This window comes from Erythrolamprus reginae, chromosome 1 (assembly GCF_031021105.1).
Source record: "Erythrolamprus reginae isolate rEryReg1 chromosome 1, rEryReg1.hap1, whole genome shotgun sequence".
Taxonomy (NCBI): domain Eukaryota; kingdom Metazoa; phylum Chordata; class Lepidosauria; order Squamata; family Dipsadidae; genus Erythrolamprus; species Erythrolamprus reginae.
This window is the reverse complement of record NC_091950.1, coordinates 421,285,515-421,495,141: the sequence shown is the minus strand read 5'-3', so window position 1 is coordinate 421,495,141 and position 209,627 is coordinate 421,285,515. Positions and strand designations below refer to the sequence as shown.

Sequence of the window (209,627 nt, the reverse complement as noted above, 5' to 3'; positions counted from 1 at the left end):
CCAGCTTTGTTGTTATTATTATTATTTGTTCTGTCGAGCTCTCTAGTAGAATCCTCCCAAAAATGCACAGATACAATTTCAGACACACACACATTTGAAAATTCAAAACAATGTTCTTTATAATGAAAATTCACTTAAACCAAGCCCTCTTTTGGTATAGCAAAGAGCACTTGTCTCCAAACAAACTGGTAATTTGTACAAGTCCCTTATCAGTCCTGTGATACTTAGCTTGCAGCTGTGAGACAATTCACAGTCCTTCTTTTTTCACAAAGTGAAACACACTTTGCTCTGGTTTAGTTTCAAAGCGGGGGAAAATCAGCACACAAAAGGTCAAAGTCAGCAAAGCAGTCACAAAACACAATGATCAGATAATCCTCCACAATGGCCAAACCCACAGGCTGCTATTTATAGCAGCCTCACTATTGACCACAGCCCCACCCAACCACAGGTGGCCTCATTTTCTTTGATAATAATCTCTCAGTTGTTGTTGCCTATGCATCACTCTCCGCATGCGTGGCTGTATCATTAATTCTTGTTCTGAATCCAAGGAGGAGCTAGATAATTGATCTCCTTCTGAGCTGTCTGTCACACTCTCCTCCTCCCTGTCACTCATGTCTTCTTGGTCAGAGGAGCCTTCATCATCAGATTCAAAACAGGCCTGCAGCATGTGGATGTCTCCCCCACATCCACAGTCCTTGGTGCAGGAGCTGGGCCACAGCTAACCACAACATTATTAAGACGCAGCGTGGTAATATACCACACACAGAGAAAGTGTGAATACCGGCCATATAAGGCGTGGCTAAGGCCACACTTGGAATACTTCATTCAGTTTTGGTCTCCACGATGCCAAAAGGATGTTGAGACTCTAGAAAGAGTGCAGAGAAGAGCAACAAAGAGGATTAGGGGACTGGAGGCTAAAACATATGAAGAATGGAATTGGGTATGTCTAGTCTAGTGAAGAGAAGCACTAGGGGAGACAGTCCACTCATTAAAAACTGCCAGGGATAAAGCACCCACAACATCTAGTGGCAAGTAGTTCCACTGATTAACTGTCCTCAATGTTGAGAAATTTCTCCTTAATTCTAAGTTGCTTCTCTCCTTGTTTAGTCTCCACCCATTGCTTCCTGTTCTACCTTCAGGCACTTTATTTATTTATTTTATTTATTTATTTTATTTATTTATTTTGTCCAATACACAATACATATTGAAGAGGATAGACATGAAGTATTATATATAAAGAAAAGATATAAAAGTAGAGGAGAGGATATATGAAAGAAAGAAAATATATATGATATAGGAGAGACAATTGGACAGGGGATGAAAGGCACACTAGTGCACTTATGTACGCCCCTTACTGACCTCTTAGGAACCTGGAGAGGTCCATCGTGGAGAGTCTAAGGGAGAAATGTTGGGGGTTAGGGGTTGACACCACTGAGTCCGGTAATGAATTCCACGCTTCGACAACTCGATTGCTAAAGTCATATTTATTACAGTCAAGCTTGGAGCGATTAATATTAAGTTTGAATTTGTTGCGTGCTCTTCTGTTGTTGCGGTTGAAGCTGAAGTAGTCATTGACAGGCAGGACGTTGCAGCATATGATTTTGTGGGCAATACTTAGATCGTGTTTTAGGCGTTGTAGTTCTAAGCTTTCTAGAAACTTTGGAGAATAGCTTGACTCCCTCTTCTTTGTGGCAACCCTTGAGATACTGGAAGACTGCTATCCTGTCTCCCCTGGTCATTCTTTTCATCAAACTAGCCCGGCCCAGTTCCTGCAACCGTTCTTCATATGTTTTAGCCCCCAGTCCCTTAATCCTCTTTGCTGCTCTTCTCTGGCCTCTTTCTAGAATCTCAACATCTTTTTTACATCGTGGCAACCAAAATTGAATGTAATATTCCATGTATGGCCTTACCAAGGCATTATACCTCAGAGGTCATCTAGCCCAACCCTCCGCCTAAGTAGGGATAGTATTCTGTTCTCAACTTACAACCACAATTCTCAACTTGAAACCTTTCGATTCATGACCAAAGTTGCAACGGCATTGAAATAAGTGACTGTCGTGATCATTTTTCACACTTAACAACCGTTGCAGCATTCCCCCCATGGTCACGGGATCGAAATCCGGGCATTTGTCAAATGGCATGTAGTTCCCAGGGTTGCAGCCCGCCAGGGTTACAATACTATTTGTAACCCTTCCCCGTCCTCTTCCGACGAGCAAAGTCAATGGGTATTGCCCACAAGATCATATGCCGCAATGCCCTGCCTGTCAAAGACTACTTCAGCTTCAACCACAACAACACAAGAGCCCACAACAGATACAAGCTTAATATTAACCGCTCCAAACTTGACTGTAAAAAATACAACTTTAATAATCGAGTTGTCGAAGCGTGGAATTCACTACCGGACTCTGTAGTATCATCCCCTAACCCCCAACACTTTACCCTTAGACTATCCACGATTGACCTCTCCAGATTCCTAAGAGGTCAGTAAGGGGCGTGCATAAGTGCACCAGAGTGCCTAACGTCCCCTGTCCTATTGTCTCTCCTATATCTCCTATATATTCTCTTTTATCCCTATATCTTTTTCTGCTATTCTCTCATAGTTATATTTCCCAAGGTATGCCCATGTTATACCAACACCCCACAGTCTGCATTGGTTGCCGATCAATTTCCGGTCACAATTCAAAGTGTTGGTTATGACCTATAAAGCCCTTCATGGCACCGGACCAGAATATCTCCGGGACCGCCTTCTGCCGCACGAATCCCAGCGACCGGTTAGGTCCCACAGAGTTGGCCTTCTCCGGGTCCCGTCGACTAAGCAATGTCATTTGGCGGGACCCAGGAGAAGAGCCTTCTCTGTGGCGGCCCCGACCCTCTGGAACCAGCTCCCCCCAGATATCAGAGTTGCCCCCACTCTCCTTGCCTTTCGCAAGCTCCTTAAAACCCACCTCTGTCGTCAGGCATGGGGGGATTGAAATTTCCCTTCCCTCTAGGCTTATAGAATTTATACATGGTATGCTTGTATGTATGAGTGGTTCTTTAAATTGGGGTTTTTAGAATGTTTTAATATTAGATTTGTTTACATTGTCTTTTTTATTGTTGTTAGCCGCCCCGAATCTTTGGAGAGGGGCGGCATACAAATCTAATAAATACAAATACAAATACAAATTTCACTCCTTTATTTTCTCCTCTATTCTCCCTTTAATACATTCTACCTGATTATATCCTCTATAACCCTCATTGTGTATTATTGTGTATTGGACAAAACAAACAAATAAATAAATAAAATAAACCAGATTTGCTTAAGTAGCAGCAGTGATTCATTTAACAACGAAAGATTGCGAAATGGGGCACAATTCACTTAGCAACTGCCTCGCCTGGCATTGGAAATCTTGGGTGACAACCGCCGTCGCAAATTTCTCTGCTTAAAGAAGGAAGAAAACTTAACAAAATAGGTAGTATAGAGATGTTAAACTTTGAGACCTCGCAGAGATGGTAGAGTATATATAGATAATAATGAGTGAGAAAAGAGTGACTTAGTATAGAAGAACATTCCAATAGACAAGGGTGTAATGAACTAATTATAGTAGAAAGTATTTAGTAACAATAAATTGAAGAGGAATTATAAAAGAACTATATAAGACCAATGATGAAATGTAAATGATATGAATAACTGCATAAAATTAGATAAGAAACAATTAAGATTGGGTCAGTTAAGACAGAAATAAGATATTTCTCTCTTTTTAAATGTTTGTTTGTTTATTTATTTATTCATTCATTCATTCATTCATTTAGTCCAATACACAATGAGGGTTTTAGTGGGTATATATCTATATACACATAGTAAAATACATGATGAAGGTTATAGAGGAGATACTCATAGTAAAATATATCTAAGAAATAATAGAAAAGAAGGTAAAGTAATAGAACATATCAATGAAAGAATAGAAGAGATATAGGAATAGAAGAAAAGTATAGGAGATATAGGAGAGCAATAGGACAGGGGACGGAAGGCACTCTAGTGCACTTGTACTCGCCCCTTACTGACCTCTTAGGAATCTGGATAGGTCAACCGTACATAATCCAAGGGTAAAGTGTTGGGGGTTTGGGGATGACACTATGGAGTCCGGTAATGAGTTCCACGCTTCGACAACTCGGTTACTGAAGTCGTATTTTTTACAGTCAAGTTTGGAGCGGTTAATATTAAGTTTAAATCTGTTGTGTGCTCTTGTGTTGTTGTGGTTGAACCTGAAGTAGTCGCCGACAGGCAGGACGTTGCAGCATATGATCTTGTGGGCAATACTTAGATCTTGTTTAAGGCGTCTTAGTTCTAAACTTTCTAGGCCCAGGATTGAAAGTCTAGTCTCTATTTTGAGTGGAGGAGTGAAGGGCTCTTCTGGTGAAGTATCTCTGGACATTTTCAAGGGTGTTAATGTCTGAGATGTGATATGGGTTCCAAGCAGATGAGCTGTATTCGAGGATGGGTCTGGTGAAAGTTTTGTAAGCTCTGGTATGGTGTTGTTTCTGTTTTTTGTTTTTGTTTGTTTGTTCTTTGTCTCTTTTTGTTTGCCTGTTATTACTACCATTATTAGGGTAACTTATTTTTATATGGTAACTTATTTTTGTAAATACATTACATATGTAGCTTTTTAAAATAATAAAATGTATTTTTTTTAAAAGGTGGCGAAATGGGGCAAAACTCACTTAGCAACTGAGTTGCCTTGCAGTGGAAACCTTGACCGACAACCACCGTCACAAATTTCTCTACTTGGAGAAGTACATTCAACAAAAGAGGGATTCATCACTTGTCCGACACGAAGGAAAAGCAAAACCTGTTATTTTTATATTTTTAAAATCAGCAAAGAAAAGGCCGGGCGGTTGAGTCCAGCGTTGTATAAACACGGCTCCCCGTAAGAGCCGAGTGGTTTTCCTTGGCTGAGGAATAAGAAATAAAATTGGCCACAACCCTGGCCCATTTTAAACCTTTGGATTTAAAGGTCTGAAAAATTTGGGGAGCTTTGGAAGATAAACAGAAACATAGAAGACTGACGGCAGAAAAAGACCTCATGGTCCATCTAGTCTGCCCTTATACTATTTCCTGTATTTTATCTTAGGGTGGATATATGTTTATCCCAGGCATGTTTAAATTCAGTTCCTGTGGATTTACCAACTACATCCGCTGAAAGTTTATTCCAAACATCTACTATTCTTTCAGTCAAATATTTTTTCACGTTGCTTCTGATCTTTACCCCAACTAACCTCAGATTGTATCCCCTTGTTCTTGTGTTCACTTTCCTATTAAAAACACTTCTCTCCTGAACCTTATTTAACCCTTTGACATATTTAAATGTTTCGATCATGTCCCCCCTTTTCCTTCTGTCTTCCAGACTATACAGATTGAGTTCATTCAGTCTTTCCTGATACGTTTTATGCTTAAGACCTTCCACCATTCTTGTAGCCCGTCTTTGGACCCATTCAATTTTGTCAATATCTTTTCAGAAGCAACGTGAGAAAATATTATTTTACTGAAAGAGTAGTAGATCCTTGGAACAAACTTCCAGCAGACGAGGTAGATAAATCCACAGTAACTGAATTTAAACATGCCTGGGATAAACATAGATCCATTGTAAGATAAAGTACAGGAAATAGTATAAGGGCAGACTAGATGGATCATCAGGTCTTTTTCTGCCGTCAATAATAATAATAATAATAATAATAATAATAATAATAATAATAATAATAATAATTATTATTATTATTATTATTATTATTATTATTTATTAGATTTGTATGCCGCCCCTCTCCCAGGACTTGGAGTCAATCCTCTATGGACTCGATGTTTCTGGGAAGAGAGAGCGAGGCTCACTATGCACGCCTCTCCCTCACTTTAACCCAATTCACGCGCAACTCTTGACATCTCCAGATGTCCAGGTCCTCTTTGGACACGATGGACGAACATCCTCATCATACTGTCCATTGCATTCCTCTCCCCGAAGGTCGCTTTTCACCCAGATACGTTAATGAATGGCCCATGTTTCATGGTGCAAAGCTTTGGCATCCGTAAAATTACACCCAGTGTCGTTTCTGGTCTTGCAACATAACCATCTGCTTCTAATTAGCATAGGTAATGTGTCATGGTTTAGTCATCCATGGGCTTCCCATCTCGGTTTGTTAATTATTCTTAACTCGCCTTTGCCAACTAGTTAGCTCTGCCGATAGTCCTCCAGGTCAGTGATGGGCTGTCAAAATTTTGACTGCCATACTGTGGGTGTGGCTTATTTTGAGGGTGTGGCTTGATGGTCATGTGACCGGGTAGGATTGACTTGACAATCATTTGCAATACAAGTCCAATTAATAATAATAATAATAGTAATAGTAATAATAATAATAATAATAATAATAATAATAATAAGTTTACGGAGAGGGGCGGCATACAAATTTAATAAATAAAATTTAATAAATAAATAATATTTATTTATTTATTTATTTATTGGATTTGTATACCGCCCCTCTCCGCAGACTCGGGGCGGCTAACAACAGCAATAAAACAGCATATAATAATAATCCAATACTAAAACAGTTAAAAACCCTTATTATAAAACCAAACATACGTACAGACATACCATGCATAAAATAGTAAAGGACTAGGGGGAAAGAGTATCTCAATTCCCCCATGCCTGGCGGCAGAGGTGGGTTTTAAGCAGCTTACGAAAGGCAAGGAGGGTGGGGGCAATTCTAATCTCTGGGGGGAGTTGGTTCCAGAGGGCCGGGGCCGCCACAGAGAAGGCTCTTCCCCTGGGTCCCGCCAAGCGACATTGTTTAGTTGACGGGACCCGGAGAAGGCCAACTCTATGGGACCTAACTGGTCGCTGGGATTCGTGCAGCAGAAGGCGGTCCCTGAGATAATCTGGTCCGGTGCCATCAAGGGCTTTATAGGTCATAACCAACACTTTGAATTGTGACCGGAAACTGATCGGCAACCAATGCAGACTGCGGAGTGTTGGTGTAACATGGGCATATTTGGGGAAGCCCATGATAGCTCTCGCAGCTGCATTGTGCATGACCTGAAGTTTCCGAACACTTTTCAAAGGTAGCCCCATGTAGAGAGCGTTGCAGTAGTCGAGCCTTGAGGTGATGAGGGCATGAGTGACTGTGAGCAGTGATCATCATCATCATCATCATCATCATAATACATAATAATATATAATAATAAAATAATAATAATAAAATAATAATAATAATAATAATAATAGTATGACCGAGGGTGGCTTAAAGGTCATGTGACTTGGCTTACCAACCAAGATAAGTTTTCAAATAGGTGCTTGGACTCCCTTTCAGTTGATTAAGTCCCATTATTTGAATAGCCACAAAAAGGACAAATGATAGACAGCATTATTTGTTGAGGAGCCCAGTCACATTTTAAGGTTTCGAACTGAGCCCACAAGCTTCAGTAGGATAACATATTAAGCAAGTAGTTCAATTTTCATTCATTGCTATAAAAGTTCAGTTCTAGATGATGTAAGATTAAAGTGTCTATGGGTAAAAACATACTATTTAATTATTTCCTATTTTAAAAGCAATGAAGGATCATACTAAGGTACTAGAGAAGGAAGGAGATAGAAACATAGAAGATTGATGGCAGAAAAAGACCTCATGGTCCATCTCGTCTGCCCTTATACTATTTTCTGTATTTTATCTTAGGATGGATATATGTTTATCCCAGGCATGTTTAAATTCGGTTACTGTGGATTTATCTACCACGTCTGCTGGAAGTTTGTTCCAAGGATCTACTACTCTTTCAGTAAAATAATATTTTCACATGTTGCTTTTGATCTTTCCCCCAACTAACTTCAGATTGTGTCCCCTTGTTCTTGTGTTCACTTTCCTATTAAAAACACTTCCCTCCTGGACCTTATTTAACCCTTTAACATATTTAAATGTTTCGATCATGTCCCCCCTTTCCCTTCTGTCCTCCAGACTATACAGATTGAGTTCATGAAGTCTTTCCTGATAAGGACAATTTAAAAAAACTATTAAGTATTCAATAAATAGTGCATAAACTTACTACCCAGCCTCTGTGGGGGCAGCAACACATTACTGCTCGATGTACAATCAAAACAGAACATTAAAATTATGTTGCTCGGTGAGAAATTGCTTACGTGAGTTATTTTTTCCCCACGACTTTTCTTGCCACTTAAGCAAATCGCTCGCAGTGGTGGCTCCATGAATACCATGGTTCTTAAGTTGAACGTGGTTTTCCCTGCGCTTGTCAGAACGTCGCAAAGGGAGATCGCACAATCCTGGGTTCAGAACAACCGTCATAAATATGAGTCGGTTGTGGCAAGCATCCAAATTTTGATCCCGTGGCCGTGGGAATACTGAAAAATGGTCACAAGTCACTTTTTTCCGCTGCAAATTCGAATGGCCACTAAATGAAACTGTCTTAAAACGAGGACCACCTATGGCAGTGAGGGTTGACCTTTTTGGTGCCGAGTGCCCAAAGGGCAAGCGCACTGTGCAAATGCACACGCAATCCCCACAATGCAATGCAAGCACCTCCTCCAAATGCGCCCACCCCACGCATGCGTGCGCATCCCCATGCATTCGCGTGCCCCATGGATACACCCCCTCCATGCCTTGTTTTGGCTTCCAGGTTGGTGCAGGCAGCAGAAAAGGAGTAGAAAGGTAGAGTGCGCTGGGGGGGATCTGTGGAGATCATGCATGGCAGAAACTTGAAGACCAGCTGGTTGGCGGGAGGCACAGGCCGCCTTCTGCCACACGAATCCCAGCGACCGGTTAGGTCCCACAGAGTTGGCCTTCTCCGGGTCCCATCGACAAAACAATGTCATCTGGCGGGACACAGGAGAAGAGTCTTCTCTGTGGCGGCCCCGGCCCTCTGGAATCAACTCCCCCCTGAGATCAGGACTGCCTCCACCTTCCTTGCCTTTCGCAAAGTTCTGAAAACTCACCTTTGTCACCAGGCTTAGGGAAACTGACATACCCCTAGCTGTTCTATTTCATGTATGGTTTGTCTGAACTGTATGATTGTTTTTTATAAGGGTTTTTAAATTGTTTTTAATATCGGATTTGTATCTCATGTATTACTTGTTGTGAGCTGCTCCGAGTCCTTGGAGAGGGGCAGCATGCAAATCTAATAAATTATTATTATTAATTATTATGTGCTGTAGAGCTGGGTTGAGCTGATGGTTGGTGTGCCCGTAGACAGAGCTCTGTGTGCCACCTGTGGCACATGTACCATAGCTTTGCCATCGTGGACCTGTGGTTTCCATCCATTGCTTCTTTTTCTGCTTTTCAGATGCTTTGGAAAATAAGTTGACCCCAATGGGGAATTTATTTACTTACTTACTTATTTATTATATTTACCGTATTTTTCAGAGTATAAGATGCACCTTACTTTTTGTTCAGCCAGGCTCTATGGTATGAGCCTCCCGAAAATTCAAGGGTAAAAAATTCAGACACACACACACACTTGAAAATTCAAAAACAATGTTTTTTTATCACAAAATTCAAAAGAAACAAAGCACCCTTTTTGTATTGCAAAGAGCACTCTTCCCAAAAACAACCTTGTAGGCTGTAAAAAACCCTTAAACAGTCCTTAAGTACTTAGCTAGCGGCTGTGAAGAAATGTCACAGCCCTCCTTCTTCCACGAGGTGAAACACACATGCTTTGCTCTGCCTTGGTTTCAAAGTTGTGAAAAATCAACAAACAAAGTCTGGAAATAGCAAGTCACGTCCCAAACCAGTACGATCAGATAATCTTCCACAACGGCTAAGCCAGCATGCTGCTCTTTTATCAGCAGCTCTAATTACTGGAGCCCCACCCAACCACAGGTGGCCTCTCTTATCTCCTGTAATATGTCTTAAGTTGTTCTTTCCTATGCACAGCTCTACGCATGCGTGGGTCTGTCATATGTTCATCATCAGAATCCAACGAAGATAAGGAAGATTGATCTCCTCCTGGGCTGTTAGCCAAGCCCCCCTCTTCCATCTCACCCACACTTCCTTCGTCATCGGATAATTCACTAGTTGACTCTATTGGGAGCAAAACAGGCCTGTGACATGTGGATGTTTCCCCCACATCCACCTCCACATTCCTTGGGGCAGGAGCTGGGCCAGAGCTAACCAGAACACTTTTGGGGGAGGAAAATAGGGAAAAGAATCTGCTTACCAGGTATTCATCTGGCTAGCGTCCTTAGCCAGAACATTATTTTATCCCCTGGTTAGGGCTTTAAAAAAACCTTTATTTTGAGAGAGTAACAATGAAAGAGCTTGCAAGCCAGTAAGAGCTGGGAACATCGTTAGCACCTGGAAAGAAACAGTCGGAGCAATGGAAATAACCCTGCAAAGACTTAGGGCTTGGAAAACATTCTTTGCAGAGAGTAACAATGAAAGAGCTTGCAGGCCAGTAAGAGCTGGGAACATCGTTAGCACCTGGTTAAGGCTGGAAAGAAACTTACTCGGAGTAAATTAGAGCAATGAAAAAAACCCTGCAAAGACTTAGGGCTTGGAAAACATTCTTCCCAGATAGAAACAATGAAAGAACCTGCAAGGTCAGAGCTGGGAAGATAGTTAGGGTTGGGAGAAGGAAAAAAAAAAAAGAGAGGCTACATTCAGAGTATAAGAGGCACGCAATTTATTATCAGCCTCTTTTAGGGAGGCTGATGAGGTGCATCTTATACTCCGGAAAATACAGTGACCGGTGGAACTACTTGCCTCCAGAAGTTATAGATGCTCCAACACTGGAAGCTTTTTTTCCCTAATATATTTATTGGTGTTTTGTATTTTTTTCCATACAACATATATGTATGCTTACAGGTGAATCAACATCTTGTATATTTATTTATTTATTTGTTTGTTTATTTATTCCAATACACAATGAGGGTTTTAGTGGGTATATATCTATATACACATAGTAAAATACATGATGAAGGTTATAGAGGAGGTACTCATAGTAAAATATATCTAAGAAATACTAGAAAAGAAGGTATAGTAATAGAATATATCAATGAAAGAATAGAAGAAGAGATATAGGCATAGAAGAAAGGTATAGGAGATATAGGAGAGCAATAGGACAGGGGACGGAAGGCACTCTAGTGCACTTGTACTCGCCCTTTACTGACCTCTTAGGAATCTGGAGAGGTCAACCGTAGATAATCTAAGGGTAAAATATTGGGGGTTTGGGGATGACACTGTATACATTTCCATCAATTGTATCTTTGATTATATTGACATCCATCACTGGAAGTTTTAAAGAAGAGATTGGACAATCATTTTGTTCTGCCCCAGCTATGGACCACAAAGAACACAGCACACACAAAGTCCGTACAAATCTTATTTTACTAATAATTTGTTGGCTATGGCTACACAAGTTCTATGTGGAATTCTGACTGAAGAAGGAAAAGTACAAGAAAAACTGGGAGTTCCAGGAACAGAAGATATAAAAGATACAAGCAAGGATTCTTAACAATTGTCAAGAAATAGAAAAACTTACCAAGGAGGATGAGGATGAGAGGAGTCCTCTGTGGCTGGTATTGACGGTTAACATCAGAAAACTACAGAGATCCGTACCAACGCTTAACTGCTTACCTGCCCACGCATTGTCATCTTGCCAGGGCTTGCTTGCCTCTGCTTGGATGCCGGTGACTGGACCGGGGTTGTGAAACTCGTGCCCTGGAGGTCTGAAGCCTGAGATGTGGATGGTAGGGCAGAAGATGGCGGCCGACTGAGGTGGCGACTGAAGCGACGGATGGGGCCTGCAACGTCATTGAAACATAGAAGATTGACGGCAGAAAAAGACCTCATGGTCCATCTAGTCTGCTCTTATACTATGTATTTTATCCAAGGATGGATCTATGGTTATCCCAGGCATGTTTAAACATGTTTAAATTCAGTTACTGTGGATTTACCAACTATTATTATTATTATTATTATTATTATTATTATTATTATTATTATTATTAATTGGATTTGTATGCCGCCCCTCTCTGCAGACTCGGGGCGGCTAACAACAATGATAAAAAACAACATGTAACATTCCAATTTAATAAAACAACTAAAAACCCTTATTATAAAAACCAAACACACACACAAACATACCATACATAACTTGTAATGGCCTAGGGGAAAGAATATCCTAACTCCCCCATGCCTGGCGACAAAGGTGGGTCTTGAGTAATTTGCGAAAGACAAGGAGGGTGGGGGCCGTTCTAATCTCTGGAAGGAGTTGATTCCAGAGAGCCGGGGCCACCACAGAGAAGGCTCTTCCCCTGGGGCCCGCCAAACGACATTGTTTGGTCGACGGGACCCGGAGAAAGCCAACTCTGTGGGACCTTATCGGCCGCTGGGATTTGTGCGATAGAAGGCGGTTCCGGATGTATTCTGGCCCAATGCCATGTAGGGCTTTAAAGGTCATTACCAACACTTTGAATTGTGACCGGAAACCGATCGGCAGCCAGTGCAGGTCGCGGAGTGTTGCAGAAACATGGGCGAATCTAGGAAGCCCCACGATGGCTCTCGCGGCCGCATTCTGCACGATCTGAAGTTTCCGAACACTTTTCAAAGGTAGCCCCATGTAGAGAGCGTTGCAGTAATCGAACCTCGAGGTGATGAGGGCATGAGTGACTGTGAGGAATGACTATGTCTGATGGAAGTTTGTTCCAAGCATCTACTACTCTTTCAGTTAAATAATATTTTCTCACGTTGTTTCTGATCTTTTCCCCAACTAACCTCAGATTGTGCCCCCTTGTTCTTGTGTTCACTTTCCTATTAAAAACACTTCCCTCCTGGACCTTATTTAACCCTTTCACATATTTAAATGTTTCGATCATGTCCCCCCTTTTCCTTTTGTCCTCCAGACTATACAGATTGAGTTCATTAAGTCTTTCCTGATAAGTTTTATACTTAAGATCTTCCACTATTTTTGTAGCCCATCGAGAATAATAATAATAATAATAATAATAATAATAATAATAATAATAATAATATGATAATAATAATAATAATAATAATAATAATAATAATAATAATAATAATATTTGTATGCTGCTTTTCTCCGAAAACTCGGGGCGGCTCACAGAATAAATATAGAAACAAAACATACAAAAGAAATCTAATACAGCGTTCCTTGACTTTCGCGGGTCCGACATTCGCGAAAAGTCTATACTACCGGTACGTTTTTTCAAAAAATATTATTAAAAAAATACTCCGTGGGTTTTTTGCATACCAAGGGTTTTCTGGAGCTGCCCGATGTACAATAATGTGCATTTTAACTCTCCTCCTCCCCCCACAATCCCAGCCGTCCGCTTCCATCCCAGCCTCCCGATCCCCCCTCTTTAATTCTCGGAGTATTGGTACGCTCCACTTGAAGCCGCCAGCTAGCTGCCCTGTTGCCCTTGTGGGTTCTGGGGGTAAGTAAAACCAGGGAGGAGAGAGGGGAATGAAGGAAGGAAGGAAGTGTTCTGTCGGGCTCTCTGGTAGACTCCTCCCAAAAATTCACAGGTACAAATTTCAGACACACACACGTTTGACAATTCAAAACAATGTTCTTTATAATGAAAATTCACTTAATCTAAGCCCTCTTTTGGTATAGCAAAGAGCCCTCGTCTCCAAACAAACTGGTAATTTATACAAGTCCCTTATCAGTTCTGTGATACTTAGCTTGCAGCTGTGAGGCAATTCACAGTCCTTCTTCTTTCACAAAGTGAAACACACTTTGCTCTGGTTTAGTTTCAAAGCAGGGGGAAATCAGCACACAAAAGGTCAAAGTCAGCAAAGCAGTCACGAAACACAACGATCAGATAATCCTCCACAATGGCCAAACCCACAGGCTGCTATTTATAGCAGCCTCACTAATGACCACAGCCCCACCCAACCACAGGTGGCCTCATTTTCTTTGATAATAATCTCTCAGTTGTTGTTGCCTATGCATCGCTCTCCACATTCGTGGCTGTATCATTAACTCTTGTTCCGAATCCAAGGAGGAGCTAGATAATTGATCTCCTTCTGAGCTGTCTGCCACACTCTCCTCCTCCCTGTCACTTATGTCTTCTTGGTCAGAGGAGCCTTCATCAGCAGATTCCACCAGGGGCAAAACAGGCCTTCAGGATGTGGATGTCTCCCCCACATCCACAGTCCTTGGGGCAGGATCTGGGCCAGAGCTAACCACAACAGGAAGCATCTCTACTTCACAGAAATTTGACTTTTGTGGGCGATCTAGGAACGTATCCCCCGCGAAAGTCAAGGGAACAATGTACATTTAAAAACTACAGCTAAAAACCCTATATATTACTCAATCAGACAATCCAATCACGAATGGGGCCTACAACATCGAGCACAATGGCCAGGCGTTGGGAGCGATGATTGAGGCCGGGGACGCCGGAGATGGGGGCCAGGCGTTTGGAACGACACGGTTCGCTTGGGTGCCGACCGAATGCTGAGACGACATTGAAGATGGCGGCCAAACATGGAGGACTAGGAGCGGCACTGAAGATGTCGCCCAAGAACCAAAGACAGCGGTCAGACCAGTGACGGGCTCCACCTGGTACGAATGGGATCGGCAATCCGTTAGGACTTTTTATGGGCTCCGGAGTTTGGTGCAGGCGGGTGTGTGCCCGATACATTTGCGCATGCCTTCGTGTGGGATTTTGACTCTGCACATGTGCCCAAGTTGAAATCTCATGCAAAGACGTGTGCGCAGGCGAGATTCCAGTAATTTTTGTCTTTTTTGGATCTAAGAAAATGGTTAACAGAAGTTGAAAAAAAAATATGTATTTTGAATTTAATCTTTTATTCTGGTTTTTTTTTCTTTCTTTTCTTTATTTTACTCTAGGCTGATTTACTCTTTCTTTTGTTTTTAAACACAACTCAGTTCTTGAACTATGAATTTATTATGTAAGACATCTTTAGATATATATAGATACACTTATGTATTCTTAGATATGATTGATTATGATGATATATGTGTTTTCATTTATGTATGTTTTAAGGTGGAGAAAAATAAAAAAAACTTATACCCCCAAAAGAAAACAAAATTTAAAAAAATAAAAAATAAATTAAAAAGAAGCATAAATTGCTAGGATAGATCAAGAAAAAAGATAGATCAAAAGGGAAAAAAAGATGTTTTTACTATTTCTTCAGGCTTTTCCTGCCTTAATCCTTCACACTAGATCAAACAAAAATGTAATAGTTTGTTCCAAACCAAAAAAATGTGTCCAGGCAAAACAACATTTTCCCACAAGATAATTATCCTCTTATCAGCTACAGGAAAAACCCACAGCTGTGCTTTCAAGTCTCTAGCATATACCAACTTTAATCACTAGATGGCACTGTGCTTCAGACAATGTTCAAAAGCCTCGGAGAGGGGCAACATACAAGTCCAATAAATTGAATTGAATTGAAGGGGTGGAGGAAAAAAATAAGAAAATAATAACCCCACCCTCTCCAAAAAAGTACACAGATGCTATTTTCTGCCATTGTGGGCAAGGGTCTGCCAGGCCAGCCAACTAGCCTGGAAATGAGACTCTCCAGTCAACAGCCATGCCGAGGCAGGACGGACACCATAATTTATTTTATTTATTTTATTTATTTATTTTGTCCAATACACAATGAGGGTTTTAGTGGGTATATATCTATATACACATAGTAAAATACATGATGAAGATTATAGAGGAGATACTCATAGTAAAATATATCTAAGAAATAATAGAAAAGAAGACATAGTAATAGAACATATCAATGAAAGAATAGAAGAAGAGATATAGGCATAGAAGAAAGGTATAGGAGATATAGGAGAGCAATAGGACAGGGGACGGAAGGCACTCTAGTGCACTTGTACTCGCCCCTTACTGACCTCTTAGGAATCTGGATAGGTCAACAGTAGATAATCTAAGGGTAAAGTGTTGGGGGTTTGGGGATGACACTATGGAGTCCGGTAATGAGTTCCACGCTTCGACAACTCGGTTACTGAAGTTATATTTTTTACAGTCAAGTTTGGAGCGGTTAATATTAAGTTTAAATCTGTTGTGTGCTCTTGTGTTGTTGTGGTTGAAGTTGAAGTAGTCGCCGACAAGCAGGACGTTGCAGCATATGATCTTGTGGACAATACTTAGATCTTGTTTAAGGCATCTTAGTTCTAAGCTTTCTAGGCCCAGGATTGAAAGTCTATTCTCGTAGGAAAGTCTATTCTCGTAGGCTATTCTCCACTCCTCCACTCTGTTTCGAGTGGAGGAGTGAAGGGCTCTTCTGGTGAAGTATCTTTGGACATTTTCAAGGGTGTTAATGTCTGAGATGCAATATGGGTTCCAAACAGATGAGCTGTTGGGGGTTAGGGGATGATACTACAGAGTCCGGCAGTGAATTCCACGCTTCGACAACTTGATTACTAAAGTCATATTTTTTACAGTCAAGTTTGGAGCGGTTAATATGAAGCTTGTATCTGTTGTGTGCTCTTGTGTTGTTGTGGCTGAAGCTGAAGTAGTCGCCGACAGGCAGGACGTTGCAGCATATGATCTTGTGGGCAATACTTAGATCTTGTTTAAGCCACGACAGTGATCTGACCCAGCTGCCGGATCAATTAAGACAACACAAACAGCATCCGAACGAACTTCGTTTAATGTTCACAAATTGTCTTATGTAAAGTCAATGAAATAATAAAGCATTTGGAGCAACAGCTGATAATTGACCTTTGTAACAGCTGGAGATAGTCCAAGCAACCAGTCAAAAGTCCAACAAATAGGTTGTCTGGTGAAAGACACACAATCTTACTATTGTTTACAAGCCTGTGCAAAGAAGGCATTAAAGAACTCTAACTGATGAGATTATGGAGGCCGAAGCCAAATTCCCTGATTTGCTAGCCATTATTTTGGGAGATTGAAAGAAGGCAAATTTAAGGAAAGAGCTACCAAAATACAGTGGTACTTCTACCTACAAACGCCTCTACTTATGAACTTTTCTAGATAAGAACCGGGTGTTCAAGATTTTTTGGGCCCTTCTCAAGAACCATTTTCCACATACGAACCCGAACCTCCAAAACTATAACCGGAAAAGGCGGGGAGAAGCCTCCGTGGGGCCTCTCTAGGAATCACCTGAGAAGAAACAGGGCTGGAAAAGATGGGGAGAAGCCTCTGGGGGGCATCTCTAGGAATCACCTGAGAAGAAACAGGGCTGGAAAAGACGGGGAGAAGCCTCTATGGGGTCTCTCTAGGAATCTCTTGGGAGGAAACAGGGCCGGAAAAGACGGGGAGACGCCTCTGTGGGGGCTTCTCTAGGAATCTCCTGGGAGGAAACAGGGCCTCTACCCTCCCTGTAGTTTCCCCAGTCGCACACATACGAACTCGAACCTCCAAAACTATAACCGGAAAAAGCGGGGAGAAGCCTACATGGGGCCTCTCTAGGAATCTCCTGGGAGGAAACAGGGCTGGAAAAGGCGGGGATAAGCCTCCATGGGGCTTCTCTAGGAATCTCCTGAGAGGAAACAGGGCCGGAAAAGGCGGGGAGAAGCTTCCATGGGGCCTCTCTAGGAATCTCCTGGGAGGAAACAGGGCCGGAAAAGGCGGGGAGAAGCTTCCATGGGGCCTCTCTAGGAATCTCCTGGGAGGAAACAGGGCCTCTACCCTCCCTGTGGTTTCCCCAGTTGCACACATTATTTGCTTTTACATTGATTCCTGTGGGAAAAATTGCTTCTTCTTACAAACTGTTCTACTTAAGAACTTGGTCACGGAACGAATGAAGTTCATAAGTAGCGGTACCACTTTACTTTTAGCATGTCAATTGTCCGACTAGGTCAGTGCTTCTCAAATAGGGGGGCGCGCCCCCTGGGGGAACACGGATGAATGTCGGGGGAATATGCGTGGTCACTCTCGATGGAATCCTCTGCAGCTGGGCGAAAGTTTCAATCAGCACATGTGAAGGGCTGCAAACATTTTTACTACCACAACCTGAGTGTGACTTATTTTATGGGTGTGGCTTGCTGGCCATGTGACCAGGTGGGAGTGGCTTGATGATCATGTGACCGAGGGGTGGCTTAAAGGTCATGTGACTGGCTTAAAGGTGGCCAGCTTTACGTTACTTACGCTAAAGGGTTTGGGTTAGGGTGCCTGGTCTCTCCTCGCTTCAAAGACAGACAATTTTCCTATTTCCTATTGCAGAACATCCAAAATACTGTATACTATTTAATTCTATATATATATGCCATATGTGTACATACATATTATACACAGGCACATAGAAATATAGAAGATTGACAGCAGAAAAAGACCTCCTGGTACATCTAGTCTGCCATAATAATAATAATAATAATAATAATAATAATAATAATAATAACAACAACAACAACAACAACAACAACAACAAAAAAAAAAAATAATTTATTAGATTTGTGTGCCGCCCCTCTCCGAAGACTATTTCCTGTATTTTATCTTAGGATGGTTCTATGTTTATCCCAAACATGTTTAAATTCATTCACTGTGGATTTACCAACCACGTCTGCTCAAAGTTTGTTCCAAGCATCTACTACACAAAAATATACATTATCTACTATATAAACTGTTTGTGTATGTACACACACAAGCACGCACGCATGCACAGCTCTCCCCCCCCCCCAAAGAAATATTTCCTTTTAATGGCACATAGACAGAATTCAACAAAAGAAGAGGGAGAGAGAGAAGTCCTTGGGCTTCTGGCTATAGCAAAAATGCAAAAGTTTTTCAGGTGACATATTCAGTTTCTTGCTAGAACAAAGAATGCAAGAGACATTATACTCTTCTATTGTTGCATTCATTACATGCTAACGAGAGCACTTTAAAAAAAAATTGGATTTTCAAAAAATTTACAAATACTGTAGACACAAAAACAAAAAAAATTAGAATAAACACATACATACAACAAAAGAAAAACAATACAGCTCTTCTAAAATTATACACATTCAACCTCATGTACTGCGATAGGAAAAACATACCCAGAGCCCAGAAGGGGGAAAAAGAAAAAAATTCAAAATTTTTCTACCGGTTCGCCATACCTGACAGTACCTGTAGAAACCCATCACTGAACAGCACCCTAAAGCCTCCTTCCACACCATTCGCTGTGAGTGCCCGGAAAAACCGGCCATTATGGGCCAGGCCGGCGACCCCAAAACATCGGCTTGATTAAACTGGCCTGGCCCCGTGTCAAAAGAGGGCCCTAACCACGATAGCCTAGGCCTACCACCTACAACTGAAAACAGACTCCACTGCGTTTACTGTCACTTACTCCCAGGTAAGTGGGTAGAGAAGCCTTCCCCAGCCAATAGTTTTGTTGCAGTTCATAATAAGTAAAATAATAAATATTCACACTAAAATTCCATTGGTGCCCAGATCGGAGAGTTGGAGGGGGGCACAAAATGTTTACTTCTTCCTGGGGGGCATAACAGAAAATACGAGGGTCGCCCAGAAAGTAATGCACCATTTCCCCCCCCTCAAATATACATTATTTGAATTGTCAGGAGTGCATGTGTAAATTGTGCATTTCTTCAGACAGATTGGGTAGCTGCAGCAGTGTTTCGAAACGGCGTCTGTAAGTGATGTACGTTACAAGCAGGGTGTCGTCATTGAATTTCTCACTGCAGAGAAAGAAACTGTTGGGAACATTCACAAACATTTGTGTACAGTTGATGGAGAATCTGCAGTCGACAGAAGTACGGTTAGTCGCTGGGCACAGAGGGTGAGGCCGTTAGAAGACGGTTCAGTGCAGAAATGGCTTTGTGACCAGAACAAGGAGTGGTACCGACAGGGCATATACGCCCTTATGTCTCGCTGGAGGAAGGCGATAGAACAGGATGGAGATTACGTGGAAAAATAGGGGGTGTAGAAGAAACACTATTCTTTCTTGTGCGTAAGTTTCATTGTGTTCAATAAATAATTGTTGAAGAAAAAAAATGTGATGCACTACTTTCTGGGTGACCCTCGTAATTGAGAAGCACTGTACTAGAGGCAAGAGTAATTTAGTCCATTGCTACACAACACTAAAAGATGCTTATCAGTCTTTACCACGAGCAGCCGTGGGCCACTCTGATCATTGCATGATTCATCTGGTACCTGCTTACAGGCAAAGACTTAAAACCACAAAAGCAACAATTAAATCAGTGAGGACTCAGTGATGAGGCAAAGTTAAAGCTACAGGCTTGCTTTGACTACACTGAACGGAATATTTTTGGAATATTCCATTCCACTGAATGGAATACTTCTGCAGACCTGGGTGAACTCATAGATACTGTAACATCAAGTACAGTAATACCTCGTCTTACGAACTTAATTGGTTCCCGGAGGAGGTTCATAAGGCGAAAACTTCGTAAGACGAAACAATGTTTCCCATAGGAAACAATGTAAAATCAATTAATGCGTGCAAGGAAACCCCACCCACCCCGCAAAAACGATGCTCTGCTGGGCGCCGGCCCCGGCTTATCAGCGTTCTCCCGAATCCCGAACCCGGAAGTTCGGCAAAAGTTCGGGTTCGGGTTTGGGTGGCTGCCGAGAAACCCCGCCGCCCGGCTGTCGCCTTTTGAAACAGCCGGGGGGCTTCTCGGCGTTCTCCCGAATGCCAAACTTGGAAGTTCGGCAAAAGTTCAGGTTCGGCGTTCGGGTTCAGGAGAACGCTGAGAAGCCCCGCCACCCAGCTGTCAGCTTTGCAAAAGAGCCACGGAGCTGTCGGCCGGTCAGGAGGCTCAAACTGAGGTGGGGAATCCCAATAGGGAATTCCACGGGCAGAGCTTTGACATCACGAAGACATCCTTCCTGGAGTCCACGTTTCGGCCGGCCAGGAAGGACGTCTCCGTGATGTCAAAGCTCCACCCATGGAATTCCCTATTGGGATTCCCCGCCTCTGTTTGAGCCTCCCAATAGGCTGACAGCTCCGCAGCTCTTTTGCAAAGCTGACAGCCGGGCGGCGGGACTTCTCGGCGTTCTCCTGAACCCGAACGCCGAACCTGAACTTTTGCCGAACTTTCGGGTTTGGCGTTCGGGAGAATGCCAAGAAGCCCCCCCCGGCTGTTTCAAAAGGCGACAGCCGGGCGGAGGGGCTTCTTGGCGGCCTCCCGAATGCCGAACCCGGAAGTTCGGCAAAAGTTCGGGTTTGGCGTTCGGGTTCAGGAGGATGCCAAGAAGCCCCCCGGCTGTTTCAAAAGGCGACAGCCGGGTGGTGGGGCTTCTTGGCGGCCACCCGAACCCGAACATTTGCCGAACTTCCGGGTTCGGCGTTCTGGCGGCGGGTTCGTAAGGCGGAAAAAGTTCGTAAGGAGAGGCAAAAAATTCCGAACCCCGAGTTCGTGTCTTGGAAAGTTCATATGACGAGGGGTTCGTATCATGAGGTACTACTGTATATGTCTTCTGTGAAGACCTATGGGTACCCACCAGGGATTTGCAAATATGCAGTAACAATAAACCTTGCTTCGCAGCTAAATTTCCAAAGAGGAAGCCTACAGAAAAAGTGATAGAATAGAATAGAATAGAATTTTTATTGGCCAAGTGTGATTGGACACACAAGGAATTTGTCTTGGTGCACATGCTCTCAGCGTACATAAAATAAAATATACATTTGTCAAGAATCATGTGGTACGACACTTAATGATTGTCACAGGGGTCAAATAAGCAATGAAGAAGCAATATTAATAAAAATCTTAGGATATAAGCAACAAGTTACAGTCATACAGTCAACATGGGAGGAAATGGGTGATAGGAATGATGAGAAACACTAGTAGAATAGAAGTGCAGATTTAGTAGAAAGTCTGACAGTGTTGAGGGAATTATTTGTTTAGCAGAGTGATGGCGTTCGGAAAAAAACTGTTCTTGTGTCTAGTTGTCTTGGTGTGCAGTGCTCTGTAGTGACGATTTGAGGGTAGGAGTTGAAACAATTTGTGTCCAGGATGTGAGGGGTACAATGTACAATCAGGCCAGAAATGTATTAACAAGGGAGATCAGAGCATCAAAGAGAAGCTACTCTGAAAAGCTAAAGAACCAGTCCTGAACAAATGAACCAGCAAACATATGGCAAATTTTTAAAAATACCACTGGTTATGGCAAACCACATTTCAAGACTGAAGGAAATCAGCAATTGGCAGATGACCTGAACGTGTTCTACTCCAGGTTTGAAAAGAAATTACAGCCACCCATCTCCACAACCCTCATCTCAAACGCACCAACAATAGCCAAGCCTCCTACAACTGACCCCAGACCATTGGGTTCATAACAGAAAAGGAAGTTCAAGACCTATTTCACAGACAGAAGCCAGGAAAAGCTCCTTCTTGCTTAAAAATATGTGCTGACCAATTGGCCCCCATCTTCACCAGAATCTTCTGCTATAGTATGTCACAGAAGTGAGTACACCCCATCACATTTTGTAAATATTTAAGTATACCCCCTAGGCCAGGGGTAAACAAAGTTGGCTCTTTTATGACTTACGGACTTCAACTCCCAGAATTCCTGAGCTAGTATGATTGGCTCCGGAATTCTGGGAGTTGAAGTCCACAAGTCAGAGAAGAGCCAACTTTTGCCTACTCCTGGCCTAGGCCATCTTTATGTAGAGCAAACAGTAGGCCCGAGCACCATCTTTGGGAGTTGGAGAATACATGCCAGGTGCCTAGCAACCCCAATTTTGATCACGTGACCATGGAGAATGCTGTGATGGTCGTAAGGCCGAGATTACATCATAAATATTTATCTATCTATCTATCTATCTATCTATCTATCTATCTATCTATCTATCTATTTTGTCCAATACACAATGACGGTTTTAGTGGGTATATATCTATATACACATAGTAAAATACATGATGAAGGTAATAGAGGAGATACTCATAGTAAAATATATCTAAGAAATAATAGAAAAGAAGATATAGTAATAGAACATATAAATGAAAGAATAGAAGAAGAGATATAGGAATAGAAGAAAGGAATAGGAGATATAGGAGAGCAATAGGACAGGGGACAGAAGGCACTCTAGTGCACTTGTACTCGCCCCTTACTGACCTCTTAGGAATCTGGATAGGTCAACGATAGATAATCCAAAGGTAAAGTGTTGGGGGTTTGGGGATGACACTATGGAGTCCGGTAATGAGTTCCACGCTTCGACAACTCAGTTACTGAAGTCATATTTTTTACAGTAAAGTTTGGAGCGGTTAATATTAAGTTTAAATCTGTTGTGTGCTCTTGTGTTGTTGTGGTTGAAGCTGAAGTAGTCGCCGACAGGCAGGGCGTTGCAGCATATGATCTTGTGGGCAATAGCTTTTTTTTTTCCCAGTGCCAGGAAACATTTTTGTCCTTGACGCATTCTGCAAACGCAAAAAACCCCCCATACATTGGGGTTGTGGACGTGAAAGAATTTAATCCTATCGTTGAAGCAATCTGTCCCTCACAAGTCTAGATACGAAAGAGATAAAAATTCAAATATACTTATCATACAGGGGTCAAAAATAGACATTAGGATTAAGTTCAGGGACATGCCCAAAGACAAAAAAATGCTGGACTAAAATACATACTTGGTCAGAAAAAATGATAAAGTGTAGATTTGAACCCAGAGATATTCTTGTTGGGCATATTACCAGAACAGTAATAATAAAAGGAATACATACCTAATTTTACATGGGTTAACAGCAGCAAGAATTGTGGTTTTTTTTTTAATTTATTAGATTTGTATGCCGCCCTTCTTTGAAGACTTGGGGCGGCTCACAGGATACAAAAACAACACAACAACAAATCTAATTAATTAAAAATTACTACTAAAATCCCATATATAATAAAATCAGTCTAATTGCCCCATGCCTGGAGACATAAATGAGTTTTGAGGCTCTTGCAAAAGGCAAGGAGGGTGGGGGCAGTGCGAATTTCTGGAGGGAGCTGATTCCAGTTGGCTGGGGCCGCCACAGGGAAGGCTCTTCCCCTAGGTCCCGCCAAATGACATTGTGTGGCCGATAGGGACCCGGAGAAAGTAAACTTTGTGGGACCTAACCGGTTGCTGGGATACATATGGCAGAAGGCGGTCCCGTAAGTAATCTGGTTCTATTGTTTGCACGACAATAGAGAAATGAAGAGACCCATACAGATTAAATAGTTCTATAGCGACATATTGAAGGTAGGAGTTGAAACAGTTTTTGTCCAGGATGCGAGGGGTCAGGAAATATTTTCACCGCCCTCTTTTTGACTCGTGCAGTCTACAGGTCCTCAATGGAAGGCAGGTTGGCAGCAATTGTTTTTTCTGCAGTTCTGATTCTCCTCTGAAGTTTGTGTCAGTTTTGTTGGGTTGCAGAATCTAAGAGGGGCTGAAGAACGGACTGTGCACCAGAATCAAACAAACCCAAGAAGCCGGCTTGTGGATGTGGGGACATCCCCTGAGTTAAGCACAGATGACGGGGCAAATATTTGCAACTCCAAGGTGTAGTAACTCTGGTTTGGCAGCCCTGACTTTTACTGACGGACAAAGAAGCCTTATCGAAGAAAGCCAGATGGAATGTCTTGTCCAGCCTTGTCCGGGACTGGGGTTGGTTTGTTTGTCCCCCTAAGTGTGTGCAATTTTTATAAGAAATCAGCAGTAAAAGATAAAGTGAAAAGGTCTATGAGAAAGCTAAGAAAAAGAAGATTCAAGGGAAAAGTCTACCACATGCAATCCCCGACTTACAAACATTTAGTTAGCAAAGTTGTGAAAACACTGAAATAAGGGACTGAGGATCAGTCCTTGTACTTACGGTATAACCTAATGGTCATTGTGATCCTCATAGTCTCGTGAGCAAAATTCACTGTCTGTCTGTCTGTCTCTCCTCTTCTCTCCATTCTTATCTGTCTATCATCTCTCTATTTATATCATCTATCAAACATCTGTATCTGTCTGTGTCGGTAATTTATTATCCCTCTCTCTCCATTCATCTATTTATATTGTCTATCAGTCATCTATCGTCTATATCTGTCTTTCTGTCTTTATTATCTCTCTCCATCCATCCTTATCTGTCTATCATCTATTTATATCATCTATCAACCATTTATTTATCATCTGCATTTGTCTGTCTGTCCATCTGTCTTTATTATCTCTCCCTCCCTCCATCCTTAGCTATCTATCAATCATCTATCATCTGCATCTGTATCTCTATTTATTACCTCTCTCCATCCATCCTTATCTGTCTATCATTTCTCTATTTATATCATCTATTAAACATCTTTCTATCATCTGTATCTGTCTGTCTCTCAGTTAGTATTTATTATCTCTCTCCATCCATCTATTTATATTGTCTATCAGTCTTCTATCATCTATATCTGTCTATCTTTATTATCTCTCTCTCCATCCATCCTTATATGTCTATCATCTATTTATATCATCTATCAAACTATTTATCATCTGTATATGTCTATCTGTCTATTATCTCTCTCCAGATATCCTTAACTATAAATCATCTGTCTGTCTCTCTCTCTTTCTCTATCTTCCATCTGTCTATCATCCATCTCTCTCTACCTCTCTCTGCCTCATTATCGATCCGTCCATTCCAACGTGCATTCAGAGGAGGGGACCAATGCGTGTGCGTCCCAGCCGCCCGACCGGTGCCCCCCAGCCCACAAAGGGGAACCCCAGCCTTTGGGGAAGTGGGCGGGGCAAGGTCCCCCCGCGTCCCCCCACCCGCTCGTCGCGCGTCACAGCGCCTCCCAACCAATAGTGGCGGGGATTCCCGCCAGGCCACGCCCCCTTCTCGCCTAGCTTCACGTGGCCGCGGGTGCCGCCGCCTCTGCCGCTTCTCTCGCCGCTGTCGCTGCCGCCTCGGGTGGGTCGGGCAGCTCGGCCGTTGGGCTTCCGGCGGTGGGAGCTGCGGAGTTCTGCCGCGCCTCATGGCCGAAGGGAGCCCGCCGGGATCGTGATGGAGGAGCCGGCTCTAAGTCTGCCGCCTTCGGCGCTCTCGGTTCCTGCCCGCCGCCTCCGGAGCCTGCTGCCCGTCGGCGCTTGGCAGGAAGCCCGGGAGCTGATCAAGATCGGCGGGCCCGTGGTAAGCGGGGATCGAGGAAGGGGAAAAAAGACCGTCCGCCGGGCTCGAGTTCCTTTGTTCACACGACCTGGTGGACTATACACGTGTTAATTGGGGCTGGGATGGGAATAAGCTCGCCCCGTTTTTTTCTTGGTTCCTTCGCACGACCTATAAAATGTGTGTATATAATGTATATATATAATGTATATATAATATAATATATATAATGTATATATATATAATGAGTGTGTGTGTGTGTGTGTGTATACACATATGATGAGTGTATATATATATATAAAATGAGTATGTATGTATGTATGTGTATATATGTGTATATACACATATAATGTGTAATATATATACACAGTATTATATATTATATTATATTATATTATATTATATACTATATATATATATTGGTAAATCCACAGTAACTGAATTAAAACATGCCTGGGATAAACATAGATCCATCCTAAGATAAAATACAGGAAATAGTCTAAGGGCAGACTAGATGGACCATGAGGTCTTTTTCTGCTGTTAATCTTCTATGTTTCTATAGATTATAGATTATATATTGGTTATCCAGAGCATGATACCATGGTCTTTCAAGACTGAAGGATGCCAATATAATATATATATTAACATTATACGTGTTAATTTGGGCTCTGATGGGAATAAACTCGCCCCTTTTTTTCCCCTGGGTTCATTCACACGACCCGGATTAAGCCGCCGCCTCAATACGGCCACGAATGACTGAGAGTATGTATGGTTTGTAGAAATATTAATGTATTTTATATGGGTTTTTTACTCTTTTTTTTAAACTTATGTTTTATATTATTTCTATTATTGTTAGCTGCCCAGAGTCCACCTGGAACTGGGCAGCGTATAAATGCTACTAATAAATAAATGATAAATATACACGTTTCTTTCAGATGGTAGGAAAATAAAGTCGCCCCGTTTTAATTTAGTTCATTCATTCACATGATCAAGTACATGTTGATTCCAGCTGGAAGGAAATTAAATTTCCTCCTTGTTAGCTTACTTTGTTCCTTCATTCACGCGACCCATGTTTAATTTAGCTGGGACAGGAATAAACTCGTCTTATTTTACCTTAGTTGCTTCATTCACACAACCAGGTAGATGAAGCTTGGAGAGAGCACAAAAACGGGTCTTCCCTACCCCGTTGACTTTGCTTGGTCACAAAAGGCAATGACATCATGAGCTTGAACCGCCAGAAGTGCGAAAAAGTCCATTATTATTATTATTATTATTATTATTATTATTATTATTATTATTATTTATTAGATTTGTATGCCGCCCCTCTCCGAAGACTCGGGGCGGCTAACAACAATAAAGAAAACAATGTAACAAATCCAATATTAAAAAGCAATCTAAAAACCCCCAATTTAAGAGACCAATCATACAAACAAGCATACCATGAATAAATTCTATAAGCCTAGGGAGAAGGGAAAATTTCAATTCCCCCATGCCTGACGGGAGCTGGTTCCAGAGGGTCAGGGCCACCACAGAGAAGGCTCTTCTCCTGGGTCCTGCCAAATGACATTGCTTAGTCGATGGGACCCGGAGAAGGCCAACTCTGTGGAACCTAACCGGTCACTGGGATTCGTGCGGCAGAAGGCGGTCCCGGTCAGATGCCATGAAGGGCTTTATAGGTCATAACCAACACTTTGAATTGTGACCGGAAATTGATCGGCAACCAATGCAGACTGCGGAGTGTTGGTGTGCCGTTGTAACTTCAAACAGTCATAAATGAATGATTGTAAATCCAGGGTTATCTGTAGGGAGTGGGGAAAGGAGCTTCTGATTCTGGGCTATCTTGGTGTTCTTTTTTCCGCACGTAATAGTTGTTTTATAGGTCATTTCTTGGATTTTGACCTTTTTACTCACATGGCCTCACTTTGACCTAATAAGAGAAACCTTGATTGAGTGAAAAAAAAAAAGACTAAAGTCCATCCTCCCATTCATTCTCCATTCTTCTTCTTCAGCTCGGAGGCCTCTTTTGGGGAAAAATCCAGACAAATATTGACAAGTTGTAAATCATAAGATAGCATTGTTTTTCCTTTTTTTTCCTTTTTTTTTCTTCACTTGGGTATCAAAAATAAAATTACAGAAATGCTTTGATTTATGTATTTATGTATCCTTGCCTTTTGATTATTTTTTTACAAATAACTCAAGACGGCAAACTTACAGATTAACAGAGTTCTAAGGGACCTTGTAGGTCATCTTATCTATCTATCTATCTATCTATCTATCTATCTATCTATCTATCTATCTATCTATCGATCTATCGATTTGATTTGATTTGATTTGTATGCCGCCTCTCTCTGCAGACTCGGGGCGGCTAACAACAGTAAAAAGACAATATGAACAAATCTAATATTAAAAATAATGTAAAAAACCCCAATTTAAGAAACCAATCATACATACAGACATACCATGCATAAATTTTATTTTTTGCAAATAACTCAAGGCGGCAAACTTACAGATTAACAGAGTTCTAAGGGACCTTGTAGGTCATCGGGAAGAGAATATCTCAATTCCTCCATGTCTGACGACAGAGGTGGGTTTTAAGGAGATTACGAAAGGCAAGGAGGGTGGGGGCAACCCTGATATCTGGGGGGAGTTGGTTCCAGAGGGTCGGGGCTGCCACAGAGAAGGCTCTTCCCCTGGGTCCCGCCAAACGACATTGTTTAGTCGACGGGACCCGGAGAAGGCCAACTCTGTGGGACCTAACCGGTCGCTGGGATTCGTGCGGCAGAAGGCGGTCCCGGAGATATTCTGGTCCGATGCCATGAAGGGCTTTATAGGTCATAACCAACACTTTGAATTGTGACCGGAAACCGATCGGCAACCAATGCAGACTGCGGAGTGTTGGTGTGACATGGGCATATTTGGAAAAGCCCATGATTGCTCTCGCAGCTGCATTCTGCACGATCTGAAGTTTCCGAACACTTTTCAAAGGTAGCCCCATGTAGAGAGTGTTACAGTAGTTGAGCCTCGAGGTGATGAGGGCATGAGTGACTGTGAGCAGTGACTCCTAGTCCAAATAGGGTCGCAACTGGTACACCATGCGAACCTGGGCAAACGCCCCCCTCGCCACAGCTGAAAGATGTTTCTCTAATGTGAGCTGTGGATCGAGGAGGACGCCCAAGTTGCGGACCCTCTCTGAGGGGGTTAATGATTCCCCCCACAGGGTAATGGATGGACAGATGGAATTGTCCTTGGGAGGCAAAACCCACAGCCACTCCATCTTATCAGGGTTGAGTTTGAGTCTGTTGACACCCATCCAGACCCCAACAGCCTCCAGACACCGGCACATCACCTCCACTGTATGTTTAACCTCTAGTGCCCTAAATACATACTTGGTAAAACTGAACTCCCAGGGGACCCTCACTCAGTCAAAGAACTTGGAGTACTCATTTCCAATGACCTAAATGCTAGAGCCCACTGTAACAGCATTGCCAAAAAAGCATTAAGAATTGTAAACCTAATCTTGTGTAGCTTCTTCTCGAGAAACACTGATTTATTAACCAGAGCATACAAAACATTCGTCAGACCTATTCTAGAATATAGCTCACCTGTGTGGAATCCACACTGCATATCAGATATTAATACAATCGAAGGAGTCCAGAAATACTTCGCAGGAAGAGTCCTTCACTCCTCCTCACGTAACAAATTACCCTACTCCTCCAGACTTCAAATACTACATCTAGAAAATTTACAACTACGTCGTCTCCGAACTGATTTCACTGTTGTTCATAAAATCATGCATCATAATGTACTCCCTGTCAGTGACTACTTCACCTTTAACAACAACAACACAAGAGCATGTAATAGATACAAACTGAATGTAAATCGCTCCAAACTTGACTGCAGAAAATATGATTTCACCAATCGAGTGGTCACCGCCTGGAAGGACTTCCACTCCCAGAATCCCCCAGCCAGCATTCTTTAAGAGGGGAGGACTTCCACTCCCAGAATTCCCGAGCCAGAATGCTTTAAGAGGGGAGGACTTCCACTCCCAGAATCCCCCAGCCAGGATGCTTTAAGAGGGGAGGACTTCCATTCCCAGAATCCCCCAGCCAGCAATGCTTTAAGAGGGGAGGACTTCCACTCCCAGAATTCCCGAGCCAGAATGCTTTAAGAGGGGAGGACTTCCACTCCCAGAATTCCCCAGCCAGCAATGCTTTAAGAGGGGAGGACTTCCACTCCCAGAATTCCCCAGCCAGCAATGCTTTAAGAGGGGAGGACTTCCACTCCCAGAATTCCCCAGCCAGCATGATTTAAGAGGGGAGGACTTCCATTCCCAGAATTCCCCAGCCAGCATGATTTAAGAGGGGAGGACTTCCACTCCCAGAATTCCCCAGCCAGCAATGCTTTAAGAGGGGAGGACTTCCACTCCCAGAATTCCCGAGCCAGAATGCTTTAAGAGGGGAGGACTTCCACTCCCAGAATCCCCCAGCCAGGATGCTTTAAGAGGGGAGGACTTCAACTCCCAGAATCCCCCAGCCCGCTGGGTTTAAGATGGGTGGACTTCAGTTCTCAGAATGGGAGATCTGGGAGTTGAAATCCATCCATTTTAAAGTTGCCAAGACTGAAATACTATCGTTTGTCATTCTTAGACTTCTTTCTTAAGAGAATTTATGGCAAGCTTTTCCTCTGAAACGGAAGCTGGGAATGGCCAACTGTTCATCCTTGGGCATTGTGTAAACAGGTTGAAATCCGTCCCTGAACTTAATTCTTGGATTATACATGAGCAACTGGTGTTCCCGTTTCCCCCCCCCCCCCCACTGCCGGCGGCTTGAGGATTGGTTTTATTTCTCGGCATTATGGCGAAGGGGAGATCCCCCTTTTCCTAACTGTGCTGGCCTTTGTTCCTTGGCAAATGAGAAACAGCTGGTTTCCCGTCAGGAGATTTAACATCTGATAATGGCCAGCCTTGATATTTTATAGATATTGCTCAAGACGGGGGGGGGGGGGGGGGAATCTTTCTGGTTTGACTGTTTGACTTCAGAAAGTTGAAGCATCTGACTTTGGGGAAGGCTGCCCTGGATTTACCTTAGTTAGATTAGACACTTCCCAGTGGCCGATTAAAGCCCACAGAATTGGCCTTCTCCGGGTCCCGTTGACCAAACAGTATCGATTGGTGGGACCGCTGGGGAGGGCCTTCTCTGTGGTGGCGCTGGCTCTCTGGAACCAAGAATCCTTGGAGATATAGATATATCTATATCTCTATATAGATATAGAGTGCTGGTGAGACCCCATTTGGAATAATACTGTGTTCAGTTCTGGAGACCTCACCTACAAAAAGATATTGACAAAATTGAACGGGTCCAAAGACGGGCTACAAGAATGGTGGAAGGTCTTAAGCATAAAACGTATCAGGAAAGACTTCATGAACTCAATCTGTATAGTCTGGAGGACGGAAGGAAAAGGGGGGACATGATTGAAACATTTAAATATGTTAAAGGGTTAAATAAGGTCCAGGAGGGAAGTGTTTTTAATAGGAAAGTGAACACAAGAACAAGGGGACACAATCTGAAGTTAGTTGGGGGAAAGATCAAAAGCAACATGAGAAAATATTATTTTACTGAAAGAGTAGTAGATCCTTGGAACAAACTTCCAGCAGACGTGGTAGATAAATCCACAGTAACTGAATTTAAACATGCCTGGGATAAACATAGATCCATTGTAAGATAAAATACAGGAAATAGTATAAGGGCAGACTAGATGGACCAGGAGATCTTTTTCTGCCGTCAGTCTTCTATGTTTCTATGTTTCTATCCGCACTGACCCCACCCTCTCGGCCTTCTGGAAAGCCCGTAAAAGAGGTTTTACTTACAGTATGTATGCCCAGTAAAGGGCAGCCATTCGCAGCCCTACTGGAACACACTGGGGGTGCGCACGCACGCCTTTCAATTTCCTGCGCATGTGCATTATCGTGGCCAGAAGCAGTCCCACCTGGGAACCACCAGCGGGAACAAATCCTCCAGGAAGGAGAGCAGCTCATCGGGGAGACTCCGGCAGGCGGGCGAAGTAGGAGTGATGTCGTCTCCCCGATGAGCTGCTCTCCTTCCTGGAGGATTTCTTCCCGTTGGTGGCTCCCAGGCGGGACTGACCAGGGCGCCTCTGTCGCTGCTGTCGCTGCGACCAGAGGGCTGGGTCCTGCGAGGCGCGTCGTGGCCTGCCAGTCCCAGTTGGGAGCCGCCAGGAGGAAAAAATCCTCCAGGACGGGTCTGGCGGGCGGGCACGACTGGTGGCGGCCACCTCTCCGAGCTGCTTCTCACAGCTCTCGGCCAGTCCACTGCCCTGCCTGCTCCAGCTGCCTTGCTCTTTTTAAAAAAAATTATTTATTTATTTATTCGATTTTTATGCCTCCCTTCTCCTTAGACTCAGGGCGGCTTACAACATGTTAGCAATAGCACTTTTTAACAGAGCAAGGCTATTGCCCCCACAATCCGGGTCCTCATTTTACCCACCTCGGAAGGATGGAAGGCTGAGTCAACCTTGAGCCGGTGATGAGGTTTGAACCGCTGACCTTCAGATCTACAGTCAGCTTCAGTGGCCTGCAGTACAGCACTCTACCTGCTGCGCCACCCCGGCTCTTACTCTTACTCTGGCTGCGACGAGGCGGCTCTAGCAGGCGGGGCGGTGGGTACGTCTCCCGGCTGAGCAGCTGGGAGAGGTGTCCGATGTAGCGGATGGCCAGGCACCTGAGTGGGAGTGGGGCAGCTCGAGCAGGCGGGGCTCTCCACTACATTGGCCACCTCCCAAAGTTGCTCGCCAAGAGACACGTCTGCCACCTCACCTGCTCGAGCCGCCCCACCACAGTCAGTGGGAGCAGGGCGGCTTGAACAGACGGGGGTGGTGGTGGTTGCGTCTCCTGGCTAAGCCAGCGCGAGAAGCAGCGTGGAGAAGTGTCCACCGCCAGCCGTGCCCACTTGCCAGGCCCGACCTGGAGGATTTTGTTTCCTGCTGGTGGCTCCCATCTTCCTTTTTCAATCTTTTGTGGATTTGGGGAGTGATTGACCAAGAAGGATCTCCTTTCGTTTTTTCGTTTAGAGAATTTATTTATTTATTTATTTATTTATTTATTTATTTATTTATTTATTTATTTATTTATTTATTTATTTATTTATTTATTTATTTATTTATTTATTTATTTATTTATTTATTTATTTATTTATTTATTTATTTATTTTGTCCAATACATAATACACATTGAAGAGAAAGATATGTAATAATATAAGTAAAGAAAAGAATAGAAGAAAAGATATAAAAGTATAGGTGAACATATTTGAAAGGAAGAAAAGATAAATGAGATAAGGAGAGACAATTGGACAGGGGACGGAAGGCACACTGGTGCACTTATGCACACCCCTTACTGACCTCTAAGGAACCTGGAGAGGTCAATCGTGGAGAGTCTAAGGGAAAAATGTTTGGGGTTAGGGGTTGACACTACTGAGTCAGGTAATGAGTTCCACGCTTCGACAACTTGGTTGCTGAAGTCATATTTTTTACAGCCAAGTTTGGAGCGGTTAATATTAAGTTTGAATCTGTTGTGTGCTCTTGTGTATTTATTCTGGTATACAGTGGTACCTCTACTTAACAACTTAATTCGTTCCGTGACCAGGTTCTTAAGTAGAAACGTTCTTAAGTAGAAGCAATTTTTCCCATAGGAATCAATGTAAAAACAAATTATGCATGCAAACCCATTAGGAAAGAAATAAAAGCTCAGAATTTGGGTGGGAGGAGGAGGAGGAGGAAGAGGAGGAGGACAGTCACTGCTGGAGGAAGAAGGAGAGGTGAGGGGAATCAAAAAAATCCAAAACTTTAAGGCTTAAAAAAAGAATAGAGGGTCTCTGAGGAAGCGTCCAGAAAAAGAAAAAGCGCCCAGAGCAAAGGGAGCGTTTCTTTTCTCTGGGCGCTGGCAGAGGTTTATTCCCTCTGCAAGTGCCCAGAGAAAGGAAATGCTTCGTTCGCTCTGGGCTGCCAAAGCTTCTTTAAGTGCCACCGAAAGGCTCCTCTGGCAGCCCAGAAAAGCCCGAGATGGCCGATATTAAAGGGGGAATTGCAGGAAACTGGCCGGGCCTTCGTGCCGCTCTCAAATTTCCTGGGAATTTTTTCTGAGCTTGGGTTCTTAAGTAGAAAATGGTTCTTAAGAAGAGGCAAAAAAAATCTTGAACACCCAGTTCTTATCTAGAAAAGTTCTTAAGTAGAGGCGTTCTTAAGTAGAGGTACCACTGTATATATATTTTTTGGTTCAATCAGATATACCATCTCTCCCATGATTTATGAAATTCTGTTTCTTCCTTGTCTTATAGTTCTAGGGTCAGTCCAACATCTTCTTAAAAACATCCAGTGTTGGAGCACCCATAACCTCTGGTAGCAAGCAGTTCCCCTGGTTAACTGTTCTCACTGTTGGAAAATTTCTCCTTAATTCCAGGTTTGCTTCTCTCCTAGATTAGTTTCTGTCCGTTGTTTCTGGCCCTGCCTTCTGGTGCTCTGTCTGGAGAATAGGACTTTGCTTTCTTAACTTTCTGTCCTTTACTCCTTGAGCAATAAAACCATTTCCCAATTCCCCCTTTTCGCTCTTTAGCAGTGAGAAAGGTCAGCCCACCTAGATCAGATAGCTCTCATAAACGCCCTGGGTGGAGATTGCATAAACCAGCTTAGTCCAGGTAGGTGTCGCTTATCTTGGACTCTTTCCCTTAAGGACAAAACGTGCCAAGCCAAAGCTTTGCATTCCCAGGTTCCAAGAGCCAGATCAAACTCTTTGGGACCAAAACAAACAAGGGGTGTTTGTGTGGCTTAGAGGTTTGCAGGCAGTAAGGGGGAGAGAGAGAGCTCCCGGTGTGTTGAGTGCTTGCTTTGATTGGCAGGAGTTGACTCTTGGGTGGGGCATGTGAGTGTGGAGCATTGCAGAGCCAGATCAATAGGCAGAAACAAATATATTTTGCAATATCTTATCATTTGTCTATGATTGAACACAGGAACAAGGGGACACAATCTGAAATTAGTTGGGGGAAAGATCAAAAGCAACATGAGAAAATATTATTTGACTGAAAGAGTAGTAGATCCTTGGAACAAACTTCCAGCAGACGTGGTTGGTAAATCGACAATAACTGAATTTAAACATGCCTGGGATAAACATAGATCCATCCTAAGATAAAATACAAAAAATAGTATAAGGACAGACTAGATGGACCGTGAGGTCTTTTTCTGCTGTCAGTCTTCTATGTTTCTATGTTTCTACCCATTCATGTATCTATCTATTCATGCACCCCTTCATCCCTCCTTTCCTCTGTCTGTCCATTGGTCCACTTACCTGTCCATCTACTATGTCCAACCATTCATCTACCTACAATATATCTACGGGACCGCCTTCTGCCGCATGAATCCCAGCGACCAGTTAGATCCCACAGAGTTGGCCTTCTCCGGGTCCAGTTGACTAAACAATGTCGTTTGGTGGGACCCAGGGGAAGAGCCTTCTCTGTGGCGGCCCCGACCCTCTGGAATCAGCTCCCCCAGAGATCAGAATTGCCCCCACCCTTCTTGCCTTTTGTAAGTTCTTTAAAACCCACCTCTGTCATCAGGCATGGGGGAATTGAGATATTCCTTCCCCCCAGGCCTATACAGTACAAGTTATGCATGGTATATTTGTGTGTATGTTTCGTTTTTAATAAGGGTTTTTAGTTATTTTAAATATTAGATTTGTTATTTGTTGTTTTATTATTGTTGTTAGCCGCCCCAAGTCTACGGAGAGGGGCAGCACACAAACAAACAAACAAACAAATATTTCTCATTTCTCTTTTTTCTCCCCTTTTTGCTTTCATTTCTTTCTTTCTCTCTCCTCCTTCCTCTCCTTTTCTCTCTCTATCTCCCTCTTGTTTTCTTTCTCTCTCACTCACTCTTTCTCTCTCTCTCTTTCTTTCTCTCTCTCTCTCCCCCCTCTTGCTCTCTCTCTTTCTCACTCTTTCTCTCTCCGTCTTTCTCTGTCTCTTGCTTTCTGTCTCTTGCTTTCTCTCTCTCTCTTGTTCTCTCTTTCTCCTCCTTTCTTCTCTCTCTCTCTTCCTCTCCTTTTATCTCTCTCTTTTGCTTTCTTTCTTTCTCTCTCTCTTTCTCTCTCTCTCTCTTGCTTTCTTTCTCTCTCTTTCTCTCCCCCTCCTTTTTCTCTCTCTCTCTTTCTCGTACACCATGCCGGCAACAGAGAGAAAAAGAGAGAGAGAGAGAGCGGAGGGTGGCTTGCCGGTCCATGGCCCCCTGGATGAGCGGCCCCGCATGGCCCCAGCGCTGGACTCCGCTGTCACCTCCGTCCCCATCCAGCTCTAATAAGAGGCAGCAGCCATGTTCACCTCTTCGCCCTCCCTGGTGTCTACGGTGCCCAGCGCCCGGCCCCATGCCGCCTTCACCTCCCGGTAGTGCGCCCAACCTCTACCTGCAGGAATGGGTGGTGGGACGCCACGAAGGGCCGCGCTTGAAGGCCGCCACGGTGCTGTTGTTGTCGTTGTCACGGCGCAAAGCCACACAGTCCCGGATCGCTTGCTACTCTGGCCAGCAAAACCGGCTGTCCGCGAAAGCAGCGCGCTTTTCAAAGGCGGCACTTTCCCAGACAGCTGGCTTTGCTGGCCGGAGAAGTGAGGATCCGGGACTGCGTGGCTTTGCGCCGTGACAACGACAACAACAGCACCGTGGCGGCCTTCAAGCGCGGCCCTTCGTGGCGTCCCACCACCCATTCTGCGCGGTGGGTTGCTAATGGCTGCGCGGGTGCGTGCCCGTGCAGCTTAGAGGTAACAGTGGTCATAACCAACAGTTTGAATTGTGTCTGGAAACCAACTGGCAGCCAGTGCAGATCGCGGAGTGCTGGAGAGACATGGGCATAACTTGGAAGGCCCAGGACTGCTCGTGCGGCTGCATTTTGCACAATTTGTAGTATAATCCTCTAACTTTGCCATTTCTTCCCCAGTTCACGGCCCAACTGTTGGGCTTCTTAATCAACGTGGTGAGCTCCATCTTCTGTGGCCACCTGGGCAAGGTGGAATTGGACGCCGTCACCCTTGCAGTTTCGGTAGGTATATCCCATCCTTGGCAGAGGTGGGAAAGAAAATTTTCTAACACCATCGCCCAAAAGAATTGGAGAAGGTGACGACTGACTGCAGAGACCAGTTGGGAACTAGATAGCAATAGCATTTAAGACTCATATACCGCTTCACAGTGCTTTTCCAGCCCTCTCTAAGCGGTTTACAGAATCAGCCTCTTGCCCCCAACAATCTGGGTCCTCATTTGACCCACCTCGGAAGGAGGGAAGGCTGAGTCAACCTAAAGGGCATGGATGCCACAAGACGTTGGAGAAGCATTGATATGTTGGAGCACTGTTTGTCAAACTTGGCACCTTTAAGATAGATGGACTTCAACTCCCAGAATTCCTGAGCCAGCCTGATTTAAGATGGGTGGTCTTCCATTCCCACAATTCCCCAGCCAGCAGGTTTTAAGATGGGTGGACGTTAACTTCAAGAATCCGCTCCCAGAATTCTTCAGCCGGCATGCTTTAAGAGGGGTGGACTTCAACTCCCAGAATTCCCCAGCCAGCATGATTTAAGAGGGAAGGACTTCAACTCCCAGAATTCCCCAGCCAGCATGATTTAAGAGGGAAGGACTTCAACTCCCAGAATTCCCCAGCCAGCATGATTTAAGAGGGAAGGACTTCAACTCCCAGAATTCCCCAGCCAGCATGATTTAAGAGGGAAGGACTTCAACTCCCAGAATTCCCCAGCCAGCATGATTTAAGAGGGAAGGACTTCAACTCCCAGAATTCCCCAGCCAGCAATGCTTTAAGAGGTGTGGACTTCCACTCCCACCATGCTTCGACAGATGAACCCTCAGTGCATTGATGGCTGAGGAATTCTGGGAGTTCAAGTCCACCCATCTTCAAATTGCCATGGTTGAGAAACACGGGGTTGGAGACTGAAAGAATAGAACAGAACATATAGAATTACAATATAGAATAAAATAGAAAAGAAAAGAATTATTTATTGGCCATGTGTGATTGAACATACAGTGGTACCTCGTGATACGAACCCCTCGTGATACAAACATCTCAAGATACGAACCCGGGGTTCGGAAAATTTTTGCCTCTTCTTACAAACTTTTTTCGGCTTGCGAACCCACCGCAGATCGCAAAATGGCACTCTGCTAGGCGCCGCCGCCTGGCTGTCACCTTTTAAAACAGCCGGGGGGCTTCTCGGCGTTTTCCCGAACCCGAACCCGGGTTCGGGAGGCCCCCGAGAAGCGCCGCCACCTGGCTGTCACCTTATCCCGAACGCCAAACCCGACACTGTATGTCCAATCACGTTTCGGCCTCCAGGAAGGACGTCTTCATGACGTCAAAGCTCCGCCCATGGAATTCCCTATTGGGATTCCCCACAGCTTTTCCGGCCTCTAGATCGGCCGAAAACGCTGCCGCTGATTGCAAAACGGGAGAACGCCGAGAAGCCCCCCAGCTGTTTCAGAAGATGACAGCCGGGCGGCGGCGCTTCTCAGCGGCTCGGGTTTGGGAGAATGCTGAGAAGCCCCCCGGCTGTTTTAAAAGGTGACAGCCGGGCGGCGACGCCCAGCGGAGCGCCATTTTGCGATTTACCCCCCCCCTTTGCACGCATTAATCGCTTTTACATTGTTTCCTATGGGAAACAATGTTTCGTCTTACGAACTTTTTGCCTTACGAACCTCCTTCCGGAACCAATTAAGTTCGTAAGACGAGGTATTACTGTACAAGGAATTTGTTCTTTGGTGCAGATACTCTCAGTGTACACAAAATAAAAGATGCATTTGTCAAGAATTATGAGGTAAAAAAACATTGGGTCAAATGAGCAATCAGGAAACAATCAATATTCGCTGACCTTTCATCTTTTCCCCCTTTCCCTTCTTTAAAGATCGTCAACGTGGTTGGCATTTCGGTGGGCACCGGCTTGGCATCGGTATGCGACACTCTCATGTCCCAGGTACAACTGCGGCAATTCGCTTAATGACCGTGGCGATTAAAAGTCTCATGTGATCACCACACACTTCTGATTCTGTGTCTCTCGCTATCAACAAAGAGAATGTGTATAAATCTAAGCATGGGATCCTCCTTGAATCCCTAAGCTCTTTGCTCAGAGATCCTTTGAGGGGGGGCCAACACAGGCAGTCCTCGACCTATACGGTGACAGTTCATTTAGTGACTGCTCCAAGTTACCAGGGCACTGAAAATAGTGGCTTGGGACCGTTTTTCACACTAATGACGGTTTCGGCATCCCCACGACCACGTGGTCAGAATCCAGACGCTTCAGACCGCTACGTATGGCGGTCACAGCGTCCCAATGTCACATGATCCCCTTTTGCGTCCTTCTGACGAGCAAAGCCACATAATAACCGCGTGACTTACTTAACAAATAGCAATTGATTCACTTAACAACTGTGGCAGGGAAATTCGTAAACTGGGGCCAAACCCACTTCACAAATGTTTCATGTGACAAGATAAATTTTGAGTCTCCATCGTGGTCTGATTTCCCAGTTGCCCTGAGGGAAGTGATGGATAATGTATTTTATTTTATTTTATGTCATTTTATTTTTGAATTTTTATTTTATTTTTATTTTATTTTATTATTTTTATTTTGTTTTGTTTTATTTATTTTATATTTTCTTTTCTTTTCTTTATTTTTGAATTTTTATTTTATTTTTTATTTTATTTTAATTTTTAAATTTTATTCTATTTTACATTTTTGATTTGTTTTTATTTTATTTATATTATAGTTTCTTCTTTTCTTCATTGTATTTTTTATTTTTATTTTGTTTTGTTTTATTTGTTTTATTTATTTTATATTTTTCTTTTACTTATTTTTGAATTTTTATTTTATTTTATTTTTTATTTTATTTTCCTTTTCTTATTTTATTTTATCTTACATTTTTATTTGTATTTAATTTGTTTATTTTATATTTTCTTTTCTTTATTGTATTTTAGTTTATATTTTTGAATTTTTATTTTGTTTTGTTTTATTTATTTTATATTTTCTTTTCTTTATTTTTAAATTTTTATTTTATTTTACATTTTTATTTTATTTTATTTTTTATATTTTATTTTATTTTATCATTTTTGTTTTGTTTTGTTTGTTTGACTTCTATGCCACTCATTCCCAATGGGACTCAGGGTGGGCAATTTTATTTTATTTTATTTATTTTATATTTTCTTTTCTTTTCTTTCTTTTTGAATTTTTATTTCATTTTTTATTTTATTTTACATTTTTATTTGTTTTTAATTTATTTATTTTATATTTTCTGTTCTTTATTTTTAATTTTTTAAAAAAATTTTTTTTAAATATTTTATTTTATTTTATAATTTTTGTTTTGTTTTGTTTGTTTGACTTCTATGCCACCCACTCCCAATGGGACTCGGGGGGGTAATTTTATTTTATTTTATTTATTTTATATTTTCTCTTCTTTTCTTTATTTTTGAATTTTTATTTTACTTTTTATTTTATTTTAAATTATTTTATTTTATTTTATTTTACATTTTTATTTGTTTTTAATTTATTTATTTTATATTTTCTTTTCTTTATTGTATTTTATTTTATATCTTTGAATTTTTATTTTATTTTGTTTTGTTTTAGGTTAGGTTAGGTTAGGTTAGGTTTATTGGATTTATATGCCGCCCCTCTCCGCAAACTCGGGGCGGCTCACAACAATAATAAAAAACAGTACAGTACATAATACCAAATCCAATGCCCACCCATCTAGTTACAATTTAAATTAATAATCTCATAAAAACAGTATACTGTATATAAAAAACAGGCACACAGTCAATCAATCAACAAAACAACATGGGCAAGGGGGAGGTGTTTTAGTTCCCCCATGCCTGACGGCAAAGGTGGGTCTTAAGGAGTTTACGAAAGGCAGGGAGGGTGGGGGCAATCCTAATCTCAGGGGGGAGCTGGTTCCAGAGGGTCGGGGCCCCCACAGAGAAGGCTCTTCCCCTGGGTCCCGCCAGACGACATTGTTTAGTCGACGGGACCCGGAGAAGGCCAACTCTGTGGGACCTAACCGGTCGCTGGGATTCGTGCGGCAGGAGGCGGTCCCGAAGATATTCTGGTCCGGTGCCATGAAGGGCTTTATAGGTCATAACCAACACTTTGAATTGTGACCGGAAACTGATCGGCAGCCAATGCAGACTGCGGAGTGTTGGAGTGATATGGGCATACTTGGAGAAGCCCATAATTGCTCTCACAGCTGCATTCTGCACGATCTGAAGTTTCCGAACACTTTTCAAAGGTAGCCCCATGTAGAGAGCGTTACAGTTGTCGAGCCTCGAGGTGATGAGGGCATGAGTGACTGTGAGCAATGACTCCCGGTCCAAATAGGGCCGCAACTGGCGCACCAGGCGAACCTGGGCAAACGCCCCCCTCGCCACAGCTGAAAGGTGTTTTTCTAATGTGAGCTGTGGATCGAGGAGGACGCCCAAGTTGCGGACCCTCTCTGAGGGGGTCAATAATTCCCCCCCCAGGGTAATGGACGGACAGATAGAATTGTCCTTGGGAGGCAAAATCCACAGCCACTCCGTCTTGTCTGGGTTGAGTTTGAGTTTGTTGACACCCATCCAGGACCCAACAGCCTCCAGGCACTGGCACATCACTTCCACTGCTTCGTTGACTGGACATGGGGTGGAGATGTACAACTGGGTATCATCGGCATATTGATGATACCTCACCCCATGTCCTTGGATGATCTCACCCAGCGGTTTCATGTAGATATTAAATAGCAGGGGGGAGAGGACCGACCCCTGAGGCACCCCACAAGGGAGAAACCTCGGGGTCGACCTCTGACCCCGCACTAAAACCGACTGCGACCGACCGGAGAGGTAGGAGGAGAACCACTGAAGAACAGTGCCTCCCACTCCCAACCCCTCCGGCCGGCGCAGAAGGATACCATGGTCGATGGTATCGAAAGCCGCTGAGAGGTCAAGGAGCACCAGGACAGAGGACAAGCCCCTGTCCCGGGCCCGCCAGAGATCATCCATCAACGCGACCAAAGCAGTTTCTGTGCTGTAGCCGGGCCTGAATCCAGACTGCTGAGGACCTAGATAATCGGCTTCATCCAAGGACCGCTGGAGTTGAAGTGCCACCACCTTCTCGACAACCTTCCCTATGAAGGGAAGGTTGGAGACTGGACGGTAGTTATTAAGCACAGCTGGGTCCAGGGAAGGCTTCTTGAGGAGGGGGCGCACAACCGCCTCCTTATAAAGGGGCGGAAAGGACCCCCTCCCCAAGGAGGCGTTGACAATCTCCTGGACCCAGCCCCATGTCACCCCTCGACTGGCCGAAACCAGCCAAGAGGGACACGGATCCAGTAAACAGGTGGCGGAACTCACAGCTCCAATGGCCTTGTCCACTTCATCAGGTGTCACCAAGTCAAACTCCTCCCAGACAGATGGACAAAGACGTTTAGCCCCAGTCACCTCGACTGACTCATTGTCAGTCGACTCTGTTTCACAATTGGAGTCAAGGTCCGCTCGGATCCGGGCGATTTTATCAGCGAAAAACGTGTTAAAATCCTCGGCACTACTCTGCAAGGGCTCCCCAACTCCCCTCTGATTAAGAAGGGAGCGGGTTACCCTAAACAGAGCGGCCGGGCGGGATTCCGCTGATGCAATCAAGGCGGCATGATACGCGCATCTTGCCGCCTTGAGCGCCACTTTATAAGTCTTAATAAAAGCTCTTACAAGTGTTCGATCGGATTCGGACTTACTCTTCCTCCATCGCTTCTCCAGACGTCTCTTCTGGCGTTTCAACTCCCGGAGCTCCTCGTTGAACCATATTTTCTTTTCTTTATTTTTCAATTTTTTCTTTTTTTAAAAAAAATATTTTATTTTACTTTATAATTTTTGTTTTGTTTTGCTTTGTTTGTTTGATTTTTATGCCGCCCACTGCCAATGGGACACAGGGCGGCTAATTTTATTATTATTTTATTTATTTCATATTTTTTCTTTTCTTTTCCTTATTTTTTATTTTATTTTATTATTTTATTTTTTGTTTATTTTAATCTCTCTCTCTCTTTAACCAGACTTATGGGAGCAAGAACGTGAAGAGAGTCGGCACCATCCTGCAACGGGGTATCCTCATCCTTTTCCTCTTCTGCTTCCCCTGCTGGGCCCTTTTCCTTAACACCGAGAGGATCCTGCTACTTTTCCGACAGGATCCCGAAGTCTCCAGGTTATTATTTATTAGATTTTTATGCCGCCCTTCTCCAAAGACTCAGAGCGGCTCACGTTCGAACAGGCGATTGTGCGCGAGCACACGCCCGGCCTTATATTTATGACAGTTACACTGTCCTGGTGCGTGTGTCTCGCTTAACCGGTCACATGACCGTCAAGCCACTCCCACCTGGTCACATGGCTGTCAAACCACACCCAGAAAATAAGCCACGCCCACAGTGTGGCAGTAACATTTTTTGCAGCCCTACACTGACCCACACGCACATAAAGGACACACCCGTCGCAGATCAAATTAAGCAACTGACCCAAATAAACCGACTCTTCTTAATTTCCTTCGTTTGGGTGGAGGGCCGAAAAGAAAAACGGACAAAAAGAGTTGTTTTAACGTCATCTCGGCAGGATTCTGTTTGCTGTTTTAAAAATTAGGAAAGAGTGGGTTGTGGTCCAAAAACACACCTTGCTCTTATGAAACAATTAACACGGACGTCTTTTTTCTCCCGTCTTATTTTCCGCCTCTTCTCTCGTTCCTGTTTTTTTGGGGGGGGGATTTTGTTTCAAATTTTGAGGGGAAAAGTTTTTGCTCTCATATTATTTTCGGTCAAAAGTTCATCTTCAGATCGGAGAAACCTACGTTTTTAATGGGAAGGAAGGTGTTAACAGCAGATCCTTAACTTCCTTTTCCATAAATAGTCATTGATTAATTTTAAGTATTGGGGATTTAGAATTGTATCTTGCTGTAGATTTTATTGTTTATTTATGTATTGTAGATTTCTAATGTGTTTTGCATAAATTTGCTCTAAGCCACCCTGACCCTCAGGAGAAGAGTGGAATGAAATCAAATTCTATTTCTTTTTTTCAGATTAACTCATATTTACGTGATGATCTTCATCCCAGCCCTGCCGGTAAGCATTACGTTTCATTAACCCGAGTTCTGAGTTCAGGGTGCAGTGTGAACCCCAAATAAAGGGTGATTTGGAAAAAACATTTTTTTAACAGGGAGTTCTCAACTTACAATGATCCATTTAGCGACCGTTCAGAGTTACAATAGCACTGGAAAAAGTGGCTTACGAAACTTCAGTGTTCGGAAACTTCAGATCGTGCAGAATGCAGCTGCGAGAGCAATCATGGGCTTCCCCAGATATGCCCATGTTACACCAACACTCCGCAGTCTGCATTGGTTGCCGATCAGTTTCCGGTCACAATTCAAAGTGTTGGTTATGACCTATAAAGCCCTTCATGGCACCGGGACAGATTATCTCTGAGACCGCCTTCTGCCGCACAAATCCCAGTGACCGGTTAGGTCCCACAGAGTTGGCCTTCTCTGGGTCCCGTCAACGAAACAATGTTTTCTGGCGGGCCCCAGGGGAAGAGCCTTCTCTATGGTGGCCCCAGCCCTCTGGAATCAACTCCCCCCAGAGATCAGAATTGCCCCCACCCTCCTTGCCTTTCGTAAACTCCTTAAAACCCACCTCTGCTGTCAGGAATGGGGGAATTGAGACATCTCCCTCAGGCCTATATAGTTTAAGCATGGTAGGTTTGTATGTATGTCTTGCTTTTTAAATAAGGGTTTTTTAGATATTTTTAAATATTAGATTTGTTGTACATTGTTTTTATTATTGCTGTGAGCCGCCCCGAGTCTACGGAGAGGGGCGGCATACAAATCTAATAAATAATAATAATAATAATAATAATAATAATAATAATAATAATAGTAATAGTAATAATAGTAATAATAATAATAAGTCTATGGAGAGGGGCAGCATACAATTCCAATAAATTATTATTAATAATAATAATAATAATAATAATAATTTCCCAAGGTCACATGGAATCAAAATTCAAGGGGTTCAGCTTTAGGTCGGCCACAGCGTCCTGGGGTGGGTGGGGTGTCACGTGATTCCCTATTTGTGACCTTCTGGCGAGCGAAGACCAAGGGGAAGCAGAGATTCACTTAACAACCGTGACTCTCACTTAACAACTGCAGGGATTCACTTAACCACGGTGGTAAGAAAGGTTGTAAAATGGGGAGAAACTCACTTTAACACGTTTCTCACTTAGCAACATCAGTTTTGAGCTCGATGGTGGTTATAAGTCGAGGACTACCTGTCGTATTTCCTGCAGTCGAGTTTGGAGCGGTTTGCTTTATGTTTATATCTGTTATGTGCTCGTGTGTTGTTGTGGTTGAAGCTGAAGTAGCCGTTGACAGGAAGGATGTTGCAGCAGATGATTTTATCGACTATGCTTAGGTTGTATTTAAGGTGACGTAGTTCTAAGGTTTCTAAACCTGGGATTGTAAGTCTAGTTGCATAGGATATTCTGCTGCAAATGGAGGAGTGGAGGGCTCTTCTGGTAAAGTTTTTTCTAGAGTGTTTATGTTTATAATTTAATCAAATTAAATCAAAATAAAATAATGTTTATGTTTATCATTTATTCTGTTTGGGGTGTGTTTTCAGGCGGCGTTTATCTACCAGCTGGAAACACGCTATTTGCAAAGTCAGGTACGTCTGTTGTGGAAAGGCGAATTTTTCTAGGAGAGGCAACCGTACCTCAAAAGCAGCCCATTAGGATCACACTTAAATAGTAGACTTTAGGAGAAACCCTTCCACCTCTCACAATACTAGACAACACAGTATCAACAGTAGAGACCTTCAAATTTCTAGGTTCTATCATATCTCAAGACCTAAAATGGTCACCTGACATCAAAAACATCATCAAAAAGCACAACAAAGAATGTTCTTTCTGCGCCAACTCAGGAAGCTCAAACTGCCCAAGGAGCTGCTGATCCAGTTCTACAAAGGAATCATTAAGTCTGTCATCTGCACCTCTATAACTGTCTGGTTTGGTTCTGCAACCCAACAAGACCGACACAGACTTTAGGGGAGAATCAGAACTGCAGAAAAAACAATGGCTGCCAACCTGCCTTCCATTGAGGACCTGTAGACTGCACGAGTCAAAAAGAGGGCCGTGAAAATAGTTACTGACCCCTCACATCCTGGACATAAACTGTTTCAACTCCTACCCTCAAAACGTCGCTACAAAGCACTGCACACCAAGACAAATAGATACAAGAGCAGTTTTTTCCCCAAACGCCATCACTCTGCTAAACAAATAATTCCCTCAACACTGTCAGACTTTTTACTAAGTCTGCACTTCTATTCTACTAGTTTTTCTCATCATTACTATCATCCTTTTCCTCTCGCTTAGGACTGTATGACTGTTGCTTATATCCTAAGATTTTTATTAATATTGATTGTTTCTTCATTGCTTATTTGACTCCTGTGACAATCATTAAGTGTTGTACCACATGATTCTTGACAAATCTATATTTTATTTTATGTACGCTGAGAGCATATGCATCAAAGACAAATTCCTTGTGTGTCCAATCACACTTGGCCAATAAAGAATTCTATTCTATTCTATTCTATTCTAAATGGCATAAAATGGAATTCTTCATTGGCCAAGCTTGAGTGGTGGACACACAAGGGATACGTCTCTGGTTCATAAGCTCGTACTATACGTACAAAAAAACACAAAGCAATAGGGGCTTCTAATCATATAGATCAGGGGTTCCCAAAATTTTTTCAGTCCACCGTCCCCTTGGGGCTACCCATTCATCCTCAGTGCCCCCCACCACTCCGTCACCTCCAGGTGGGTATGGCTTGGTGGTCAGGGGATCAGGTGGGCATGGGCAACTTGGCAAATGCGGTGAAATTCACTTAACAGCGATATTGCTTAGCAACTAAAATTTTGGGCTCAATTGTAGTCATGAGGCTTCCTTCCTTGCTTCCTCTCTCCCTTCCTCCCTTCCTTCCTTTCTTTCCTTCCCCCTTTTATTTTATTTTATTTTGTTTCTTTATTTTTCTTTTTGTCTTCCTTCTTCCCTTCCATCTTTAATTTTCTTTCTTTCTTTCTTTTTGTCTGTCCTTCCTTCTTTCTTTCTTTCTTTCTTTCTTTCTTTCTTTCTTTCTTTCTTTCTTTCTTTCGGGTTGCTCTTGCCTGCCTACCAAAGTGCTGCCAACGTACAACAGGTAAACTACTCCCCTCTGTTTCTGTCCTCAAAGTCAGCCATCTGGGGCCTGGAGATAGCTACACGTTGTCCCTTGCTTCGCAGTTCAACCAGTTGAGCTTCTGCCTGCATTTATATGTGCGGTTAGGTTTAACAAATCCTTTTGGTGGTCACCACACCTCAAGAAAGATGGAATGGAACTAGGAAAGGGGCAAAAAAGGGGCAATAAAAATGATCAAGGAAATGGAGCCCCTCCCTTATGAAACCAGGTTGCAACGCCTTGGTCTCTTCAGCCTTGAGAGACGGCGTTGAAGGGGGGACTTGATCGAAGGGTATAAAATTATGCATGGGATAGAAAAGGTGGATAGAGAAAAATCCTTCCTTCCTTCCTTCCTTCCTTCCTTCCTTCCTTCCTTCCTTCCTTCCTTCCTTCCTTCCTTCCTTCCTTCCTTACTTACTTACTTACTTACTTACTTACTTACGAAATTCTTTTCTCTATCACACAATACTAGGACAAGGGGGCCCTCCCTAAAGCTCAGAGGTAAGAAAGTGAGGACAAATCAAGGGAAATATTTCTTCACCCAGAGGGTCCTTGGTTGATGGAATTCCCTTCCAGAAGAGGTCGTGACAGCTGTCAGCCGGGAGAGCTTCAAGGCAGGATGAGACAGATTCATGGATGCCAAGTGTATCATAGGTGGTGATTGAAACAGATGTCCATGTGCCACCTCTATGTTGGTTGAGGCAGGCAGGGTTCCCTTGAGTACCATTTGTTGGGGGTCAGGGGAAAGGGAGGGTCTTGCCTTCTCTTTCTGCTCAAGATCCCCATGGACAATTGGGGGGCCACTGTGCGACGCAGAATGCTGGACTCGATGGGCTTTGGCCTGATTCAGCAGGGCTCTTCTTGTGTTCTTACGTTCTTATGTTCTTTTCTTGCATCCCAGGCTGTTCTCTTGCCTCAAGTTGTGACCGGCGTGGTGGTGAATGTGCTGAACGTCGTTATGAACACCATTTTCCTGCACACCTTCAAACTGGGCGTGGTGTAAGTGTGACCAGATTTCCCCATCGGCGGCCCAAAGTTTTGGGTTCGAAACGTAACTAACTTTCTTTCTTTCTTTCTTTCCTCCTTCCTTCCTTCCTTCATTTCTTTCTTTCTTTCTTTCTTCCTTCCTTCATTTCTTTCTTTCTTTCTTCCTTTCTTTATTTCTTCCTTTCTTTCTTTATTTCTTCCTTCCTTCCTTCCTTCCTTTCTTCCTTCCTTCCTTTCTTCCCTCCTTCCTTCCTTTCTTCCTTTCTTTCTTCCTTTCCTCCCTCCCTTCCTTTCTTTCTTCCCTCCTTCCTTCCTTTCTTCCTCTCTCTCTCTCTCTCTCTCTCTCTCTCTCTCTTTCTTTCTTATTCTCTCTCCTCTTTCTTATTCTCTCTCTATCTGCTCCTTCTCTATCTCTTTCTCACTCACTCTTTTCCTCTCTCTCTTTAAATCTGTCTCTTTCTTTCCCCCCTCTTTCTTTCTGTTTCTCTTTCCCTCTCTCTTTTTCTTTCTCTCTCTCTCTGTCTGTTTCTCTCTCGCTTGCTTTTCCTCACTCTCTCTCTCTTTCTCTCTCTCCGCCTTCCTTTCTCTCCCGCAGAGGTTCGGCCTGGGCCAACACCCTTTCACAGAACCTGCAGGCATTGCTGCTCTTCCTCTTCGTCTGGTGGAAAAAGATCCACAAGGAAACCTGGGGAGGTAGGAAAAAAGCGGAATATTTTTGCGACCTGGGGAGGGAGGGAGGGAACACTGAAAGAATCCCCGGAACAGCTGGGGATACTTATTTGTTTGTTATTTTATTTTATTTTATTATTTTATTATTTTATTATTTTATTTATTTATTTTATTATTTTATTAATTATTTAATTATTTAATTTTTTATTATTTTATTATTTTATTATTTTATTTATTTATTTATTTATTTATTTATTTATTTATTTTATTATTTTATTATTTATTCATTCATTCATTTATTCATTCATTCATTCAATTTGTATGCCGCCCCACTCCGTAGACTCGGGGCGGCTAACAACAGTAATAAAAACAGCATATAACAAATCTAATATTTAAATTAACTAAAAAAACCCCCTTATTAAAAACCAAACAAGCAAGTAAAGAATCTCTGGACGTTTTCTAGAGTGTTTATATCCGAAATGCGATGTGGGTTCCAGGCAGATGAACTGTATTCAAGGATTGGTCTGGCAAATGTTTTGTCAGAAACATTATTATTATTATTATTATTATTATTATTATTATTATTATTATTATTATTTATTAGATTTGTATGCCACCCCTCTCCGCAGACTCGGGGCGGCTCACAGCAATAATATAAACAATGTATAACAAATCTAATAATTAAAAATCACTAAAAACCTCTTATTAAAAAGCAAAACATACACACAAACATACCATGTATAAATTGTAAAGGCCTAGGGGGAAAGAATATCTCAGTTCCCCCATGCCTGACGACAGAGGTGGGTTTTGAGAAGTTTACAAAAGGCGAGGAGGGTGGGGGCATTTCTGATCTCTGGGGGGAACTGGTTCCCGAGGGCCGGGGCCGCCACAGAGAAGGCTTTTCCCCTGGGTCCCGCCAATCGACATTGTTTTGTCGACAGGACCCAGAGAAGGCCAACTCTGTGGGACCTAACTGGTCGCTGGGATTAATGCGGTAGAAGGCGGTCCCGGAGGTATTCTGGTCCGATGCCATGAAGGGCTTTATAAGTCATAACCAACACTTTGAATTGTGACCAGAAACTGATGGGCAACCAATGCAGACTGCGGAGTGTTGGTGTAACATGGGCATATTTGGGAATGCCCATGACTGCTCTCGCAGCTGCATTCTGCACGATCTGAAGTTTCCGAACACTTTTCAAAGGTAGCCCCATGTAGAGAGCGTTACAGTAGTCGAGCCTCGAGGTGATGAGGGCATGAGTGACTGTGAGCAGTGAGTCCCGGTCCAAATAGGGCCGCAACTGGTGCACCAGGCGAACCTGGGCAAACGCCCCCCTCGCCACAGCCGAAAGGTGTTTCTCTAATGTGAGCTGTGGATCGAGGAGGACGCCCAAGTTGCGGACCCTCTCTGAGGGGGTCAATGATCCCCCCCCCCAGGGTGATGGACGGACAGATGGAATTGTCCCTGGGAGGCAAAACCCACAGCCACTCCATCTTATCAGGGTTGAGTTTGAGTCCCATAGTTGTTCCTCTCTTTTATTTTCATGAGAAGGAAAGCCCTGTTTTCCTAAAGTTATTTGTTTATTCTTATATGGCCATTCATCTCATCAAAAGTGACAATAATAATCCTATACAACAAAGCACACCCACAGGCATCGACACACTAATCGAGACGGGAGGTAATGAGGGGATATTGATGATGAGGGGATATTGATAGGATATTGATATTGATTCATGATCGATTGGATAAAAATGTAGAATTATGTACATTATTGATATGTTTTAAGGTATATGTAGATGGACACTGTGGATAATTTTTTTTAAAAAACCTTTAAATATAGCATATATTAAAAGAAGACCCGCAGTGTTCTGGTTTCTGGTAGAAGTTTAGTAATTACAAATAACTCTCATTAAATGCATCATTTCATGAATAAAGCAATTCCGTTTATTTCTCTGCTCTCTTGTATTTCAACACCTTCCAGACATCACTCGGTCCGTTATCTCTCTTCTAGCCGCTTCTCACATTCCTTTTCCTGCTTCAATTAGACAAGATTTATTTCCTAACTACATAGCTTTAAAAAAGACAGCAGCACTGACTAAGTACAATACAAAATACTTTGGCTTACTTTAACGTGGCGAAAAAACCCCTCCATATTTGTTTTCGGCAACGTTGAAACTCCACCCTTCTTCTCCACTAGCCCCCTGACATGCCAAATACCTCACTACAGTATTTAACCCATTCCTCTCCTTAGTATCTTCTTCCAGACCTTTGCTCTCTACGTTTCTGAATCCTTCTGAATTTAGGATTAACCCAGCGAGCGTCTGATTCTCCCTCGCTAGATCCTGAACTCATAGCCCCATCCTGTGGCTGGCCTCCCACCTGTTCTACTACCTGGTGTTGTGTTTGGGCCTGGGCCAGCCGTTGCCCTCACAGATGGGGGAGACGCGGCACACAGTGACTGTGAAAGCCTGGCTGACAGCCAGGAAGATGTAGCAGACAGTCAGGAAGATGTGGCAGAGAGCCAGGAAGAATTAGCAGACAGCTCAGGGAAGGGGGCTGGCAGTTCGTCAGACAGTTTATCCTCTCTCAGTTTGTCTGCAGGGCAATACATTAATTTACGCAACCGAAGGGCCTTACAAAGAAGGGATCGCTTTAAGAAGCATGATAAGGCATGATAAGCACACCTGGGCTGGGTGTGGTTCCCTTAATGAGGGATAACAGCATAAAAAGGGAACGGGGCCAAGGCAAACTGTGGCTGTTTATCTGGGTGGTTTGTGTGGCGTCGTTGTTCCTGCTTTGAAATTTCTGCTCTTGGATTTCAACTCAGCGTTGTGGGAGTTGAAAACTCTGGGACAAGCTGCTGCTTTTGTGCCGTTAAAATTCAGAGACCTTTTGGAACATTTATGCTACGTGATTTTTGTATTTGTTTGCTTTTCCCTGAACTTTGTAGCTGGCTGAATTTTCAACTCAACCTGTGTGTTACTCCTGAAAGTAAGGATCGTTTGCTTTAGACTTTTTCTTTACTGTTTAATACAAGTTTGCTGACTAACTATGCACGTGTGTGTCTGACCTTCTTTCCTGGACCGTTAATCATTGCTTGAGGCCGGTCAGGCAGAACACCTGTAACCCCGGGCCCCCCACTACTTCATAAACGCTATCTGAATCCAAGTCCTCAATATCTTCATCATCCTACAACTGATCAGGAGTATGTACAACACGCAGAGAGAGGAACACAGAGACTGCAGCCTCATCGCTATGACAGGGCGGCCATTTTGTTTTCCAGGCTGGACGATGGAGTGTTTGCAGGAGTGGGGCCCCTTCATCCGTCTGGCCCTGCCCAGCATGTTTATGATCTGCATCGAATGGTGGACCTTTGAGATCGGGAGCTTCCTGGCAGGTGAGACCCCTGACCCTTTTTTTTTCTCTCTCTCTCTCTCACCCACCAGGACCTCCTGGTTGTCTCTCTGGGTGGGGACTTGCTGCTACACTTACCGTGTTTCCCCGAAAACAAGACACTGTTTTATATTAACTTTTGCTCCAAAAGTTGTGCTACGTCTTATTTTCAGGGGGGTGCCTTATATTTCTCAAATAAGACAAATTCACAGGCAGAAAAGCTGACACTCCCACAGGAAGTGTACCGTACAGTACACTGATTACGGTACGGTACCTGTCAGTATGGCACCCACCCACACAAACGACGGCACTTATATGGTACAACAGTATACTCCCGCTATTGCAGTTTCCGGCCACCAGAGGCACTACAGTCTACGCACTGTAGTGGAGACTGTAATGGCGGTGAGACAGCAGCAGACTGTGTCTGCTGTACTGGACGGTACAAAGCGATGGAAGGGGCCAGCAGGGGAAGCCACATTATTACGGTACCGCTATGAACAGCTTTGAATGGTACCGTATGTTTTTCCACCGTACCGTATGTAAACTTGACTACGCCTTATTTTCAGGGGATGCCTTATATTAGCAAATTCTGCAAAACCTCTGACATGCCTTACTTTCGGGGTATGGCTTATTTTAGGGGAAACAGGGTAGGTGGAGTTATAGTTTATACTTTATAGTTTATTAGATTTGTATGCCGCCCCTCTCCGAAGTCACACAGGTAGTCCTTGACGTACGACCATGAATGACCCCAAAATTTATGTTACTAAATGAGTTTTGCCCAGTTTTGCGACCATCCTTCCTGCCGTCTTTAAGTGAATTGCTGCAGCGGTTAAGTTAGGAACATGGTTGTTAAGTGAATCGGGCTTCCCCGTTGATTTTTGCCTGTCACAAACAGGGATCACATGACCCTGGGGATACGTCCACCATCAAAAGTATGAGTCAGGTGCCACGAATTTTGATCACGGGACCACGGGGGATGCTGCAACTGTCGTAAGTGTGAAACAAAGTCACAAGTCACCTTTTTTCAGTGCCGTTGTAACTTTGAACAGTCCCTAAGTGAACTCTTCCAAGGTGAGGACTACCTGTTTAGATGAGTCCCACGAGATTGGGTGGCAATTAAATAATAAAAAATAAATTAAATAAATTAAATAAATTAAATAAATTAAATTAAATTAAATTAAATTAAATTAAATTAAATTAAATTAAATTAAATTAAATTAAATTAAATTAAATTAAATTAAATTAAATATTAAATTAATGCTGTAAGCCACCCCAAGCCCTGGGAGAGGGGCAGCATGTAAATTCAATAAATAAATAAACAAATTAACAGCCTAGAACAGGTGCAAAAATAGGATATTGATTCATGGTTGTTTGGATAAAAATGTATAATTATGTATGTTATTGACATGTTTTAAGGCATATGTATTAATGTGGAGAAAAAGGGGTCGCTTTGCCCTTATTCCTAATATCAAAATATTTTGGAATTAATTTAATTTAATTTAATATTTAATTTAATATTTAATTTAAATTTTAATTTTAATTTTAATTTAAAATTTAATTTAATTTAATTTAATTTAATTTAATTTAATTTAATTTAATTTAATTTAATTTAATTTAATTTAATTTAATTTAATTTAATTTAATTTAATTTAATTTAATTTAATTTAATTTAATTTAATTTAATTTAATTTAATTTAATTTAATTTAATTTAATTTAATTTAATTTAATTTAACTTAATTTAATTTAATTTAATTTGCACAATACCTTTGCTTTCTTTTGCCACAGTTTGTTTTGTTTTTTTATTGGCGGGTCTTTGTAATTTTGCGATCTCCATTTTTTTCTCTCTTCTATTTCTGCCCTCGTGTCATATTATCCAGACGTTTATCGAGAAGGTTTTGTGGTAGGTACCTGTCCGTATTTCAATTCTGAAATACCGGAGCAAGTTTGCGTCTTCATTTTTGATGACTTTCACAAATGAATATATGTGTCCCAGGGTAATATTGCAGGATCGATCTAGATTGGTCACTGGGTCCAGAGATCCATTCTTTCAAGCTTTTGGATTTGTGCTGGCGCCCATCCTCAGGGAAATTTTGTCTAATAGACTGAATCCTTTGGCTTATTTTGTGTGTAGTGTTTATATGGTGCCTGTTTTGTGTGTAGCTTTTTAAGATGTAGATTGGGGTGTTGATGGCTGGCTATTAAGTCACTGGCTGTTGTGTCTTTGTGCTGTTGTTTTCTTGTGCTCCCAGGCTTCTGTTATCTATTCCCGGCTGTTTGTGTGCCTGCTCATCCAACAATCATAGTAGCTACAACACTGAACGTCAATGACTTTTTGACAACAAATGCTGGTGACAAAATTCACGACTGCATCTAATTTTTTGGTCTCACCAGCTCTTGCTTTGCAGGCAAGATTGTATTTCTTGCATATTTATTTTTGCTCCAAAATAAGACCTATTCAAAGAATAAGCCCTATCCAAAGAATCTGGTCACCGCACCTCAAGAAGGATATAATGGAACTGGAAAAGGTGCAAAAAAGGGGCAACAAGAATGATGAAGGAAATGTAGCCCTTCCCTTATGAAACCAGGTTGCAACGCCTCGGTCTCTCCAGCCTTGAAAGACGGCGTTGAAGGGGTGACTTGATCGAAGTGTATAAAATCATGCATGGGATAGAAAAAGTGGATAGAGAAAAAAAGGCAATTTTTTGCTTTTGCCCATGCGTGGAAGCAAAAATATTATTATTATTATTATTATTATTATTATTATTATTATTATTATTATTATTGGATGCACTCAAATTTTCAGCCACTTTTAAGAGGGTGGGGAAGGTGCACTTTATAGTCCAAAAAATATGGCATATGCCGCTTGTCTCACTGTTTTGTGTAACACTTGTGAACCCCCGTTTCTCTCTTCTCAGGGTTATTGAGTACGGTGGAATTAGGCGCTCAGTCAATCATCTACGAACTGTCGACCATCGCTTACTTGGTAAGAACTGGCTAAATTCGGAGGGTGGGGAAGGCGGACCGTGAGAGGCAGGAAGCATTATATAAAATGGAGAATTTCTTGTTGCATCTCAAGGCTTAATGGGGCAAACTGGAGCAACGTGTTTCCTGTGACAGCAAAGCTCAGCTAGTCATAGAAATATAGAAACATAGAAACATAGAAGTCTGACGGCAGAAAAAGACCCCATGGTCCATCTAGTCTGCCCTTATACTATTTCCTGTATTTTATCTTAGGATGGATCTATGTTTATCCCAGGCATGTTTCAATTCAGTCACTGTGGATGTATCTACCACGTCTGCTGGAAGTTTGTTCCAAGCATCTACGACTCTTTCAGTAGAATAATATTTTCTCATGTTGCTTCCGATCTTTCCCCCAACTAACTTCAGATTGTGCCCCCTTGTTCTTGGGTTCACTTTCCTAGAAACATAGAAACATAGAAGACTGACGGCAGAAAAAGACCTCATGACCCATCTAGTCTGCCCTTATACTATTTCCTGTATTTTATCTTAGGATGGATATATGTTTATCCCAGGCATGTTTCAATTCAGTGACTGTGGATTTATCTACCACGTCTGCTGGAAGTTTGTTCCAAGCATCTACTACTCTTTCAGTAAAATAATATTTTCTCATGTTGCTTTTGATCTTTCCCCCAACTAACTTCAGATTGTGTCCCCTTGTTCTTGGGTTCACTTTCCTATTAAAAACACTTCCCTCCTGGACCTTATTTAACCCTTTAACATATTAAATGTTTCGATCATGTCCCCCCTTTTCCTTCTGTCCTCCAGACTATACAGATTGAGTTCATGAAGTCTTTCCTGATACGTTTTATGCTTAAGACCTTCCACCATTCTTGTAGCCCGTCTTTGGACCCGTTCAATTTTGTCAATTGCAGTCATTGCTGAGGTTAAAAAAAAATTAGATTACTAGAGTTGGAAGGGACCTTGTAGGTCATTTAGTCCAACCCCACTGCTCAAGCAAGAGTCCCTACACCATTTCCGACAAATGGCAGTCCAATCTCCTCTTGAAAGTGTTGGAGGTCCCACAACCTCCAACACAGGCTCAAATTACAGAAAGACCTGGACAGACTAACACAGTGGGCCCACACCAACAAAATGATGTTTAACATGGACAAGAGCAAAGTCCTTCACCTAGGCAGAAAAAACCCTGGACACACATACAACCTGGGAGAAACCCCTCTTAGCAGTAGCGATGGCGAAAGAGATCTCGGAGTCTTGGTGGACAATCAACTAAACATGAGCCAATAATGTGCAGCAGCAGCTAAAAAAGCCAACACGATCCTAAGCTGCATCAACAGGGGAATACACTCCAAGACCAGGGAAGTCTTAATACCACTCTACTACGCCCTGGTCCGACCACACCTGGAGTACTATATTCAGTTCTGGTCACCACACTTCAAAAGAGACATTGAAACTCTGGAGAAGGTGCAAAAAAGAGCAACCAAGATGATTAAGGGATTGGAAACCAAGACTTACGAAGAGAGACTGAGGGAACTGGGCATGGATAGCCTAGAGAAAAGGAGGGCCAGAGCGGACATGATAGCAGTCTACAAGTATACGAGGGGATGTCACAGAGAGGAGGGGATCACTTTATTCTCCAGGGCACCAGAGGGCCGGATGAGGAACAACGGCTGGAAGCTGACCAAGGAGAGATTCAACATGGAGATAAGGAGGAACTTCCTGATGGTCAGAGCAATCAACCAATGGAACAACCTACCAGTGGATGTTGTGAACTCCAACACTCTGGACATTTTTAAGAGAAGATTGAACTGCCACTTGACTGGTGTGCTATAGGGTTCCTGCTTGGGCAGGGGGTTGAACTCAATGGCCTTCATGGTCCCTTTCAACTCTAACAATAAATAAACCTCCGCAGGCAAGGTGTTACAACTGGTTAATCGCTCTCACTGTCAGAAAGTTTCTCCTTATTTCCAGGTTGAATCTCTCTTTGGCCAGGGGTCCCCAATCCTGGCAACTTTAAGTGGACTTCAACTCCCAGAATTCTCCAACCAGCATGGCATAGCTGGCTGGAGAATTCTGGGAGTTGAAATCCACAAGTCTTTAAGTTGCCAAGTTTGAAGACCCCTGGTGTATATATTTGGGGTGGGGTCTGTGTGTTTGTGTGTCTATGTCTGTCTGTCTCTCTATGAGTGTGCCTGTTGGGTGTCTATATCGGTCTGTATCTATGTCTGTTGTCTATCTGTGTGTGTGTCTATGTGTTTGTGTATACTGTGTCTGTTTATTTGTGCATCTACGTACCTGTGGCGTGTTTGTGTGTTTGTATGTCCATGTCGGTTTGTGTTCCTGTGTGTTTGTGTGTCTGTCTGTTTGTGTCTAGGTGTCTATGTCTGTTTGTATGCCTCTCTCTGTTTGTGTGTCTAGGTCTCTCTCTCTCTCTTTTTAATTAATATTTTATACACACATGAACATTATTTCATTTCATTTTCATTTATTTAGATTTGTATGCCGCCCCTCTCCGCAGACATTATAATGACAAACAAAAAAAAAGAAAGCATAAAACAAATTTGGGAAATTGCTTTCCCTGCTCATTTAGAATTTTCAATCAGAGATTTTTCCATTTCTTTTTATTATTATTATTACTACGGTATTATATAATGTACTGCTTTGCATTTTTACATGTTTAGATATTTATCCTTGAATTTTATTTATTTTATTTCTTTCCTCTAGCCAGTTATAAAAATTTCCCCATATCTTATAATATTCTGAATCTTCTTTCCCTTTTAACTTTTTTGACAGCATGTCCATCTCAGCACCTTTTTAAATATCATCCCTTCTTCTGGTATTTTTATCGGATTTCCATTGTTGAGCATATACTCTCTCTTTTTGTGTGTGTGTGTGTGTATCTGTGGTGTGGTCTGTGTGTTTGTGTGCCTAGGTCTGTCTGAATGTCTATATATGTGGTGTGTTTGTGTATCTATGTTTGTGAGGACCTCTGGGTTAGGGGTTAATGCTCACTGGGTTTGCACACACATTCGTGCAGAATGCAACTGCGAGAGCAATCATGGGCTTTCCCAAAAATGCCCATGTGTCACCAACACTCCGCAGTCTGCATTGGTTGCCGATCAGTTTCAGGGCACAATTCAAAGTGTTCAAAGCCTTTACTCACCCACTCTTTTTCTCAGCTGCCACAGGGGATGAGCGTGGCCTCCAGTGTCCGCGTGGGGAATGCCTTGGGCGCTGGGGATGCTGACCAGGCCAAGAGGTCGTGCATCATGGCCGTCCTTTGCACAGGTGTGTATGTCTCTTTAAGCCCTGGAAGGGGGTGGGGCTGGAATTCATGGTGGCCGGGGAATTCTGGGAGTTGAAGTCCATCAACATTGCTAAGGTTAAGGAAAGTGGCTTTAGTGTAATGGAGGCTTATCCTGTGAGCAGAGAAGTTAGACTAGAAGACCTCAAGGACCTGCTAGTTTAGAAGAGCCTCAGAGCCCATCCTAGGTCCCCCTGGGAGAGATGGATTGATGGAAGGATAATTGGGTGGATGGATTGATGGATGGACAGGGGGAGAGGGAGAGAGATGTGGTGATGGATAGATTAATGATAGATAGATAGGTTTAGGTTTAGGTTTATTGGATTTATATGCCGCCCCTCTCCGCGAACTCGGGGCGGCTCACAACAATAATAAAAAACAGTACAGTACATAATACCAAATCCAATGCCCACCCATCTAGTTACAATTTAAAATTAATAATCTCATAAAAACAGTATATATATATATAAAAACAAAAACAAAAAAAACCAGGCACACAGTCAATCAATCAACAAAACAACATGGGCAAGGGGGAGGTGTTTTAGTTCCCCCATGCCTGACGGCAAAGGTGGGTCTTAAGGAGTTTACGAAAGGCAGGGAGGGTGGGGGCAATCCTAATCTCAGGGGGGAGCTGGTTCCAGAGGGTCCGGGCCCCCACAGAGAAGGCTCTTCCCCTGGGTCCCGCCAGACGACATTGTTTAGTCGACGGGACCCGGAGAAGGCCAACTCTGTGGGACCTAACCGGTCGCTGGGATTCGTGCGGCAGGAGGCGGTCCCGAAGATATTCTGGTCCGGTGCCATGAAGGGCTTTATAGGTCATAACCAACACTTTGAATTGTGACCGGAAACTGATCGGCAGCCAATGCAGACTGCGGAGTGTTGGAGTGATATGAGCATACTTGGAGAAGCCCATAATTGCTCTCGCAGCTGCATTCTGCACGATCTGAAGTTTCCGAACACTTTTCAGAGGTAGCCCCATGTAGAGAGCGTTACAGTAGTCGAGCCTCGAGGTGATGAGGGCATGAGTGACTGTGAGCAGTGAGTCCCGGCCCAAATAGGGCCGCAACTGGCGCACCAGGCGAACCTGGGCAAACGTCCCCCTCGCCACAGCTGAAAGGTGTTTTTCTAATGTGATGTGTGGATCGAGGAGGACGCCCAAGTTGCGGACCCTCTCTGAGGGGGTCAATAATCCCCCCCCCGGGGTAATGGACGGACAGATAGAATTGTCCTTGGGAGGCAAAACCCACAGCCACTCCGTCTTGTCTGGGTTGAGTTTGAGTTTGTTGACACCCATCCAGGCCCCAACAGCCTCCAGGCACCGGCACATCACTTCCACTGCTTCGCTGACTGGATAGACAGACAGACAGACAGACAGATGGGTATGGATGGATGGACGGATGGATGGACATGAATGAAGGATAGATGGATAGATGCCGGTGCCTGGAGGCTGTTGGGGTCTGGATGGGTGTCAACAGACTCAAACTCAACCCTGATAAGACGGAGTGGCTATGGGTTCTGCCTCCCAAGGACAATTCTGTTCTGTCCGTCCATAACCCTGGGGGGGGAGTTATTGACCCCCTCAGAGAGGGTTCGCAACTTGGGCGTCCTCCTCAATCCACAGCTCACATTAGAGAACCATCTTTCAGCTGTGGCGAGGGGGGCGTTTGCCTGGTGCACCAGTTGCGGCCCTATTTGGACTGGGAGTCATTTCTCACAGTCACTCATGCCTTCATCACCTTGAGGGTTGACTACTGTAACGCTCTCTACATGGGGCTACCTTTGAAAAGTGTTCGGAAACTTCAGATCGTTCAGAATTTATTATTTAGATTTGTATGCCGCCCCTCTCCGCAGATTCGAATGCAGCTGTGAGAGCAATCATGGGCTTCCCCAAATACGCCCATGTTACACCAACACTCCACAGTCTGCATTGGTTGCTGATCAGTTTCCGGTCACAATTCAAAGTGTTGGTTATGACCCATAAAGCCCTTCATGGCACTGGACCAGATTATCTCAGGGACTGCCTTCTGCTGCACGAATCCCAGCGACCAGTTAGGTCTCACAGAGTTGGCCTTCTCCGGGTCCCGTCAACTAAACAATGTCGTTTGGCGGGACCCAGGGTAAGAGCCTTCTTTGTGGCGGCCCCGGCCCTTTGGAACCAACTCCCCCCAGAGATTAGAAGTGCCCCCACCCTTCTTGCCTTTCGTAAGCTTCTTAAAACCCACCTCTGCCATCAGGCATGGGGGAACTGAGATATTCTTTCCCCCTAGGCCTTACAATTTACGCGTGGTATGTTTGCATGTATGTTTGGTTTTATAATAAGGGGTTTCTTAGTTGTTTAGTATTGGATTGTTACATGCTGTTTTTTATCACTGTTGTTAACCGCCCCGAATCTGCAGAGAGGGGCGGCATACAAATCAAATCAAATCAAATCAAATCAAATCAAATCAGTAAGTAAGTAAGTAAGTAAGTAAGTAAGTAAGTAAGTAAGTAAGTAAGTAAGTAAGTAAGTAAGTAAGTAAATAAATAAATAAATAGATTTGTAAATAGCTGGATTGTTGGATGGATGGATAACTAGATATAGATGAATGGATGAATGGATGGATGCATAGCGATAGATAGATATGGATGGATGGAGAAAGAGAGACAGACAGACAGATAGAGATACCGTATTTTTCGGTGTATAAGTCGCATCATTTTCCTCCCTAAAATAGGCTGATAATTAGGGGTGTGTTTTATACACTGAATGTAGCTTTTTTTTCCAGCCCTAACTATCTGCTAACAAACTTCCCAGCTCTCACCTTGCAGGAACTTTCATTGTTTCTCTCTGTGAAGAATGTTTTCCAAGCCCTAAGTTTTTGCAGGTTTTTTTTTAATTACTCTAACTTGCTCTGAGTAAGTTTCTTTCCAGCCCTAACCAGGTGCTAATGATGTTCCCAGTTCTTACCAGCTTGCAAGCTCTTTCATTGTTAATCTGATGGATAGATTGGTAAATTGATAGGTTTATAAATAAATATGGATAGAGAGCTGGTGGGAGAGGTCTTACTTTGACCCCCGTGGTTTCTCTTGCTCCCAATTTATCCCTCCCCTACTTGAAAAATGCCTCCGACTTCCCCTCCCGCCCCCTCCCCAGGCATCATTTGTGGTTTTTAGACCAGCGAAGAGGGATGGTTGAAGCCCTTGGCACATGCTCCCACCCACCCACTGGGACCCCCATTTTAAAGACCCTAACACCCTCATCTCTCTCTTCCCAGGGGTCCTCGCGGTGGTTTTTGCTGCGCTGCTGGCGGCTGTGAAGGACGTGGTGGCTTACGTCTTCACCAACGACAAGTGAGAACCTCTCCTCGTTTTTTTCCCCATAAATTTTTTCTATTAATTTGTATAATTTATTTATTTATTTATTTATTGGATTTGCATGCCGCCCCTCTCCGGAGACTCGGGGCGGCTAACAGCAACAATAAGACAGTGTACAATAGTAATTCACTACTAAAAACGATTAAAAACCCATTAATATAAAAACCAAACATATGTACAGACATACCATGCATAGAATTGTAAAGGCCTAGAGGGAAAGAGGATCTCAATTCCCCCATGCCTGGTGGCAGAGGTGGGTTTTAAGTAGCTTACGAAAGGCAAGGAGGGTGGGGGCAATTCTAATCTCTGGGGGGAGTTGGTTCCAGAGGGCCGGGGCCACTACAGAGAAGGCTCTTCCCCTGGGTCCCACCAAGCGACATTGTTTAGTTGACGGGACCCGGAGAAGACCCACTCTGTGGGACCTAACCGGTTGCTGGGATTCGTGCAGCAGAAGGCAGTCCCTGAGATATTCTGGTCCGGTGCCATGAAGGGCTTTATAGGTCATAACCAACACTTTGAATTGTGACCGGAAACTGATCGGCAACCAATGCAGACTGCGGAGTGTTGGTGTAATAATAATAGTAATTAATAGTAATTAATAGTAATTCTATAATAATAGTAACATTCACACAACATATAACATTGGGCTCAGGGCTCAAAGTGCCCACCACCAATCAACGGAACAACAAGGGAACACTCAAAGAACACATCCTAGATCTGAATGAATGAAATATCCCCATGGAATACTTTGTTCTGTACAAAGTTGAATGTGCACAACAGCAGGTGAAATTGTTTGTCAATCAGTGTTGCTTCCTAGGTGGACAGTTTGATTTCACAGAAGTTTGATTTACTTGGAGTTATTTTTATTTATTTATTTCTTATTTTTATTTTTATTATTTGGATTTGTATGCCTCCCCTCTCCGCAGACTCGGGGCGGCTATATTGTGTTGTTTAACTGTTCCCTTTATTTTTTTGAGCAGTATATATCTAGAACTTATCCTAATATAAATATATATTTTTATTTTTTCCCTTCAATAGAGAAATTGTGGCTTTGGTGTCCAAAGTTATGCTGATTTTTTCACCGTTTCACCTGTTCGACGCCACAGCGGTGAGTTTATGGCGTAGAGCAAAGCCGTCGGGTTGGGGTGTGTGATGCTCTCGGCGCCCGAACGGGCTTTGTGGCCATGAGGACTAGAAACCTGCTCCTTTTAAAAAATTCAAAAAACCCCCATCCTTTCATTGAAGTTCTTTTTTTAAAAAACTTTTAAAAGGAGCAGGTTTCTAGTCCTCACAGCTACAAATGGATCCCATTCCGGTGGAAATTGGATATTTTTATTTTATTTTTTTTTATTTTTTTTATATTTTATATTTATTTATTTATTTATTAGATTTGTATGCTGCCCCTCCGTAGACTCGGGGCAGCTAACAACAATGAAGAAACAATATGTAACAAATCTAATATTTAAATTAATTTATTAATTAAATGTTTTTTTAATGACTGCTTTTATTTGGATTTTCGCCCTAAGGGGAGTCCTAGCGTTGCACAGAATCTGAAGTGGGAGCAGATGGTGTGGGTCAGAAAAAAAATAATATTTTGAGGTGTGGGGCCCCAGTTTAGCTCAGATTGAGGCGTACAATCTACTTGCCTGCAAGGCAGGATCAACGCATATTGATTAGGAAGTCCGAACATGGTATCATCCAGAGACACACCAGGAGGGTCCCTCCTGCAGGTTGATGGCTATGAACTCATATGGCTACTCCTTGACATAACCGTAATTGAGCCCCAAATCTTTTTTGCTAAGCGAGACAGTTGTTACTCAGCTGCTGTAGCCTAGAGGTGGATTTATTTATTTTATTTTTAACTTAATTTATTATTGTTGTTGTTGTTGTTATTATTATTATTATTATTATTAATTGGATTGTATGCCGCCCCAGCAGTAAAACAGTACAACAAAATCCAATACTAAAAAACAGTTAAAAACCCATTATATAAAAAACCAGTCATACATACAAACATACCATGCATAAAATTGTGAAGGCCTAGGGGGAAAGTGTATCTCAGTTCCCCCATGCCTGGCAGCAGAGGTGGGTTTTAAGCAGCTTACAAAAGGCAAGGAGGGTGGGGGCAATTCTAATCTCCAGGGGGAGTTGGTTCCAGAGGGCCGGGGCCGCCACAGAGAAGGCTTTTCCCCTGGACCGCACCAAACGACATAGCCTCATCTCAAGACTGAGACACGCTTTTCAGTTACGCTTTCAAGGCACGGCCCTAACCTCCCCGCTCTGCCTCCATTCGCCAGGCCACTTGCGGAGGGGTGCTGAGAGGTGCCGGCAAGCAGAAAATCGGTGCCATCGCCAACGCCGTGGGCTACTACGTTTTCGGGCTGCCCATCGGGATTACGCTGATGTTCGTGTACAAGATGGGCGTGATGGGTAAGCCATCTGGTGGCAGTGAGTTCCACAGGCAAACTCACTAAAATAGTGTTTCTCAACCACAGTAGTTTTTAAGAAGGGTGGACTTCGAGTCCCAGGATTCCCTAGCTAGCTTGCTTTAAGGTGGGTGGACCTCCACTCCCAGAATTCCCCGGTTAGCATGCTTTAAGAGGGGTGGACTTCAACTCCCAGAATTCCCAGCCAGCTTGCTTTAAGGTGGGTGGACTTCAACTCCCAGAATTCCTTAGCCAGCAGCGCCCTCCTCAGCCCATAGAGTAGTTTTGATCCAACCCATCTCTTAGGGTTGTTATGGGGGAAAACAGGAGGAGGATTTGATACACACAACTTTAAACTCCAGTCTAGGCAACCTTTCTCAACCTTAGCCACTTTAGTACGGGTGGACTTCAACTCCCAGAATTCCATGGTGGCTGAGGAATTCTGGGAGTTAAAAGTCCGCCTGTCTTAAAGCTGCAGAAGTTGAGAAACAGGAGCTCTGTTGGAGTCAACCTCTTGCTCTCATTGCAGGCCTGTGGACCGGTTTAATCGTATGCATCTCTCTGCAAGCCGCATCCTTCTTGGTTCTCGTCTTACGCATGAACTGGAAAAAAGCTACCGAAGAGGTAAATCGCCGCCTGCAGATTTCGTTGCTCCTTGTCTTCGGTAGTAGCCGCTGAGCAATGGGTTCGTGGGCTCGGCTCAGAACAAGAGCAAACCATGAATGGGGGCCTTTCCCCTGGCTCTTTGTACAGTCTTCAAAAATGAAACTGAGTTTGTTTCTGCTTGTTTGTTTTTCTTAGGCTCAAATTCGAGCTGGATTAACCACCAGAGAAGGAAGTGGTGCGGATTCTGTTGCCGCAGGTAAAAATGCCACATCCCTTTACTCTTTGTTATGATGTTGTAGGAATCATAGACAGAGACATGGCTTGCTCGGGACTTGCTGTTTATTTTTTGTAACAAATTTCTTGTGTATACAAGTATAAAATATTTAACTTTTACTAATTTAGTTACAACGCTAAATGGTTAATGTGCGAGACCACATTTGGAATACTGTGTCCAGTTCTGGAGACCTCACCTACAAAAAGATATGGATGAAACTGAATGGGTCCAAAGACAGGGTACAAGAATGGTGGAAGGTCTTAAGCATGACACTTATCAGGAAAGACTTCATGAACTCAATCTGTATACAGTGTTCCCTCGATTTTCGCGGGGGATGCGTTCCGAGACCGCCCGCGAAAGTCGAATTTCTGTGAAGTAGAGATGCGGAAATAAATACACTATTTTTGGCTATGAACAGTATCACAAACCTTCCCTTAACACTTTAAACCCCTAAATTGCAATTTCCCATTCCCTTAGCAACCATTTGGATTGTTACTCACCATGTTTATTTATTAAAGTTTATTTTAAAAATATTTATTAAAGGCAGACGAAAGTTTGGCGATGACATATGACATCATCGGGAGGGAAAAACCGTGGTATAGGGAAAAAACCGTGAAGTATTTTTTAATTAATATTTTTGAAAAAACGTGGTATAGATTTTTCGCGAAGTTCAAACCCGCGCAAATCGAGGGAACACTGTAGTCCGGAGGACAGAAGGGAAAGGGGGGACAGAATCATTGAGTCACAAGACTCAGGGATTCACTCAGGATGGATATACGAGTCTAAAATGTTGTTTCCTGCAGCCTATAAATATGTTAAAGGCAGGGAAGGATTTTTAATAGGAAAGTGAACACAAAAACAAGGGGGCACAATCTGCGGTTAGTTGGGGGAAAGATCAGAAGCAACGTGAGAAAATATTTTTTGACTGAAAGAGTAGTAGATGCTTGGAACAAACTTCCAGCAGATGTGGTTGGTAAATGCACAATAACTGAACTTAAACATGCCTGGGATAAACATAGATCCATCCTAAGATAAACTACAGGAAATAGTATAAGGGCAGACTAGATGGACCATGAGGTCTTTTTCTGCTGTCAATCTTCTGTTTCTATGAGAAAGGTTGTAAAATGGGACGAAACCCACAACAGCGATCTTGCAGTTTTGTACTCAATGGTGGTTCTAAGGCCAGGTCTACTGTATGGCCCCCAGTATCAGGCGGTCAGGTCATGTGTATCAATCCATAACATCTAATCCTTCGCATGCGGTCTGCACAGATTATCTTGCGATGAATTTGGAGGTGCCCAACGGAGATACCCTCAACTGTCTTGTCCACCCGGGTGAAAACTTAGAGGACTATCAGCCCTTTCCTGGCGAAGAGATGCCCCAGTTTATCACTTCTCCGATGCCAGGGGCCTTATCCTGCAAACAGCTTCTTCTCCGCCGCGGACTCGCATTGCTCTTAGCGGTTGCCATCTTGATTTTGGGGCTTCTCGTCCATCTCCTGATCTGAGGACTGTGCAGCATGGGAGGACCGTTGGAAGGAGAGACCTTCTCACGTCATCGGCGTTCACCCCAGAGGATCCAAAAGTGATTCAGCCATGGATGCAATCTCCGGGGACAGTCGCTCCTCTGCCATCGGCCTGGACCAACGATGGGTGTCAGCCGCTGGATGTGATTTCTGCAAGTGGTATAAAGACTTAACTTGCCCTTTAAAGGCCTTTGGAAAATCGCATTGGAATAAATCCAGGTGTTTTTAAATAAATGGTTTTTTTCTTTAAAAAAAATAGTGTTTTGTATTTTAACTTTTTTGGAATAAAAATAAAAATATATATTAAAAAAGGGGGGGGGGAAACCACATTGGAATAATGGTAAAAATGGTCACGTTCACTGATAAAACTACTGTTTTAAGAAAGCTGTTGAAAGTTTGGTTGACCACTTGTGGTTTCCTTGAGCTGTCACCTGAGGATAGGACAAGAAGCAATGGGTGGAAACTAAACGAAGAGAGAAGCAACTTAGAACTATGGAGAAATTGTGATCCCCTTATATAGAGCGCTGGTGAGACCCCATTTGGAATACTACAAAAGATATTGACAAAATTGAATGGGTCCAAAGACGGGCTACAAGAATGGTGGAAGGTCTTAAGCATAAAACGTATCAGGAAAGACTTCATGAACTCCATCTGTATAGTCTGGAGGACAGAAGGAAAAGGGGGGACATGATCGAAACATTTAAATATGTTAAAGGATTAAATAAGGTCCAGGAGGGAAGTGTTTTTAATAGGAAAGTGAACACAAGAACAAGGGAAAACAATCTGAAGTTAGTTGGGGGAAAGATCAAAAGCAACGTGAGAAAATATTATTTCACTGAAAGAGTAGTAGATGCTTGGAACAAACTTCCAGCAGATGTGGTTGGTAAATCCACAGTAACTGAATTTAAACATGCCTGGGATAAACATATATCCATCCTAAGATAAATTACAGGAAATAGTATAAGGGCAGGCTAGATGGACCATGAGGTCTTTTTCTTCTATGTTTCTATTTCCTGACAGAACAATTAACCAATGGAATAGCTAGTCTCCAGTGTTGTGACTGCTCAAATACTGGATGTTTTTAAGAAGATACAGTATTGGATAACCATTTGTCTGAAGTAGTGTAGGGTTTCCTGCCTACGCAGGGGGTTGGACTAGAAGACCTCCAAGGTCCCTTCCAACTCTGTTGTTGTTGTTATTATTATTACATAACTGGAGTCCAGGAGGAGTGGCAGCTTATAAGTTATATATCCGAATATGCCAAGACCTTCATACCTGTACCCATGAAAATCTAGAATCGTTTTATTGGACATATCATATTGGCACAGGTTGGTTCAAAACCAACTTTGAAGGCTCCCGCAGGTTTCACTTAATTCAAAGTTTGTCATTTTCTCAAAACAATGTCACGTGGTCCAATCAAGGCCCTGTCTGGTTGCCTGGCAACATCACTCCTCCTCCGAGTGAGAACTTTGTTGATTCCCAAGAGGAAGTACAGTATTTAATTTGGACTACACAACCCCAGATATCTTTAATCCTCCCCCCCCCCTGCCATCCCTCAGCTCCAGGGTGGCAACATTGAAACTCCAAAGTGGCTTCGGACGGGCGAGCTTCAGATTTATTCTTGGTGTGTCAAAAGGGTGTGTGCGCAGGTGCCCATTCCCTCCCGCCACGCGTGCGCCACCCCTCCTGCTGCCCCTGCATACAATTCCTCCCGTCCCCATGCATGCGCACAGGCTTCACTGAATCCTGGGATGGTGAAAAAACATACAAACAGGCAAAATGGAAGTTCAGAAAAAAGTTTGCCCATTGTACTGGGGTTTTTTGCATTCCGAGGCTTCCGGAAGCTTCCCTGAAGCCTCTGGAATGCAAGTAACAGCATAACGGGTGTTCTCCCGAGCTCTCTGATAGGATCCTCCTGAAAATTCAAGGATACAAATTTCAGACAAACACAGGTTTGAAAATTCAAAACAATGTTCTTTATCACAAAAGTCAAAATAAACTAAGCACTCTTTTTGTATTGCAAAGAGCACTCTTCCCAAAACAATCAGATAGTCTGTACAATTTAGAAACATAGAAACATAGAAGTCTGACGGCAGAAAAAGACCCCATGGTCCATCTAGTCTGCCCTTATACTATTTTCTGTATTTTATCTTAGGATGGATCTATGTTTATCCCAGGCATGTTTAAATTCAGTTACTGTGGATTTATCTACCACGTCTGCTGGAAGTTTGTTCCAAGGATCTACTACTCTTTCAGTAAAATAATATTTTCTCATGTTGCTTTTGATCTTTCCCCCAACTAACCTCAGATTGTGTCCCCTTGTTCTTGTGTTCACTTTCCTATTAAAAACACTTCCCTCCTGGACCTTATTTAACCCTTTAATATATTTAAATGTTTCAATCATGTCTCCCCTTTTCCTTCTGTCCTCCAGACTATACAGATTGAGTTCATTAAGTCTTTCCTGATACGTTTTATGCTTAAGACCTTCCACCATTCTTGTAGCCTGTCTTTGGACCCGTTCAATTTTGTCAATATCTTTTTGTAGGTGAGGTCTCCAGAACTGAACACAGTATTCCAAATGTGGTCTCACCAGCATTCTATATAGCGGGATCATAATCTCCCTCTTCCTGCTTGTTATACCTCTAGCTATGCAGCCAAGCATCCTACTTGCTTTCCCTACTGCCTGACTGCACTGTTCACCCATTTTGAGACTGTCAGAAATCACTACGCCTAAATCCTTTTCTTTTGAAGTATTTGCTAACACAGAACTGCCAATACAATAGTCAGATTGAGGATTCCTTTTCCCCAAGTGCATTATTTTACATTTGGAAACATTAAACTGCAGTTTCCATTGCTTTGACCATTTATCTAGTAAAACTAAATCATTTACCATATTGCCGACGCCTCCAGGAATATCAACCCTATTGCACACTTGCAAATAGGCAAACCTTCCCTACCAGACCTTCCCCTATGTTTCCCTTAAACAGTCATTAAGTACTTAGCCAGCAGCTGTGGAGTAACTTCACACCCCTTCTTCTTCCAAAGAAGTGACACACACACATGTTGCTCTGCTTTGGTTTTAAAGCCGTGAAAAAGCAACAAAGTCCAGCAACGCAAGATATTCTTCCACAACGGCCAAACCCACATGCTGCTATTTATAGCAGCAGCCCTAATTGCTGGAGCCCCACCCAGACACAGGTGGCCTCCCTTATTTCCTGTAATATGTTCTTACTTGGTCTCTTCTATGCATAATTCTGTGCTTGCGTGGGTCCAAAATGTCATCATTTGAAGCTATAGAAGATAAGGAAGATTGACTGCCTTGTCTGTGTGCCAAGCCCTCCTCTGCCGAGTCACTCCCACCTTCTTCTTCCTCCGAGGAAACTAAACTCTGATCTGATTCTGTCGGCAATAACACAGGCCTGTGACATGTTGAAGTTTCCCCTGCATCCACCTCCACATTCCCTGGGACAGGAGCTGGGCCAGAGCAAACCACAACGGGGAAATCAGAAGTCTGTTTTTCCGAACTTCCGGTTTACCCATTGGGTGCTTTTTTGCACTTCGGAACCTTCAGGGAACCTTCCCTAAAGTCTCCTGAGGGCGAAATGGCCTTCGCCAAGACAGGGCAAAAAAGTTACCTAGTGGTCCCCTTTCCTAAAGTACTAACATACCCCGAATAACAGAAGGAGCAAACCAAACATGGACCATAAGCAAAACAAAAAAATAACTATAATAAATAAAACCAATATCAAACTGGAGTCACATGGAAAATCCACCCTGAGTTCCACCACCGGAAGATTTATTTTAATTCAATAAAATAAATTTGAATAAGATTTTAAAAAGTTTTCAAATGCAGGGCTCCTTAGAAACCACAAGGGGGCGCTGGAACATCACAGCTACCACAGTGGCTCTTCCCATGAAAGTGGGAAAATCGTTTTTTCCCCCCAAGATTTGGGGGTTTCAGCAGTTTGTCCTTCTGAATACTCCACTCAAGCCATCTTGGCTTCTTTGGGGAGGGGGTTCTGTCCCCCCCCCCCGAGAGTGGCCAGTGTGGTTGCATGCCAATTTTTAAGGAAGCACAGCTAAATTGGCTTGTCTTGCAAGAAAGTAAACTTTATCAAGTTAAACCAATGTTTCTCAAATTCAGCAGCTTTAAGATGAGTGGACCTCAACTCCCAGAATTCCCCTGCCAGCATTTAGTGCCCGTTTGAAATAGCAGCGCTAAAAAAGTGACTTGACTGTTCGTCACGGGGGAGGGGGGGCTTTACCAACCTAGCGCCCCCTCCCAGGAAAAAACATGCTGATCCCAGCGGAGAAGCCCCCTCCCATTTTGAAGAACCCCCCCAAATTCTCCTCAGCCCCTCCCCTTTTAAAGTTCCCCCCCAAACAACCTCCCAATTTCTCCTCAGCTTCCTTCCCCTCAATCCCTCCCCTTTCAAAGAACCCCACCCCCAATTTATCCCTAGCCCCTCCCCTTTCCAAAAGACCCTTCCCCTCAGCCCCTCCCCTTTCAAAGAAACCCCACCCTCCAATTTCTCCTCAGCCCCTCCCCACCCCCCACAAATTCTCCTCACCCCTCCCCTTTCGAAGAACCCCCCAACCCCCTCCCACACAAATTCTCCTTAGCCCCTTTCTCCTCAGCTCCTCCACTTTCGAAGAATCCCCAACCACCACCCCCAAATTCTCCTCAGCCCCAGAAATTCTCCTCAGCCCTCTTTCCCTCCCCTTTCGAAGAACCCCCAACCCCCCCCAAATTCTCCTCAGCCCCTCCCCTTTCGAAGAATCCCCCCCCAAATTCTTCTCAGCGCCACAAATTCTCCTCACCCCTCTTTCCCTCACCGCTCTTCCCCTCACCTTTCGAAGAACCCCCACACACACACAAATTCTCCTCAGCCCCTCCACTTTCGAAGAACCCCACAACCCACCCAGCCCCACTTCCCCCGACCCCCACCCCTTTCCAACAAACCTGCAACCCACCCAGCCCCCACCTTCCCCCTCGGCCCCTCCCCTTTCGAAGAAACCCCTCCCCCTCGTCCAACTCGGCCCGCCTTCCCCCGCCCAAGCGGGGCGGAGTGCGTGGGGAAGAGGAGGCGGCGGGGGGCGTGTCCGGCGCGCTGGAAGGGGGCGAGGTCTCCGGGGGAGAGGGAGGCGGGGCGCGCCACGCGGGGGCCCTGCGGCCCATCAGCGCCTCCTGGCGGCGGCCTGGCGGTCGGGGGGCGGCGGGCATGGCTGCGCTGGCCGAACTGCTGGGCGAGGCGCTGGCGGCGCCCGACGGCTCGGCGGTGGCCACGGGGTCCCTGCCGGCGCGGGGCGTCTCGCTGGTGGGGCTCTACTTCGGCTATTGCGGCGGGGGGCCCTGCGCCCAAGTGGCCGCCAACCTGGCCGCCTTCTACGCCCGCTTCCAGCCCGGCCCGGAGGGAGCCACAGCCGCCGCCGCCACCGGGGGAGCCGCCGCCGCCCCGTCCCGCCCGCCGCACCCGCAGCAGCAGCAGCGCCTGGAGATCGTCTTCGTCTCGGCCGAGCAGGAGCAGCCGCGCTGGCAGGAGGCGACGCGGGCCATGCCCTGGCTGGCGCTGCCCTTCGCAGACAAGCGCCGGAAGGTGAGCGGGGAGGGGGCGGCCCGGGGCGGGGGGGGGTTTCGAGAGGAGAACCGGCCCCGGAGACCCCTCCCCTTTCGGAGCGCTGGGAACTAGGGGAGGGGGCGTCTTTGCAAAGCTAGGGGTCCGTAGGGAAATTAGGGGAGGGGGCGTCCGTGCAAAGCTAAGGGTTTTTTTACCAACCTGGCGCCCCCTCCCAGGAAAAGCTGAGTTCATCTCTGTAGGGAAGCCCCCTCCCCTTTTGAAGCGCTGGAAACTAGAGGAGGGGGCGTCTTTGCAAAGCTAGGGGTCAGTAGGCAAATTAGGGGAGGGGGCGTCCGTGCAAAGCTAAGGGGTCGTCACCAGGGGGGGCTTTACCAACCTGGCGCCCCCTCCCAGGAAAAGCGGAGTTCATCTCTGTAGGGAAGCCCCCTCCCCTTTTGAAGCGCTAGGAACTAGAGGAGGGGGCGTCTTTGCAAAGCTAAGGGGTCGTCAGAAGGGGGCCTTTACCAACCTGGCGCCCCCTCCCAGAGAAAAGGGTGCTGATCCCAGCGGAGAAGCCCCCTCCCTTTTGAAGCGCTGGACACTAGGGGAGGGGGCGTCTTTGCAAAGCTAGGGGTCAGTAGGCAAATTAGGGGAGGGGGCGTCCGTGCAAAGCCACGGGATCGTCACCGGGGGGGGGGGGGTTACCAACCTGGCGCCCCCTACCGGGGAAAAGGGTGCTGATCCCAGCGGAGAAGCCTCCTCCTCTTTTGAAGCGCTGGACACTAGAGGAGGGGGCATATTTGCAGAGCTAGGGGTCGGTGGGGAAACTAGGGGCGGGGGTGTTTCTGCAAAGCTAAGGGGTCATCAGCGGGGGGGGGTAGGGGCTTTACCAAATTGGCGTCCCCTCTCAGGGAAAAACGGAGTTGATCCCCACGGGGAAGCCCCCTTCCCTTTTTGAGCATTGGAAACTAGGGGAGGGGGCGTCTTTGCAAAGGTAAGGGGTCATCACAAGGGGGTTAGCTTTACCAACCTGGCGCCCCCTGGCAGGAAAAAGGGTGCACTGGAAATTGGAGGAGGGGTATCTTTGCAAAACTAGGGGGCGGCATGGGGAGGGGGCGGTGGTAAGAAGATGAGAACCAGCCCTTGACCCTTCTTCAAATGGAGTTGGTGGCATCTGGGGGGTGGGGGTGGAGAAGCCCACTCCCCTTAAGAGTGCTGGAAACTCAGGGAGGGGGCGTCTTTGCAAAGCTAAGCGCCCCCTCCCGGGAAAAAGCAGAGTTGATCCCCCTCCCCTTTTGAAGCACTGGAAACTAGGAGAGGGGGATCAGGCCCCTCTTTGCAAAGTGTATGTGGAGGGGGGGCATAGCATAGGAAGCAGCCTGGTGCCCCCTCCCCAGAAAAATGGAGTTTTTAGAGAGTAGGGGGAACTCTTGCAGGGTGGTGGTGCCCCGACTGTGCCTTCTTTGCAAATCTGGGGTCGAGGGTCAGCAGCGGGAGATGGAGGAAACCAGCCCGGGAACCCTCTCCCCAGAAAAAACAGGAGTCCCTCTTGTAGGGGAAGCCCCCTCCCCTTTAGAGCACAGGGAATTGTTAGGGGGATCCTCTTTGCAAAGGGGTAATCAGGATGATGGGGAGGGAGCTGTTATACCCCACCGTGGGAAAATTGGACGCAATTACTGGTGGGGAAGCCCCCCCACCCATAGGAAGAGCCTAGGGAACCCCAGTCCCCGCCGTGCCCCCTCTACTCTTTGCAAAAAATAAAAAAAGTGAAGGTGGGGGATTAGGGTGGAATTGCAAAATGAGTGGTGGGATTATATGGAGGTGGGGGTGTTGCCTGGGTCTATTTTTCAACCAAACAGTTCCAGGTTGCAATCACCCCCCTCCTCATTCCCCCTCCCCCTCGCCCTGGAATTTGGGACCCCTGAATGAACCCTATTAAAATAAAGAGTCCCTTTTCCTTAGATGGCAATCAAATGGAATTTTTGTGAGGGCGGTTGTTGTTTTTTTTTGCAAAAATAATAACGATCATAATTCTGCATCCTATTTGATGGGTGGGTGGGAGGTGTCTTTCCTTTGCAAACTGGACCTGCATTGAATTCAGGCAAAGGCGCCTTGAAAAAAAGAGTGTTCGAATTGTGGGGGGTTTTTTCGTGAAAAGATTTTTTGGGGGTTTGTGTGAAATCTGCAAAAGTCCGCATCGCTCTTTTATCCAATCGCAAAGGATGAAATGGCATTTTTTAAAAATAAAATTGTTTGGAACAATTGAGGTTAAGGCGAGCTTTGCAAGAACATAGAAATATTGTGATTTTTCTCCCTTAAAAAAAAAAAAAAATCTAGGTTCTATTATTTTCCATTTTAAAGGTCTCTGATTTAAAGGTGGAACCAATATTTGATTGTTTTGGCATTGGCTTCGGAAACCCATGGTTCACAGCCGCAAAGGGCGGGGTGGTAGTTGCCATTGTCCAGCGTCATAACTGGCGTGTGTGTGTGTGTGTGTGAAAATCTGCATTTACATCCATTCAGAATTCCTAATCTTGCTCAATTCCAACGGTGGGTGGATGCAAGACACACAAAAAATCCCTTCCCTCCAAAAATCCTTTACATTTTTGGTTATTTTCTATAAGAAAATGCAGATAAATATATATATGTATACATATAAAGTGCTAAAAAGATTGCTATGTGTCACACATTGGGCGAGGTGTGTAAACATAAGATAATGCACGGTTAATTTTTAAAATGGCACGCGCCTCTTTGTTTAGGCTGCCATAAATTAACACAAGCACAACGGGCGCAACCTTCCAGATAAAGTTTAATGCGGAGGTGCATGGATGTGGGGTGTTTTCTCCCATAAATGTGGGGGTGTGTACATATATCATTTCAACAGATGTAGAAAGAAGCCGTGTTTGTCTATTGGAGACCCTCCCCAATGATAGCTGGTTTGCAGTGAGGCCAAGTGGAACATTGAATTTTCAGAATTTTGGCAGAACAGTGAATGCCAAGTGATTTTAATTTTTTTTTTGGGGGGGGGGGGCACATAAAATTTTGATAAGTCTGACCTTAAAAATGAGTGCACCCTGTTTCAATTGAATTCAGGAGGGAAGTGTTTTTAGTAGGAAAATGAACACAAGAACAAGGGCACAATCTGAGGTTAGTTGGGGGAAAGATCAGAAGCAACGTGAGAAAATATTCTTTTATTGAAAGATTAGTAGATGCTTGGAACAAACTTCTAGCAGATATGGTGGGTAAATCCACAGTCGCTGAATTTAAACATGCCTGGGATAAACATAGATCCTTCCTAAAATAAAATACAGGAAATAGTATAAGGGCAGACTAGATGGACCAGGAGGTCTTTTTCTGCTGTCAATCTACTATGAGTAGTAGATGCTTGGAACAAACCTTTAGCAGACATGGTGGGTAAATCCACAGTAACTGAATTTAAACATGCCTGGGATAAACATAGATCCTTCCTAAGATAAAATACATGAAATAGTATAAGGGCAGACTAGATGGACCAGGAGGTCTTTTTCTGCTGTCAATATTCTATGTTTCTAAATTTGCTACACTAAGAGGTGTGGGTGTGTGAATGGGTTTGCAAAAAAGACTCCAAAACTATCAGCCTAAACACACACACACATAACGACACAAAAAGAATATTTTTATCTTAGTTTTAGTAACGCTTTACGCCGTTGTTTCATTAAAATTGGTCCCAAGGGAAAAAAACAACGCCAAATAAAAATTTTAAACATAGAAACCTAGAAACATAGAAGACTGACGGCAGAAAAAGACCTCATGGTCCATCTAGTCTGCCCTTATACTATTTTCTGTATTTTATCTTAGGATGGATATGTGTTTATCCCAGGCATGTTTAAATTCAGTTACTGTGGATTTATCTACCACGTCTGCTGGAAGTTTGTTCCAAGGATCTACTACTCTTTCAGTAAAATAATATTTTCTCATGTTGCTTTTGATCTTTCCCCCAACTAACTTCAGATTGTGTCCCCTTGTTCTTGTGTTCACTTTCCTATTAAGAACACTTCCCTCCTGGACCTTATTTAACCCTTTAACATATTTAAATGTTACGATCATGTCCCCCCTTTCCCTTCTGTCCTCCAGACTATACAGATTGAGTTCATGAAGTCTTTCCTGATACGTTTTATGCTTAAGGAAAGACTTAATGAACTCAAACCAGGGAAACGGGTGATCACAGCAGCCAATTTTCAAGGTGTTGAAAATTTGGGGTAATACAGATTTGGAGAAAGAGATTTTGGTTCGTACTGAAGACCACTGTTTTGTACCAAAAGTATTTCATGTGTGGGGATTGTGCAAAAAAAATTATGATTATTTAGATTGCATTATTCCTTGTTTCCTAATTATAAAGTCAGCAAAACCCTACAGGAAATTAAACGGTGTGCAATTTGGGTAGGATTCTGGATTGTTTTGACAATACTTGGGTACAATCGAAACAAGCCAGCGAGTTCGAGAATGGATTTGTCTCACTCTTGTCTCTTTAACTTGTGCACAATCTTTGTGATTTCTGCTTATGGTGGAACAGAGCGTGCACAGTGAGGACTGGAAGCTTGGATATTATCGTCGACTCTCCTTTAATTTAAGAAGGACTGTTCTGCATCCAACTTGCCTTGGCTTGTGGGATAGATTTCTCTGCGCTTGGTGGTTTAAAATAGCCCGGGCAGCAGTCACTCACGTATCAAAAATATGTCAGAAATTTGCAAGGAGCTGAAGAGACACGTCTTAAAGAGTCATTGCATAACTGGATCTGGAATTTGGTTAAGCGCCGGGCCAGAGGGGGGGAACTGTCCTTTGCTACCTGTTGATTTAATTTAATTCCTAATGCAAAGGTGGTTTTGCAAGGTGCATGTTACTACCTGTGGTTGCAGTTCAGACATGAATGAAGGAGATTCGAGACTGTGGTGAAACAAGCCATTTAAAAAAATATATTTCCAAATGCAGAATTCCCCCCCCCCTCTTTGTTTTTCATCTTCCCTGCTGCTTCTTTTAATGTTAGGGAGAGGAAGGAAATTATATAAAACATCTTCAGGGTGTGTTTTGCAAGAAGAAAACCGAGCTTTCCAACGCTTGGGTTATTTGGATCAAGTTTTCCCTTGCCAAATAGATAAGAAGTTGGGCAGCAAAAATAAATTAAAGTTCTATATTTATTGGTGGATGTCAATTGGAGAAGTGTCTAGTCCTCATTGGGGGGGGGGGAATAATTGCAATATCAAACGCAGAAGGAGTTGGGCAGGGAAAATAAAGTTCTATATTCATTGGTGGATGTCAGTTGGAGAAGTGTCTAGCCCTCATTGAGGGGGAGTAATTGCAATATCAAACACGGAAGGAGTTGGGCAGCGAAAATAAAGTTCTATATTCATTGGTGGATGTCAGCTGGAGAAGTGTCTAGTCCTCATTGAGGGGGGGAATAATTTCAATATCAAACGCAGAAGGAGTTGGGCAGGGAAAATAAAGTTCCATATTCATTGGTGGATGTCAGTTGGAGAAGTGTCTAGTCCTCATTGAGGGGGAGTAATTGCAATATCAAACACAGGAGTTGGGCAGCGAAAAGAAAGTTCTATGTTCATTGATGGATGTCAGTTGGAGAAGTGTCTAGTCCTCATTGAGGGGGGGAATAATTTCAATATCAAACGCAGAAGGAGTTGGGCAGGGAAAATAAAGTTCTATATTCATTGGTGGATGTCAGCTGGAGAAGTGTCTAGTCCTCATTGAGGGGGAGTAATTGCAATATCAAACGCGGAAGGAGTTGGGCAGCGAAAATAAAGTTCTATATTCATTGGTGGATGTCAGTTGGAGAAGTGTCTAGTCCTCATTGAGGGGGAGTAATTGCAATATCAAACGCGGAAGGAGTTGGGCAGCGAAAATAAAGTTCTATATTCATTGGTGGATGTCAGTTGGAGAAGTGTCTAGTCCTCATTGAGGGGGAGTAATTGCAATATCAAACACGGAAGGAGTTGGGCAGCGAAAATAAAGTTCTATATTCATTGGTGGATGTCAGTTGGAGAAGTGTCTAGTCCTCATTGAGGGGGAGTAATTGCAATATCAAACGCGGAAGGAGTTGGGCAGCGAAAAGAAAGTTCTATATTCATTGGTGGATGTCAGCTGGAGAAGTGTCTAGTCCTCATTGAGGGGGAGTAATCGCAATATCAAACGCGGAAGGAGTTGGGCAGCGAAAAGAAAGTTCTATATTCATTGGTGGATGTCAGTTGGAGAAGTGTCTAGTCCTCGTTGAGGGGGCCAGTCGCAATATTAAACACGGGTTGATTGATCTGTGTGAAGAGGAGGTAAAGGGGTTTTTTTGAGTGGGAGGGATTTTCCTTGCTAAAACAGGATTTGGATTTGAGGGAAAGGGGCCTGACGGAGGCTAGCTTCATCTTTTGCAGCCCCAGAAAAGAAGACCCCAAAAAAAGTGGTTGTTTAATATGTTGAAATCAAATCTGGTTTGATTTCTTAATGGGCTACAGATGTTAGCCCAAAGGATTTGCAGAAAGAGCCTGGAACGGTTTAAACCTAAATCCCAGGACTTCGTTGATTTATTTATCCGTTCAATTGCTAAACGAATAAATTGAAATGTTGCTTGTGTTCATCTCCCCGCTTAGGTTTTGAGGCCCCCAAACGATCCGTTTCCCCCTTCCCAAAACAAAACACAGCAAGCTCCCCAATTTTCCAGGAAAGTGCTTCCATTTAACTGACCGATCCACGTGGACAATTGACTAGTGCAAAAACTTAAATAAACTCTTCTTCTTTTTCCTTTCCGTGCTTGGAAAAGTGGTTTTTCTATCTCCCCCCCCCCCTTATTTGCTTCTAAAACGTGATGGGGTTTGGGGGAAGTGTTCAAATTCACTGGAGGAAACGGGGAATTTTAGCCATAAAATCTTATCGAGGGCAGGTCCCCCCTAGAGGTCACCCAATCCACCCCACCATAACCTGTCTCTCTCAGGAGAGGAATCCAGATTAAGGCATTATGCTGCCAAGATTCAGATTGCCACTGTAAGTTGGTACACTGTTCATTATCTTCCTTTTAGGAGAGGGGGTTTTTTGGGGGGGGGGGGTGAGTTTCACCATTGCCAGGAATAAATTGGCAGCGGGGGGGAAACAGCTGGTGGCTTTTTGTTGATTGAAAGAGGATAATTAGGATAAATGTGTTTATTTATTTAATCTATATGTTGTCTGTTTTCAGCTTTTGTAATGCCATTTTATCAGGTTGTAAGCTGCCTACAGTTTGATGATGATTGATAGGTAGGTAGGTAGGTAGATAGATGTAGATGATATAGATCAGTGATTTTCAACCTTTTTTGAGCCGCGGCACATTTTTTACATTTACGAAACCCTGGGGCACATTGAGCGGGGCGGGAGGGGGGGGCTAAAAAAAGTTTGGACAAAAAAATTCTCTTTCTCTCCCTTCCTTCCTCTTTCTCTCTCTCCATCCCTCTTTCTTTCTCTTCCTTCCTTCCTGTCTTTTTTGCTCTCTTTCTCTCCCTCCTTACCTCCCTCTCTTTCTCTCTCTCTCCTTCCCTCCCTCTCTTTCTCTCCCTCCTTACCTCCCTATGTCTTTCTCTCTCTCTCCTTCCCTCCCTCTCTTTCTCTCTCTCTCTTGCTTTCTTTCTCTCTCTTGCTCTCTCTCTTGCTTGCTTTCTCTTGTTCTCTTTCTCTCTCTCTCTCTTTCTTTCTCTCTCTCTCTTTCTTTCTTTCTTTCTCTTTCTTTCTCTCGCTTTCTTTCTCTCTCTTTCTTTCTCTCTCTCTTTCTTTCTTTCTCTCTCTGTTTCTTTTTCTTTCTTTCTGTCTCTCTTTCTTTCTTTCTTTCTCTCATTCTTTCTTTCTTTCTCTCTCTCTCTTTCTTTCTTTCTCTTTCTTTCTCTTTCTCTCTCTCTTGCTTTCTTTCTCTCTCTGAGCTTCGCGGCACACCTGACTATGTCTCGCGGCACACTAGTGTGCCATGGCACACTGGTTGAAAAACACTGATATAGATAGATAGATGATAGATATAGATGATAGCTAGATAGATACCGTAAATAGATAGGTAGATAGGTAGGTAGATAGGTAGATAGATGTAGATGATATAGATAGATAGATAGATAGATAGATAGATAGATAGATAGATAGATAGATAGGTAGATAGATAGATAGAGATAGAGGTAGATGAGATAGATAGATAGATAGATAGATAGATAGATAGATAGATAGATAGATAGATAGATAGATAGATAGAGATGTAGATGATATAGATAGATAGATGATAGATATAGATGATAGATAGATAAATAGATACCGTAAATAGATAGGTAGGTAGATAGGTAGATAGATGTAGATGATATAGATAGATAGAGAGAGAGAGAGAGAGAGAGAGAGAGATAGATAGATAGATAGATAAAGATAGATAGATAGATAGTTAGATAAGATAGATAGATAGAGAGAGAGAGAGATGATAGATATAGATGATAGATAGATAGATACCCTAGATAGATAGATAGATAGATAGATAGATAGATAGATGATAGATATAGATGATAGACAGACAGACAGACAGATAGATATAGATAGATAGATGATAGATGATAGATAGGCAGGCAGGCAGGCAGACAGTAGATAGAGTTACATAGAAACATAGAAGACTGACGGCAGAAAAAGACCTCATGGTCCATCTAGTCTGCCCTTATACTATTTCCTGTATTTTATCTTACAATGGATATATGAAGCATAGAAACATAGAAGACTGACGGCAGAAAAAGACCCCATGGTCCATCTAGTCTGCCCTTTTACTATTTCCTGTATTTTATTTTACAATGGATATATGTTTATCCCAGGCATGTTTAAATTCGGTTACTGTGGATTTACCTACCACGTCTGCTGGAAGTTTGTTCCAAGGATCTACTACTCTTTCAGTAAAATAATATTTTCTCATGTTGCCTTTGATCTTTCCCCCAACTAACTTCAGATTGTGTCCCCTTGTTCTTGTGTTCATTTTCCTGTTAAAAACACTTCCCTCCTGTACCCTATTTAACCCTTTAACATATTTAAATGTTTCGATCATGTCCCCCCTTTTCCTTCTGTCTTCCAGACTATACAGATTGAGTTCATTAAGTCTTTCCTGATACGTTTTATACTTCAGACCTTCCACCATTCTTGTAGCCCGTCTTTGGACCCATTCAATTTTGTCAATATCTTTTTGTAGGTGAGGTCTCCAGAACTGAACACAGTACTCCAAATGTGGTCTCACCAGCGCTCTATATAAGGGGATCACAATCTCCCTCTTCCTGCTTGTTATACCTCTAGCTATGCAGCCAAGTATCCTACTTGCCTTTCCTACCGCCCGACCACACTGCTCACCCATTTTGAGACTGTCAGAAATCACTACCCCTAAATCCTTCTCTTCTGAAGTTTTTGCTATCACAGAACTGCCAATGCAATACTCAGATTTAGGGTTCCTTTTCCCCAAGTGCATTATTTTACATTTGGAAACATTAAACTGCAGTTTCCATTGCTTTGACCATTTATCTAGTAACGCTAAATCATTTACCATATTACAGACCCCTCCAGGAATATCAACCCTATTGCACACTTTAGAGTCATCGGCAAATAGGCAAACCTTCCCTACCAAACCTTCCCCTATGTCACTCACAAACATATTAAAAAGAATAGGACCCAGAACAGACCCTTGTGGCACACCGCTTGTAACCTGTCTCTGCTCAGAATACTCGCCATTAACAATAACTCTCTGATGTCTATGCTTCAGCCAGCTTGAAATCCACTGAACTATCCAGGGATTAATTCCAATCTTCACTAATTTATCTATCAGCTCTTTATGTGGAACCGTATCAAAGGCTTTGCTGAAGTCCAGATAGGCAATATCCACGGCACCACCTTGATCCAACACCTTTGTGACATAGTCAAAGAACTCAATGAGATTAGTCTGACACGATTTGCCTTCAGTAAAGCCATGCTGATTTGGGTTTATGTTTATAGTTAGTTAGTAAACGCCCTCCCAGAGCCTTCACACAAGCTGAAAATCAGATGACCAGCGCGTTGGAGCTGAGCTAGGGCATCGTTGGTTCACATGCCATTGCTTTGCCATCATAGATCTATGCTGTCTAATCCTCAAAAGTTTAAATTATAAGCTCATTTTCCCCCTATTCTTTGCACACACAAAAAATCCATGAGGGTTTTCCAGGCAGCAGTAAACATAGATAATGTCTTTATTAAAGAAGTCAATTTTGTCATCTTTGCAAATTTCTTATCTTCTCTAACCATTCCTCCATTTGTAGGTATCATGTTATGCATGCAATAATTTTGCTTCAGTTATGTATAAATTAAAATACAATTCCATGATTTTCCCCCGCCAACTGTTCGTCCATCGAGCCTGGAAGAAAAACGTCTGGTCTCAATTGTATATTTAATCTTTTAAAGTCCCCTGAATTGGTGGATGTAAAAGTCTTCAGTTTTTCTAGCTGTTTTACATCTTCTTCAAACAGGCTAAAATCTCTCTTCTTCCTGTTCACATTTAGCATATAAATTTGAAATCGTCTTTATACCTTCTAGATAGCTTTTCTGGTGGTGACCTATACTAAACAGTAAAGATGGTCCTCGACTTACGACCACAGTGAGCCCAAATGTGTGTTAAGCGAGACATTTGTTAAGTAAGGTTTGCCCCATTTTACAACCTTTCTTGCCTACAGTTGTTAAGTGAATCCACTGCGGTCATTAAGTTACTAACATGGCCGTTAAGTGAATCTGGCTTCCCTGTTGACTTTGCTCATTAGAAGGGTCACGTGACCCAGGGATACGTCATAATTATAAGTCATATTTGCGTCCGTCATAAATATAAGTCTTTTTGCCAAGTGTCTGAATTTTGAACATATGACCATGGGGATGATGGCCCATTGGTCGTAAGTATGAAACGCAATCATAAATCACTTTGTTTAGCACCGTTGTAACTTTCAACGGCCACTAAATGAACCGTTTTAAGTTTGATTAACGAAAGTTAATTTTTCTTTATTTCTCACCGTTTATATATCTAAATTTCAAATTTTTCAACCATTGTTTGATTTGCGTTTATAACCAGAATTCTTAGCCCATTTTGTCGTACTCCTTTCGCTGCTTTCTTCTTCTGCTTCAAATTTCAGCCCAAATTCATTTTAAACCAATTTCTTTTTCACCATTTGTCCCCAATTCTATTTCAAATTCTGCACTACTGTTAAGAATAATGTGCTTTTAATATTTTTATATTTGTAAAATATCTGTAAGCCACCCAAACTCGCTTTGCACCGTGATACAGTCAGCATATAAACTTAGTAAATAATAATAGTAAATAAGATTGAAAACTGTATCCCTCAGCCTCCAGTTCTTCTTTTGATTTTATTTCCCATTGCCTTTAATAAAAATCTAGTACTTCTAATACGTTAGCCTATTGCTTCTTGCCTATATTTTTTTAATAAAATATTTTTATTATACATTTTTATATAAAGAAAAATGTATAACAAAAATATTTTATTAAAAATATATATTGTAACAAAAATTAAATGTAAATAAATCCAATAAAAATATATATTGTTGTGGTTAGCTCTGGCCCTGCTCCTGCGCCAAGGACTGTGGATGTGGGGGAGACATCCACATGCTGCAGGCCTGTTTTGCCGCCGGTGGAATCTGCTGATGAAGGCTCCTCTGACCAAGAAGACATGAGTGACAGGGAGGAGGGGAGTGTGGCAGACAGCTCAGAAGGAGATCAATTGTCCAGCTCCTCCTTGGATTCAGAACAAGAGTTAATGATACAGCCACGCATGCGGAGAGCGATGCATAGGCAGCAACAACTGAGAGATTATTATCAAAGAAAATGAGGCCACCTGTGGTTGGGTGGGGCTGTGGTCATTAGTGAGGCTGCTATAAAGAGCAGCCTGTGGGTTTGGCCATTGTGGAGGATTATCTGATCTTTGTGTTTCATGACTGCTTTACTGACTTTGACCTTTTGTGTGCTGATTTTTCCCCGCTTTGAAACTAAACCAGAGCAAAGTGTGTGTCACTTTGTGAAAGAAGAAGGACTGTGAATTGCCTCACAGCTGCAAGCTAAGTACTGTATCTCAGAACTGATAAGGGACTTGTACAAATTACCAGTTTGTTTGGAGACGAGTGCTCTTGGCTATACCAAAAGAGGGCTTAGGTTAAGTGAATTTTCATTATAAAGAACATTGTTTTGAATTTTCAAACGTGTGTGTGTCTGAAATTTGTACCTGTGAATTTTTGGGAGGAGTCCACCACAGAGCCCGACAGAACATATATAATACTTTTATTGGATTTATATACATTTAATTTTCGTTACAATACATTTTCAGTTTTGCAATGAGAGTGTACTGACTGTATCCAGTCCTTTTTAAGTATACTGTGCCTAGTATTACACATCCTGATTATAACCAGTATTCTCTTAATCATACATTGCTGTCTCCTTTAAAGTACATAACGTTGTCATAGTTATAACCATTATTTTCATAGTTGTACCATAGCATTCTACATGCCACCAGCAAGAACGGCAAAAATGTTCCCAAATATGTCTCCAGAATTTTGGAAATGTAAACAGGTACCAGGATCTTACTGTCACACGTGGTGGACCTATCCCATGGCAAAAAAAATATTGGTTAAAGATGGTTAGAAGAGACTACAGCACAATAAATAGGTCTAAAACCAGAAGTATTCTTAACTAGGCATACTACTGGGGAAATTTTTATTTATTTATTTATTTATTATTTAGATTTGTATGCCGCCCCTCTCCGCAGACTCGGGGCGGCATACAAATATAATAAAAGAATATAACATAATAAAAGAATCACATACTTAATGTTACATGTAATAGCAGCAGCTAGAATCACATATGCACAAAATTGCACAAATGAAAGCATACCTATAGACAAAAAGTTAATAAAGAAAATACTAAAAAGGGCCAAATCGGGCAGGTTAACAGTGGAATTTGATAAAGAAGATTCAGTGTCCTTGGAAAGGGGCAGCATACAAATCTAATATTATAGTATTATTATTATTATTATTATTATTATTATTATTATTATTATTATTTAATGTGGGACCTGTTGTACAAATGGTTAGATAACAGGTGCAAATAACGAAAAAAGATTAACAAAATAGAAATAAATACAGTTATATATATATATATATATATATATATATATATATATATACACATACATATACCCGTGAAAATCTACGAAAACATATATATACAGTATACAGTATACATACATACATACATACATACATACATACATACATACATATGGGCCGCTTACAACAACAACATATTATTATTATTATTATTATTATTATTATTATTATTATTATTATTTAGATTTGTATGCCGCCCCTCTCCGAAGATAATAGAAACAATATAACAGTGAAACATCTAATATTAAAAATAAAACATATATAAAACCCCAGCAATTAAAACCATACAACACATACATACCAAACATAAAATATAAAAGCCTGGGGGAGGATGTCTCAGTTCCCCCATGCCTGGCAATAAAGGTGGGTCTTGAGTAATTTGTGAAAGACAAGGAGGTTGGGGGCCGTTCTAATCTCTGGGGGGAGTTGATACCCGAGGGCCAGGGCCGCCACAGAGAAGGCTCTTCCCCTGGGGCCCGCCAAATGACATATAAAAGGGAACAATAAAATACAATGACTAAATCCAGTTAATTAAAACTGGATAAACTAATCTAAAATCCCCAATTGTATTAAAAATCAGTCGTACCATTCAGACATCGATTATACATAACATTCGGCGGCCAGGGGTCCAAGATCTAATCGTCCCAAGCCTGGCGACATAAATGAGTCTTAAGACTCTTGCGGAAGGCGAGGAGGGTGGGGGCAGCAAGAATCTCCAGGGGGAGCTGATTCCAGAGGGCAGGGGGCCTCCACAGAGAAGGCCCTTCCCTTAGGCCCCGCCAAGTGATATTATCTGGTTGATGGGACATGGAGAAGGCCGACTCTGTGGGACCTGATTGGTAGGGCACATCTCACGATTTTTAAAATCCACATTAACCTTAACTTTACCATAACCCAAATACCCATGCCACCCTAATCTGCGGTCATGTGCTTCTCACTCCCCAAGTCTTCTATTTCTCAACCAAACCCTCTCTTTCCTCCGAAACAACAGCAAACACCTGCAAAAATATAATTTCCAACCATTTTATTTTTTAAAAAAGCACTATTCCTCTTTGCATCTTGTCATGTCATATATTTAACTCATTGTAGGGTTTTTTTGCTTTTGTTTTCCAACTGCCACACCGTATAAATGGCCTGTCAAGTTGTCACAACAGGTGGTGTACTGTCTGAAAGGAAAGCATCCTTCTAGGCGAGACACCCGTTTTTATCACAGAAATTCTTGCCAACATTGACAAGCTGGGTTTTCTCCCAACTTAACAAGTCATTTTGTTTTTTTTCTGCTTGCTTATTTTGAAATGACACGCGGCTCTTGTTCGTCATATTTTGCCGCCTCCTCTGTCTTAAAAAACCCGCTTTATTCATCAATTCTCTTTGATCTCCCATTTTCCTAATTTTTTGTTAACATCCGCGTCTTCCGTTTATTCGTCTTTTTAAACCTGCTAACGTGCCGGATTCTTTCCCGTTGACTCATTAATATTTCATTTTTCTCTTTAAAAACATCCTCAGAGCTAGCTTCTCTCCCTCTCTCTTTTTTTAAATCCAACTTGGGGGGGTGAGCGATTTCTGATTTTTTAAAATCCCTCCCGAATAGAAAAACATAGAAACATAGAAGACTGACGGCAGAAAAAGACCTCATGGTCCATCTAGTCTGCCCTTATACTATTTCCTGTACTTTATCTTACAATGGATCTATGTTTATCCCAGGCATGTTTAAATTCAGTTACTGTGGATTTACCAACCATGTCTGCTGGAAGTTTGTTCCAAGGATCTACTGCTCTTTCAGTCAAATAATATTTTCTCACGTTGCTTTTGATCTTTCCCCCAACTGACCTCAGTTTGTGCCCTCTTGTTCTTGTGTTCACTTTCCTATTAAAAACACTTCTCTCCTGAACCTTATTTAACCCTTTGACATATTTAAATGTTTCGATCATGTCCCCCCTTTTCCTTCTGTCCTCCAGACTATACAGATTGAGTTCATCAAGTCTTTCCTGATACGTTTTATGCTTAAGACCTTCCACCATTCTTGTAGCCCGTCTTTGGACCCGTTCAATTTTGTCAATATCTTTTTGTAGGTGAGGTCTCCAGAACCGGACACAGTATTATTCCAAATGGGGTCTCACCAGCGCTCTATATAGCGGGATCACAATCTCCCTCTTCCTGCTTGTTATACCTCTAGCTATGCAGCCAAGCATCCTACTTGCTTTTCCTACCGCCCTTTTCCTTCTGTCCCCCAGACTATACAGATTGAGTTCATTAAGTCTTTCCTGATACGTTTTATGCTTAACATCATTGGTTGCAAATCGGTTTGATTTCAGACAGCTTTCGTGCAAAAAAAAAAATAGACGGAAAATTCACGCCGGGATTCGGTTTGACTATTTTGCAGGGTGGCTAAAGGCCTTTTTTGAAGGTGGATTAAAACGAGAAGATAATTTGCTGTGAAAACCATCCAGTGTATTTGTGTGGGGCCCTGCTGGTTTCCTTTTTTCTAGTTTTGGGGCTGTGCGTGTTTACCCTCGAACCGTTGGGGCAAAAGGCAGGGCTTTCCACGTGGAAGGACAAGATGGGCTTTGCACACTTGTCTCGCAACGCCGCAGGCGAGAAACACTCGCGCGGCCACCTGAGGGGAGCGGACTGGCAGGGCCACCCCCGTCGGCGTCCGACAAGGGTTCTCCACCTCGTACTTTTTTTTTTTCCCCTCAGAAGTTTAGTGTGGGAAACAAACAGTCCCCTTTTGAAATCATCCGGCGGGGTTTCTTTGCGAACTGCCTTGTCCCGTTCCCTCACACACACCCCTCCGCGCAAGGCTGAGAAAGGGGAATAAAAGCAGGCGCCACACAACGTCTCACAACAAAAGTTGGATTATCTGAGGTGGCGGCGAAGGGCGAGTGATGGACGCGTCTCTGAGACGGGGCCTTGCTTTTTTAAATTAAAAAAATCAGTTCTGCTTCTTTTAGAGAAATTGTGTGACTGGCAGACGGTACAGTTGGGGGGTTTAATTCGCTGACCCTGACAGACTTTGGGGGACATGTAGAAATTCTGAGATTGTGGGTGAGCTAAGGTGTGGCAAATAAAATCGAAATATTTTGAAACATTTAAATATGTTAAAGGGTTAAATAAGGTTCAGGAGAAACGTGTTTTTAATAGGAAAGTGAACACAAGGACAAGGGGACACAATCTGAGGTCAGTTGGGGGGAAAATTAGATGTGAGAAACTATTTTTTGACTGAAAGAGTAGTAGATGCTTGGAACAAACTTCCAGCAGACGTGATCGGTAAATCCACAGTAACTGAACTTAAACATGCCTGGGATAAACATAGATTCATCGTAAGAGAAAATACAGGAAATAGTATAAGGGCAGATTAGATGGACCGTGAGGTCTTTTTCTGCCGTCAGTCTTCTATGTTTCTATTTTTCTCTGTGTGTATGTGTGTGTGTGTGTGTGTGTGTGTGTGTGTGTGTGTGTGTGTAAAGATTGGCCAGCAGCTACTTGGTTATCCTTATGGCTGGCTTTCCTCATGAAAATTTAAATTTATTAAATTAAATTAAAATATACAGTATATCGCTTTTTGTTCTTTGGTGTACTGAGGTAAACTTTGCCTGGGCTGGCTTGGAGAGCTGGTAATGTGGGTTTGTTTAGGGGTTGCCATATTTGTTAACCTGGTTTTATTTAAAGGAAGAAAGCCAGTTTGTTCTAGTGGATAGAACTAGAACAAGATGGAAATCAGGGACATGGTGAGTTCTAGTCCCGCCTTAGGCATGAAAGCCAACTACACATAAACATAGAAGTCTGACAGCAGAAAAAGACCTCCTGGTCCATCTAGTCTGCCCTTATACTATTTCCTATATTTTATCTTAGGATGGATCTATGCTTATCCCAGACATGTTTAAATTCAGTTCCTGTGGATTTACCAACCACGTCTGCTGGAAGTTTGTTCCAGGGATCTACTATTCTTTCAGTATATGTGTGTATTTATGTAGGTAGGTAGGTTCGTCTTGGTATATTCGGGTTTTTTCTTGTGTTAGATTTTTACACGGGAAAAGAACCGAATAGGCCAAGAACTACATACCTATACCCATGAAAATCTACTGTTTGTACGTGTCCTTTGGTGGAAGCTTCAAATCCCGGTAAGGGTATGGCTAGCTGATGAGAGCAAAACAGCTGGAAACAGATCTATACTAGTCTCCCTTCGTTTTCATCATCGTCAAATATATGTTACCTACATCCATCCATACACACAAACACACATACGAGTATGTATAAAATTTCTCCTACTGAATTGGAAAGAAAGGCTTTGTGGTTTTAATAATTTCCTTTATGGACCGTATCAAAAATTGGATCTGGCAGGGGCTTCCTCGTCAGGGTCTTTGGCTTGGGATTTCGCCGGGATCTTCATATTTTCAGCCCTGTTTTGCTTTCTTGGTCTACAAGAAAATTCTATATTAAAATGAAAATGTGAAGTCTTTAAGAAATGAACCCCTAAAAAATGTGCTGTGCCTTAGGTTGGATCCCTTGCTTCTTCCTTCTCTTTCTTTCCTTTCCTCCTTCCCCTCTCCCTCTTCCTTCCATCCTTCCTTTCTCCCTCCTTCCCATCCTCCCTACCTCCATCCTCTCCCCTTTTTCCTCCCCCCTTCCCCCTCCCCCCTCCGTCCTTTTCTTCTTCCTTCCTTCCTTTCTCCCTCCCTCCTCTCCCCTTTTTCCATCCATTCTTCTTTTCCTCCCTCCCTTCCCCTTCTCCTCCTACCCTCCCCCCTCCCTCCCCCCCTTTCTCTCCCTTTTTCTTCATCCCTTTCTTCTTCCCTCCCTTCCCTCCTCTCTCCTTTTTCCTTCCTTCCTTCTCCCTCTCTCTGATTCTCCCTCTCTTTGCCTCTTCACCTTTCTTTTTCCTTCCTTCCTTCTCCCTCTCTCTGATTCTCCCTCTCTTTGCCTCTTCACCTTTCTTTTTCCTTCCTTCCTTCCTTCCTTCCTTCCTTCCTTCCTTCTCCCTCTCTCTGATTCTCCCTCTCTTTGCCTCTTCACCTTTCTTTTTCCTTCCTTCCTTCTCCCTCTCTCTGATTCTCCCTCTCTTTGCCTCTTCACCTTTCTTTTTCCTTCCTTCCTTCCTTCCTTCTCCCTCTCTCTGATTCTCCCTCTCTTTGCCTCTTCACCTTTCTTTTTCCTTCCTTCCTTCCTTCCTTCTCCCTCTTTCCTTCTCTTTGCCTCTTCACCTTTCTTTTTCCTTCCTTCCTTCCTTTCCTTCCCTCCCTCCTTCCCTCCCTCCAGCTTAATGAAATCATTAGAAATGAGGGAGATTCTTTCCAGTTGCTGAGATTTCGCTGTTTACAGAACACTTTGCAATTAGCACGTTGCAATTGCTAATTAGTGAGGGCCTTATTCCCTGCCTCCGGGTGTCCTCTGCCTCTGAATAACCACCCGGCCTTCGCTTCCAGTTCCCTGCCTCATTCCAGATTAAATCCTGCATCGCTCTTAAGGCTAAGCTCATTATTATTATTATTATTATTATTATTATTATTATTATTATTATTTATTGGATTTGTATGCCGCCCCTCTCCGCAGACTCGGGGCGGCTAACAACAATGATAAAACAACATGAACAATCCAATAATAAAAAACAACTAAAAACCCTTATAATAAAACCAAACATACACGCAAACATACCATGCATAACTTGTAATGGCCTAGGGGAAAGGAATATCTCAACTCCCCCATGCCTGGCAGTATAGGTGGGTCTTGAGTAGTTTACGAAAGACAGGCAGGGTGGGGGCAGTTCTGATCTCCAGGGGGAGTTGGTTCCAGAGGGCCGGGGCTGCCACAGAGAAGGCTCTTCCCCTGGGGCCCGCCAAATGACATTGTTTTGCGATGGGACCCAGAGAAGGCCAACTCTGTGGGACCTTATCGGTTGCGGGGATTCGTGCGATAGCAGGCGGTTCCGGAGGTAATCTGGTCCCAGTGCCATGTAGGGCTTTAAAGGTTATGACCAACACTTTGAATTGTGACCCGGAAACTGATCGGCAGCCAATGCAGGCCACGGAGTGTTGAAGAAAGATGGGCGAATCTAGGAAGCCCCCACAATGGCTCTCGCGGCTGCGGTTCTGCACGATCTGAAGTTTCCCGAACACTCTTCAAAGGTAGCCCCAGGTAGAGAGCGTTGCAGTAATCGAACCTCGAGGTGATGAGGGCATGAGTGACCGTGAGCAATGACTCCCTGTCCAAATAGGAATTCTGGAAGTGGGCGTCCACCCCTCTTAAAACATGCCGGCTGAGGAATTCTGGGGAGTTGAAGTCCACCTGTCTTAAAACATCCTGGCTGGGACTTCTGGGAGTTGAAGTCCATCCCCTCTTAAAACATCCTGGCTGGGGGAAGTCTGGGGAACGGATGTCCACCCCCTATTAAAACATTCTGGCTGGATCTCCTGACCCTGGGGAATGCTGCAACGGTCATAACTATGAAAAATGTCATTTTTTCCCCAGTTGTAACTCAAGGATGACCTATAAACCATTCCCCAGTTCTCTATTTTGCAAGGTCTGCGAGACCCATACAACCCCGGACAGGTAAATCCTCGACTTATGACGGTCTCTTTTTTAAGCCACCATTTTTGTCTTGCTGTGACTACAACGGGCAATGTTGTCAACTCAATGTAGTAAGCCACAATCATAAGAGGGGACGGGGGGTGGGGAGGGAGGATAAATCTGCCATCGTATCCTAGAGAGAAGGATGTAGGGTGACCTGATCCTCTGTTCCCACCACTGACAGTTTGCTAGGTGACTGCTGGGTGCCTAGCAACAGCAGCATCCTCCTTCTCTCCCATCAAAAGGGGCTGACCCAGGTTGGGGGGCCTGAACAGTTGGGGGGGCAGCGGTGGAGAAAATCCTCCCCCCCTTTAAATTAAGACCCGTTGGGGGGAACCGGGAACGGGTGGGTGATCCAAGGCAGCCCGGATCCAGATGTTTCCCAGATGTCCTCCCGCTTGGCGGAGAGAATGAGAAAAAGGAAGATGGGAGCCTTAATTATGTTGGCCTGTGCGGGCGAAGTTCTGGTGCCCTAAATTCTAAAAAAGTCCTTTGCGGAAGCTCTCGTCCAAGGGCTACTTTGTGCGGTTCTTGTTACCTGCCCTGTCATTTGTGGCCTATGTTTGAGACGTATATAGATTTATATAGCTACCTCTACGCATCTGTTGGAAGGAAAGAAGGGAAGGGGGTGAGAGAGAGGGAGGGAAGGAAGGGAGGAAGGGGAGGAAGAGATGGGGGAAGGAGGGAAGGGAGGGTAGACAGGGAAGGAAGGAGGGAAAGGAAGGAAGGGGATGGAGGAAGGAAGAAGGGAAGGAAGGAAGGGAAAGGAAGGAAGGGAAGGAGGGAAATGAAGGGATGGAAGAAGGAAGGAAGGATGGAGGAAGGAGGGAACGGAAAGGAAGGAAGGGATGGAGGAAGGAAGAATGGAGGGAAGGAAGGGATGGAGGAAGGAAGGAAGGAGGAAAAGGAATGGATGGAAGAAGGAAGGAAGGAGGGATGGAGGAAGGAGGGAAGGGAAAGGAAGGAAGGGATGGAGGAGGGAAGGAGGGAAATGAAGGGATGGAAGAAGGAAGGAAGGATGGAGGGAAGGAGGGAAGGGAAAGGAAGGGATGGAGGAAGGAAGAAGGGAGGGGAAGGAAGGGATGGATGGAGGAAGGAAGGGAAGGAAGGATGGAAGAAGGAAGGAAGAAGGGAGGGAAATGAAGGTATGGATGGAGGAAGGAGGGAAGGGAAGGAAGGAAGAAGGGAGGGAAGGAAGGAGGGAAATGAAGGGATGGAAAGGAAGGAAGAAAGGATGGAGAAAGGAGGGAAGGGAAAGGAAGGAAGGAGGGAAAGGAAGGGATGGAAGAAGGAAGGAAGGGATGGAGGAAGGAAGGAGGAAAAGGAATGGATGGAATAAGGAAGGAAGGATGGATGGAGGAAGGAGGGAAGGGAAAGGAGGGAAGGAAGGAGGGAAAGGAAGGGATGGAAGAAGGAAGGAAGGATGGAGGAAGGAAGAATGGAAGGGATGAAGTTGGGAGGGAGGGAGGGAAGGAAGGAACGGAGGCAGGGAAGGAGGGTTTTTAAGATCCCATCCCATCAATGTTCTCAAAACATTGAATTTTAAAGGAACTTGAAATGGAGTAGATTTAAGTGATCTCTCTCTCTCTCTCTTTCCCCTTCCTTCCTTTTTCCTTCCTTCTTTTCTCATCCCACCTTGTATTATTTAGTCTTTCTCTTCTTCCTTCCCTTCTTTTTCCTTCTTCTACGCTTTTCCTTTTTTTCTTTCTACCTGCTGCCCTTCTCTCCCCTCTTTCCTTTTCCCATTTCCTTCCTTTCCTCCTTTTATTTTTTCCCTCTTTTCCTCCCTCCTTCGCATCCTCCTATTTCCTCTCCTCCCTCCCTCCCTCCCATTTCTTTCCTCCTTCCTTCCTTCCTTCCATCCCTCCATCCATCACAAACCACCTTGCACAAAATGACTCCTGCCACAAGACAGTAAAACCTGCTATTAAAACCTACTGCAAAACCAGTTGCAAGCAATAAAACAATAAAACTAGATTAAAAACAAGACCACGAACCCGGAGAATATTTCCCATAACTGCAGCCAACTGGATGCCAGCTGTTTATTACCGGAAGACTCCCAAGCTTGTTGGGGGGGGAAAACCACATTTTAAGGGCTTTCTGGAAGGCAATAAAAGGTCGGGGGTTATTCTCAGCTCCTAACGGCTTTATAAATCTTCCCACGACTCCAACTTTCGATTAAAAATACTGCCCGGGTCTGGATTGACAATGTCGTGGCTTTAATTGTCCTCTACACCGCTCCTGAGGTTGTTTAAATTGAATTTTTTATTTCCCACCAGCCAAACATCCTACAGCCTCTTTTGTTAGTTTTAAGTTGTCAAAAGGGGTTTCCCCCCCCTGCTTTTATTTATTTTATTTTATTTTTATTTATTTTATTTTTATTTATTTTATTTTTATTTATTTTATTTTATTTTATTTTTATTTATTTTATTTTATTTTTATTTATTTTATTTTATCTATCTATCTATCTATTTATTTATTTATTTTTTGTTTTGATTTGATTTGATTTGATTTGTATGCCGCCCCTCTCCGTAGACTCGGGGCGGCTAACAACAATAATAAAAACAGCATATAACAAATCTAATATTTAAAATAACTAAAAAAAAACCTCATTAAAAAACAAAGAAGCACACACACAAACATACCATGTATAAATTGTAAAGGCCTAGGGGGAAAGGATATCTCAGTTCCCCCATGCCTGACGACAGAGGTGGGTTTTAAGGAGCTTACGAAAGGCAAGGAGGGTGGGGGCAATTCTGATCTCTGGGGGGAGCTGGTTCCAGAGGGCCGGGGCCGCCACAGAGAAGGCTCTTCCCCTGAGTCCCGCCAAACGACATTGTTTAGTTGATGGGACCCGGAGAAGGCCCACTCTGTGGGACCTAATCGGTCGCTGGGATTCGTGCGGCAGAAGGCGGTCCCGGAGGTATTCTGGTCTGATGCCATGAAGGGTTTCATAGGTCATAACCAACACTTTGAATTTTGTTTTTAACACCGTCTGAACAGGGTGGAGAAAAGCAGGCACATTTCTTTTCTTTAAAAAAAAATAATTTTATTGATTAAATACATTAAAAAAAACAAAGAAAAAAATAGTAACATGTAAGAGAAAAAGAAACAGCGTAATAGCAAGAGGAGCAAAGACTGACAAAACATTTCACATAGACGTAAACAACAATGTGTGGATGTGATTGAGTTAATTGACTGCTTTTTAATGTAATGGGATCTTAGCTTATAGTTTTTAACTATAAGCTATATTTAACTATATTGTACACATGAGTCTTTGGAGAAGGGCGACATACAAGTCTAAATAATAATAATAATAATAATAATAATAATAACAACAACAACAACAACAACAAATTTGTCAACTATTTATTTTATTTATTATTTGATTTTTATGTTCAAGGGTTAAATAAGGTTCAGGAGGGAAGTGTTTTTAATAGGAAAGTGAACACAAGAACAATGGGACACAATCTGAAGTTAGTTGGGGAAAAGATCAAAAGCAACATGAGAAAATATTATTTGACTGAAAGAGTAGTAAATGCTTGGAACAAACCTCCAGCAGACGTTGGTAAATCCACAGTAACTGAATTTAAACATGCCTGGGATAAACATATATCCATTGTAAGATAAAATACAGGAAATAGTATAAAGGGCAGACTAGATGGACCATGAGGTCTTTTTCTGCCGTCAGTCTTCTATGTTTCTATGTTTCCAGGTAGGTAGGTAGGTAGGTAGATAGATTAGATAGATAGAAAGATAGATAAATGATAAATAGATGATAGATAGATAGATATAGATAGATAGATGATAGATAGATAGAAGATAGATAGATGGATTAGATAGAAAGATAGATAAATGATAGATAGATAGATAGATAGATAGATAGATAGATAGATAGATAGATAGATAGATAGATAGATAGATAGATAGCAGTGAGCTCCCTCCCATATTTGGGCATGCTAGGTGACTCGACAGAAAAAAAAATAGAAAGATAGAGAGAGAGGGAGACAGACAGACAGACAGACGGACAGACCTAGGTAGATAGCTAGACAAAGATAGGTAGGTAGATAGAGGTAGACACAGATGGACAGATAGACAGACCTAGGTAGATAGATAGAGATAGACAAATAGATGTAGATAGGTAGGTAGGTAGGTAGGTAGGTAGACAGAAAGATAAACAGAGATAGGTAGACAGATAGAAATAAACGGATGGATGGATGGTTGGATGGGAGAAATTATAGATGTGATAGACAGACAGACAGACAGACAGACTGTAGATAGATCAGAAAGGGACGAGGAGATGATAGGGAGAGGGATGATGGATTAGATAGATAGACAGACAGACACACACACACATACACAGAGAGAGAGAGAGATTTAAATTTAGGAAATGAAAACTTAGAAAAAAAGGGAGTCTTTTTCCTTGGATAAATTCTGCTTTTCTTTTAACTGAGCATTGGGGTCTCATTTGAGCCAAGCATTCTTCGGCTGCGCGCCTGTTATTTTTTTTTCTTCCTCTTCTGTCATGTCTCCACTTTTCAGGAAGATATTTGAAGGAGGTTTTTTTTTTAAAAAAAACCCTATTCTATATACTGTACTTTCACATCTGGCTGAAACCTGGCCCGGCCAGATGTGGTTGCTTCCTTCAAGCAGAAAAGATTTTTTTTTACCCCCTTCCAGAAAAGTAAAGAATTTGTGTGTGAGAGAGAGACAAAGGGAGGATTTGAAAGGATAAAACAAGAGGAGTCTGATAATTTCTCCTTTTGTAAATCCACAAACGTGGGAGTTTCCCTTTCTGGGTAGAAAAATTCTAATGTTGGAAGGGACCATAGAGGTCATTTAACCCAGTGTATCCCAACCTTGGCAACTTGAAGATATCTGGACTTCAACTCCCAGAATTCCCCAGCCAGCATCCGCTGGCTGGGGAATTCTGGGAGTTGAAGTCCAAATATCTTCAAGTTGCCAAGGTTGGGAAACACTGATCTAATTTAACCCATTGCTTGCTGTTGTAAGAGCTGCTATCCCTGAGATAGGTTGAGGTCCCTTGTAACTTCTAACAGTTAGAAACATAGAAGACTGACGGCAGAAAAAGACCTCATGGTCCATCTAGTCTGCCCTTATACTATTTCCTGTATTTTATCTTACAATGGATCTATGTTTATCCCAGGCATGTTTAAATTCAGTTACTGTGGATTTACCAACCACGTCTGCTGGAAGTTTGTTCCAAGGATCTACTGCTCTTTCAGTCAAATAATATTTTCTCATGTTGCTTTTGATCTTTCCCCCAACTAACTTCAGATTGTGTCCCCTTGTTCTTGTGTTCACTTTCCTATTAAAAACACTTCCCTCCTGGACTTTATTTAACCCTTTAACATATTTAAATGTTTCGATCATGTCCCCCCTTTTCCTTCTGTCCTCCAGACTATACAGATTGAGTTCATCAAGTCTTTCCTGATACGTTTTATGCTTAAGACCTTCCACCCATTCTTGTAGCCCGTCTTTGGACCCGTTCAATTTTGTCAATATCTTTTTGTAGGTGAGGTCTCCAGAACTGGACACAGTATTATTCCAAATGGGGTCTCACCAGCGCTCTATATAGCGGGATCACAATCTCCCTCTTCCTGCTTGTTATACCTCTAGCTATGCAGCCAAGCATCCTACTTGCTTTTCCTAATGCCCGACCACACTGCTCACCCCATTTTGAGACTGTCAGAAATCACAACCCCTAAATCCTTCTCTTAAGATGAGGACTACAGCTTGCTCTCGAGTTACGACCAAAAATTGAACCCAAAAATCTCTGTTTCTAGGCGAGACGCTAGTTGAGTTTTGCCCCGTTTTACGTCCTCACTTGCCGTGGTGGTTAAGTGAGAATCACTGCAGTTTTAAAATTAATCACATGGTGGTTAAGCGAATCAGGCTGGATTTTGTGGAAGGCCAAAGTCTCTAACTCAAATGATGGCTTCGGCCTGACACTCTGCTTGTCAGAAGGTCGCAAAAGGGGATCACGTGACCCCGGGACACTGCGACCGTCATAACTGCGAGTCAGCTGCCAAGCGTCTGAACAAAACAATGCTGTCTGGCGGGACCCAGGGGAAGAGCCTTCTCTGTGGCGGCCCCAACCCTCTGGAATCAACTCCCCCCCCCCGGAGATCAGGACTGCCCCCACCCTCCTTGCCTTTCGCAAACTCCTAAAGACCCACCCCTGGCTGTTCCGTTTTATGTATGGTATATATGGTTTATTTGGGATGTATGACTGTTTTATATTAAGGGTTTTAACCGCTTTAATCATTGTATTTTATTATTATTATTTATTAGATTTGTATGCCACCCCTCTCTGAAGACTCGGGGCAGCTCACAACAGTAATAAAAAGGCAATAGAACAATAGAACAAATCTAATAATAAAAAGATATATAAAACCCCAACAATTAAAAAATAAAAGCCTGGGGGAGATGTCTTAGTACTTTGTACTGTGCTTTGCTGTTGTGAGCCGCTCCGAGTCTTCGGAGAGGGGCGGCATACAACTCTAATAATAAATAATAACTGACCACAGGGATGCTGCAACCGGAATTGGGTATGTCTAGTGTAATGAAAAGAAGGATTTGGGGTGACATGAGAGCAGTATTCCAGTATTCGAGGGGCTGCCACAAGGGGTTTTGGTCCACCTATTCTCCAAAATAATCTGAGTATTGTATTGGCAGTTCTGTGTTAGCAAAAACTTCAGAAGAGAAGGATTTAGGGACAGTGATTTCTGACAGTCTCCAAATGGGTGAACAGTGCAGTCAGGCGGTAGGGAAAGCAAGTAGAATGCTTGGCTGCATAGCTAGAGGTATCACAAGCAGGAAGAGGGAGATTGTGATCCCGCTGTATAGAGCGCTGGTGAGACCCCATTTGGAATAATACTGTGTTCAGTTCTGGAGACCTCACCTACAAAAAGAGATAGATCAAATTGAACGGTTCCAAAGACGGGCTACAAAAATGGTGGAAGGTCTTAAGCATAAAACGTATCAGGAAAGACTTAATGAACTCAATCTGTATAGTCTGGAGGACAGAAGGGAAAGGGGGGACATGATCGAAACATTTAAATATGTTAAAGGGTTAAATAAGGTTCAGGAGGGAAGTGTTTTTAATAGGAAAGTGAACCCAAGAACAAGGGGGCACAATCTGAGGTTAGTTGGAGGAAAGATCAGAAGCAACATGAGAAAATATTATTTTACTGAAAGAGTAGTAGATGCTTGGAACAAACTGGTTAACAACGTTCTGGCAGTGTTCTGGCAGTGGGAGCACCTAAGGCGGATGGGCGGGCAACGATGGCACCTTTACGACCCCTGGACTTCAACTCCCAGAATTCCCCAGCCAGCTAGCCTCGCTTAAAGGCCACCCAAGCCCCATGTTAACCAGGCAACGATTCTTGATGTAAACCAGGTTCAACGCTGGATCAAAACTGTAAACTATGCTTGGTGAATTCTAATTAGGAGCAGACAAAAGGGGGTGGGGGAGGGGGGTCTGTGATATATCTTCCATGCATTTTTTGGCACGGCGTATTTTTTTCCATTGTGCTGCTTCTCACTTCAACCAACACCCCCCCCCCCCCGAAAATATACCCATCACCTCCGTTTCTCAATTTAACCCCTGCCAATTCCTTTCGCCTCACTTTACGTCTCTTTTTAAACAACTGGAATGTTGTTTAAGAGGCCCCAAAAGCTTACAGGCAATCCTCAGACTTACAATGATTCGTTTAATGACCGTTTGACGTTACGACGGCGGTGAAAAAAGTGACTTAGGACTGTTTTTAGCACTTACATGGAAACATAGAAGTTTAATGGCAGAAAAAGACCTCATGGTCCATCTAGTCTGCCCTTATACTATTTCCTGTATTTTTATCTTAGGATGGATATATGTTTATCCCATGCATGTTTAAATTCAGTGACTGTGGATTTACCAACCACTTCTGCTGGAAGTTTGTTCCAAGCATCTACTACTCTTTCAGTCTTTCTCCCCAAAATAACCTCAGATTGTGCTCCATTGTTCCTGTGTTCACTTTCCTATTAAAAACACTTCCCTCCTGAACCTTATTTAACCCTTTAACATGTTTAAATGTTTTGATCATGTCCCCCCTTTTCCTTCTGTCCTCCAGACTCTACAGATTGAGTTCATGAAGTCTTTCCTGATACGTTTTATGCTTAAGACCTTCCACCATTCTTGTAGCCCGTCTTTGGACCCGTTCAATTTTGTCAATATCTTTTTGTAGGTGAGGTCTCCAGAACTGAACACAGTCTTCCAAATGGGGTCTCACCAGTGCTCTATACAGCGGGATCACAATCTCCCTCTTCCTGCTTGTTATACCTCTAGCTATGCAGCCAAGCATTCTACTTGCTTTCCCTACCGCCTGGCATTTTCATGAACAAACTAGGTTAACGTAATTAGTATTAGGTAGGAGAGGGTGGAGGGGGTGGAAGAAGAAGAGGAGGAGGAGAACTATTGTGGCATCTTTTGTGCTCTCTGAGCTTGGTGTACATTTCATGACCAAACTAGTTAACATCATCAGTGCTACGACATTACAGGTAGCAAGGTTGGCTGGGCAATTCTGGGAATTGAAGCCCACACATCTTAAAAGTTACCCAGGTGGACACAGACTGTACTAGAAGATGGGTTCTAAATGAATTTTAGGGGAAAATGCCCCGGTTTCCACCCTGGCTTTTAAAATTCCCTGTCCCAATGCCCCTGGCACCTGCAGTTTTTAATTCAAATATTTCATTTATTCAGTTATTCCTTCATTATTCACTCATGGCTCATTCCTCATTTAATCTTTTACCGGGATGTATAATTTCAAGTTCTGTTCAGTGAAAGATATTTCTGGGTGGGGTATCAAGGGTTAAAAAGGATTAGAAGCCAGGACAAAAATAGGATAACTCATGTTTGTTTGTTTGTTTCTTGACTTCACTGTTTTGCAGATACTCACAGGGCAAACATATCGAAAATACCTTCTTCCTCCTACTTTTGCTACAACAACAACCCTGTGAGGTGGGTTAAGATGAGAGAGAGGGACTGGCCCAAAGTCACCCAAATGGCTTTGCTTTATGACAGAGGGCAGGACTAGAACTCACCGTCTCTTGGTGATTGGTCCAAAGTCACCCAGTGGGCTTTCATGCCTAAGGCGGGACTAGAACTCACCGTCTCCTGGTGATTGGCCCAAAGTCACACAGTGGCCTTTCATGCCTAAGGCGGGACTAGAACTCATCGTCTCCTGGTGATTGGCCCAAAGTCACCCAGTGGGCTTTCATGCCTAAGGCGGGGCTAGAACTCACTGTCTCCTGGTGATTTGGCCCAAAGTCAGCCAATGGGCTTTCATTCCTAAGGCGGGACTAGAACTCACTGTCTCCTGGTGATTTGGCCCAAAGTCACCCAATGGGCTTTCATTCCTAAGGCGGGACTAGAACTCACTGTCTCCTGGTGATTTGGCCCAAAGTCACCCAGTGGGCTTTCATGCCCAGGGCGGGACTAGAACTCACCGTCTCCTGGTGATTGGCCCAAAGTCTCACCCAGTTGCCCTTCATGCCTAAGGCGGGACTAGAACTCACCGTCTCCTGGTGATTGGCCCAAAGTCACCCAGTCGCCTTTCATGCCAAAGGCGGGAGTAGAACTCACTGTCTCCTGGGGATTTGGCCCAAAGTTATCCAGCCAGCTTCCCTGCGCAAACTGAACTAGAACTCGCCATCTCCCGCTTTTTGGCCAGGTGCATAACCACTAGACCAAACTGCCTCTCGAATATTGGGGCAATTAAAAAAAAGAAAATGCACTCTTTGGAGGGTGTCATTTAAATTTATTTCTCCTTCCCTTAAAGTCTGCAGCACGACTCACTTAGGGCGTGTAACCTTCGCTTTCTGCAAAATTTTGCGTTGCTCATTTGTGCAGTTAGGGGACCAGTTCTGGCTCAAAACGGACTTGCAAGACTCCGCGAAGACGGAAGAAACTCGGGTTTCAAGCAAGTTGGCAAAATGCGGAGGAGGTTTCATTAGCTCAACCCCCGTAAAGGGTTTGTTTGAGTGTCAGCCTGATTAACAGCCTCCCGCTGCGATTTTTTTCCCCCCTTTTGACATTCGGTCGTTGTTTGAAGCCTCCAGAAGAGTCAAAAACCTTCCAAAGTAGATTTCCTCTTTGTGAGATTTTTGTTTTAATCCAGCTGTTCTAATGAAAACAAGATTTCATTTTGCTCTCCTTTTAATTCTTTGTGCTGGCAAGAGAGAGAGAGAGAATAGAGAAAAGAACCGAATAGGAAACTGGCAGGGGAGGGGAGGGGAGGATAAAAATATTGGAATGAGGAATTGAGTAGAATAGAATAACAATATAGAATTACAAAATAGAATAAAATAATAATTAATAGAATAGAACAGAATAGAATAGAGTCCCTGTGCATGTGTGCGCATTTCCCACATGTCTCCGGAGAGGTGCGGCATACAAAATTGAAATAATAATAATAATAATAATAATAATAATAATTATTATTATTATTATTATTATTATTATTATTATTATTATTATTATTTGGTAATAATATAGTAATATGATAAATGATTTAGCCTTACTAGATAAATGGTCAAAGCAATGGAAACTGCAGTTTAATGTTTCCAAATGTAAAATAATGCACTTGGGGAAAAGGAATCCTCAATCTGAGTATTGTATTGGCAGCTCTGTGTTAGCAAAAACTTCAGAAGAGAAGGATTTAGGGGTCGTGATTTCTGACAGTCTCAAAATGGGTGAGCAGTGTGGTCGGGTGGTAGGAAAAGCAAGTAGGATGCTTGGCTGCATAGCTATAGAGGTATAACAAGCAGGAAGAGGGAGATTGTGATCCCCTTATATAGAGGGCTGGTGAGACCCCATTTGGAATAATACTGTGTCCAGTTCTGGAGACCTCACCTACAAAAAGATATTGACAAAATTGAACGGGTCCAAAGACGGGCTACAAGAATGGTGGAAGGTCTTAAGCATAAAACATATCAGGAAGACTTCATGAACTCAATCTGTATAGTCTGGAGGAACTGAATTTAAACAGGCCTGGGATAAACATAGATCCATCCTAAGATAAAATACAGAAAATAGCATAAGAGCAGACTAGATAGATCATCAGGTCTTTTTCTGCCGTCAATCTTCTATGTTTCTATGTTGTTGTTATTATTATTATTATTATTATTATTACTACAACAACAACAACAACATGTGCCTCACCCCTCCCAAGCATGTGTGGCAGAGACCCGAAAATCAGCTGGCTGTTGGAAGCGACCACCCCATGCACCGTGAAGCTGCGCTGGAGCGACTGCTCATGTGCCTCCAGAGAGGATTCTGCTTGCCACCTGTGGCACGCATGCCATAGGTTCACCATCATGAGTCTATAACGTCATTTTGAGGGCAGAAGGTATATTTTCCCCAGGATTTCTGTCTGTCTGTGTCTGTTTCTCTCTCTCTCTCTCTCTCTCTCTCTCTCTCTCACTCTCTCTCTCTCTCTTTCTCTCTCTCTCTCTCTCTCACTCTCTCTCACTCTCTCTCTCTCTCTTTCTCTCACTCGCTCTCACTTGCTCTTTCTCTCTCTCTCTCACTCTCTCTCTCTCTCACTATCTCTCTTTCTCTCACTCTCTTTCTTTCTCTCTATCTCTTTCTCCGTACTGAAGGAGCGGGTCCAGCAGTCCACATGGGTTGCTCACCGTCCAATCCGATGGAACTGAGCCTAGTATTAAAAAAGCTTGCCGGATCCGCCCCTTCCCCAGAATTCGCTCAGTTTGCATATCCTGCGGTTGTATTGTGATAGCTCGTTCAACATTCTAACACCTTCCCTTCGATCTTCCTTCAAAAAATAGTAAGATTTATTGTCTTTATTTATTACTTGCACCATTGCGCCAGCCGTTTAAAGAAAAAAAGTAAAAAAAAGCGGCTCGGCTTTTCCCATAGGAGAAGTTGCGGTTTCGTTTTCCCCCGGCGGTTTTGCCGGTTACGATTCCTGCGGCCGCTAGTGGATTCTTCTAATCCCTTGGCCTGGAGGTCCTGGGTGCAAGTATTTATTGATTACATTATTGATTATTTATCGTATAAATATATTTAAGGGCTAAAATAAATACCTCCTGCGGAGTGAGACGCCTTCCAGTCTCCTGGACTTAGTCGATCGCTTTCCCCCTTAAGAATTTCTACGGAGCGATCTTTTCGGCGCGAAGGCCTTCGCGCCCTTTTTTAAATCTAGGCCTCTCGTGTTGGCCTCCTGCCAGCCGCGTAGGCCTCAGTCCACCGCGTGGATCCCGGAGCGGGCCTTGGGGGTCCCAGGCTAAATTCTCCACCGCCTAGCCTCCAACCAGAGTGCCTTGGTTTTACTTAATTATAAAGTTTAGGAGGCTGGCCCCGCTGGATTGGGGGCACGAACTCTGGGTTTGCCCAGATTGTCCTCACTCTTCAGCAGCTTCGAGGCCTCGAAGCAGGATCCATTCCTCTTGGGAAGTCCCTGAAATTCTTCTCCTTATTATTTAATTATTGGCTCAGCCTTGTCTTCTGTTAATTGTCAGACTATGGCTTCTTTTCCCAAGAGAGGCACAACTAAAGGTCCCAGAGAGGCCAGGCCTACTGGCGATGAGATTACTAGCATCCCCCAGGCCTCTTCCTCCTCTTCTCCAGGGGCCCGCCCCCCGACCAAGGTCACCAGGGCCGAGAAGAGAAGGGACCTAGCCCTACAAAAAATTCATGACAAATCAGCAAAACGTTTGAAAGTGCAGGCCCAAGTAATCAGTAGCCAAGACCCCCCAGAGGCCTCTAGCCTGCCTCCTTCTGGGGTCCCTGTGTTATCTCTGGATGAGCCAAACCTAGACAGACCCCAACCTAACCTATGGGGCATAGGTCCAGAGGAACCAGATATTATTGAAGATTCCCCCCAGCCAGGATCTTCCCAGGCCTTTAGGGATTCTTCTGCCATTTCTGCTGATATTTCCAATTTACCTCCTGAGTTCCAGTCTATTTTTGCTGTGTTGTCCAAAGCCATTGATGCCAAAACTCTCCACCATCAATGCGCTTCCTCTACCTGTTCCTCCTTCTCGTCCCTCCCGCCCCCTTGGGTTCTTCCCCAGCGGTCAGAGCTCCTATTCAGGATGATTCAGATTCCTCCCAGGATGAATACGAGGAGATGGAGGATGATGAGGACCCTTTCCAGGGATTATCTGATGATGAGGAATCCCAAATAAAGGTTCCCCCTCCAATTACTATTTTCCCATCTCAATTATTCAAATCTCTTCTCCTCAAAGCTAGAATTTCTACGGGATTAGCGGCCCAGGAGAAACAAGCCTCCACTTCCACTGATCCCCCGGAGGGAGAATTTACCTTACTTCACAGAGGAACAGGAGGATAACGAGGTAATTCCTATGCCTAAATTGTTTAAAGATGCCTTACTCAAACAGTGGGAATTTCCAGCCTCTGGCCTTAATCCCTCCACCAAGGACAGGAAGTTGTACAAGCTTTCCTCTTCCTATGAGGAACTTCTATCCTTTCCTAAACCGGATGAACCTGTCAAGATTTCTTCACTCGGCAGCGGCTGTGCCAGGAGAGGCGGAAGAAGTCCTCCGCCCAGAGGACAAGCGCATTGAGCAAATGCTCAAAAGGGGATTCTCCTCTGATTCCTGGGCCATTAAAAGTTCTGCAGCGGCTTCCTTTTTTTCCAGAGCCATGCTGCTGTGGCTTCGCCAGCTGCAACAGCATATTCCTCCCGATGACTTGAGAGGTCAACAAGACTTCAACAAGGTCTTTGCAGCTGCCCAGTACGTGGCTGATGCCACCTTGCAATCTACTAGATTTTCTGCTAAGTCTATTGCAGCTTCTACAACGGCAAGAAGACTCCTATGGATTCGCCCTTGGCAAGCGGGAGTTCGCCAAAAGTGGCAGTTATCCCAGGGCCCCTTGAAGCGCGACCTGCTCTTCGGCGATCTTCTGGATCCACTCCTCACGGAAACCACGGACAAGAAGAAAGTTTTGGGTCCAACCACAAAAAAGGCTACCAAAACGCAGTCCTTTCGTCGCCCAGGGCGCCAGCAAGACCAAGCGGCGTCCTATCAGAGGTCTCCAGGTCAGTATTCCCCCCGCTTTCGTTCCCAAGGTAGGAACTCCAGGGGTAGAGGGTTTCGCTTCCAAAGGGGAGCTTCATCTAACAGGGCTTCAAAGAAACCTAGATGGTAACCCTTCCTCTATTCCCATAGGAGGTCGCCTAGCTCATTTCGCCTCTAATTGGCGTTTCACCTCCAAAGACCCTTGGGTCATTGACACTGTTCAAACAGGTCTTCTTTTAGAATTTATTTCTCCTCCCCCAAGACGTTTTATTTCCTGCCCTTCTCCCAGGTCATCCTCTGATTGTAACCGTATGGAGGAGGCCATTTCTCATCTATTGTCCATCAGAGCCATTCAAACCGGTCCCTTCCGATCAGAGGGGCCTAGGTTTTTACTCCATTTTATTTATGGTTCCAAAGTCCTCCGGAGGTTGGAGAGCTATTTTGGATTTAAAGAAACTAAACCTATTCATCAAATATAGGAAGTTTAAGATGCACTCCTTGCCTTCTATTTTGGCCGCCATCCACTCGGAGATTTCATGACTTCCTTGGACCTCACTGAGGCCTACCTTCACATTCCAATAGCCAAATGCCACAGAAAATTTTTACGTTTTTCCTTTCAAGGCAGGCACTTCCAATATAGGGCGATGCCTTTTGGCCTTTCCTCAGCCCCTCGGGTTTTTACCAAACTCTTGGGGTCCCTGGCAGCCTATATCCGGGCGTTTCCTATTCACATTTTATGTTATCTTGATGATATTTTGATTCATGGGAACTCCTAGAGAAAGTGAAAACAGACCTTTCTGTTACCATGTCAGTCCTTCAGGACCATGGATTTTCCATCAATTTTGATAAAAGTCATCTCCAACCTTCCACATCCATTGCTCACCTGGGATCCATTATTGATTCAGAATCCTCCCAGGTGTTTCTCTCTCCCGAGAGAAAACTCAGTATAGTGGAGTTAATTTCTAACATTTTATCTAATCCTTCAGTATCCATAGTCACTCTATCTTCCCTTTTGGGGAAGATGGTGTCATGCATAGGCATCATTCCCTGGGCTCGCCTTCATGCTAGGGAACTCCAGTGGCTCCTGTTACCTTTTCAGAGATCGGGGCACAGCAACTCAAATCGACGCATTGTCATCCACTGAGTGTTCGCAGATCCTTCAAGTGGTGGAAGTCTCCGGCCATGGACAAAGGATCCCCGTTCAGGTGCCCGGATCAATTTGTCATCACCACGGATGCCAGTCTATCGGGATGGGGCGCCCACGCCCAGGGGATGATAGCCCAGGGCACGTGGTCCCCGGAGGAAGCTTCCAGGCCAATCAATTGGCTAGAGTTAAGGAGCCGTTTCCCTGGCTCTGAAGCATTTCTCTCCTCGCATTCCCAACCGGCACGTTCTCATTCTCACCGACAACATCGCCACAAAAAGCCATATCTGCAGACAGGGGGGGCACGAGATCCAAGGCTCTCATGAGGGAGGCCCTCAAGTTGGGCCTTTGGGCGGAAAAACATCTCCAGTCGCTCCTAGCCGATCACATCTCCGGGAGTCTCAACGTCCAGGCGGATTGGCTATCCCGAGCAACGATAGACCCAGGAGAGTGGAACCTCCATCAAGACCTGTTCCATCAAATCACCCTCAGATTCGGCCTACCAGTCCTGGATCTCTTCGCGACCAATGCGAACGCCCAACTCCCTCGCTTCTATGCCAGATTTCCATCCCCGGGAGCGGAAGCAATCAATGCCCTCCGGAGTCCATGGCCTCCAGGCCTACTCTACGCATTTCCTCCAATTCCAATCCTCCCGGACGTGATTCACAAGGTCCTCACCGAGAGGGCCCGAGTAATCTTAATCGCCCCTCATTGGCCCCGCCGGCCCTGGTTCGCGGATCTCCAACAGCTGTCCGTCCCAGGACCCTTGGCGACTCCCCGTTTCGGGGGATATGCTGCGGCAGGGGGCCTCTTTCCATCCAGACCCGGAGTGGTTCCACCTCACCGCCTGGCTGTTATCAGGAGAGATTTAGAACTGCGTGGCCATGACCCCGATTCAGTGGAGGTCATCTTAAAGGCCAGAAGGGGCTCGACCAATCGAATCTATGACCACACGTGGTCCAAGTTTCACCAGTGGTGTCTACAGGAAGGTTTCTCCCCTCTGTGCATCCCCATACACAGAATTATTTCCTTCCTTATGCAAGGCTTCCATAAAGGGCTTTCCACCAGCACCCTCCGGCGTCATCTGGCAGCCATCTCATCTGTCCTGGGGGGCCCCCGCAGACAGCCTCTCCGAGCCTTCCCTGAAGTTCAGGAATTCCTCAAGGGCATAGCCAACCTCAGACCTTCCAAGGTCCACAGGTATCCATCCTGGGATTTGCCACGGGTTCTCCATTCCCTCACGCAGGCTCCATACGAACCCCTAAAATCGGCATCCCTCAGATACCTATCCTTTAAGGTAGCCTTTCTGGTGGCTATTACCTCTGCCCGACGCATTTCGGAGCTGGCTGCCCTCTCAATCAGGCAGGACCTTTGTCAATTCCATCAGGACAAGGTAGTTTTGCGACTGGACCCCACCTTCTTACCCAAGGTCAGTTCCATGTTCCACAGATCTCAGGATATTGTCCTACCTTCCTTCTGCCTCCAACGAGACCATCCCTTGGCAATTAGATGGCACACCCTGGATCTCATCAGAGCGCTGAGAATATATATCCAACGCACAGGACCCTTTCGGAGGTCAGAAGCACTTTTTGTAGCCTATCATCCCAGAGTCATGGGGGCCAAAGTGTCTTCAACAGTACTGGGCCGTTGGATCAGAGGGACTATATCTAAGGCCTATGAGTCGGCCTCCCTCTCCGTTCTAAGGAACATCACAGCGCATTCCACCAGGAGCGCAGCCACCTCGGCCGCTTGGGCGACTCAGGCCCCGTTGGAGGAGGTCTGCAAAGCAGCTACTTGGGCCTCGCCAAATTCCTTCATCAGGCACTACAAGATTGATTCTTACGCTTCAGCGGACGCTGCCTTCGGCAGAAGGGTACTCCAATCCGTTATCTCACACGATAGCAATCTAATCCCACCCTAGGGACCATCTATTGGGTATGTCCCATGTGACTGCTGGACCCGCTCCTTCAGTACGGAGAATAGGCGTTGATTGCTTACCTGAACGCCTCTTCTCGTACGGTGAGCGGGTACAGCAGTCACTTCCCGCCCTTGTATGTGTCTTCTTTACCTTTCTATACTTTTCTTCCTCTAACAATGAGAGTTGAACACTACAGAGCTTCACAACTGAGCCTAGTCTATGGATTCGCGAATTCTGGGGAAGGGGCGGATCCGGCAAGCTTTTTTAATACTAGGCTCAGTTCCATCGGATTGGACGTGAGCAACCCATGTGACTGCTGTACCCGCTCACCGTACGAGAAGAGGCGTTCAGGTAAGCAATCAACGCCTATTCTCTCACTCTCTCTCACTCTCTCTCTCTCTCTTTCTCTCACTCTCTCTCACTTGCTCTTTCTCTCTCTCTCTCTCTCTTTCTCTCACTCTCTTTCTCTCACTCTCTCACTCTTTCTCTCTCTCTCTCTCTCTCTCACTCTCTCTCTTTCTCTCACTCTCTCTCACTCTCTCTCTCTCACACTCTCTCTCTCTCTCAATGAGGCATTGTGGCTCCTCTTTGGGTGGGAAATGAAGTTGGTTTGCCGTCCCTGAGCTTTGCAAAAACACCTTTTGTAAAAAAAAGAAGCCAGAGCATCGGGCGTGAAATTATACCTAGCCACAGAAGGCCGTAAAATCCCTAAGAGTTACGTCTGCCATGTTTTCAGCCTCTGGGGAAAAAACACAACACAATAAAAAATAATAATTTTAATCTCCAGGCATCCTGCGGAAATGGCAGCATTTTTCTTAAGGCTTCCTTTTTGTTTGTTTTGCAAAAATGGAAAAGCAGCCAGGTTTCACAGTTTTCACTGTTGTCTGTTGTGACAATATTGTGAGAAGGAGACTATAAAACATACAGAAAACCGTTGCAGGAATTGGGTATGTCTAGTTTAAGGAAAAGAAGGATTTGGGGTGACATGAGAGCAGTATTCCAGTATTTGAGGGGCTGCCACAAAGAGTAGGGGATCCACTTATTCTGCAAGGCTCCAAAGAAGGCAGGACAACAAACAATGGATGGAAACTAATCAAGGAGACAAGCAACCTGAATTAAGGAGAAACTTCCTAACAGTGAGGATAATTAACCGGTGGAACAGCTTTCCACCAGAAGTTGTGGGCGCTATTAAGAAATTGGACTGCCATTTGTTTAGAATGGCATAGGATTTTTTGCTTGAGCAGGGGGTCAGACTAGAAGGCCTCCAAGGTCCCTTCCAACTCCATTTTCTCGTTATTTCACTCTTTGTCCTCTGGTTCCTCCAAGATGCCTAGCTACTTGATGTAAATAGAACATACTGCATAGCTAGAGGTATAACAAGCAAGAAGAGGGAGATTGTGATCCCCTTATATAGAGTGCTGGTGAGACCACATTTGGAATACTGTGTTCAGTTCTGGAGACCTCACCTACAAAAAGGTATTGACAAAATTGAACGGGTCCAAAGATGGGCTACAAGAATGGTGGAAGGTCTTAAGCATAGAACGTATCAGGAAAGACTTCATGAACTCAATCTGTATAGTCTGGAGGACAGAAGGGAAAGGGGGGACACGATCGAAACATTTAAATATGTTAAAGGGTTAAATAAGGTCCAGGAGGGAAGTGTTTTTAATAGGAAAGTGAACCAAAGAACAAGGGGACACAATCTGAAGTTAGTTGGGGGAAAGATCAAAGGCAACATGAGAAAATATTATTTTACTGAAAGAGTAGTAGATCCTTGGAACAAACTTCCAGCAGACGTGGTTGGTAAATCCATAGTAACTGAATTTAAACATGCCTGGGATAAACATAGATCCATCCTAAGATAAAATACAGGAAATAGTATAAGGGCAGACTAGATGGACCATGAGGTCTTTTTCTGCCGTCAGTCTTCTATGTTTCTATGTTTCTATTTATTTGTCAAACAATTATAGGGTGATAATTTGTACATATAAAACATTAGATAAGTAATGATAAAAAGTAGACAATAGGACAGGGACGGTAGGCACAGTGGTGCGCTTATGCACGCCCCTTACAGACCTCTTAGAAAGGAGGAGAGATCAATTGTAGATAGTCTAAGGTTAAAGATTTTGGGGTTAGGAGCAGTGTTCCCTCTAATTTTTTTTGGGGGGTGGGCGGAAAAGTATAGTGTCTGAGCGGCAGTCCCTTTGGGACTGGGCGGCACAGAAATAATAAATAAATAAACAAACAAACAAACAAACAAATAAAAAACCCACCCTGTTTTGCCTCAGAGAATTTCAAAATAAAATACTATACTGTGTGTCTATAACAGTGAGCTCATAATAGGGCAACTCTATCAATATCAAAATGCCACTTAAATAGTTGAGCTAGTTTCAAACTAGATTTTGATTTTCTTTCTCTCTTCCTTACTCCCATTCTTTTTCTTTCTCTTTTCCTTCCTCTCTTTTTTCTATCTGTTTCTCTCTCTTCCTCTCTCTCTCCTTCCCTCTCACTCTTTCCCTCTCGGCTTCTGGGCAGGTTTGGAAAACTCTGAGTTGATGATGATTTTGAAGTGAGCGATTGCTCACTGCTCAGCTTAGAGGGAACTATGGTTAGGTGTAGAAACCACAGAATCAGGTAGTGCGTTCCAGGCGTTGATGACTCTGTTGCTGAAGTCGTATTTTTTTGCAGTCAAGTTTGGAGCGGTTGACATTTAGTTTAAATCGATTTCGTGCACGTGTGTTGTTGCGGTTGAAGGTGAAGTAGTCGTTAACAGGGAAGACATTTTGGTATATGATTTTATAGAAACATAGAAACATAGAAGTCTGACGGCAGAAAAAGACCTCCTGGTCCATCTAGTCTGCCCTTATACTATTTTCTGTATTTTATCTTAGGATGGATATACTGTATGTTTATCCCAGGCATGTTTAAATTCAGTTCCTGTGGATTTATCTACCACGTCTGCTGGAAGTTTGTTCCAAGGATCTATAGTTTTATGAACTATAATTAAGTCGGAACGGAGACGATGGAGTTGTAAGTTGTTCTAAACCAAGAATTTCAAGTCTGGTGGAGTAAGGTATTTTGTTGTGAGAAGAGGAGTGAAGGACTCTTCTTGTGAAATATTTCCGGACTCTCTCAATTCATTTATTTATTTATTTATTTATTCATTCATTTATTCATTCATTCATTAGATTTGTATGCCGCCCCTCTCCGAAGACTCGGGCCGGCTAACAACAATAAAAAAGACAATGTAAACAAATCTAATATTAAAGATAATCTAAAGAAACCCCAATTTAAAGAACCAATCATACAATTGTGTTGATGTCAGATATGCAATGTGGGTTCCATACAGGCGAGCTGTATTCTAGGATTGGTCTGACAAGTTGTGGGCGCTCTTAAGAGATTGGACTGCCATTTGTCTAGAATGGCATAGGATTTTTTGCTTGAGCAGGGGGTCAGACTAGAAGGCCTCCGAGGTCCCTTCCAACTCCATTTTCTCGTTATTTCACTCTTTGTCCTCTGGTTCCTCCAAGATGCCTAGCTACTTGATGTAAATAAAACATACTTTGTGGGGACATCCGGTGCTAAGGAAGACAAACTCTTGGGCAGCCCACAGCCGATTGCTCGGCGGAAAGTGTTATATTTGTGGGCATTGCGGTGACGTTTCGGTGGCTGGATTCGAAGGTTAATCTAAGATTTCGCACTCGGCACTCGGTTTGATCTCCTAAGTCAGAAACTTGATTTTAAACTGTTTGCCTTGGCAGCGTTGGGAACTGTGCTTGAAGCTCCTAGCGGCTTGGGTTTCCTTTTATTTATTTTTTTCGTAAACAGAAATCCTCGCCTGTGGTTTTCATCAGTCCGGATTCATCAGGGATTTGCATTTTGTGGTTGGCGGGATTGATTTGTTCCACTTCAATAGACAAAAGCTCACCCCACCCCACCCCCAATGCAAAGGGGGGGGAAGGGTGAAGTTGTTGACCACTCCCAAATATTCCCCTCCCTTCTTCATGAATTTTTTAAAAAAATAGCACAAAGGCAGAATTTTTAAAAAATGGTTGTAAATTTCTAGGTACAGTGTTCCCTCGATTTTCGCAGGTTCGAACTTCGCGAATAGCCTATACCACGGTTTTTTTAAAAAATATTAATTAAAAAATAATTCGCGTTTTTTTCCCCTATACCACGGTTTTTCCCGCCCGATGATGTCATACGTCATCGCCAAACTAATAATTTTTGCAAATAAATAACAAAAAAAATATTATTTTTTGCACGAATCCCAGCGACCAGTTAGGTCCCACAGAGTGGGTCTTCTCCGGGTCCCGTCAACCAATCAATGTCGCTTGGCGGGACCCAGAGGAAGAGCCTTCTCTGTGGTGGCCCCGACCCTCTGGAACCAACTCTCCCCAGAGATTAGAATTGCCCCCACCCTCCTTGCCTTTTGTAAAGTGCTTAAAACCCACCTCTGCCGCCAGGCATGGGGGAACTGAGATACACTTTCCCCCTAGGCCTTCACAATTTATGTATGGTATGTTTGTATGTATGATTGGTTTTTATATAATGGGTTTTTAACTGTTTTTTAGTATTGGATTTTGTTGTACTGTTTTACTGCTGTTGTTAGCCGCCCCGAGTCTGTGGAGAGGGGTGGCATACAAATCCAATAAAAATAATAATAATAATAATAATAATAATAATAATAATAATAATAACAACAACAACAACATTGTTAATAATTATGTTTATAAATATCAGGATCACTAAGTGTCTTATTCAATGGTGAGTACCAGTAATAATGGTGAGTAAATGGTTGTTAAGGGAATGGGAAATGGTAATTTAGGGGTTTAAAGTGTTAAGGGATGGTTTGTGATACTGTCCATAGCCAAAAATAGTGTATTTACTTCCGCATCTCTACTTCGCGGAAATTCGACTTTTGCGGGCAGTCTCGGAACGCATCCCCCGTGGAAATCGAGGGAACACTGATTGATGGTTCTAGTCCTCAGGGGCAGAGTCCAAGAAAGGGTAATCCTCAAAACGTCGCTACAGAGCACTGCACACCAAGACAACTAGACACAAGAAGAGTTTTCCCCCCGAATGCCATTGCTCTGCTAAACAAATAATTCCCTCAACACTGTCAAACAATTTACTAAGTCTGCACTACTATTACTAGTAGTTTTTTTCTCATCTTTCCTATCACCCATTTCCTCCCACTTAGGACTGTATGATTTACCTAGAATCTTGACAGCAGGTGCTTCTGAACTGCTAGGGAAGGGAAGTTGCCACCTCGAGGTTCGACTACTGTAACGCTCTCTGCATGGGGCGACCTTTGAAGAGTGTTCGGAAACTTCAGATCGTGCAGAATGCAGCTGCGAGAGCAATCATGGGCTTCCCCAGGTATGTCCATGTCACACCAACACTCTGCAGTCTGCATTGGTTGCCGATCGGTTTCCGGTCACAATTCAAAGTGTTGGTTATGACCTATAAAGCCCTTCATGGCACCGGACCAGAATATCTCCTGGACCGCCTTCTGCCGCACGAATCCCAGCGACTGGTTAGGTCCCACAGAGTTGGCCTTCTCCGGGTCCTGTCGACTAAACAATGTCATCTGGCGGGACCCAGGGGAAGAGCCTTCTCTGTGGCGGCCCCGACCCACTGGAACCAACTCCCCCGGAGATTAGGATTGCCCCCACCCTCCTTGCCTTTCGTAAACTTCTCAAAACCCACCTTTGTCGTCAGGCATGGGGAACTGATTCCCCTGGGCCATTTCTGTTTTATCTATGGTTTGTATGAGGCATATGATTTTTTTTTTTACATTAAGAGGTTTTAAACTGTTTTAATTATTGGATTTGTACAGTTTTTATTGTTGTGAGCCGCCCTGAGTCTTCGGAGAGGGGCAGCATGCAAATCTAATAAATAATCAATAGTAATAGTAATGATAATAATAATAATAATAGTAACAATAATAATAATAGTAATACTAATAGTAATAATAATAACTGCAACAACAACAATAATAGTAGTAGTAGTAATAATAATAATAATAATAATAATAATAATAATAATAATCAGGCAAACCTTGTTAAAAGAAACACAATATTCTTGCAGGGCTTGAGATATTTCATATTTGGTTTATTTTTAATTTCCCCCCCCCCTGAATTCCCTGGATTTTTGTCAGATTAGCCAAAGCTGCTGTGGTCACGCTGGCGTGGAAGGATTCAGGGATCACGTCCAGGATGATCTCAGATCACAGCCACCTCGGAGTTTGGGCCTGAGTCACCCGACTCGGCCCGATGAATCCCAGACGGATTCATTTTTTGGAGCTGCAAAGTCGATGCTGTATTTCTTCACGTGTTACTCAGGAGGGGGCAGCCGGGGGCAGAATGTCAAATGTGAATGGACGCTAGACCGTTGCTGACCTCCCGCAATTGGAAACCCAGGGTAGACTGCTCCTGCTTATGGAGGGTCACGGGGGTCTCTGTCTTCCGTGTATATAGTCATTCTTGAATCTGGGACTCGTCATCTTCGGGGATCCGGTTTGGATGGCGACGTAGAACAGTTTCATATGAAAAGGGTCTCTGTCCCTTTTCTTGCTTCCCCTCCCTCTCTTTTCCTCTTGTATTATTTCTTTTTTCTTTCTCTTTGCTTTCATCCATGCTTTTTCTTTTTCCTTCCTCCTGCTGCCTTTCTTCCTTTCCTCTCCTCTCCTTCCTTCCTTCTTTCTTTTTCTTCTTTTCTTTTTCTTTCTTTCCTCTCTCCCTCCCTTCTCTTTCTCCCCTCCCCTCTTTCTCATCTCTCCCCCATTTGTTCCTTCCCTCCCTCCCTCTCCCTCCCTCCCTATCTCTACTGCCTCCCTCCCTCCTTCTCCTTCCTTCCTTCTTTCCTTCCTTCTTCCCTCCTTCCTCCCTACCTTCCTCTCCTTCCTCTCCTCCCTCCCTTCCTCTCTTTCCTCCCTCCCTCTCCTCCCTCTCCTTCCTTCCTCCCTTCCCCCTCCCTCCCTCTTCTCCCTTCCTTCCTTCCCTCCTCCCTTCCTTCCCCTCCTCCCTCCCTCTCCTCCCTCCTTCCTTCCCCCTCCCTCCCTCTTCTCCCTTCCTTCCCTCCTCCCTTCCTTCCCCCCTCCCTCTCCTCCCTCCCTTCCTTCCTTCCCTCCTTCCTCCCTTCCTTCCTTCCTCCCTCCCTCCCTCTCCTCCCTTCCTTCCTCCCTCCCTACCTCTCCTGCCTCCTTCCTTCCTTCTTTCCTTCCTTCTTCCCTTCCTCCCTTCTTCCCTCCTTCCATCCCTCCCTTCCTTCTTTCCCTCCCTCCAGAATCAACTCCCCTTGTGTTAGATTCCTGTGTTTCCCTGAGGCCCCCAGAGGATGAACAAACCCCCCCCCCCCTTTGCCCTCTGTCATGTGGGATCTTAACCCCGAAGATCCGGGGAAGAGGGATTATCCGGAACCAATGCCTTTAGGGAGGCTATTCAGGGAATCCGCGCCTGGTCCCAGCACCCTTGGCATCCTCAGCGGCCTGGCCCAGAGCCAGAACAAACAGCTGGGCTCAAATCAGCCTCGGAAAATCCCCAGTCTCTCTCCTTTTTTCTCTTTCTCTCTCTCTCTCTCTCCTTTCTTTCTCTTTTTCTCCTCTCTTTTTCTCTTTGTTTCTCCTTCCTCTCTCTCCTCTTTCTCTTTCTCTTTTCTACTGTCTCTTTCTCTCGTTCCTCTTTTGCTCTCTTCTTCTCTCTCTCCCCCTTTTTCTCTTTCTCTCCTCTCTCCCACTCTTTCTCTCTGTCCTCTTTCTTTCTCTTTCCTCTATCCCTTTTTCTTCTCTTTCTCTCTCTCCTCTCTTTTGCTCTTTTGCTCTCTCTCTTCTTTCTCTCCTCTCTTTCTCTTTCCTCTCCCTTTCTCTCCTCTTTCTCTTTCTTTTCTACTGTCTCTTTCTCTCCTCTCTTTCTCTTTCTCTTTCCTCCCTTTCCCTCCTCTCTTTCTCTCTTCTCTGTCTCTCCTCTTTATCTCTCTCTCCCTCCCTCCTCTCTTTCTTTTCCTCTCCTCCTCTCTCTCCTCTCTCTTTCTTTCCTCTCTCTCTCTCCTCCCTCTCCCCCCCTCTCTTTCTCCTTTCAAGCCAATTATAAAATAAATTCCAAACTTCATAATAGGTCATGGGATTTTCATGCGTGGAAACAAGCTGTCCCTGATGCACGACCATTCGTTTAGTGACGTTGTGACGGCACTGAAATAAGTGACCTTTTTCACATTTAACAACTGTTGCAGCATCCAGTCATGTAATCCAAATTTGGACACTTGGCAAACAACCTGTATTTACAACGGTCGCAGCATCCCGGGGTCACGCGATCCCCTTTTGCGACCTGCCGAGCAAAGTCAGGGGGGAAAGCCGGGTTCACTTAACAACAGCATGATCTGGTTAACGACCACAGCAATTCGCTTAACCGCCGTGGCAGGAAAGGGGCACGGCTCATTTAAAACAACCGTCTCGCTTAGCCACGGAAATTGGGGGGGGGGGTGTATTTATTTATTTACTTAATTTATTTTAATTTATTTTAATTTATTTATTTTATTTATTTATTATTATTATTATTATTGTTTATTTATTTTATTTATTTTTGTTTATTTATTTTATTTATTTATTTTATTTATTTATTATATTTATTATATTTATTTATTTATTTATGTATTTGTTTGTTTGTTTGTTTATTAGATTTGTGTGCCGCCCCTCTCTGAAGACTCGGGGTGGCTAACAACAGTATAAAAAGACAATGTAAACAAATCTAATATTAAAAACAATCTTAAAAACCCAAATTTAAAGAACCACTCATACATACAAGCCTACCATGTATAAATTCTATATAAGCCTAGGGGAAGGGAAATTTCAATTCCCCCATGCCCGACGACAGAGGTGGGTTTTAAGGAGCTTGCGAAAGGCAAGGAGGGTGGGGGCAACTCTGATCTCTGGGGGGAGCTGGTTCCAGAGGGCCGGGGCCGCCACAGAGAAGGCTCTTCTCCTGGGTCCCGCCAAACGACATTGCTTAGTTCCATTGGAAGTGGTCGTAAGCCGAGGACTACCTCCAGAGCTGACACGAGGCACATCCGAACACTTCCGTGGTGGGTGGGGTTGATCTCCATGGAACATTAGGTGTTTTTCCCCACCTCCAACCCCTCCCCCTCAACCCCCCTCTCATTAGTTTTCTGCTAACGACTCTTTGGAAGCCTCTGCCAAGAATGTGAGCAATTAGAGGAAATTAAAAGCAACTTTTCTGCCTGAACCGCTTCACATGACATGCTGGAAATCTCGTGGATGGGGCTGGGGGCGGGGGAGGGAGGGAGGGGGATATATATAACATTGATAATATTATATAAGTTCTATAGAATGTTTTTTAATGGAAGAAAGATAAGCCTCCATTGAGTGATTAATAGAAAAAGAATTTTTTTTATATATGTTTTATTTTAAGCATGGTTTTAGTGTTTGTACTTATGTACTGTTTTTTATCCTATGTTGGAGAAAAATAAAATTTGTACAGTGATACCTCGTAGAACATAGAAACATAGAAGACTGACGGCAGAAAAAGACCTCATGGTCCATCTTGTCTGCTCTTATACTATTTTCTGTATTTTATCTTAGGATGGATATATGTTTATCCCAGGCATGTTTAAATTCGGTTACTGTGGATTTACCAACCACGTCTGCTGGACGTTTGTTCCAAGCATCTACTACTCTTTCAGTGAAATATTTTCTCACGTTCCTTTTGATCTTTCCCCCAACTAACTTCAGATTGTGTCCCCTTGTTCTTGTGCTCACTTTCCTATTAAAAACACTTCCCTCCTGGACCTTATTTAACCCTTTAACATATTTAAATGCTTCGATCATGTCCCCCCTTTTCCTTCTGTCCTCCAGTCCAGACTATACAGATGGAGTTCATGAAGTCTTTCCTGATACGTTTTATGCTTAAGACCTTCCACCATTCTTGTAGCCCGTCTTTGGACCCGTTCAATTTTGTTTTTGTAGGTGAGGTCTCCAGAACTGGACACAGTATTCCAAATAACGTATCTTCCGTCTCCATTGTTTGAAAAGCAAGGCAAAACGACGTCTGTTTTGGAAATCAGCCAAAAAATCCCATCTCTGAACAAAACCTCCGTTTCCTGTTTCTCCCGCCAATCCATGGATCCCCTTGCCAGCTCCCCGCTGGGACCCAGTAGGATCCTTTTCCCTTCTCAGCAAACGTGGGAGGCTCAAACAGCAAAACAATATATCTTTATTAGTTATTTAAATATAAAAAAAGAAACAAGCAAAATAGCCAAATACAAACACTGGTAAAACAGGTAAAAGGAGAAAAAGGAGGGGGAGAAATATATATATTTGTCTTACAGAAAGAGATGAGAGAAAAGAGAAGAAAAGAGGAAGAAAAGAAAGAAGAGAGAAGGAAAAAAGAGGGGGGAAAGGAAGGAGTTGGCTATCATTGTTACACAGCCTTTAAGTAGTATTACAGTGATCCCCCGATTATCGCGAGGGTTCCGTTCCAAGACCCCTCGCGATAATCGATTTCTCGCGATGTAGCGGTGCGGAAGTAAAAACACCATCTGCGCATGCGCGCCCCTTTTTCCATAGCCGCGCATGCGCAGATGGTGTTTTTACTTCCGCACCTGGGAAGACCCAGCAGCTGAGGAGCCGCCTGCCTGCCCGCTTGTCCGCCGCTTTTCCGCTTGTCCGCCGCTCTGGGAGTTGAAGACCCAGGGAAGGTTCCTTCGGCCGCCCACCAGCTGATCTGCTCGGCAGCGCAGTAGCAGCGAGGAGCCGAAGATGGGGTTTCCCCGTTGCCCACGCAAAGGGGAAACCCCATCTTCGGCTCCTCGCTGCTACTGCGCTGCCGAGCTCTGTTTAAAAAAGTGCTATTGCTAACAGGAGAAGGGCGGCATAAAAATCAAATAAATAAATAAATAAACAAATCTCTTCCACCACCTTTTTTTCCTGACTGTAATATAAGAGAATGGTGTGATTGTGCAGTATGATTGCTTTTAATATCTATGGGTTTTAAATCTCAATTTTTAACTCTATTGGATTTGTATTTTATGTATTGTATTGTTGTGAGCCACCCCGAGTCTTCGGAGAAGGGCAGCATACAAATCTAATAAATCTTACTCTTAAACATGTGGCACGCATGCCACAGGCAGCATGCGGAGCCATATCGGAGGGCACATGGAGCCATTGCCATTACCGCCGCTGTGAGTGCACTGTGGGCGCAGCTTTGGTTCTCTCGAGTGCGCATGTGCTATGCGCACATGTCCCAGCATGTTTTTGTTCATCCACATGAAAAAAAAATACTGAAATCTTTTGAGGGGGCATGCACATGCATGAGGTTTCAGCCATTTTTCTGCTTATGCGCAGAAGCAAAAAATCACCAAAATCTCACACAAATTTTACTTCGGCGCATGCGCACGAAGCAAAAATTACGGGGAAAAGATAGCGGCCCCATAGGACTGGCACCGTAGCAGCTGCGCGCAAAAGGTCGCGCAAGGTACCATCCAGCAAGTCTTCTGGCTACTGCCGTGTATGCACACACAATGATCCGCTGTCCAGCACACATGCGCGCGCCAGAAAATGGAAAACCAGCTCTTCCGGTTTCTAGCACTGCCGCACAATCCAAGGCCAGCTGATTGTGGCATGCGCTACAGAGATCCGGAAGAGAAATGGGGGATGTCGTGTGTCCCAGGCGACATGGCTCCATGTGCCACTTTGGGCATGCATGCCATAGGTTCACCATCATGGGTATATAGCAGTGATGGCGAACCTACCCTGTTTCCCCGAAAATAAGACCTACCCCGAAAGTAAGGCATATCAGAGGTTTTGCAGAATTTGCTAATATAAGGCACCCCCCGAAAATAAGGCGTAGTCAAGTTTACATACGGTACGGTGGAAAAACATACGGTACCATTCAAAGCTGTTCATAGCAGTACCGTAATAATGTGGCTTCCCCTGCGGGCCCCTTCCATTGCTTTGTACTGTCCAGTACAGCAGTCAGAGTCTGCTGCTGTCTCACCGCCATTACAGTCTCCACTACAGTGCGTAGGCTGTAGCTCCTCTGGTGGCCGGAAGCTGCAATAGCGGGAGTACAGTATACTGTTGTACCATATAAGTGCCGTTGTTTGTGTGTGTGGGCGCCATACTGACAGGTACTGTACCGTAATCAGTGTACCATACGGTACACTTTCTTTGGGGGTGTCAGCTTTTCTGCCTGTGAATTTGTCTTATTTGAGAAATATAAGGCACCCCCCGAAAATAAGACGTAGCACAACTTTTGGAGCGAAAATTAATATAAGACAGTGTCTTATTTTCGGGGAAACACAGTATGGCACGGGTGCCACAGGTGGCATGCGGAGCCATATCTGTTGGCATGTGAGATGTTGCTCTAGCTCAGGTCCAACATGCATGTTTGTGCTGGCCAGCTGATTTTTGGCTTCCAGAGAGCCTCTGGGGGGATGTTGGAGGGCATTTTAACCCTCCTCCAGCTTCCCCCAGAGAGCCTCTGGGGGAAGCCTCTGGAGGACCCTGGGGAGGGCAAAACACAACCCTACAGGGCCCAGGAGAAGTTGGGAAACAGGCCATTTCCGGCCTCCAGAGGACCTCTGGGGGTGGGAGAAGCTGTTTTCGCCCTCCCCAAGCAGTGAATTATGGGTGTGGGCACTCACACATGCGCAACAGCGCACGCCCACGCTCTTTCGAAACCCGAAGAAAAAAAGGTTCTCCACCACTGGTATATAGGGTCTCCTGTTTGAGCAGGGGGTTGGACTAGATGACCTCCAAGGGTATCTTCTCTTCCCTTCCTGTTCCTTCCTACATTCTATTCTATTCTATTCTTTCTTTCTCTTTCTCCTTCTCCTTCTCTTTCTCTTTCTCTTTTCCTTCCCTTCCCTATTCTTTCCATCCTCTCTTTTCTTCCTTCCCTTTCCTTCCCCAGTCCTTTCTTTCCTCTTTCCTTTCTTTCCTCTCTTCCATTCCTCCCTCCCTTTTTCCTTTTCCTTTCCTTTTTTTTAGTGCCATTGTAAGTTTAAACCGTCATTAAATGAATGGTTCTAAATTGAGTACTTTGTGTCATGGCTAAATAACGCTCAGAGTACAGGTAGTCAACAATTCGTTTAATAACCATTCAAAGTTACAACGACACGGAAAAAAAGCAACTCATGTTAATCCCCTTTTGCAACCTGCTAACAGGAAAAGTCAAAGGGAAAGGCCAGATTCACTTAATGACCGTATGACCTACTTAAATACTGCAGTGATTCACTTAACAACGGTGGCAAGAAAGGTGCGTCAAAATGGAGTAAGACTCACTTCATAACTCTCTCGCTTAGTATCGGAAATCCTCAGCTCAATTGTGGCTGTAAATCGAGGACTACCTGTATTCGTTGTTCAATTTTCGTAAGTTGGTGCGCAATCGTCAATCCTCCAGAGTTTAATCCACTCGTCTTTATTTATTTTATTTATTAATCAGATTTGTATGCCACCCCTCTCCGCAGACTCGGGGCGGCTCACAGCAATAATAATACAATGTAAACAAATCTAATATTTAAGTTAATTTAAAACCCCAATTTAGAAACCAATCATACACACTAGCATACCATACATAAAATTTTATAAGCCTAGGGGGAGGGAAAGTGTCAATTCCCCCATGCCTGACGACAGAGGTGGGTTTTAAGGAGCTTACGAAAGGCAAGGAGGGTGGGGGCAATTCTGATCTCTTAGATTTAAAAAGAATCCCATTTACTAACAAACACACACACAAACATACCATGCATAAATTGTACATGCCCGGGGCAGGTGTTTCAGTTCCCCCATGCCTGACGGCAAAGGTGGGTTTTAAGGAGTTTACGGAAGGCAGGGAGAGTAGGGGCAGTTCTAATCTCTGGGGGGAGTTGGTTCCAGAGAGTCGGGGCCACCACAGAGAAGGCTCTTCCCCTGGGGCCCGCCAACCGACATTGTTTAGTTGATGGGACCCGGAGAAGGTCCACTCTGTGGGACCTAATCGGTCGCTGGGATTCGTGCGGCAGAAGGCGGTCTCGGAGATATTCTGGTCCAGTGCCATGAAGGGCTTTAAAGGTCATAACCAACACTTTGAATTGTGACCGGAAACTGATCGGCAACCAATGCAGACTGCTGAGTGTTGGTGTGACATGGGCATATTTGGGAAAGCCCATGATTGCTCTCGCAGCTGCATTCTGCACGATCTGAAGTTTCCAAATACTCTTCAAAGGTAGCCCCATGTAGAGAGCATTACAGTAGTCGAGCCTCGAGGTGATGAGGGCATGAGTGACTGTGAGCAGTGACTCCTGGTCCAAATAGGGCCGCAACTGGTGCACTAGGCGAACCTGGGCAAACGCCCCCCAGGTTAACGCTTAAGCAAAGAAGCTTCCATGTTTGATATTTTGCAGCTTGCAAAACAACTTGTGGATTAATTTGCCAAAACTGGCACACATCATGGTGTTGGTTTCCAACTCTGATCCAATCATCAAAGCGGATGGAATTCGACACACACAGCAAAACAAGTTGTAACCCATCGAAGGCAGCGGGTGTTCCTCGGAGTGAACGTGTTCAGACTATAAATCTAAAGGGTTTTTTCCCTTCTTCTTCTCTTCTGTCGCCTTCTGTTTTTGCTTTTTCAAATGCTGCAGAAGTTCTCACCCCTTGAAATGCCTTTATGCCCTCATGAGGACTAGAAACATCCCCTCCGTTTTAAAATTTGGTTCCGGATAGTATCTCTGGTGACATATGTCAATGGTACATTTTTAAATTTTATTTATTTGATTGTTTTGTCAAGTAGTATGTATTTTTTAAATCCTTTCAATGTACATATTTTCCCAGGGTTGCCACTGTATGTTATAACCAAAATTTGTATCCTACTTTATTATAGATGTATTTATTCACTCATTCAATGTATTCAATTTTTATAGCTGTCCGTTAGTTGGCGGCTTACAGTTCTAAAATGAAAAATGATTAAGACAATAAAAACATTTCAAACGATAAAAAATATTCTTCTATTTTCAATTTTAATAAAAGCTCATGAGTTTTAGCAATCACATGCTACAGCATTGGTACACAAATCTAATTCAAACAAAGTTCAGAACCCATCAATTCGTTTGGCTGGTTTAAAATTTTATAATAATTATAAAACGGAGACAAATTGGCAACTAGATCAGTCTGCCATTAGTGGTTCTTTTGTTTCAATTTCATATTCCTGTTAACAAAATCCTGGCATCACCAAATAAATGCAAAATTTTAGCATCAAGGTAAGCTTCTGATAAACACAAAATTCTAGCATCTCCAAATAAATACAGAATTGTAACATCTGCTGATAAATTCAAAATTCTGGCATCTCTTAAGTGCAAAACTCTAGCATCTCCCAATAAGTACAGAATTCTAGCATCTTCAAATAAATTTAAACTCCTGAATTTTAAACACAAAATTCTAGCATCTCCAAATACAGTGGTACCTCGAGATACGAGTTTAATTCGTTCCGGACCTGGGCTCTTAAGTCGAGCAGCTCTTATCTCGAACGACTTTTCCCCATAGGAATTAATATAAATAATTTTAATTGGTTCCAGCCCTCAAAAAACTCACAAAGTTAGTCTAAATTATGCAGAAAGACATGTTTTTAATGAAGAAATGTACATGTACATATAAATGAATAATGAAGTTTCTTTCACTTAACTTGTAAACTTTCTTAAACTTTTAAATTTACATATGTTCAACTTCTCTGCCACCCAATCCTGTAGGACAGAGGTCCCCAACCCTTTTTGCACCAGGGACCGGCTTTAAGCAATCAAGAGAGGAATGGGTGAATGAATGGACGGAGGGTGGGAAGGAAGGAAGGAAAGAGGGAAGGGACAGGAACAGAGGAAGGAAGCAAGGAAACTTATGAAAGGGGAGAGTAAGAGAGGAATGAGTGAAGGGAGGGAGGGAGGGAAGAAGGTGGGAAGGAGAAAGAAAAGAAGAAATAGAGGAAGGGAAGGTAAAAGAGAGAAAGAAAAAGAGCAAGAAAGAAAGAAAGAAAGAAAGGGGGAAGGGACAGGAACAGAGGAAGGAAGCAAGGAAACTTATGAAAGGGGAGAGTAAGAGAGGAATGAGTGAAAGGAGGGAGGGAGGGAAGAAGGTGGGAAGGAGAAAGAAAAGAAGAAATAGAGGAAGGGAAGGTAAAAGAGAGAAAGAAAAAGAGCAAGAAAGAAAGCTGCAAGCACCCCCCCGAGCCCCCCAGGCCGGCTGCAACCTTTTAAAACACGCGCGCCGCTTCGCAGCTGTCTCCTGAAGCCGAACGCGGAAGTTAGCGTTTGGCTTCAGGAGACAGCTCCTTGGCGCTTGTATCTCGAATTTGGGCTTGTAAGTAGAACAAAAATATCTCTCCCCTCCCAGCTCTTATCTCGAGTTGCTCTTAAGTAGAGCAGCTCTTATGTCGGGGTTCCACTGTAAATACAGAATTGTAGCATCTCACATTAAAATTTTAGCATCTCCTGTTAAATTCAAAATTCTGCCATCTTCCGTTAATTCCAAATTTTAGCATCTTCCCAATATCTACAGAATTCCAGCACCTTCAAAAAATGTAAACTCTTGGTAAACACTAAATTCTATCATCTCACACTAAATGCAGAATTGTAGCATTTAAAATTGTAGCATCTCCCAATAGAAACATAGAAGACTGACTGCAGAAAAAGACCTCATGGTCCATCTAGTCTGCCCTTATACTATTTCCTGTATTTTATCTTAGGATGGATATATGTTTATCCCAGGCCTGTTTAAATTCAATTACTGTGGATTTACCAACCACGTCTGCTGGAAGTTTGTTCCAAGGATCTACTACTCTTTCAGTGAAATAATATTTTCTCATGTTGCTTTTGATCTTTCCCCCAACTAACTTCCGATTGTGTCCCCTTGTCCTTGTGTTCACTTTCCTATTAAAAACACTTCCCTCCTGGACCTTATTTAACCCTTTGACATATTTAAATGTTTCGATCATGTCTCCCCTTTTCCTTCTGTCCTCCAGACTATACAGATGGAGTTCATGAAGTCTTTCCTGATACGTTTTATACTTAAGACCTTCCACCATTCTTGTAGCCCGTCTTTGGACCCGTTCAATTTTGTCAATATCTTTTTGTAGGTGAGGTCTCCAGAACTGAACACAGTGTTCCAAATGGGGTCTCATCAGCGCTCTATATAGCGGGATCACAATCTCCCTCTTCCTGCTTGTTATACCTCTAGCTATGCAGCCAAGCATCCTACTTGCTTTTCCTACCGCCCGACCACACTGCTCACCCATTTTGAGACTGTCAGAAATCACTACCCCTAAATCCTTCGCTTCTGAAGTTTTTGCTAACACAGAACTGCCAATGCAATACTGTACTCAGATTGAGACTATACAGATTGAGTTCTTTTTTTAAAAAAAATTCAAAACAAAATTTGGCTCGCTTAGGATTTCAAAGTATTGCAAACTCTGAGCCATTTCTGCTTTTTTTCAATTCAATTGCCCTCCCATTTCCTTGGATCCAAGCGTGATCCCACTCCGTTTTGCGCCCGCGCAGTTTTGACAACGGCAGAAATATCTGGCAAAAACTTAATAAGGGGATTAGCGACGGAATCCTTTTCCGATCAGGAGTCGCCTTTGAAAAGTCAGCTGTGTGGTTTTCCTTTTCCCTTGTACAAACTCAAATTAAATGAGGAGATTGTCTTCTCGGAGGGTGCGACAAAGGGATTTTCTGGGTATTAATTTTTTTTTCCAGGGTTTTTGGCACTTGGTCCCAGTTTATGTTTGAAGAGGCTTCTTCCGAAAGACTTGGAAAAGATTGAATTGGTTTTTATAAATATTTTACCACCCACTTGAGGAATACAGAGTGTGGTGCAGGTTGGGTTTGTGCTCCTGTGTGTCTTTGTGTGTGAAGACAAAATGATTTGGAGAGGGTGTTCTGTGAAGATACAAATAAGTCCTCGACTTACAACTATAATTTCCACATGCGATGATGGTTGAAAGTTCTACAGAGGAGTTATTATTAGAAACATAGAAGACTGACGGCAGAAAAAGACCTCCTGGTCCATCTAGTCTGCCCTTATACTATTTCCTGTATTTTATCTTAGAATGGATATATGTTTATGCCAGACATGGTTAAATTCAGTTACTGTGGATTTACCAACCACGTCTGCTGGAAGTTTGTTCCAAGGATCTACTACTCTTTCAGTAAAATAATATTTTCTCATGTTGCCTTTGATCTTTCCCCCAACTAACTTCAGATTGTGTCCCCTTGTTCTTGTGTTCACTTTTCTATTAAAAACACTTCTCTTCTGAACCTTATTTAACCCTTGAACATATTTAAATGTTTCAATCATGTCCCCCCTTTTCCTTCTGTCCTCCAGACTATACAGATTGAGTTCATTAAGTCTTTCCTGATACGTTTTATGCTTAAGACCTTCCACCATTCTTGTAGCCCGTCTTTGGACCCGTTCAATTTTGTCAATATCTTTTTGTAGGTCAGGTCTCCAGAACTGAACACAGTACTCCAGATGTGGTCTCACCAGCGCTCTATATAATAATAATAATAACAATTATTATTATTAATAATAATAATAATAATTATTATTATTAATAATAATAATAATTATTATTATTATTATTAATAATAATAATATTAATAATAATTATTATTATTATTATTATTATTTATTAGATTTGTATGCCGCCCCTCTCCGCAGACTCGGGGCGGCTCACAACAGTGATAAAACAACAAAATCTAATATTAAAAGTCTATAATAATAAATCTAACATTAAAAGTCTGAAAAACCCCATTGTTTAAAAAATCATACATACAACATACCATACATAAAACTGCATAGGCAAGGGGAGATATCTCAGTTCCCCCATGCCTGACGGCAGAGGTGGGTTTTAAGGAGTTTACGAAAGGCAAGGAGGGTGGGGGCAATCCTAATCTCCGGGGGGAGCTGGTTGCAGAGGGTTGGGGCCGCCACAGAGAAGGCTCTTCCCCTGGGTCCTGCCAGACGACATTGTTTCGTCGACGGGACCCGGAGAAGGCCAACTCTGTGGGACCTAACCAGTCGCTGGGATTCATGTAGCAGAAGGCGGTCTCGCAGATATTCTGGTCCGGTGCCATGAAGGGCTTTACCTGTCATCTGCACGTCTATAACAAAACTCACTTAACAACACTCTTGCTCGATTGGGGACTCCATTGTCATTGTAATTCGAGGACTATCTGTATATCTAGATTCTAGGATAGACTCAAGATCACGTGAAGTGTTAATACCACTTTATAAGGTCTTGGTAAGGCCACACTTGGAATACTGCATTCAGTTTTGGTCACCACATTGTAAGAAGGATGTTTGAGACTCTAGAAAAAGTGCAGAGAAGAGCAACAAAGATGATTTGGGGACTGGAGGCCAAAACATATGAAGAACAGTTGCAGGAACTGGGCATGGCTAGTTTAATGAAAAGAAGGATCAGGGGAGACATGATAGCAGCCTTCCAATATCTCAGGGGTTGCCATAAAGAAGAGGGAGTCAGGCTATTCTCCAAAGCACCTGAGTGTAGAACAAGAAGCAATGGGTGGGAACTAAACAAGGAGAGAAGCAACTTAGAACTAAGGAGGAATTTCCTGACAGGTAGAACAATTAATCAGTGGAACAGCTTGCCTCCAGAAGTTGTGAATGCCCCAAAACTGTTGGTTTTTAAGAATGTGATCGATAACTATCTGTCTGAAGTTGTGAAGGGTTTCCTGCCTAAGCAGGGGGTTGGACAAGAAGACCTCCAAGGTCCCTTCCAACTCTGTTGTTGTTGTTATTATGGTTTTAATAATGGGGTTTTAGATGTTTTTAAAATGTATTAGATTTGTTTACATTGTTGTTATTGTTGTGAGCCGGTCCGAGGGGCGGCATACAAATCTAATAAACTAAATTAAATTAATTAAAATTAAATTATTATTATTATTATTATTATTATTATTTATTATTATTATTATCATCATCAGTGTTTTTCCCTTTCTTTTTAAAGCTCCTGTCTGCTGGTTAGATAAATCTTAATAGATATTTCTGAAACTTGCAGATGAATTAAAGCCGAGATTCCTGGATCATTTGTTGCATTCTTGCAAGGTTGTCTTAGCAACCACCATAATAATCCTTTTGTGTCCTGCCCAGGCCAAAGGTTGGACATGGGTTGCAGTAGATAGAGGCCAAAATTCTGGTTGATTTAGGCTGCCACCCAAAACTCAGGTGGGGCTACGAGTCTACGGAGAGGGGCGGCATACAAATCTAATTAATAATAATAATAATAATAATAATAATAATAATAATAATAATAATAGTAGTAGTAGTAGTAGTAGTAATAATAATAATAATAATAATAATAATAATAATAATAATAATGTGCAACAGGAAACTTAATTATGTCCAGGATGGCTGGACCATATAGAAACATAGAAGATTGACGGCCGAAAAAACCCTCCTGGTCCATGTAGTCTGCCCTTATGCTATTTCCTGTATTGTATCTTAGGATGGATCCATGTTTATCCCAGGCATGTTTTTAATTCAGTTACTGTGGATTTACCAACCACGTCTGCTGGAAGTTTGTTCCAGGCATCTACTACTCTTTCAGTCAAATAATATTTTCTCATGTTGCTTCTGATCTTTCCCCCAACTAACTTCAGATTGTCCCCCTTGTCCTTGTTTTCACTTTCCTATTAAAAACACTTCCCTCCTGAACCTTATTTAACCCTTTAACATATTTAAATGTTTCGATCGTGTCCCCCCTTTTCCTTCTGTCCTCCAGACTCTACAGATTGAGTTCATTAAGTCTTTCCTGATACGTTTTATGCTTAAGACCTTCCACCATTTTTGTAGCCCGTCTTTGGACCCCTTCAATTTGATCCATATCTTTTTGTAGGTGAGGTCTCCAGAACTGAGCACACTATTCCAAATGGGGTCTTACCAGCGCTCTATACAGCGGGATCACAATCTCCCTCTTCCTGCTTGTTATACCTCTAGCTATGCAGCCAAGCATCCTACTTGCTTTCCCTTCCGCCCGACTGCACTGCTCACCCATTTTGAGACTGTCAGAAATCACTACCCCTAAATCCTTCTCTTCTGAAGTTTTTGCTAACACAGAACTGCCAATACAGTACAATACAATACAATACTTTTGCCGAGGTTTTTAGGTAAATCTTTGCAGTTGTTAAATGAATCAGTTGTTAAATGTCAATATCTTTTTGTAAGTGAGGTCTCCAGATCTGGACACAGTATTATTCCAAATGGGGTCTCACCAACGCTCTACGCAGCGGGATCACAATCTCCCTCTTTAAGAATACCATGCCACTCCGCATCCAGTCACCTAACCCTGATTCCCGTGGCTTTACCATGGTGCTAATCCCCCTTTTCTCTTTTCTTCTGATGGAATTTGGGGCAGCCCCCAGGCCCCGGTTTACCACCCCAACCGAGCATCTTTCCCTCTTTCTCGGCTGCCGCATTCCACTTTAATTGGCTAATGCTCCTCTGTTTGCTTTGGATTTGTTATGACAAATAAGATGGATTTTTCCTGGCCGCTGTCAACCGCCGGATGCTCTCCAAACAAATCAAGGGACGGGAGCCAAAAATGCATCGCCAAATGTGATTAGGCGTGCAAAAAATGGGCGAGATCGGGCGCACGCTCGGCGGAGGGTAGCTTTCCTGGTTTTGGGGGGGGGATGTTTGCAATCGGCTATTTGTTCGTCGGTCTCAAAAGCTTTGGAAGAGTTGATAGTTGCGCCTGGGATAAAGTGTTTCCCTTCTTCCGTCCTGGCCCTGTGAGATGCGCCAACAACCAAAATTGTCTTGCGCCTTCTTTGAATTTTGGCATTGCCGGAAGCTTTACAAGGAGTCCCGTCTTGGCCCAGGAAGGAGGGAGTTGGCAGGCTCCCTGCGGCAGGCTGTGTTCCTCAATTAAGCATTATTTCAAGGGAAATTAGAGTCCTCTAAGGCCATGTGGATTTTCTTTTTATCAAAGCACTGGAACACATTTGGGTAGCTTGGCAGCTTGGGGATTAGTGAACTTCAATTTCCATAACTCCCTAGCCAGCATGCTTGAAGATGAGTGGACTTCCACTCCCAGAATTCCCTACTTATTATGTTTAAGATGGGTGGACTTCCACTCCCATAATTCCCCAGCCAGCATGCTTTAAGATCGGTGGATTTCAGCTCCCATAATTCCCCAGCCAGCATTCATTATTATTATTATTATTATTATTATTATTATTATTATTATTATGTCAAATCTAATGTTTTTAACATTAGATTTGTACATGATGTATTGTTGTTGTGAGCCGCTCCGAGTCCTCGGAGAGGGGCGGCATAAAAATCTAATAAATTATTATTATTATTATTATTATTATTATTGTTGTTGTTGTTGTTGTTGTTGTTGTTGTTTTCTTGTTGTTATCATTATTATTATTATTATTATTATTATTATTATTATTATTATTATTATTATTATGTCAGTACAATACAGCAAACGAGATCACTATGCTGGATTTCGTATTTCATCACCAGTCAGGCGCTTCCCAAGCACCTAGGACTGCGTGATGTAGCGGCAAATTATGTTTGCCAATCCCATTAAAGCGGCCTTTTGCAATTGACAGATGGAGATTTTGTCAATTCCAATGGTTTTCAAATGTTCGCTGAGATCCTTCGGCCCTGCGCCCAGCGTGCCAAGTACCACTGGGACCACTTTCACGGGCTTATTCCAGAGTCATTGCAGCTCGATTTTTAGATCTTCGTATTTCATTAATTTCTCTAGCTGCTTCTCCTCAATTCTGCTGTCTCCTGGGATTGCGATGTCGATGATCCATACTTTCTTTTTCTCCACAATCAGGATGTCTGGTGTGTTATGCTTCAGAATTCGATCAGTCTGAAGTCGGAAGTCCCACAGTAGTTTTGCTTGCTCATTTTCGACCACTTTTTCGGGCTTATGATCCCACCAGTTCTTTGCCACTGGTAAATGGTAGTTCTGGCACAAGTTTTAGTGGATCATCTGTGCCACAGCATCATGTCTATGCTTGTAGTTAGTCTGTGCGATCTTTTTGCAGCAGCTGACTATGTGATCGATTGTTTCATCTGTATAATAATAATAATAATAATAATAATAATAATAATAATAATAATAGTGACCGAGGGTGGCTTAAAGGTCATGTGATGGGGTGGGAGTGGCCTACCAACCAAATAGGTGCTTGGACTCTCAGTTGATTAAGTCCCATTATTTGAATAGCCACAAAAGGGACAAATTATTATTATTATTATTATTATTATTATTATTATTATTATTAATTAGATTTGTATGCCGCCCCTCTCCTCGGGGCGGCTCACAACAATAACAAAGACAATGTAAGAACAAATCTAATAATTTAAAAAACACTAAAAACCCCATTATTAAAAGCAAGCATACACAGAAACATACCATGTATAAACTGTATAGGCCCAGGGGAGATGTCTCAGTTCCCCCATGCCTGATGGCAGAGATGGGTCTTAAGAACTTTACGAAAGGCAAGGAGGGTGAGAGCAGTTCTGATTTCCGGGGGGAGCTGGTTCCAGAGGGTTGGGGCCGCCACAGAGAAGGCTCTTCTCCTGGATCCCGCCAAACGACATTGGTTAGTCGACAGGACCCGGAGAAGGCCAACTCTGTGGGACCTAACTGGTCGCTGGGATTCGTGTGGCAGAAGGCGGTCCCGGGGTAGACGTCAATTCCCATAATTCCCCAGCCAGCATACTTTCAAATGAGTGGACTTCCACTCTCAGAATTCCCCAGCCATCATGCTTTAAGATGGGTGGACTACAACTCCGATAATTCTCCAGCCAGCATGCTTTAAGATGGGTGGATTTCAGCTCCCATAATTCCCTACTCAGCATGTTTTAAAATGAGTGGACTTCAATTCCCATAATTCCCCAGCCAGCATGCTTTAAGATGGGCAGATGTCAACACCCAGAATTCCCCAGCCAGGATGCTTTAAGATGGGTGGATTTCTACTCCCAGAATTCCCTACTCAGCATGTTTTAAAATGAGTGGACTTCAATTCCCAGAATTCCCCAGCCAGGATGCTTTAAGATGGGTGGACTTCCATTCCCAGAATTCTCCTGCCATCTTGCACTTTAAAGGGGAATTCTTGGAATGTTTTTGCTTTTTTATTTAATACGATAGTATGAATGAATATATCCTCTATAACCTTCATTGTGTATTGGATAAAATAAAGAAATAAAGAAATAAAATTCTATGTTTTGCTTTTGAGAGATGTTAAGATGCCAGACCAATAGTTTAAATTTAAGAGGGACATTCTTTAAAAAGTCCATTGCAATCAAACATAGACTGAGAATCCTAACACTACCATGTTAAGCCTGTTTTAGTCCGTTCTCCTTTAAAAAAAAAACAAAAAAAACCCTTTTATGTCTCAGTGGAGAACCATGGCCATAAACCTATTAGAGCAGAAGGTCAAGAGTCAAATAATCTTAAGGGCGTGCAACGGTTTCGCCCTCTCCCTGTTGTATTCCTGCCTGCTGGTCTGTTGAAAGGCGTTTGTATGATGGATCGTCTTTGGGCTTGTGTTCTTTTTAAAAACCTGGCTTGCAAAATCAATGGGGACGCCAGATTGAATTTAGGACCGTCTGATTCACTTAACAACCGTGGCAAGAAAGATTGCAAAAAGCCAAAAACTTAAGAAGTGTTTCACTTAGCCACAGAATTTTTTTTTTGGGGTGAGGGGTGGGGTTGATTATTGTGGTTGTTAAGTCTTGTACTAATTTTTTCTGAGTCAATCTCATTTGTCGTCCCCCCCCCCCCGGCTGGTGTCGTGTTGGGTTCCTCGTTTCCTTTGCTAGCAAAATTGTCTTTTAGAATTCTTTATTCTTTATTGGCCAGGTGTGATTGGACACACAAGGAATTTGTCCTTATTTATTTATAGATAGATTGATTGATTGATTGATTGATTGATTGATTGATTGATTGATTGGATTTGTATGCCGCCCCTCTCTGTGAACTCGGGGCGGCTAACAACAGTGGTAAAAACAGCATGTGACAATCCAATACTAAAAACAGCTAAAAACCCTTGTTATAAAACCAATCATACATGCAGACATACCATGCATAAATTGTAGAAGCCTAGGGGGAGAGAATATCTCAGTTCCCCCATGCCTGACGGCAGAGGTGGGTTTTAAGGAGCTTACGAAAGACAAGGAGGGTGGGGGCTATTCTAATCTCTGGGGGGAGTTGGTTCCAGAGGGCCAGGGCCACCATAGAGAAGGCTCTTCCCCTGGGTCCCGCCAAACGGCATTGTTTAGTTGACGGGACCCGGAGAAGGCCCACTCTGTGGGACCTAACTGGTCGCTGGAATTCGTGCGGCAGAAGGCGGTCCCTGAGATAGTTTTAATTATTGGATTTGTTGTACATTATTGTTGCTGTGAGCCACCCCCAGTCTTCGGAGAGGGTGGCATACAAATCTAATAAATAATAATAATAATAATAATAATAATTATTATTATTATTATTATTATTATTATTATTATTATCCCGCCCGGACGCTCTGTTTAGGGTGACCCGCTCCCTTCTTAACCAGGGGGGAGTTGGGGAGCCCTTGCAGAGCAATGCCGAGGATTTTAACACGTTTTTCGCTGATAAAATCGCTCAGATCCAGGCCGACCTCGACTCCAATTGGAAAACAGAGTCGACTGACAACGAGTCAGTCGAGGTGACTGGGGCACGTACTTGTCCACCTGTCTGGGAAGAGTTTGATCTGGTGACACCTGATGAAGTGGACAAGGCCATTGGAGCTGTGAGTTCCGCCACCTGTTTACTGGATCCGTGTCCCTCCTGGTTGGTCTCGGCCAGCAGGGAGGTGACACGGAGCTGGGTCCTCCTCGATCCACAGCTCACATTAGAGAACCATCTTTCAGCTGTGGCGAGGGGGGCGTTTGCCCAGGTTCGCCTGGTGCACCAGTTGCGGCCCTATCTGGACCGGGGCTCATTGCTCACAGTCACTCATGCCCTCATCACCTCGAGGTTCAACTACTGTAACGCTCTCTACATGGGGCTACCTTTGAAAAGTGTTCGGAAACTTCAGATCGTGCAGAATGCAGCTGCGAGAGCAGTCATGGGCTTACCTAGGTATGCCCATGATTCACCATCACTCCGCAGTCTGCATTGGCTGCCGATCAATTTCTGGTCACAATTCAAAGTGTTGGTTATGACCTTTAAAGCCCTTCATGGCACTGGACCAGAATATATCCGAGACCGCCTTCTGCCGCACGAATCCCAGCGACCGATTAGGTCCCACAGAGTGGACCTTCTCCGGGTCCCGTCAACTAAACAATGTCGGTTGGCGGGCCCCGGGGGAAGAGCCTTCTCTGTGGTGGCCCCGACTCTCTGGAACCAACTCCCCCCAGAGATTAGAACTGCCCCTACTCTCCCTGCCTTCCGTAAACTCCTTAAAACCCACCTTTGCCGTCAGGCATGGGGGAACTGAAACACCTGCCCCGGGCATGTACAATTTATGCATGGTATGTTTGTGTGTGTGTTTGTTAGTAAATGGGATTCTTTTTAAATATTTTAAATTTATTTGGATTTGTCATGAATTGCTGTATCTTGCTGTGAGCCGCCCCGAGTCTGCGGAGAGGGGCGGCATACAAATCTAAATAATAAATAAAATAAATATTATTTTCAACAATCAAGCCACAAACAATACACCAATCTAGGAACTCCCAAGGACCTTCCCTTTAACACTGATAGAGCAAGCCACTACCGTAGTATATAAACAGAGAGTAAATCTAAGTTCCCTGTTAGCACTGAGGAGCACATTTTGTGTTCTCACACCCAATGTGCACTCAAAGCAACCTTCCTAAATAAGAGTAGGAATGCATGTTTTCACTCATTTTGTTGCTTCCCAGTTTTGTGACCACTTCACTGTAAATTTATTTAATCCATTTATTGCAAAAAGAAACTGGTGGCTGAATAGACCCAAAGAGAGATGTTATTTCAATTTTGTTGTGTTTTGTTAAGCTTCATGAATTTAAGACTTTGGCAATTTGTGGCTTTCTGGGTTTTATTGGATCTCAGCTCCCATCGTGCACAGTCAGAGGGGCGTTAGGGGTTTCTGAAATCCCACAGATTTGGAAGGGAAACCACCAATTGTCCCACTGGCTTGCCAAGAAGTAATTCTTAGAGCGATGCAAAGCTGCTTGTGAACCGAAATCAGATTATAATCAAGCATTATGTAGACTTCGACTTACGACCAGAATTTGGGTTTTTATGACCTTTTTTTGCTGTGGTGGTTAAATTAATCACTCTATTTTTTACGTGAATCAGCCAGGCATTATGTAGATAGTCCTCGAGTTATGATTAGAATTTCTGTTGCTAATCCTGGTGGTTGTTAATTTGAGTTGTGCCTGATTTTACGACTGTTTTTTGTCATGGTGGTTATGTGAATCACTCCAGTCGTTAAGTGAATCATTGAAGCATTATTATAGAGATAGTCCTTGACTTAACAACTAGAATTTTCATTGGTAAGCAAGGCGGCTGTTAAGGGAGTTTTGTCGCCTTCTTTGCCATATAATGAAATGAATCACTGCGGTTGTTAAACGAACCCAGCAAGCATTGCATAGGTAGTCCTCAATGTATGACTAAAATTTCTCTTGTTAAGCATGGCCAGATTACCTCCGGAACCGCCTGCTACCGCAAGAATCCCAGCGACCGATAAGGTCCCACAGAGTTGGCCTTCTCCGGGTCCCGTCGACTAAACAATGTCGTTTGGCGGGCCCCAAGGGAAGAGCCTTCTCTGTGGCGGCCCCGGCCCTCTGGAACCAACTCCCCCCGGAGATTAGAACTGCCCCCACCCTCCCTGTCTTTCGTAAACTACTCAAGACTCATTTATGCCGCCAGGCATGGGGGAGTTAAGATATTCCTTCCCCCTAGGCCTTTACAAGTTATGCATGGTATGTTTGTGTGTATGTTTGGTTTTATAATAAGGGTTTTTAGTTGTTTTATTAATTGGATTTCTACATACTGTTTTTATCATTGTTGTTAGCCGCCCCGAGTCTGCGGAGAGGGGCAGCATACAAATCCAATAAAATAAAATAAAAAATGGCGGTTATTCAGTGAGCTGTGCCTGAGTTTACAACATAGAAACATAGAAGACTGACGGCAGAAAAAGACCTCATGGTCCATCTAGTCTGCCCTTATACTATTTCCTGTATTTTATCTTAGGATGGATCTATGTTTATCTCAGGCATGTTTCAATTAAGTGACTGAGGATTTACCAATCACCATGGAAAAAAAAGGATGTAAAATAGGGGGAAAGTAACAAATGTCTCACTTAGCGACAGAAATTTGGGGCTCCATTGTGGTCATAATTTGAGGACTAGCTGTAGGGAGTCAGAAGTGCAGTCACATGATCTGGGAACCACCACCACCCAAAAAACCCAGCCCCTACCAGATCTCTGATTCCAGGTCATAATTTCTCCCCACCTCTCAAGTAGGCCGCGGATCTTCAAATGGTTGCTAAATATTGAAACATAGAAGATTGATGGGAGAAAAAGACCTCCTGGTCCATCTAGTCTGCCCTTATCCTATTTCCTGTATTTTATCCTAGGATAGATCTATGTTTATCCCAGACATGTTTAAATTCAATGACTGTGGATTTACCAACCACGTCTGCTGGAAGTTTGTTCCAAGGATCTACTATTCTTTCAGTAAAATAATATTTTCTCATGTTGCTTTTGATCTTTCCCCCAACTAACTTCAGATTGTGTCCCCTTGTTCTTGTGTTCACTTTCCTATTAAAAACACTTCCCTCATGGACCTTATTTAACCCTTTGACATATTTAAATGTTTCGATCACGTCCCCCCTTTTCCTTCTGTCCTACAGACTGTACAGATGGAGTTCATGAAGTCTTTCCTGATACGTTTTATGCTTAAGACCTTCCACCATTCTTGTAGCCCGTCTTTGGACCCGTTCAATTTTATCAATATCTTTTTGTAGGTGAGGTCTCCAGAACTGAACACAGGATTCCAAATGTGGTATCACCAGCACTCTATATAGCGGGATCACAATCTCCCTCTTCCTGCTTGTTATACCTCTAGCTATGCAGCCAAGCATCCTACTTGCTTTCCCTACCGCCTGACTGCACTGTTCACCCATTTTGAGACTGTCAGAAATCACGACCCCTAAATCCTTCTGTTCTGAAGTTTTTGCTAACACAGAACTGTTTTATACATGCTGTTTTTATTATTGTTGTTAGCCGCCCCGAGTCTGCGGAGAAGGGTGGCATACAAATCCAATAAATATAAATAAATAAATAAATAAATAAAATAAAAAATAAAATAAATAAAATAAAATAAAATAAAATAAATAAATAATACTTTTGCCGAGGTTGTTAACGTAAACCTTTGCAGTTGTTAAATGAATCACTTGGTCATTAAAGCAAATCTGGCTCCCCCACCCACCCATTTGCTCGCCCAAAACCAGCTGGCAAGATCACCAATGGAGATCACGTGATCTTAGCTTGCCGCAACCGTTGTAAATATTGCCAAGTGCCCAAATTTCGATCATGTGACTGAGAGGGGGAGGTTGCTGCAGTGGTCGTATGTACGAGGACTGGTCGTAAATGACTTTTTCTAGCATTGTAACTTTCAAATGGTCTCTAAATGAATGGTCGTCGGTGGAAGGACGGCCTGCATAAAGATGATTTCTTTCCGATTTTCACTTTATTGCATTTCTGGTTCCTTCCTGTGTTTTTATGCTCTTTTCTTTCTTTCATTTTTTTTTCTTTCTGCCTTTGCAGTTGAAACTGTGGAACAAATTCCGGGTTTCCAACATCCCCTCGCTGATATTTATAGATGCCAACACTGGGAAAGTGGTTTGTCGGAACGGCCTCTTGGTGATCCGAGATGACCCAGAAGGTAAGAGCATGTTAGTCACCCAGCCAGGTTTCATGCCTCAAATGGAACTAGAACTCACCTTCTCCTGGTGATTGGCCCACAGTCACCCAGCCAACTTTCATGCCTAAGGCAGAACTGGAATTCACCTTCTCCTGGTGATTGTCCCAAAGTCACCCAGCCAGCTTTCATGCCTAAGGCAGAACTGGAATTCACCTTCTCCTGGTGATTGTCCCAAAGTCACCCAGCCAGCTTTCATGCCTAAGGCAGAACTGGAATTCACCTTCTCCTGGTGATTGTCACAAAGTTACCCAGCCAGGTTTCATGCCTCAAATGGAACTAGAACTCACCTTCTCCTGGTGATTGGCCCAAAGTCACCTAGCCAGCTTTCATGCCTAAGGCAGAACTGGAATTCACCTTCTCCTGGTGATTGTCACAAAGTTACCCAGCCAGGTTTCATGCCTCAAATGGAACTAGAACTCACCTTCTCCTGGTGATTGGCCCACAGTCACCCAGCCAGCTTTCATGCCTAAGGCAGAACTGGAATTCACCTTCTCCTGGTGATTGTCCCAAAGTCACCCAGCCAACTTTCATGCCTAAGGCAGAACTGGAACTCACCTTCTCCTGGTGATTGTCCCAAAGTCACCCAGCCAGCTTTCATGCCTAAGGCAGAACTGGAATTCACCTTCTCCTGGTGATTGTCCCAAAGTCACCCAGCCAGCTTTCATGCCTAAGGCAGAACTGGAATTCACCTTCTCCTGGTGATTGTCCCAAAGTCACCCAGCCAGCTTTCATGCCTAAGGCAGAACTGGAATTCACCTTCTCCTGGTGATTGTCACAAAGTTACCCAGCCAGGTTTCATGCCTCAAATGGAACTAGAACTCACCTTCTCCTGGTGATTGGCCCAAAGTCACCTAGCCAGCTTTCATGCCTAAGGCAGAACTGGAATTCACCTTCTCCTGGTGATTGTCCCAAAGTTACCCAGCCAGGTTTCATGCCTCAAATGGAACTAGAACTCACCTTCTCCTGGTGATTGGCCCACAGTCACCCAGCCAGCTTTCATGCCTAAGGCAGAATTGGAATTCACCTTCTCCTGGTGATTGTCCCAAAGTCACCCAACCAGCTTTCATGCCTAAGGCAGAACTGGAATTTACCTTCTCCTGGTGATTGTCACAAAGTTACCCAGCCAGGTTTCATGCCTCAAATGGAACTAGAACTCACCTTCTCCTGGTGATTGGCCCAAAGTCACCTAGCCAGCTTTCATGCGTAAGGCAGAACTGGAATTCACCTTCTCCTGGTGATTGTCCCAAAGTTACCCAGCCAGGTTTCATGCCTCAAATGGAACTAGAACTCACCTTCTCCTGGTGATTGGCCCACAGTCACCCAGCCAGCTTTCATGCCTAAGGCAGAATTGGAATTCACCTTCTCCTGGTGATTGGCCCAAAGTTACCCAGCCAGGTTTCATGCCTAAGGCAAAACTGGAATTCACCTTCTCCTGGTGATTGTCACAAAGTTACCCAGCCAGCTTTCATGCCTCAAGTGGAACTAGAACTCACCTTTTCCTAGTCCCTTGCTTGATGCCTTAACTACTGGACCAAAACTGGCTCTCGTTCATGGAAAGTTGGGTCGTCTATAAACACTGAAATAAAGAAATAAAAATATCTCTCAACAGCCTTCCATGGCTCTTGACCGTTCTCCTTCTGCTTTCTTCCCCCAGGCCTGGAGTTCCCGTGGGGTCCTCGGCCGTTCAGTGAGGTGGTGGCCGGCCCTCTTCTCCGAAACAGCGGGCCTCCCCTCGAAAGCAGCGTCCTGGAAGGATCCCACGTCGGGGTTTACTTCTCTGCTCACTGGGTGAGACCCTCTCTTCTCTGAAAGAGTAGTAGATCCTTGGAACAAACTTCCAGCAGACGTGGTAGATAAATCCACAGTAACTGAATTTAAACATGCCTGGGATAAACATAGATCCATCCTAAGATAAAATACAGAAAATAGTATAAGGGCAGACTAGATGGACCAGGAGGTCTTTTTCTGCCCTCAGACTTCTATGTTTCTATGTTTCTCCTTCGTCATTTCCGTGGGGGGGGGGGGCGAGGTGGGGGGGTGTCCCTATTTGTATCTGGGTCTTCCTGAATGTCTTCCTCATTCCTTGAAATCACACAAATTAGGCCTCAGGTTTGGATTACAGGGAGTTCTCGACTTATCAAAGTCTCCACGTCTCAAAATGGGTGAACAGTGCGGTCAGGCGGTAGGGAAAGTAAGTAGGATGCTTGGCTGCATAGCTAGAGGTATCACAAGCAGGAAGAGGGAGATGGTGAACTCGCTGTGTAGAGCGTTGGTGAGACCACATTTGGAATAATACTGTGTTCAGTTCTGGAGACCTCACCTACAAAAAGATATGGATAGAATTGAACGGGTCCAAAGACGGGCTACAAGAATGGTGGAAGGTCTTAAGCATCAAACTGATCAGGAAAGACTTCATGAATTCAACCTGTATAGTCTGGAGGACAGAAGGGAAAGGGTGGATGTGATTAAAACATTTAAATATGTTAAAGAATTAAATAAGGTTCAGGAGGGAAGTGTTTTTAATAGGAAGGTGAATGCAAGAACAAGGGGGCACAATGTGAGGTTAGTTAGGGGATAGATGAAAAGCAACATGAGAAAATATTATTTGACTGAAAGAGTAGTAGATGCTTGGAATAAACATGCAGCAGACGTGGTTGGCCAATCCACAGTAACTGAATTGAAACATGCCTGGGATAAACATATATCCAATATATATATCCAATATATATAAATATTTTATCCTAAGATAAAATACAGGAAATAGTATAAGGGCAGACTAGATGGACCATGAAGTCTTTTTCTGCCATCAATCTTCTATGTTTCTATGTTTATCACTAGTTGCTTAGCAGTCTTCGGAGAGGGGCGGCATACAAATCTAATAAATAATAATAATAATAATAATAATAATAATAATAATAATAATAATAACCGTTTGAAGATCCGCCAAGCCTATTTAAAAGGTGGGGGGGAAATTATGACCTGGAATCAGAGATCTGGTGAATGTTTTGTGGGGGGTCCAAGGTCATGTGACTACACTTCTAACTCCCTACAGCTAGTCCTCGAATTATGACCACAACGGAGTCCCAAATTTCTGTCGTTAAGTGGGACATTTGTTACTTTTACCCTATTTTACAACCTAATTTTGCCACATTTGTTAAGTGAACACCTGCAGCGAATTTAGTCACAGGCTTGTTAAGCAAATCTGTTTTCCACACGGATTTTACTTATCAGACGACCTCAGAGACTGAAATCATAGAAACATAGAAGATTGACGGACGAAAAAGACCTTATGGTCCATCTAGTCTGCCCTTATACTATTTCCTGTATTTTTATCTTAGGATGGATCTATGTTTATCCCAGGCATGTTTAAATTCAGTTACTGTGGATTTACCAACCACGTCTGCTGGAAGTTTGTTCCAAGCATCTACCACTCTTTTAGTAAAATAATATTTTCTCATGTTGCTTCTGATCTTTCCCCCAACTAACTTCAGATTGTGTCCCCTTGTTCTTGTGTTCACTTTCCTATTAAAAACACTTCCTTCCTGGACCTTATTTAACCCTTTAACATATTTAAATGTTTCGATCATGTCCCCCCTTTTCCTTCTATCCTTCAGACTATACAGATTGAGTTCATTAAGTCTTTCCTGATACGTTTTATGCTTAAGACCGTCCACTATTCTCATGTGACAATGGGGCACTGCGACCGTCATAAATATGAGTCACGTATTTCGATCACCTGGGGATGCCGTAGTGGCCACAAGTGCGAAAAATGGTCAAAAGTCCATTTTTTACAGTGCCATTATAATTTTATACAGTCACTAAATAAACTGTTGTAAGTGGAGGGTAACTGCCTCTTTTCTGGTTGGTGCTTAGCATGCAGCGGTGTTTATGTGCCTGCATTTGCTAATAATCCTACATTTTGCTAAAGGAAAATTCACTTAAGTTTCTAGTCCTCCACGTGTATCGGGGAAGGGTGTCTTTCTTTTGTAGTATGATCAAGAGCTTTCTTAGAGAAACGAATTCCTGGACTCTTTACCTTAAATTTAACTCTTTTTTTTCTATTTATCTTTCTGCAGTGCCCGCCTTGTAGAAGTCTTACCCGGGTCCTGGTGGAATCTTACCGGAAAATTAAAGAGGCTGGTCAAAAATTTGAGATTGTCTTCGTTAGTGCCGACAGGTAATCGAGTATGAATCCCAAACTGTCTACTTTTTTAGCCCTTTTTTATACCTGGGTAGAACAGAGCTCAGTGAAATATTTTGAGACCCCATTTTTGTATAAAGGAAGGAAGGAAGGAAGGAAGGAAGGAAGGAAGGAAGGAAGGAAGGAAGGAAGGAAGGAAGGAAGGAAAGAAAAAGGAAGGGAAAAGGAAGGAAGGAGAGGGAGGGAGGAAAGAAGGGAGGGAGAGAGGAAGGAAGGAAAGAAAGGAAGAAAGAAAGAAGGAGAGAGAGGAAGGAAAGAAGGGAGGGAAGGAAGGAAGGAATTTAGAATAATTTAGAATATAGAGTGCTGGTGAGACCACATTTGGAACACTGTATTCCGTTCTGGAGACCTCACCTACAAAAACATATTGACAAAATTGAACGGGTCCAAAGACGGGCTACAAGAATGGTGGAAGGTCTTAAGCATAAAACGTATCAGGAAAGACTTCATGAACTCAATCTGTATAGTCTGGAGGACAGAAGGAAAAGGGGGGACATGATCAAAACATTTAAATATGTTAAAGGGTTAAATAGGGTTCAGGAGGGAAGTGTTTTTAATAGGAAAGTGAACACAAGAACAAGGGGACACAATCTGAAGTTAGTTGGGGGGAAGATCAGAAGCAACGGGAGAAAATATTATTTGATTGAAAGAGTAGTGGATGCTTGGAACAAACTTCCAGCAGATGTGGTAGATAAATCCACAGTAACTGAATTTAAACATGCCTGGGATAAACATAGATCCATCCTAAGATAAAATACAGAAAATAGTATAAGGGCAGACTAGATGGACCATGAGGTCTTTTTCTGCCGTCAGTCTTCTATGTTTCTAATAACAAAGTTGGAAGGGACCTTGGAGACAGGAAACCCTACATTACAAAAGCCTATCCAGTCTCTTCTTAAAAACTTCCAGTATTGGAGAATTCACAACTTCTGGAGGCAAGTTCTTCCACTGATTAATTGTTCTAAAAGCACAGACAGAGGAATGAAGGAAAGAAAGAGGAAGGAAAGAGGAAGGAAGGAAAAAATGAAGGAAGGAAGGAGGAGGAAAGAGAGGGAGGAAGGAAGGAAGAATAAAAGGAAGGGAAAGGAAAGGAAAGAAGGAGAAAAGGGGAGGAAGGTAATAAAGGAAGAAAAGAGAAGAAGAGAAGATGAGATGTGGGGAACAAGGGAGAGAAGGTTTGGGGAATGAAGAAAAGAAACAGGAAGAATGGAAGGAGTGAAGGTTAAATAAATAATTTAAGTCAAGTAAAGGAGAGGGAGAGGGAAGGAAGAAAAGAAAGAGACAGGGAGGGAGGGAGGAGGAGAAGGAATATAAGAAAGAAGGGGGAAGTAAAGAGACCAGATTATCTCAGGGACCGCCTTCTGCTGCATGAATCCCAGAGACCAGAGTGGGTCTTCTCCGGGTCCCGTCAACTAAACAATGTCGCTTGGCAGGACCCAGGGGAAGAGCCTTCTCTGTGGCGGCCCCGGCCCTCTGGAACCAGCTCCCCCCAGAGATTAGAACTGCCCCCACCCTCCTTGCCTTTCGTAAACAACTTAAAACCCACCTCTGCCGCCAGGCATGGGGGAATTGAGATCCTCTTTCCCCCTAGGCCTTTACAATTCTATGCATGGTATGTTTGAATGTATGTTTGGTTTTTATAATAATGGATTTTTAACTGTTTTTAGTATTGGATTATTATTATATGCTGTTTTATTACTGTTGTTAGCCGCCCCGAGTCTGCAGAGAGGGGTGGCATACAAATCCAATAAATACAAATACAATACAAAAGAGAGAAGGAAAGAAGAAAGAAAAATGGAAGGAAGAATAAAAAGGGAGGAAGAAAAGGAAGGAAGGAATAATGAGGGAGGGAGGAAGACAAAATACACAAGCAGTACTAACTGTGAGAGGGACATTGGAGTCCTAGTGGACAACCATTTAAATAGGAGCCAGCTGCCAGCAGCTGCCAAAAAAGCCAACACAGTTTTGGCTGCATCAACAGAGGGACAGATTCAAGATCACGTGAAGGGTTAATACCACTTTATAAGGCCTTGGTAAGGCCACACTTGGAATACTGCATTCAGGTTTGGTCGCCACGATGCAAAAAGTATATTGAGACTCTAGAAAGAGGGCAGAGAAGAGCAACAAAGAAGATTAGGGGACTGGAGGCTGAAACATATGAAGAACGGTTGCAGGAACTGGGCCTGGCTAGTTTAATGAAAAGAAGGACCAGGGGAGACAGGATAGCAGTCTTCAAATATCTCAGGGGTTGCCCCAAAGAAGAAGGAGTCAAGCTATTCTCCAAAGCACCTGAGAGTAGAACAAGAAGCAATGGGTGGAAACTAATCAAGGGGAGAAGCAACTTAGAACTGTTTGACAGTTAGAACAATTAATCAGTGGAACAGCTTGCATACAGAACTTGTGAATGCTCCAACACGGGGAAGGGCGGCATACAAGTGTAATAAATAATAATAAAATAATAATAATAATAATTTATCTGAAATGATATAAGGTCTCCTGACTGAGCAGGAGGTTGGACTAGAAGACCTCCGAGGTCCCTTTTAAACTCTGCTGTTTTGATTCCTGTGTCGCCTGCAGGTCGGAGGAATCATTCAAACAATATTTCAGCGAGATGCCCTGGTTATCCGTCCCTTACCCTGACGAGGGACGTCGGTCACGTCTCAACCGGCTGTACGGCATTCAAGGTAAGCGGAAGCAACCCCTCTTGGGATTTTTATCAGATCTGGTGGGCGGTTTTGTGCATTCCCACTTACTTATTTATCTATCTATCTACCTACCTACCTATCTATCTATCTATCTATCTATCATCTATCTAACATCTATCTATCTATCAATCTATCATCTATCTATCTATCTATCATCTATCTATCTATCTATCTATCTACCTACCTACCTACCTATCTATCTATCTATCTATCATCTATCTATCTATCATCTATCTATCTATCATCTATCTAACATCTATCTATCTATCTATCATCTATCTAACATCTATCTATCTATCTATCATCAATCTATCTATCATCTATCTAACATCTATCTATCTATCTATCTATCTATCATCTATCTATCTATCATCTATCATCTATCATCTATCTATCTATCTATCTACCTATCATCTATCTATCTATCATCTATCTATCTATCTATCTATCTATCATCTATCTATCTTTCATCTATCATCTATCTATCTATCTATCTATCTATAATCTATCTATCTATTTATCTATTTATTTATTTGGTTGGTTGGTTGGTTGGTTTTTAATGCCACCCTTCTCCTTAGACTCAGGGCGGCTTACAACATGTTAGTAATAGCCCTTTTTAACAGAGAATCAGCCTATTGCCCCCACAATCCGGGTCCTCATTTGACCCACCTCGGAAGGATGGAAGGCTGAGTCAACCTTCAGCCGGTGATGAGATTTGAACTGATGACATACAGATCTACAGTCAGCTTCAGTGGCCTGCAGTACAGCACTCTACCCGCTGCGCCACCCCGGCTCTTAACCCTAATACACATACACACATACATGCCTATCTCGTCTATCTTCTTTCCTAACCAAATGGGAAAACAGCAGCACAATATAAATATAAAGGTCATAAAATGAGCCGAGGTGGCGCAGTGGGTAGAGTGCTGTACTGCAGGCCACTAAAGCTGACTGCTAGATCCACAGCTGACATTGGAACATCATCTTTCGGCTGTGGCGAGGAGGGCGTTTGCCCAGGTCCGCCTGGTGCACCAGTTGTGGCCCTATTTGGACAGGGAGTCATTGCTCACAGTCACTCATGCCCTCATCACCTCGAGGTTCGATTACTGCAACGCTCTCTACATGGGGCTACCTCTGAAAAGTGTTCAGAAACTTCTGATCGTGCAGAATGCAGCCGCGAGAGCCATTGTGGAGCTTCCTAGATTCGCCCACGTATGTACAACACTCCGTGGCCTGCATTGGCTGCCGATCAGTTTCCGGTCACAATTCAAAGTGTTGGTTATGATCTTTAAAGCCCTGCATGGCATTGGACCAGAGTACCTCTGGAACCGCCTGCTACCTCACGAATCCCAGCGACCGATAAGGTCCTACAGAGTTGGCCTTCTCTGGGTCCCGTCGACCAAACAATGTCATTTGGTGGGCCCCAGGGGAAGAGCCTTCTCTGTGGCAGCCCCGGCCCTCTGGAATCAACTCCCCCCGGAGATTAGAACTGCCCCCACACTCCTTGTCTTTCGTAAATTACTCAAGACCCATCTTTACCGCCAGGCATGGGGGAGTTGAGACACCTTTCCCCCAGGCTTTTTTATATTTATGTTTGGGTATTTATATGTTGTTTGCTTTTTAAAAAAATATGATAGGGTTTTATATGCTTTTTAGTATTAGATTTGTTTTCAGTGGAATGTTGTTTTTATTATTGTTGTGAGCCACCCCGAGTCTTCGGAGAGGAGCGGCATACAAATCTAATAAATTGAATTGAATTGAATACAGCCAATCAGGTTATTATTATTATTATTATTATTATTATTATTATTTATTAGATTTGTATGCCGCCCCTCTCCGCAGACTCGGGGCGGCTCACAACACAATAAAAACAGTTTATAACAAATCTAATAATTTACAGTTTAAAATATTAAAAAAACCCATTATTAAACAGACATATACACAAGCATACCATACATAAATTGTATAGGCCCGGGGGAGATATCTCAGTTCCCCCATGCCTGACGACAAAGGTGGGTTTTAAGGAGTTTGCGAAAGGCGAGGAGTGTAGTGGCAGTTCTAATCTCTGGGGGGAGCTGGTTCCAGAGAGTCGGGGCCGCCACAGAGAAGGCTCTTCCCCTGGGGCCCGCCAACCGACATTGTTTAGTTGACGGGACCCGGAGAAGGCCCACTCTGTGGGACCTGATCGGTCGCTGGGATTCGTGCGGCAGAAGGCGGTCTCGGAAATATTCTGGTCCGGTGCCATGAAGGGCTTTATAGATCATAACCAACACTTTGAATTGTGACCGGAAACTGATCGGCAACCAATGCAGACTGCGGAGTGATGGCGAAACATGGGCATATCTGGGAAAGCCCATGACTGCTCTCGCAGCTGCATTCTGCATTCTGCAGGTTGCAGCACAATTAGCAAACCCATCATTGCATGCTGATGATGGCTTACATCAGCCCCTCCCATGGTTACAAACCATTTGCTTGCATTGTAATATTACCTCCAGAAATCAACTTATTTCTGACACACGTCTTTCTGCCTCTTGGGGAATCTGGGTTCAAATCAGCCCATAGCCCACGGCAATCACGCAGGTGGGCTATAAGGCGACCAGTTGCGGTTGTGGGGTTTTGCAGTCCCTGCTGAAGAGGGAGGAAGGGGAGGGCCGTGGCCACATCCGGCAGGGAATCCAATTGCAGAACAGCTGAAGAGCAGGTGGTGGCTACTCCAGGCAGTCTGGCTCCTAACCTGGATCGGGTTTCTCGGGCAATCTGGTGGATTTGGCGGCAGGAGAAGAGACCGCAAAGCGTCTCCCCAGATCCGCCGAGGTTTGGGGCACCCAATGGAGTCTTTTCCTGAGCCCTCTTAAAATGTGTCACCCTACCAGACTTCTGTGGGTTTCCTTCCTTCCTTCCTTCCTTCCTTCCTTCCTTCCTCCTCTCCATTTCTTCCTTCATTTCTTCCTTCCTTCCTCTCTCTTCTCTCCTTCCTTTCTTTCTTGGTTTCTTACTCCCTTAGAAACATAGAAATATAGAAGAATGACGGCAGAAAAAGACCTCATGATCTATCTAGTCTGCCCTTATACTATTTTCTATATTTTATCTTACAATGGATATTTGTTTATCCCAGGCATGTTTAAATTCAGTTACTGTGGATTTATCTACCACGTCTGCTGGAAATTTGTTCCAAGGATCTACTACTCTTTCAGTAAAATAATATTTTCTCACGTTGCTTTTGATCTTTCCCCCAACTAACTTCAGATTGTGTCCCCTTGTTCTTGTGTTCACTTTCCTATTAAAAACACTTCCCTCCTGGACCTTATTTAACCCTTTAACATATTTAAATGTTTCGATCATGTCCCCACTTTCCCTTCTGTCCTCCAGACTATACAGATTGAGTTCATGAAGTCTTTCCTGATACGTTTTATGCTTAAGACCTTCCACCATTCTTGTAGCCCGTCTTTGGACCCGTTCAATTTTATCAATATCTTTTTGTAGGTGAGGTCTCCAGAACTGAACACAGTATTCCAAATGTGGTCTCACCAGCATTCTATATAGCGGGATCATAATCTCCCTCTTCCTGCTTGTTATACCTCTAGCTATGCAGCCAAGCATCCTACTTGCTTTTCCTACTGCCCGACCACACTGCTCACCCATTTTGAAATCACTACCCCTAAATCCTTCTCTTCTGAAGTTTTTGCCAACACAGAACTGCCAATGCAATACTCCGATTGAGTATTCCTTTTCCCCAAGTGCATTATTTTACATTTGGAAACATTAAACTGCAGTTTCCATTGCTTTGACCATTTAGAAAAGCTAAATCATTTACCATATTGCAGACCTCCAGGAATATCCCTTCCTCCCTTCTCTCCCTCCTTCCTTCCTTCTCTCCCATTCCTCCCTCCCTCCCTCCCTCCCTTCTCTCCTCCCTTCTCTTCTTTCCCTCCTTCCTTCCTTTTCTCCCATTCCTCCTTTCTGTATCCTTTCCCCTGGGAATCCGACCTGCCGTCTGATCCCGGCCAATCCCAATGATTGCAATGGACTGAGGGCCCTCCCTGATCTACGCTGCAGGAGGAAATTCCCAGCCGCTAATTGCAGGGGGTCCTGAAGTGCAGTGGGCGGAGTAGGGCAGAAGAGGCTCAAATGGCCCCCTTCACTCAAGAGGCATTGCTTAGGCCAGAGACCCTCGGGAAGGGTGAGTGTTACATGAGCACTTTGGGAGCCTGCCCAAGATCTGAACCCGGAGCCTTGGAATGCGGAGGGAGGTGCGAAAATCAGAGTGCTTGCAAGGAGTTGAGTTTGGAAATCCAGTTGCTGCTTTGTGAAACACTGCAAAGACTTCTAAGTTGTTCTGTCGAGCTCTCTGGTAGAATCCTCCCAAAAATGCACAGATACAATTTCAGACACACACACGTTTGAAAATTCAAAACAATGTTCTTTATAATGAAAATTCACTTAACCTAAGCCCTCTTTTGGTATAGCAAAGAGCACTCGTCTCCAAACAAACTGGTCATTTGTACAAGTCCCTTATCAGTTCTGTGATACTTAGCTTGCAGCTGTGAGGCAATTCACAGTCCTTCTTCTTTCACAAAGTGAAACACACTTTGCTCTGGTTTAGTTTCAAAGTGGGGAAAAATCAGCACACAAAGGTCAAAGTCAGTAAAGCAGTCACGAAACACAACGATCAGATAATCCTCCACAATGGCCAAACCCACAGGCTGCTATTTATAGCAGCCTCACTAATGACCACAGCCCCACCCAACCACAGGTGGCCTCATTTTCTTTGATAATCATCTCTCAGTTGTTGCTGCCTATGCATCGCTCTCCACATGCGTGGCTGTATCATTAACTCTTGTTCTGAGTCCAAGGAGGAGCTAGATAATTGATCTCCTTCTGAGCTGTCTGCCCCACTCTCCTCCCTGTCACTCATGTCTTCTTGGTCAGAGGAGCCTTCATCAGCAGATTCCACCGGGGGGGGGGGGGAACAGGCCTGCAGCATGTGGATGTCTCCCCCACATCCACAGTCCTTGGGGCAGGAGCTGGGCCAGAGCTAACCACAACATAAGTCAAGGTAACTCCTTGACTTACAAACAAGTTCACTTAGTGACCCTTCAAAGTTACAATGACATTTTTTTAAAAATTCACATTTTAAATTCACCGTTTTTCAAAACATACAACCATTGCATTATCCCCACAGTCATGTGGTCCAAATTCTCAGGAACTGGGCCTGGGTAGTTTAATGAAAAGAAGGACCAGGGGAGACATGACAGCAGTCTTCCAGTATCTCAGGGGTTGCCCCAAAGAAGAGGGAGTCAAGCTATTCTCCGAAGCAACTGAGGGCAAGACAAGAAGCAATGGATGGAAACTAAACAAGGAGAGAAGCAACTTAGACCTAAGGAGGAATTTCCTGACAGTTAGAACAATTGATCCGTGGAACAGCTTGCCACCAGAAGTGGTGAATGCTCCAACACTGGAAGTCTTTAAGAAGATGTTGGATAACCATTTATTTTTATTTGTTTATTTAATTTGACTTCTTTGCCGCCCAATCTCGAAGGACCCAGGGCAGCTTACAACAATAAAAAATTACAAAACGATAAAAAAAGTCACAAAATACAGTCTAAACTCTAAAAACCTAATTAAGACTCAATAATAAAATAACTCAACAACATGCATACATGCCATTCATACACATTCATATATGTGGCCAAGCTAGTTGTTGATTTAGGGCTGACATAACCAGGTCTTCGTGGCCTTATGGAAAGCCAGCAAGGTGCGAGCATTGCGGATATCGGGGGGGGGTGTGGATTCCATAGAGCTGGGGTGGCAATAGAGAAGGCCCTGCCTGCGGTCTCGCCAACCTGCATTGTTTAGTTGACGGGACCTGAAGGAGGCCAACTCTGTGTGCTCTTATTGGCCTCTGGGAGGTATGAACTTAGTTGGGGGAAAGATCAGAAGCCACGTAAGAAAATATTATTTGACTGAAAGAGGAGTAGATGCTTGGAACAAACTTCCAGCAGACGTGGTTGGTAAATGCACAGTGACTGAATTAAAACATGCCTGGGATAAACTTAGATCCATCCTAAGATAAAATACAGGAAATAGTATAAGGGCAGACTAGATGGACCAGGAGGTCTTTTTCTGCCATCAGACTTCTATGTTTTTATGGGGTGGTTTACAACTCCCAGAATTCCCCAGCCAACCTGCTTTAAAATGGGTGGACTTCCACTCCCAGAATTCCCTTGCCATCAAAGTTTTACTTTCTTTACACTTTCCCCTAAAGTCTCAACCTCTTTTCTGTAATGCAGCAACTAAAACTGGATGCAAATATTCCATGTGTGGCCTTACTGAGGCTTTATAAAGCTGTACTAATACTTCCCCTGGGATAAACACAGATCCATTGTAAGATAAAATACAGGAAATAGTATAAAGGCAGACTAGATGGACCAGGAGGTCTTTTTCTGACGTCAATCTTCTATGTTTCTATGTGTAGGGTTTCCTGCCTTATCAGGGTGGTGGATTAGAGGACCTCCAAGGTCTCTTTCAACTCGTTGTTGTTGTTAACTTGTTTATATATTGTCAAGCCCAACTGTTGTGTACATAGTACTAACAATATGGCCACACAGATGTGCACACCGGAAACCAGAGCAGCATCTGGGGATGGTGTACATGCCCACAGATAGGGCTGTGCATGCAACCTCTGGCACATGTGGCCTAGGTTAGCCATCAGAGATACAAGCACATAATATGACACATAGAAACATAGAAGAGTGACGGCAGAAAAAGACCTCATGGTCCATCTAGTCTGTCCTTATACTATTTCCTGTATTTTATCTTACAATGGATATGTGTTTATCCCAGGCATGTTTCAGTTCAGTTCCTGTGGATTTACCAACCACGTCTGCTGGAAATTTGTTCCAAGGATCTACTACTCTTTTAGTCAAATAATATTTTCTCATGTTACTTCTGATCTTTCCCCCAACTCACATCAGATTGTGCCCCCTTGTTCTTGGGTTCACTTTCCTGGTGACTTCTCTCCCTCCTTGACCCTCTCTTTATCTTCGCAGGTATCCCCACTCTGATTGTCTTGGACACTAAGGGAGAGGTCATCACCCGACAGGGCCGAGTGGAGGTTCTGAATGACACGGAATGCCAGGAGTTCCCCTGGCACCCCAAGCCTGTCTTAGAGCTGACCGACTCCAACGCTGTCCAGCTGAACGAGGGTCCTTGTCTCGTCCTTTTTGTAGGTATGCAAACCGCCCCCCCTCCCCTCTGAATGCCAACACCCCCCCCCCAAAAGAAATCGGATTTTTCTGTCATTTAGCTTTTCTTTTGCTAACAGACAAGAATGGAGCAAAAGAAAATCTCATGGAAAGTTTCTAGTCTTCATGATTGCAAAAAGATACTTGAGGAGACAATCTCCTGATGGAAGTTTACTATAAAAATACTTAAAAGTCTGATTAAGTTTCTAGCTCCCTTGATTTGCTATAAAAAGTACATAGGCCTCATGAAGTTTCTAGTCCTCGTGATTGCAAAGAGATACTTCTTGCAGACAAGTTCTTAGTGGAAGCAAAAGTAGTTCCATTTGGTGAAGTTTATAGTCCTCGTGATTATAAAGAGAAAGTTGTGGGGACAATTTTCCTGGTGGCAATATAGTTTTCTATAAAAGTACTTAAGCCTGAGGAAGTTTCTAGTCCTCATTGCCAAGAGATACTTGTGTGGACAATGTGGAAACATAGTTTTCTATAAAAATATTTTAAGTTTGGTGAAGTTTCTAGTGCTTTGTCCTCATTGCCAAGAGATACTTATAGGGACAGTTTGTCAGTTGAACTGTGGTCTTCTGTAAAAGTACTTGTCAGATGAAGTTTCTAGTCCTTATTGCCAAAAGATACTTGTGGGGACAGTTTCATGGTGGAAGTGTAGTCTTCTATAAAAGTACCTGTCTGGTGAAGTTTCTAGTCCTCACTGCCAAGAGATTCTTGGGAGAATGTGGGAACGTAATTTTACATAAAAGTATTTTACAGTCAATCTGAGGTAGTTTCTAATCGTCATGATTGCAAAAAGATACCTGTGGAGACAGTCTCCTGGTGGAAGTTTACTATAAAAATACTTAAAAGTCTGATTAAGTTTCTAGCTCTCTTGATTGCAAAGAGATAATTTATGAGACAGTTTTGTGGTGGAAGTGTAATCTTCCATAAAAGTATTCAAGCCCAAAGGATCTTCTAGTCATTGCAAAGAGACATTAGTGGGTGGTGAACGCGTAGGGGTTTTGTTTTTTTTGTAAAAGTACTCAAGTTTCTAGTCCTCATTATTGCAAAAGAGATATTTTTGAGGTTGGTTGATGTCAAAACGTAAGAAGGCTGAATTTAGATTCCTGGCTGTTAAGAAATCAACATACTGGTATATTAAGTCTGTACTCTTTAATTCCTGGGGGGTTGATTGCCCAACAAAAGAAAACATGTTTTGCGCGAAAGCCTCCTGCCACAGTTATGGAATTTAGAACATGACACCGCAAATGATGGAATCATAATTTGGTACAAATGTGCAAATCCTGCTCCGCCCCGGATCAACCTAACGTGCCGCAGCCTGTAAATTTTGTGCTTGGCCCTCTCTGGCTCCCAGTTAAAACTTTCTTCAGCAATCCTTCTTTTTAAAATCCTTGTTTTAGCCGCCCCGAGTCTGCGGAGAGGGACGGCATACAAATCCAATAAATAAATAAAATAAATAAAAGTGGTGATTTGCTTCATGTCCCAACATACAGAAGCCGCTCCAAGTCTGCGGAGAGGGGCCGCATACAAATCTAATAAATAATAATAATAATAATAATAATAATAATAATAATAATAATAAACAGAGGCATAGAATCAAAATCAGGGGAAGTATTAGTACAGCTTTATAAAGCCTCAGTAAGGCCACACCTGGAATATCGAAGTTAGTTGGGGGATCAAAAGCAACATGAGAAAATATTATTTTACTGAAAGAGTAGTAGATGCTTGGAACAAACTTCCAGCAGACGTGGTAGATAAATCCACAGTAACTGAATTTAAACATGCCTGGGATAAACATATATCCACCCTAAGATAAAATACAGAAAATAGTATAAGGCAGACTAGATGTACCAGGAGGTCTTTTTCTGCCGTCAGTCTTCTATGTTTCTATGTTTCTCTATTTGCATCCAGTTTTAGTTGCTGCATTACAGAAAAGAGGTTGAGACTTTGGGGGAAAGTGTAAAGAAAGTAAAACTTTGATGGCAAGGGAATTCTGGGAGTGGAAGTCCAACCCATCTTAAAGCAGGTTGGCTGGGGAATTCTGGGAGTTGTAAACATAGAAAACATAAAAACATAGAAGACTGACAGCAGAAAAAGACCTCATGGTCCATTTAGTCTGCCCTTATATTATGTCCTGTATTTTATCTTAGGGTGGATATATGTTTATCCCAGGCATGTTTAAATTCAGTTCCTGTGGATTTACCAACCACGTCTGCTGGAAGTTTGTTCCAAGCATCTACTACTCTTTCAGCCAAATAATATTTTCTCACGTTGCTTCTGATCTTTCCCCCAACTGACCTCAGCTTGTGCCCCCTTGTTCTTGTGTTCACTTTCTTATTAAAAACACTTCCCTCCTGAACCTTATTTAACCCTTTAACATATTTAAGTGTTTCGATCATGTCCCCCCTTTTCCTTCTGTCCTCCAGACTATACAGATGGAGTTCATGAAGTCTTTCCTGATACGTTTTATGCTTAAGATCTTCCACCATTTTTATAGCCCTTCTTTGGACCCATTAAAGCAGGCTGGCTGGGGAATACTATTTATTTATTATTGATTGATTGATTTTGTCCAATACACAATGAGGGTTTTAGTGGGTATACACATAGTAAAATACATAACGAAGGTTATAGAGGAGATACTCATAGTAAAATATATCTAAGAAAGAATAGAAGAGAAGTTATAGGAATAGAACATATCAAAGAAAGAATAGAAGAAGATATATAGGAATGGAAGAAAGGTATAGGAGATATAGGAGGGCGATAGGACAGGGGACGGAAGGCACTCTAGTGCAGTGATTTTCAACCTTTTTTGAGCCGCGGCACATTTTTTACATTTACAAAATCCTGGGGCACACCACCAACCAAAATGACACAAATAAATAAATAAATAAATAAATACATACATACATACATACATACACACATACATACATACATAACCCCCTCTTATATACAATCCCATGTAACATCCCCTTATAAATACAGTCAATCATCAATCATCCCTAGTCAAATTTATATCTCTTTTCTGGGTACTTCTCCTGTCTTTCCCCCTTTTCTCTCTCATGTTTGTCATTTCTCTCTCCTCCTCCCTTTTTCCCTCATTCCTTTTCCCTCTCACTTCTCCTCTTTTTCCATCCCTGTCTCTCTCCCCCCCCCTTATGTGTGTGTGTGTATACACACTGGAACCATTTCCAAAACCAGTTGAGGGCTGGGGTTTTTTCTCTTTTATTCTTTTCAAAAACAGGTGTGGGCTGGCCGGCGTTTCTTATTATTTGGGTGCTTTTTACCATATGCTTCAAGAATCACCCCTCTCTCTCTCTTTTGTTTCTCTCTCCTCTCATTCTCTGCCTCAATCATTTCTCCTTTTTTCTCCCCTTTTTGCTCTAATTTCTCTCTCTCCTTTCCTCTCCCTATCTGTCTCTCTTGCTTTCTCTCTCTCTTGCTATCTCTTTTTCTCTCTTATTTTCTCTCTCTCTCTTATTCTTTCTCTCTCTCTTTCTCTCCCTCCCTCTTTCTCTCTCTTTTTCTCACTTTCTCTCTATTGTTTTCTCTCTCTCTCTCTTGCTTTCTCTCTCTCTCTTGTTTTCTTTCTCACACTCTTTCTCTCGTTCTCTCTCTTGCTATCTCTTTCTCTCCCCCCTTTCTCTCTTTCTCACTTTCTCTCTATCTTGCTGTCTGTTGCTCTCAATCACTCTCGTTCTCTCTCCGTTCTTCTCAGCGGAGGCTGGCGAAGGTGATATTCAATGTCGGGGGCGCGCGGGCGGTTGCGCGCGCTCCCTACCCCCCTGCTAGCCGCTCGGAATATTCAAAATAAGAAAAGCCTTCACCGGCGAAGGTTTTTCTTATTTTGAATATTCTGAGCGGCTAGCAGGGGGGTAGGGAGCGCGCGCAACTGCCCGCGTGCCCCTGACATTGAATATCACCTTCGCTGGCCTCCGCTGAGAGAACGCCTGCCCCATCTCTCCTGCAACCCCTTGCTGAGAGCCCGGGACGAAAGTGCTCTCGGCAAAGGTGAGACGGGCAGGGCGTGCGTTCGAGGTGCGGAAGGAGCCGCGCCGAAAGGCAGGAGACAGCGGAGGAGGAGAGGGGGCGGGCGGGGGGCAGCGCCGAAAGGCCGAGGGGGCTGGAGGCACCGTGGGGAGGCAGGGGCGGCCGCGGCTCCCTTCCCTTCTGCTGCCGGCGCCTCCCCGCCCCCCCCCCCGCGGGTGGGCAGGGGGATGAGGAGCGCGCGGCCGTGAAAAAGGGTGCATGCGGGGGTATTTTGGGGTGCGCGCACGCACACACGCGCAGCTTTCGGGGAAGCAACGAGAAGCCATGGGCGTGAGGGGGCCGACTTTCAAAGCAACCTTTGCCGGCCTCCCGCAGGAGGGTACCAATAGCAGCGGCGGCGGCGGCGGGGGGCAATAGCGGGGGGGCCCGAGGCACCTCGCAGCACACCTGACCATGTCTCACGGCACACTAGTGTGCCACGGCACACCGGTTGAAAAACACTGCTCTAGTGCACTTGTACTCACCCCTTACTGACCTCTTAGGAATCTGGAGAGGTCAATCGTAGATAGAAACATAGAAACATAGAAGTCTGACGGCAGAAAAAGACCTCATGGTCCATCTAGTCTGCCCTTGTACTATTCTCCGTACTGAAGGAGCGGGTCCAGCAGTCACACGGGTTGCTCATGTCCAATCCGGTGGAACTGAGCCTAGTATTAAAAAAGCTTGCCGGATCCGCCCCTTCCCCAGAATTCGCTCAGTTCGCATATCCTGCGGTTGTATTGTGATAGCTCGTTCAACATTCTAACACCTTCCCTTCGATCTTTCCTTCAAAAAGTAGTAAGATTTATTGTATTTATTTATTTACTTGCACTAATTGCGCCAGCCGTTTAAAAGAAAAAAAGACAAAAAGCGGCTCGGTTTTTTTCCTTGGGAGAAGTTGCGGTTTCGTTTTCCCCCGGCGGTTTTGCCGGTTACGATTCCTGCGGCCGCTTGTGGATTCTTCAAATCCTTTGGCCTGGAGGTCCTGGTGCAAGTATTTATCTATTGAATTATTGATTATTTATTGTATACAAATATTTAAGGGCTTAAGAAATACCTCCTGCGGAGTGAGACGCCTTCCAGTCTCCTGGACTTAGTCGATCGCTTTTCCTTTAAGAAATTCTACGGAGCGATTTTTTCGGCGCGAAGGCCTTCGCGCCCCTTTTTTTAAATCTAGGCCTCTCGTGTTGGCCTCCTGCCAGCCGCGTAGGCCTCAGTCCACCGCGTGGATCCCGGAGCGGGCCTTGGGGGTCCCAGGCTAAATTCTCCACCGGCTAAGCCTCCAACCAGAGTGCCTTGGTTTACTTAATTATAAAGTTTAGGGAGGCTGGCCCCGCTGGATTTGGGGGCACGAACTCTGGGTTTGCCCAGATTGTCCTCAAGTTTCAGCAGCTTCGAGGCCTCGAAGCAGGATCCATTCCTCTTGGGAAGTCCTTGAAATTCTTCTCCTTATTATTCAGTTATTGGCTCAGCCTTGTCTTCTGTTAATTGTCAGACTATGGCTACTTTTCCCAAGAGAGGCACAACTAAAGGTCCCAGAGAGGCCAGGCCTACAGGCGATGAGATTACTAGTATCCCCCAGGCCTCTTCCTCCTCTTCTCCAGGGGCCCGCCCCTCGACCAAGGTCACCAGGGCCGAGAAGAGAAGGGACCTAGCCCTACAAAAAATCCATGACAAATCAGCAAAACGTTTGAAAGTGCAGGCCCAAGTAATCAGTAGTCAAGACCCACCAGAGGCCTCTAGTCTGCCTCCTTCTGGGGTCCCTGTGTTATCTCTGGATGAGCCAAACCTAGACAGACCCCAACCTAACCTATGGGGCATAGGTCCAGAGGAACCAGATATTATTGAAGATTCCCCCCAGCCAGGACCCTCCCAGGCCTTTAGGGATTCTTCTGCCATTTCTGCTGATATTTCCAGTTTACCTCCTGAGTTCCAATCTATTTTTGCTGTGTTGTCCAAAGCCATTGATGCCAAACTCTCCACCATCAATGAGCTTCCCTTACCTCTTCCTCCTTCTCGTCCCTCCCGTCCTTTGGGTTCCTCCCCAGCGGTCAGAGCTCCTATTCAGGATGATTCAGAATCCTCCCAGGATGAATATGAGGATGTAGAGGAGGATGAGGACCCTTTCCAGGGATTATCAGATGATGAGGAATCCCAAATAAAGGTCCCTCCTCCAATTACTATTTTTCCTTCTCAATTATTCAAATCTCTCCTCCTCAAAGCTAGAATTTCTACGGGATTAGCGGCCCAGGAGAAACAAGCCTCCACTTCCACTGATCCCCCGGAGGAGAATTTACCTTACTTCACAGAGGAACAGGAGGATAACGAGGTAATTCCTATGCCTAAATTGTTTAAAGATGCCTTACTCAAACAGTGGGATTTTCCAGCCTCTGGCCTTAATCCCTCCACCAAGGACAGAAAGTTGTATAAACTCTCCTCTTCCTATGAAGAGCTTCTATCCTTTCCCAAACCAGATGAACCTGTCAAGATTCTTCACTCGGCAGCGGCTGTGCCAGGCGAGGCGGAGGAAGTCCTCCGCCCAGAGGACAAGCGCATCGAGCAAATGCTCAAAAGAGGATTCACCGCTGATTCCTGGGCCATTAAAAGTTCTGCAGCGGCCTCCTTTTTCTCCAGAGCCATGCTGCTGTGGCTTCGCCAACTTCAACAGCACATTCCTCCCGATGACTTGAGAGGTCAACAAGACTTCAACAAGGTCTTTGCAGCTGCCCAGTACGTGGCTGATGCCACCTTGCAATCTACTAGATTTTCTGCTAAGTCTATTGCAGCTTCTACTACGGCAAGAAGACTCCTATGGATTCGCCCTTGGCAAGCGGGAGTTCGCCAAAAGTGGCAGTTATCCCAGGGCCCCTTAAAGCGCGACCTTCTCTTCGGTGATCTTCTGGATCCACTCCTCACGGAGACCACGGACAAGAAGAAGGTTTTGGGTCCAACCACGAAAAAGGCTACCAAAACGCAGTCCTTTCGTCGCCCAGGGCGCCAGCAAGATCAAGCGGCTTCCTATCAGAGATCTCCAGGTCAGTATTCCCCCCGCTTTCGTTCCCAAGGTAGGAACTCCAGGGGTAGAGGGTTTCGCTTCCAAAGGGGAGCTTCCTCTAACAGGGCTTCAAAAAAACCTAGATGGTAATCTTACCTCCATTCCCATAGGGGGTCGCCTAGCTCATTTCGCCTCTAATTGGCGTCTCACCTCCAAGGACCCTTGGGTCATTGACACAGTTCAAACAGGCCTTCTTTTAGAATTTATTTCTCCTCCCCCTAAACGTTTTATTTCCTGCCCTTCTCCCAGGTCATCCTCAGATTGTAACCGTATGGAGGAGGCCATTTCTCATCTATTGTCCATCAGAGCCATTCAACCGGTCCCTTCCGGTCAGAAGGGTCTAGGTTTTTACTCCATCCTATTTATGGTTCCAAAGTCCTCCGGAGGTTGGAGAGCCATTTTGGATTTAAAGAAACTAAACCTATTCATCAAATATAGGAAGTTTAAGATGCACTCCTTGTCTTCTATCTTGGCCGCCATTCACTCGGGAGATTTCATGGTCTCCTTAGACCTCACTGAGGCCTACCTTCACATTCCTATAGCCAAATGCCACAGAAAATTTTTACGTTTTTCCTTCCAAGGCAGGCATTTCCAGTATAGGGCGATGCCATTTGGCCTTTCCTCGGCCCCTCGGGTCTTTACAAAGCTCTTGGGGTCCCTGGCGGCCTATATCCGGGCGTCTCCCATCCACATTTTATGTTATCTTGATGATATTTTGATTCATGGGAACTCCCTAGAGAGAGTGAAAACAGACCTTTCTGTCACCATGTCAGTCCTCCAGGACCATGGATTTTCCATCAACTTTGATAAAAGTCACCTCCAACCTTCCACATCCATTTCTCACCTGGGATCCATTATTGATTCAAAATCCTCCCAGGTTTTTCTCTCTCCCGAGAGAAAACTCAGTATAGTGGAGTTAATTTCTAACATTTTATCTAATTCTTCAGTATCCATAGTTACTCTATCTTCCCTTTTGGGGAAGATGGTGTCATGCATAGGCATCATTCCCTGGGCTCGCCTTCATGCTAGGGAACTCCAGTGGCTCCTGTTGCCTTTTCAGAGATCGGGGCACAGCAACTCAAATCGACGCATTGTCATCCCACTGAGTGTTCGCAGATCCTTCAAGTGGTGGAAGTCTCCGGCCATGGACAGAGGATCCCCGTTCAGGTGCCCGGATCAATTTGTCATCACCACAGATGCCAGTCTATCGGGATGGGGCGCCCACGCCCAGGGGATGATAGCCCAGGGCACGTGGTCCCCGGAGGAAGCTTCCAGGCCAATCAATTGGCTAGAGTTAAGAGCCGTTTCCCTGGCTCTGAAGCATTTCTCTCCTCGCATTCCCAACCGGCACGTTCTCATTCTCACCGACAACATTGCCACAAAAAGCCATATCTGCAGACAGGGGGGCACGAGATCCAAGGCTCTCATGAGGGAGGCCCTCAAGTTGGGCTTTTGGGCGGAAAAACATCTCCAGTCGCTCCTAGCCGATCACATCTCGGGGAGTCTCAACGTCCAGGCGGATTGGCTATCCCGAGCAACGATAGACCCAGGAGAGTGGAACCTCCATCAAGACCTGTTCCATCAAATCACTCTCAGATTCGGCCTACCAATTCTGGATCTCTTCGCGACCAATGCGAACGCCCAACTCCCTCGCTTCTATTCCAGATTTCCATCCCCGGGAGCGGAAGCAATCAATGCCCTCCGGAGTCCATGGCCTCCAGGCCTACTCTATGCATTTCCTCCAATTCCAATCCTCCCGGACGTGATTCACAAGGTCCTCACCGAGAGGGCCCGAGTAATCGTAATCGCCCCCCATTGGCCCCGCCGGCCCTGGTTTGCGGATCTCCAACAGCTGTCCGTCCAGGACCCTTGGCGACTCCCCGTTTCGGGGGATATGCTGCGGCAGGGGGCCTCTTTCCATCCAGACCCGGAGTGGTTCCACCTCACCGCCTGGCTGTTATCAGGAGAGATTTAGAACTGCGTGGTCATGACCCCGATTCAGTGGAGGTCATTTTAAAGGCCAGAAGGGGTTCGACCAATCGAATCTACGACCACACGTGGTCCAAGTTTCACCAGTGGTGTCTACAGGAAGGTCTCTCCCCTCTGTGCATCCCCATACACAGAATTATTTCCTTCCTGATGCAAGGCTTCCATAAAGGACTTTCCACCAGCACCCTCCGGCGTCATCTGGCAGCCATTTCATCTGTCCTAGGGGGCCCCCGCAGACAGCCTCTCCGATCCTTCCCTGAAGTTCAGGAATTCCTCAAGGGCATAGCCAACCTCAGACCTTCCAAGGTCCACAGGTATCCTTCCTGGGATTTGCCACGGGTTCTCCATTCCCTCACGCAGGCACCATACGAACCCCTAAAATCGGCGTCCCTCAGGTACCTATCCTTTAAGGTAGCATTCCTGGTGGCTATTACCTCTGCCCGACGCATTTCGGAGCTGGCTGCCCTCTCAATCAGGCAGGACCTTTGTCAATTCCATCAGGACAAGGTAGTCTTGCGACTGGACCCCACCTTCTTACCCAAGGTCAGTTCCATGTTCCACAGATCTCAGGATATTGTCCTACCTTCCTTCTGCCTCCAACGAGACCATCCCTTGGCAATTAGATGGCACACCCTGGATCTCACCAGAGCGCTGAGAATATATATCCAACGCACAGGACCCTTTCGGAGGTCAGAAGCACTTTTTGTAGCCTATCATCCCAGAGTCATGGGGGCCAAAGTGTCTTCTACAGTAATAGGCCGTTGGATCAGAGGGACTATATCTAAGGCCTATGAGTCGGCCTCCCTCTCAGTTCCAAGGAACATCACAGCGCATTCCACCAGGAGCGCAGCCACCTCGGCCGCTTGGGCGACTCAAGCCCCGTTGGAGGAGGTCTGCAAAGCAGCCACTTGGGCCTCGCCAAATTCCTTCATCAGGCACTACAAAATTGATTCTTACGCTTCAGCGGACGCTGCCTTCGGCAGAAGGGTACTCCAATCCGTTATCTCACACGATAGCAAGCTAATCCCACCCTAGGGACCATCTATTGGGTATGTCCCATGTGACTGCTGGACCCGCTCCTTCAGTACGGAGAATAGGCGTTGATTGCTTACCTGAACGCCTCTTCTCGTACGGTGAGCGGGTACAGCAGTCACTTCCCGCCCTTGTATGTGTCTTCTTTACCTTTCTATATCTTTCTTTCCTCTAACAATGAGAGTTGAACACTACAGAGCTTCACAACTGAGCCTAGTCTATGGATTCGCGAATTCTGGGGAAGGGGCGGATCCGGCAAGCTTTTTTAATACTAGGCTCAGTTCCACCGGATTGGACATGAGCAACCCGTGTGACTGCTGTACCCGCTCACCGTACGAGAAGAGGCGTTCAGGTAAGCAATCAACGCCTATTTTCTGTATTTTATCTTAGGATGGATCTATGTTTATCCCAGGCATGTTTAAATTCAGTTCCTGTGGATTTATCTACCACGTCTGCTGGAAGTTTGTTCCAAGGATCTACTACTCGTTCAGTAAAATAATATTTTCTCATGTTTCTTTTGATCTTTCCCCCAACTAACTTCAGATAATCTAAGGGTAAAGTGTTGGGGGTTTGGGGATGACACTACAGAGTCCGGCAATGAGTTCCACGCTTCGACTGAAGTCATATTTTTTACAGTCAAGTTTGGAGCGGTTAATATTAAGTTTAAATCTGTTGTGTCCTCTTGTGTTGTTGTGGTTGAAGCTGAAGTAGTCGCCAACAGGGAGTTGTAGTCCACCCCTCTTAAACATAGAAACATAGAAGACTGACGGCAGAAAAAGACCTCATGGTCCATCTAGCCTGCCCTTATACTGTTTTCTGTATTTTATCTTAGGGTGGATATATGTTTAAATTTACTGAGTTTCAAAAACAGCCCTGCTGTGACTCTCTATGATACAAATTCCTGCTATGTGGGAATGCAGGAATTGGCTTAAATGCAGAATCCTTCTCCAGCCGACGAACGCTCAGATCGTCCCCGAAGGAAAAGCCGGACGTGTTTCTTTCTCTCTCGACACGACAATTCCATATGCTGCATTTGTTTCTAGCCCAGCCATCACAGGCCCTCTGGTTTGCGCCCCGCTGTGTCTGAATGGGGTATTTGTGAAACCCCTGGGGCGCGCAGCCGGCTTAGTTCATCCGCCTTTAAACAGCACATGCGTCTAAGCCCCTCTCGTTTCTTTTTTTTCCCGGGGTTTTATAAGGGAAAAACGCAGGGGGTGCCTGGTTAGAAGCCCAATTGTGCCGTAATTAATTCTTTCGGTTTTGCTTTTAAGCCTTAAATCCGCACGTTCCCGGGATTTCTTCCCGCAATGAAGTTTGTTCAATGGGGTCACAACCAGGAGTAGTGGGTTGCTACCGGAACGGTAAAGAACACCGCACCGGTAGCAGAAATGGAGCTGTGCGCGCAGCTTTGCTTCTTCTGCGTGTGCGCGCATGCATCCCAGCATGTTTTTGCTTCTGTGCATGAGGGAACATGCGTGCGTGAGAGATTTTGGTGGGTTTTTTTGCTGCACATGTTGCAGGGGGGGGGGAAATCACTGAAATATCATGTGCGCGCATCCCCTTGCAAGACTTTGCTTCCTGTGCATGCGTGTGAGATTTTGGTGACTTTTGCTGCACATGCGTAGAAGCAGGGAAACGTCTGATATCGCACATGCGCTCATCCCTTGCAAAATCTTGTTTACTGTGCATGCGTGCGAGATTTTGGTGATTTTTTTTTTGCTGCACATGTGCAGGGGGGGGAAATCACTGAAATCTCATGTGCGCGCATCCTCTTGCAAGACATTGCTTCCTGTGCATGTGTGAGATTTTGGTGATTTTTGCTGCACATGCGCAGAAGCAGGGGAACATCTGATATCACACATACACTTATCCCTTGCAAAATTTTGCTTCCTGTACATGTATGCGAGATTTCGGTGATTTTTTGCTGCACATGCATGGAAGCAGAAAAACCCCCACTGATATCGCAAGCATGCACATCCCCTCGCAAGATTTGCTTCCTGCGCATATGCGCTGAAGCAAAACCAGACACGCACGTGTGCACACAAAGGAAGCGAAGCTGCATGCACACCGCACTGGTAGAAACAGAAGATTGACGGCAGAAAAAGACCTCATGGTCCATCTAGTTTGCCTTTACTGTATACTATTTTCTGTATTTTATCTTAGGTTGGATCTATGTTTATCCCAGGCATGTTTACATTCAGTTACTGTGGATTTACCTACCACGTCTGCTGGAAGTTTGTTCCAAGGATCTACTACTCTTTCAGTAAAATAATATTTTCTCATGTTGCTTTTGATCTTTCCCCCAACTAACTTCAGATTGTGTCCCCTTGTTCTTGTGTTCACTTTCCTATTAAAAACACTTCCCTCCTGGACCTTATTTAACCCTTTAACATATTTCAATGTTTCGATCCTGTCTCCCCTTTCTCTTCTGTCCTCCAAATTATACAGATGGAGTTCATGAAGTCTTTCCTGATACGTTTTATGCTTAAGACCTTCCACCATTCTTGTATCCCGTCTTTGGACCCGTTCAATTTTGTCAATATCTTTTTGTAGGTGAGGTCTCCAGAACTGAACACAGTATTCCAAATGTGGTCTCACCAGCACTCTATATAGCAGGATCACAATCTCCCTCTTCCTGCTTGTGATACCTCTAGCTATGCAGCCAAGCATCCTACTTGCTTTTCCTACCACCCAACCACACTGCTCACCATTTTGAGACTCAGAATCACTACCCCTAAATCCTTCTCTTCTGAGGTTTTTGCTAGCACAGAACTGCCAATGCAATACTCAGATTGAGGATTCCTTTTCCCCAAGTGCATTATTTTACATTTGGAAACATTAAACTGCAGTTTCCATTGCTTTGACCATTTATCTAGTAAAGCTAAATCATTTACCATATTATTATTATTTATTCATTCATTCATTCATTCATTCATTCATTTATTTATTTATTAGATTTGTATGCCACCCCTCTCCATAGACTCAGGGCGGCTCACAGCAATAATAAAAACAATGTACAATAACAAATCTAATATATTTTAAAAATATCTAAAAATCCCTTATTTTAAAACAAGACATACACACAAACATACCATACATAAATTATATAGGCCTGGGGAAGTTGTCTCAATTTCCCCAAGTTTACAAAAGGCAAGGAGGATGGGGGCAACCCTAATCTCCGGAGGGAGCTACGGTAGTTCCAGAGGGTCGGGGCCGCCACAGTGTAGGCTCTTCCCCTGGGTCCCGCCAGACGACATTGTTTAGTCGACAGGACCCAGAGAAGGCCAACTCTGTGGGACCTAACTGGTTGCTGGGATTCATGCGGCAGAAGGCGGTCCCAGAGATATTCTGATCCGGTGCCATGAAGGGCTTCATAGGTCATAAACAACACTTTGAATTGTGCCCGGAAACTGATCGGCAACCAATGCAGACTGTGGAGTGTTGGTGTAACATGGGCATATTTGGGAAAGCCCATGATTGCTCTCGTAGCTGCATTCTGCACGATCTGAAGTTTCCGAACACTTTTCAAAGGTAGCCCCATGTAGAGAGCGTTACAGTTGTCGAGCCTCGAGGTGATGAGGGCATGAGTGACTGTGAGCAGTGGCTCCCGGTCCAGGTTAGGGCCACAACTGGTGCACCAGGCGAACCTGGACAAATGCCCCCACTCGCCACAGCTGAAAGATGGTGCTCTAATATATACGGATGCCTGTAATTATTTTAAATGGAAATATTTTTATATTGACCTATGTTTATCTCGTGTACCGCGAAGATGTCTCAACAGCCGTTAAGTGTGAAGAACGGTGTGCAGTCACTTATTTCAGTGCCGTTGTAACTTTGTGAAGGGTCACTAAGCGAGCAGTCGTAAGTCGAGGACTACTGCACACCACTCATTGTCTTCGGTTCAGCTTTTTAATTCTCAAGCAAATTGGGAAAACTGTGTTGGTGGGGGAGGGAGAGATTTAAGTCTGGGAGCAAAAGATTTTGGGGGGAGGTCTCAACTCCCCACCCCCACACGCCCATTTTAATCCGCGCACTTTTTAAGCACCTGCCTTTCCAGTCCTTGGACGGTTTTTGCCTTTGTCTGGATTGTCATTATTTTGTGCGCTGTTTTGTGCGCAGCCCCGTGGGACCTGGGTACAAATGCATTCCATCTCTAAAATGGAAGCTATTTGGGAAATGGAGAAATAAGCTGGTTTTGTGGAAGGGGGAAAGAAGGGAGGGAGGGAGGGAGGGAGAAAGGAAAAGGCATGGTGGGGGGGGGAAAGGAAGGGACGGAGGGAGGGAGAGGAAGGGAAGAGAAATCTAAGGAAGAAAGAAGGAGAAGGGGAAGGAAAGGAGGACAAAGCAGAAAGGGATAGAAGGAAGGAATGGATGGATGGAAAGGAAGAATGGAGAAAAAGAGGAAAGGAAGGAAGAATTTAAGGAAGAAAGGGAAGAAAAGAAGAAAGGAAAGAAGGAAAGAAAAAGGATGGATGGAAAGGAGGAATGGAGAGGAAAGGAAGGGGAGAATCTAAAAAAGAAAGGGGAGGAAAGGAGGAGGCGAAAGCAGGGAGAGATGGAAGAAAAAGGAAAGAAAAAGGATGGATGGAAGGGAGGAATGGAGAGGAAAGGAAGGGGAGAATCTAAAAAAGAAAGGGGAGGAAAGGAGGAGGCGAAAGCAGGGAGAGATGGAAGAAAAGGAAAGAAAAAGGATGGGTGGAAGGGAGGAATTGAGAGAAAGGAAAGAAGAGGAAAGAAGAAAGAATCTAAAAAGAAAGGGAAGGAAAGGAGGAGGTGAAAGCAGGAAGGGATGGAAGAAAAGAAGGAAAGAAAAAGGATGGATGGAAGGGAGGAATTGAGAGAAAGGAAAGAAGAGGAAAGAAGAGAGAATCTAAAAAAGTAAGGGAAGGAAAGGAGGTGAAAGCAGGAAGGGATGGAAGAAAAGAAGGAAAGAAAAAGGATGGATGGAAGGGAGGAATTGAGAGAAAGGAAAGAAGAGGAAAGAAGAGAGAATCTAAAAAAGTAAGGGAAGGAAAGGAGGAGAAAGCAGGAAGGGATGTAAGAAAAGAAGGAAAGAAAAAGGATGAATGGAAGGGAGGAATTGAGAGAAAGGAAAGAAGAGGAAAGAAGAGAGAATCTAAAAAAGTAAGGGAAGGAAAGGAGGAGAAAGTAGGAAGGGATGGAAGGAAGGAAGGAAAGAAAAAGGATGGAAGGGAGGAATGGAGAGAAAGGAAGGAAAGTAAATAAGAGGAAAGGAAGGAAGAATTCTAGGGAAAGAAAGGAGGAGGCAATATCAGGAAGGGGCATGGAGGGAAGGAAGGAAGGGCTTCTCATGGAAGGAAGGAAGGAGAGAGGAAGGATAGCGAGACGAAAGAGAGGAAGGAGAAAGGAAAGGAGAAAGAAGAGGGGGGAAAAGCCAGCAGGAAGAAGGAAAAAAGGAACAGCATGAAAGAAAGCAAAAGAGGAGGGAAAGAACGAGGAATACAAAATGGAAAGAGAATGAGAGAGAGAGAGAAGAAAGGAAAGGGAAAGAAAATAGGAAGGAGAGAAAGAAGGAAAAGATGAGAAAAGGGGGGGGAGAAAGAAGCCATCTTAAATTCTGGGTTTAGACTGATATTTCCCCCTCCCTCTCCTGGGGGCTCTCCTTATCTTCCACCCCCCCAAGAAAAAACAATTCATACCCTTCTTCGCCCTTCTCCTCTTTGCTCTCCGCCAATCCTTCCCTCCACCCCTCCTGGCTGCCTAGTTAAAGAAGGGAGGATTCGCACAATAAGCACATCTCTCCGGCTTGCTCGCGGGATGGGGAGGAATACATTTTCATGTCACCCACATTGGGTGGGTTTAATTCGGGGGTGTGGTGCGAATGCTGCCGTCTCACCAGTGATGGATAACTCGGGGAGAGAACGGTTAGTCCTAGTTGTGGGATTGTGTCTCTTTCTCCTTTGTGTCTGGCCAGAGGGGCATAAATTCCGTCTTATTTATTTAGCAAGACGTTTGAACGGTCCAAAGATTTGCAGCATTTCAATAGAACAGAGCAGAACGGAAAAGAGTGAATAGAATAGGAATGAAATAGAATAGAATTTATGGTTATTTATTTATTAATTGGATTTATTTGCCACCCCTCTGCAAGGACTCGGGGCAGCTTACAATATATAAAAGAAAAACAATACAGTGGAAGTGTCCTAAATGCACTTAATTAAAACTGTCTAGAATAGAATAGAATAGAATAGTGAATGGATTGGAGAATAGAATAGAAATAAGAATTATGGGAAGAAGAGAAAAATAAAAGAGAAGAGAGGAAGGGATAAGAAAGAATAGAATAGAATAGAAAAGAAAAAATAGAATAGAATAATGAATGGAATGGAGAATAGAATAGAATAGAAATGAGAATTATAGGAAGAGGAGAAAAAGAAAAGAGAAGAGAGGAGGGGATAAGAAAGAATAGAATAGAATAGAAAAAAATGGAATAGAATAGAATAGAAAAAATAGAATAGAATAATGAATGGAATGAATAATAGAATAGAATAGAAATAAGAATTATGGAAAGAGGAGAAAAATAAAAGAGAAGAGAGGAAGGGATAAGAAAGAATAGAATAGAATCGCTATAAGAATTATTGGAATGGGAGAGGAAGGGAGAGGAGAAAGAAGTGAGGAGAAGAGAAGAAGGAAAAGAATAGAATAGAACATGAAAATAGAATAGAAAAGCAACAAGAATAGAGTAGAATAGCAATAAGAATTAGAGTAGAATGAGATTTAAATAGAATAATAGAATAGAGTAACATTTAAATAGAAGAAGATAATAGGATAGCAGTTAGAACAGAATAGAATGAGATTTAAAGAGGATAGAATAATAACTTTGTTGTCACTTTGAATCACTAATCAGCATACATTAAAGTGAAATTTCGTTGCATACAGTTCTATCTCCAATATATACTATGTAAAGATGAGTGACTGACTAAATAAATAAGTAAAGATACATGGATAGACAGACAGACAGACAGACAGACAGACAGACAGACAGACAAATACAGAATTATGCATATTTCATTTGGGTGAAAATGTACAATTTTTTGTTGGCTCTGCTGGGATGATGGGATCTGATTAGACCAGATGTGAACATCCAGAAGACCCAAATGCGGCCAGATCCTTTGCTTTTTCCAAAGGAAAAATCTTTTTCCAAAAGAAATGAAAAAGAAATTGCCATTTTCCTCTCGTCCTTTAAAACATTGCTGAGCCACCTTGGATTATTATTTAGAGTGTGCATCTATTTTATTTTGATTGTTTCTCTTCTATTTTATTTCAATTTCATTTTGGGTCGTCTCAGACTTTTCAGGGGGAGATGGGAGGAAAAAATGGAGAGAATTAAAAGAACGAATAAAGATTTACATTTTTGTTTAGAAATTTTTAAAAAATAGGATTAAAAGCCTGCGTTGAGTGCCAACCTCTGCTAAGGTACCATCCTGATCTTCAAAGCAGCCTTTTCCAAAAGGAAAATTTAGCATTTTGCCAGACTGTGTTGAAAATCCTCGTCCAACAAACAAAATCAGAAAGGGTGTAAAACAGAGCAAAACCCATCCTGACAACTGTCTCGCTTAGCAAGGGAAATAATAATTTAAAAATATAGAATGAAATAAGACTAAAATGAAATGAAATAAGGCACAATTAAAGAAAAGAAAAGAAAAAGAAATAAAATTTCAAAATAAATAAAGAATAGAATAAAATAGAATAAAAGAAAAAAGACTGAGATTTATTCTTTTTTTTATTTTGTGAAAACCAATAAACTTTTTTTTAAAAGTAAAAAGATAAAGTAAAATAAAATAATGAAACAAAACAAAATAAGGAACAAAGTAAAATAAAATAATAAAGTAGTAAAGATAAAATAAATAAGGGGAATAAAATAGAATGGAACAAAATAAAAAAAAGTAAAACAAACCAAACCAAAAAATGAAACAAAATATAACAAAAAATAAGAAAAGAAAAATAAGAAACGAAACAGAATATCAATAAAACAATAAAATGAAATATAAATGAAATAATAAAACAAAATATAAAATATAAAAATAATGATATAAAAAACAAATAAATAATAATAATAATATAATGAAATAATTGAATAAGAAAACAAAACATAAAATAGATGTAAAAATTTTTAAAGTAAAAAATATAAATATAAACAAAATAATAAAACACAACATAAAATAATAAAATAAAAAACAAATAGTAAATAAATAAAATTATTAATAATAATAATAATAAATTAAATAAGTAAATAATAAAACCAAACAATATATAAGTAAAATAATAAAAAATTTAAAATAAAATAAATAATAATATAAATATAAATAAAATAATAAAACAAAACACAAAATATAAATTAAATGATAAAAATTAAATGTAAAAACCAAATAAATAAAATATAATAATAGTAATATCAAATAAGTGAAAAAAGAATATATAAATTAAATAATAATGAATAATAAAATAATAAAACAAAATGATATTGGCCTTGTTCCAGGTTCTGCGCTCTCCCTTGCCCCTCTGTTGTTCCCTTCTGAGGTAAAGAATCCTGACAGCCAAAGATTCCGCCCTCCGCGTCTCCCGTCTTTCTCACCTACGCCCTCCCTCCCTCCCCCTCAGTGCTGCTTTCTGAGGCGCATGGGTGGGGGGCCCTTTGTCAATCAGTTTCACCCTGTTGACGTTTGCCCCCTCGGTGGGAGCCACAGCAGAGGTCAGCCAAAAGAAAACCCCCCATCCAAGAAACACCCCCAGAGCTGGCTCTGAGCCAAGGGGCTTTGAGGAGGGGGACACCGTTAATCCCATTAATAATGTTTTCTCGCTGAATGCAAACACAGAAAGAAGCTGGGAGGAATTTGAATCGTTATCCTCTTCTGGGGCTTTAAATAACACTCGGGCCAGATTGCTCGTTTTGGGGAGGGGGGGTGTTCAGACGGAGTCTTCTCACCCCCGCCCCACACCCTTTCTCCCCCTGTCACACATGTCCAAAATTCACCACACACCCTTTAAACCCGCTGAGGTATTGCTAATCGGCCCAGCCTTTTTGTGGACCACAGCAGTATCGGGTTCGAAGCGGTACGGATGAGGATGCTACACCAGTAGTAAAACTGGAGCTGCGCACAGAGCTTTGGGTCTCGTGTGTGTGTGTGCGCGCGCGCGTGCACGGGCCCCAGTGAGATTTTGCTTCTCGGCGGAGAAGCAAAATCTTGCGAGGGGACATGCGCGAGAGAGATATTTCATGACATTTTGCTTCTGCGCATGCGCAAGCAAAAAGTCACCAAAATCTCACACATGCACCCGTCCCCTCATGCGCGGGAAGCAAAATCTTGCCAGGGGACGTGCACACGAGAGAGATTTCAGTGATGTTTTGCTTTTGCACAAAAAGTCACAGAAATTTCACACCCACACCCGTTCCCTCATGCGCAGAAAGCAAAATCTTGCCAGGGGACATGCACGTGCGAGAGATTTCAGTGATGTTTTGCTTCTGCGCATGCGCAAGCAAAAGAGTCACCAAAATCTCACACACGCGCCTGTTCCCTCATCCGTGGGAACCAAAATCTTGCCAGGGGACGTGCGCGCGAGAGAGATTTCAGTGATGTTTTTCTTCTGCACATGCACAAGCAAAAAAGTCACCGAAATATCACACACACGTCCATTCCCTCATGCGCAGGAAGCAAAATCTTGCCAGGGGACGTGCACGCGCGATATATCTCTCTCTCGCTCTCCTCTCTGTCTCTCTCTACCTATCTTCTTTCTGTCTTTCTTCACACTGTCTTTTTTTTCTCTTTCTGTCTCTGTCTCTCTCTCCCTCCTCTCCTTTCTCCCTCCCTCTTTCTGCTCTTGGTCTCTCTTGCTCGCTCGCTCTCTTCTTTCTCTCTCCTCTCTGTCTCTTTCAACTTCCTTTCTGTCTCTTTGTCTCTCTCTTTCTCCTCTCTGTCTCTCTCTCCCTATCTTCTCTCTGTCTTTCTTCACACTGTCTTTTTTTTCTCTTTCTGTCTCTGTCTCTCTCTCCCTCCTCTCCTTTCTCCCTCCCTCTTTCTGCTCTTGGTCTCTCTTGCTCGCTTGCTCTCTTCTTTCTGTCTCCTCTCTGTCTCTTTCAACTTCCTCTCTGTCTCTTTGTCTCTCTCTTTCTCCTCTCTGTCTCTCTCTCCCTATCTTCTCTCTGTCTTTCTTGGTACTCTTTCCGTCTCTCTTTTTTCTCTCTTCTCTTTCTGTCTCTCTTTTTCTTTCTCTCTCCCTCCTCTCCTTTCTCTCTTTCTGCTCTTGGTCTCTCTCACTCTCTTTCCCTCTCTTCTTTCTTCTCTCTCCTCTCTCTGTCTCTTTCAACTTTCTCTCTCTCTCTCTGTCTGTCTTTCTTTTTCTTCTCTGCCTTCTCTCTCTCCCTCTCTCTTTTTCCCTTCCTCCTTTTTTCTGTCTCTAATCCCCCCTGGGAACGTGATCTTCATTCTCCCTTCTTGTGTTTCAGATTCCGACGACGATGGAGAATCCGAAGCGGCCAAGCAGCTGATCCAGCCGATTGCCGAGAAGATCATCGCCCAATACAAAGCCAAAGATGAAGAGACCCCGCTGCTGTTTTTCGTAGCCGGAGAGGTAGGGGGCAGAAGGGAGTGGGAAGGGGAAAACTAGCCGACATTCGTGGTTTATGGGCAGCTGTGCCTCAGTCAGGCGACTAGATCCATCCGCCTGCCTTAGCCCCGTTTTCACAACCTGGGAAGCCTCAGCGACAGCCTCGTTGCCTTTAGTCCTCAACTTACGACCGCAATATCGAGCCCAAAATTTTTGGTTACTAAATGAAACATTTGTTCAGTTTGGCCCCATTTGATGACTTAAGAACGCCTCTACTTAAGAACTTTTCTAGATAAGAAGCAGGTGTTCAAGATTTTTTTGCCTCTTCTTAAGAAACATTTTCTACTTAAGAACCCGAGCCCGGAAAAATTTCCCAGGGAATTTGAGAGCAGCACGAAGGCCCGGCCAGTTTCCTGCCATTCCCCCTGGGTTTCTCTCTCTGGCGCAGTGGATGGGAGGAAACCTTGTGTCGGGTGTATGGGAGGTGCATGCTCCTCCCCGCCGCCTCAGAGTCCCTCTTTTTTTTTTAAGTCTTACAGTTTTGGATTTTTTAAATTTCCCCTCCCCTCCCCTTCTTCCTTCGGCAGCGACTGCCCCCCTCCTCTTCTCCCTCCTCCTCCCACCCAAATTCCGAGCTTTTATTTCTTTCCTAATGGGCTTGCACACATTATTTGCTTTTACACTGATTCCTATGGGAAAAATTGCTTCTTCTTACAAACTTTTCTACTTAAGAACCTGGTCACGGAATGAATTAAGTTCTTAAATAGAGGTACCACTGTATATATTAATATATACAGTGGTCAAAACATTTAAATATGTTAAAGGGTTAAATAAGGTCCAGGAGGGAAGTGTTTTTAATAGGAAAGTGAACACAAGAACAAGGGGACACAATCTGAAGTTAGTTGGGGGAAAGATCAAAAGCAACATGAGAAAATATTATTTTACTGACAGAGTAGTAGATGCTTGGAACAAATTTCCAGCAGACGTGGTTGGTAAATCCACAGTGACTGAATTTAAACATGCCTGGGATAAACACAGATCCGTCCTAAGATAAAATACAGGAAATAGCGGAAGGGTAGACTAGATGGACCAGGAGGTCTTTTTCTGCCATCAGTCTTCTATGTTTCTATGAATGAGGAAGGAAGGAAGGAAGGAAAATAAAGAAGGAAGAAAGGAATGAGGAAGGGAGACAGGGAGGAAGGAAGGAAAGAAAAAGAGGAAAGGAAGAAAAGGAAGGAAGGAAGAATCCACAGGAACTGAATTGAAACATGCCTGGGATAAACATAGATCCATCCTAAGATAAAATACAGGAAATAGTATAAGGGCAGACTAGATGGACCAGGAGGTCTTTTTCTGCCATCAGTCTTCTATGTTTCTATGACTAGTAGATGCTTGGAACAAACTTCCAGCAGACGTGGTTGGTAAATCCACAGTCACTGAATGTAAACATGCCTGGGATAAACATACTGTATATCCATCCTAAGATAAAATACAGGAAATAGTATAAGGGCAGACTAGATGGACCAGGAGGTCTTTTTCTGCCGTCAGACTTCTATGTTTCTATGTTTCTATTTGCTCAGTTTGGCGCCATTTGTTGACTTCACATAGTTGAGTTACACCCAGTAGTGGGTTGCTTCCGGAACGGTAAAGGACGCCACACCGGTAGTAAAAGTTGAGCTGGGCGCTCAGCTTTGCTTCTCCTGCGGGTGCGCATGTGTGTGTCCCAACTTGTTTTGCTTTTGCGCATGCAAGGGGTTGTGCGGGGATGTGAGATTTTGCCGATTGTTTGCTTCTGCGCATACATGGAAGCAAAAAAAAACACCACCAAATACTCGTGCATGAGTGCGTCCCCTCCCAAGATTTTGCTTCCTGCATATGTGCAAAAGCAAAACCATGCTGGGACACATGTGCGCACCCCCACAGTAGAGGCAAAGCTGTACATGTTACTCCAACACTCCGCAGTCTGCATTGGTGGCCGATCAGTTTCGGGTCACAATTCAAAGTGTTGGTTATGACCTATAAAGCCCTTCATGGCACCAGACCAGAATATCTCCGAGACCGCCTCCTGCCGCACGAATCCCACTGACCAGTTAGGTCCCACAGAGTTGGCCTTCTCCGGGTCCCGTCGACAAAACAATGTCGTTTGGCGGGGCCCAGGGTAAGAGCCTTCTCTGTGGCGGCCCCGGCCCTCTGGAACCAGCTCCCCCCGGAGATTAGGATTGCACCCACCCTCCTTGTCTTTCGTAAGCTCCTTAAAACCCACCTCTGCCGTCAGGCATGGGGGAATTGAAACATCTCCCCCTTGCCCATGTTGTTTTGGTGTGTGATTGATTGTGTGCTTGTTTTTTAGATATGTATTGGGGTTGCTTTTATGGATTTTTTAACCTAAAACTGTAATTTAGATTGCTAAATATTAGATTTGTTACTATGTACTGTTTTTGCCATTGTTGTGAGCCGCCCCGAGTCTGCGGAGAGGGGCGGCATATAAATCCAATAAATCTAGTTAGTTTAGTTTAGTTTAGTTTAGTTTTATTGGATTTGTATGCCGCCCCTCTCCGCAGACTCGGGGCGGCTAACAACAGTGGTAAAAATAACATACGACAATCCAATACCAAAACAGCTAAAAACCCTTATTTTAAAACCAATCATACATACAAACATACCATACATAAATTGTAGAAGCCTAGGGGGAAAGAGTATCTCAGTTCCCCCATGCCTGACGACAGAGGTGGGTTTTAAGGAGCTTACGAAAGGCAAGGAGGGTGGGGGCCATTCTAATCTCTGGGGGGAGTTGGTTCCAGAGGGCCGGAGCTGCCACAGAGAAGGCTCTTCCCCTGGGTCCCGCCAAATCTAATCTAATCTACACGCAGCACATGGGTAGGGGCGGGAATGGGAACCCGTCCCTGGTTACATGGTTGTTAAGTGAATCCGACTTCTCCGTTGACTTTGGTTTATCAGGCAGTCGCAAACAGCGATGGTGAGACTTTGCGATGCTCCAACCGTCATAAGTACATGCCAGTTGCCAAGCCTCCGAATTTCGACCACCGCGGCTGTAGGGATGCCGCAACAGCCATAGGTGTAGGAAAACGGCCATAAGTTACTTTTCTTCAGGGCCGTTGTAACTTCAAACAGCCACTAAGCGAACTGCTGTAAGATTTCAGATTCAAGAACTCAACCCTGATAAGACGGAGTGGCTGTGGGTTCTGCCTCCCAAGGACAATTCCATCTGTCCGTCCATTACCCTGGAGGGGGAATCATTAACCCCCTCAGAGAGGGTCCGCAACTTGGGCGTCCTTTTCGATCCACAGCTCACATCAGCTGTGGCGAGGGGGGCGTTTGCCCAGGTTCGCCTGGTGCACCAGTTGCAGCCCTATCTGGACCGGGAGTCACTGCTCACGGTCACTCATGCCCTCATCACCTCGAGGCTCGACTACTGTAATGCTCTCTACATGGGGCTACCTTTGAAAAGTGTTCGGAAACTTCAGATCGTGCAGAATGCAGCTGCAAGAGCAGTCATGGGCTTCCCTAAATATGCCCATGTTACTCCAACACTATGCAGTCTGCATTGGTTGCCGATCAGTTTCCGGTCACAATTCAAAGTGTTAGTTATGACCTATAAAGCCCTTCATGGCACCGGACCAGATTATCTCAGGGACCGCCTTCTGCTGCACGAATCCCAGCGACCAGTTAGGTCTCACAGAGTGGGTCTTCTCTGGGTCCCGTCAACTAAACAATGTCGTTTGGCGGGAGAAGAGTCTTCTCTGTGGCGGCCCCGACCCTTTGGAACCAACTCCCCCCATATATCAGAGTTGCCCCCACCCTCCTTGCCTTTCGTAAGCTCCTTAAAACCCACCTCTGTCGTCAGGCATGGGGGAATTGAGACTTTCCCTCCCCCTAGGCATATAAAAGTTATGCATGGTATGTTAGTATGTATGATTGGTTTCTAAATTGGGGTTTTAAATTAACTTAAATATTAGATTTGTTTACATTGTATTATTATTGCTGTTAGCCGGCCCGAGTCTGCGGAGAGGAGCGGCATACAAATCTGATTAATAAATAAAATAATAATAATAATAATTTCCTGCAGAGCGAAATATAGTGATCCCTCGTCACTTCGCGGTTCACCTTTCACGGACTCGGTGCATGACGTGTTTTTATAAAATATTAATGGAAAAAATGTATCGCGGATTTTTGCTACTTTGCGGGGTTTCTGCGGAACCCACCTGAGACGCCTACATGAGATTGTAAACAACACACGATTGGTTGATTGATGGAGAAGTGACCAATCAGAGAGTGCTGCATTGTGTCCCAGAGCCTGATTGGCTCAGTACAATAGCGTGTTGTTTACTTTTCATCTATGCGCAGCTTCCCCATCTCTGAGTCTGCTCCGACACTCGGCGATTTAACGTGGAGCATCGTTTCCTTGCATAGTTTTAGGAATTCCCACAGAGTGGATCTTCTCCGGGTCCCATCAACTAAGCAATGTCGCCTGGCGGAACCCATGGGAAGAGCCTTCTCTGTGGCGGCCCCGGCCCTCTGGAACCAACTCCCCCCAGAGATTAGAACTGCCCCCACCCTCCTTGCCTTTCGTAAACAACTTAAAACCCACCTGTGCCGCCAGGCATGGGGGAACTGAGATCCTCTTTCCCCCTAGGCCTTTACAATTCTATGCATGGTATGTTTGGTTTTTATATTAATAGATTTTTAATCATCAATACCAAATTACTATTGTACACTGTTTTATTGTCGCTGTTAGCCGCCCCGAGTCTCTGGAGAGGGGCGGCATACAAATTCAATCAATAAATAAATAAACAAATAAATAAATAAATAAATAAATAAATAATTCATTTTACAGTAAGTGTAAAGGTACAATACATGCACAGAACAATTTATTTATTTATTAGATTTGTATGCTGCCCCTCTCCGAAGACTCGGGGCGGCTAACAACAATAAAAAAGACAATGTAAACAAATCTAATATTAAAAATAATCTTTAAAAACCCCAATTTAAAGAACCAATCATACATACAAGCATACCATGTATAAATTCTATAAGCCATGGGGGGAAGGGAAAGTCTCAATTTCCCCATGCCTGACGACAAAGGTGGGTTTTAAGGAGCTTGTGAAAGGCAAGGAGGGTGGGGGCAACTCTGATATCTGGGGGGAGTTGGTTCCAGAGAGTCGGGGCCGGCACAGAGAAGGCTCTTCCCCTGGGTCCCGCCAGACGACATTGTTTAGTCGACGGGACCCAGAGAAGGCCCACTCTGTGGGACCTAACTGGTCGCTGGGATTCGTGCGGCAGAAGGCGGTCCCGGAGATATTCTGGTCCGGTGCCCTGAAGGGCTTTGAATTGTGACCAGAAACCGATCGGCAACCAATGCAGACTGCGGAGTGTTGGAGTAACATGGACATATTTAGGAAAGCCCATGATTGCTCTCGCAGCTGCATTGTGGGAATGGTTATTAAGGGAATGGGAAAGGTTTAAGTGTGGGGGAGCCTTAAAATAGTGTATAAGTACTGAAATAAATATAGCATCCCTACTTCGTGGATTTTCGTATTTCGCGGTTGGTCCTGGAACGTAACACCCGCGATAAGCGAGGGAACACTGTAATCTACATTTTGCTGTCAATATTAATGGTCCCCCCCCCCCCCCTTTTCTCCGTTCTGTTGCTTCCACCCTGTAGTTAAGCAAGGGCACCTTAGCCCATCAGGACTTCCCCCCCCTCCCTGGGACCACCAACCCCATCGCCCACCCCCACCCCACCCTCCAAAATCACAGCAGACCCTCCCACCCAATCTGCCTTCTCCGGAGAGCCCTGAATGCGCCCGTTGTCGGCCCGACGAACCCTTAAAACAAAAGACCCCTCTGCGCCCCCTTTCCGCCCCCTCCCCACAGACCCCTCCCCGCAGACCCCTGCCCACGCCCCTATCCCTCCTCCGACCCCACTCCGTGGCACCGCACAACAACTTCATTCATTCACCGTGACATCTGCTCGCCGGCTCGGCTGACAGCTCGTTGAATGACCCATTCATCGGACGCCACGCTTCGTCCTTCGCACCGGCCCCGGGGCAGGGTGGGTGGGGGTCACGGGGAAGAGGCCACCTTTGGGGATAGATGGGTGGGGGGAGAGACTGGCTTTTCTACTCTCTCTCTCACCGCCCCCCATTCTGTTTGGTTAATATTTGCAGCGACACAGCAAAACAAGGCAGGCGAAAAAATTGGTATGGAGCCGGTTTTCGGAGCAGGGAAAACCCACCTGTTTGCTTGGAAAACCATCAACACAAACACACACACATGGTCAAAGCAACACAATGACCCTACGACCATGTGGGGCATGGAAATCCCTGGGGGGGGGGCTGGATTTACACCAAATTCCAGGTTTTTATTCCTCCTCGCCGAAGGAGAGTAGAATCGCAGCGAAGACGCCACATGCTCATAGGGTCATTGTGTTGCTTTGACCATGTGTGTGTGTGTGTGTTGATTTCTGGATTTTTGTCGCCACTTCAGCCACAATTGTCTTTTTGAGTCTCCGGACCGCTGGGATCTCGGGTGCATTGTGGGGAAGGGCGGGCGGAATAGGGAGAACAACAATAACAGCAGCAATTTCAGACAGACACACACACACGTACACACCTCTTCGACAATAGCCCTGCCCTCTCGTGGTCTTCGGCATTCGGGAGTTACACAACCGCCATTTTGCAGAGGGGGGAGGAAAGAAGGTGGACGCAGGGAAGCGGGTGTGTGGGCCGCGGTGGGACCGGGAGGAACCACAGCAAAGCGGCGAGAGATAATAAATTCAGCCATAAATTCTATCTAGAGCCTTCTTCTTTTTTCCAGTCTGGAAAAAAAGCCACAGAATAAAGCCAGTGAAAAATGAAGTCAGTGTCGGAGCAAGATTTATTTTTCCGGATTTAAAAAATAATTCTGGGCTTGTCATTTTTTCCGCTTTAAAAAAAAAAGCTGATTGGGGAGAGCAGTGCCACCAGAAGGCAAATTATTGAAGGCCACAGATGCTGTTAAGAATAGAACAGAGCAGAATAGAACAGAATAGAATAGAATAGAATTTTATTGGCCAAGTGTGATTGGACACACAAGGAATTTGTCTTGGTGAATATGCTCTCAGCGTACATAAAATAAAATATACATTTGTCAAGAATCATGTGGTACGACACTTGATGATATGTTAAATATGTTAAAGGGTTAAATAAGTTTCAGGAGGGAAGTGTTTTTAATAGGAAAGTGAACACAAGAACAAGGGGACACAATCTTGAGGTGAGTTGGGGGAAAGATCAAAAGCAACATGAGAAAATATTATTTGACTGAAAGAGTAGTAGATCTTTGAAACAAACTTCCAGCAGACGTGGTTGGTAAATCCGCAGTCACTGAATTTAAACATGCCTGGGATAAACATATATCCATTGTAAGATAAAACACAGGAAATAGTATAAGGGCAGACTAGATGGACCATGAGGTCTTTTTCTGCTGTCAGTCTTCTATGTTTCTATGATTGTCATAGGGGTCAAATAAGCAATGAAGAAACAATCAATATTAATAAAAATCTTAGGATACAAGCAACAAGTGACAGTCATACAGTCCTAAGCGGGAGGAAAAAGATGATAGGAATGATGAGAATAACTGGTAGAAATAGAAGTGCAGATTTAGTTAAAAAAAGTAAAAAAGAGAAACCGTAGGTCCAAGTTCTTTTAAAATTTGCTGGCATCCCAAAGATGGAAAATGTTAAAGACAAAGAAATGCGTCTGAAGGAGCTTTTCCTAAATTTTGCCACTTATAGGGCATGGCGAAAATGCAATGCAGTGCAATAGAATAGAATAGAATAGAATTCTTTATTTGGTCAAGTGTGATTGGACAAACAAGGAATTTGTCTTTGGAATAACAAAAGGTATTACAGGGACATTAGCAGAGTCGAGGACCAATAAAAGGCTCTCTTCCTTGGTGGATAACAACCTGACAAAGAGAAAATATTGTGACCAATCTTAAAGGAAGCAGGAAAGCATGAAGGTGGAGACACGTATCTCACAAGGGTGTTGTATATTGTGGGAAGGGGATTGCATAGCATAAATGGCAGATTCTGGGACAGTGTATCTCAATCTTGGCCAGTTTATGTTTGGTTATGTTTGTGTTTATTTAGATTTGTATGCTGCCCCTCTCCACAGACTTGGGGCGGCTCACAACAAAGTGAAAAAAAAACAAAAAAAAAACAGTTTACAACAAATCTAAATTTCTACTAAAAACATTTAAAAGACCCCATTTTCTAAACACACATACATACACACATACCATTCATAAATTGTATATGCCCGGGGGAGATGTCTCAGTTCCCCCATGCCTGACGACACAGGTGGGTCTTAAGGAGCTTATGAAAGGCAAGGAGAGTAGGGGCAGTTCTAATCTCCGGGGGGAGTTGGTTCCAGAGGGCCGGGGGCCACCACAGAGAAGGCTCTTCCCCTGGGGCCCGCCAACCGACATTGTTTAGTTGACGGGATCCGGAGAAGGCCCACTCTGTGGGACCTAATCGGTCGCTGGGATTCGTGCGGCAGCAGGCGGTCTTGGAGATATTATGGTCCAGTGCCATGAAGGGCTTTAAAGGTCATAACCAACACTTTGAATTGTGACCAGAAATTGATCGGCAGCCAATGCAGACTGCGGAGTGTTGGTGAAACATGGGCATACCTAGGTAGGCCCATGACTGCTCTCGCAGCTGCATTCTGCATGATCTGAAGTTTCCGAACACTTTTCAAAGGTAGCCCCATGTAGAGAGCATTACAGTAGTCGAATCTCGAGGTGATGAGGGCATGAGTGACTGTGAGCAATGAGTCCCGGTCCAGATAGGGCCGCAACTGGTGCACCAGGCGAACCTGGGCAAACGCCCCCCTCGCCACAGCTGAAAGATGGTTCTCTAATGTGAGCTGTGGATCGAGGAGGACGCCCAAGTTGCGGACCCTCTCCGAGGGGGTCAATAGTTCCCCCCCCCCCAGGGTAATGGAAGGACAGATGGGATTGTCCTTGGGAGGCAAAACCCACAGCCACTCCGTCTTATCCGGGTTGAGTTTGAGTCTGTTGACACTCGTCCAGACCCCAACAGCCTCCAGACACCGGCACATCACTTCCACTGCTTCGTTGACTGGACATGGGGTGGAGATGTAAAGCTGGGTATCATCAGCGTACTGATGATACCTCACCCCATGTCCTTGGATGATCTCGCCCAGCGGTTTCATGTAGATGTTAAATAGCAAGGGGGAGAGGACCGACCCCTGAGGCACCCCACAAGGGAGAGACCTCGGAGTCGACCTCTGACCCCCCACTAACACCGACTGCGACCGACCGGAGAGGTAGGAGGAGAACCACTGAAGAACAGTGCCTCCCAACCCCAACCCCTCCAGCCGGCGCAGAAGGATACCATGGTCGATGGTATCGAAAGCCGCTGAGAGGTCAAGAAGCACCAGGACAGAGGACAAGCCCCTTTCCCGGGCCCGCCAGAGATCATCCATCAACGCGACCAAAGCAGTTTCCGTGCTGTAACCGGGCCTGAAACCCGACTGCTGGGGACCTAGATAAGGATTACAACAGGATTACTTCAGCTTCAACCGCAACAACACAAGAGCACGCAACAGATTCAAACTTAATACGAACCGCTCCAAACTTTAAAAATATGACTTTAGCAATCGAGTTGTCGAAGTGTGGGACTCATTACTGGACTCAATAGTGTCAACCCCTAACCCCCTACATTTCGTCCCCTGTCCAATTGTCTTTCCTTTCTCTCACATATCATATCTATGTTCTTCCTTTCATATATCTTCTCCTCTAAGTTCACTTTTACCCTTATATATATTACTATATGTCTATTTTTCTTCCTATGTATTTGTGTATTGGACGAATGAATGAATGAATGAATGAATGAATGAAATAAAACTCCCATAATACCCCAGCCAGCATGCTTTAAGAGGGGAGGACTTCCTCTCCCAGAATTCCCCAGCCAGGATGCTTTAAAATGGATGGACTTCAACTCCCAGAATTCCCCAATTAGCATGCTCTTAAATTTGCCATGCTTGTCAAACACTGCTCTAAGGAGAATTTTGCCATTTTGGCTCAGTCACTGTACAGCTAAATTTACTTCCGGAATTTATAATTTGTGGGATAAAATTGAAAGGATTGGAAGGTGCTGTTAAAGAAGCCAACATTTAGAAGTGGTGTGTGTGTGTGTTTGTAGATTTAATCGTACAATCTCCAAAAATGTACAAGAAGAGGATTAAAGCAAAGAATTTCAGCTTCAAATAAATCCGATATTGAGAAATTTTTATTTATTTTTTATTTATTTATTCATTTGTCCAATACACAAATACATAGGAAGAAAAATAGACATGTGATAATATAAAAGAGGGTGAAAGTGAACTTAGAGGAGAGGATATATGAAAGGAAGAGAATATATATGATAAGTGAGAGAAAGGACAGACAATTGGACAGGGGACGAAAGGCACACCAGTGCACTTATGTAGGCCCCTTACTGGCCTCTTAGGAACCTGGAGAGGTCAATCGTGGAGAGTCTAAGGGAGAAGTGTTGGGGGTTAGAATTAAGGAAGCCTACAATATGGTTAGGAGAGTCTGCCTCGTGGGTGGAGGTGATGGGCTTTGAGACCACAAGGAGATTTCAGCTTTAGGAAATGTCTTGGCCTGCTTCGAAGGGGAAGGGCGTCTTCAACCCATCGTCCCCTGCCTGTGTGGAAACTCTGCTTGTTTAAATCAGCATTGCAACCTTGTCTGAAGAGGGTGCCGTCCACCAAAATGTAAAGGGAACAGTGAACAAATAAAATTGTGCAATTAAATTGCAAGGGTGTAAACAAAGAGGGTTAGGGGACTGCAGGCTAAAACATAGGAAGAACGGTTGCAGGAACTGGGCATGGCTAGTTTGATGAAAAGAAGGACCAGGGGAGACATGATAGCAGTCTTCCGATATCTCAGGGGTTGCCATAAAGAAGAGGGAGTCAAGCTATTCTCCAAAGCACCTGAGGGCAGAACAAGAAGCAATGGGTGGAAACTAAACAAAGAGAGAAGCAACTTAGAACTAAGGAGGAATTTCTTGGCAGTTAGAACAATTGATAAGTGGAACTACTTGCCTTCAGAAGTTGTGAATGCTCCAACACTGGAAGTTTTTAAGAAGAGGTTGGATAGCCATCTGTCTGTAGGGTTTCCTGCCTAAGCAGGGGGTTGGACTAGAAGACCTCCGAGGTCCCTTCCAACTCTGCTATTCTATATCAATCTGGGTGTCGAATCTACATGCAAATCTAAATGCACATCCACGTCACTCCAACTCCCATGGTTCTCTGCTTCACCAACAGCACAAGAAAAATTCAGCCAGTGCATAAATTATAGGCAGTCCTCAACTTACAACATTTCATTTAGTGACCAAAGTTTCAACACTGGAAAACACTGTGACTAAAAAAAAGTCACTTCACAAAATCGAGAGGCTTGGCAACTATGTGTGTGTGTATGTGTGATATAGATATTAGAACATATAAATTGTATATTGTTTTTATTGTTGTACGTTGCCTTGAGTCAATTTGGAGAAACATAGAAACGTATAAGATTGACAGTCCATCTAGTCTGCCCTTATACTATTTCCTGTATTTTATTTTAGGATGGATTATGTTTATCCCAGGCATGTTTAAATTCAGTTACTGTGGATTCTTCCTTCCTTTCTTCCTTCTTTCCTTCCTTCCTTCCTTCCTTCCTTCCTTCCTTCCTTCCTTCCTTCCTCCTTTCCTTTCTTCCTTCCTTCCGTCTCTTTCTTTCCTTCCTTCCTTCCTCATTCATAGAAACATAGAAGATTGACGGTCCATCTAGCCTGCCCTTCTACTATTTCCTGTATTTTATCTTGTTGTTGTTGATCTATGTTTATCCCAGGCATGTTTAAATTCAATGACTCTGGATTTACCAACCACGTCTGCTGGAAGTTTGTCCCAAGCATCTACGACTCTTATAAATCTAAGAAATTAGCACACCCACATACACCCCTTTTGGCACGCAAACAAAAAAAGGTTTGCTGTCCCTTACTTAGAGCAATACAGTGGTCCCCCGATTATTGCGAGGGTTCCGTTCCAGGACCCCTCGCAATGATCGGTTTTTCGCGAAGTAGCGCTGCGGAAGTAAAAACACCATCTGCGCATGCGCAGATGGTGTTTTTACTTCCGCCGCAGCAGCGAGGAGCCGAAGATTGGGGTTTCCCCGCCGCCCACGCAAACTCCTCGCGGCTGCCGCGCCCGCCGCTTGTCTTGTCCGCCCGCCGCTTGTCCACCGCCTGCCTGCCCGCGCGCCCGCCACTCGCCCGCCCTTCGCCCGCCCACGCCGTTCGCTCGCGCCGCTTCCCAGCTGAGTCCTGAAGCCAGAAGGCAAAGGCGAACTTCCGCGTTTGGCTTCGGGACTCAGCTGGGAAGCGGCGCTGGGGTTTCCCCACCGCCCACGCAAACTCCTCGCTGCCGCTCGCCCGCCCTTCGCCCGCCCACACCGTTCGCTCGCGCCGCTTCCCAGCTGAGTCCTGAAGCGAACTTCCGCGTTTGGCTTCAGGACTCAGCTGGGAAGCGGCGCTGGGGTTTCCCTGCCGCCCACGCAAACTCCTCGCTGATGCCCGCCGCTCGCCCTCCCGCCAGCAAGAGGGGGAAGACCCAGGGAAGCCGCCCAGCAGCTGATCTGCCCGGCGCCATCTACGCATGCATGGCCATAGAAAAAAGGGCGCGCATGCGCAGATGGTGTTTTTACTTCCGGGTTGAAAAATCGCCATATAGCCGTTTCGCAATGATCGGGATCGCAATACCCGGGGGATCGCTGTATATCGGAACCGCATTTTTTGATGTTCAAGCTTGGCATTCATGGCCTGAAACCAATTTTAATTAAGTTAATTCTCTTCTCTTTTTTTCTCATTTTTTTCCCCCTTACCTGTCCCCTCATCCAGGATGACATGACCGACTCCCTTCGGGATTACACCAACCTGCCCGAAGCCGCCCCTCTCCTCACCATCCTCGACATGTCAGCCCGTGCTAAATACGTCATGGATGTCGAAGAGATCACGCCACCGATCGTGGAAACTTTCGTGAATGACTTTCTGGCTGACAAACTGAAGCCTGAGCCGATCTAAAAAAGCCGCAGCTGGGGCAGGGAGCGGGAGGGGGGGGTCTTTTCTCGCCCCCCTCCCCATCTTTTAGACGCTATTTAAAAAATGGCCAGATCGGTCCACCACACACACACAATCACACACACACCCCTTCGGTGCAGGCCGGCCGTCATTTCCTCGTGGTGCCTTGTTTTTAACCCCAGAATTATGTCTCTTGTCAAAACGCTTTCCAGGTGCTTTTTGCAAGCAACGGGGTTGGGTGGGTGGGGGTCTCCGGGGAGGGGGAAGATTTGGCTTTGGGGGGGAGGGAAGTGGGGTACCCAGAGGCCATCTAGACAGGGCAAGCAGGAGACCTCTTTTAAAAACTCCCGAGTTGCAGGTGGTTTTCATAACTGAGATGGACTTTTTAGAAGTTACACTCCGAGTCCAGAGTAAATTTGGTATATCTACCCCTCTTCCACTCCGCAGACACCTGCCCGTCAAGAGTGAGGAAATGAATCTCTTTTAATTTCCTCCACCAATTCAATTCAGTACAATTCAATTTATTAGATTTGTATGCCGCCCCTCTCCGAAGCATAGAAAGGCTGAAAAACTGGGGGAAGTGAGTTCGACCCATCAAAATGATGGCTTAAAGATGGCTAAAGCTGAGGATACTAAGACGTTAGCCCTATATCCACATTGCTGTGTTTCTCAACCGTAGAGGCTTGAAGTCCGCACATCATAAAGGATGCTGGCTGGGGAATTCTGGGAATTGAAGTTTATTCTTCCCAAAGCAAGCTGCTTGGGGAATTCTGGGAGTGGAAGTCCACCCATTTTAAAATATGCTGGCTGGGGAATTCTGGGAAGTCCTCTCCTCTTAAAGCATTTGAAAAGTGTTCGGAAACTTCAGATCGTGCAGAATGCAGCTGTGAGAGCAATCATGGGCTTCCCCAAATATGCCCATGTCACACCAACACTCCACAGTCTGCATTGGTTGCCGATCAGTTTCCGGTCACAATTCAAAGTGTTGGTTATGACTTATAAAGCCCTTCATGGCATTGGACCAGAATATTTCCGGGACCGCCTTCTGCTGCACGAATCCCAGTGACCGGTTAGGTCCCACAGAGTGGGCCGCCACAGAGAAGGCTCTTCTTCTGGGGCCCACCAAACGACATTGTTTGGTCGACGGGACCCAGAGAAGGCCAACTCTGTGGGACCTTATCGGCCGCTGGGATTCGTGCGGTAGAAGGCGGTTCCAGAGGTATTCTGGTCCAATGCCATGAAGGGCTTTAAAGGTCCTGCCCCCAGTTACGAATGCATCAAAACCACCATTTGAACAAAAACTTAGCTTAATCAATGAACCACTGCTAATAACTGGCTTAGCTGTGGCAACATACACACAAATTAAAAACAATTCTTTCTTGCGGAAAGTCATCTGCTAATTAATCTTCATTAGCAGCTGGTGTAAGTTCAGACAGTCTTAACTCAAAGCAAGCTATTAGTTCTTGGTATCTCATGTACGGTCCAAGGGTTTGGCAAAATGCTCAGGAGTCCTCCTTGATATGAAATATGGAGCAGAGAAGCAGGGATTCACAAAACAATTCATGACAGATACAGGAGTCTAAGCTGTTGTTTATTGCAGCCTTTCAGCTGCCTCTACTGTTCCTAAGTAGACTAGGGGAATGGCCAATTAGCCTCCAGTCTTACTCCCGAGGAGACCTCCTCTAGAGTAACCGCTCCTGCCTTTTAGCAGCTCTACATGCTTGTGCATTAAGAAAAGGAGAAGCCACTTCTTCCTCATTGCTGCTATTAGGTGCTGGAGGTTCCAAAGGCCCTGGCTGAACCTCTTGAGTCCTCGCCATCCTCCCCACTGTCCAACTGGAGTGCCAACTGCACTGGACGCTGGCACATCACTGTTCTGCCGGCGTGTGCCAACTGCGCTTAATTACAGGGTAATTAGCCCAAGCAGACACACACACTCACGATAGAAGGCAAATAAATGTTCTTTATCAACAGAAGAGAAGAAAAAACCTCCCTTTTAAGCTTCAACGGGATTTCTTGTAGCAACAAGGCACAGTTGGAATACAATACAAGAACGAAGTCCAATTATTAACTCAGTAACTGGGAAATTGGGTCACAGCTACTGTTGTCCAAACAGTGATAAACACTCACAATGAAGTATAATCCAAAGTACAGGAATCCAAACAGTCTTGAATACAATCAGGAAACAACAATCCACCTTGACGAACTACGATCAGATAATCTTCCACAACGGCCAAGCCAGCACGTTGCTCTTTTATCAGCAGCTCTAATTACTGGAGCCCCACCCAACCACAGGTGGCCTCTCTTATCTCCTGTAATATGTCTTAAGTTGTTCTCTCCTATGCATAGCTCTACGCATGCGTGGGTCTGTCATACGTTCCTCATCAGAATCCAACGAAGATAAGGAAGATTGATCTCCTGGGCTGTTAGCCAAACCCCCCTCTTCCATCTCACCCACACTTCCTTCGTCATCGGATAATTCACTAGTTGACTCTATTGGGAGCAAAACAGGCCTGTGACATGTGGATGTTTCCCCCACATCCACCTCCACATTCCTTGGGGCAGGAGCTGGGCCAGAGCTAACCACAACACATCACCAAGTTGGTCTCCTCTTGAACAGGATCCGCTATCAGCTGCACAGGTTGCTAGCGGGCCAGGTGACCCTGAAATTCATAAAAGGACTGGGCGTAGGGTCATCTATGCCAGAATGTCCTGAAACAACCTCAGATTGTGTCATTGTAACATTTGCACAAGGGGTGTCATCGTGCCTTGCACCAAATGCCCCCAGGGGAGATTTTCAGGTGAGCAACGGTGCGATTTTGGAAGGCGATCGAGTTGACCTTGCAGGGGCCGTGCCTATTTTCAATCATGCCATTTCTCAAACCTACGCCAAAAGGGTTTCTAACTGAAGTTCATAGATGGGGTGGATTCAAATGTGACACTCCAAGCCGGGAACAAATTCGGCGTTTCTTGCCTCTTCCTCTTCCCCAACCTCCTGGCCACGTTTTACGGAAAAAAATGAAACCCCTTCGTTTATTTCACCAAGCATAGAAAGGTTGAAACAGCGAGACAAACAATCCAGATTGTGTAATTGGATCATTTGCACAAGGAAGAAGGGGTGGTGGTCATGTCATGCACCAAATATCCCCTGTGGGCAGTGATGGGCCGCTTAACTAACCCCCTCCTGGAGCGCCCTTGGAGCCTGTGGCGGGCATGCGCACACCCACTGGTTGCACATGCGCCCATTGGCACGAGATTTGGCTTTTGTGCATGCACAGCAAGCCAAATCTCACACGATACACGTGAGCGAGATTTTGGTGATCTTCGACGATATTTTTCCTTCCGCATTTGCGCGGAAGCGAAACATCGCCGAAATCTCACTCTTGCGCAAGATTTGGCTTGCTGTGAAGGCTCAGAAGCCAAATCCTGCTTGGGGGGTCCGCAGCTGCGCACGCATCCCATAATTTTCTCCTGGAGCTGCGCACTGACCTGCTGCCCACCACTTCCTGCGAGAAATTCAAAGTCAGCTGATCAGGCAGGTGATCAACCTGATTTTGCAGGGACTGTGCTTATTTCAATCGTGCCATTTATCAACACTGCGCCAAAAGGTTTCTAACTAAGAGACTCTGCCTGCTTCAATTGTGTCATTTATCGAAACTGCACCAAAAGGTTTCTAACAATGATAAACCTCATTATTTCAGTGACTGAAATCGGGCCTGCCTGCTTCCCTCCCCAACACGTGGGGCAAACCCTAGATATTTCGTTGAATGTCGCAGTCTTAACCACCCTAAGCCATTAATTGTAATAACTATAGCAATGAATTAAAATCAGCCTCTTTTTTTTTTTAAAGCCAGAAGGTGCTAATGGAACATCTGTGAACATTCCAACCGCTAAGGATTCTGGGACCTGTAGTCCCAATGCACACAGAGGGCAAGTGGGGCAGGGGGGAAAAAACACCACTGGAAAATAACACCCAGGATGATTTTTTTTAGATTAATTCTCCCTCTTTTCTTTTAATCCAAATGTCTCTTTTTGCCTCTGTTCCCCATCTCGGTAGAACCATTGTAGATAAAATTCTACTACAGACGGGTGGTGATTTTTGATTTGGGGGAAATTGGAATTAACGCATTGTCTTCTCTTCTGGCTAAGTGGAAGTTGTAAAAACTGTACATGGTGATTGGATCTTTGTAATAAAAACGGTTCTAATCAACTCGTAACACGCTGTAGCTTGCTTCCGAGGTCCACCATCGCTGCCTTCTTCATTTTCAAAAAATCTCATTTTAAAGATTCTTTCCAAAACAGAATTTATTTATTTATTTATTTATTAGATTTGTATGCCGCCCCTCTCGGGGCGGCTAACGACAATATAAAAGACAATGTAAACAAATCTAATATTAAAAACAATCTAAAAAAAACCCAATTTAAAGAACCACTCATACATACAAGCATACCATGAATAAATTCTATAAGCCTAGGGGGAAGGGAAAATTTCAATTCCCCCATGCCTGACGACAGAGGTGGGTTTTAAGCAGCTTGCGAAAGGCAAGGAGGGTGGAGGCAACTCTGATATCTGGGGGGAGCTGGTTCCAGAGGGTCGGGGCCGCCACAGAGAAGGCTCTTCTCCTGGGTCCCGCCAAACGACATTGTTTAGTCGACGGGACCCGGAGAAGGCCAACTCTGTAGGACCTAACCGGTTGCTGGGATTTGTGCAGCAGAAGGCGGTCCCGGAGATATTCTGGTCCGATGCCATGAAGAATTACAGTGTTCGATCGTTTATCGCGGGTGTTACATGCCAGGACCACCCGCGATAAACGAAAATCCGCAAAGTAGGGATAATAAAGCGACATTCTGGGCAAGGGGTTACCCACTTCCTCCAAAAGTCTTATATTTTTTTGAACTCTGAAATAAGTGCTTGACCTTATTGCCATGCACTCAAAAGCCCGATTGGGCTTATTAGAAACATAGAAGATTGACGGCAGAAAAAGACCTCATGGTCCATCTAGTCTGCCCTTATACTATTTCCTGTATTTTATCTTAGGATGGATCTATGTTTATCCCAGGCATGTTTAAATTCAGTTACTTGTCGATTTACCAACCACGTCTGCTGGAAGTTTGTTCCAAGCATCTACTACTTTCCATAAAATAATATTTTCTCATGTTGCTTCTGATCTTTCCCCTGATCTTTTCTGGGTGGGTGGGTGGATGATAGATAGATAGATAGATAGATAGATAGATAGATAGATAGATAGATAGATAGATAGATAGATAGATAGGTATAGAGAGATATGAGATAGATGAGGAAAGAGAAAGAAAGAAAGATGGATAGAGGGATGATAGAATGATATACTGTATATGGATAGATAAGCATTATAGATGTAGGATATATAGGTGACATGATAGATTAGATGATAGAATAGATGGATGATAGGTAGATGGGGATTGATGGATGATAGATTAATAGGTATGGATAAATGAATGATTAGTTGGCATAAATGATAGATGAATAGAGACAGGCAGACAGGCAGAAACTAGGGAGCTGTGGGGTGCGTTGTCTCATTAGGGTTACAATGAAGACATCGCCACCTGCTGGCCAGACTCATTTCCAAAAACCCCATAAGAAAGTACTGTGGTACCTCTACTTAAGAACTTAATTCATTCCATGACCAGGTTCTTAAGTAGAAAAGTTTGTAAGTAGAAGCAATTTTCCCCATAGGAATCAATGTGCAAACCCATTAGGAAAGAAAGAAAAGCTCGGAATTTGGGTGGGAGGAGGAGGAGGAAGAAGAGGAAGAGGACAGTCGCTGCCGAGGGGAGAAGGGGAGGTAAGTGCCCCCTTTTGCCTTTCTGCACCCAGACGCTCCGGGAGGCAACCTCACGCCGGGTGTATGGGAGGCAGCGTGAGGGAGTCGCCACAGCGAAGTGGTTTATTCCCTCTCCAAGCGCCCAGAGAAAGGAAAATGCTGTGTTCGCTCTGGGCTGCCAAAGCCTCCTTAAGCGCCATTGAAAGGCTCCTCTGGCAGCCCAGAAAAGCCCAAGGTGGCTGGGATTAAAGGGGGAATGGCAGGAAACTGGCTGGGCCTTCGTGCCGCTCTCAAATTTCCTGGGAAATTTTTTCCAGGCTCAGGTTCTTAATTAGAAAATGGTTCTTAAGAAGTGTTCTGCCGGGCTCTCTGATAGGAGCCTCCCAAAAATTAAAGGATACAAATTTCAGACACACACACACACATTTGAAAATTCAAAACAATGTTCTTTATCACAAAAGTCAGAATAAACTAAGCACTCTTTTTGTATTGCAAAGAGCACTCTTCCCAAAACAACCAGGTAGTCTGTACAATTTCCCTTAAGCTGTCATTAAGTACTTAGCCAGCAGCTGTGGAGAAACTTCACACCCCTTCTTCTTCCAACAAAGTGAGACACACACACACACACACATTGTTCTGCTTTGGTTTCAAAGGCGTGAAAAAGCAACGAAGTCCAGCAACACAAGATTCCTGACAAACTCCGATCAGATATTCTTCCACAATGGCCAAACCCACATGCTGCTATTTATAGCAGCAGCCCTAATTACTGGAGCCCCACCCAAACACAGGTGGCCTCCCTTATTTCCTGTAATATGTTCTTACTTGGTCTCTTCTACGCATAATTCTGCGCTTGCGTGGGTCCAAATGTCATCAGCTGAAGCTATAGAAGATAAGGGAGATTGACTGCCTGGGCTGTGTGCCACGCCCTCCTCTGCCGAGTCATTCCCACCACCTTCTTCGTCCGAGGAAAATAAACTCTGATCTGATTCTGTTGGCAATAACCCAGGCCTGTGACCTGTTGAATTTTCCCCTGCATCCACCTCCCCATTCCCTGGGGCAGGAGCTGGGCCAGAGCCAACCACAACAAGAAGAGGCAAAAATATCTTGAGCACCCGGTTCTTATCTAGAAAAGTTCTTAAGTACCACTGTATTTGAGAAAAATGATTTGGAGTCCAGGAAGGAAACCAGATAGGACACCGGAGATTCAAGCTATTCCTCTTGCAAATGGCTGCTCAGCCCAGGTGTGGAGAGAAGAGTTTCGGAAGATTCAAGAGACGCTCCACTTCCATTAATTGGGGAGAAACCAGGCTGGACCATGTCTCTTGTAGTTTCCCAGCCTCTTACTTTAAGCCCAAGATGAGTGTGAAAGATGGCTTGGTTGAAATGTTGTTTGTTCTTGAGTCTTTGATCTTGGCCAGCTGGGTTGGCTTTGGAGTTTGTTTTTTCTTAAAACTTTTGATCGTTAACATCTGCGTGCCAGGCTTGGAAATTAAAAAAAACAAAAAATTCCACTTAAACAACTTCACAATATCTATCTATCTATCTATCTATCTATCTATCTATCTATCTATCTATCTATCTATCTATCTATCTATCATCCATCCCTCTGTCCATCCATCATCTCCCTCTCCCCATTTTTCTCTCTGAATCAATCAATCTATCAATCAATCAATCAATATCTATCTATCTACCTACCTACCTACCTAATATCCATCCCCCTGTCCATCCATCATCTGTCCATCTATCATCTCCCTCTCCCCATTTCTCTCTCCCTCTCTGAATCAATCTATCTATCTAGCTATCATCCATCCCTCTGTCCATCTATCATCTCCCACTCCCCATTTCTCTCTGAATCAATCTACAGTATATCTATCTATCTATCTATCTATCTATCTATCTATCTATCTACCTATCTACCTATCTACCTATCTACCTATCTATCTACCTACCTACCTAATATCCATCCCTCTGTCCATCCATCATCTGTCCATCTATCATCTCCCTCTCCCCATTTCTCTCTCCCTTTCTGAATCAATCTATCAATCTATCTATCTATCATCCATCCCTCTGTCCATCCATCATCTGTCCATCTATCATCTCCCTCTCCCCATTTCTCTCTCCCTTTCTGAATCAATCTATCAATCTATCAATCTATCATCCATCCCTCTGTCAATCTATCATCTCCCTCTCCCCATTTCTCTCTCCCTCTCTGAATCAATCAATCAAGGTCCAACTCTTGTTAATCTGTTAAGCTCCAATGTAGGCGAATGACACATTCAGGACAAAAAGAAAATAAGTGTGAGTTGGAACACAGAAAGTTTTATTTCCAAAAACCTAGGACCGAAAGACCTCGGGAGCCGCGCAAAGGAAGGGCAGTTCAATACGAGGGGAAAATATTTTTTCAAAAAAACTCGAGAGTCAGCCTCTCCTGAGCAAACACAGCCAAATTTGGGAGTAAGCGAGCCTGTCCAGCTTTTTTTTTGGACCAGGATCAAAGGGAAGGAGTGATGTCACCCTGTGGTTTCATTTTTCACAGGGCCAGGGAATTTTATGCCGCAAAATGTAAACTTTTTCAGCCATTAAAAAAAAAAACACCAGAAGGATCCAGATTTTATTGTGCACGTTGGCAAAGGTTTGTTTTCATCAACTCGGCAGTCCGAACTGACTTTTGTTGCTTTTCCAAAGAAAAGCAGGGGATGAAAATGGGGGATGTGTGAATTACTAATATAATACAGTGATACCTTGTCTTACAAACTTAATGGGTTCCGGGACGAGGTTCTTAAGGTGAAAAGTTTGTAAGACGAAACAATGTTTCCCATAGGAATCAATGGAAAAGCTATTAATGCGTGCAAGCCCAAAATTCACCCCTTTTGCCAGCCGAAGCGCCTGTTTTTGCACTGCTGGGATTCCCCTGGGGTCCCCCTCCATGGGAAATCCCACCTCCAGACTTCTGTGTTTTTGCGATGCTGCAGGGGAATCCCAGCATTCCCAGCAAAGGGAGCATCACTGAAATTGCAGCATCGCAAAAACACTGAAGTCCTTAAAACCCCACCTCCGGACCTCTGTGTTTTTGCGATGCTGCGATTTCCCCTTGCTGGGAAACCCCCACCTCCGCACTTCCATTGCCAGCGAATCGCCCATTTTTGTGCTGCTGGGAATCCCCTGCTGGGATTCCCCTGCATCACCACAAAAACATGGAGGGGAGCCTCAGGGGAATCCCAGCAGCTCAAAAACGGGTGCTTCACTGGCAACGGAAGTTCAGAGGCGGGGCATCCCAGCAGCGGCGGTGGGTTTGTAAGGTGAAAATAGTTTGTAAGAAGAGGCAAAAAAATCTTAAACCCCAGGTTTGTATCTCGAAAAGTTTGTATGACGAGGCGTTTGTAAGACGAGGTATCACTGTATATGATATAAATGGTAACAATAAGGATACCTTTTATTTAGTTTGAGAAATACATATTGATACAAAGAATTTTATGTATTACTATGTATAATACTATCACTTTCCCAAACTCCTTGATTTTGTATCCTTTCTCCTTACCTTTTTTCTCTTCCTGTTTATACTTCCCTTCCCCCCCTTTTTTTATTAATAAACTATTTTTCAAAAAAAAAGAAAATGGGGGATGAAAAGAAGAAATGTCTTAAAAAATGCAAAGCAGCAGCAACTGAAGGAAACTAATCCAGGAAAGAAGCAACTTAGAACTAAGGAGAAATGTCCTGACAGTTGGAACTATTAATCCGTGGAACAGCTTGCCTCCAGAAATTGTGGGGGCTCCCTCACTGGAGGTTTTCAAGAAGAGATTGAAGTCAATTTGTCTAAAGCAGTGTTTCCCAACCTTGACAACTTGGAAGATATCTGGACTTCAACTTCCAGAATTCCCCAGCCAGCATTCGCTGGCTGGGGAATTCTGGGAGTTGAAGTCCAAATATCTTCAAGTTGCCAAGGTTGGGAAACACTGGTCTAAAATGATGTGGGGTTTTCTGCTTAAGAAGGGGGTTGGACTGGAGCAGCGTTTCCCAACCTTTTTTGAGCCCCGGCACATTATTCACATTTACAAAATCCTGGGGAACATTGAGCCGAGGAGGGGGGGCCTAAAAAAAGTTTGGACAAAAAAAAAATCTCTCCCCTTTCGCTCTATTTCTCTCTCCCTCCATCCCTTTGTTTCTTCCTTCCTTCCTCTCTTTTGCTTTCTCTCTCCCTCCTTCCCTCCGTCTTTCCTTCCCCCTCCTTCCCCCCTCTCTTCCTTCCTTTTTCTCTCTTGCTGTCTTTCTCTTTCTCTCTCCCCTCTTTCTTGCTATTTCTTTCTCTCTCTCCCTCTCTTGCTATCTCTTTCTCTCTCTTGCTATCTCTCTCTTTCTCTCTTTCTCGTACACCATGCTGCAGCAACGGCATTGGGCAGTAGCCGTGGGGCGGCAGCAGGGTGGTCAGATGTGAGGCGGAGCTCCGGAACGGAGGCACCGACAGCTGCGGCTGGACGTGTTGCGAGATGCCATGCATGCTGGCGTTGCGCTGGGCACGGGCCTGGAGCCTCCGTCCCGGCCCAGCCAGCAGGCAAGTGCCAGCCACGCAATGCCAGCATGTACGGCGTACAGCAACATGTCCAGCCGCCGCTGTCGGTGCCTCTGTTCCGGAGCTCCGCCTCACAGCTGACCATGCCCGGTGCCGCTGCCACCCGCCCTCCCGCCCCGGCCCCAAAGCTCACCTGCTGCCGCCGCCAGGAAAGCTCCAGCCGGGCGGGGCGCTACAGCAACTTGGAAGGCGCAAAGAAGGAAGCTCAGCTTCCGGTCTCACAACTTTTTGCTCTTCGCACTCTCATCAAAAAGTTGCGAGACCAGAAGCTGAGCTTCCTTCTTCGCAGCACACCTGACCATGTCTCGCGGCACTCAAATGTCCCTTCCCATTTGGTTATTCTGAAATGAGTACCGTTAACTCCGCAAGGCAGACGGGGCTTCCACTTACCTTCGCTGCCGATCTGGAACTGTGAACACATGCGCACACCACTTCTAAACATGTGCAGATCGCTGGAGCTTCCCGCCGCTGCTGGTTCGCCCGAACCGAGGTGAATGGGTCGCAGCCCACCGTTGCCTCAAAGAGATTGGAATTCCTCCCCACCTGCTAAATGTCTACACCAGTGATGGTGAACCTATGGCACGGGTGTCACAGGTGACAGGCGGGACCATATCTGGTGGCACATGAGCCGTTGCCCTAGCTCAGCTCCAACGTGCATGTGTGTGCCAGCCAGCTGATTTTTGGCTCGCACAGAGGCTCTGGGAAGGTGTTTTTGGCTTCCAGATATCCTTTGGTGGGATGCAGTGAACAGTGCAGTCAGACGGTAGGGAAAGCAAGTAGGATGCTTGGCTGCATAGCTAGAGGTATAACAAGCAGGAAGAGGGAGATTGTGATCCCGCTGTATAGAGCGCTGGTGAGACCCCATTTGGAATACTGTGTTCAGTTCTGGAGACCTCACCTACAAAAAGATATTGACAAAATTGAACGGGTCCAAAGACGGGCTACAAGAATGGTGGAAGGTCTTAAGCATAAAACGTATCAGGAAAGACAATGAACTCAATCTGTATAGTCTGAAGGACAGAAGGAAAAGGGGGGACATGATCAAAACATTTAAATATGTTAAAGGGTTAAATAAGGTCCAGGAGCGAAGTGTTTTTAATAGGAAAGTGAACACAAGAACAAGGGGGCATAATCTGAGGTTAGTTGGGGGAAAGATCAGAAGCAACGTGAGAAAATATTATTTTACTGAAAGAGTAGTAGATCCTTGGAACAAACTTCCAGCAGACGTGGTAGATAAATCCACAGGAACTGAATTTAAACATGCCTGGGATAAACATATATCCACCCTAAGATAAAATACAGAAAATAGTATAAGGGCAGACTAGATGGACCATGAGGTCTTTTTCTGCCATCAGACTTCTATGTTTCTACCCCGGCTCTAGGGAAGCCTTTGGAGCTTGGGTAGGGCAATACACGAACCTACTAGGCTCACTAGAAGTTAGGAAACAGGGTATTTCTGTCTTCCAGTGGGCCTCCGGGGGGCAGGGGAAGCTGTTTTCGCCCTTCCCAGGCATTGAGTTATGGATGTGGGCACTCACGCGTCTGTGATAGCATGTGCCCACGCTCTTTCGGCACCCGAGGAAAAAAGGGTTCGCCATCATTATTCTACCCACATTTGAACCATAGAAAGAAATCAATCCACAGATGGCAGGTCGCCACGAGTATTTTATTACATTGTCGGAGGCCGGCGGTGTTGGCCGGTGGATGCAAAAATCGGGAAAATCCAAACTCAAAAAACATATTTATTGAAAGAACCGAAGCTTCCGTGAGCCGCAGCAACGTTTTAAGACATGAATTGATGGCTGTTGTGTTTTATCGCCAAAACGGCGACTCAGGGATGGTTTGCTTGAGGACTAGCTGCACGAGGAGACCTCAACTTGATCTCTTTCTTGAACTTGGCAAGAAAGTGCGCAAATCCTGACCCACACACAGCAGAGTCTCCTTTGCAACGTCCTCCACCAACTCTCCCTGCGCAGGGCTGCCAAAAATTGTCCCATTTAGTCAGAAGGGAAGGTGTGTGGGTGTGTGTGTGTGAGAGAGAGAGATCTGTACATGTATGTGTGTGCGATCCATGTCTGAGTGTCTGTTGTGGTTAGCTCTGGCCCAGCTCCTGCCCCAAGGACTGTGGATGTGGGGGAGACATTCACATGCTGCAGGCCTTTTTTGCTCCCGGTGGAATCTGCTGATGAAGGCTCCTCTGACCAAGAAGACATGAGTGACAGGGAGGAGAGTGGGGCAGACAGCTCAGAGGGAGATCAATTATCCAGCTCCTCCTTGGATTCAGAACAAGAGTTAATGATACAGCCACGCATGCGGAGAGCGATGCATAGGCAGCAACAACTGAGAGATTATTATCAAAGAAAATGAGGCCACCTGTGGTTGGGTGGGGCTGTGGTCATTAGTGAGGCTGCTATAAAGAGCAGCCTGTGGGTTTGGCCATTGTGGAGGATTATCTGATCGTTGTGTTTCGTGACTGCTTTACTGACTTTGACCTTTTGTGTGCTGATTTTTCCCCGCTTGGAAACTAAACCAGAGCAAAGTGTGTGTCACTTTGTGAAAGAAGAAGGACTGTGAATTGCCTCACAGCTGCAAGCTAAGTATCACAGAACTGATAAGGGACTTGTACAAATTACCAGTTTGTTTGGAGACAGTGCTCTTTGCTATACCAAAAGAGGGCTTAGGTTAAGTGAATTTTCATTATAAAGAACATTGTGTTGAATTTTCAAACGTGTGTGTGTCTGAAATTTGTACCTGTGAATTTTTGGGAGGATTCTGCCAGAGAGCCCGACAGAACAGTGTCAGATCTGTATCTCAGCGGAGGGTTCCTCTTATTTGGATACCAGTGCCCTGCGCATGCGCCTCCACCCACACTCCTCACACGATTTTGCTTCTGCACATGCGTAGGAAGCAAGAAAGCGCCAAAATCTCATGAGGGGACTTTATTCGCACAAATGTGATTTTGGTGATTTTTTTTTTTGCTTCCATGCATGAGCAGAAGCAAAAAATCGCCAAAGTCTCATCACCCACAACCATGTCCTCTTGCGAGATTTTGCTTCTGCGCATGAGCAGGAACCAAAACAAAGTCCAAAAATTCAGAGGAGGATTGTGCCACGCGATGGACTGCCGAAGATGGCACCGTAGCCGTCGTGCGCAAGTTGCGCAATCAGTGGACCTCTACTGGAGCAACAGACCCCCAGTGCACTGGTAGGAACTCACCACTGCTGTACTTGTATATTTTGTCTGCGTGTTTGTACATGTGTCTACCTGCATGTCTCAAAAAGTCAAACGGGCCGCCCCCAGCTTTGTGTCATCAACACCTACCCAAAAGGGGCTGGACTTTGATTCCCTAATGGCAGTGGCCATCTTGACTTTTTGGCCTCCTCTCTGACCGCCTGCCCCGAAGAAGCTGAAAGGGAGGCCACTCGGAGAGCCTTTCTCTACTTTCGTAAATCAACGTCAAGATTGGGGATTCTAGTCCTCATTGTTCGAACCGGAGCCTGGAAGCGGCACCTTCCTTGCCCAGCAGCTGCCTCTTGGCCTCGAAAAGGAGGACACTGGCGGCCATGGCAGAATTCAAACTCTCCACTCCGGGGACCACGGGGATGGCCAGCTGCTTCCCGCCGCTCCTGTGCGCCAGCTGCTTGGCTTCGGGACTCACCCCGTGGGTCTCTCCGCCGACCACGAGGGCCACGGAGGCGTCCATCCACGGAGTGTAATAAGGCTGGACTTTCAGCAAGTCCGGTTCCTCTTCTTTCTTCACTTCCTGGTTCTCCTTTGATGGGACCGGCTGGGACGTCCGATTGGAGGATTTGGTGGCCCAACGACAGCGAACGGCCTGGGGGGCTGTGGAAGCCCGCCGGGCATCTTCTGGGGGGCCCTTGTGGCAGCTCTCGGCCACGTGGATGCAGCTCTCGGAGGACAAGTAATTGGGCACCAGGTCCCACTCCAGGTTGGAAATGATAGGGATGCGGAAGTGGGCTCCCATCCCTGCCCGGAGGACTTTGGGCTCCCAGGCATCGACGCAGCCTGCGGGAAGGAAGAGAAGGAGGGTGGGTGGGCAGCAATGCTTTCGCCCTCTGGGCAATGGGAAGATAGGCGGCACTGCAACTCCCAGAAGGCCACAGCCGGTTACGGGATACAGCAGGCTGGAGGATTCTGGGAGTTGAACCCCACCCCTCTTAAAGCAGGCTGGCTGGGGGATTAAGAGAGTGGAAGTCTACCCGTTAGAGCATGCAGGCTGGGGAATTCTGGGAGTGAAAGTTCACTCATTTTACAGCACGCTGGCTGGGGAATTCTGGGAGTTGGAGTTCACTCATCTTAAAGCATTGCTGGCTAGGGAATTCTGGGAATTGGAGTTCACTCATCTTAAAGCATTGCTGGCTGGGGAATTCTGGGAATTGGAGTTCACTCATCTTAAAGCATTGCTGGCTGGGTAATTCTGGGAATTGGAGTCCACTCATCTTAAAGCACTGCCGGCTGGAGAATTCTGGGAGTTGGAGTTCACTCATCTTAAAGCACGCTGGCTGGGGAATTCTGGGAGTGGAAGTCCTCCCCTCTTAAAGCATGCCGGCTGTTCTTGACAGTGAAAGAAGCTGCCCAGAACTAAAACTTTCTTTCAACCTCCCTCAAACTGAGACGACATGAAAATCTGACAACCCAGGATTATGGTTTCAGGCTCTGCTCACAAAACCCTTCTCTCTGCTTTGTAAGAGAAACAGCCTGGGCCCCCACCCCTAAAATTACCAAGCAGGGTCCTGACTTTTGCCAGAGGTATAGCATAGCAAGCGCATTTATACTTATATCCCGCTTCATGGTGCTTTTACAGCCCTCTCTAAGCGGTTTACAGAATCAGCCTCTTGCCCCCCAACAATCTGGGTCCTCATTTGACCCACCTGGGAAGGGTGGAAGGTTGAGTCAACCTGGAGCCAGTGGTGAGATTTGAACTGTTGAACTACAGCTAGCAGTTAACTGAAGTAGCCTGCAGTGCTGCGCTCTTAACCATTACACCACCCTGGCTCTTCAGTGATCCAACCCCCTGACCCTCCAACCACCAATTCTGTGAATTTCTCCCTATCCCCACCCCCGGGGCAGAAGAACCGAGGCCGAATCTAGCCCCTTTCTTCCCACCCAATGCCCAGTGGTCTCCTCTCCTCACCTTTTACAAGCAACACACTGCAGCAGCCGGCTCCCGCCGCCGATCTCAGGATGGTGCCCAGATTTCCAGGGTCCCGAATATTGTCACAGATGAGGGTGAGGGGCAACGCGTCCTCCTGCGGGATTTCGGGGTAGGTCATTTTGGCGTGATGAGGCATGGCGAAAATGCCTGCGAGAAACCATGAGAGGCAAGAGGTGATTGGCTGGTAAGAGAAGTCCGGGGGTGGGGAAGAGAGAGGGTAATTTCTGACAGTCACAAAATGGGTGAGCAGTGTGGTCAGGCGGTAGGGAAAGCAAGTAGAATGCTTGGCTGCATAGCTAGAGGTATAACAAGCAGGAAGAGGGAGATTGTGATCCCGCTATATAGAATGCTGGTGAGACCACATTTGGAATACCGTGTTGAGTTCTGGAGTCCTCACCTACAAAAAGAGATGGATCAAATTGAATGGGTCCAAAGATGGGCTACAAAAATGGTGGAAGGTCTTAAGCATAAAACTTATCAAGAAAGACTTAATGAACTCAATCTGTACCGAAGGGAAAGGGGGGGACATGATCGAAACATTTAAACATGTTAAAGGGTTAAACAATGTTCAGAAGGGAAGTGTTTTTAATAGGAAAGTGAACACCAGAACAAGGGGGCACAATCTGAGGTCAGTTGGGGGAAAGATCAGAACGTGAGAAAATATTCTTTTACGGAAAGAGTAGTAGATGCTTGGAACAAACTATCAGCAGACGTGGTTGGTAAATCCACAGTCACTGAATTGAAACATGCCTGGGATAAACATAGATCCATCCTAAGATAAAATACAGGAAATAGTATAAAGGGCAGACTAGATGGACCATGAGGTCTTTTTCTGCCGTCAATCTTCTATGTTTTTAAGCAGGTCTCAGTCCACCCTCAGCTGCAGATGCTCGATGACCCTTTCTCAGACCAGCCCATCTTACACTTGTGCCCCAGCACCAGAGCTGCTTCCAAAGGGCCAGGGCCACCCCAGAAAAGGCTCTTTCCCTAGGTCCCGCCAGACAGCATTGTTTAGCTGATGGGACCTGGAGAAGACCCACTCTGTGGGACCTGACTAGCTGCTGGGATATAAGAGGCAGAAGGTGGTCCTTTAAGTCAGTGTTTGCCAACCTTGGCAACTTGAAGATATTTGGACTTCAACTCCCAGAATTCCCCAGCCAGCATTGGCTGGCTGGGGAATTCTGGGAGTTGAAGTCCAAATATCTTCAAGTTGCCAAGGTTGGCAAACACTGCTGTAAGTAATCTGGTCTGATGCCATGTAGGGCTTTATAGGTCATAACCAACACTTTGAATTGTGTTCGAAGACCAATCGGCAACCAATGCTGCTCGCCAATCACCGAGAGATGATGAGTCTAGTCGATTGTCTAGTCCTGCCTTAGGTACGAAAGCTAGATGGATGACTTTGGGCCAGTTCCTGTCTCAGCCCAACCCACCTCACAGGGTTGTTTTGGTGAGAAAAAAAAGAAGGAGGAAGGAGTATTAGACACATTCTCTGCTTCAAGTTACTTGTGAATTCATAAAAGCAGGATAAAAATCTCCTAAATACATAACTAACTAAATTTGAAGCCCTCCGGTTTCTACCGGGACTTACCAATCAACCCCTGCGGCGTGATGACATCTGACCACATCTTGATCTCACCATACTTCACTTTGACGAGGGTGGCCCGTTTGAGTTTGGCTGCTGGCAGCTGCTTCAGATTCTCCATCAGGCTAAAGAAGATCATCTGCGGAATAGCTCCAGCCTCCAGAGCGTCCGAAATGAGCCTCCGGCCTTCCAGAAGAATTCTCCCATGCTTCTCGCGAAAGGCCCTGGACTTGGCAAGGGTCACCAAATTCCTGTTGGGGCAAAAGGGGGTCTGAGAAAGTCTCCCTGGACAGGAAGGCTGTAAAACAATATATTGCTTCCTTCCTTCATCTCTAATCTATCTAGCTCTCTAACTATTTATATCATTCATCCGTCAATATCTATCTATCTGTCTGTCCGTCCATCCACCTACATCATCTCATGTTTATCCATCCGTCTTTCTAGCCATATCCATCCTTCTCTATCAGGTGTCTTAATCTATCTACTATATCTTTCCTCTACCTATATTATGCGTATCATCTAGCATATGTATCCATCCATATTTATCTTTCTATCTATCCATATCTATCCATCTCTATGTGTCTTTAGAATAGAATAGAATAGAATTCTTTATTGACCAAGTGTGATTGGACACACAAGGAATTTGTCTTTGGTGCATATGCTCTCAGTGTACATAAACATTAAACATAAACATTATCTATCTACCTAGCTAACTACCATGCATCATCTATCTTATCTTTATATTAAGGTGACCAGGCTTTTTAAAAATGCTGCAGGATGCAGGACAAATTGCTCAAAACCGGGACTGTCCCGCGAAAAGCGGGATGTCTAGTCACCTTACTCTATGTATACCTATGTATCATCTATAAATCATTATCTAATCTATATGTATGTATGTACATACAGTATATCATCTATCTAGCTCTCTAGTTATTTCTATTATTCATCCATCAATGTGTCTGTTTATCAAGCCTATCATCTATGTGTTGTGGTTAGCTCTGGCCCAGCTCCTGCCCCAAGGACTGTGGGTGTGGGGGAGACATCCACATGCTGCAGGCCTGTTTTGCCCCCGGTGGAATCTGATGATGAAGGCTCCTCTGACCAAGAAGACATGAGTGACAGGGAGGAGGAGAGTGTGGCAGACAGCTCAGAAGGAGATCAATTCTCTAGCTCCTCCTTGGATTCAGAACAAGAGTTAATGATACAGCCACGCATGCGGAGAGCGATGCATAGGCAGCAACAACTGAGAGGTTATTATCAAAGAAAATGAGGCCACCTGTGGTTGGGTGGGGCTGTGGTCATTAGTGAGGCTGCTATAAAGAGCAGCCTGTGGGTTTGGCCATTGTGGAGGATTATCTGATCCTTGTGTTTCGTGACTGCTTTACTGACTTTGACCTTTTGTGTGCTGATTTTTCCCCGCTTTGAAACTAAACCAGAGCAAAGTGTGTTTCACTTTGTGAAAGAAGAAGGACTGTGAATTGCCTCACAGCTGCAAGCTAAGTATCACAGAACTGATAAGGGACTTGTACAAATTACCAGTTTGGTTGGAGACGAGTGCTCTGTGCTATACCAAAAGAGGGCTTAGGTTAAGTGAATTTTCATTATAAAGAACATTGTTTTGAATTTTCAAACGTATGTGTGTCTGAAATTTGTACCTGTGAATTTTTGGGAGGATTCTACCAGAGAGCCCAACAGAACACTATGTATATCATCTGTATCATCTATTATATCCACCCATACTTATCCATCTCGTGTGTGTATGTGTGTGTGTGTGTGTTTGTGTCCTTCCCTCCCTCCCTCCCTCTATTTTAGAGGTAATCCTGACTACCCCAATTTAGTCTAAAATTTCCACTGCAAAGCCAGACAGTTAAACTTCTTTTCTGGTTTTGGCCTGATTTGTTTAGGGCTGGAGTAGGTTGGTCACACATTTAAATCATGGAGCACCAATTGCACATCCAAGTCTAAAATATTTCACCTGTAAGTGAAAAAAAAAAGACTTTTCTGAGACAGTTTACTTTCCATCGAATGGACTACAACTCCCGCTCTTACAGGCCAGCAAGGCATATACTGTACTTCAACAACACTGGCGCTGCTGCTTGAGGGATGAGGGAAAGAAGGAAAGGGACGGAGGAAAATGAATGTCCCCAGCAAATTTTTCAGAAAAGAGAAAAATACAGTATAGCTTTTTTTTCGCCTTCATTACCCTCAGAACTACAATTCCCAGAAAGCGATGCGGGAGATCATAAGCTGTGACTCTCGTCTTTCTCCTGAAGGACATTGGGAATTGTGGTTCGCTTCTTCCATTTCCGTTTACTTTCCCCAGCACTCGCACTACAGCACCCGGAATGCCTTGCGCAAATAAAATTACCTCAGTCTTTTCTCAGAGGATCCGGCCCGCTCGTAACGTAGCTCCGCCTCTTCAGGTTCTGGTTCCGGTTGGCGCTCCTTTGGGGGCTTTTTTGGGATATAAGCGGGCTTAACTTTGCTAGGGACGATCCGTTGCCTCTCTTGTACCTCCGCGACCGAGGGAAGCACGCGGACAGGTTTCCTTCTTAGACCGCGAATGCCGCGGCGGGTCCCAACGGTAATCCGACACGGCGTCAAGAGCACAGGAGCCCATGCATGCCTGAATAAGGATGCCATCTTGCTCAAGGGCGGAAATAACCAGAGATGCGAGACTTAGCGTTTGTCTCGCGAGACTTCGATTGATAGCGCTCTCCAATCAAAACAATGGTTCAGTTCAGCCATAGAGACACTCATATAGAGTGTCCAGAAACAACGGGAACTTCCTGTTAGAAATAGCTCCTATTGGCTATAGTTTTCAATGAGGGGAGGGGATGTTTTTATAGCGAAAGACTTGAGTCGGCGTAGAGGCGGGCTTCCGGCCATGTTGTATTTGTGACGTTATCAGACGGCGACACGCCGCGACACAATTAAAGCCTCCAATTCCGGAACCCGTGTTGCCTTCGCGATTTTTTGAGAGCAAAATGAAAGCGAGACGCGCGTTACACTTTGTTTTCAAAGTCGGCGACCGAGCTCAGACTATACGTTTTTACCGAGAGCTACTGGGCATGCGCGTAAGTAGGCGACGCTGTCAGATACCCGAGAAAACGCGGAGGGCTTTCAACCTAAGAGATGACGTCATTGCTATGTGCACCCCGAGGCGGAAATCCACCGAGAATTGATACCCTAGAACGGCTATTCAGTTACGGTTACCTGTTGCACCCAAGTTTCTTTGGCTAACGTCGTTTGCTTTCGCCAATCACAACTTTCAAGATTTACATTTAACCCTGCTGTTCTGTTCGGGTCGTATGTGACCCGAAGCCAAGTTTGAGTCCCTGTAAAAAATTTTCCCTGCATATCTGAAACTTGAAATTTCATGACTGTTCATCATTTCAGGGGTTCTCTCTATGAGAATTTTTTTTGGGGGGGTGGGGGGCTTAGTTTTTGCTGGGCAAAAAAAGTTACAAATCTTCTGTTCCCGGGTCACCCTGACCCGGACCGAAAACTCTTCATTTGCAGTGCTTATGTTTGGTCTTTTTGAAAGCTTTTTTCACTTGGAAAGTAGTCTGAACATTTCTGCACACAATGGAATGAAAATTGAACTGAAAAAATTAATCCTTATTGGTTTATTTTGCACATAAATGTGCCTCCCCCCCGTTTTTGTGAAATGTTTTTCAAGTTATGGATAGTTTTGCTTGCAAAATGCATTCTATTTTACTGAAGTTTGTGTGGGATTGGTAGCTTGAACATTTCTGAATATAAGAAAAATATAAAGGAACTGAAAAAAATGATTCTTACTGGTTTTTTAACATCAGAAATAAGGCCTCCCCCTCCCCCCCTTGGCTGCTTGCAACCATTTTCACTTTTTATTTTTTTATGCTCCAAATCCGAAATATTCTTTAAAATATTAGGCATTCATTTACTCAATTTAACAATGCTGATCATCAAAAAAATATTTGTGGGGGTGGGGAAAAAAATTTTCTGGGCAAAAAAAAAGTCACGTTTAGTCTGTTCGGGTCATATAGACCCGGACCAAAATGATTTTTTTTTAGATACTTGAATTTGGTCTTTTAGAAAACTTTTTCAACTGGAAAACTAGTTTGAACATTTATGAACATAATGATATGAAAATTGAACTTGAAAAATTGAGACTTATATTTCTATTTTGATCAAAAAGCCCCTCCCCCCATCCTTTCTGAATTTCGTGTCAATTTATATTTTTTAAGGCTACAAATCCCTAAGGAATTTCCCCCCAAAACGTTTGATATACTAAATTGAACAATCCTGAACATAAGAAAAATATAAATGAACTGAAAAAAATGGTTCTTATTGGTTTATTTTTCCCACAAAAGGGCCACCCCCCCTCGGCCTTGCTGTGTGCCATTATTGTCACTTGTTATACACAGTCTTCGGAGAGGGGCGGCATACAAATCTAAGTAATAAATAAATAAATAAAATATTTGGCTAGAAATATTTGGAATATCCTTTTGAAAATCAACCACATTGTAGCCAGAGAACTAATTTTATGAAAGAAATCCATTTTACTAAAAAAAAGTATGTAAGTTTGAAATTAACAGCATATTTTTAATATAAATTGAAATAACTTTATGTGCAAAATAAACCAATATGCATCAATTTTTCCAGTTCAATTTTCATATCATTATGTTCAGAAATGTTCAAGCTACAAATCCCACACCAACTTTAGTAAAATAGAATGCATTTTGATAACAAAACTATCCATAAAGTGAAGACTATTTCACAGAAACAGGGGGGGGGCATGCATTATATCAGAAAAATAAACCAATAAGATTTACTTTTTTCATTTCAATTTTCATATCATTGTGTGCAGAAATGTTCAAGCTACCAATCCCACACCAACTTCAGTAAAATAGAATGGATTTTGCAAGCAAAACTATCCATAAATTGAAAAACATTTCACAAAAACGGGGGGGGGCACATTTATGTGCAAAATAAACCAATAAGGATTAATTTTTTCAGTTCAATTTTCATTCCATTGTGTGCCGAAATGTTCAAACTTGTTTCCAGGTGAAAAAAGCTTTCAAAAAGACCAAATATAAGTACCTAAAATGATCAATTTGCAGTCCGGGTCAAATAGACCCGGGAACATAAGATTAGGGATTTTTTCTAAACAGAACAGCAGGGTTAAATTGTTTTCTATGCACGAAGTAAGACCGTAGTCACTTTGCCCATGTACAGGGAGTCCTCGACTTACAACACTTCATTTAGTGATGTCATAAAGTACAACGGCAGTGAAAAAATGAGCCTTTTTCACACTTACGACTGTTGTAACATCCCTCGTGGTCGCATGAT

The 209,627-nt window shown here is 44.1% G+C and overlaps 4 protein-coding genes across 4 annotated transcripts in view; 3 read left to right on the top strand and 1 right to left on the bottom strand.

Moving 5' to 3' along the window:
- Window positions 1-25,729: 25,729 nt before the first annotated feature.
- SLC47A1 (solute carrier family 47 member 1) lies at window positions 25,730-67,056 on the top strand. Its single transcript, XM_070735415.1, has 17 exons — window positions 25,730-26,002; window positions 36,969-37,070; window positions 38,932-39,000; window positions 43,091-43,239; window positions 44,101-44,143; window positions 45,695-45,739; window positions 48,189-48,286; window positions 48,870-48,967; window positions 52,225-52,338; window positions 55,251-55,318; window positions 58,494-58,602; window positions 61,870-61,945; window positions 63,008-63,077; window positions 64,267-64,399; window positions 64,925-65,019; window positions 65,197-65,257; window positions 66,547-67,056. Exons 1-17 carry the CDS (start codon window positions 25,877-25,879, stop codon window positions 66,780-66,782), a joined length of 1,692 nt encoding a protein of 563 aa, XP_070591516.1. The 5' UTR covers window positions 25,730-25,876; the 3' UTR covers window positions 66,783-67,056.
- A 5,208-nt stretch (window positions 67,057-72,264) lies between these two features.
- NXN (nucleoredoxin) lies at window positions 72,265-187,247 on the top strand. The gene is made up of 8 exons (XM_070735420.1): window positions 72,265-72,397; window positions 139,043-139,160; window positions 140,854-140,987; window positions 143,276-143,376; window positions 145,978-146,084; window positions 153,155-153,334; window positions 173,920-174,044; window positions 186,985-187,247. The coding sequence occupies exons 1-8, from the start codon at window positions 72,356-72,358 to the stop codon at window positions 187,165-187,167; spliced, it is 990 nt and encodes a 329-aa protein (XP_070591521.1). The 5' UTR covers window positions 72,265-72,355; the 3' UTR covers window positions 187,168-187,247.
- An 11,932-nt stretch (window positions 187,248-199,179) lies between these two features.
- On the bottom strand, window positions 199,180-206,966 carry MRM3 (mitochondrial rRNA methyltransferase 3). Its single transcript, XM_070735397.1, has 4 exons — window positions 206,662-206,966; window positions 204,300-204,544; window positions 202,688-202,855; window positions 199,180-201,558 (listed from the first exon to the last, which is right to left on the bottom strand). The coding sequence occupies exons 1-4, from the start codon at window positions 206,934-206,936 to the stop codon at window positions 201,011-201,013; spliced, it is 1,236 nt and encodes a 411-aa protein (XP_070591498.1). The 5' UTR covers window positions 206,937-206,966; the 3' UTR covers window positions 199,180-201,010.
- A 215-nt stretch (window positions 206,967-207,181) lies between these two features.
- GLOD4 (glyoxalase domain containing 4) overlaps window positions 207,182-209,627 on the top strand; it is a 15,468-nt gene continuing 13,022 nt past the window's right edge. The window contains exon 1 of the mRNA XM_070735398.1: window positions 207,182-207,370. Within this exon, the coding sequence (XP_070591499.1) occupies window positions 207,281-207,370 (90 nt within the window). The 5' untranslated portion in view covers window positions 207,182-207,280. The remainder of the gene's footprint in view (window positions 207,371-209,627) is intronic.

What these genes read in the sequence shown, in the direction of transcription:
- NXN (XM_070735420.1), top strand. Translation starts at nt 72,356, where the DNA reads ATGCCCTGGCTGGCGCTGCCCTTCGCAGACAAGCGCCGGAAG. An exon ending in CCGGCTGTACGGCATTCAAG is followed by an intron (nt 146,085 to 153,154) that starts GTAAGCGGAAGC and finishes TTATCTTCGCAG; the next exon opens with GTATCCCCACTCTGATTGTC. An exon ending in TTGTCTCGTCCTTTTTGTAG is followed by an intron (nt 153,335 to 173,919) that starts GTATGCAAACCG and finishes CTTGTGTTTCAG; the next exon opens with ATTCCGACGACGATGGAGAA.
- MRM3 (XM_070735397.1), bottom strand. Translation starts at nt 206,936, where the DNA reads ATGGCATCCTTATTCAGGCATGCATGGGCTCCTGTGCTCTTGACGCCG. An exon ending in TCCTCTGAGAAAAGACTGAG is followed by an intron (nt 204,545 to 206,661) that starts GTAATTTTATTT and finishes TTGCCCCAACAG; the next exon opens with GAATTTGGTGACCCTTGCCA. An exon ending in CACGCCGCAGGGGTTGATTG is followed by an intron (nt 202,856 to 204,299) that starts GTAAGTCCCGGT and finishes GGTTTCTCGCAG; the next exon opens with GCATTTTCGCCATGCCTCAT.
- SLC47A1 (XM_070735415.1), top strand. Translation starts at nt 25,877, where the DNA reads ATGGAGGAGCCGGCTCTAAGTCTGCCGCCTTCGGCGCTCTCGGTTCCT. An exon ending in TCAAGATCGGCGGGCCCGTG is followed by an intron (nt 26,003 to 36,968) that starts GTAAGCGGGGAT and finishes TTTCTTCCCCAG; the next exon opens with TTCACGGCCCAACTGTTGGG. An exon ending in TGTCGACCATCGCTTACTTG is followed by an intron (nt 55,319 to 58,493) that starts GTAAGAACTGGC and finishes TCTTTTTCTCAG; the next exon opens with CTGCCACAGGGGATGAGCGT.